Genomic DNA, 260,702 nt, shown 5'->3' on the forward strand with positions numbered 1-260,702 from the left:
AGGCTAAGGAGGTGAATTCATTAGAGAATCACTTAATTTGCATAAGCCTTGTTCTATATTCTATACAAGCTAAAAACAAGCCTGTATTGTTTATTGAGTGGTCTGAAACTCAACATTACCCAGTGCAATTCCCCGTTGCTTCAAGAAACCACTGTGATAGAATGGCACAGATTTCCAGTCCTCACTGTGGATCTCAAAATGCATTAATATGCACTACTGTAACAAACTTTCACAATACCGTTTTCCAAGTTGCCCTAGACCAAATGTTGGCTACCAACGACATCCTTCATCTGTTTACTCTCCTGTCTTAAAGACATTCCCCAAACCTGTAAAACTAGATTTTCTCCCTCTTTATTTGGCAGACAGTAATTGCAATAAGTACTGTTTGGTCTCCTTCAATTTCTTCTGGGCAAGTTAATATCCAACATTTGTTAATGAAGAATGATGTGGTATTGTTCACACCTTCAAAATCAAATATAAATGCGAGGCTGCCTTCACTTCCAATTTTCTATGTGGTTAAGATAAAGTAAAGTTATGGCAAGTTATTACATATAAATAGGCAGGCTGTTTCCATTGCAGTAAGTTGCAAAGATAGATGAATTTAAAAATAATTTACACTAAGCAAGTGCCTAAAGGCAATACTTTTTACTATCACAGTTAAAAAGAAACTTGGCTTCAGACTTGTTCCAGGTCAAGAGGACTGAACTGTGCCCCTACTCGCCTGCCCTGGGAGTGGTGTTCACAGTCCAGGAGTTCCTCCCAATTCCAAAAGGAAAGGCTGCATCTGATATTACACAGGGTGGAGGACAGGAAATAGGAGCAATAGTAAAGGTTTCAAAGGGCAGTGGAAGAATTCAGAACCCTTTGAAAGGGAAATAAAGGTATTTTATTCCTCACCTTTAGTTCTGCAATGTTACATGATCACATGCAAGTCGCAGCAGTCTTCCTACAAAATTCTCAGAGGGAAGGGCACACAGGGAAGGCCACCTCTTTTGTTGGATCCTAGCTGCAAGGAAGGGGACAAAACAGCATGGTTTGCCCTGAAAGGCCTTAACTGCTTTTCAAATGAGGACAAGCACTCCCTAGACCCTGAATGACCCCAATTTGAATTTAGCATCTGCTGGCCAGCCCTGCAAGGCATCCAAGAAGAGCAAGCATAGATTGACTCTCATCCCTGATGCCATGTCCACACAGTTTACAAGCCAAAATACAGGTTCTTCATTAGTAAGATACTGCTCTTAGATCTTTCTTTAGTTGCTCACCCTTAAAACACTAACTCAGACTTCTGTGTAACATCTTTGGCAATCAGGGCAAAAGCCTTTATGTGCATAGAGGACAAGAACAGGAAGGAAAACTCAAAGCTGAGTAGCATTTGAAGCAGGCAGCACAAGCAAACGCTGCAGTGTCTGCTAGCCGTGCATTTACCAGTCTCCTTCAGGAAGTGATAAAGGAAGCCTGTACCTTATGTTTCAAAGGGGGAGTCCCAGGCTTAAGTACCAGAAAAATACCACTTGCCTTTATAAAAACAGGTAAATAGCTTATTTCACAGTTTAATCACCAATCACAGTGCCTGAATACATCACCAAGTCAGTTCATCAGCTCAAAGCTCAAGTCTTTGAGGCAACTCACTGCAAAAACGTACCTTTTGTACACACAAAAGGTACACCTCATTTGAAACACATGGGCAGGATGCAGTCACTCAAGGCTAGGAGTATCTTAATTAAGGCCGAAGTCATCTTAATTTACTGGTATATTCTACTGTTAAATGTTTTAATTGCTTTACTTCTCTTTACAACACCCCAGACTAATTTAGCATAGAGAATAGTTTTCTTATTAAATAACTATTTGGTTTTTTAATAGCATGTTCAGTATGTAGTCCCAAGTTTTGCTTTCTAGTCTAATCATCTGAAAAGCTAGCATTGTAGATGGGTATAATTGCAGAGAAGCATGGCTTCTACAGCATAGTATCATGATGAAAATACCACTCTACTAACTTCCTTGTGATTGAACCTTTTACCTTCTTTTCCAGGGGGCAAACTTCCAAGGCAGAGCACACCCTTCCTTTGCATTATCTGAGTGAGTGTATTTCATGTGTGGGAATTCTTAAAGCTTCAGCACTACATGGATTCTGCTTCCAGTGAGGTCAAGGAGCTGCAGATAAGGAAACTATGTTTAGCACTTCTGAAAATCCCACAGAATGAACACCTGATATATTGTAATACCAGCAGGCTTCAGTGTGTTCTCTGCATCTCTGAGGCACCCTGAACAGTGAGAGAGACTCTGCAGGTATTTGGTCTCAGTTCAGAGTAGGTGAGCTGCAATCTATCCCTTCTAAGTTAATGCATTTCTTAGGAATAAGGTATTTAACAACGCATCAGCCATACTCACATCCTTGTTGCAATTCCACTGAGAACAGATGTCTCAAGCTCAGTCCTCCCAAGGAGGAAACAGGAGCCTCAGCTGTTCTTTAACAGGCCCCAGCAGCTGCTAGGGCAACACAACCTAGTCAAGCTAAATATGCCAAGTGTCCAAGTGAGGACATTGCTCCGTATGCACTCTCTTTGCAGAATTTTCTGTTTATTCCTTTGACTTAAATTTTCAGTATAGAGAAGAGGTCCTTAGGCCATAGTCATGTTCTGCCTCAATTGCTGCTCTCTATCCTGTTTTGCAACCCCTTTGAACAGACTTCCAACTGTGCCAATATCTACTCTTAACAGCTTGCCATCCTGCAGCAGAGCCAGAGGACAAAAACTGCACTATTCATGTCTACTGTGAAAGATCTGCTTGGACATGCAATTAAAGTGTCTCCCAACTCTTATTTTTCCTCCCTCACAACATTTAGCGGTTAAGTTTTATATCTGAAGCAGCTGAGATACTTGATAGCCTCTTTAAGGGAATCAAGGTAACTCCAAAATGCAAAAATCGTATCTGACAGACAGAGATTGAGGCTAGATTTCCAAATTAATTCAGTACTTCGTTAAATTTTCAAAGCAGCTGAAATTATGCACTTGGCTACCAAAGGCTTTAGCAGAACATCAGTGCCCAAGCCTATTAAAAAGAGGCTTTTGGTGTCAGGATATATCATACAAATACGTATGTTTCTTAGGAAGTGTGTTCCCTGTGAACACTCACACAAATTTAATCTCCCCTCCCCTTCTCTCCTCTCCCAAGAAACTAAGGACACCAATCACGAGTTTACCCAGTCAGCATCACCTGCATGCAACATGTCTATAGTTCACATTTTCATGCTTCAAAGCCAAATTTGCATATATGTTCCTCTGTAGAGACTCTCTCAAATCACATTATCAGAAAAAACCACCAGCTTTACTACTGTTCTGTTCTGATGGCACCTGCAGCTATTTCCACCTGTTACAGAAAGAAAAAAAGAAAAAAAGAACGAGAGCAAGCTGTAAAGTAGTAAACAATTTATTTTTTCTTTACATCAATCTTTATGAAAATAACATCACTTATGTTTTGTGATTCAAATTTCTTGTACCGCATATTGCTGATTTCTAACATGGCACTTGAGGGAACATTCACTTAAACAGCTACATAATTTCATGAAATTGATTAATTTTCCATTTCTCAGTTAAGCATGACTGAACATACAACTCTGTAAAATTTAAGACCATTCATTCATTCCTGATGTCTTAAGGAAGAAAAAAAATCTTTCGCTTTCTGCTGAAATATCTTACCATGTTTACAAAGACTGAGGGGAAGGGGAGATTCTCTCACAGAAGACACCCAAAGGGCAACAAAAAATCTTTTTTACTGATTACACAGCTGGTAAAAAACACAACACACCAAACAATCTGATAACACTGGATAACACTACCTGTACACATATACAGGTAAAATTCAAATACTGTGCAGTTTTAATAGCTAGAGGTGTAGTGCACCATTTTTTTGCCTATTTAACAGAAGATAATAGAATATTTTAAACAAGTAACCAGAAGTTTCACTGGAAAGCCATGCATAGGTGTATGAAGAGAGAGGAATATTCTGCAAGATGCAGCTTAGTGGTTTGGTTTACATCACATATACTGGGAAACATGCATAAGGAACTCCTTGCACATACATGCATCATCTTGAAGATAATGCAAATAAAGACTGCTAAGGCTGTTTTTTAACAGGTCAATTTCCTACTAAGTAGCTGGCATGAATGTTAAATCCTCATGCGCTGTTTCAGAAGTTTACCCCTAGATACAAACACTTTGTATCTATGCAGTTCAGCTTTTGCAGGCCACTGATTCACACTGTATTTTTGCTTGGTTTCATCAGGTTTAAATACTGCCTGTGTATCTTGCATGTCCCTAACTAGTTAATACTCTTCAAAGTTACCAGATTAACCATCACTAGAAAACTTAATAGTCACCCAAAGACATTTGCAACAGCAAGGCAAGCTTCCCATGACATTGCTTCCTGCTATATACATCTCATTTTTGTTTCTATGTAGACTTCCTAGTGGTCAGAGGTTAGATGCCTCTGCAATTTTTTGACTTTTTAATTAAGGCATCAGTAACAGTGCTTAACAAAATGAAGCCAACAGCTCACTCGGAACTTGAGTGTAACAGCATCAACTCATTTCATATTTGCAAGCTAGCAAAATACCCAGAGACAACATGATTTACATAAGCATCCTAACATTCATGTATTAGATTCACATAGTGTCATAATAAACAGAGCTACTTAGTTTTACTGTACAATTGGGTAACAACTTACATAATGAAACAGAGCAACACACACACACAAATTTAACCATCAGCACAACTGTAAAAAAGAAATGGCCCTGTAACATTGCAGGTCATGTTTTGTCAGCTAGAGAACTTCCTGAACAGTTGCCCTAAAGCTAGTTTTATCTTCACAATGTAAAGACTTCAACGAAATCACTCTGAAAACATCTCCTAAAGTCATAGGACTAGTTCCTAGTGAAGACTCAAACCCCAGGAATAATAGACTTGTAGGAATAGGGTAGGTACATACTTCTAAATTCTTCACCTTAACATGTCAACTGTTGCTACTGGAAGGAAGATCTTTAGCTTAGAAAGATTTAATTTAACACGTGAAAACAAGATTAAAAAAAAAAAAAGCAGACATTACAGATTGATTTAGAGACCAGCTCTTTCAAAACCAAGACAGCATAACTAGAAAATTAGAAAACCTGGTCCCATTTTTATATTCAAACACTGATTGTAAGTAAAAAAAGAATACAGTACATGCAATAATATGAAAAACCTGCCTAATGAACTCAAGTACACAACCAAGTTTAACTAGGGAATAAAAAAACCCCAAACTACTGCTGACAACAGACAAGGTAGGGGACATTTTAGAACACAAATAACACACAAATCAAGATGATCATACCACGTGTCCCTCATTGGCAAGGATTTGTTGGCTAATTAAAAATTACATCATATAAGAAGAAGCATACATTTTATACCAAAAGTAGTCCTGTAAGTTACAATGTTCACCACTGATTAAATATTTCCCTTCCAGATAAATTGAGTGATAATATGCCTATTTAGAGAAGGCTACAAATACATTCTCAAAAAAAAGTGCTGTGAAACAGAAGGATTTCTCCCTGCACACACTTAAGTTTTCTAAAACAATTACACAAGTATACCTGATAAAGAAATCCTATTTGTTCTCAGAAAACCAAGAGAAAACACACAAAGTAGATGCTTGATGCACTTGACTGTTCCCGATGACCAGTTTTGTTTTTTGCCGATTAATCACTTTCCCAGAGCTGAGCAATTTGCTGCCTAGTATTTGAATGCTAGTTTTATCATGATGCATCCAGACACAACATTTAAGCTAATCCAACATTCTGAAGATCCAACAGCTCAAGAAAGGACATTGCAAAAGTCCAGAGATGAGCTAGCAAGAAAGAAGCCTTCCTTGCCCTCAGAACCATTTAAGAGTATTGCTAATCAAATGAGAAAGAATGGCCTCCAATCACACTTCCAGTCAGAAACACTACAGCTAAACACCCCAAATGTTTCCTTACAGCTGTCTTGTAGGACGTGCATTCAACACTCACAGCAGTTGAGCACATTAAGAGAATATTGCATTATTCTGCTGGAAAAGGATCTTGAATTTCTGTGTGCATGCTGTGACCTTTAGGCTCCTTTGATTGATTGCTAAGTATTTGTTTTAGGAATCCTATCACTACCACTATTGTACAATAGTTACACATTAATGCAAAAAGAATGCTATGTTTCCTCTTAAAGATCAAGACATCATCTTATTTTAAGCCCTAAATAGGAAGAAGCATTAAAATAAAAAATAAAAAACAAAAAACCCCACCACTAATTAGCTACTAAAACATGGTACTCCTGTGACAAGCTCCATTCTTTTTCCATAATAGCTGGGTTTGGTTGTGGCCTTTTTGAGACATTGCAATAAAAAAAAGTGAATAGAAATAAAATTGACTAAACAGAATTTAATCTACAAAGCACTTTGCATTAACAAGAATCTTTATCAACACAGCTGCCCAGAAAAGCATAAATGATGTTTGATATCACTGTTTCAGTATACACTGAACACTCAGTGACAAATAGGTACTTATTTTACCTTTACTTTAAGTACATATATTCAAGTGTTCTGTTTGATGATCCATTTCATGTCACTTCAGGAAAAGACAAAAGAATGTAAAAGTTCTTCCTGTGCTTCATTCCATACTTTTCTAGTTTGTGACCTGAAGAATGCCTAGTTTATTCAAGGACAACATGATGAAAGCCATTTATTGAACCAACCTGAAACCAAAAAATACAATGTCCTCCCACATCGAACGTGCGCTACAAAAAACATGATTACATCCAAAGAAGGTAGAATGGCAATAAATGTAGTAAACAAAGCGTGGACTTTTCTTACTACTGTTTCACATACAGGCACTAACAGTGCGCTGCAGGAAAACAACTGGCAATTCAGCTGATTGACTAAACTGAGACAGATACTAAGTGCTCTACATACAATTCCATGAACATAAATGTAAACAGAAGTGTTTGGCCTCCATACAAAGCAATATTTCCGAAAGTGCTGGGGTTTGGAAATCTGTCCTGCATATTTCCAAAAGCAACTAGTTTACATTCTGTTTGACAGGATTAATAAAGTGTTTTGGAGGTTAACTCACTTTGGTCACAATCCCAAAGAAAAGTTTATGTTGAGTAGTTTCAGCTATCCTCCTCATCATCACTAATAAGGTCTCTTTTTTCTACACACGTCTCTCGTTCACGCAGGAAATCCTCACGAATGGCTTCTAGTTCAGTTAGTTCAAGACGCACTTTCTCCAGGTGATAGGTCCTCCGGTTCCTGATCTGACGTAATGGAAAAGGATTCAGGTCTCCAAAAGCAATACCAGTCAGTTTCCTGTAAGATTATACAATGTTAGAAAACAATCATTCATATTTAGTGGTTTTTAAAATCAGTTTTGAACTTCATCCATATCGAATATTTAGTATATAGCTGATATCTCTGGTCTCCTTCACATAGCTGACAGGTCTCAGATGTTACCAGTATTGCAAGAAAGTTCTATAAAGCACTCAGTTTTAAAGTTAGTTCAAGTGATAAAGTGTTATCAAATGCTCAACAGTTCGCAAAGCCACTTGCAAACTCTGCATAATGTTATAGTGATTACAGCCTTGACAACACTGAACAGAAGATGTAAGCTTAGCTAATCAGAGCTTCATTGGCTAGACTGAACACTTGGTACGTCCAGTTACCCGATCACAGATCGGATAACTTCCTCCATATAACTCACTGAAGGTCACTCAATCCCAGGACAGTCAGCTCTTAAATTACCCAAGATAATGAACTGGTGTAAGAGACCAGATAAAACCTGGGATAATACAAACACAGACAAGGATAATACAAAACATCTATAAGCCAAACTTCATGATACAGTAAGAAAGCTCTGGGATTCTGCTGGCTGGAGTACAGAAAGCTCTGAGCTAGTGTCAACTCAAGCTCATCAGATCACATAGCAAAGCACCACAAGAATGTCCATCACCCCTCCAGAGTCATGCTCCATCATACTGTCATTCAGTCACAGCAAAACTAGTAACTGATCTACCTAATCAGTCCAAAGACAGAGTTAACTACATCATTACTGTTGATCTAACCTAAAAAATATCTCATTATTTACTAAGGGAAAAAGGGGAACTGGAATTTAACTTATTCTAGTTTAATTATCAGATGAATCCAAATATTAAGAAAATTTATTTAGACAGCTTATTTAAGGCTAAGCTCTCCCTAGGTTTGTATTCTTGAGTGAACAAGAAGAATTTCCTGCTATTTATAAACTGAACATATTCCAAGAGCTTCTCTACCTGTGCACAACATGGTATGAAACACAATTTTCATCTGCAGAAAAACCTAACCATGACATCCTATAACCTAGAATATAATTATGCACACATCTGTAGAGACTTTTCCCCACCAGAGAGCTTAAACTTAGAAATTCTGTGCAAAATATTTTTCTAACCCATTCAGGATGTCCATGAATTCTATAAAAATTCTCTTTCTGAATTTTTCCTCTACAACAAGATTACTTTTTGTCCATATCAGAAAGACATCATTCTACACGCTTTTGTATTGTTTAAATTTTGATGCTGTAGAACTTGTACAAAATGGTAGAATAAGAAACCAAGTAATTTGAATCATGCCTTATCAGTTCTAGCAGGCAAATTCATATCCCCTAGGTGGCACTGCACCACTACTTTCAACTCCGACTTTGAAAATCCTAAGAAAATGGGTATCTACAGTCCAGCACAGAGTATATCTCTATTGTAAATATCTTCGATACACTGAATTCTGTCCTCACCTGAACTTACCATCTGCCACAGATACCCGGTTAGCTCATCTTGTTAACACCAAAATGAGATCTCTTCCAGCAATATTAGAAATCTTTAAAATAGGTTATTTCAGGACCAGAAAGTTTAGACAGGAGAGCCAAGACATCATTCCCATTACATAATTGGAAAAGGAAGTAAAAGGCAAATCTGCAGCTCTGATTAGATATCAAAATTTTGTTCAAAAAATTTCTTACACCACCACCACCGCCGCCACCCTTCTTTTGCAATCTTTAGTTTCTGGCAATACTGCTGTGGTACGACATATTACACATTTGATTATAAGCTATAAAACAGCCTATTTATTGACTATAAAATATCCACAAGTTTGTTTTATTTATTGTTTTCTCTTAAAAATATGTGCACCCTCTTCCCAAAATCAAGAACATACTTCTCTGTCACTTCCAGATTTGGAATCAGAGTTAGCATTTATTTTGGTCACAAACAGCTGAGTACAACAACTGCCCAGCATTTTTCAAATCAAAGGGGGGAATGCTAAAATAGAAAGCACCACGCAACTCCCCCTCGAAAGTTTTTGGAGAGGTTTCAGCAGAGGAAGCAACATCTGTTATCAAGACTTTTACCATTTAAATCAGTTGCAGAACATTCTGCCTGCATCAGTCCCAGCAATCCTTTTTAAATAGAGTAAGATTATTCAGTTTTAACTTCTCTCCAGTCAAAACAAACACAGGAAGTAAAAATACTAAATAGCTCTTGCAGTAGGAGCCAAAGTATAAGCCTGAATTCATATGGAATTTATTATGGTAAAAACAAACACCTCAGATTCCAGTATATGATTTTGTACTAAATTCAAATTCAGTGAGTTTCAGTATCTGTGCAAAACATTTTCAGACATTAAACCAATCCCAGTATAACTTTTCTTTTTAAGATTCATCTGCTGCTCTACAGTCTTGAAACTAGGAACCTAAAAACATTAGATCCTAATTTACAAACTGTAATTCTTATGCAAGGACTGAAGAACAGAGGAGAATCTAATTTGTATTTATTCTCTGCTTCAAAATATATCTTAAAATCAACTGGAGTTATGTGGCATTAACCTATGCATTAATGATGCGTAAGAGATCTAAACCTGGCCAGTCATAGCTCACATTTTTAATACTGTGGTGGTTTTATTTATCGTAAAACATTTTACAACATAAGTTGTATTTGCAATGCAGGGGCAGACTTCACCTATGGTTGAAATTCTAAAGTGCTGCTACTGTGATACAACTGCTAAACAAGGCCAACCTGGCAAAGTAATCTCTATCATATCTAAAAATTTACAATTATGCATTCATCACTTGTGCTTTTGTCTCTGCTAGATAAAACTACTCATGAGAAATATTAGTTAGTTTCATCTCTACTTGCTTTATATCTAAATTAAGATCTAAATAAAAATAAAACAAACACAAATCCCCACAACAGACAACTTCAATGCTGCACTCCAAGTCTCTCAATTACACACAAGTTTGAGTTACCCACCTAGCATCAAGTATAGTGCGTGTGAAATATCGAAGGTACTTGAAAATGGACATTGAATCTTGCAGTTTTAAGATCTCCTCTTCTTTGTATTTAAAAAGTGCCAGGGCAAATCGGAATATTACCTGATAAAAATACATACAATGTTTGGTTCTTTATAAGAACAGAATGCACTGATTCTCATTATTATCTATTGTAAACTCAAAGGAAAAGTGTTAACTCTTCCTACAGGCTGCATTTGAGCTATCTAATCATACCTCCCTCTATCTCCCATCCCTGCCACTCCCTGCCCCATCCCCGATCTCCAAAAGCTGCCAAAAACTTCTGTTGTGGCCTGTAACCAAGACAAGGTGTTCTGCAGTTCTATCCAGAATACAATATTGGATTTATAGCATACTAATTCTTTGAAGCTTTGAGTTCCTAATTCAGTTGTAGAACAAAGACTGCTGGGCCTGTTGAATGTATTTATTAAGTTATTCAGAGCTAAAATTAAGTTTTGCTTTTTAAACAGGCTGTTTTCCAATGCCTTGCATTTTCTCAACACATTGGGGGACTGATGCTGAAGGAATTTCTGATACCAGTTTGTCAATCAACTTTGGCATAAGCTGGAAGCCGCATTATTTCCCTTCATTCTGAAAAGGCTTCAGTAAGTTCTGAACTTCGTCAGTCTGTACCTGGCTGCCTTTACAAAATACCACGATGCTTAAAACTGATTTAAATGAACACACAACCAAAATACCACTGCATGTTAGAATGCTCAGACGAGGCCAACAAGAAATCTAGCTAACACAGAGGTTTTGTCTACTTATAACTCTCTTCTTCTCTCCAATTGCCTACATCTGCTTTAGTGTTATTATTGTATTTGAATCCAATGATTTTTTTCCTGCACCTATCTTATTTCACTGCAATTTGACAAGTAGAAAACACGTGAAAATTCCTTCACGCCCACCCCTTTAATCTATGAGATAGGAGCCCAGATAGTCATTTGTCAGTTATACTTTAAATATCTGCAGAAATAAAACAGTTGCTGCAGAGACAAGCTAAACATTAGCACTTGGTTGCAACTAATTTTTACATCTTTTCAGTACTTCTAACTTCTGTCTCCTTCACTTAAGCTTTCTTCTTTCTAAGACTAGCTCTTATTTTGATATAATTACTTAAAACTGATTGACAGCTGCACACAGGAGTAAACAGCACTGACTATAGCTTTATTTTTCAAAGGTAAAAAAAAATGGAGGGTGTGAAAGGAAAATACTTAGCATTTAGAATTCTTGCATGTAACTCAAGCTTTTAACTTGCAGAACACAGATAAAATGTAAAATGTTTTGACTTGTTATTTATGCACATTTCCTCCCTTTTTTTCACAAGACAGGATTCTTGTGAAACAACCTTCCTCCACCCAACACTCACTGCCACCACAGTATTTTGTTATCAGGTAGTAATCAAAAAATCTTGGCTCATTCAGTTCACCTTTGGTCCCTCATATAGGAAGGAGTCCCAGATTTTAAAAAGGATGTCGCTAACCACACTGTCCACAAATACCACAAGAAACCAGTTGAAAGTTATAAGAGTATAATCAACTTTGTATTGTTCAAAATGAGCATGCAGTCGTGGAAGCTTCTCACTCATTAAATCCTTGAATACTCGCTGATCAACCTAAAGAGATAACAGATAGGACATTATTGCTCCTAATTTTCCAACGCGTATGTCATTCAAAGTAGGACTGTTACCAATCTGTAAGTGCAAGTTTTTCAAGAGCTAACAAGGAAACCTAGGACTGTCTAGTTAACAATTCTAAGCTAGATCCGCTCAAAACATACGTGGCAACTCCAGTGCACATCACCTTTGCTGACACGACCTTTTGCTTCTCAATCCACCCCCAGTCTCACAGGGCTCCTCGCACACAGATGTTTTGTGCCTACTACAGGTCACTAGTGCTGCACTGGCGCAGGAGCACAGGAGCAGAGAACAAGCTGGGGAAAGAAAGACTTGGAGGGAGGAGGCAGCACATACCAGAGCATCATCTGGAAGCACAGGAGTGCTACAGCATATACTGCTCACAGTACTGCAAAATGCATTCTCGCCCCCACTCTCCCAGGGAGCCCATAACCACCCCCCACTCCCACCCCCAATGTTGAGGAAAGAAATGATAAATCAGCTTAGCCAATGTTGTGAAGCTAATAATCAGAAGAGGGATTAAGGACTGGAGCTCCAAGCAGGTCATTGAACAGTTATTCCAGTGCTATACTCAGAGTCCTTATCCCAGCAAGGGCCCTGGTGCCTGGAACTCACCTCTGTCAGCTCAACACATCCCCCAGAAATGCCTATCAGACAGTTCAAGAGAAAAGTTTTTGACTGGCTGCACTTTACAGGACCAGGCTTTATTTTGGCAGAGCACATACCTGAGATCCTAGCAGTGTCTTAGTATAATAATCACGAGGCATGAAAACTTCCACTATTGTTACTAGACACCAAAAAGCATCTTCCTGTTCCAAGTACAGAAGTGCAATTGCTGCCAATCTGAAAATAGGGTTTATTTGGATAAAAAGATTATTATAGTATCACAAAATGTATTAAGAACAATTACAATAAAGCCTTTGTTTCTGTTCAGCAGAGATAAATGTATTAACTAGAGAGCACTAAATAGCAAAACTGTTAATGAAGTTTAGAGATGGGACAATGAGATGCCTTCTCAGCCACGCCAAGTATTTTTATTCAGTTAAATAAGAAAACAGATAAAGGCAAAAGCAAAGTGATTTTCTAGAAGCCATTTTTGCAGAAACTAAGGCAAAATAATTAGAAGCTTCCAAGACCTAAATATACTACTCCTATTCCCAGACTTTTGTCTTTCATTACTGAAGAGGAGAAAAAACAGATGGTTCTTGCATTTCACACAAAATTGTTGTGAGTTTAGAAAAACCCCTTCTAGCAAGTTTACTTTATATCCATTGAGATAAACATAAGTAACACTTTTGTCTTTATCTATCATTGTTTTTTTAGGGAAAACAAAACACCCTAAAATTTTTTAAAAGACTAAATGTGTTCCAAGAATTTCTTAAAAGTAGGAAAAGAAAAAAAAATTAAACAGCAGCAGCATTCCTGGTTTTCCTGTTTCCAATGAATATTATGAAAGAAAAAAAAAATAAAACAGAGGCTAACTTCATGTTACTGATAGTTGTCTGAATATGAAAGATTACCTCCAATATATTTCTCCAAGTAAACTTGTTTTAGTTCCATATGCAAGAGGAGCTGTAACAACATGAACTGCTTCTGACGTTACACAGCTTAATAAGGCGATCACACTTTAAAAGCTTAAGAGGACTAAAGCATGGAATTAATACCTAATTTGCTTTTAACTTCTGCAAGTATAACCAAATGCAAAATTATTTATAGTAAAACAAAAAACGTCCCAGGAGAAAATAATGCTGCACAGAAAGTTCAAATTCAGCAAAAGCATTTCTAACACCTTCTAGTCACCAGAGACATGTTGCTTCAGGATTGCAACAGCTATGTTCTTCAGACATGTCTTGTGACACGCCAGCAACAATATTAATACTAAAAATATATGATTTACCTACAGAATGTTACCACTAGTGAAGAATACTCAGATAAAGAATACTTATTACTTCATTATTCACTACCTCTACTACTGCTACCACCAGCACCTCACTACCTCTACTACGTTATCCACTGCCTCTATTCTACTACTTCTTCAGTGCAGTTTCAAATTACAAAGCTGCTCTAGTTCAAGTCTTTTACTCTACTCTAGTACATAAATTAGTGCATAAATTGAAATCTATAGCATTATATCATGTGGATGAGGGGGGGTGTTATACTAACACACCTGCTTCAAATAATACCTTCCTTTACTACAGATCTCAAAGTACCAAAACTATTATGGCAAACGCCAATTGCAATGGCTTCAAATTTTTCTTAGCATTGTAACATGAGAATCATCCTTGCATTGATTGCTGCAATTCTGATTCAAGACATTCTGAGGGAAATGCTGAAATTTGTGGCCTTAATAGTGCAAACAGCTTTGAAGCATTTATTTCTGCTTGTTTAAAAGAAGAAAAAAAAAAAAAAAATCTTGCACACAAAAGCAAAAAGATCCCCTACAACTGACAATGTAAAACTACATTTAAGTAGCCCATTTCTTATGTGAGTTAATTCCCGTTCCAATGCTTTTTCCAAGCTGATTTCACAAGTTTCATGAACCAGGTCTTCTGGTTTGTTATTGTTTAAAAAAAAAAAAAAAAAAAAAAAGGTGATAGTTACTTGTTTATTAAAACATTATAAATTATGAACATACAACCCATAAGGCAAATTGCTGTACAAAGCACGTTGCTATACATGTCATTTGAAAGGCTCATTAAGTGTTTCACTGCATAGTTATAACTCAAGATTTGAAAAATCTTACCTGTTGAGCCCTTGGCAATATCCTATATCAGGATTTCTCCATGAAAATGCCAGCAGCACATTTCGCAGCTTCTGGATCCCTTCAGATGTTGGGGAGGAATAATGTTTGTTGTTTGGCAAAGTTCTCAAGAGATCCAACTCAATTTGTTTAGATGCAGGATTTTGTTTTTCCAGAGCATTTTGAAGCAAAGTTTGGAAGTACCCAGGAACAGTGCTGTCCTTGAATTTTTTAACATGCAGACTGACACACCATTTCCACATCTTGGAACGATGTTCATGTGGAATTCCTGATCGAATAAGATTCTTTAGTTCTACACAGCGCATCATCTCTCTATTCATTGTGCTTGCAAGATAGTTTTCCCATTTTACTCCTGTGGAGATCTCTCGATTTTCACTGAGAGAAAGCGATCTCAGGTCCAAAGCTCGTGATTTTGCTACTAGTTTTTCCTCTTCATCATCCTCTGGGACCGTCTGAAAACCATATATATCATATTCACTGAAATGGAAAAAGGAAAAAAGGCTTTTAAAAATGTGTTCAGCAGCCCTAAAACTCTCAAGTTCCCATCCTAAAGTCACTTCAACTATCCCTCAAGCCACTCCCCATAGTTTTCAAGTTGTAACAATTATTAAACATTTTTCTAAAGTATATTCTTTATTTAATAATTATTTTTATAATCCCATATACAAAAGACTTTGGTCCCATATTCCAATATATATCACTACACAGATGTAACAATTATTAAACATTTTTCTAAAGTATATTCTTTATTTAATAATTATTTTTATAATCCCATATACAAAAGACTTTGGTCCCATATTCCAATATATATCACTACACAGACTAAGCAATTTATTTAAGAACCTGGTCAAGTTCAAATGAACTCATCTCCGCAGTAGCTCACCTTCAGCAGCTATATGGCAACATTTGAGTCTAAGTTTAATACTGTATCTCAAATAAAACAATAAATGTATTTATACAGGCAAAAGGATTTCATGATGATACTGTTATTCATGAAGGGAAATACATTTAAAACCCCAAATCCTGCAAATATATCCCCACTGTCCATTATCCAATGTTAGAACCAGAACTGCTGACCAAGATACACATACATTTATTTTAACAGGACCAAATTACCTGACCAGGTGTGGTTTGAAAAACGCTTGTTCTGGTTGTTCACTTGTTTCTGCTTTCAAGGCATCTTCCAGTAACTGTGTGATGACCTCACGAGCAGGACTCTGCTCCTCCGAACAAACAGGAGTTTTCATTTCTTGAAGCAAAATCAAGTATTTACTTTCTATCTGACAGAGTTTGGCTTCCAAGCTAGTATACTGCAGAAAACAACAAATAATATTAGAAGTCTTCAGAAACTTACTTTGTACTACACTTCTTCTAAAATCTGGTTCAATATTATTCTATTAGTTTATGTTGTTTAGAAACCTGTACGTCAAGAAAAGTCAGCTTTACTTTCACATTTTCGTAGCACCAGAAAACATAAAGCAACCTTTACGTGTGGAAAAGAAAAACATATATGCATTTTATTACACTACTGTAAAATTCTGTATATAAAGTACTTGGGAAAGAAGCCTCAGATACTTGTGGCTTTTTACAGAAAGTCTTTTAAGCACAATAGTAGACCAGAGATTTTTCTACTGCATGTATTTTTCCATGCGGAAAATCTGAGCAAGCTTTATCGTTACATTGTATGAAGTACAACTCAACCATTTTTCTGCTTCTAAAGCAACAGCTTTAGTCTACGCATGTTTGAACAAAAAGAAATTAAATGGCATTTTAAAGACACAAGTTAGGTAATAGCATGTAGGAATTGTAAATACACGCTTCTGTGCCAAAACCACAGCATTTAGACCTGGCTGCTCTGTCCATCGTTTCCAAAAAAACACCAAAAGCAAACCCCACCCAAGCCATTACTACAGGTATCTTGCCTTCGCTACAGATGTGTGCATTTTTCCTAGCCCCAGGCAATGGAAATTGTCATTATTTACCTGCAACTTCTCTATACTCAAATTCATCCATATAGAAACACACTTCCAAAGTTATATTCACCATACCGTAGTCATCCTTCGTGCTCAGGAGGAGAAAGTTCTACTCGGGGACATATCAAATCCTTACACATCCTGTCTTTTGCATACTTCAAGAAAATTATTATAGCCTTAATTCTGAGGAAACAATGTTTTCAGAAATATACGTGCCTGTGTTTATAAGTTATGAAAAAGTTCCACTGGTCAACACTATTTTAAAGTCAATTACTTGTTTCAAGAATCCATTCAGAAAGATTAGTCTGTAAGAACTGGGTTTGGGGGGGGGATTTCCTTTTTTTTTTTTTTTTTTTTTAAGCTATCACATTTAATACATTTAAGTTGTTCCATTTCCATTCCATGGTTACGTTCCCTGTGTAGATTTACAAAAGAATTTTTGAAAACTGCTTTAGACATTGCCAAAACGAAAACATGCTGTGTTAGTCTGACCTTTGCCTGCCATTCTCTCTCTCTTGCTTCTGCATTTCTTCGTAGAGCAGAAAGTTCCAAAATCTCCTTATTTAAAAATTTATTCTGGGTCTTATAACCCTGAAGACTGTCCTGTTGATAAAAAAAGCAAACTGGATTTTTAATAAAAAAAATAATCTTACAAACAGCAAATGCCTACCAGTTAAAGTATACCTTAGAATACAGAACAAGCAGCTACTAATAGGACTTATCATTAAAAATATCAGGATCAAGTAGTATTTTTAGTCTTCACGTAGGTCAAACACACAGGCCAAATATGAGCACAGAGGTGTACAGGATGGTGCTGTGCCTCACTTGCATCCCTTCCAGTGCTACACTCCCAGCAGAAGGCAGCTGGTTACTGCTTGCTGTCACAGGGCAGGCCCAGCCCTGCAAGGCTGCACCAGCGGGGAGGAGAACAGAAACTTGCATGCTGAACGCACCAGAGAGATCATGATGCTGCGCATCAGCCAGAAGCACATAACATACAATAAAAGAAGTGGGGGCAAACACCCCTTGGGTTTTGGTTACCCTCACCAGTCTTCATTTAAAGTACAAGTTTGATGTCTGCCTCCATACAAAAATATAAATCCTTAGCAATAAGCTTCCTTGCCTCATCGACTCAGCTCCAGGCTACAAGCACTACCTCTGAAACCTGAGGTTGTGGGATGAGGGCATGTTGGAACCCTCCCAACAATTACAATACTCCCACACTCCACAGCATCTACAAACTTCAGTCTGCTTTCTGCCAAGACCATCGATTTCTACTTTCAATTTTATTTTCTAAAACTTCCCAGTCTCACATATAGGAAAGAAAATAATGAACATTTACACATATTTTAAATGACTTACTTGTATTCCAAATCCCTTGGAATGTTAATTTGGAATACAACATTTATCCAAAGGCAAGAAAGCATGTTTAGAGCAAAGTGGGTAACTTCAGTAACTCCATTAAGAACTTCTGACACCTTCACTGAGGTAGGTTAGATTAAAATAAATAAATAAATGCATTGATAACACCTGGAGCAGCATTAGTAAAACAAGTTCTTATATGCCTCCTCCTTTTTCCTCCTCAGAGCTTCCCTTAGCCATTCCACATGCTCTTTTGTTTCCTCAGTTTTGATACTTAAAAATATTAAAAAAAAAAAAAAAAAAAAAAAAAAAGGCAAGCTTTCTGGCTGTTTTCCTCCATGTTTATATTTTCCTCTTATCCTTACTTTTTCCCGTTCCTTTGATTATTTCTCACATCACTCCTCCTCCACACCACCAATGATTAAATTACTGAAAGTATGGGACGCTGTACTATAGCTGTACAGACCAGCTCAAAGTATAAAAGTCCTGTTTAGATTGCCACATAACAGTTCAAAGTGTAGATTCCAAGGAGAGAAAGCCTCAGTTGATGAATATCTTGGAGAACTGCTGTAGTGATCTCCTCAAACAGTATAGCAGACTAGAAAGTAGTTTTTATAGGGAGTAGAGATTTCCCTATCCATCAAGACAGAGACATTACTCTTACTTTTAGTCTGTCCAGTTCCTGTAGTTCCTTATTAGTACAGGTGGCCATGGAAGAATTTACTGCTCCACTTTGAGAGGATGTATTGTCCTCACATTCACTGAGTTGACGAGAAAGTTTCATGATCACTTCATCTTTAGCTTGAATAGTTTCCATCAACATACCCAGCTGCTCATTGAGTTCTCCAACTTTACATTTCAGGTTCTTTACTTCCTGTTGGAGACTATCTTTTTCCAGATTTAACTTTTCAAGCTGGTTGTTGAGACCCAAAATCTGGTCATCTTTTTGGTGCAACAGCTCTAACTTTTCTTTGGGAACCCCCTCACAAAGACGGCTTGCAAAATATTTATCATATTGGGAAGATCGGACTGTTTGCTGCAGAAGTCGCACAAGTTCCTGAGAATTTAAAAAAAGAAAAAAAAAAGATAGTAATGAAGTTTTAAGTTTCTAAGTTTTATAACTTAGAAATCTAACATCAAGCAAAAGCTTTGGAATGGGTTCTGCATCTGAATCATCAGCTTACAAAAGACTTCATGGTGGTGTTTTAAGGAAAAAAGGAAACACTTACATGACATGATTTTTAGCAGGCTAACACCTTACAATGACTGGCCTATACAGCTGGCTTAAATATCTTTCACTGAGCTAAGGATCCTACCTAGAAAGACTACAACAGGTTTGGGAAGAGCAGTTGACAACTGTGGCCCAGCACTTATTTGGAAGCTAAAAAAGGCTTAACAGGTGAACATCATAGAATGGAAAAGAGAAAAATAACTAATTGCTCTCTTCCCTAACAGATGCAGAGAAAATAAAAGGAAAAAAAAAATACATGCTGCTTTGATGAAAAGGAAGTCTTTGGAGGGCTGTTTAGAAAATCCTGCCACAGAATCAGCCAAATAATTAACTGACCTATCACAAGGGAGAAAAGGAATTTTTGTGGTCTTTGCAAAAAGACAGCATTGAAGGCTCTGAACTAGCACCTTTTTTTGAAAACACATCTATAATAATTCTATCATTTTCATCTTCTATTCCCTCACACTAAAAAAGGACAAGTATCTTTGCTCACAGGATTGCATAGATCCTGGACAACTACAACATTTATTCACTTCCACGAAAGACCTATGTGTTTTGCTTGGGGAATCATGGGTACACACACATAAGAGAAGCTGATTTTTAAGGCAGTTACCCTGAAAATAAAACCCTACTTCCTTGCTGGAATGAGATCCTACTATGACTTTCAAGAAGTGAAGGCTGTTACATGCAAATAAGTCCAAGTGAAACTTAAAGGAAAAGAAATACTGTAAAAGGAAGAGTTTGCTTTAGCTACTACCTGAAGCTCTCCAAAAGCTAAACTGTAAAAAAAAAACCAAAACAAAAAAACACAAAACCAAAAACAAAGAAACAAACAAAAAAAACCCCAAACAAAAACCAAACCACCACACACACAAAAATAAACCAAATAAAAAACAACAAAAAAAATCCAAAACACAAAACCAAAACAAACACAAAGGACAATATTCCAGATCAACAATAAACACCAAGGAAGAAAGAACAGCAGACTGCTCATTTACAAGTCTCACTAATCTGAATTATTACCTTTGCTGTTTCCCATGTTTGGTTAATGGTTTAACACTGTGGAACCGTGGGAAGGCAAGTTTAACCCTAGAAGCATTTGCAATACTTATCAATGAAACTGGATTTTTTTTATTTATTTTTTTTTAATAGCTCTCTGACACTAATTAAAAATACAAGGACAGAAATAGGAATTGGTTTTACGGAATTCCTGAGAACTTGAGAGTTCAATAATGTATCTGGAAGTTTACAAAGACTTGGAAAGTCATAAAGATATGCCTAGAATGAACCACTGAATGTTACAAAGTTCCAACAGATTTGGTTTTGTTTCCCCACAACAAAAAAAATGAACAGGAGAGAGCTGGGTCTACAGTATCAAATATCAAGCTACAGTCTTTAGAGAGGTGTGGGAAGAAACCCTTGGACCTTGAAGAAAAGGTTTTGAGAATCTAGATTTTCTTCTTCCTTTGTTCACTGTACTTTAACAAGTATTATCTTAATGCTACTGGACTGAACTTTTAACAGTTACTAAACAGCTAGATGATTTCATGGCCATAGTTCAGTGACAACTGACCATTCTACTTATCAAAAATAACAAAACCCAGACTGATAACATGCATGCCAATAGTCATTACGTTATGAGAGAATCCGAGACAACAGGGACAGATCTTGCCTGTAGGCAGCAGCTGCAGAGCAGGTTATCAATTCCTATCAACTCTCTAAAAAGAGTTAACTACAGTATAAAAAACTGTCTAGTCACCCAGGTTGTCAGAAAAATGTCTTACTTGTATGCCGCTGCCATTGATCACAGTTCTAAATCTAGCCCAGTATCAAGAGCGAGAACATCTCTAGCTACCCAAGACATCATTTTTCTTTTTCTTATTTAAACAGAAGCAGCTGTGAACACAATGTTGCACTAGATCAGTAAGATTTCTCACAGAAGCTGGCTTAGGAGCACAAATGTACTCCTAGGAGAGATAACACCTAAAACGGGTGTAAATATGGGGCTCACACATTCCTTCTTTCGTTTCCATTTGATCATTTCACACAATGGAAAACACAACTAGCAAAAGTAGCAGCTCCATATAAGACCTAAAAAACATTTCTTCTTAAAATGAGTAGAAATTCTTTTAGATAAAACCAAGGTATTTAATATATCTGAGTTATGAGGGCACACATGTGTGAACACTGTATGAGGGCAGTACTACACACATAGATTTATGGTTAGGCCTATTGTTTGCAAAACCATTTGTGATGATGCAGTTTAAAAAAAAAAAGAGGAAAAAGAAGGAAAAAGAAAAAAAAAAAAAGAAAAAAGGAGAGAGATAGAACTCAGCCCCATTCCACGACCTTCTCCTCCAGAATTAAAAGAATCAAAAAACAAACAAAAACCCACCACCAAAAAAAAAAAAAAAAAAAAAAAAAAAAAAAAAAGACTTGAAAGGAGAAGTTCCTCACGAATTACATGTACTAATGGTGAAAGAAGCTATGATTATCTGCCAGGATCCTGGCAGACACTGAGAAAGCTGGCTTCAGAGAATAAGAAAGATATATAAACCAAGTTACCAAACACTGTGCAAATGAAAGTTTTGTTCTGGGATCTAATCTTCAACAGATGTAAAACTCGGTCCTTCTTGTTGCAAGACTTTTTGTAAACAAAGGTTCATTTAGCACCATTATTTTATAACAACCCACCAGCTCTTAATGCAGTTAGATGGCCATAAAGGGTAAACTCACAATCACCTGCCAGATGTTTGCTTTTGTGCATTTTGTCTGAAAGCTTAATTACCTTTTGGCTCAAAAGATCTTTCTTCAGCTTTTCCAACTCTTCTTGCTGGCTTTGATACTTCAGCTGCAGTTCAGAGACTAGTTTGTTGCCATTACCAGAATACCACTCAGTTGGAGAAGAGTCACTGCTGTTCCGGTTTTTGCTTGATCCAATCATGTCTTTTAATGGACGCCTTGTTTTGTGTGGAATGCGGCCAAAATCGAATGGAAAAGCTGAACTACTCAGTCCTGCATAAAACAATTTCTTCTAGTTCAGTTCACTTAGTAAAAAGGCATTTCAAAGCATTCAGATTTCCTTTTAAAAATATGCTCATTAAAATTAGACTTTAAGCAGCATTTAAACAGCCCAATACAATAGTGTTAAACATGCCTCATTTTCCAAGTGACTTCCTTTGGTGGGAAAAATATATAGCTCAAAGTCTTCTCCCCTCCCAGATAAAAGATTTAGCTCGTAAATTAATACTTGTGAAATAAGACATGAAGACAACTTTATCATTCATTACCGAAAATAAAAGATACCCCAACTATGCCAAGGTAAACTTTGCTTCAAATAATTAACAGCTCAGAAGCGATCAGGGCAAAAACATCACTGATATCACAGCATACTGTTCTTTTAAGAGGCATTCAGTGTATGGTTTCACCTCCATTTACATAACCACAGGAGTATTCTTAGAGAGAAGGATGTTTTCTAACAGATTAAATCACTTGGATGTCAGCTACGGTGCTCTTAAGGAGCTGTAAAAACGTCTTCACAAGGTTATTCCAGACACTGGTCAAATGTGAGAACCAGTTACAATGCATAGATGAGCTATCACTGCATATGCATCCCTACTTTTTCCCCCCATTTCAGAAGCAAGCCAATATGACATGCATATACATACTTCAGAGTCTAAAGGCAGTTCTGCTTCAATGGGTGACACTCAGCTGAGTAATCAAAAGCCTCAACATTTCCCTTGATCCTGTAACTTTGCAACTCAAGTGACAAAACTAGAGATGATAACATGCTCAGGGAAGCTGAAACAGTGGATAACAGGGCTTCGTACTTATTCTATTGTATCTGAATGGCAGGGGACTCCACACACATCATAAGGAATTAATTTTTTTAAAAGAATTTACAGAGCTCTGATGTGGTTTGTGAAAAGATAAACTTCCCCTTATTTCCTGGAGACAGACATAACACAGTACACTATTCTAGAGAAGGTAAGGCATATGCTCCCCTTCCTTCCTCCCACTTCTACCTTTACTTCCTTCTGCCAAGTGTTTCCTCTTTTCTTCCAGTGCCATCGAGTCCTCCAAGTCTTTTGGGGTTGGATCCAGCAATTCCCACTCTTCAGTGGTATAAAATATGCTCTTACGGTTTTCGTTATTTCCTTTTCTTAAAGAGGACATTGAATTTCTGTGAAAAAGACAGCAGGAAAAGTGACAATGACTTCTCCATTTTGCATTCTTTTTATAAAGGGGTTTTCAAGACAACCACTGCAATTGAAACAGTAGCTAAAACACAGACAAAACCAATACCAAATAAAAGCTCAAAGAAAATAAAGCATATCCTACTAAATAGCACCTGCTATCAACAGTGCTATGTTTCAAGAACAGAGGAATTATTCTGCTTTAATAGAATATTAATATCTAGGAGACCACTACGGTCTTTTGTGTCATCCTCTGTTTTATCCTTGTTTTGGCAGTAGGGAAAAAATAAAATTAAAATTTAGAAGCAGCTTCTCTTTATTGATCAGTTATTGTAGCTTAGAATTTTAAGATAACTGCCAAGCATTAAACAGAACAGCATGCAGTCAAAACATATATATGTTACAGTTCCACATTCTGGATTAATGTCAAACTTGGGATCATCCAAGAGACCTGCAGTAGCTGAATCACTGATGACAGACTCCTTTGCAGTTTTTCTTTCCTAAGGTGGAATGTTGCCAATTATCTGCAAGAACATTTCAGAGGCAACCTCTAAATTCCAGTCAGATAATTCTATAGAAGAACAATACATTTCATGAGCAGGATGAAATGACCCTACTAGCTTCCCCGACAACCATCATGCAATCAGATATGTTTAAGTCAACACTTATGACCATGAGTATTAATGTAGCTCAGTATTGTAAAGTCTTTGTTCAACTAGAGAAGGAGATTCTACATCAATCCATATGAACCAGTTTAATGTTTTAGGTATAATGTTGTAAATATATTTAGTATCTCAGCATTTTCTACACAATCTGTGTAAGATGAAGGCCCACAAAGATGCTTTCACTCAATCAGCCACATTCTCTCTTCTTACTCTTCAAACCTTAAGCCGAAAGTAACCCATATTACACCTTCGAGATCGTTTGATGATCCAACCCAGTCTTTCAGCTTCACAAGAGATTTAACATCTGATCAATGTGAACTCTAGGCTAATCATGATGCAGTGCAAAATTCCTATAGTCTGGTGAACTGAAAAATAATCAAGTACAATTTAAAAATAATCCTAAAAGTTTTACTAATAACTATTTCAACAATCAGTTTGCAAACTTGACAAACACTGAATTATACTACACATTTCTTCCAGAAAGAATCACAATTTCTGTTGGGGGCCAGAAGCCTCATTTCATTGTTCAGACCTTCCATTCAAATTAAATAGATCAAATTGGGTGATGATTGACATTATTTCCTAGGACACTCAAAATTAATAAGTGTCAGCTGGCATCTCTACAGCTAATCTCTGAATAGTGGCTGATCTCTTACTGTGCAACTCCACAACCGCCTGCTCTGCTCTTGGTCAATTTCAGTATTTAAAGCCTGTCTGAACACCACCTTTTAAAGCTTGAAAAAAATCACAAGGAACAAGAAGTCAAATGAGTTCTAGAAAAGCTTCTTCAAAAACTGCTGTTAGGCCCATGAATAATCCTAGCTGATGCTGAATTTTGTAAAGCTTTTGCATAGGATTGTTAAGGGCACTGAAGTAGCACTGCTTCATTGCTTTCTATTAGATTAAAAGTAGGTAGTTGAATTTAAAAAAACAATATTTATTTTCCTAAGCACAGTATGACAAGTACAATCAGTCAAACGATGCAAGACCTGATCATATGATCTAATGATTCTGTATTTTTAAATGTTTTGGATTTAAGTCTTATTTTATGATTATATAACTTGAGGTTACTATAATTCAGTACGTTTCCAAGTCTATATTCTGCATAAATAAGAGACACAAGTAGCTGACAGCATAAAGATTAAAAAAAAAAATAAAATAAAAATCAGGCCTAAATGTCTATATATGCCAATTAGTACTTGAAAATAGATTTTAAATAGTAGAAAAGCATGTTTCAACTTCAGTTTCTGTAAACATACACATAGCTTAACTCCAAGACATATTCCTCACTTTTCTTCAATGATTATTTCACCACTGCTACCTAGGATGCAAATGCAATTATAGCAATAGCTTCTCTGTCAAACACGTAAGTGTGTTCAGGAGGAAGGATAAGTCTTTCAGACATCTAATAGATAAATACATGCTCCCAGCAATATAGAGAAAACTCTTTGAAGTTTTAGAAACACCCTGATCCATTCTCTAAGACTGAGGTTAAAACTAGTCATAATCCAATAAGATACTGGATAGTGCACACGTATTCCAAAGGTGACTGGATTCCACCCCAGCCCCAAATTGCATAGAATTGCTGGAGAATGGAGGAAAACAATCAACCACAACAGTACTGCTGTTTGCATATGTTTACTGCAATAGAGTTTTTAACATTTTAGTGTGGCTTTTTTTGCCACCAGTTTTTATAGTCACACTATTATGTCATTTTATTTTTCCAAGATTAATAATTAGCTTTCACTTTAATGAAAATATTAACCATCTTGTCCTAGTTCCACACAACTCGCTAGACCTTCTTGTGATACACACTGAATGAATGCTGTTCAGCCTAGTAAAAGAAGATTGCTTGTCAATCAAGAAGTGACAAATGAGATTGCACATGTTAAAATACAAGACTTACAGGACCACTTAATGCTTTTTCATAGGAGTTCCATTCAAAACAGTTTGAGCATAAACCAAAGCTGTGTAATGAGAAAGGCCGTCATCTGAAGGATCCTTGCACCATTACTGAATAGTTTTGCTTCTTAATTGGGCATCATTCATTGCAGGATTGAACGAACAAAAGATATGGGGAGTGGAAGCATGTAGTTATGATCATCTTTCATACTTACGCAAAATAAATCCAAATTAAGATTTTACATGCCCTACCCCTCTCTGGAGCAACTGAGGATAGCCATTAGAAGGAAAATCCACTTGCCCCTAACCAAACCTATGCTGAAGAAAATTGACCTTTCTTGCGAAAACTGCTACAGACTCAAGTCTTGGAGCAAATTTATATTACTAGATAGAGGAACTTAAGGGCTTATGACCTGCTAGCTCAAAACAGGCAGGCATAATGCTAGTCCATAGCTTTTAAGACATGTCACTGCAAAGTGTATGCTAATGTGAATAAGTGTCAGAGATTCTAGCATATTACAATGCAGCTAAAGAGCTTCTGACAAGGTTATCAGACTCTTATGCCAGTGGTAGGATACATGGCCAGAGATAGTGCACAACTGTACACATCACACACACTTCAGTTTTTAGCTGCTGGCTCAGTAAATGCTCTGCAAAATGACTTTTCAAAAGCTCAGAAGAGGATGTTTGAGCAAAACAAGCAATCCTGACAAACACACCATTTTGCACAGGTATCAGTTTGTAGGGGGGAATGCCTGCTTTAAAATTTAGAGCACATGGGGGCACTAGAGCACTCCATATAATCCCCCCCCCGAATTAAAAAAAAAAAAAAATAAATCTGTTAGTAGATACAATCAATGTTATTTTCACAGGAATGTTTTCAGACAGATGAACCACTGCAGCTGAGTATCTCCAGGAAGAGTGGAATGGGGGAGGGTGCCATTCAGCCTGAAAGACCTTCACTGTGAAATCTTCTTACATGTTTATTCCCAGAGATCTGCAAGGACTCCAAGCCATTAGGACCACAGCTATACAGAGAAAGGCAAACTCTTGAATACCGTCCTGCAGTATCTGCTGGGCCACTGCCACCAGAAACATTTCCCTCCAACCAAAAGAGCTTCCCAATCCACAACTCCACTGTTGCCTCTCTGCTCAGTTACAAAGAAACATTAACACACACCAGCCAGGCAATACAGGGCAGTTTGCCCTGACACTGCTCTCTAGCTAGACTTCCCCGAAGTGTATCCATCTCCAATTCAGAAAAAGGAAAGGAAAGGAAAAAAAAAAGTTTTTAAAAGCTGGAAACACTTGTTTCAAGTATACAGGAGTTCACCTAAAAGAAATTGTTTCATGTTATCTTCCTTCTATTATGACCAAATTTAAGTTCTACCAAAGCAAAGTGGCTATGCAAACCCAAGAAAACATAGAAGACTACCAGTTTAAACAGGACACGTAGTAACAGGATTTATATATCTCTTAATCCAGCCATAAGTCATCTTTTCTAGAACTTAAATGATGGTCTACACAGCAGTCTAAAAAAAAAAAAAAACCAAAACCAACAACACTTTGTAACCTTTCAGATCTCTGTGCTTAACAGGAAGCTTTAAAAGGAACATGTTTAACTCAACAGTGCTGATGAAAACAACAACATTTTACTCACAGCTCAAGAAGGATGTGGTCTAGTTAGCCAAAGCTACAGCTCTGCTCTGTGAACTGCTCTGTAATAGCACTGTAATAGCCTTTGAGTAAAGCGGAAGATCTATCTATGTGGGCAAAGTGTAAAAACATTTAGAAAGAAACTGTAACGGGAGAGCTGAAAACCAGTAGGACTGCTTTCCTTAAAGCAATTAATACTAAAGAGCAAACTCATTAAAAGTGAGGGGATAAGACATGGTTTTGCTGTTGTTCAGTAGGGGTCTGCCACATTTTTGCTCAGGAATTCAAATTACATCGATTTCAAGTCTGTGCCAGGTGCTTTTGCTTTTTTAAGAAGAAAATTAAGAAGAATGATTTATGTTGTTTTGATTTTCATCACTAAAAATACTTCATAAGCACTAAATACTATGGCTACTGCAATGCTAGCAATTAGCTCCATTACACAATGAAGGATAAAAAGCAATACTAGTTGAGAATACAACTCCCAGCTCCCTGTTTGGGTTCAGAAAGCAAAGCCATCACTAGAAGTGCTTTACAAGACTTGAGTCTCCCTTTCAGGTATCAGTAATGCTACACAATGATGATCAGCTATGCCCTTCAAACAAATAAGTAGAATAAAGAAACAGTTTACTTGAAAAGATACAGTCCAATGTACTGATCCACCCCATCACCCTCAGTTCTTCTAAAACGCTCTGCCTACCACATACATACATCTTTCAGTAGGAAATAGTCTCTGCCAGCAACTATCAATCTCATGATAACTCTTTCTCCCATCTTCCCAACTTACTTGATTTCGGTACTCCATTGTTTAAGCGAGAAATTGATGGCACTTGGTTGGACTGGTGCAGGTTGGGAAGCTGCTTGTTCCCCCACCAGGTCTGTAGGAGAAGTCTCCACAGCTAGAATATTTCTAGCTCTCTCTGCTGAAGCATTTTGACTTAGGATACTCAAATCTACATTTAAAAAAAAAAGAGAGAGATAAAGAGAGAAAGAGAGAAAAAGAAAAATAGGCAAAACTTTCAGTAAGTAAAAGAATAGTGGCCATATAAAGTCATATACTACTAAGCCTGCTAGCAATGTAGTTAGGGGTTTATTTTAAATTGCAACATAACTTTATAAAACGCTCTGTTCAAATGAACTTTAAAAATAGCGAAGTGTTTTCCTCAGTGAGCTCTCAGTGCAGCCACATACATCTAATAACAGGACTCGTGTGATGCTCATGAAGCATTATTTCATGAGTGATATACAATCTCAATTAGCCAATATTGATTCATCTAGGTTAAGCTGCTACAAAGCCATAAAAATTAAGGTGATTAATTCTATTAATCTACAAAACTCCCTTGTAAAACAAGCTCAGGTCTATCAGAACTCCTAAGTTAGGAATAGTGTCACAAAAATACTATAACACAGCTTCCAGGGTGCGTTTCATCCTAGAAGTTACTCATCCCAAAAGTGACACTGCTGCTGCAAGTCAATGAGCTTTACGGACTTGAGCCAGCTCTGTGCAAATTCAGCCTGGGCGCTCCCAGAGCCAAGAACATTAGCATGGGCACTGCAGACACGTCAGAGACCTATTGGCTCAGTGAAGATTTACTAGCTCTGGTTAAGCTGAATGCAGCCATACCTAAATTCATTCAGCCAAACTCTCTTGTGCACTTCAGCAAATCTACAGCTCAGGCACAGAGCCATGCAGACGTGCAGCTCAGGCCCAGCACTGCACACATGCCAGCAAACTCACACAGGCTCTGAATGCCTCCACAGGAACCAGCCAAGAACTGGCACTAGCCCTGAGCCAGAGCTAATAAAGTCCAGAGGATCCAAGCTCATCCAAAACAGCTAGCCAGGTCTCCAACATACCACATACACCATCCAACACGTGCTGTATAATCTGTAGCATATATGTTACCTCAGTGTTTCCATTACCCCAGATAGCTTGCTTTCTCCCTCACCCCTCCTCCAGCAGGCAGAGGGAATAGGAAATGCAGAGTATGGAATACACTATGAATAGCAAAGGCATTATAGAGAAGCATAAAGTGGTTTATGGCCTTCTACAAACTCTCTGAACAGGCAAGTTAAAAATAAGCTCAAATGTCATTTTCAGACCCTTCCCTGTATCATTCATGAAGAACTGATGTGGATTAAAAAGTCTTGAGAACACTCTCAGACTTGATTGAGCAGTTATATTATAAAGTAACACATCAGACAGGCTTCTGACTGAAATGATTCTCTGCAAGAAGGGAAAAACCCTGGGAAATCACAATACCCTCTTTTATCACTGGTTAGCCTTTCAGTCTTTGTTCTGACGATAACTTGGCACTAGCAGCAAGGCCATCTTTAAGTAAGCTGTACCCTCCAATTACTCAGCAGATGGTTACTTTTATTTAGCCCATATCGAAGATTAGGAGTAGGAAGACAGACCATTTTGTGAGGAAAAAATATGATATATCAAACATCACTGGCACTACAAATCTCTCAAACCCTTGAAAAATGGTATCTGAAACAGAAGTATATCATGTCATCTTTCAAATATAGGTACAAATTACACTGCCTTGACGTATTTTATGAACAGTGCTGATAGAAACTTCTTCAGTGCCTTATCGGCCAAACTAAATTTCAGATTTTTTTGGACCCTGGATGTTTGAGTTGAACAAAATTCAGCTAGGATAAGCTAGATAAAACTAACTTCTGATCATATTCACTGTCTAATAAAGGGGAAGATAACAGAATAGGTTTCAACTACAACAAACAAACAAACAAACAAATAAAAAAAAACAAAAACCCACACAACCCCATGCCCCTGCCCCTCAAAAAACCCAACAACCACACACCAAAAACTTAATGGTACCCAAAACCAGGCTGGAATACTAACATGCTGTTTTCATACTTAGAGCTTGTTTCATCTTCTACCTGTATGATCTGACAAGACTACAAAATCTCTTCATAGTATGGCCCAGGTAAATGAATTGCTCAAGAGCTGAATTTCTAATAAAAGCCATTTCCTCTAACAGACAGGCTGATCAGTCTGGCTGAATCTTCTCTGAGTTCCTGAGGTTGCTCATTGTACATAATCCCCTGCTCATACCAGCCAGCTGATTGGTTAGAGGTATGGACTACACAGCAGGTACAGCACAACAATGTAATGTGGTTGTTAATGCAATCACCATGAAAAAAATAATCTTGTTTTTAAACTTATTTCAAAACACAACAATCTTATAAATACATGACATACCATTTTTTATTAATTCAAATTAAGACTTGAGGAACAGCATAATTAAGAAGTGAAATTATAAAAACTACGTTAACATTCAATCAATTCCAAGGAAAAAAAAAATCCCATATCCTGTAAAGAATAAATCATTTAGTTGACTTCCATAGTAGTAAGGCAGCTCCACGACTAATACTACAGAATAATTTTCTTAACATTAGTTTTCCCACAGCCCACTTTGAAAAATACTTTTACTGTATACTTTTGAAGAATACTTTCACTACCTCGAAAATTCTTAAAAACTTAACAAGCCTGATCCATAAAGCAGTACCTTAGCTTTACATATGTTCCAGTTAGTGCAGATTCCTAAACTGAGGGGGGCAGTGGTGGGAGGGGAGGGAAGGAGAACAGGACAAAACAGGCAGGACTACAGTGAGCAATTTTGTTTCTGAAATAAAGACGGGCTACTTCCCCATTTAAAATAGTAGTGATAGCATCTGTATTCAAGCACTAGCAAAACAAACCAATTTCTATGCTCCAGTATAAAGCACACCAAATGCACATTCACTTTTTTTTTTTTTTTTAAATGCAAGACACATATCTTAGTCATCAATATGGAATCACAGCCTTAAAGAGTCCCTCAACTCTACAGGAAACTTTTAGAATACTTGTTAAAAAAAAAAAAAAAAGAAACAATCATCAATCATTCAGGCTCTCTGCACTTTCCCCAGAAGAAATCCCTACTTAAACACTTCAGTTGACAACAAAGTCATCATTGTGACTTGTCCTCAAAAATGAGATACTCTAGATGTAGTTCCAAATTCTACACAATGTAGTTTAACTGCAGGCTGGCCCTGAAATGGATGGGTCTACTCAGCCCATGCATTTTATCTTGGCATTCCCTGCACTGGATTTAATACTAACAATTAAAAAAAAACATATAAACAAACAAACCACCACAACAACAACAACAAAAAACCAAACCACAAATGGCTCAGCTTGCTGATCCAGAAAACCCCCAACAATTTACAAGAAAGGAAAATATCAGTTCAGTGATCTAAAGTGACTGGATTATAATTGCTAGATCTGATGCAAAACAGGAGTGAGGGAACAGTACCTACACAGACTACAGTGCCAGCAGGTTAATTTCACACTGTACTTAAGCTCTGAGGGAAGTAGCACAAACAAGAAAGAACAGAGTTTTGGGGCCGAGTTACTTATTATAGCTGATCTGATCCAACAGTCTGCTGCCAAAAGAGGGCAGTCCTGCCTGCCCCTTCACTCTGCCTTCCTGTATTTAGCCACTATGCCTTGCTCCCTCCCTTGCATCAGCTCTGGAAGTCCCCTGATTGCCCAGTAAATATATTCCACTCATCAACCTAGCAGTAAAAAAACCAACAACATTCCTTTCTGGCTAACTTCTGAACTCAACCAACTCAGCACAGGATCAGAAAAACACCACAAAATACAAAAAGGGAGATTACATAGCAGAAAATGAAGGGCTGAAGGTAGGAAGGCAAAGGTTTGAAAGAGCAAAAGCCTGTTACCCCTTCCAACACCTGCAAGCTGTTATATCTTTGCACATCAATACCTGTGTTCTTGCAGCATATGGTTTGAGAAGCTGCTAACCAGACTGTCTGCTGCCAGAAAGGTGGTCTAAAACCATCCCACTTTGCATTCTCAACAACTCTCTTGAGCTAATCCTGGCATTCATCTGTTCCTACAGGAAGCTACATTGGCCAAAAACTAACCTGGAGAAAAAGATGTTTCCTGCTAGTTGCGGTCCCTGCACTAGCATAAGGAAGGGTGAGACTAGCACCGGTGCTAGATCAAGGGAGAGAGCTGGGCTTTTCTTTAAGTAGTGACTAGCCGTTAGATTGGTGTAGCTGAAACATCAAGCTGAGCCCCTACAAAAACACAAACTCTCAAGGCAGCTGTGGTTGAGCAAGCAGACTGCCCTCAAATGAAAGCAGTAAACTGGGTTAGAGGACAATACTGCAGCATGGGATCTGAAGCAGGGGAGGGGAGAGAAGGGTGGGGAAGACCACAGCTTAACATTTCTGGTTTTGCAGTATGAGCAAACTGAAATCAACAAAATATAAAATCTGTTGATGAAATATGTCTGACATCAAGACTCTGTTTAAACCCAAGAGAGCTTTACTAACACATCTAACTTGGCACAGAACAGGATTTTACTCAGTCTTATTTATGGGTAACAGAAATCAGGAAGGAATCCATTTCTGTAATGATTCACGAATAAAACAATTCAGAACTGCCTGACCAATGTCGTAAAAAATGCAGAATAACTTTGTATAATACACTGATATGTTTTTGTAACTCTGACACTAGTCTAAAATTACATTTTGCTTGGCTAAAGGTATTGCAGAGACTGAATTTCACTTACGTAGTATCAGTACAAACTGCCTTCCAGTTTTAAAAGGCAGGAAATTTTTATCACAGTCAGACAGATTCACCACACCATACTTTTTCAGAAACAAAGTATGGTCATTCAGAATTCAAAATATACCCGTTCCCATTAAAAAATGGAGTTACATCTCAGGATACTTAACACACTAAGCTTTTAAGATATTGCAACTGCTAAAAGACAACTTATCTAACCTAAACTGTACTTTGCCACTTAATGACACCTAGCCATAGGACTACTCCATTTTACTTCATTTCTAAAAATCTGTTTTTAAAATCAACAGTTTTCATAAGAGATATGAAATCACACATAAAATTACATTTATGTTAAATAATTTTAGCATCATGAACATAGGCAAAGTTTACATAGAGTTACTTGATAACAAGTTGTGACAAAAAACTTCCTAAGACTTCTCTATCCCGGTGCTATGCCTTGCACTGATTAACTGACAACGAACAGAAACATGCATTCTGTTTTTACTCAAATTTTCAACCTACCAGGGTTGTCTTTGGCAACAAGACCTTTGGAAAAGTCACTTGGTGTTGGGGAAGTTCGGCTGTCCCTTTTTGCTGCGTCAAGGTTGTTACAATATTCCCACCTCTTCTGTTGAAGTTCCTGAAGCCAGTATGTCATATCCTGACGAGTTGCAGCCTACAACACAAAGAACCAGAGCACTGATGAGATCAGTGTGTCTCTTTGGTATATGAATACAGAAATTCCAAGTGCAATAAGAAAAACCAACCCAGATAATTTGCAGACCAGCAAGGTATCATCATCCAAAACCAATATTATTTAACAGAAACTACCACTAACATACTAGATGTACCTTGTGCACACATACACATCCCTGACTTCCATGCCAAATCCATTTTCCATTAGAAATAGTCACATGCATTTTTTTTTCTCCAGTTTTACACTCAAACATTAGAGAACGCAGCAGCAGCATTTTATATTTTACACACAAAGCGTTTAAATATATAACTACAAAACTGTATTATGAAAAAAAAAAAAGCTCTCATACACACTCCGGAAGATTCTCATTTTCTTTTTTTAACTTGCTTTATTACTAGCAGAAACCAACAGATTAATAATGCATAGTAAAGCCTCTTACTTTAATGACTAAATCTACATACTGTGTTACCTCATCATCCCATGAGCTAACTAACTATGGAAAGATCACATTTAAAACAAAAAAAACTCAACGTGAATATTTACTCTACAAGCATACAGTCATTAACGTGAATAAGTGAGCAAGAATTCAAACACATCTTTAAGCTTCAGTAAGAATCACAGCTAAAAGAGTAATTTCAAGGTGTGTCAAATGACAATCTACAAATATCAACAAGAGACTAAGTGATGGTAACTGACATTGCAGGTGCTCACTTGGAAAAGTCGTTTTTATTCCAACATACATCCTCAGCTGCCTGTCTAGAACAAATACCCGACATTAATAACATGGTAGGTTCAAGAACAAAAAGTTAACACTTGTGAAGAGACACGCACCTAAGTCCTTCGGCTTGTAAGCACACAGAGTGCTTACCTTTTAGCCAGTCTTTCTCCTACCTTCTCCAAAAGTGGTCAGTGGCATTACCAAAGAAAAACCCTCATTACTTGGGCAAATGACTGTGTTTACTCTTTAAAGACAACTTAATTCCAAATAACTTCCTGTTCTGTTTATCACAACTGAAGAGGGTACCTGTGCAGGGCACAGCTGCAAAAGAACGAAGAGCAACAAACAACACCGATTTCCTTACAAAGGAAGTACAGTAAGTGCTACGTGAAGCACATAAATGGCACAGATTTGTCTTCATTTTTTTCTATGAGAACACTTTTGGTCTAGTCAAACTGAAGATCCATTTACCATCATATTTTGACCCTGAGAGCAGCTAATAACAAGACAGAACATAAGCAATATGGCAAACAAGAACTGATGTTTCCCCAGGGTGCTCTCTCTGGCTCAGTAATCTGCCATCTTAGTGTTTAGCAATCACAGAGACAGCTTTTTATTTTACGATTTGGCTTTTTGTACCCATATGAGCTTTAACATCCACAACATCCTACAGCAAATGGCTCCGAAGCACTGTGCAAGGAAGTTAATCAGAAAACAGACACAGTTACTCCTGGAGCTCCTGCTCCAGTTCCTCTTGATACATCATACACAGAAGAAGACATAAGATACATAAATCAAATAAACATTCATAAATCCAATCAAGTAGCAAAAAAAAAAAACCAAACAGTGATACAAGAGGACATAGCAGGTTCACTTTTCTCAGTTGGTAAGGTATGTAAGCAAGATACTTCTAAACTGAAATGGAAATTAGTTTTTTATTTATTCTTGATTGCTCACAGGAAACTGAAGGAAAACATTTCCCTCATAAAAAAAGACATGGGAAAAGAATAGTTTAGAAGTGTCTATGAGGTTTCTTAGAAAGTGTCAAAGAACTGGACAGCAGGAAACATCAATCCACACAACCATCACCGGCAGTTTTGGAATGACCACAGCAGCAGGCTTTAAGTCTACAGACTCCATGCACTTTTTGCAAAGAGTAAACGTCTCCCCTTCTATTTCTAGCATAGAAATATTTCTTTTGAAGTTTTATCCAGTGGCAAGTCCTCCTTTACAGTAAATTTGAGAGCTTATACACCCTTTAGATAGACTCAAACACAGGCCTTGTAAAAGCAACGTTTTCCTATGCTCCAGCAGAAAACCACCAAGAGTTCAAAGAGCTTCCACTAACACAGGATGTAGTACTTAAGTGGTTCTCTTTGCTACCACAACATAGCTAATGAGACAATTCACCTGGAGTAAATCTAAGTTATACCTACAATTAACTTCTGCCCATGACTACTTCATCTTAACAAGCCTTTTTCACAATTTGTCCCATTATCCTCTGCCCAATAGTCTTTAGAAAACCATGAATTGATTTTATTGGAGTTGCTCCTAGTTGTTGCTTTTAAATTCCCAATTGCATTTGTTCTCTGCCAAGCAGCACATACGCATCCTCAGTTTACAAGTGATGTTATTGTTACACAATGGGTCAGTTAGCAGTTATGGTCCTTCAATATAAAACAGGATAGCAAACCAGTACAAGTTTCTCACTCCCCTGTTTTAAGTAATTTTCCCAAGAATTACTCGGTACCCTGCAGCTGTACCCTGCCTGTTACTCTGCCTTCCTTCCTTCCCATACATGGTCTTCCTTCTCTTATGGAGTTTTCCACCCCCTTTGAACAGTTTTTGCTGAGTTTATACATGCATCTTAATTATTTACTTTACAAGTAAAGGAGTATCCTGAGAATCTCTGTTAAGATGAGTTTTGTTTAAACAAATTTAATCTTTGAAGCTTGCTGTTTGAAATGGATTTTTTTTTCTTTTAAAACCACACATAGAATACTTTGTCTCCCTCTACTCTTAAGCAAAAGACAAATTTGCAAACTTTTTTTAACTCACTTTACCTGTCAGAGAAAGGAACACTTCCATGCTTGCCCCATTTCTCATGGCTTCTCTGAGTATTTGGCTATTGCCCACCATGAGAGACAGAACATATAACTAGGTGCAGCGTCGATCAGATCTCAGAAAAAAATCCTTATTTGTACAAACTACTGTGTGGCACTGCAGTAAGAACAAACCTTAGCTAGCCACATTTTAATGGAGGCATTTCTGTGAGAAGAAAAAACACTAAAATGTCATCCGAACTGATGCACCGTAAGGAATTACTATTGCAAACTTACAGGCAACAGTAGCAACCCAAGACTCTGTAAGTGAAGAGACATTGAGTCCCATTATTTTTCAATATAAATGATGGCAAATTATTGTTATTGACTTAAAACCATTCCCCTATATTCTCCCACTAAGGATGCTGCAGTAACTGCCGCCTTCTGATGCACACATGACACAAACAGGAGAATTATTTGGGGAAACTAACTACCCAGTGGCATCATCTACCTGGACTCACTGGTGGAACATGTATGCCAATATCAAACACTTTCTGGAAGAGTCCAAAGAAATGCAACAAGCAAACGTGCCATTTTGAGGAAACTCAGGAAAATTCTTGCCGCAATCCTCTTCTGAACACAGACAAACTCTCCCTCAGGCTTTTTTAAGCTTTTTTGTAAAAGGGAACATCACCGGGAAGTTTGCATTTCTTAAGATTTACTAATCTTGCTATGCTCAAACAGCAAATTTGGAGTCAGATGGCTTTTTTTGGAGGGCAGCCCAATTTTTAATTAAAGCATTGCAACCACTAACCAGGAAAGTTGAGGGGGGGAGGGCAGGATCAGCTCAGGAAACAAATCACCTTCACTGCTGAGGTACCTTCTAAGCTGAGTTAGGCCCTAATGGTGTTAGGTCCTACGACAATACTACTTAAGCTTGAGCACCCCATTATTAATCTCCACCACATCCTTAAAGTTTATTGACAAATCAGACTAAAAGCTCCTAAATAATTCTGATTTTAGCAAGTTTGGTGTCCCAATACTTTCAAGGATCTGGGCTCCAAAATCTGCAGTGTCTGGAATGTTTACTACTTGGCCAATAACCCAGAAAAGTTTTTTCTTAAAGAAGTCTGTGCAATTTCTGTTCCCCTCCCAATTCACCACTGCTCACAAAGAAGTTATCCACGCAGAAGTGACTAGAAACACAGTCTATCATCACTGACCAGTGTTTGTTTCAAAAGAAAGTGAACTGTGTCACTATAAGACACAGCTTTAAAAATAAATGAGAAATGACCCCTTTGTTCATTTATATATATTCATACTGCTAATTCTTTTCTCCCTTAATGACCGACCTCACTGTGCAAACACAGGCAAATACTCACTTGACTGTATTACCAGCATTCTGTTACAGCAAGTATTTGCATCATCAGGTCCTTTCCATGAAAATATTCTCAAACATAATCTATCCATACTTCATGAAGTACACAATTTTCTCTGCTTCTTTACCTAAAGTGATGGTACGTGTTGTATATTTTAAATGGAAAAGCTTTTTACACACACTTAACTTCTAATACACTTTAACTGTTGGAAATATATAGAAAAGCTACAATCATGCAAGTGCCAGGCTGGTTACCTACGCTTCCAAATTATGAACAATTTGCCTTATTTGCTGTAAAGGCTACAGTAGATTTTTCCTAAAATTGTTATCAAACTGAAAAACAAGCCCCAAGTGTATCATACAGTCCTCAGCTCCGATTAAATGACAAAGACTGATTAAATCACTACATTAACAACAAACTGAGGTACTACAAAGAAATAATGCATTCCTCAACAGTGCCATCATTTCAATCTGGAATTCCAGTTGCTTATTTCTTATTGCTCTTCTCAGCTTATAATACTGAATGGGAAAGACCAGATCACAAGATCTGGAAATTTTGAACGAGCAACAAATTGAGGAAAACAAGGCATGTGAGTTAGAGGGTGAAGAATACATTTGACTTGACTTTATTCCTCCTGCTCTGTGTGTAACGTTTGCTTGATAGATTAAATCACATTTGTTTTCAACAGGGGCTGGATCAGTCGCGGGAGGGGTGGGGGTGTGTGTTTTGTTTTTTTTAATTTAACATCTTGAATTCATTCTTAATTCTGTGTCTACCTAACTTAGCTGAAAAATGTTTTTAAAGGCCTTAAAGAACCATCTTGTTGGGTAGAAGGAAATTAACTCCAGCTGCAAAAGCCTTACCCCTTGGTGAATCACACAGCCACAAAAGACCAGTTGGTCCTGCAACATCCCTCAAGTTTTTCATTAATTCCTTTTTTATTATATAAACATCTATAACATAATAGCATTTTTATGGACAATCACTTGGCCACTTTAGAGCAAGCATCATAACAATACGAGAGGGAGATGACACAATTTTTTTTTTTTTTTTTTTTTTGCTAATTACAGAAATGACCTTGACTTCCTTAACTGGCACCTTTTCTCAATCCCCATACGGGACACATGAAGAGAGCTCCAGTCCATGCAGGTTCCTTCCTAGAGACTACAGGAAAAAAAAGAATACAAAAAGCACAGGCAGAGCAGTAACATCACAAACTAAAAGAAACCAAGAAAAATATGAAAAAGGAAACTCCCTGTTCCTTACGCTTGTGCATGGGTGTTGAGTATGATTTGTATCTTCATGACTGCAGAAAACACCCAAGGCTGCTGCTAGAGTACTGTTTGCCAGACTAGTCATTTATTACAGAGGTGGCATATAGTATTTCCCACTATAATCCTAATCATAAATTACATGTTTCTCAACAAAGGCCCTCCTATTCAAAAAGAATCCTCAAAACAAAACATGCATTATGTCTTTTCCTGAAGATTTCCACATAAAAATCACTAGATACTAATTAAAAACAAACAAACAAAACCCCCTCAAACTAACAAAAATCAAAGCTTACATCAAGTCTGCAGTTTTAACTTCTGTAACGTGAACACTCGGGCTATACAGGCAGATTCATGGAAAGCAATAAAAACTTTGGTTATAGCGATACAAAGAAAAAGTAGTTTTTACGTGTGATTGCATGCAAAACTGCCAATTACACTGCTTTTCCTCAACCAAATATAGTTAAAATTATTGTCATGTTAGTTTTCCAGTTAAATAACTTGCTTATTCTTCAGTAAAGTGTGTTAATGATTCCTTATTTTGACAAACATTTATATTTATCAAAAGGGAATACTGAAGACCTTTACACAATCATGTTCTACAATCTCAGCATTTATTATCACTGCTCAAATCTCCACTATTAAATAAGTGTATAAGAAAGACCTTTTCCAATGTTCAATAGGAAGTTCTGCTGTTTACTAACTTTAAGTCTTATACTCTAATATTAAGGATCTTGCTAAAAAAGAACACAGCTCACGTGCATTGAGCGCGAGTTTTCACAAGAACATTCCTTGAGGGAAATATATGCCTTAATAGCAATCAAAAATAATGGATACTCAGGAGAATTTATTTCTTCTTTATTGAGTGGAAATGGTTTCCTTGGGTTTTTTTCCTAAGCATGACAATAAAGGAAAGATATGTAAAACAATCCTGACGTTTACCTCTCGTCCTGTGAGAGTCTGAGTCCTTGCAAAGGCAATGTGATAAGGAGCCTCTGCTACTATCAGGAAACAATTCTCCCTCCTCCTCTTCCTTCCTCCCAAAGCAGTCTAGATGAAGACTTCTGCCATACATCACTTTTTTTCAAAATAAACACCCCAAAAGTGAAAACCAACCACACCCTGTCAACTTCCAAAACCACAACCCACCAGATTTCCACGGAAATCTTTTTTCTACGCAGACGTTTCCACAGAACCCACTCAACCAAGCCAGATCGTGCTCACCAGTCGCATTTTCTTTGCCTTCAGAAGAGCACTTTAAAAACAAGATCATGAAGAGGAAAAAAAAAGGAAAACCCGTAACTAACACTAGGGATGGCCCAGTATTGCTGATCTACTCTGCCTTTGCAACATATTACTTCTCTTCTTTAAAAAAAAAAAACACCACAGCCCCGCTTTGGAGGCGCAGCCAGCGCTCTGCGGCGCCGGAGCCGGCGGGGGAACGGCCGGGCACCTCAGGGGCAGGCAGCGAGCGAGCTGCCCCCGGCGCCCACCGCCCGCCCCAGCCCCAGCCCAGCCGGCCCCGGCGCTGAGGGGACGGGGGACGGATCCCGCCCCGCGGGGAAGGCGGACGGGCGCCCGCCCCCGGGCCTACCTTGAGCACGGCGACGGCGCCGTTGGGGCCGTGCACCTCGAAGGCGGCGCCCTCGTCCCCCGCGGCGGCGCCGGCCTCGGGCTGATGGTAGCTGAAGCAGGCGGAGGCGATGTCGATGCGCCCGAGGGGCAGCGCCTCCTGCGGCCCCTTGAAGTAGTAGAGGTAGCAGCGGCGGGGGTCGAAGACGAACCAGCGGCTGCGGAAACCGCGCAGGGGCCCCTTGCCCGACAGCTTCTGCAGGTACCCGCACAGCTTGGGGGTGCCGCCGCCGGCCTGCTCCCCCGCCGGGCCCTCCTCCCCCTCCGAGCCCGCCGCCGGCATCGCTTCGCCTCGCCTCGCCGCGGACGCGGCCTCTCCCGCCGCGCAGGGAGCCGGCCCGGCCCGCGCCGCGCCGCCTCACGGGACTTGTAGTGCGGCAGCCGCGGCCCGGCCCGCGCAGCTCGCCGCGCCGCCGGCCCTCCCCCGCGAGCAAAGCCGAAGGCCCGGGGCCGGCCCGCCGCGGCTGCCGTGCGCGGCCCCGCTGCTGCCCGCCGGGACAGCGGAGACGGAGCCCCGAGGGGAGCGTCGGCCTTCGTACGGCCCGCTTCCAGGAAATCGGGGCGACATCGGCCGCTGCTGACGTGGAAAGCCACCCGGCTCGATATGCGTCGGGCTGCTGCCTGCTCTCCTCACGCGCCGTCCCTGGCGTTACTGCCACCGGGCTCCAATGCTTTTGTGACTGCATTAAAAACTATTTTCCAAGCCGTGGTCTAGCCCACGATCAGATTAAAACCCTTCTCTTGTTGGGAACGGTATTGCTCATTTGTAGTCTCCCACTCCGCACCTTATCTCTGCCCCAGCACCTTCCCTGATGCTGCGGCAGTAACCGAAGGAGCGCGTGGGCCACACGATGCCTCCACCATCTCTCTGCAGCATTTGATCTTACTTCCCAAACCCTGGCTGCTCTGCCTGTTGACGGGCATTTAAAAATCACTCCCAAATTGTATTATTTATGGGAAAAACTATGGAACGTGGAGGAAGCAGCAGGTAAAAAGCTGTAGCTCACAGGGTTCAGATTTGTGAATGGCTACAGGCCAAACTGTGTTTTCACGTTTCACTGAAACGTCTAGCACATTTTGGACTCAAGGGGACTTCTAGTGTTAGTAATAGAGAACTTCAGTAACAGGAAACGATTGAGAAGAGATCAAGCTGTCACAGGGAGGTACACAATTTCATGTAATTTCTCCTTGCGTTTGGAACGCAGTATATGCCTATTTCTATCAAAAATGCCTAACACTCTGGGTACAGAGAAAACAGTTTGATGTGGCATAATAATCCAAAAATGGGAGGAGAAAATTCCATGTTTAATGGCATTCAGCTTTTCATTCCCAACCTTAAATGCAGCACAAAAGGTTTGCTGTCAAAATCGTTGTTGCAATGGCTGGAGCTAATGTTTGCAATGGTGGTTTTACTAGGATTATGCTATTTATGAACTAGGTTCATCTGACTGAATTCTGACAGTTTGGAAGTTCAAGTTACCCAGAAATCCTAAATTCCCCAGAGCTGCTTACTCTGTCCTCATTTTTAAATGCACTGATTAATTTCTCCATAAAAAGTAACTGTCTTGTCTGCCAGGCAGTATTTTCATTCTATGCTAAAGGATATAAAGCACCTGAATATTCAGTGTGGTTGTCCATGGGTTCCACTTCGATGTTGACATCCGGATTGCAGAATTTGTCAAGTCCGCCCCTCCGGATGTCACCTCCTGATAAGAAATGTGTGGAGTGAGGAAATAGCCAGTGTCATGTTAGCAGAGAAACTTGAGTAATTTGTTACAGAAACTGAGGAGTGGAAGTTATCTCCCCAGTCAACTCACACAACATGAAGCCTGATCCACTGAAAGATTAAATGTTGCAAACTAAGGCTAGACTTCCCCCCCCCCTCCGACTGGAATGACTGATCCTGCTCTCCCAAAAGTTGAGGCTTTGTTAGTAAATGTGGAAAGTAAGAAGAGCTGATCCTGCTTAAACAACAGGTCAATAACATTTCTTCCATATAGACTGCTCTGTATCTTCTTCCCCAAGAACAAAGTATTCTTGGTCCTCTGGTAGCATCATACTCTTTCTTGGCAAGTGTCATTTGCCAGAACATGACTTACACAGGGAAAACACTGATTCCCTTTAGAAGCTGCAGGTTCCTTATCTCAGTGGTTTAGACAAGTTTAAGTGCCCCAGCACTTATCCCTGATCTGTTACATTATCTCATCGATTTAGTGAAGCAGGGCCTTGTTCTTTGCATGCTGAGCACCCACGACTCTTCCTGGCTGTCAATAATTACATCTTGCAGCAAATCACAGAATCAATTCCTAAATCCTTTGAACTTTTGCTGTCAGTACTTGTCTTTTTTTAATTTTCTGTTCAGCTTCCTTACAACACTCAAAGAGGGAGAATCCCCTAATTTCACAGTTGATTCATGTAAACAGAAAGTTCCCCTTCTTGGGAAATAAGTTCCTTATTTCATCTATGCCTTTTTTTTTCACAAAAAGATCCAAATGTGGACTGATAAATAACAGCAACTTATAAGTTGCTGTTGTGAATATAAATGAAAACAATGCTCTTCGCTTTACCTGCTTCTTCCTTTCATGTTTTCATGTCCAGAATGCACAGATGATACAGGTGACACTCTGTTGCTAACAAATGTCTAGAAAACAAATATAAATAGCATCTCACAAAATGAGATTTCCCTCCTGCCCAGAGGCAAGGGCCAATGCAGCTTTTGGTGTGCATGTAACTCCTAACCATAGTGCAACAGTCAAATAAATTTTACATATAGCAAAACCAAGGTTATACTCCCAAAAGGGCCACAAAGCTTGTCAAACATGAAAATATTTGAAATTTCCTTTTTTCCTGGTATGTTTTTCTCTCCTAAAAATTAACAAATAATTTAGCAATAGCACTTTCATCTGAATAAGGCCATCTACTACACATAAAAAAAAATAAAACTGTATTTACTCTCAGAAATGAGAGACTGGTCTAACTCATTACAGTTGTAACCATTTTCTCTTGTCATGAATATAAGCATTCACAGTTCTTGAATAAGTTCACATTTTATTCTAAAAAAAAAAAAGTAAATATGCAAGAAAGAGAGAGTCTATCTTAGATATGGAGGCAGAGAGAGTACAGTTGGTGTATATGCCAGGCTCATGCTGTCATGTTTACAGAAGTGTGGGAAACACTAATAAATTACAAGCAGCACATCTGTACCACGCTTTTGGTTAAAGTGAGATCACAGCTCCAAAATTAGAATGGCTGAGAGTGTACACTGCTTCCTTTCACAAAACAGAAAGCAAAAATTACTTTATCCCTTGTCTGATATCTTCTGAGATACAGGGATTCAGTCAGAGATGAAACCCAGAATTTTTCAGAGCTCACACTAAACATCTACTGGTTTTTGTTTTCCAGAACAACGGAACTACAGACAACTGTCCCCCTCAAACTCCCTCCCACACAGTGCCAGTCCAAACCTGCACACTGAGATATAGGCTAAACGATTACTTTTATTCCATTTTAACAAATATTTTGCAGGTTCTTGCAGAATGTTATCCATGACTCTATCTGCCAAGATAAATATTGTCACTCTGCTATAGCCTGATTATGTATAGTACTTGCGTACAGCATTGCACTACATTGTTTCAAAGAGTGAATGGTTTTGGCCTACTATTATTTAAATTCTTTGGAGGTCAGGAAACAAAAACTTTCCTAAGCTTTTTTTTTTTTAACCAACAGAAACAAACAGGCAAAAAATTTCTCCAAATTACTGTTCCTGATGCAGTCTGATATGTCATTCTACATTCCCCTGCCTCTCAGCCGCCACAATATCCATGAAGAACATCATATTGTTACATTTCCAAAATAAATTCCTTCCTGATATGCAAACAAGTCAGCCAAAGAGTTACATAGTCTATGTTTTAACTGGTGGGCACTGTTTCATATACTTTTCATTCTCCAGTATTATTTTTTAAACACTAGATGGTGCTCCTTTCCTGTTTCATATTGACCATTTGTGTTTCCCTCTCAAAATGGAAAAAAAGATACAAACCGTGAATAAGCAGGGAAGCTTATCTGTAGTTTTTGATTCAGTAGGAAAGACCTAATTTAACTCCAGTTAACTATGTCATATAAAACCAGTTGAATATACCACAACATTCAACACATTGGTTTTATTTTTGTTGCACTGCATCTTACCAAGAACTCTTTACTACGAAAAAGCAACAATTATACAATTCAGTGAATGGCAGCATTGATTTCTAGTTACACATGTGTGATCTGACTTGTAAAGATATCCAGGCAAGTTGGTAGCCATGTAGAGGAGAGAGAGTCAAATTAGACCCCTTATGAATAGAAAAGCAGGAACTACTTAACTCACAACAAACTGGGCAATCCGTATGCACATAATCGTTGGCTTGTCAGCATTCATGTAGATCCAGACTGGCTGAAGAACTGCTATAGAGCTTGACAGGAATGCTGAAGAGGATAAGCAGAAGAATTTAGAGTACTGTTGTAGACTTGAAAAGATTAATGGGCAAGAGATATAAACACAGATGATGACACAATTAATAAAACACAATTATTTCAGCTGCGTACAGTGGAACTTATTTCCATGTGTATACTCGATTCCCAGTGGAGAACCTAAGAATAGGTACATTTAATGGGAACTTACAGAAGTGTCCAGTTAAAAGAAGATCAGAGGAGATCATAGAATAGACTTGAACAAAAACTTTCACATAATCCTTTTTTTGTGTAATTGTTTTATATTACATGGAAGAATTACATATAACAAGAATCAGGAAAGATCCAGTGGGATAGAACAGATCACAGAAGTTTATATCCACTGTCTCAGAGAGTGAGAAATAACTTAGTGAAGGGCCGCTTAAGATTATCTTTATTCCCTGTATAGCAGCTTAAGCGATGCTGGGCTAAAGAGTTTAAAGATGAACCCAGAACATTCACTGGAATAACACTCAAAATCACTTTTGATAATCAGTCATATTTTCTTAGAACAGGAAAAAAAGATGTTGAAGAGTCATCCTGCAAAGTAAGAGCCAAGAGAGAAAGCAAAAGAGGTTAGTACAATTAATTTTGGAGTCCATAATTCATAAATGTTTCTGTGGTCAGAAGTCTACCATTGCACTATCAGAATGGAGGAAGGGGGTTTATTTGGGATTAGATGGCCCTGTCAGAGACCTGGTCCAGTAAACAGGAAGACAAGCTATCCTTGAGCTGCAGGGATTCCTTGCCTTGCTTTATGCAAATTGTAATATTCTGCCCAGGGTACTACTTCATAACAGACTTGCTAAATCCTCAGACTACATACTTGGGTCATCAGATTAGCAAGTTTGTAGTATACAAGATGAGCTACCTCACATAAAACTAAAAAGAGGAAAAGAGGTGACAGGAAAAAGTATACCACTGCTGTACAACCAAATGCCAGCACAAACATCCATGTATCTACAGCATTTAGTGGAGATAGTTTTAGTGTTTTACCATTACTTGCTTTTATTAGTTCAGAAGGCCAATTTTAAGGTGTAGAAACATTATTACAGGTCTACTGGGTTACATATTTGTCTGTCAATCTCACCTTGCTGAATAAGGCTCTTCTGAAAAATCTAAAAATATATGGTATCATTTACATCACGGTTCTACAGTCCATCAGTGTTTTATGACATCACATGTCACTAAATTATAGATTTTAATTTTTTCCTATTAAGAGTTTACAAGCTCATTTTCCCAGGTGCAGTGACTGATACAAACATTTGCATGACCTGCCTGCACTAGCAGAGATGGCACAGAACTATGCTAACTCATGGTAACACTGTCAGGATCTGTGACCTCAAAGCTTTTAACTATTCTCTAATCCAAGCTGTGCCCAAAAGTTGTTCTTGCTTTCTGCACAACATTTCAGAGGCCCAGCCCGTTTTCTCACCTGTCAATCACACTGTGGCCTTTTTCCTGACTTTCTAACTCGTTTCTTAGTACACCATATCCTGGCTGACATCTTTTCGTTGTATTAACTGCACCACAAAACTGCATTTCTTCAGTAGCTCCTGAACTTCTTTCATCCCATGTATAGAAGCTGTAGATTACTTCCCTCCTTCCATTTAAATCCTAACAGAAACCTCTCCAAAGACAGAACATTTCATAGCCAAGGCTTAATGCTGATGTAAGATAATGGCAGTCACGGGTATATTGAGAAACCTTCGCTGTCTCGTTCCAGCGGACTTCCCCAGGAATTGCAGATAGTTACAAGTCCTGACAAGCCCTACATCTGTGTGCCTCAGTGGATGATTCAGTATTAGTTTATAGCTACAATTTACACACAAACCCAAGTGCCAATAATACCCACTGATGTAATTCTTATCCAGATGTGCTCTTCTTATTTCTCATTATTTTATCTTCACTTTGAATATCCATCTCATAGAAAGCTCAGATTCATCTCCCTAGTCTTTAGTTAATTTAACTGAGGCTTAAAGCTACAGTTGCAAGTTCAGTATAATCCACACATGGAACGTATGTTGCAAGTGAAAAGTCTATTCGCTCCAGCTTCCATCTAGCATCAACAGCAAAACTGCAGATATTGATGGATTGCAAACCATTTCAGTGTTTAAACTTCAGTGAGATGACTTCCAGCCTAAATGCTTTGGACAGGAACTTTTCTTTTGATGGGGACTATGAAATGCTTAACATACTTGTAAGTATTAGTTAAAAGTTATAACAAACAGTCACACCAGCTCTTTGCAAATAAGCTTTCTTCAAATCCTTTTAATTCTTAACTTTGTCACAGGTCCATTCACCCCTTTTCAAGAAAAAAACCAAATATTCTAACAAAGGTAAATGTATTTGTCAAAGCTGAATGGGATAAAAAAAAATTAAAGATGGTAAACTGAAAGACACTTACATGTGTTTTAAATAAGAATCTATAACTGATATAATCTTATCTAAAAATAGGCAGATTTAGCCAGACTATTTGGTCTAGAATCCAGCCTACATTCATCACAAGGAAATTATTTTGCAGGAAATCTCTCTTGCTATTTGTTTCTGCTCAAGACAAACATTACAGAGCAGCTTTTCCTGTCCTTTTCTGTTTTGGAACTTTGAGCTTTGGCTTTGGATGAAGACAGGAAGCACATGGAAAACTGAGGAAATACAGACTCAGGAATAAGCCACAACATTCAAATCTGGAGCCAAACTAATCCAAAGTCATTTCTAACTAAGACAGATGTCAAAGAATAGTGTTATCTAAGAAAACGTGAGGGGAAAATTATCCCATCATATCCATACAGCTGCTCTCCTGTACCCAATTTTTGCTAGCAATATATGCCAAATCTGCAATTACATTAAATCACTAGCTTACCTGGCAGTAATAAACACTTGTTCTGACCCTGTTACATTAGTATCAATGGAAATTTTGTGTAAGTCTAGAAAAAGAGATCTGTGTCCTAGGAAAAGGTTCAAAGTATAGATGATTGGGAAGGGGGAAATGTTACTGCATAAACACCAAGCAAAGTTTTCAGGGCATGTGTTCAGAATTGCTCCAAAAAGACTTCAATTTATTGAAGGCAAATGTTTTCCATTCTCCCCACCTCAAATCCTAACTGCCTCTTGCAGCATCACCTTTTATTAATATCAACACTAGCAAATGTAAAACAGTAAGTACTTGTGCTTCACGGAAAATACTGTAAATTGTGGATGTGGTTGGTCCAAGGACTGCCAGTTTATGCTACTAATGATGCATTCTTACTGCCCTTTGAGGTACTTATGAAGTCTTCACAATGGTCATGGAATATATACCTTACTCAAAGCAATTAATGGCTATAGCAATCATTTTTATTTGGAATCTTCTGAAGGCTTCACTGAGTTAATCTTAAGCATTTACCAGATAGCTATCCAGTCACAAGACTGCTGTGTACTGACATAACTCAGTTGTTTCCTGAATTTGAGATCTACACACAGAAGCAGCTCCGCCAAACGTTCTTTCCTGAGTTGTCATTTAGAATTAATTTCTCCTGAGAAGTGACAGAATTTGGGGAAGTATATGACAACATCAGATTTATTAAAGCAAAGAAGTTAAGACTCTTTCTTGAAATTTGTCTTCAGAACCTCTAACTGAAAAGGAATATCTAATGTAACGTATTCTGCAAACATAGCAGAAAGATGAGAGGGCTAACAGAAGCTCGTTGGGAGAAGGCTGATGACAGAACTGAGAAAGAGTAAGGAGTAATGAGGACAACTAAGATAGCTTATTTACTGCCAGTGCACTAAGTGTTGATTCAGATTCTTCAGTCCCAAATGAGACATAATTCCCGAAGAAGTGATAAATTTACCTGAGGAAAGAGTAAAGGGGCAGGATATGGGGCAGTAATTGTGGCAAGCTCTAGCACCAAGTGTATTCAGATCATGAGACAAGAAACACTGGTTAAGAATAAAATTAAGGGATACACTGAATAATAATACAGCATAACACAGAACCAGATCCAGCACTGGCCATGTTGATATGGTGTTTTGGCAGGGTAATTGTGTACCTAAATACAGTGTAACACTGATATGACTACACTACTTCTGGGACTAAAGATACCCTCAGCACTCAAAACTACACTCTGTTACCTGAGTGTTGAAGCTCACCTGGGGTTGTATTGCCCCATGGAGACGATTCTGTGACAATGGGAATTGGATCCAATTAATGCTAACATGAATCTCAAGTTCCAACACTTATAGTAAGAAACTCATGTCTTGTTTGCCAAACATATTGGTATCTCCTTTATAGGAAGAACGTTTAAGTTACATGGGTGAAATTAGCACAGGAAAAAGCACTTACTGAAAAAAAAATGCATAGAGCCAACAACTTTCCCATCCATATTCTCGAATACGTATGAACTACCTATCCTGAATTATTTTTATGATCTCAGGTGCCCCCTTATCAATCAAACCACGACCCCCAGAGACTTAGTGTGCATTTAAACTGAGAGGATGTAGTAACCATTGCAAGATTTATTAAGTTGTTAACACTTCCATACTACAAGACTTATGGATGATACAACAGATCTTATGCTAAAGAAAATTTTCAACTAATGGAATACGTGAATTTGTATTCCTCCAAAAGCCTGACTGATCTTGTGTTGTTCTTTATATTCTTAGGATGTAAGCTCCTCTGAGGCAGGAATTGGGATTTTGTTCTATCTTCGTACATGACCTATCAAAATGAAATCCTGATGGGTGGCTTAGAATACCATCAGCATTTATGTAATAACTTGTATACTTAGGTATTTACATTAATTAAAGTAATACTTATACACAGGTAAAGTAGTATATGCAGTGTGCAACACTGCTAGCTGATTATCATCAAGATATCAAATACCATATTTTTCACTATAAGCAAAACACTGAGTTTGATTCTTATCTTTCTTAAAACATGCATGGACAAACTGAGCTAACTGCTTTTAACTCTGAAATAATCTTGTGAGAATCAAAGAAGAATCAAGTTCTTTGAACTTAAGTTTTATTTGGGTATTTATTTGAAATCCTCATTTGAATGTCTGGAGACCAATCATTCACAGTTTTTATCAGCTTAGTAACAAATGTATCATTTATATGAGAAATAAATTCTATTTGTTATGTATTCTCTTTCTTGTATAGATCCACAGATTGTTTTCTGCAAAAGATACAAATAGTAATATCCAGGATACGGTATGGCCATTCCTATGGAATTTGTTCTTAAGCATTAAAATTGATCGTGTTCCTTGTCTTTTATTTCACATATATGCCAATCAGACTGAGTTTCTAAAAATGTTGTTTGGCTTTTATTTATGTATTATATCTGCTAGAATTCATAACTTCCAAGCCCTCCCAAGCAGTATTACTGGGAAAAGTATAACAATCAATGTTTACTGAGAAGGTGTAATTGGCTTTGAATCAAAGCAGCAGGAATTTTTGCCATCAGTGTTTTTTAATATACTCAGCCTTCCAAAGGGTTTTTACAGCTGCATATACTGCAGCATAAATCCTGTGACTCTTCATTTAGATTTTAAACTTTCCTGCTTAACATAACATTCATTCGTGCTCTAAGCGTATGGTCAGGGACCACGTCAAGAAAAATTTTATCAAGATCATTTGCAGAACTATTTGTGGAAAACAAAGAATAACTTGTACCTGCTCAATCTGAGCATTACAGAAAGCAGAACAGGTGGTCACAGGAAGATTTTTCCCAGTTAATAGTATCTCCAAATGGCAAAATGCCAGAGCAAACACTGGTACTCAGCAACTCCCTGTAGCCACTACCCGGCATGACCCGTAGAAAAAAGGTGTAGGTAGGTGTCAGTAAGTCTCACTGGTCTTCAGTGATAATGTATAGATATTGGAAGTACAGGTTAGAGTAATTCTGAGGTTGCTAATTTTTGCCAGAAGACCAGCTAACCTAACTTCACAAAGCTATAATGTATTATAAAGACAACTAAAAGTATCATGTCACACATTCCTGCCTCTCTTCCAACTACATTATATGGAAGTCCTAATGCACAATATACAAGCTATTCTCAACTTGCAAAATAAATCCAGAAGAATAAGGATTGATCCTCAACATTTTCTGCTCTGGTATTTCCTGTGCCTAAGTGTTGTTGGTAGAATTTTGATTCAAAACAGCAAGTCGTGTATCTCATTCAACACTTCAACTGGCCTTCTAGCTGTACCCACAATATACATTCATGCATCTTTGATGGCAAATGTGAAATTTTGCACATGAAAACAGGCTTAGAATTTAACTTATAAAAAATGTAAACAGCTTCATTAAGTCTGTTTACCTAACTTATTTACCATCCACCAGGTTCAGCAGATTTCATTGGTCTTCTGAGAACACTATTCCAAAATTTAGTCTTTACTTGGATGCTGTTTCCTAGTTCACAGTAGGAGAGCAAATAGAGCATCGGAATACACAGAAGAAAGTGGGAGGCAAACACCTGCTGGCAGGAAATGTTCACAGGAAGTGCACAGGATAAACAATTCTGTTGGACGCATCCACTGGATATTACTTATCTTGGAGTAAGTGACTGCTAAGGAGGAGCAGTACTGCTGATGCTCCTCAGCCTCCAGCCTTTCAAAAAAAGAGTCACAAATGAGAAAGGTGTACCTTGAATGCAGAGATCAATGGAGAGATGAAACAACTGGCTTCTCCTGAGTGCAGTGACAGAACTTGGCTCAGCTAATTTTTCCTTTGGCTGCATGAGAACCGGGCATTGCACAGAGGTCATTTAAATGTGAGGTCCCTAGCACACAATGGGAATGTAAAATCCCTAACACATACTCTCTAGGGTTCCTTGATTTTCCTTGGTATAAAAAAGGATGGAAATTCTTAGAAGAGAAAGCAGAACTGAGAAATTTGCTGAGGCTTTTTGGTAGTATTTTACTCCAAGATGTTTTGTTCATTGTTATTTCTCTGTTCAGACATCCTCAAGGTATTGTTAAAGACATTTGCAGTTACAGGTGAATGAACAAGTTCAAGTAAAAGAACAAAAGAAATAAAACCAAATAAAGACTAATTTGGGAGACAAACTGAAATCCTCTGGCTCACTCTCCTCTTAATTACAATAATCTTACAGCAGACAAAAAGCCAGTACTTAAAGCGGAATTACTTTTCTAATCAAGAAAAGACTCTTTCCCATAGTGTCTAGACATTCTCCTGTGCTTTTTGGAAGACTCCGAATGCAAACTATACATCTTGTTCATTGTTCAATAATGGACAAAATACAACCTTTCATAATAAAGACCTCTGCAACCTCATGCACATTTGGTGACACAGCAGTCTGAGGTCATCTTACCTAAGAATGTATCCAAAATTTTGACCAAAATATCTTATATCTTCTTGTGAACTTTGGAAAAGCTTTAATCTAATCTAGTAGTGCTCTGCACTTCTGCAATTCAACTGGATTGAAGACAGAAATACAATTAAGAGGCATTTTTATTCTCCAGATCCCAAAGTAGTGGGAGTATTCCAGAATTGCTTCTAGCTATTTCTGTTCTGTTCAGTTTGCTTTCACTGACTGCTTTCATGTGCATTCAAAGAAGCATCAGGTCAAAATTCCATTCTCAGTGGTTATTAACATTTGACTACAATTTTTTTGTTTTTAAACAAATTCTTTTTATCAGCTCGTTATGCTTATAGATGAAAGATGCAAAACAGTCAAATCATAAATCCCTGCAGACGATTATAAATCAAAGCTGACAACAAACCCCCAAACTTCTATTCCGAACCAACAAAAATCATTAAACTAAAACAAAAACGGGATCTAAATTATTTCATGAATGCAAGAAGAACATGCAGCCAGCAACACTACCACAGTGTTACAATTAGCAGAAATATTAAAAACAAGAATATTAGATAGAAAGCAAATCCCATTCACAAAAAAGAAATCACCTATGAATCTTGATTAAAAATTGCCACAACTGTCTTCTCCTCCTGTCCCTATAATGGATTTCTAAGCTAAGAAAGAGTTTAGAAATTGGCTGCCTCAGCAGTCACAGAGCTGATTGAAGGTCCTACTCGGGGGCAGAATAAATCAGCAGATGACCAGGGAAGTGTCCTTGACTCTTTTTCCTTATGCATACACTTCTTCATTTCCCCCTTTTTTACTGGGACATAAAAAGGAGATTAATTAGAATCAAAGGCCATGAAGAATCACATTTATTAGTAAATTATTAGATTCAATAGCAGTAGATTAGCTATTAATTAAAAAATTCCACCTGGTCTACATCTTAAGGTAACTAGGATACAGAAAGCTAGGAGGTTTTGTAGGTTTCAAAACCCAGGTTGCTCAATCAAGCTTCCTGGGTTTCATCACAGGATTCATAATCCCCTCAGTTTCATTTTAGTGAGTCAAGATTTATTTAGGCTCTTCTCGCATAATAGGCTTAATTTTCTCTGCAAACCCTACCTTTTCTCTGCACTGGTATTCTCAAGGTTAATACAACACATGAACTGCAGAAATACTAAGTATTCTACCAATTCTCTGCCGAAAATAAGCAAAAATTAAGAAATAATGAGAAAATACCATAAATAGGTCACTAATTGGTATGCTTCTCTAACAAAGCTGTACTGCTCAATACAGTGAATGCAGTGGACTTCATTTCTACAGCTATGTGATCAGAATAAGCACCAAACTTCTTGGCAAACCTGAGGGACCTGAAGCCAAATCTACTGCACTGCATTAGTCTTCTGACTAACATGTAATACACAAGGAAGATTCCTGAGTGAACCTTCAAATGATACACTGACATTTTCTAAGGGATATAATAAATCTCAAGTTTCTTCCCAGGAGGAGTTTGGTTAAACTATGAAGATACTGTTTAAAATATTTACTCTGGCTTTACCAGAATTTGTTTTATCAAATGCTTACTCATAATGCCGAGGGCAGTGGTATTTAGTGGTTAAGCCTTCAGCCTCTTCATGTACACAATGTACTCATTTCAAGCAAGCAAATGAGAGGGAATGTTAGCCGAGTTCACTGTACAGTTTGACAGGAAATAACAATACAGTGCAAACTCAGATGCCTGTGTTCTTTATGAGACCTCAAATATTCTTTGTTTAGATCAGTAAAGCAAGAACATTCAAACAAGACATGTAAGGCACAGATGAAATGGCTAAGGAAGACTTTTTGCATTTTTCAGTAGTCTCAGATTAACTACTCATGTTTTAATAAACTCACTGAAATCTCAGGGACATACTAGAGATAATGTGCTGTTCAGCACAAGTAGTATGGTACTAGATCCACAGTTCGAAGAACTAGATGGTCTGGTATCTGCCTCAAAACAGCAATTTAACCTGGCATGATTTAGCTAACTGCAGACTTAAAAGAGGAAGGTGAGGATATATAAAAACCTATACCTTTATTGAGAAATGAATCCACTTCATTTCTGATGCAGGGAGTGGATGAAGGCTGTTCCCCAAAGATGCACAAACTTACCCATTCTTTGTTATCCCAAAGTGCCCCTTCTGCCTGCTGTTCTCTTGCCTCAGACAGGCACACTACTGGCGTCTGTTCACCATATGATGGAAAAAGTTCCTGTCTCTGTGCTCCACAATTTCTGCCTGTTTATTGGCTGAATATATGAATGCAGGTCAGAAGGAAGAACTGTCGCCTGCAGTCCAGAGGTTTTGAGAAAGATGACGATTCAAAAATTCACTTCACAACCTATTAAAATGATATGCTTGAATTCATAGTTACACAAAGAATTACAGGAGAATTTCATAACAAAAGATAGTTTCTTCTCCAGAAGGGAACACAATTAAGGCTGAACTGGTCATAAATAACAAACTCACATTAAATTTGAAATACCTAGTACAGCGGTCCTGCAGAACATGGCAAGAGTGAAGCTTAGTTTCACAAGCTGCTCAGAAAATCTTCCCTTCCCACTTTTTATTTTACATCTAAAGGCTTGTTGCTCACAAGATTTGCTTTGACTTTTTTTTCACCCACCAAGGTGCCCTGGGTCAAAGGGAACATGATTAGAAATTGCTGAGTACCATTTAGACTCCAGCTGAACGTGAAAATTCCTGTCTGCAGGGGTGGAATCTGAGTCACAGAAGATTCAGCTTTGGCATTACACAGATATGGCCTGACTTGTGAACTTTTAACAGATTCTCAAATCCATTAAAAATTTTGCCAACTTGGAAAACATTTGCTGATTACACTGTTTGTTACATAGGTTTCCTTTAGTTCTCCTGGCCACTATTATCAAACATTCCCCTTAACTTACCTATGATACGAAGCTAGAATATTTTCTTTCATTTTACATATTGTCTCATAAGGAATGAGACAATAAAAATACTTGGCAGTAAATCTGTTTTCTGTGTCTGACGGTGCCTGATTATTAGTGTTTCTTCAGAAATTGAATAATTTATTATCTGCAGTCTTTGATTTGTTGTTTATGCATTCCATGTTTGAACAAAGTAAAATATTATTTAAGAACCCGATCTGATGGCTGCCTACTGAAGTGAGTAGGAGCCTTCTTGTTGTTGAGATCAGACCCTCAAGGATACCTGGCCTGAATTATCACAGTGAGAAAAAGAAACTCCTTTAAGCAAATCAGGCTAGACTTACTGCATTAATAACCCAGTATTTAATTTGGTGAATTTCTTGGAATGAAAAGACATCAAAATGCTCAAATTTCTCTGGATGCCAATTATTCCCTCTGCTTTTTCAGCTACAGGAGATAACTGGAAATGGAAAAACATTGAGAATGAGTCACATGGGATTAAGTCATTCTACCAGGAACATTTGTCAGCAAATTCTGCAGAAAGCCAAATTTTAAAGACATGTAGTAAGAGTGACTTGTGAAACTGTAAATTCTAGTGCTACTGTCATTATTAGGATGTGTGAAATTATAATAGAGAATTTACTTGTATTTCCTTATCATATTTGGTTATATCATTAGAAGAACAGTAGTCACTAAAATCACCATAAAAGAGATTAAAACTTTTAAACATATGAAAAGTCTCACTAAATTTCCTGGAATTTAATTTATTTATGCAAATACACACATTAACTTATTTGGTTAGGCAGAGCAAATGTAGTCTTTCAGTTTCAAATTACTCCTAGAGGAAGTTTTCTCCGAACCTACAATGTTTTTTCTATGCAGAATCTTATATCTGCACAAAAAAGAGTTGCATGACCATTTTCTGAAAACCAAAAAGATCATTGTGGTTAAAATCCCAATGTACTTTTTCCTCTCAGGGTCTACTAGGCCATAATGACAAAGCTGACAGAAGACCATTTCCTCTTAACAGAGGGAAAAAATGTGGTGAATATCAATTTATTTCTAAGTGCCACTGAAGTAACCCTGAGTACTAGATTGCTAAAAAAAGATTACTAATGATCAGCATGAGTTCACTATCAGTACTGCCTCCGGGGTGACATGAGGAGTAGCCCATAACCACCAGGGATGAAAGGCCTATTAAAAAGCCGGATCCAACTTCCCCAGCAGGAACTGGTCAGACAAATACTTTCTCAGACTGAACTGAGAACCATTTCCAGCAAGCCAACAGACACACCTTGTACCTGCTTTCTCACAGAGCTTTACATGAGGGACCAAACCAAAGTCTTCAGTTATCACCCCTTCAACAATCAGCTACCTTTTCATAGAGCTTGTTAGCATACAGAAGAGATAGCAAGCTTTATGTGTGTTGAATTGCCCAAGTTGTGATTAAGCCCACAGCAATGAGTTGCTGTGCTCCTGGCAGGCTGCCACATCTACTGATTTCACTTGCAAAAAGTTACAGTAAAAACACAGGAGGCTGGACTGGTGCCCATAACCCTCTTTAGCAGTTAAAACACTTCAGCCTACATTTTCAGGCATATACAGCCTCAACCTATATGTGCACAGAACCAGAAAAGAGTGTAAAAATCATGGTTTGTGTTGGAGGGCTTGTGAGCATGCGCTCAACAGCATCCATGCCAGATTAATCACGCATGTGCAAAATAGAACAAGTTGTGGATTTATGTATAAAAATATTTGGATTTGAGCAAATCTAAACCAAGAAAGAACAGAGGGAACGAGTAACCTACATTGCAACAGCAAAGCACATGAGGCTGACACACTTGGCTTGTCACTGGTCTTGCAAATGAGAGACAGTCAAAAGAACAGGGTAGTAGGGAATTTCATTCGGAGTTCGGGTTGTAAAAGGTCTTTTACAGACAAGACTGGCAGAACTTCCAGTTAAATAAAGGCACCTTCATCTGTAATGCTGATGCTCTTTTAATTCTACCAAGAACAGTCTCTTCCTTTTCCCTACCAAAGAGAATTTGATAGTTACTTGGTGTCATTAACATCTCTACAAGACACCAATAACTGCAGAATGATACAGAGAAAAAAGCAGAACATCTGTTCACTGTCCTTTATTTCTGTCCCAGACATGCATCTTTCTAAGGACATGAACAATTATAATTTTATCATCTTTAATGTCCTCCTCATCAATTTTCATTCTACTGTCTGTCCCAGCTGAGATGTACTGCGCAATAACACTATAAACTCTTTTTAATCCTGCTGTTATTTCAGCCCACATTGATTTATTGTGGATCCTGAGCTGACAAGTATAATATTTCCCATTCCACAACAAAAACTCTGTCTCTAGCTTACTTTATATTATGTTATTTCAGAATATAATCTGAATCTATTCAGATCCCTAGAATATGACTTTTATAGTTTCTGCAACAAAATCCCTATTTGTTTAGTTTTTAATGTACATTTCAATTTTCAGGGATTTTAATAAAAACCATTTTTTATTAATATGCTGTTTTCATAAAAACAACAAACACTGAACAGATTCCATCTCTGTAAGAAGAAAGATAATGTCATATATGGTGCCTTACCTCAATTTGACCTTAATTCAAAGAAACACTTCTATTCAGAACAGTATGTTTGCCACATGCTGAACATTAGGCATATGCCTAAGCCCCACTGAAGATGAAATACATGAGTCGTTGGAGACAGAGATTTTTCACAGCAATCAAACATAAAACTTGTTAATAGAAAACATTACAGTAGATAAACTTCAATGCATCAGATAATGCACATCTAAAATAATATAAGTCGAATTAAGCCATTCTTGTATTTTCTCATACCAAGAAAAAGATATAAATACCACAGACCATATAAAGACTTCAACTGAGTGTTTGTCACTGTTCTAAGGCAAACGAACTAGCATAACTTAATATAGGATAAGACAGAAAACACTATAAATCATCGGTTTCTATTACTCACAACAGTTGTGGCCACCATATTTCCAGAGAACACAACAGATGATATGAAATAATGATTTTTACAAACAAAAAACCATGAGGCACTACTATTGCATAATGAAAAAATTAAACTAATATCTAATGATTCTGAAATACAGCAAAACTGAGCAGGTAGAATTAAAAGCGCACTAACTCATGAAAGGGAAAAGAATTATCCCATTATTCTGATCAAAATCAGATATTACTGAGGCCAACATCACACAAAAGGAAATGAGTAATTGTATGGAAAATCACAATACCTGCATTTGAGACAGGGCTGGAAATACTGTAAAGGAGTATTGTCATTATACTGGATCACAATCCAACTACTGTGTGTATCAAGAAAAAAATTCTCATGTACACAAATTATTCTATAAAGTCATTAAGTTTTCACATACCTGTTTCATACATATTTAGTTTTGCCCCTTGTAAGATTTAACTTCATGAATTTGATCAGATATGAAACTTTCTGTGTAATTATCTACAGTTTTAAAATCAGTAATTAACCACAGTTTTCATCCTTTTGTTTGTGGCATCATAGACTCTATAGTATCCCAGGTTTCAGAGAAATTTAAACAGTTGAATGAAGTCATGACCTGTTATGATGTTATGGTGCCACCTTGTGATGTTGCATCAGCAGTGCCTCTAACATGTACAAGGAGACAAAAATAGCCCTGGGGGGGAAAAGAGACTGTTTCTATGCGATTGCGAAAAACTGCAAGAGATTCCAACACTGAGTCTGTTGACAGGGAGGAGCGCGTGGTTATCGACTGACAAAAGAACATTCAGCATTTTAAGATTACATTAAAAGGGCATAAGAGCACAAAGAACCGCTGCAAAAAACCAACTGCTTCCCTCAACACAGATCCAATTACAGACATATGAGTTAATTCCACTGAAGTCAGCAGAGTTACTGAAGATTAATATGGAAGTAATGAGGATCAGATTTTGGCCTGCAGGCTGTTATAAATCTGGCTTACGTTATTCCCTTAAAACAATGATAAACTGAAGTGTGTCAATAAATAACTTGGCTATTACATGCTTTTCAACAGTGTTCTATTCATTTCCACCAGCTCCTTTTTGTCCCTAAGATGATGTGAGTGTACAAAAACTAGAGATAACACACACTTAGCTACTTTAATAGCGGCTTTAGATAATAGTTTTCCTTTTCCTTTGTCCATTTTTTGAAGGCAAATATAGAAATGTCCGTTCATATTTAAGGCCTTTTTTGCAATACAAAATGTATGTCCTCTTGCTTTTAGGCCAAATCCAGAATTGTTTTAAATCTAAATCTCTTTTACTCTTTCAGTTTCTTTCTAAATTGCCTTATAGTTCCTTTTGAGTAAGCCTGGTTGAAGAAACACTTGTTAGTGAATTCATAAGATTCTGCCAATAATGCTATTGCAGAAATGCAGCTGGTTTTTTACCTCATAACATTATTGAAATTTGCAATCCATCATGCTGCACTCCTATTCACTAAATACTCTTGCTATAATAAAAGTTTCAGTCATAAGACATCCAACTACAGACAACTAAGAAACTGCAAATACAAAGCTTCTATAGAAATCCATCCCTTACCTTCCTTTGCCATCAGGTGATATAACAACTTACCTACTACTAGGTAGGATTATTTTGCTCCAGAAGCATTTAGAATACATCTCTCTCTCAAACTCCAGGAACATACTACGTTGCTCAGGTTTCTGTTACAGGAGATGAACGTAAGTCAAGGAAATAAAGGGAGTTAGGACAACTGCATACATTTGTATCTGCAGTATTATACAAGAATTCTCTAACTGTGGACAAGAATATTCCTTCACAGGGTGCTCCTGATTTCTTTTTGTTTCTCAGTTCAGATGGATGACTCCAGGGTTAAACATCTGACTGCAAGCCCAAGTGCCTCTTCAACTGTTTTGTGACTTTCAGGTCAGGGAGGACATAGGGAAACAACACACTTGAGCACATTCCAAGACAACCGAGGTCTTCCTTTAAGTGGGGAGAATGATCTAATCGTGGAATGACACACAGTGTCAGGAAGGAAAGAATTTTAGCTAATAGAAATTTTAAAGCATAGAAAAAGAACACTGATGTCAAAACAAACTGACCTATGTCATCAGCACCAGATCCTTTTTGTCTGAATAATCTGATCCAGAATCTTGCAAACTTCTATTTTACAATACATACTAATCGTGACAGAAAAAACACATCTCACAAGGCTTTCAAGAGTAAATGTGGGTCTTGAAAGAAATAAAAAAATCTTAGGCTGACATTTCAATGAATAGGAAGTAATTTTAATGTAATATCTCTTAATGCCAATGTCTTGCAAATTGTTTGAATCAACCAATGCACCTAATTTAATCTGCTTGAAATGAAAAAGATTGACACTTGACTCTCTTCTTACTCAATCAGAAGTGAGTACCAGGATTGATTTATGCTCTTTTTAACTTGGGTAAACAAATCAGAGGGAATTCAGGCTCCAGTTCCTTTATCTAAACAGAAACCAGTAGGAGGAAGCATTAAAATGCTATAAACATCACCAAATATGATCACTCTAAAAATTTTTTTAAAAATAAATGTTAGTAATAACATAAAAGTTTCATTTTCACTATGCTATCTTAGACAAGGCTGTCCTGTATACCTTGAATATCCAGAATTTCCATCAACACTTTTAATGTACAACCATACTGCTAGATAAATATTTCTTCTTGATGGATATTGTATAAATTTGAACAGCAAGCTACATTGCAAGCTCACCATACATAAGAGGTTCTGAGGTAGATAAGCAGCATCATCCCTACGGAAATGGTAAAAAGATTAATTTCTCTACTTCAACAACTTTTTCAGTAAGAATAACACATTTCACCCTTTGAAAGACTTAACTTCACAGTAACTGGAATAATGACCGGAAAGGAAATTAGTATGTGCTTAGCCCAAAAATTCTCAAAGCACAACAGAATGCGTCAAAAGTTTTAATTGTGATGACTTTGATACAGAAGCCATGTAAGTGACAGAGCCCTTCTATTGACTGTTAGAACAGTAATGTACATATGATTGTCTTCAGGCCCCAGTACCTAAACAATACTGGAATTAAAAAAAACAATAATAAATCAATCTAGCTGATTTCCAGCTGGAGAGGGAAGAGAAATATAGAGCTGCATTCATGCATTTTATGGGAAAGATTGCATAGCTAGTTTAGAAAGAAAATGTCTTTTCATGTCCTTGGTGGTAGTTCTGTGCTTCTTTAACTTCTTCATGAGTTACAGATGATCATATTCTTCCATTCAGCATTATCAGCCCATAGAATGAGTAAAATGCAGGACCCCTTTTAGGAATAAGGACACATTTTTAACATTTATCTTGGGAAGAAATGAATCATGTATGTAGTTATCATATACAAAAGGCAAATATTTCAAGTTTCATAAGGACATGACAATCCATAAAGTATTGGTTGAAGGTAAGCACCAAACCCAGCAACTGCCATTTCAGTGACTGAAAGGCAAACCTGGGATGTGGCTGTCTTCAACACTGGGAGCTTGATCTTGACTGCAGTTCTTTCACCCAAGATAATTTCCATGCAAGATCCCCAGCTGTACAACACAGTGATAGAGGCATCTCATTATTTAAGGCCCATGCTTTCTTCCAAATACTCTTGGAAAAGTCACCAAAGCTAATCTTTCTGTCAATCTTCTTTTTTTTTTTTTGCGCTTTTAAGAGCAGTATTAAATATTCACAAATATAAAAACTATGTGGAAATACCTTTAATAACTTTCTCATTCTGCCTGTTTAAAAAAAGAAAAAAAAAAAAAGAAAAACTACAAGCCAACAACCAACCATCTCTGCCAGAGTGCTTGGCCAGCAGTGAAGATAAAAATGTGACTGTTCCAAATATCCTGTAGATCACATGATGCTTCTGTCTCCTTGTGGACCAGAACTATTGCAGTACTTTCTGCTGAGTTCTAAGAAGCCATAATTAGAGGACAAAAGCCCCCAAAGTGCCTGAGATTCAGAAAGGCTGGACTGGCAAGTAATTTCTGATAACACTGGTTCACAGAAACCTCTTCAGATTCTTATGTGGAAAGTACTGCAAAGGAAAGAAAAAGATTAAGAGATATAAACACATTTGTCATTACACACAACATTTTTCTTAAAGTACAAAAAGGAAGGCACTGTGTAATGAATCAGAATCTCTTCTCTCACGCTCTCAGAAAGAATTAAACATTCTGGGAGAAATTTCCATCTTCTGAAAATGTTAGCTCAGGGGGCCAAGCTCAGCACTAGATTAAATCAAGTATAAATTGACCTGTTTATTGTATATAGAGCAGAGCTAAACGTTTCCCAATGGTACTTTTGCTATGGCACAGCATTTGGGTTCTTAAACAAGTCAAATTAGGCAGATAAATCTGTTGTTTCTCTTGCTAGGACCAAGAGATCCTGATTGTTATCTTCTTTCTATTTGCATTATGATACAGGCAAGCAGCATGCTTTACTACTGCCATGAGTTTTCAGAAGAACTCCTGAGCATCTTAGCAGGACAGTAAAAGACAATTTAAAGAGGGCATGTTGAAAGCTCACTTTCTCTAGGTAGTAATCTCTGTTCAATGTCACAACAGTATAAACTGTATGTTTCTTTCTTTCTTGACTGAAATCAGAACTTTTGTATGTAAAAACTATAATTTTGATGTCTACACCGAAAGAAAATTTTAAAAGTTTGGAATATATGAGAGTCTGAAGAGTTATGGATGTACAGGTTTTGGATTTTGTTTTACAAAAAGAATGCTCTAACTTAATCACAGCTATTTGATTTGAATCAGGAATTCACTGAAGGAAGCTCTGTGGCATGTGTTTGGAGAAGATAAAATTTTATATTCACAGTGGTCCCTAGGAACTTTGTATCTAGGGGTTTATTCAACCTGGGTGACACTGAAAGATATGATGTATAGCCGTCTGGCATACTAGCCTAAGTATCATGAAAGAAAGCATACAGTGATGCAAATTGCTTACCAGCACTAAGGTTTTAGAAAAAAAGAATTATAAACTTCTTGTTCACAACTCAGGAAATTTCTAGAGCCCCATACTAATCGAAACTCATGAAAATTTAAGTCCACATAGGAAATATCTAGGAACTAAAAATCCACAGCATTGTATGTGAAAACATTTTAGGCATGTCTTCTTAAAAAAAAAACCACATCCAAATCCACTTCACTGGAAAGATATTTATTGGAAATTTTTGTATTTCTATCAGAGTATCATTTTGGACTTTGGAGATTAAGCTTTTTACTTAAGAGGCAGCTGAAATATTCTGTGAAAAACACTGACAAAAATTACTCCCTTCCACTGTTTTCTTGCTAAGCATCTCTTGCCAATTTGTCACTAGCTCTAATTTTGGTCCTTAAGAACTACATAATCTGCACGTTGGGACAGGTCTTATGAGATGCACATTTCCTATAAAAGAGCTTCTGTTACTTCAGCTTTAAGTAGGACTGGAGTCACAACATCAACTGTTACACAGGTAAAGGCCCCCAAAAGTTTCAGAAATACTGCATTTCCAAAGACATATTTTTGTTTAATCTGTTGTTTCTCTGTCTAGTTCTGGCAGCATCCAGGTGTTACTTATGCCACATTCTTCTCAAACTCCATTTCAAATTGTTATAGTATGTTTCACCTTCAGGCATTCAAATAAGCTTAAGCTTCCAGGATGATTTATAAAACGATTTCCTGTGGAAAACGTAACCAGTCTTGTAGAACAGAACACTTAGCCAGTTCAGACTGCTAATACTTCCATTAAACTACAAGCACCTTCTTAATGATAGCAATTTTGAGTGAAATAAACCTACTGGGATCAAATTTTCTGAACTAGCAACTGTCATTGTTATTTACAGCTTACTCAGGCTTCTGGGATAACAGCCAAAAATGCATATCTTCTTCCCTGGTCAACGATTAGCAGTATTTTCTTCTAGTCTTAAAAAAATTCCTCAACCACAGCAGTGCAAATCAAGCAACAGACTTTACTGCATCTTCATTTGCTTGACAGCAGTACAAAGCTTGCAAAGGCTGTCTGTAGGAGATTAAACCTATGCAGGGTCATTAAGTAAAGGTTTGAGAAACAAGTGATGAGATAAGGAAAATCAGTCAACATACAGTGGATGAACTTTAGCTTATACTAGGTCAAAGCCTGGATCATGGTGCCAAAATTAATGCCTGCTGTATATACTAAGTATGCATGATAGTATGACAGCTTAAAAAAACGCAACATACTGAGCTGTGTGAAAAAAAGCACTTCAAAAACAGAGTGTACATTGTTATAGGAATCTGGCCTTCAAAGGTTTTCCACAAACAGGGTAAAAAAGGTATTCCTCCTCAGTAATTTCATACCTCATTTTAGTGATGATGAGATTTTACAGTTGGATAGTTCATATTATAAAAGAGTTCTCAATGTTTGTCAGAAGTCAGGTAAGCACTGGTCCCATGTAACAGAGCAGAGAGAACAAAATGATCTATGGCTTAGCAGAGATCACCTGCTCAAGCAATGGCAGAGCCAGGGATAAAACCTAATTGCCTTGCATCCTAAGTTCCCTACTCTTACAGTGTGAAGAAGTGGCTTTTGGTGGGAGGAAAAGGCAAATAACAGAATAAGAAATCCTCTACTACAAATAAAAATCATCTGGGGTCTGGTAAGTTAGTCAACACTTTCAGAAAGGATCACATACCAGGTGCCAGTATGGTATTCTGGGATCAGATATTCAGAAGTGTTGATTGCCCATAGCTTCACAGCAAAGTCTCCAAAAACTGCAGTTACCTACCACCTCCAATTGCTTACTAGCAATAATTTACAAAAGTGGCTATTGCTTTGGTTCCCAGGTATTGAATTTTCACAGCTGCTGAGCAATTGAAAGTATCAATCAATAGGCACTTAGGCTTCCTTGAATTTAAAGTCTGGAATGCATTTGGTTGGGCACAAAAAGTGGAGATACGCAAAACCAAATGAAATTATCACTGCCTCTGGACATTGATAGGGTGGTATTTCTTCCACACATCTGCTGAAGATTTCAAAAAGGACAATTTTATTTAGATGAAAACATGTTTTCATATCTTTTTACAATATTAAGAAGATACTTCAGGCATAAGTTTACCACTGGCATATAGGGTTGTTAATCCACTGCTAAGATAGTTCCTGTGCTTTGCATGTTCTGTATTATATTACATGTCAAACTGCAAAGCCCTGTCTTCAGTTTGGCTGCATGCAGCCTATGGTTATCACTTAAAAGGACCATTACGGCTGAAGACACAGAAGAGAAGAAAATGAGAGGCCATGAATTGAGCTGGAGATAAATTCAGAAAGACAAAAGAAAGCATTGTTTCATTAAATGAATAGGTAATGTGTTGAAGACTGTTATGGCGTAATTCAACTCAATGAGCAGGAACTGTTTTTTTTGTGGTGAGAGATCAGCTACAGGAATTGCATGTCATGTTCCATGTCATACTATCAGAGAGCACTGGTTTAGTTTCAGTCCCCAATCAGATCTTGGTGTACCTACTGTGGCACTAAAATTCAATGGACCCCATTCCAAAAATCGAATCACTGTCTCCCTTTAGAAGGCAACATTTACACAGTATTTAAAAAATGAGAGTAAGTGGCTCAGATCAGGAAGTTCAGTATTAAATATGTAAGTCTATGATGCAGTGCATACAGCAAAAATATGACTAAGAATGTCCTCAAAAAATAAAATACCTTTACAGGCAAAATGAACAGTAAACCATAATAAGGGAGAGGTATCAAGTCTTCTACAGATTAGTTTGGATAGAAATGGTCTCATGACCTTGTCACCTTCTTTTCCTGCAGCTGTTAACTCTGGCTGAAACAGAAACCAAATCAGAGAAACTACACATTCTCTTCTTGGCTCTGAGACTTTTTCCATTTACACCCTCATTTTGCCATATAGCTTCAAAGGTTAAAGAACCATGTTGCTGAGTTAACAGTCAGAGGCTCTAAACCAGTGTTTCAGCTAGAAGGTGGAAGGAAACCCTTCTTTAGATCATGTCACATCAGGAGCTCTTAAGCCTGAGGACTTCACAGCTGAATCCTGTGACCCACCTAATCTCCTGGACCTGAAAGGAGAGGGAAGTTACCATTTCCTTTGAAGCCAGGGATGGAAAAAATCTGCCTAAAATATACACATTGCCATCTTGAACATTTAGGAAACATCTTGATAACAGAGTTCACCATTTCACAAACACGGATCAAAGTATATGCGTTTAAACTGAGCAACTGGATGATCAGTCTTCCAATACTTGGTAGCCTTGTCCTTTGAGATTATCAGTGTTGTCAGTGATCCCTCCCTATTTTCTCTTTACCTAACCCATAACAAGCTCTGTACTTTTCACTTCATCCCTTTTTACTCATTTTCTTGCCCTGTTGAGTACACAGCACTCAGGTCTTTCCATTCACTTCGTCAGTTTCCCAAAACATCACAAACTTGGAAAAGAAAAATAATTATGACAGTCATTCCAATGGCTATAGTGGCAAATATTCCTCTCTGCTAGTTTCTCAGGAAATGAATGGATTGCACAGCATCCTTAGCTTGGAAGTCTCAGTCAGGAGCTTGCGAGCCTCTACAACACAGCAGTAACAGCAGTAAAGTCAGTCATGGCACAGGAAACTTCTGAAACTACAGCTTCTGCTGAGTCTTCAGATCTGCCTTCAATTCTTCACATTTGATCTCTGTTCTCTACCCATGGTACAGTACAGCCTTTTGGTTGATTAAAAACTCTCCCTGACCCCAGCAGCTTCTATACGGATAACAGTATAAAGAAAACATTTTCTTAGCTGGAAATATATGTAAACAAAATATTACAATACCTACTCAGCTCAGCCTCACCATAACAATGATATGTGTCTTGTTCTAAAAGAGTTTCCGCTGATACACTTGATTAGTCAAGGAATGTCCGATATGTTTCTACTGTATAAAAGACATTCACATTAACTTTGTAGCATATCCTCTCCAGATGCTGATGTTTCTCAGGGTTCACAGGAATCATGTCCTCGTGCTTTATTGTAGAATCATTTTGTTATAATGTCTTTCCTCAGAAATTTCATTTATGAAAGAAATAAACTGTTCTGGGCTCTGCAGGAGACTTAGACGTTCTTAAGGTCACCAGTCCAAAGTTTTACCTATCTTAATGCTATCCTAACCTTTATACTTATTTCCTGTGAAAATACAGTTTATTCAATCAGCCTGACTGTGAGCTTTGTTAATCTTCCCCAGTAACTTCTGAATCCTTTGGCAGAATTCAACAACACGTGACTGAAAGATGATTAAGTTTCTGCCAATTTCCTGCAAACAGGCAGCTGTGTAAAAAAGTGTCTCTAAGTGTTCCACTTCACAGAAAGATGCAAAATAATTCCGCACCCTTCCAGACATCAGAAAATCTACATAGATGAACCAGTCTTTGTGCCTTAACTGCAGCAAAAAATTGAAACTAAACTCCTTCTCAGTTATCAGGCAACTAATCAGGAGACACAAGTCTGCAGAAACTAGAATTTACTAATTCCAACATTCCCAAAACAATTTACAATCATACTGTATACCTGCTTGCAGTCAAGACAATTGTTGGATTATTTATCTTCCCAGACGTTAGTACTTAAGTGTTATTATCACCAGACAAACAGCAACACTACTAACTTAACAACAATGTGTACAAACAAAGATTATGAAAAAACTTTTTCAGGTTATCAAGCATTGACTATCAGACATAGTTAACCCAGACCACTGAAATTTGGGGAGAAATTAGACCTAGGTTTTAGCTTCAGCCTACTCTGCCAGTGGATTTAAGATTCAAATATGAACTCCTCCCAGTCTAGGAGTATCTTATTCTGCTGGCTGGTTCTCTGTCATTTCTTTAAGAAGGCCTATCCTTGTATTACTTAAGTAACAGCTTTCATTATAAGTTTATGTAGAATGTTTTATTAATGTGTAAAAATAAAAAGTCATTGTCCTTTTCAAAAGATCTCTTTAGATATGAAGTGTGCAAGAAAAACTGTCTTAAGATAGCTGGGTTTTATCTACAGATTTTTAGGAAGAAACAGCAACAAAAATAAAAAATATCAGTTATAATAAAACCCCTGATTGACAGTGGATCGAAGAAAGACTGCAGTAATTAATCATTTTAATTTACACACATTGCTATTCAGACAGCATGGATCCTTGCTATAGGCTTGAGAACAATATGAATTTGAGCTTATAACAGAGAAAAATATTTTCCTGAACAAACCACACAAACAGGGAAGAAAAAAAAAGGGAGATATAAGTCACTGAGCTCTTAGTCTTCAGGTTAGGAGAGTACTGGAATATGCTCTATAAAAATAAACTGAGTTAGGGTAAGAAGTCATCCTCTAGTCAGCTCTCTGGTAAAGTACTTATGTCTGACGTTTCTTGTATTACACTACGCAGCAATTTCTTAAAAAAAAAACCTGAAAATATGCAAGAGACTATCTTTTTCTTAAAACAATACCTGAGAAAGTCCGGTGCTTTGGAAATCATGTTTTCAAAATCTGCAAATCCTAGTTTCCCATCACCATCCATGTCAGCTTCTTCTATCACTTTCTCACAAACTAAAGTGATTTCTTCTGCTGTTAGCTCTTCTCGGGTCAGCTTATTGAGGGTTTTTTCCAAGTCTGATTTACAAATGAAATTATCTGTGTTAAAATCTAAACAATAAAAGAACCAAAGAAAAGATCACCAACAACTCTCATAGTCATTTAGTCCAAACAAAAAAGGCATACAAAAGCATCCCAATACAGTACCATAGATCTTAAAGGCATAGATTGCTTTAAGCTCTCTGGGAGCCATTTCACTGAGCACAGAGAACATATCCACAAAATCATTGAAGCTGAGGCTTCCCTCTCCATCTTCTGAGAAAGATTCCACAATCCTTTCCTTGAAGGGATTCTCCTGTGAAAAACAGATACATATATTTTTATTATTATTATTATTCAGTATTTGGAAGACCAAAAAGCTGCAGACTCCCTGTTAATGAGTAATTAATTCCATGGTTGGCTCTTTGAAGACAGCTTTTCTCCTTCCAAAATGCATCTAAAAATTTACATTTGCATGCTTTAGCACAAAGCGTCAGCAGAACGTGCTGCTGCATAGTACCACTTCTCGCCCAGATTTTCTCAGCTCCATTGTTACTCATTCTCTCTAAACTGGTGCTCATCTTGTTTCTCCTGGGTGGAACACATACTTTATAAATGTTAGGGTAAAGGTACTAAGAGTGTGAAGGTCATTTGCACATAACAGGTTCCTGACAGGGTGCCAGACTGACATGGTCAGGAGGGTTACAGCTCCTATATTAAGAAGCTAGCACACACAAACAGAGGATGATAGAAGGGGAAGGAAACTGGGAGACCAAGGTAGAAAGCCAATGAAACAAACAGGGTCTTTACATCTTCTGGTGGCACCTAAGTGAAGGCTGGATGAACAAATACTGTCTATGAAACCACTTTAAAAAGGAAGTATTTGCATTCCACACCTGACTGATGTGGAACCATCAATCAGCCCTCAAACAAACCATGTCTGTTCACTACGGATGTCGAGTAACATCCCAGTAGAATCTTGCAGAAAAGTCTTTCATTTTCTCTCTGATACACATCAATGTCCAACGCTCTGGTTGAACTGATTACAGATTCCAGAGTTTTAAATGAAATTTCATCTCTGCAGGAGATGACCCTGAAAGATCCTTTTCTAGCACCCTACCAACCCAGCTGGTGTCAAGGCTACTCTGAATAAGACAATATTCAAAAACCATAAACACACAAGCAAGCATAAGAAAAGCTGCTTTACTACTCTGAAGTCCAAAACAATTGTTTTTAATGTAACAAAACAACATCTTTCTCACAGCTATGTAAAAACCGAAGATGAATTTGTAGCTATGGCTATAAAACTGGGAAAATCAACTCAATTCAGCTGAAAGTGAGTAAAACACAAACATCATTTGGACTTTGAGCAGCCTCTCATCAAAGCTGTTCTACAGATCTTATCTGAAGTCAAGACACCAATTAACATATTGATCTCCTATAAAAGTCATCAGCTTTGGTGGTGGCATATCATATTTATTATTTTTAATATGCATGCAGCATTTTATTTGGCTTTAAAAGAAGCAGTATTGTGAAAGCTCGGAGCTCAATCATATATCCATTTCATGTCTTTTTATCTCCAAGTTTAATTAGCTACAAGTATTCACAAACCATCCAATTATTTTAAATGAAATTTCATAAACCAGCTATATTTGAGAGGTAAATGACTAGAAAATGTTATTTTTCAGTTTACTTGAATTCTTTCTTGAACATCTAGAACAGATGCATCTATAGAACACATTTTCTGCATACCCGTGGAAACTAAAAAAAATACAAGCAGCATGTACAAAGCAGAGTTACATGAACAGACTGATGATTTATATTTATGTAGTATCCTTCATCTTAAAGGAATGTAAAGTACCTTACAAGAATTGGGCTACTTACCACTAATATGCAGCTGCCTCAAGTGAAATTCAACAACTGTTAAATGGTTTGCAGCAGCTTACAACTTACAACCAAAGCTGAAGATAAAGATGTTCAACTGAAATCACAGGGGGAACTTGGAAGCATAATGAAATTTGTCACCCACACAGACATAACATTTAAGATACATTTTGTTATAGCCTCAAATAATGATTAAGTTTTAAGGATTCTTGCTAAAAGACAAGCATAACATACAAAAGCTTAATTTCTCTAAGAGAAATGTGAGGTGTGACTGTGCATGCGGATATTTCAAAGAACATCCAGTTCCTGGAAAGCAGCCTTCCTTTTTTCTTCAGGTGATGGGTCAACGTGTAGATTCACACTACAGGACGACACTTTGCAGTGCCTAGTTCCGAGATGCAAGTACAGAGATGTGGTCAGACATTTGGGTACAAGGCGTGGATTGGTCAAGGCTATACCACACCTACATACATTTGTCAAGTCATATCACCTGGCAAATTTAAGAACAAATTTCAGTGGCCAGCCCAGCTGGAACTTTGAGATACTTTTTCACAGAAGCAATACTGGCCATCCACATCCTCAGAGAGCATACCTGGTTCTATTGGGAGGTTTCTATTTAATGGTTACAAAGCACTCAGGATACATCAACTATCTAATGCGATGTCTTTGGGTCTTGCGGTTTGCACTCTAGGACTACTTCCATGGTAGAAATTAGTTGGAGTCTGCCAAAAGGCAAATATCCATCTAATGACAAATCAGTCAAAGTGTCAACCTTCCAAGGATGGGCGAGATCTGAGAAACAGACAATGGAAGTGTAATTCCCTGAGACAATCAAGATTCAAAATGCACCACTAAATGCCAAGATCTCTCCAGTCTTTCTGGCTAAGATAATGGCCAGGAATAAGGCTGGTTTAATGGATAGGTGACATAGGGACCACAGAGCTGTAGGCTCAAATGACAGCCCATTAAAGTAGTCAATACTAAATTCAAATTCTCCTACAGGGTTCAATGACTGAAGTAATTCCACAATAGGGACCATGTCTACATTTTTCAAAGGGCAGGAGATTAATGAGCTCACTGTGCTCTGAGCTGAACATGTAAGGCTGAGCTCACTGTTCAGATGAAGACAAAAGCAGGCCAAATAAAAATAAAAAAGAAATTAAATAGAGAGAAAAAGAGGGATTCCTGAAAATAAAAAGACAACAGCCTCAAAAAAGCAGCAGGGTCACATCTCTCAAGAATCTCAGAATGAAAAACAACACCCCAGAACTAGCCAGATGGCTGAAAGTCATTGTAAAGGGATACATAATGATCACTCGCATCATGTGCATGATGTGTAGAGGAGGTATAGCAGATGTGCATCTGTGGGTACTGCTAAGGCTAAAGTATCTGACTTGAGGGCTTGGAAATATGCCTGTCTGTGATACGAATATACGTACAGACACTCTGGAAAACAATTAATTCTATTGTTTCAAATTGTCAGTTTATTAATAAGCCAAAGTAAGATTCATTTGGGCTGAAAAAGGCCCACTTTCTTCCTAAAAGCACATAAAAAATTGGTGTATCTGTTAAATGTGTAATACTACAGAATGCTAAATATCAGAGTGGACAAGAAAACATGTTAGAAAAATTGTCTTTTTTATTTCTAGAATATTATATTGCTTTCTTTGGAACAAACCTCATCAGAAGTGTCATGGTAACAGTTGTAAACTGACATCTTAGAGGCAGCATTGGATAACAAACAGGGGGCACACAGATGCAAATATCCCTATCAGCAGGGAATATCAAACCCAGGACTTTCTGCATTAAAAATGCTAGGTATAATCTCTCTGACTTAATAAGCATATTGCAGTTGCATAAGATGAATTATCTATTTGGCATGTTGGAGATCTCAAAAATACAGATGAATTAACGATGAATTAAATGGACGTAAGCATACTTTTTAAGTAACTCTTTGCCAAATGGATCTCTAAAACCTAAATGAAAAATAAAATCTTTCCTCATATTGATTTCTTTCCTTTAACTTTCTCATATTATGTGTCTTCAGGCAGTATATCTGTAGCTTACACAATGAAAAGTATTAGCTTACCTTCACAGATACTTTTCACATCCTTTCTGTAATTTCATTACCTCTACTCTAAAGAGCACAGATTAGGGTTCCATCATATTTAAAGGAAAAGCCATGGGGGAAGGGAGTAAAGGGGAAAATGATACTGTTCCTTCCTAGACTGTTTTCCCTTAAGCACTAATTGTTTAAAAAAGAATCCTTTTAAAACTAGAAACTCACACTTGTATTGTTAAAAAGCTTTCTGTCCTCTCACAATAAAAATGAGAGGGGAGACAGAAACAATAAATAATTATTACAGCTAAAACTCTGCTGTTTTGCAGATTGATGCTGCTGTAGTGGCTTGAGATAATCCTCCTAAACGTGCCATCCATCTTTTTAACAAACACTTTTTCTACTCAGATAATTGTGTTTCTATACGTTTTTGAATGTCATGCGGCATCTATTCCAACATACAGACCTAGAACACCATACAATAAACCACAACCGTTAGTTTTCTAAGAAACTATTACAGGGTTTATTCCTGAGACTGCAGCTAAATCTTACCAAATCACTTGTTATGTTCCCCTGTTCTCTAGTTTCCATCACAGGCTCTAGGAAACCACTGCGTTGTCCTTTTGCCCTATTCATTTTTGCAGCTTAATTAATTAATTTAAAGCACTGTGTCTTATTTTCACAAGCTGACTGCATTTTGGAAATAAGAAGTTGCAAGTAAAGTTGTAAGATATGTCAAGATAACTAAGCTGGAGATGCTGGACAGTCATAACAAAATGTTTCTTGGTTTTATATCCACAGAAACATGATGATCATTTTCTCTTTTTGTTTGAACATAAGTCCCTACTGACATTAGTGAAAATATTTAAACGCAAAAAGCAGTCTGCAGACTACTGAAAGCCAGAATCCCTTTGGATACTTTAATCAGGACTTGTTCAGAACTGATCAGAAGCAAACCCTTCTCAAATTTCAGGAGTTATTCCTAAAAAAATAGAAATGAACTCTTATCAGACAAACATCAATATAAAAATGGCTAGATTGTTCATTACCAGACCTCATAGGAGAGGCTGGTGCTTTGAAAGGGAAGCATAGCAAGTGCAAAAGCAAATTGTCCCTGGAGCAGATAAAAGCACATTTGTTTGTTGGAATTTTTTTTTTTCCTTTTCTTCTTCCTCAAATCAGTAATTATTTTTTTTTTCATGTTTAGATCATTATATTCATGTCATCAAACTTCTTTGCAGTGCCTACAGGGTATCAATTAAGCAAACCCTGCACAAACCAAGGCTAAGATACAGCTAAATTAATACATTTATATCTGAAAAAAAAATGACCACCTCATTCTGTCAGTAAGCAGAAATGTTAAGACAGATCAGCAATGAGCTTACCTCTTTACTGAAGGCTGCACTATGGTCACAACAGCCAAATAACAAAAGATTCTGGTTGCATATAGAATTGTTTAAATATTACAGAACATAATAGTATATAATGGGAATATAAGGCATTTTAACAAAAAAAAGATTCACTAACTACAGCAGGAAACTGCCGACAATACTGGTAAAGACCATCAAGCAGGTACAGATTTGGAGTTCAAGGGAGAGAAAATGGCCCTCACTTACTACACTTGGAGGGCATACAGTTGAGACACACAGTTAAAAAGGGGCTTCCGAGAAACAAGAGTGTTCTGAAAGGGGTAAAACATCCCATCTTAACTAGAAACAACTAACTGGATGCAGAGACAAGGAAGTTAGGATGAGCTGCAGGCAAAGATTGGCCACAGCAGGGGTCAGGCCTTGGGAAGAGTATCAACCTGCTCTCTCAGCTGGCATGGCCCATTACATGGAAAGCTTTGAAACTGAGGACTTACTGAAATGACTTCTAAAATTCCATCCTATTAAACCTGTAGGAAGTGTTTTCATTTTATTTTGAAGCAACTTGCATGCGTTCATGTTTAAACTTGCTAAAATAGGGTGCTAACATTGGTTTTGAAATGTGTGATCGATTCCCTGTTCCCTGTGTGTCCTTTCTTTCCCTTGACTGATTCCTGTGTCTGCTGGTCATTGTTTCAGTGCTGTGTGGATTTATGAACTACCTTACTCACTGCTGCAGCTAATGACAAGGCCTGTGAGGATCAATGAAGTTACTGCGTGAGCCAAAACAAGAAAGCAACAGACTGTAAAGCGAATAAAACTAAAATGTTTCCCCTCCAGGAAGTCCCTTTATGACCAACTCCTGACAGAAGGATTGCTCTACACTACAATGACCAGAGACAGGCCACACACCAATTTGAAGGTTCTTACAATTAGGGATGTATGTGTCACAAAGAAGATGGCCACCCACCTACTTCTACAGATCATATGTGGTCTCTGTGATCAGGTTACACTCCCACATCAAGCTCTGTGGAAGGGACAGGGATAACATGAGTGTAATCAGTTTTATTTTGAAATGAGATCACTTTGGCTTTCTACATGGTCTCATATTGAACAGCCCATATCATTGCTATGATTTTGCAATAATAATTGCTGCAATCTCACAGGTGTCCATATGCCTTAAAGTTAATTAGACTGCTGCCTGTGTGTAACTAAGATTGTCAAAATTAGAAAACAGAGACTGCAGTGAAACAGATGGAGTAAACCAGTTCTGTTAACTTCAGTGTAATGGCAGACCTAATCAATTTAAGTATCTGCCCCTTCTTTATTTATTTCTTGTCCTGACTGTCAACTTCTAAGAATCATGAGTTGGTCACTCACTTTAAATGACAGTGAATTATTCACTATCAGCATTTTTTTTCTTTGAAACACAAAAAACCTGGCTCAAAACATTAATGCGTTAGGTAAAGATCTTTCTTTATAGTAGCAGAATCTAATTTAGAAAAGTGCATTATTGATTCTCTCCATTTGTCAGAATCTACAGTGGTATTGAGCTCAACATTGCCAGTAACTAGAAATGTAATGTGTATATGAAAAAAGCCAGGTGCATTGAAATTATCACTAATTTTATTAGAATTCAATAGACATTTAGTTCATTTATTTCTATTTTAAGATTTAAATGTTGGCTTCGTCTTCACCTTGGATGAAAATTTACTGAAGAAAGAAAACACCATGATGATTTATTTAGCAGTCTGCTCAAGTTGCAAAAATTAAAGATTTTTTTTTCTTGGTGTATGAGCTGGAGTTACTACCTAGATTGCTTGGAAAATGAACTCTAGGGCAAAGACTCTCCCCCCTGCCCCCCACCTGCACAGGTAATTGCAAATGCTCCATGACCAAGATTGACCCCAATTTATAACTGAGATCCTAGGTAGCTTTTTAATATCTTTTAGCATCAATGTTTTGAAAGAGTTATGGAGGAAGATCTACTTTCCTCCAACTAATATTTTACTGGAAACAAGCTCACTAGCTATTGAATGCACCTTCTCTATGAACTGCTAGAATTCCTGAAATAAAATGAGTGGTTTGACAGCAATATTTCTAAGGTTATTCCACAGCCTTATGAGACTTGGGAGAGAATTATTATAAAATTTGACACAATTTTGTCCTGCTATTTTCATAAAATCAAGTTCCATTACCCTGGAGACATCTTCTAAAGCAGGGTCAGAAAGCCTCACAGACTTGATATGGTACAAGAAGATAGATTATGATCTGCTTTACTTTCGGAAGTATATTAGGAAGTCTATTATCATTACCACCTAAGATTGCTAAGGAAGCGAGATGTGCTCCTGTATCTCAAAATCTAATCATGGTCCAGTATAAAATTTCTGGTTTATATCTCAGCTTAAGTACCAGGCTGTCTTGTAAATATAGTAGTCTCCCATTTCTAAAGTTTTCATAGAATGAGCTATTCCTTAAGCGTTCAGTCCTGTATCACTGAAGCCTAAAAGAATGTCTGTGATTATCATTTCTTGCTTTCTTTCCTGAACTTAGCCTTGATTTTTCACAAAGCAAATATCAGGATCTGGCAGTTAAACTCCTCAGAGTCATATAACTGAGCCAGAGAATTACATGTTGCACTATCAAGATCCTAAAGATAATAACGTAAAACTTAAGGAAAACTGATTGTCCATAACAGAAGTGCTAGTACAAGCACCTAAGATGCTACAGTGATGAATGAGTTGCAGACATGTTAGAGAGATATAAAACTACTTGCAGTAATGGATGAATGAATCAAAAACCCTTGAGGATGATACATTTTATCACAGAAATAAGAATTCAATATTTATGCATAAGCAAAAATAACAGATGGCTGAAAACAATCAGAATACTTCAAGATACTCCCATGCATTTAGACTTTGTGAAGCCCGTGCTATTTCATCCTGCCAGCTACTAAAAAAACTGATTAGTTTACTAATGGTCTTACCTATGTAAATATAAAACAATTTTTGTTGTATTGTATTCCATACAACACTAATTTGCATTCTTATATACAGATGTCCATCCAACATGACAGCACTTCATGAAATATTCCTATTTCAAGGTGAAGAATCTTCTTCCTTTTGTACTAGCTGCTAAGCTTCAAATGACTGGTTCCATGTAACTGCTAGAAGCAGGTCCTTTGATTAAATCATCTCAGACAAATCTCACTGGGGCATTAAGAATAAATCCAATGGATCTAGGAATTGCTTCTAAGGGGAAAAAAAACCCCACTATAATATGGGAACTGTCATAATTACCAGTCCATCCAGCCCACCAGCCTAACTCTAAGTGGAACCAGTTGCAGATAAGGCAAGAACTCAAAAAAAAAGAGGGAGATACACATAGTGATCCTTACTATAGTATATTCTGAGATTAACAAAATGAGCATTTCAGGGACTTCTGGAGTTAGATATTACATCCAGATCATAAAACTTAAGAGCAATCTGTGGAATTCTGCTCTATAAAAGCTCTTAAATAATTTTTGAAGACTAATGCTGGTTTTGCCAAAATGTCTTGTGGCAATGAGTTCCTCAATATATTTACACGTTATGTCAGCTGTCTGTCTGTAATTTCATGCAGTACTTCCTTGTCCTTGTGAAAAGTAGTGCATAATTGTTCTGTATTCACCTGTTGGTATCATGATCTCGTAGGTAGGACAAAGACGAATTAGAGCAACCATCCCAATTCCCAACTTTTAGCTCCACTGAGTAATTTAACACTATACTTCAGAATACAGCCTTAGGGCCTAATTAGACCTGCTTGTGCTAGCAACTTCTCACAGGCTACTGATTTTGATCATAGAATCATTTAGGTTGGAAAAGACCTTCAAGACCATCGAGTCCAACCATCAAACCATGCCCAGTAAACCATGTCCTGAAGTACCCCATCTACACGCTTTTTGAATACCTCCAGGGATGGTGACTCCACCACTTCCCTGGGCAGCCTATTCCAATGTCTGACAACCCTCTCAGTAAAAAATTTTTTCCTAATATCCAACCTAAATGTCCCTTGCTGCAACTTGAGGCCATTTCCTCTCGTCCTATCTCCAGCCGCCTGACAGAAGAGACCAGCACCCACCTCACTACAACCCCTCTTCAGGTAGCTGTAGAGAACGATAAGGTCTCCCCTCAGCCTCCTCTTCTCCAGACTAAACAGCCCCAGTTCCCTCAGCCGCTCCTCACAGGACTTGTGCTCCAGGCCCCTCACCAATTTGGTTGCCCTTCTCTGGACATGCTCCAGCACCTCAATGTCTTTCCTGCAGTGAGGGGCCCAAAACTGAACACAGTACTCAAGCTGCGGCCTCACCAGTGTCGAGTACAGCAGAACAATCACCTCCCTGCTCCTGCTGGCCACACTATTTCTGATGCAGGCCAGGATGCCGTTGGCCTTCTTGGCTACCTGGGCACACTGCTGGCTCATATTCAGCTGGCTGTCAACCAGCACCCCCAGGTCTTTTTCTGCCAGGCAGCTTTCCAGCCACCTTTCCCCAAGCCTGTAGCACTGCATGGGGTTGTTGTGACCGAAGTGCAGGACCCAGCATTTGGCCCTGTTGAACCTCATACAGTTGGCCTCGGCCCATCGATCAAGCCTGTCCAGATCTCTCTGTAGAGCCTCCCTACCCTCAAGCAGATCGACCCTGCCTCCCAGCTTGGTGTCATCTGCAAACTTGCTGAGGGTGCACTCAATCCCCTCGTCCAAATCATTGATAAAGATATTAAACAGAACAGGGGCCAACACCGAGCCCTGAGGAACACCACTTGTGACCAGCTGCCAACTGGATTTCACCCCATTCACCACAACCCTCTGGGCTCATCCATCCAGCCAGTTTTTCACCCAGTGAAGAGTACGCTTGTCCAAGCCATGAGCTGCCAGCTTCTCAAGAAGCATGCCATGAGAGACAGTGTCAAAGGCCTTGCTGAAGTCAAGGCAGACAATATCCACAGCCTTTCCCCGCATCCACTAGGCAGGTCACCTGGTCATAGAAGGAGATCAGGTTGGTCAAGCAGGACCTGCCTTTCGTAAACCCCTGCTGGCTGGGCCAGGTCCCCTGCTTGTCCTGGACTTGCCATGTGAGTGCTCTCAAGACAAACCGTTCCATAATCTTCCCTGGTACCGAGGTCAGGCTGACAGGCTTGTAGTTATGTCTTAAATCTAATTTTGGATAATCAAGTTTGAAATCTTTGTTGCTATTTCCAAATTGGACCCAATACAGGGCATTTTTGCAAAGTATTATTAATTTTGCCTGTTGCCTAATTTGTGCTATACAAAACTTATGTGAAATATTTATAAGATATCTGAATGGTTAACATATAATAAGGTATTTTATGCAATTGAATGAACTGAAAAGAACTTTTCAGCAAGATCTTTATACCCCCTTTTTTAAAGTTCCACAAATACCTCTCTAAATGCACTTGTTTCATGAAGTATACAGACACATAATTTAAGCTCTTTCATAGACATTTCAATACATTTAAACACATAATATTGTTGAAAAACAATGTTTTCTTGAATGCTGCTGATACTAAAAGTTCATATATAAACAAACCTTGAACTACACTACTTTTATATCCTGTTCCTACTTCATACTGTAATATAATGGGCAGAGATGAGAAGAATTTTTTTTAAACTACAGTACCTGCATGATTTATTAAATGTCATTCATTTTATTTGAGGTGAGCTAGGAAGGTCAACTTTGCAAGCTACAGAGGAGGGAATTACAGTTATACCCGTGGCAGCCAAGGACACATACTTGTAATATGCACACAGCTGATATGAAACTGACCTGGAGCTGCATTCTAATTAGGGTTGGGTTATGCCGCTTTAGGAGTTAAAAGGCTTAATAGCTTTCAATCAGATGACGAAAGAACCATTTTGTTAAGTTCTAGGAACAACTCATAGCACATCACACATTGCAATTCTGTAACTATTTAAACAATAGCGAGGTATGTACTAATTTTATTCCTATACTATGTAATATTGTTAAGGAAGGTCATTAGCAAAAGAGCCCTACCAAAATCCCTAACTATTAATATATTTAATAACTGAATGTAGATGTGTTACATTGATGACAGTGGCATTTATGGCTTTTATGATAGAATTAAAGGTGTCTAAAGTTTTCCTTACATTTTTTTTACTTACAAAATTTTAAAATTTATAATGTCATTATTTTTTATGTGCAATTTTGGAATTAAAGCTAGCTACATCATCTTCATCTACTTTATTACAGGCAACTCATCATTAGAAGGAGTATAAACAGCTATCAGGATTTTGCTGAAGAATCCCATGTGAAAAAGAATCCTAAATTATTTCTCAGTTTCTTCAGAACCCAAAATTTCTAAGCTGTACATAGGTATCTGGTAAACCAGAGTCATAACTGAAGGATGAAAATTTTTAAAAGGCCTTCTATTGAATTAAATGGTCATATGTGTTTAATCTCTAATGTTTCCATTTATATGAAATGCTGGTCAAACACTTTAACAAACATTCTTTAGAGTGAAATGTGCTTCTTGCTCAATAAATTGTATTGTCTCAGAATCAAACATGCAGTAAGTGTCGTACTAAAGGAACAAGGAGTTCTGTGAACTTCAACTTGAAATCCAATTCAAATGTCTTTAACTTTATGTTGACTTAACCTCCTCCCAGACTGAATTTCTAAAGCAGTGCTTATGCTTGTACTTTTTTTCCCAAATATTCGATATCCTACAACATTAAGGAAGAACTTCTAAATCATTAAAATGAAGTGGAAGGCCATCAATTACAAGTTTTTTATGGCATTGCTCTTAAAAATCTTAACAACACTTCATGCAACTATCACAGTGAACAAATAGCTGTCTCTACATGATAGTAAAGATGTCAACTAATCTGCATGCATGAAAAAGAAAATAGACCATGAGACCAAAGACAACATAATTCAATAAACTGTTTAAAAAATAAATGCTAAAAATCTGTATTTGTCCTGTTAAAAGCATATTCAATTGTTGAACTGATAAAATAATAAAGACAAATACTACCTCATTTTTTTTTACAGTGATTGCTTTATGCCTACTGCTTCTCCCATGTGTAGTTACATGGACTGTCTCTCCACTTCCTATCATGTAATGACTCCATGAAAAATGAAAACTCCTGATAATTAAGAAAAACAGTATTTATTGTGCTCTTGCAGCTGAGAAAAAAAAAAGGGAAAATCTTTACTTTTGATCAGCAATGTTCTGCACAGCTCTGACAAATTTCCGATCAACACACTGAGATAAGAACTTCTAATTTCTAACCAGCTGTTCCAGCTCTTCACACAGAGATCCCACTGGCTTCTAAGGGATCGATATATACAAACTGGAAAGATCGCTAAATTTAATTTTATTTCCTACTCATGTCCTTTAACACCTATCCTAACTATCTCTGCAAGAAAGACATCCACCTAAATATTTTCCAGTTTCCGGGGCTGGTTTTGCCCTTGAACAGTAACAGGAAGGAGAAGACCTCAGCATGCCACGTTGCTTCAGGATATCAAACTCACTTGGCAAAACCTCTGGCAGATGAGCAACATAACTTAAGAAGATACAGTTTGTAAGCAGTCAGAAGTGATACCTTTAGTTCTGGCATGTTTATTATAAGCTGCATAGGTAGTTTAACATCTGGGTCCTTTGTATAGTCCATGGGCACAACGTTTGGTGCCATTTCATGGTATCGGCCATGCAACCTGTAAACAAGCAGAAAAAAACAGCCAATAACCAATTTTAAATAACCAATTCCATTCATACAGTAATCAGACACAAATTTGTCTTGCAGCTCTAATTATTTTTTTTTAGTGCACAAGTCTGAGCCCACCAAATTCCCATCTTTTTGAAAAAAAGAGGGCTTTGATGCAGTATCCAGCATAACTGTTACTAACACCCCCATGTAACTTGAGATGCATAACTAAGTAGTGTTTCACACTACCCGTATATAACATTTAAGTACTGTATAGGTACATGCACAGAAGAAGTAGGGCTGGACCAATGTACTAACACAGTGAATATAATCCAGGGATCACATCTCGGTGCAGATTATTGGTTGATCTGCACTAGACAAGAAAAAGTTAACAGCTCAAAGAATTGAAAAGCCAAACAATATGCAACTATGATGCTACAGACAACAGTATCCTTGGGAGACCTTACTTCTGAATTTAAAAAAGCCCTTTTCCTATCTGTGCCTCACTAACATAGCACATTTAGCCTCACAATTCTAGCACTGGCTGACACCAACACACAGACCATTTCCACTTCATTCCATTTCACATACTTTTGTTTCATTCTTGGCACAGCTTATTCATCAAACTAGTATATTTTAAAGGCAATAAACAAGTGTTTTTCCTGAGAGATGCAAGTCAAACATTCATAAAACTAGTTTCACTCTCTAAAGCTTGCTTATCATGCTAACAGTACTATGTTATAGTTTTGTAAGGGAGCTGGGAAAGGAAGAGTCAAAGGCCATGAAACGCATCCATGTTTCTAAAGGTTTAGAAGCTAAATACCAGTAAATTATAAAAACTATCTCAGTCTCACACACAACCTGGGCAAAGACTGCACAGATGTTTCTACAGTGTTACTTCCAACTGTTAATTGAATTAATTTAACAAGTGTTAATCCCACCCTTTATTTGCTGTCTCCAAATATTCTAGCAAATGTGCGCAAAAGCATAGCCCAAAAGCCAAGAGAAAACAGCTACCTGTAAAGAAAACATCGAATTAAGCAGGATTTAAATTTTAAAACTATCTTAGCACATTTATTCTCACTGGGATGCTCACTCAAACTAGGAATAGGAACATTTCAAGTAAAATGGGTACCCAATTCAAACTCACCAATGGATCTCAAGTTTTGAGCTCTCAAACAAACTACAGACAGAAATTGCCTGGTAAGTAAAACATTACCTGTCTAGAAGCAACTAATATATTGGAGGGATTAATTCTGATTCTAGTGATATCTCATTCTAGAGGACAAGTATCTAGAATCCAAGACTCTGTCAAATAACAGCACAAAAAGGTTGGAGAGGGAACACCTGTATCCCAGTGCTCAAAGATTAGTCAGAGATCAAAATACTTAGCATGAACGTATGACCTGTCAGTTCTCTATGAAATACCATATATGTAAATAGAAGCAGAAGGAAGATTAGGTAGTTGCTCTTCACAGAAAATTTAGAAAATGTCACATATGATAAAATGTAATTTTTATCATACGTGAAAATTTTGTCTTACACCTAATACATGAACTGCTTAGGGCACAAAGTGGTCGTTTTGCCATGTCTTATGTACTAACAAAGTATTCTGGTCTCTCATTAGGTTACATGTACTACTTATATATATATTTAAAAGCTATACTTATTATTTTGTGGCTTATTTTCATTTTAACAAAAAAAATACTGCCTGTTTACCAGATTATACTAACAATTACAAATAGAGATTAACTTGTTTTAAACAGCAGAACATAAACAAACCAGTAATACAGGAAGTAATGCTTCACCAACCCCTTTATCTTTCCAGCTTTAGCTTCAGCAACCCCTCAGTCAGCCCCACAAGCAATGGAGATATTTCAGATTAATGTGGGCAATTAATTTCAAAAACTATGAGAAAATAATCTACCTGCATGTCTTTTCTCAGCATGTCTTTGGTCATGATTATGATATGTCAAAAAGAACACATGAAATGGAACATAGAAACATGTTTTGTCTGGACCTTAGGAAACTAACTTCTTTACACTGTCCAGCGATATATTGTGCCATACAGGAAATTAAATATCCACTGACCTAAGCATATTTCAGCTGCTTACCACAGCTCACCCTGACATTTCATAAATACTGTGTAATTCAAGATGCAATAGCCATTTCCCACTCCAGCAGCTGATTTCTCTGTTGTAAACATCAGCTGCAAAGATGCCCCTAAATACAACAGAAAAAAAACAGCTTAAAAGCACTTAAAGGAAAGCAAACCTTTCAAATCAAATATCCATCTAAGGATATTTTTTTTTTTAAAGCTAGAATACTGAAATAGTGTTCTAGTCTTCGTGAAAACAAAGCATTCATCACTGGAACGGCTTGACCATCGTGGGCAACATCTCAAACCACACTAGCTGGCAATGCCTACCTATTTTAACTGCCAAGATTTTCTTCTCTACTTTCTCTAGTATTAGACTTTTCTGTCTTTGCTCTGTCTCCTCCAACATGATTACGAATACAGACACTGAGTCGGGCATCCTAAAGGAGTTCTCCATAATGTCTTTCAGAAGACACAGAAGGGATTGGAATAAAGTGATCTGTGTTTCATAGTTCACTACACTTTTTATAATAATCTAAAATGCAAGGTATGGAATTTCTCTTAGTTTTCAATAAAGAACTCTTAACAAACCTCTTGTTTGAAACAAACAAACAAACAAAAAAAACCTGGGTCAATTTCTACTGGGAACAAACATGTGACAAGTCTAAAAATGTGGGGAACTATCTGTTACTGAAATACAAGCGTATCACAAGAATATCACTTGTTAATAGTAACAAAAGAAACAGCCATAACAGCGTGAATTTGAAGTTACTATAGCACTGGGAGTAACACAGTGCTACAATAGAGACTGAATACTAAGATGACAAATAAAAAGTACTCATTACAGGTACATACAGAAGCACTTCATTGTCACCACTGTGACTCTCAGTACTATTTTTATAAAAATACTAAAGCTTCTTATGATGCTCACCAAATTAAATAAGAAATTTTCAAACAGTATCTACAGAGCAAGCAATATTATTCTAACACAAGAAATACCCTTGTAAGGCACACGACAGGTTGCAGTGCTGTGTCCCAAATGCCATTTGCTGTGAAGCAACAGTCTTATTTCAATGATGGAGGCTTAGAGGGAGAGAGATCAAAGAGAGGACACAGCCACAGCTCTAACCAGCTGTTTATTGACGTTCCTTTTCTCAGGACAAAGGCTTAGTTTCTTTATAATATGCAGTATCAGTGCAAAGCAAACCCATCATTTCTTGCCAAAAGAATTCACCGTCTTGTCCACAGAAATTAAAAGAACCTATTTATACTGAAGTTAATCCAAACTCTCTAGTAACCGAAAGAAGGATCTCATTTTTCAACTGGAAGGTATTGTGGTGTTAATTGCAAGGCACTCAACAGAGCAGTTAGGTTTTGTATTAGATCTTAGAACTGCCTTTCTTGTCCCATAGATATCAACTAATTTGTGTCTTCTAGTATAAGGCCAACAAAAGCACTCCTATTTTACTGTGGACAAGGCACCTCCGATGTGTCCACCTGATGGCACCATGGCATTCTCTCTTATTGTGCTTTTCCTACTACTTCAGACATAGTTTTTGCAATTCCTTCAAGAAAAATGATACTACCGTAGCACATTTACACGTCCATACAATGTAAATACACTAATTTCAGAAAGCATCTCTAAGAAAATATTCAATACATCCTTCAGAAGGGATTAGGTTTTACCTAAAAACATTGCCAAATGACACAAAATAAAACCACATTCCTTTAGTTTGCTGCCACAGATTATAACGGAACTAATTCCTGTTTCCTCTCTGCAAGGAGTTACAGCCAGAAGCATTGAGTTGAACAACACACCTGCTGACAGAACTCAATTTTTAGAATCAGAAAGGAAAATGCATGCCCATGGACAGGAGGCGGGGAAAAAAAAACCAAAGCAAGAAAACAACTCCCCCTGCCAAACATCTTTACTGTAACACATATATGTCCCTACCTATACATGTTAGTACATGCAGTTTCTACACCTGTGTTTTATTCAGACACATCCACAATTCAGACAGTATTTATTTTTACAGAAGTCTGTCAATATGTTCCCAGTCCATCCATTTAAAGTTGTCTTTCTTTTATCTCTGAAGGTGAGCAGAAAGGAGCTGCCAGGCTCTAGTAACTATATAGCCTTCTAGCACACTGCCTCAGGCTCAGCAGGACTCTGCTAGAATTAGCAGGAAGGCAGATGATGGACACAGAAATATGCAAGTAACAGCATATTTGAGGGCAGCTCTGATATCCTGTTCTCTTGCCACTAACTCTTCCACTAATTCACCAAATGTCTCAAAGATCTGTAGGTATAAGAGCTTTCCACCTGAGTGGATTTTACACTGAAGCATCCAAATGAGTCTGTAGGAAGTGGCTGTGACCCAACTCCTGCAAACTAAATTACAGCCATAAAATAGTCTTTCACACGCTTTTATCTGCAAGGATCCTGCAACTCTATTTGTGATAGCCTTATTACATGGCCTGATTAGTTAATATCACAGTGAAAAAGGCCATAAGAGTTCTCTAGCTTATGTTCCAAAACCAATATACAGTATGTTGCACAAGCTCCATTATCCTTTATAATAAAACAAACAAACCAACCCAACCAACTGAACAACAACAAAAAAAAATAGTAACACTTTTTCCCACCAAAAGTTCTGTATTCTGGAAAGTTCTTCAGGGACACCATGAACTGTTTTACGCCAAACTGTATTGCCAGACTCTCAAATGACCAGATTTTGTAGAAAACAGGTTGAGAAAATAACAAAGCTGCCTCAGCCTCTTACAGGATTCTGAGAAAGCCACATATCACAGTGAAGCACAGTTCCTTTTGCACAAGTTTCAGCAACACTTCTGTTTACTTGAGTAACCTACATTACACTGGGTGAGTACTTTTTGGCAAGGAAACTGAATGCATTTCTGATCAATTATTCTACAATATAACATAAAGATCAGTAGACATAAGGGTTATTTACACTGATAACCCTCCTGTCTTTATGCAATACATCACTGCATCAATTTGTCATACCACTGCCATACTTGGACTAAGTACTGTGACAAATACTGTGAGTCAGACTCAATAATCATCTCCCAAATGCTGCACCAATTGGCACTGTTCTGACACATCTCTCAATTAACATTAATTACTAACTGTAAATAGAAAACAAACCTCTGTGGTAAAGGCTCTAGTATTTCTCCTGTTTATAGAAGCGGAAGGCACTTCAGGTGACTTGAACACATCAGTAGCAGTTGTGATCTAAAGAGGAAAGGTGTTTTGCCCTTTTACTCAGCATGCCCCTCAACAAGAAGCATATCTGAAAACAACCTAAAGCTGCTTTAGGTATCTGCCCTAGTCACAGAAATATTTATGTCTTGTCAGCAGAGCAATGTAAGGTTTTGCAGTGCTGTCAGGATCTACAACCAGCCTCACTGTCTTTGCAGCAGTGACTACAGATCCTGCAGTGACATTTGCTTCAAAAAATTCTTCTGGATGCATGCAGAAGCATTTTCCCATTCCTGGATGTGCTCTCTTTGTTGCCAGGATCCCTTATTTACTCTGCATGGAACAAGGAGAGGAAAAGCTGGCAGTTTTTACTAGTGTCTTCCCTCCCACAGATGAAGGTGACATGTTTAATGACAAATTTAATTTACCATTGATGCCCCGCCCCCACAGATTTTGGTATACGTTTAAGCTTAATGTACTATATCCAAGGATTAAGGCTGTGATTCAGTATCACTTTAATCCAGTCTAAAACCAAACTGCTGATCTGCCCTCGCAAAAATTTCAAGCCCACCCACCCACTCACCTGCCTTGCACAAGCACCAACACTTAAGAAACTGCAGTGAGGTTCAGGGAACTGATGTGTTTGAAAATACAAAAGTTTTCAGTCAGCTCCTTGAGGTAACTGATGCAGCTGCAACAGCAGTACTGCCTGTGCAACTAAATGAGGGTACTTTTTCTATTGAATTAATCAATTAAGTAAGGGCAGAACAAGACCCCTGCAGGCAACAGAAGTTTTAAAATCAACTCAGCTGCCCATCAGCCACTGAAAAACCAGAAAAGCTGTGTTCAGAAAAAAGCCCCACAATACAGCATTGCCTCCACAGCCTACTTTTTGTTTATGCTAACTTTCATTCTACCACTTGTGAGTACTTCAGGTACTTCAGGTGGGTCAGAGTCTGTCCCCATTTCTCTAGGGTGTAGCATCCTGGAGTCAGCAAGAGTGACACTTTGTGGCTGCATACTGCTTGACTAGGATGTCTCCAAACTCAGACCCTCCAGCTATACCTGTGTAGAGCTGAAAAAAGAGATTTCCAAGCTTACACACTGGAGCAAATGTTTTAATTTGCTATTGAGCTTTGAGAGAAAGTCAGATTGTACCCAAGGTCACCAGTGGGTGTGTTAAAACAGAGAGCAGCTCTTCCTTGGCTTGATACACATAAATCACCACCATTAAATGTAGTGACAACACATTACAGCTGGCTGGACTGCCTTTGTAACAAGAACTCTGCACTAAAGGAGTGCTGAAAACAAAAGATAAAAGCTTGTAATGGCTCATTGATTAGAAATAAGTAGAGGCTTTAAAGTGGCCTTTAGAACCTACCAAACATCTCACCAACTCTGGTCCTGCCTTCACAGTACCAATCACTTGATTTATGTTGTAAAGGGAAAACATTTTTATTCAGCAATATGTATCTTGTTTATTCCTAAATAACAAGAATGCATTCAAAGACTTTAACATAACAATCAAGACCATCCCAAAGAGTAAATACTAGATTGCTCTGCATATTCACAGAAAATAAATAGCAAAATGGCTTAACTGGAACAATGAAGGAAAGCAGTGAGTGCTGATGGACAGTCCCTCAAGGAGTTCCTAAGAGTCGTGACATGACCTGACCAGAGACTGACTGTACAAAATGGAATAAACTATGTCAGCAGCAGGTCCAGAGAAGCACTGTGTTGCTGTTCAGTTGCACTTTCAGTTATTCACCACAATCAAAGCTACAAGGTCTGGTCCAGTTGTTAGAGTTGAACAGAACAGCTGTAGAAGGACTTCTTGTAATATGCAGAGAAGAAGTCACCACTCCAGAGACCAGCAAGAGCACTGACAAGTCCCTCCAGAGCCCTGGAAACAGACTGATCTGAGCAATCAGTCCTTCTGAGCCCCTGGAGACACAGATGGCTGGAAGCAAAGAAACAAGGGATTGCACAGACTGCAGGAAAGAATGCATCGTGCTGATGCAAAGACACTGATAGGAACTGATTTACAACTGATGCTACAGAGGCTGAGCCCCCTACCAATGCAAACTGTTGAGGTGCACATACTCTTTTGTCCTATAGTGCTATTATAGCAGATGGGCAAATGTGTGATCACAGAGCTGGGGAGCAAGTCCAGACAGACCTGTATCTGTAAGTCTACCACACAGAGAGAAAAAGTTGCCATAGCTGAAAGAGAAGGAGGTTCTTTAATCTGGGGCTGAGAAACTGAGGAAGGAGGGGCCTTCAGGGCTGCCTGCAACTGATGTGGAAAGTACTTCCAGGGTCTCAGATTTATGCCATACTTTCACAAACTGCTTTTGCAACAACAGTTAAATGTTGCACATGGTAACTAAAGCATAAGTCTCGGTGCTGCAGCAATTTCTCAGCGAATTATTGCCTCCAATGATTGCAAGAGTTTAGAACAGTCTATTAGAGAAAGGGGTCTACCATATGAATGTGAAACCAAATCAGTAAGAAACTTGGTGCCACACCTGAAGGCACCAGCCAGGGATGTCAGATAGACACTGGAACCACAACTCACTAAATTGCCACACTTTGACAAAAGGATACAGAACAAAGAATAATAAAGAACAAAGAATAGTGAGAAACACAAGCAAGAAGAGCTGAAAGGTAAAGGAATTTTGTTACATTTCTGTTACTGATATGCCTTGTTCCTTCTACGTTTTCCAGTTGAAGTTATTCTTCATTATATCAATAAAATACAATAAATGGACACAGTAATCAGATTTTAAAAAATGCAGCATAAGAGGAAAAGGTGGATAGATGAGCCTTCTGCCAGCTTTTAGTTAACATGTCAAGCATTCTTTCATCTCTGCAACGCAAAATGAAGTAGTACTAATTAATTCAAGACAAGACAATACTAAATATGTATCCTCCTAAACTATCTGTAGTAAAATTAAAAAGAAATTCTGCATGAGAAATGTTTTTGACAGATAATTTATAATAAATTTATTCTAAAAGATTTAGTCATACTTAGGAAAGCTCTCCCTTTCAATACATGTAACTCTGCTGTTCACAGAACTACATGATGCATAGTAAGTATGGATAAAAGCAGTTTATAGTATCTTTCCTTTCTTGAAGCACCACTGAAAAGCCTGCTCACAGGCCTCTCTTCTGCTGGTGATTCAAAGAATCACAGAATGATTTAAGGTTGCAAGGGATCTCCAGAGATCATCTGGTCCAACTCCCTGCCAAGCAGGGGCATCTACAGCAGGTTGTCCACGACCCTGTCCAGATGGCTTTTGAATATCTCCAAGGATGGAGACTCCACAACCTCTCTGGGCAGCCTGTTCCACTGCTCTGTCACCCTCACAGAGGAAAAAAAAGGAAAAAAAAAAACCCACAACAAAAAAAGTGCTTCCTTATGTTCAGACAGAACCTCCTGTGTTTCAGTTTGTACCCATTGCCCCTTGTCCTGTCACTGGGCTCCATCTTCTCTGCACCCTCCAGATGCCAGCTCTCTCAGCCTTACCTCATGTAAGAGATTCTCCAGTCCCTTAACTATCTTAGTGGCCCTTTGCCAGACTATCCAGTAGCTTCATATCTATCCTGTACTGGGGAACCCAGAGCAGGACAGAGTACACCAGTACTCCAGATTCCATACAGATCAACACTGAGAATGACTTTGTCCTCACCTGAGCCTAACAAAACAGGTACAACCTGACTAAAATATAATAAAGGCAAGCTTTATGGTACAGGAGATGCAGGAACTGTCTTGAAGCCTTTTTTTTTTCCTTCATTCATAGAGTATAAAAAAATATTACTAACAACAAGAATAGAAATATAATTAACAAGAAGATCAATAGCAGCTTCAGGATATATGTTCTTCTTGTATGTAGTTTCTTGCACAAAATTCAGGAAGATTCCCAAGAGTATAGAGTTCTCCCAAACTTTATTCTCTTGGCAGACACATTTTTTTCCCAAAGTTGACAATATGGGAATCTCCCCTTTCTACATACGAAACTCAAACTTTTTGAAAGATGAGATTTGTTAGAAAAACAGGAGCTGTGTTCTAACCACTCCCACCATTTGCATAGCAACTGGCTCCACAGGGAGATGCATCTCAAGAAGTTTGCTGCATTTGCTCCCTTATAAGGAAGGCTTTCCAGATACTTGGAGGAAAACACTGCTATCTCCCCAGCTTAACTCTCAGGCAGGTTTTAGATTTAAAATACAGCATACAGCTGGACTGGCTAGAAGGGCTCCTCAGCACCTCACCTTTCACCCATCAAAAACATGCCAAGAAACAGGCAGAGGAAAGAATGCAACAGAATTACTAATTTTCTTCTTCAAAAAGGTTCAAACGTTTGCTGACTGTCCAGATGGTGCCCAGTTTGGTAATTTAGTGCCATATTCCCCCAGCAGTTGTCTAGCTAGGTTAAATCAGTCTCAAGCTACACAACTTTAATTCACAGATTTTGTGCTTTTTGGCTAGGACAGACATCCAGGAACACCTGTGTTTGAATGCTTGGGTATTTGCCAAATTGTACTAGTCTACAGGGAGAAATGGAAACAGATGGGCTGGCTAGCAGATAATCATTATTACTGGAGTAAAAGCTTGTCTGCTAGAAAATCAGATTTACAAAACAGAGTAAGAGAAATACTGTCTTATAAGAGACAACTCAACCATTTGTTCCCATTTACAATCACAAGTGAAGCATGTTATACTAACAGATTCATTGCTATGAATAAAGTGTTTTTCCAACCTTTCTTCGTATGTCATTTTTTCCTCCTATTCTTGTTTCTCTTTACTGGCCGTTTTCCAGTACAACAAATCTTTTTTGAATGGTGATGCCCAAAACTGAACAGTCTATTCCTACTGAGGTCCCAACAATGCTGACTGGAATGGAATTCTCCCATTTTATATAAAATGCTGAGGTTAATGCATCCTATAACTACATTTCCCTTTTTCGCAAGAGCATTGGGGGGGTTGTGGGTTTTGTTTGTTTGTTAAAATTATGCTCACTTTGCTTAGATCAACTAACCCCCTGCCCCATTTTTTTTTGTTACATTGCATTCTGCACTTGCAAATTTTTCTCAGTTCTTAGTACTTGACTGTGAATCTTCTGTTGCTCATTTTGGATCTAATAATTTTGCTAATATATTGAGCACTGTTTAAAAAGCTAATCTTGATCTTCATAATGTCTGCAACCCTCTTCACCTCAATGTTTCTTACCATTCTTACAAATTTTCTAAGTAATGTTCAATAGTACCTTAGCCAACAGGTTAGCGCACTTATACAAGGTAGAAAAGGACTATCACACAGAGGAATATATAAAAAACTTTGCCAAAATAAAGATATGTTGCATCTGTTTCTTTTCTCTTATCCAGAAGAGCAGCCAGAGGAAGAGATTTGCTTTTAACAAACCCACAGTCGCTGCCTCTAAGCACGTATTATGTTCTAGGCACTTACGAACTGATTGTCTACCAGTGTGTTCTGGCACCTTTCCATACACCAAAGTTGTGTCCTGGAGTTACACTGGTCTAATTTCCACATTCTCCTTAAGAAAATGGGGCATGTTTTCAAAGCCCTAACACATACCTACCAACGAAATCATTAACAACTCTCAAATTTTGTCAGCTGTCCTGTAAGTATTTTAGATAATGTTTTGAGTCAGTGATAACATAAATACATCTACATTACGCAGCATTCTTGAACATGTTCTCGCCCTGGGCCCATGAGTGAATCCTCTCAGTTGTGTTGAGCACTTATCAAAATTAACCATCTTTAATAAAGACTTAAGAGCATATTTAGGTTTTCTGGTGATAAATAGCTAGCAAACACTGATAATGATCTATGGTTTCTATTTTTCTCTTTCACCAGGCATGCCTGCCTCTGCTGCAGTCTAACTTACTTTTTTTTTTTCCTAGATCCATTTTCATTATTCTTTGTTCCTTTCTTCTTCACCTTAAATTCATAAATTCTACTCTTTCCTGATAATTTGCAAATTATCCACACTCAGATTATCAATCAAGAGAATGTGTCCTCAAGCCCTTTGACCACAGCCTCCATTCATGTTGACTTAAGTTGACACTGGTACCAAAGCCTTACACAATAAAGTTAAGACTAAGCCCATCTAACACCTTACTGGTACTGAAATGCTAAGTCTTGCTCTCCTCTCCTTTCCTCATTTTCAGTTGCATTTGCTCACTCCGGCTCTTGTGCCAGCTTTAGCACTTATCTGATCCCTCAGAGAGCTGATTCAGCTCATTAAACCAGCGGAAAATAGATTTGTGGATGTTTGGGCTTTTTGATGGGCTACTTTTCTTGTAGGGACAGATAAAAACACTTAGCCCATTTCACCTAATTGCAATCTCATGCTGGTTTACATCAGTTCAAATCAATCCAAATTGGAGCTACCATATTCATCCCTTCATGCCCACCTACACAACTGTGCCCCTTCCCTTGTGTCCTCACTAACACTCATACAAATGGATGGTGAGCCAGGGTGGCTGACTTCAGCCAAAAAGCTATTAACTTTTTTTTTTTTTTTGGAAGGTTACTCCTTGCTGGATTGTCTCACTGAATTTCGCAGCTGCACAAGAAATTCAGTTCAGCCTAAACAGAACTGGGCCTGCACTTCCTTCATATCGCATCTGAGAGCATTCTGCAGTGCATAAAGAATTCTGCAGTGCATAAAGAAACACACAATAGTACATACTTCCCTCTTAACTGAGGTAGGGGCATGCTAAATAACTAAGTGCTAATTAACAAGGGGGTCATAACCCATTTTATTCCCACTCAGTAAAACTTCACCTCAGACGTGCAGAAGTACCTCTTAATTCTACTCTATTCCTTAGACAGTAATTTGTATTCAACAGTTTACATACAGTAAATAAAGGCTATTGATTGTATTAATATCTGCCATATCATACACTAATTATGTATAGAGGTTCCCAATAAGCACAAACATCACACTGTGAGGATAAGGCAGAAGAGGAAATACAATGATTCCAAGTAAATATCCCTTCTCCCATGATTTTAGGCCTTTACAGAACTACTCCCCTGATTTTATTCCTCCAAGCATTTTACAATCCAACATTAATATTCAGCTTTGTACTTTTCGAACAGAGCATCTATTTTTCACCATCCATTAACCTAATCCCTTACCCCAAGAATATCTATTTTTCACAATCATATTCTAAGATTGTACTGTTTCTTGTAAGTATTTTTGGTTTTGCTGGTTTTGATACAACTAAGGTACAAACTCCTGCAGGCAATGCAGGAGTTATCTCCCACACACAGCCCATAAGCAGAAAAGTTTTCTTTAGCCTAACATAAATAATATAATTGAGTCTAAGCATATGCTTTGTTCTCTTCTCAGGAAATTATTTGTTTCCTTACAACTTCAGTTATGAAATACAAAATGTATTATTAGACTTTCACAGTACTCAGGCTGAGGTCCATTACATGTTTCTTATTGGAAGAAGCTACACTTCTATTTCACAATAAATTACAACAACTGTGGGCATTATCACTGGCATCACTCGTGCCCTTTTACATTACTGAAGAGAGAAAAGCAAACCAAGACAAAATTCTTTATTTATATTTCTATGCTTTTTAGAGGAAACAGCACTTACTGAAAGTCTATCGGGGTTGTTTTAACTTAAATACTATGTGCCACATTCAACACTTCACTGTTGTTTAATTGTTCTATTTAAATGACCAGGTCTACCAGGTGACAATAACACCTCTCAGAGACACCATAAGCCTCAAAAAAAAAAAAAAGATATAAAGAGCAGTTTTTTCACTACCGTAAAATGTGCAAGCTACAACCAAGATCACTTTTAGCATGTTGCATGTAAAAATAGTTCAAATTATCCTTAACAGGCAGAGCTTGCAATCTGAACAGACAAGACAAAGGAAATATTATCCTCATACTTAAAAGGCACAAAAATATTAAGTGTAGGCAAAACAGTCAAACTACAGTGGCAATTGGTCAAAGGTGCTCAGTTGCTTACATACACTAGTGACAGAGTAAGAAAGTAAACGGGAGCTTCCAATTCCCTGGTTCCTATCCCACCCATAGTCCCCATATCGAACTTTCTTGGATAGAAAAGCATCCACTTGTTCTTGAATAGCAGGAGAATCTTTTCCACAATTCAATGCTGCTTCCTTTATCACCAAGGCCTATGAATTAGTGACCTCCTCTATGTCACACTTCCCATGCAAGGAAAGAAGATTACAAATCATCTGTCTGCAAACGTAGTTTCAAATGACACAGTTTTGAAAGACATACATGTAGCGTTCTGCTCAGCACTATGGAATTTGTAGTGCTGTGCAATCTGCCTAAATCAAACAGGAAATAAAGATCCATTTCTACTCAGATAGTCCTTCATGCTGCCAGCAGTCCTGCAGGACAATGGAGTGCTCTTACTGAAATAAATTATGACCTGTTTTTACCATTACCAAAGGTCTTGCGTGCAATACAGTCTCACGTTTTGGACAGGGCATACACCAAAAATCAACCCCAGAATACTGTTATATAAAAAATATTTGCAAATGCAGTTCATTTATTGTTGTGATTTTTAGAATGTTCTGAAACATTGTCTTCAGTGCCCTGATATCAAACTTCAACATAAGTTTTATCTCAGTCTCGCATGCCAAGAAAAAACAAAGAATGCATGTAGAAGTTTTATGACAACTCCATGCAGAAGCATCTCTTAACTTCAGCCAGTTTTTATCTGATTGTCAAAGCTGCACATTGCAAACTCATTCTCTGCAAGTATTTTTTTACCCACTGCAACCCAGAAAAAGAGAACAGAACTTGCTGACTCTTCATTTCATAGCCAGATTTTGCAATACTGTAAATTCCTGTTTGCCTACCATACAATGACATTTTCTGACTTCATTACTTCATATCTTTTTTTGAAATCTGCAGTGTATTTTTCTAAGTACACTTTCTGTATTTTCTCAGTTGCGCATGATGATTCAAATTCAGTTTGGAAACACTGTTCTCCAGATTAAAAAAAAAGTTTGCCTTTTCAGATTCAGCAGTTTCCTAATTACAGCTTCTGTGGAGATGTTTGATTCCTTATTTCCTTTCTTTCATCAGCATTTTACAGTTCTGAGTCCATTCGCCTCCCACCAATGTTAGTCTTGCTATAAAATTAGTCACATTTTATGTCATATTCTTTTAATTGGGCCTGTAGTAGACATGTTTTAGGCTTCCTATTTGCCCACAAATTTTTCTCTAGATTTATTTTAGGTGTACAAATACCAAAATCCACTTTTCTTCTTGCAGTGGAAATCAAGGATTCTTTCAGGCTAATTACAATATTTCCTTAGAGATTATTCCAAAGGAGAAAAAGAAATTACTCCTTAGAACAAGATGACATAGTATGACAGTTTACAAATCACTTCCCCTGGAAGAGTCCAAATTGTCCGACTAGATCAGGTATTCAAAGGGACAAAGAGAACCTTAACTTACATAAAATGTAAAATCCTTAATCCATAATTATTTCCCTCATAGGAACACAGTACAAATACAAATAATTCACTGTTTATAAAGCTTTTAACAATTCTGAGTTTGAAGGGGACTTTAGAAATGTAAAGCAATTTTTTTCAGTTTATCCAATCCAAACAAATTTATTTCAGAACTTGTGTATCAAGGTAGCCCTGTGAAACAGAACAGTATTTGTTGATTTTTAAAAGACTTAGAAGGTGGCTAAAGGTCTGTTTTATACAGGAAATTACACTAAACCTTTAGGTTTTTTTTTTTCTTCTGGCTATATAATGCATCTATCTGAGATTGGGTGGCTACGCGGGGACATTTTTTACTCCATATCCAACTGCTGGAACTAATGACGGTACAGGAATATCACTGAATCACTTCAGGCTTCTAAACCACAAAGTCTCTGTTATTTTGGACTCACAGCTGCTTTTCTGAATGAATTGTGATAATAAATTCTGTTATTGCCAAAGTCAGTGTTCTCAGGCAGAACTAACTACATTGCAGCCCTCACAGAACATTTAACCATTCATTTTTAAGCTGCATGACTTTTTGTAGGGCATCACAAACACAGTATGACACCTCCGTATAGCTAACAATTTTGTAGCATTCCTAGAGGTTCGCAGCTGAGGAATGCTTTGCTAAAGAAGTTACATCCACGGTATGGTAATTCACTTCTGTGAAGTGACTGGCTTTAAGGACACCAGTATCTCTGTTGGAGCCAACCTGCATTAAGCTTAGCTTATCTGTGGGCCAGCTATCACCCACTCACTGCACATATATTCTGACTCATTCAGTCACACCACTATGTATCATGAAAATGTACTTCAACAATGTGACTAAATTTTAAACCGTAACAGTTATGTAAGAGGGACCTGGACCAAATTAAATCCTGGATTAGGTGGTGGTATTGCAATGTTCTTAGCACACAGTGGTCTCTCAGTGTTGTGCACTGCTGAGGAGTGAGTACATCATTTCTCTGTGACTAATGAGAATAAGGTATGCAAGAAATTAACCGAAACACCACCTCTATTTTCCCAGAAAAAAATAAAGCACCCCACTCAAAGCCATACCATTAGTTTTTGCCTTGACAGAGTCACTGAACACCAGTCTTACTGAGGTTTACAGCAACAGAGGAGAGGCAAAGAACCAGGAGACCATGTCTATTTTTTATCTCAAAGCAGTTCCCAATATTTATGAAAACAAAAGCTTCTTATTTCTGAGAAGTTACTCAAATTTGAGATTCCTGAAGCATTATGCACTCCTAGGTCTAGATACATACCACAGATTTATTCTTACTCCCTAATGGGGCAAACATCCTCAGGAAAAACAACAGGTGTATTGACAGGAGAGGATCTATGTCATACTTTTACAGATCCTTAATCTGAATGGTTAAAAGATCAAGAATCCATGGCAGGATCCAGGACAAGAAGTTCACGTATACACAGGCAGAAATTACTTCAGTTTGGCTCCATCCATCACTACCAAAAAAACCCAAGTCCCTTCTATTGCCAACAGTGATCCCAATCTTTGTGACTTTCTGTAGGGAGAGTTTGTACAGAAACAAACATTCTCAGCACTCTGCAGTTTAAGTTCCACCAGTTTTCCCCACACTTAAGTCCATACCAAAACCCGTACTGACTGAAACATGTGCCCTCATTGCTAAAACTGAGCAGAAAAGCAGCAAATTCCTTTCATAAAAAGTCACTGGCTCTCAACTGTTCAATGGCTTATCCCTAGAAAAGTCTATGATATTGACATTAAGCTAATCACCATCTGTTTCCTAATACACATTTACATATTATAAGTGTACCTTGAGTCCAATCCTACACTCGTTCATTCATACAAAATGACTGGCTTTATTTGATTTCCTCACAAATCAGAAAAAAGATTTAGTCCCTTCATATGAATCACAAAGGAAAAATTTAATACAATTTACTTACCGAAGGATTTCTTTCCGAGTGAAGAACGTGCAATCCTGTTAAAAAAAACCAGAAAATATGTTATAGTACTATAGAAATATTGAAAACTGCAAAGAATTATTTTTCAACCTTTTGGAAGGAAACTCAGATCTGGCAGAAAAACATTAAAGATGCCATTTGAGTACCATCTGCTTCTGACTCAGAGAGCAATATACGCTGTAAAATAACTGAAATATCTCAAGGACAGGGCTATCAATAAAAAAAACCCCAACTGTTAATGTGAAACTTCAGGAGGAAAAAAAAACCCTAGCTTGCTGAAATACTTCTCCATTGTGGAATGACCAGACCAGAAACAAAATTAAATGAAAAAAGGTATAGGCCAAAAACATTCAATAAATGGATCTAGAAAGCTATAAATAACAAATAAATGAAGAAAACTATGTTCTAACTTGGAATATTCCTCTATTAGAGACAACTGATTTAATAAAAAAAATCATGCACTTATAAGTTATTAACTCTTTTTGCTAACATTTACTTTGCACTGTGGTCACTTCAGCAAAGACTGCAAAATCCTATTGGTTAGGAACACAGATAAAAGGACAGCCCCTGCTCCAAACAGCAGGCAAACTATTCAGCTTCCCCTGTGGTACCACAGAATTCGAAATAACTTACTAGAAAGTAAAGTAGAGCTGGCAGAACAGGAAAGAAGAGCTTACAAGCATTCGCTTACATTCTAAATGGCTCTGTGGTGGGACTACATTTACACCGGTTTAATTCACTCTGGAACATCCGTGTTTTGCTAGAAGAATTCACACGCTTCACAGAAGAACCATAATATGAGCAGTGAAATAGTTTGCATTTCGTGTATTTCTACATCAGTCACAAAACAAGTTGTATTTTCAGGTGCTGTGAGGAACCATAATAACCAGTCTCATCCCATTAACAAAAATAGCCCCTAATCCCCACTATCTTATCTAATGTATATTTAGGGCAAATTCCACCCTGCATATGAAACCAGGAACACCGGTGGCAATGAAATACTGGATGATCAGTTTAGAACATTGTTCAGGTCATAAATTCAGAGAATATGTATCTTCTTGTCTTAGAGCTAGTGGCTGATGAGGGCGTATATATAGGGAACACCAACCAAACCACAAAAATCTTCCTGATTATTCACCTCCATCACAGGCCCATGTGATGTGGCAAGACATTTGCCTAAGAATTCAGCTCTTAGTAGTTTTCCTCCTTAATGTAAACATATTTAAAATAGGTAATATTTTTAAATCAGCTAGTGACAAGATAACAATATCAGTCTTAGTAAGTCATACTTAAGAGTACCTACAACTAGTATGTCTCCCCCAGTCCTGCTGTTCAGTCAACTAGTGAAAAAGCATTTCTTCACTAAGCTGAAAATCATTCTGGCTAAATGCCTGCTTCTTCCAAGGAGGGGAAAAGCAAATGATCACTGCTAGCTGAAGCAGTCAAACAGCTTGTCTCAGGTATCGAGGTATGCTATCAGTCCTGCATGGTATCAATTATTGAGTTTGCTTGCTCTCCTCCATATAAAGTGGCAGGAGAAGCAGCTCTTCCTTTAGTGTATTGTGTAGCAGAATAGCGTTACAAGGCACAATAGGAAGCACCTTGTGAGCTGCTGTCACTGATGTCACATTGTCTGGAACTGCACAAAGTGAAATAGGAGCCAGCTGGTTAAGTCTTCATTAATTCCAGCACATTCAACACTTACAGTCAAACTGTCACTTAAGGATGCTTCATTTACTAATGAAAGGCAGGTGCAATCTCACAAATAATTGTAATGCCCTCAGCAGCAATCATGCCGTAATTATACAGGGTTGAGAAAATAGCAGACACTGTTATTTAACTAGAAAGCTGACAGGGAATGGATATGCAAATGGAGATAAAGATGAAAAAGAAAAGTTACCCTTTACCTTCCAGAAATCATGCAAAAATGCCATTGGAAGACACATTAGGAGATCAGATCATAAACTTTTTTTGCTGAAGGTCCACGTTTTTTGTTTTTTTTTTTAATCTGAGTCGCCTCACATCTTTGACAACAAACACTACTGTCTGCTTTTTTTTAATCAAACAAAATTTTACTAATATAATCTAAAAACCACTGATATTGAAAACCTTTATAACAAAAGTACTTGCAAGTATCTGCCTGACCACTGTAACTGACTGCAGTATTCCAATTATGCCTGCCAATTACATGGAATTGTGTGTCAGGGATGAGGGGTGTCAAAAAAATTTACAGTGGTTTCACAGACCACTTGCAGAGATCTTAAAGCTACTCAGGGCCAGAGCACCACAAATTAATTGTGACCTGGCCTATACTTTTGATCCACAGCAAGATCATACACACCACTTAAGAAATGCTTTACCATCAAGAACCGTGTCCGGTCTCACATGGCAAATGTAAGAGCCACGGCTCCAAGCTATCTCTGAAAGGGAAGTCCAGCCATCTGTCTTGCTTCTCCCAGCTTCTTACTTCTGCCTCTTCCTTTACATGGACTTCACACCAAAATGAGCAGCGTAACTGCATCAGAGAACTCTGAAGGAAGGAACTCATGTGTTTGGAAACTAACCTAGCAAAAATTGATTCATTTCCAGCTTGGATCATTTCCTTTTAGTGGCTTAGAATATAGAGTCAGTAGTGCTGGTACAAGAGATGAAGCTAAAACAAGCATCTATTGATTCCAGGAAAGGGGCGCAGGACTGCCTTTTTCTTTTTTTTTTGAAAGCACACCCCTAAGTTGGATTAAAGTCATGATGGAACAGGGGTCTCAAGAACATAATTACATTTCATAGTTGCTGGAACTCTAGCAATTTAATTCCAATATAATTAAAGACTTTTGGCCAAAGAAACACGGAGAGGAATCATCCAATTTTCTTCTGGCTACTTCATTCATACAGAAAATACAAAATGATGGAAAATAAATAATAAACTAACATGTTAAATTAACTCCCTCATAAGGAAAGGTGAAGTGGGTCCTGGAAAGCATCTGTTATTTATGCATATGATGACATTCATCTTCCTTCAAGCCATAAATATCATGGAACACATCTGCTATTATATGTACTGTATTAGAATTTATTATGAACTTAAAAAGCAACCTGTCTATTCTGTCTGGACACTAAAGCCACTGGGAGTCCTGCTAGAAAAGCGCAGACTAAATACTGAACACATAAATGTTACCAGAGTTTTCATAATTCTTATCAATTGAAGAATTCTGGCAAGAATTTAACCTGAGAATCATTGCTTTTATTTCTAATGCTATACAATGGCCTGAAAAATTTCTGCTAAGAGGAGGCCCCTTGGGGGTTTTTAGAATAGGGGCTTTGACTTGAAAGGTCACCTACTCCAGCCCCTGAGAAAATGCGTGCTCCTTTTCTAAGAGCAACTGTCCCACTCAGTCTGTCCTTGTGCTCTTAATAATCAAGTTAATTAGAAGTCTGACAAAGGATCACTGCTGGTTTTCTGAAGGCAAGATACCACTTAAACAAATCTGCAATTACCCACTTAACTTCCTTATGTCTAGCAAAGTGAATAAAATAAAGCAAACAGAAAATTTCCCGTTGATTTCAATAAGATCATTACCTTATATAATGGGACCTGGTTCTCAAATTTGGCATTTAGGTGGCTTAACTGGTTCTTAAAATATTTTGCAGAGAAAAGAGTCAGATAGCTGGTGTATTTAGGTTCCATGGATGGCTTTGCTCTTGGCTGGTAGCGTGACTTTCTGCAAGTCACTCAACATTGCTTGTAAAATAGGGTTAACGGTCTCTACTCTCAAAATTTACTTTATAAAAGAGCAGAATGTACAGGCTGTTAGAGTCTTATTCTTTGACTTCCTATGTCAGGTGAATGCAGGTTTAGGACAAAACAGGAACAGACTGGAATACAGTGGTCCACTACTTTTTCCACTAGTCTGTAAGGCTTTACTGCAAAGTCCTAGATCAGTTCTGCTTTATGTTTAGTTCTACAGCAATTTGAACAAAAAATAGGAATAGCAATAACTGTGCTGAGAATGCCAACACTTAACTGTATGTAAAGTGTACATACAGAACGTAACATGAGGTATGGCTCCAGAATCAGATCACATGTCATTTGTTCCACTGGATATATTGCCAATACCAGAGCACAGCACGCAGTTTATGAATGGCAGCAGAGGCCACTGAATGAAAGATTATCACTTACCACTTTTAGAAGCAGGTATCATTGCACACAAAGCACAGTTTTCAAATAAAACTAATTTCACATAAGCAAAATGCTTCTCTACAGAAGAAGAAAACTGGAGAAAGGAACAACAGAATGAAAGAATAGCAATGCTAAGTATGCAAAGCTACTGTGAAATAGTATTTCTTAAACCCATAAAATGCATATTTCTCCTCTAAGACAATACATATATAATTCTGCCTTTTATATGTATAGTTGTATAAGGGCGGTTTTTTTCTGATCCTGCAACAGCTCCATTGGAAAGTTTTATAAGTAAGGAAATAATATAAAACAGTCTCAGCAATACAAAATGACTCAAAATTAGAAAAACAGTCTCAAACAAAAGCCAGCAAGCCACAGACAAAGTAAACGGATGACTAACAAGAATTTTGACAATATTCTCAGGGCAAGACAGATCAGATCCATATAGCTATCTTACTGAGCAGCTTTTAAGAAATGAGAAGTACTGAATGCTCAGCATTTTAAATGTTACTATTTCAAACAAATGATTTCAGGGTTTCATTTAAAAAAAAAAATCACAAATGATGTCTTGTACTGTGCCAACAGTAAGAACATTTAATCAAAACACCATAAAAACATCATCCTATGAAGTAATCAAAAAAATCTAAGTTAAAAGGTGCTAGATAATAGAAGCAAACGAACTTTCATATAAGATCTATTATTAACTCTATTCTGGTAACATTTTACAAATGCAATACTTCTTATTCTAGTTGCCATACAACTAATAGTGGTATAGAGTTGTGCAAGACTGAGTCAGCAAGATATTTATGTATTTTCATCACTGTAAATATATAAAGAGTTACTGTAAGTCAATGAGACTAGCGCCAGTCTTTAAGTTGCATAGCTATGCAAGTACTTCAGCAAATCCAGACTTAAACACTAAAAAAATCATGTCGGAGTTAGTATCTGCATTAATAATAGTATCAGTATATGGGCTTTTTATATTAAAAAATGCCAGGTGCATCAGTATGTCAATGGAGATTTTAACATCCAGCCTATCTTTATTTGTAATCAGATATATATTTTAGAACAACAGCCAGAACAACTAAAACACCCACTGAGTTTCAGGAGGAAAAATCTACAGCTATAAGAACCAGTTTATATATTCATACTGCAACATGGGAGTAAAAAGACTTAGACACTAGCAAGAACTGAGGAAAACGCAAACTGTCAACAAATGTAATTTTGCTCAATCTATACACGCACCAAGTGGTAACGTGAAACCAGAATCTGACTACAGGATAATTTTGCAAAAAATTTGTTCCACTATTATGCTACTTAAATTTGCACATTAACAGCAATAATCTATCAAACTGAAAAGTACTTTTAACAGAAGATCGTGGAGAATCTGTGATGAATACACTTTCTGTATCCTTGCAAACGGTTCATTTTCATCAAAGATCCTGATTAAGTCAAGCACAGCTTTTTAAATCAAAAGATAGCTTGATCACCTAGTTTCACTTTATAAATGGCATTTCTTGACAGATCATAACTTAACTTGTTTCATCTGGTTTTGCATAATTCTCCTGAAATATAGTTGAATCCCATTTTGACTAGGATTTAAATAAAAGGAAAAAAGTTAGGTCTGTAATAGACAAATTCTTGTGTAAAAGTAGTAAGTCACTATTTCATATTACTATCTTTTTTTGCAATATTGCCTAGAAGACAGCCAGGATAAGCATCAGTTTGTTTTGAGGCTGCATTAAATAATGTAAATAATCCCATTAATGAACAAATGCAAAAAGAAATGGCTTGCAATAAAACCAGTAATATCTGATGCAAAATATTTGTGCCCTATATTCTCTAGTTTCTGACTATTAGGAAAAAAATTAGAACCAAATTTGTATCAAATTCAGACCACTTATTTGAGTAACCCCAGAAAAGGCAATGAGATTGATTTAACCATGGAGTAGTTTGTTCATACCCCAGGCACAGCTTCTATGCATTTCCTACTCAATCTAATTGTTTCTCAGCAAGAAATACAGTGCACTGAGGCCAATATACAGCTCTGATGTCGCTTTATTGTATACCTGTATTTTCTATTGCTTCAAGCATCTTTATACAGTATCACTCAAAAAACCCTAAAATTCATGTTGATATTCTTTTCTCATTATGAGACTTGACCTCCAAAATCTGTAGACAACTTTTAAAAGCTTAATTTTAAAACATTCCTTTGACTGCAATGAAAGACACCTTTCTTGAGATTAATACTTACCTTTTCCCTAGCCAGACCTTTGTTAGATTTTGCATTTGATGTAAAAAAACCAACCAACCCACCCACAAAAAAACCCCAAAACAGTCAAGTACTCTAACAGCATAAGAAACGGAAATCCACAGTAGAATTAATTTTCTTACAAGGCTAACTTTTTAAATGATGTGAATCTCAATGAAGAAACCAATGCTTGCAAAAGTCTGATTTCCAAAATATCTCACTAAGCTTATGAAAATTTGAAGAGCTGCCAACTAGAACACTATCTTAATAGCAGGTTATATGATCTTAATAACAAGTGATATTACAAGGTGTTAGGAGATACGCAGCCTCCCAGTCTTTCTTTAATTTGCCTCTACCTTTTTTGAATAAAAAAAGCTGACAGGTTTAATATTATCAAGTCCTATTAGGCATCTCTCTTAAAAACAGTTTCACCTGGCCACCCATCACCAGCCTTAATGAAGAGTATTCAAAACACTCGTCTATTAAAAACATTGAGGTCATCTTGAGGGTGACCAGATTTACAATTATTTAATTTAAATGTAAGGGTTCTGCTAAAGAGTGATGCTTCAATATGACAGTTTATATGCAAAAAAGTTTACACATGGGCATTTCAGAAAATTTTAGACAAATAAGGTTATTTTATTTCATTAATATCATATTAATGATCTGAGATCTATGTATGCTAGTTCTTCAAGCAGGTGATTTTTCTGCAGCTTAATCTACTCCTGAAAACCAAAGACACTTGCATATGGTTTTACCATACTTTAAGCACAAGAACTTCTCACTTTTCCATCTCATAGTGTCTCCTATGGAACATGCGCTTAAAACATAATGTATTTAAAAAAATAATAAAAATTTCACTACTAAAGTAGTATTTAGGTACTATAAGCTCAGAGCAATTTGTGTTAAAGACAAAAATGGTGGAAGTTACAACCAGATAATATAATAGCCAGAAATATATTCAAAATAAAGAAATTATAAGTCTAACCATGAGGGGAGTTAGGTTTTTAACAGTCTTCTAATAGGACCTGTGGGGAAGTAAAAAAACCCAAACAACTATTTTACAAAAAAGATTAAGCTGACTCTTTTGCTTCTGCCATACAGATACTATGGATGCTGTAACCCTGGGTATTACTGTAAGGAGTACAGTACCAACTCACAGACGTACAAATTCACAAGAAGTTGCCTAGTTCTCACTTGGGAAAAAGAAAAAAAAAGATTAATCAATGATCCATTTAAAAAGCAATTTATACATAGATGCCTGGCTGTACATCAGGCTACAGATGTGCACAACAGACTGTTGCAAAGAGGATTCAGGTACACAATGTTTTACCTTGGTCCAGTGTTCAGAGGACCTGGCAACCCAACTGCTGGTTCAAGAAATGAAAAACCTGCATTTTAAGAATTATGGAACTATTACCCCATTCTCCCATTTTCTGTTCTGAAGGAATTCCACAAATGAGAAAAATGCAGGTTAAGATGGCAAACTCCAAGTCAAACAGCTCCATTTGTGTTACAGCAACTGCATACTCCCCCAGAATGCAGTGGAGAGGCAAGAGCTCTCTGTGTGGATGGCTACAGCAGTAAGCCCAGGATTTCCACGTTTAAAAGATCCAGGAGGTATGCAACAATTAACAGAACAGACACAAATCACCACCAAAATAAGAACTTTATCTGTTTGTTCACAGCATGAGGCTAATATTCCTTCCTGACAAATCCTGGAGGTTAGTTATTGTCCTGAAACTTGTTATTTTATTGTACTTACCATATATAACAAGTGCTATTACTAGTCAAGAATTATCTAGCACTATACTAAGGAACTACAAGTGCGCCTGTAACAGAGAAATCCCACAGGCTGGGCTGACTCAATCCACTGGGTCTAACTACTGCCAGGCTTTGAGATCAATTACCCAGCATTATCAAAGGCAGGGGCTGCAAAAGCCATTAGAGAAAGGCAATTGCAACATGAAGAGTAGTGAATTAGGGATGACATTTCAGCTCTTGCATTTGCCAGTTTATGTCAAGAAGATAACATTAATTACATTTGGATTTTGTTTTGTTTCACTGCAGTTGGGCTCTGTTCTGTGTTCACTTTTATTGTTAGTAGGAAGACAGGGACTGATGTTTTACAGATCTTTGATCTCCCTCTTGCCCATCCAGCAGGGATATAAAAAAGCCTTTTCGGCTCTTAGACTTTTAAGTCTAAAACCACTAACTTAGACTAATATATTACAGTGACAGACTGCTGGTGAGGGTGAGATGTGTGACAAAGTGGAAATTAGAGAAGCTCCATTTTCACATTTTCTACAATGACAAGAAAAAGGCTAGACATTTCATATGAGCACTTAATTTATGCCTAATTTTCAGCATGGGATAAAATTTTGAAGCATTTTAAAGCATTTTAGCATATATCCCTAGCCTGAGTCTCTGTGGCTAAATATCTACAGCTGTGAAAAGTCCATGTTAGCAGTAACTCCAAAGAAAATTAGTATTTAAAATCATAGTTTCTACTTCAAGGGCTTGAGTCAAAGATCCTGAAGGTAAAAAGAAAGTTATTTACTTTTGCGTGCACTGGATCTGTCCCTTGATTATCACGAGATAAACTAAATCTTGACTTCCTGCACTGTTAATTCTATGTTTATCGCTTCATGTAGGAGAATAGAGCAATGCAGCCAGCCCTGTCTGCATCTCATAACAAGTAGTCAGCTGCCTCTTTCTTCAGCACACTTCTATTTGATATATTTCCTCACTGTATTTTCAGAAACTTGTTCAAGATGCCCACTGTGCAGATTGCTTCCCGCAATCCACTTTAGTAAGACTTGCATTGTGCTGAAACATGACTGAAAACTGGGAAGTTTTTTTTTACCCTATTAAAAATTCAGTTGATGCAATGTGAAGTAAATAAAGAAGTATCAATAAGCTGGACATAAAATGGATATTTCTTCTGTTAAGGTTAGAAACTGCCATCCAGGAGCAGATGCAAGCATAAGGATACCTATGCTGGAATTACATTAAGCATATTTCTATTACTTATCCTTAAGAGAAGTGAAATTAGACAAGACCTTTTTTTCCCCCCCTTTCCCCTCTATTGTCAGCAAAGGCATCAGGGAGAGAAAAAGAGGTTATTGCTACACTTTCTTCTCTACATTCCATAGAAAGATTCTACTAAAAACTCCCATTGTCAAGCTAGTCACAGTCTTTATCCTGCTTCCTAGTTGTGACATGAAAGATTTGACTCCTTTCCCTGTATACAGAGAAAGGAATTAAACTGAGTATATTCAACAACCCAGCCTTAGAATACTATTACAAATGCTGGAAGGAACAATATAATATATGCATGCAGGCTACAAATTAAGGTTTTGTTTATATTTGGGGAAAAACACTCCCCAAAACAAACAAACAAAAACCCAACAAAACCAAACACCCCACAAACATGTGAATATTATTTCCTTCCTTCCCCTAATGCAAACTAAGATATCTTACCTGGTAGGCATCCAGCTGTTCATCAGTAAATATCGTTTGCTTATTACCCATCTTAAATGAGGAATTCTTCCTCTATGCAAATGCATCCCATTAGAAGTAGCTGGATTCCTCTGTATTGTAGGCATTTAGAGCACGTATATGCCGTGAATGCGCTGAAAAAATCCCAAAGCCTGCATCGAACTGGTTTTGACTGTACCTGTCCAATGAGGAAGGATGCAGTACTGGGAATCTTGGCAAAGGCTTGACTTGAGTGTACTAGGAAGGAAAGCGTTAAAATCACAGGCAGGTGTCGCCCAAAACCAGTGATGCCACTCTCCCCCTTTTTCAGATGCTTTCCTAAGAGGCATACAGAGCTTTTATAACATAAAAGCCGGGTAGCGGCACCTTGGCAGTTCAGAGCAGCTTTGCGTCACCCGATGGCGCTCGGCAGCGCAGTCGTATTAGCCAGGCACGGCGAGCAAACCTACGAGAAATTATTGCAAACTAGAGAAATGGATTAGCAGAGCAAATGTTTCCGCAGCTGGCCTCCCCGCAGATACAAGCGCATCCCAGCCAGTGCCTGGATCTGACCTGCCCCACGCTGTCAATGTTCAATACAGCTGGATGGAGGCTCCAAGTGTCCGGAGCGTCCCCGCAACATCTGCGGGAGCTCTGCAGTGAAGGCTGGTGCCTGCTCGGGGGCTATAACCAGCCCTGGCTATCAAGGATGCGAGGTCACTGCCAGAGGTGCCAAATTCCCAGGTACACCTGTGAATGCAAGTCTTCCTTCTCACATTAAACAATTAAAAAAAACCCAAAACAAACAACAAACACCCCAAACAGGAAGATTAAAGTAGTTTAAACAGACGTTGATCTGACTCCATCGTGTCAAGCGAGCACAGATGGAAAGAAAAAAATGCTCCCCCAGCCTAAAGCAAAGGTAGGAAGTACCACTAGAGGGCTCACAGGGTATTTTTAAATACTACAACCCTATTTGCGTTTTCCCGGGAAAATAAATTTTAAAAATGAAATAAAAGAGTATGTAAGAGATGCAGACAGACAAAATGAATAAACTCAAACAAAATTATCTAACATCTGCAGACGGATAAGCTCTTATAACAACAGTAAGAAGAAGGCTGAGCGAGAAAGGATGGGAACAGGGAGGAAAGACCTGTTATGATTAAGTTTCTTGGGACTGCTCACTTCCCATTGGTGTGCATAGGAACAGGAGAGGGTTCTCTGTACCTTCTCTATGTACCGGTCTGCCAATGGTCATTATTTGCTCAGCAAGTTAGCGTGCTTAATAAAAACACCTGGAGAATTATCTTGTGCTTTTTGCTACAGCTTCTAATGATCCTGACCTGGTAACGGCATTGGGTAGTATGAGTTCAATTTACCTTAGCATAGAACAACAATGAACAAACATTTAACAATAATACTGAAAGTAAATATATTGTATACGTAGTAAAAAAATCCTATGAAGCGTGTTGGATATGTAGTAAAAACATTCTAAAGTGCTGAACCACAGACTGTTCAAAGAGACGACTTCGAGTGTAACATTAAGAAATGCAGATTTGATTAGCTGCAAACCAGCACTGCCCTGAGCTACAAAACCACAAGGTATTACCATATATACAAAACAAATAGATTGGGATGAGAATGTATTCAACAAGGCTTATTAGTGATAAGCAAACATCAGAACTTAAGTGAAGGAAATGGATTCTACCAATAGAATGTATCACAGCACAGTTTCAGAAGAAGAAGGAAGAAGCTACAGTAGTCAGGACAAAAGAAACCCTGAATGACCTACCATGAGATCAAGAGTGCAGCAAGCATCTATTCCAATATCAGACGGTTGAATCGACTTGTTTGTTACGTGGCCAAACTGACTTCTGTTTTTCTAGCCACTAGTGTCGTGGGCTTTTTTTCTTTTCCCCAACGTACAGCAGCATTGGATTCTTGTTACGTTCTAAAAGATTCTCCACAACTTAAGTCAGAAAGTAAAGAAGAAAAAAACCCCTATTTATTAAAAGTACTCTTTTAACATGCTTTTCTTGAATCAGAAAACAACAATCCTTAAGGGCCTCTTGAGATTTAGAACTTGCACCGTTCCAAAAGTTCTTACACATCCTCAGCTCTGAATGAGCTTCATCAATGGCTTTAGTAGTTATGCATATAATTAAGCATGTTTCATATCTATGATCTGGTGCTACTGAAATAGAAGAGCTATCAGCTGTTCTCAGTCAGACCAGACCGATACTTAGTCAGGTGATTTGCATGAAATAGCACTCCATTCAGAGCCACCTAATTCAAGCTGCCTGTCTATGCAAGTCAGATTAAATATAAATGGCCAAATTATCTTTAATGCCATTATACAGAAGTGAATTGACACCAGGGGTGGATTGGGCTGCGTATCTTTTAATCTTGTGGTTCTGTGTACTTAACAGTATTCTTACAGTGAAAAGACTGACATCTCATTTCTTCATTTTTCACCTGCTTTTGTATTCCCAGCTGCCCGGTCCCCCTGTATCCTAGACGGCACACATATCAGCTAGTCTCTATCTTTAGAATCAAAACAATAAAAATAAAAAGCAGAAGGGCTAAATGGAAAGCACCAACTAGGTAAGACTTACTTGTGGTTACAAAGTAGGCCAGAGGCAGAGATCCTGAGGTTCGCAGACATATTCCTGTTTATTCCTTTGATTCTGGCTTTCCACTCTGCCACCTCCACTTTTCTCTTGCATATTAGAAATTCTTTGGGTTTATTTTAATGTAGAGAAATTACACAGGAAAACTGGTATGGCTAAAAGAGTTGATTGCTTTAAAAGAGTTAGAAGTTCTTGCTCTAAAAGAAAGACTCAGTTTACCAAGGGAACAACACCCACTGAGTATATGGACAGAAAATAAACTGTTTCTTCAATTCTTGTTTCCATACTCTCAAGAGTATTTTTTATTAGTAAATAAAATTAAAATGCACAGATTTTTAAAAAGAGGATTCAAATACTGATCATTGAGGGGTCCACTGTACTAGCTAGCTCTTCTCAAGCATGCTATAGTGGTAACTGTATTTCACTGCCTACTTATCTTCCTATACTAACCAGGTAAAATTTAAAGGTGATATAATGCACAAACTCTTTTTCACTCCTATCTGTTTGTGTGTATCAAAGATCAGATAATCTTCCACTTTGCTCTTTCCTCACTTTTTCTATCTGTTTGTATTTATCAAAGGTTAGTTTTATTTGCCAGCTGGGTGTTAAGCAATACTTACTCCCAGCATAAGTTACTTTAACAAATCAATACTTTTCTATGTGCACAGCAAGAGTTGACCTTAATGCTATCAGTACCAGCCTTCCATCACACTTTACTGTATTTTCACTACTCTAACTGTTTGCCAAAGCAAGTGATTTTAAGCTATTAGCAACACATAGCATACATCTTGCGATCAGTTGCAAATGAAGTTTACCAAGCAGGACAGTATACGTACCAATAGTCTTGCCATTACACAGTCCATTATACAAGAGAACATGGTTAAGTAGCCACTGTTCGTCTGCTCTAAAAGTTTAATTCATGGAGCAGAAAATATACTATCAACCATGTACACCAGATTTAATACTTTATAGTCAGCTGCAGTAGCTTAACACCCACCTAAGGCTGCAGTCTGGGCCCAGCTGCAGGGACTTGTTTCCACAGCCCTAGCTCAGGCAGTGGGACAAATTATGCTAGCGCTCCTGATGGCCTTCAGTGCAACATCTCCTGCTCTGAACTGTTGCTAGCCATGGCTGCTACACCAGGTGACTTTGCTCTGATTTATGAGTAGAGGTATAAGTTTAATAACCTCCAAAAGACAGGTCATGCTACCTTAAATTGCCTCTGTAAATTATGCAGTGAGAATCTGACTGTGGTTTAAGTATGAAAGCTCCTATTCTCTTCAAAGGAAGATCAAGCTACTATGAACAGAGATCACTTTACCTGTTAACGAGAGGGTCCACACAGAGTTTTAACAATCTACTGCCTTCAATGCTCAAGTTGGTTTGCTACAATTTTTAACTGGGGGGAAAAAAGAACCTGCAAGATTTCATGCCCATTACACCAAGTATTCCAACAATTTCTCTCTCACACAGATGTTTCTTTGCAGATTAGCTCTTCAAAAAGATTCACTCCATTAGCAAAAAGAACAGTTTTGATCTAGAAGGGTTGCCTGTACATTTATTTTGTTGCTACTCTCTATGAGTCACTAAAGGCCCCCTTCTACTGCAAGTGTAAGTACCAATGATCACTACTCACAATGATTACAAGGGAGTTCTATCCCCCACTGATGCTGTGGAAAATTCCCCCCGAGTCTTTGGGGCTTGTTTTATTTACTTGAAGGCTGTTCACAATTCTGTTTGCTCACAGGCAAATGAGGAATAATAATGTTTACCACCAACAGGTGCTGTGGAGCTAAAATAATTAAAGCGCTTGTGAGTTACTTAAATAAAGATGCTACAGAGCTACAAAACATCTCCTTTCTAATATGCTACACCAGCTGTCATAACTTGCCTCTTATTTAACAGTTATTGCAAACTAGAAATAAAAAATGAACTGTAAGTACACGGTTACAAAGTAGAAATCATAAAGTAAGTGAAAATGACAGTTTGATTTTACTGCAGTGGATAGAAAAGTTGCTTTTCCAACACATGACCAACAGGAGGATGCTTAGACTCCACTAAATTTGTCTGGAAGAGCTAGCCTGTAAGAAAATGCTTCATGGGACTGAGCCCTATCATATGAATGAATAAACAGAACTTGAGAAAGATGCAAAACTCACAGCCCTCAAACCAATGAAAGATGCTGCCTATCTGACTATATTGCATTTGTTATGATGAGCAGAAACTTTCTGTACAGAGTTTTTAATGCTAAAGAAAACAAACAGAAAGGAAAACCTTGTGCCAAATTTGTTTTTATGATCTTAGCTATCTAGCTTAATAAAATACACTGTCTTAGAAGATGGAGGTTTCTGACTGCATTTCATTAAGGCTAATTTATGCATAATAAGTAAAATTTACTTTTTTTTTAAAAGATGCTTTATACAAGACAATGCTTTGCCTCAGGGACAAAATAATAATAATAATAATAATAATAATAATAATAATAATAATAATAATAATAAAGAAAGGTTTCCTAAGCAGACTAAATTTAATATAATGAATTTCCTCATAGGGAGTCTCAATAGAGTGATCACTAGGGGAAAGAAACTACTGCTGTCTCTATATAGGCATCTTTTTTTCTAGGCAAAATAACTACTGATGGTTTTATTACTGTGTTGTTTAGCCCTTCTGAGAACAGATCCAAACCAGCCACTGTTAATGGCTTATTACTGTAGTATTATTATGGTAGCACCTATAAGACACCGATCAGAAACCTGTTGCAACAGCTGTTGAAAATATATGTAAAAAAGAATTTCTCCCCTCCCCTCAATTTACAATCAAAGTGTAAACCCAGAAAGTACATGCAGATACAGTCAGAAAACACAAGAAAACAATGTGAATATACTGATCAGCATAGCATAGCACATAATCAACGTTTATGGAGTCCTTTGATAAACATCATGGCAAAGAAACAACAAATACAAAGAAAGGAGTAAAACAGATATATACATCTCATGGGAAGCAGTACAGTAAAAACATTAAAAATTCAGATAGTATGTCCTAGAAACATCATAGGTCAATCTGAGATGGGAGCAAGCTTCAATTTACAAAAGGGGAGGGGAAAAAAAAAAAAAGAGAATAGGGCATGTAAGCTGTGGAAAGTAAAGATGGCACAACAAAAGAGCCAATATGTGGAAAGTATGATCAAGCTTTGAACGAAAAAAATTATTTTACAGAAACATTTAGAACAGATATCTGCAGGGCCAAGTTGGATTTTAAAGACTGAAATGAAAAAAACCAGCAGCAGTTACCAGAAGAAAGTCAGGATCAAGAAAATTGTGCACGCTTACCATTAGCGATAACATCTGAGTGACTATTCTCAATCCAAAGCATTATCAAATATAAAATACAACATACACCCAATAGGCTGTTTCAACAGAGGAAAAATTGTGAGTACCTCTGGTGCCCTGTAATGGAAAAGAAAAAAAAAAAGAGCAAGTGACCCCCCAAAAAAAAGGGCTACTAATGCTGTATAGTGCTGAATATAAAGTCTTAGAATTTCTGCTCACATTTTCAAGACGAGAGCAAACTGAACACACAGTCTTAGTCCTTAGTTTTCAAGCACATACAGGACAGAGGTAATTAAATGGGGAGGCTGCAAGTAATCTGATAACTCTATCACCAAAAACTGGCACAAAATTATACTGAGACAGAATCCAAATGTTTATGTTGCTAAAGTGTAAGACACCAAAGGTAGGGGGGGGGTTCTGTCTTTTGAGTTTAAACTTCCAGGATATATTAGACTCATATTTTATATCACTCTTTGCAACCACTTGAGTTTAGAAATTCAGTCTTGATTTTGTATCAGAGCCAAGAGTCTAATCTATTCCTGTAATTAATTGTTTGACTTGACAACAAAACAGTTGACATAAATTGACTGAACAAAATTGCAAGCAACGTCAACACTGTTACTTGGACAGCAGAGCCTACCATGATCTTAAGAGAGAGCCTCTGCATCACTGTCTGTCTAAGCAGATCATACAGAAGGTGGAAGTATTATCACCATTTCACAGGTAGGAAAATCTTTTAAAAGTCAGATGAAGCGGTTATTCCCAGAGGTCTGAGCTCAAACCACCTTAGTTGTAGCTTGGTGCTTCACTCTCAAGAACATCCCAAGCTACCTTACCACCCTTAAGCACAGAGAGGAGTAAGCATTTCTTAGCCGGTTTAGGTGGGACTTCAAGATAGCTGTCTCAAACCTTATTTATCATTGTAACGGCAGCGTCGTCTCCCTTGCCGTACGCTGCTCAGGCAGGGACTCTCTGCAGCTTGGGGCCTCCCACTGCCACAGCCTAAGAGGACTCCCAGAACTGAGACACACATGGTATCATCAACATTTTTTAAATTAGTGAGAGAAGTACCTCAACAATTAAGGCAAATACACATTTTAAACTGCACCTGTTCCAACAGCTTTGGTTTCTGACACCTTAGAGCGCATGGATTTTTTTCCCTGCTGCAACAAATACCTGACGCTTTTTTTTTTAAACAACTATTTTTTTTTTTCCTATAAACGACCCAATTCTAGAGGCTGCGATTTTACAGAAGCATCTAATGCTTCAAAACGGGAGGCCGCTTGGAAAACTGGTTGTATTTGTCGCTGCGTAGATGCCATAACGGTACCTCCTCAGACACCGCACCCGGGGTTCCCCGCCGCACTCCCTCCTCCGGCGGCACCGGGCCGAGTCCACCCCAGCACCTCACGCACCGCTAAGAGCGACGGCTCTCCAGCAGCACCTCCGCCGGGTCGACCCCGGGGCGGCCAGGCGGGGCGCGGCCGGGCCGCTGGCACGCAGCTACCGGCCGCTCCTCGCGGTACCTCAGCGCGGCGCGAAAAAGGAGCGCACCGCCCTCGGCCGCGGCGGGGGAGAAGAGGGGAGAGTCCTTCCCGCCACAGAGGGCCGGGGCGCAGAGGGACGCGGGAAATCCCTGACACCGGGGGCGGGCGGGAGCCGAAGGAGCGCTGCCGCAGCGGCGGTGGCCGCGAGGGGTGGGCGTGTCCTTGTGGCCGCGGGGGCGGGGCGTGCTGCTCTCCGCGCGCCGGTTCCGGTGTCGAGGCGGGCGCGGGTGTTCTCGGGCCTCGGTGAGCCCGCGGTGCTTGGGAGCATCATGGCTGCAGCCGCGTGGATGCCTACGGTGAGCGAGGGGGGACAAGCTCTTTCACCGTGGCGCGCGCCTGGGTGACCTTGGCCTCGGTGGCGCCTGAAGCGGTGCCGCCGCCGGAGGCTGCCCGTCCGCCCGCCCGCAAGGTCGCGGCCCTCCGCCGGGCCCTGGCAGCGCTCCCGAGGGGCGGAGGGCCGCAGGGCTCGCGGCCCAGCGGCGGTGGGCTCTCTCTCCCCCCACCCCCCTTTCCCCGGGCCGGACCCCCGGGGCGGCGGCGGCGGCGGGAAGGGTCCGTGGCGGGCCGTTACTCGAACGGCCGAGCCGGGCCGGGGCGGGGGGAGCGCCGCGCCATCCTTCCCGGCCGCGGCCCGGCGGGGAGGTCGCGCCGTAGAGGTCAGCGCCTTGGCGGGGGCCAAGTCGGGCCGCGGAGGGGATCAGCCCCCGGGCATTCCCCCACACACACCCCACACCCCCGCCCGGGACCGATCGTGCGCGGCTTACCGACAGCACCGGCTAAAAACGTCATTCCTGAAAAGAGCCTGCCGTGCCAGTCGTGACAGAGTCTGCCTGGGGAAACGAGAGCTGCCGTGCGACGTTCTGCCCAATTCCTTTCGGGCCCAATACCTGTCCTTTGGGATTTGCTGGGTCTGATCTCTGCCGAAACGCAGCCGTCATTCCTGGGGCTGTCGCGGAGACGCTGCTGCTCTTTGCCTTGAGCAAATGAAATTTCTTTCGCGTCTTTAAGTAGCAGCCTGTTGGAGGCTAACTCATGGAGGAAGCCCCACTTCATGTATGTGCTAAAACATGGAAGAACTGTCAAGAGTTAATCTCAACTCATGACTTTAAGGTCAGAATGGATAGGTTTTGTTTAGCCTGATTCTCTGCTAGCGTTACAGATGTTGAACTTGAGCATAACCTGCCAGGCCCATGATTTCTGGCAAGACAGACCGTTCCCTTTCCAGGGCTACTCTGGAGTGTGAATCCTGACTCACTATGCAGGAACTGTATCACGAGGGCACTTACGCTAGTCAACTTCACGTTTTCATTTAATTGCTCCAGCTGCTGCTTCAAACATGTGGCTTGCTATGGTAAACGTTGCTTGCCTGCTGCAATGACCTTGTACATCTCACGCTGGGTTACAAGTAAAGATAAATTCTAGCTTAAATTACTCCTCCCACAGCATTCATTAGAACATACACGGGAATTGTATTGTTTCTAGTTGTTTCTGTTAGCACCAACACAGTTTGTCACTTTTGCCATACAGCTCTATTTAAGCATACATGTCGGTAAAGATCACAGAGAACAAATACAAGTTGGACAAGGGAGGAATACAAATTGTCAAGTATGTTCTTATCTAGCCTGATAGCTGCAGACAGACTAGATACATGAGTATGGTAGAATTGAAGCAGTGCGAGTCTGTTCACACTTAGAAGTCTTCTGACTCTTAAGTTGCAGAGGCATGAAAAATCCTAGAGAGGAGGGTAAGATTGGGAGGCCGTGATTTTTCTGCAGTTAAGTATCAATACTGATACAATTGGGGATTTTGTCCATGGTGCTCAGCTAGGCAAGAGGTAAAGCTGAGGTAATCATCCCAGTTTTGCAGCTTAATGCCAGTTCGTAATATTCAGATGTTAGAAAGCGTAATTCTTTGACTATGCTGTGTAGACTTGTTGCTATGGTGAATTTTGTCTTTAATGTGCATTTCGATTATGCTTTTTAAAAACTGTCAGGCACACAGAAGGCAACAGTACAAAACCTACAGATGTAAAAGGTGGAAGAACAAAATTCGCCACAGTTTGAATGGAAGTGACACTAATGCAAAGTAGTTTTGGAAACGTTACCTAAAATGTGTAAAGATACTTGCCACCCAACTGTAATGACAGTGTTTGATTTTTCAGTTTGCTTTCCACGGATCTTGATCCTTAGCGTATCATCTATTTAATTAGAGTTACTGCAACCTTATTTCAAATGTGTAGTATGTGAGGGCTCAGGTTATTGTGCGGTAACTTTCCCTCACCCCCAGGCAAGACAGGAGAGTACAGCGCATAGCAAAGCGGGGCTGTCCTAGGTTTACCTTGTGCTCAGAATACGCACGTGAGGTGTCAGTGCACAGAATGTTAGAGAGCAACTTGGCAAAGTGTTACTCTCTTTGTTTCATTTGGATTTTTATATGAGTTTGAGATAGGAAATTTAAAGCAATATGATTTTAAAATACAGGTTTGCTGCAATATTGTTAATTTTTTAAAATCCCACTTGTGTAGTAACATAGCTTCTTTTTCTTTTATATTCCTGCAGGTTTCTCGATTGCTAGGTGCTTTCAAAAACCAAAAACAGGTGACCAGAAGTTTTGGTAGTGCTGTGAGTATAATAGTACCTTCTTTTTCTTTTAAGAAGTTTCTCAAGAAAGGGGTTCAGAAATTTACTTTAATAAGATTGCTGTTGTTATTATTACAGTCTCAAAAAATAAGGCCTAAATAAGTGAACATATATGCTCTTAATGCCATGCTGGATTTCTATTGGTTAATTACTGTCTTTGGCAATTGTGTATTAAAGTGTGATAACACAAAAGGCTCTAGCAAAAGATAGAGATGGCATGAAAACTTTTCACAAAATAAGCCAGTCTTCTGAAACTCATCTGGAAATGGGCAAATATTGGGCACAGTAGAAAGTTTGTTGAGAAGCTTCTCATTTTCTTTATTTTGCAGACTTTCCTCCAAGCACTAGATTTACTTTACTGCTGCTTTTAGAATACCTTGCATCTAAAGCTCTGCCTTTTCAAGGCCCTCTTTAAAGTATTTTAGACACTGATTGTGTATTTCCTTGTAGATGTTTTACCTTCTTTATGTGTATGTGTTTGAAGTGCCCACAGGCCTTTTTTTTCAGTGAAGGCAGCCTTGAAAACTGCTCGGGCAGAAGCAGGGCTCAGCACCACTGCATGCACCCTTAAGCAGATCTTAATTTTAAAGAGGAACTGTGGCTTTTAATTACAAGTTTTGTAGAACAGCAGGTAGAAGAGCTAGAAAAGAAACTGAAGGGTCGCTCACATTTTATATGGTATACAAAGATTTAGAAGGTGAGGCACCTCCGGTTCTATTTATACCACATTACTGTTGCAGATGGAATGTTCTCTGGCTCAGGTGGAGTCCTGCTGTGCTGTGATGCAACAACACAAGACAGCACAAAACTAATCTTGAGGCATTCCATCAGTTATGCGCTTGCTCAACAGCAGTGTTCTTTTATCTGAAGCTCTGCTTCTTTTGACATGCACAGTGATTTTCTTTGGCTCAAATTAGTTAAAGAATCAGTCAATATGTACTGAAATCCTCAATATTTTTTGTGGAGAAGGATGAAACATACCTTGTGAGTTGATTCTAATTGGGGGTTTTGCAAATAATGCTGTATCTGAGCTGCCTTTTTGTAGGTAATAATGAACCCTTACAAAACTGTTGGAAATCTTTAAATAAAAAGAGCTGGGGCACATACACTTAGAATAGTGATCATAATTTTTTTTTTTATCAAAGCAGAGTACTTTCTTCCTGTTATTCAGTGAGCATAGGCTGTGCAATTTATTTCATCTGTTTGACAATGATAAAAGAAACAAGACTGAGAACATTATGGGAGGAAAATAACTTGGTATTGTTAAAAATGGGTCTGAGATTTTTACAAAGTCACTTGAGAAGTTTAGATATGCATGACTTTTTTTTTTTAAGGTGAATGTAGCTTTTCATAAATTTATGCTTTTCTAGCATGTGTCAGTATTATGCAGCATGTTGATAATATTGGAGACACATGGGTAGCAGAGCCATAACTAGGTGATATTATGTCCTCTCCAAATTTCAAGAAGAAAGCATGCTGAGATCATTCATTTCAAGGAGTGCTGAGCAGGAACCTGCCTTTCAGGTTAAATCTCTGTGTTTTGAAATAGGAATAGATAGTGGGCAGATTTTTAAACAATTCTCTCAAAACTTTTGCACGCTCCCTTTGAAAGCAAGCTGGTCATTCTCACTCTGTCCAGTACTGCTATTCTTCACAGTGAATATTTGGTAACTGAAACTTTCTTTTCTTTTCTAGTAGTTTGTTGGTTCCTACAACACATGAAAATGTTTTCTATGTAGAAGACAAGCATTCATTTGTTGTACTACTGATACTTCTTTACCTAGGTACAAACAGTAACTTTAATCCCAGGAGATGGCATAGGACCCGAGATTTCTGCTGCTGTCATGAAGATCTTTGATGCTGCCAAAGTAAGTTGTATTTGTCTTGCTGTAAGCGTTGTAAGTTTAACTACAACTACAACAACAAGTAGGCATATTTAAAATGTTTTCTCTAACTTCCAAAAGATCAAGTCATGTTTAAGCTATTAAAACTTCTTGACAATAGGAGTCTGAAGATTCAGCTAATAAAAGATAGGATTGTGATATCAAGACAGGGCTTGAAACTGTTAGCTGGCAGAAGAGTAGAGAGTTGAGAGCAAACGCGGTGTTTAATTTTTGGAAATATCAACTCAATATATCATATGAAATCATCTTGTTGATGTAGCAATCCTGAGCAACTCATAGAAGATGTTCTTTCGTTCATTGTGACTTTCAGTGCAAATGAAAGCGTCTGTGAAAGGACTGGCTTATTCTTAGAAACCAAACTGCTGCACTGCCAAACACATTCATTCACTAAGTATATCCAAGAACTGTTTTAGTACCTATCTGAGGAACTTCACCAGAATTTGTTGAGTTTCCTTGAAAGGAAATACAGCTCTTCAAGAGAGATGCCTGTTAAATCGTTCCACATTAGTAACAGTACCAAGGCATACTCCCTTTCTATGACAACTATCTGACTTAGATTTGGAAAAACTGAAGTTCTCTTTAGTTATGTATGAAAACCTTACAATAGTTTTGGTTGTTTCTGGGGAGTCAAGCAGGATGCATGGAGGAATAAAACCTAAGTTTGTGTGTGAGTGCATGTTTGCAATACTTAATCAGATTTGTTTGTTTTAAAGGGGATTATCTAGTACGTTATGCCTAGATTGGTTCTGTTTGCTTATGAAAGCCCTTGTACCTTTTCCTTTATGGTCCTTCCTGATGAAATGAATGGGTGGCAGCCTGTCTCTGCTTAGAAGATTCCTGTGGTGAATGCAAATTCAGAAAGCATTGCAGAACATTTGCAGATTTTCAGTTAGATAACATATATATGTATCTCTCTGTTATATACTGTCTTCCAGGCAGTATGGATGATGAATTCTCAATGAATTCAGTTTTCAAATGTCTTGTCTCTTGTATACAAGAAACTCAACAGCTTTAGGAGCTTGAAAGAAATAGCATGTATCTTGCAATTCTAATGATTTCCATGTATATGACACCGAGGGAGACATTGAGTATTCAAGTTTATGATGATACGTTGCTCATACTATGTCATTTTCACTTACTTAATTACATTTTTTTTTAATTGTTTCTTTTTGAGTTCAAACATCTCATGCTTACTCTCGCTCACCAGAGAGAAATAGTTTAGGAAGGCCTGCACAAAATTCCTCATGCACCTTTTTGTGAAATGGAAGTTAAAACTTTAAGCAAAAGTCATGATATATAAGTTAACATAGAGTAAATGTGTTTAGGCTCCTATTCAGTGGGAAGAGAGGAATGTTACAGCTATCCAAGGACCAGGAGGGAAGTGGATGATACCTCCAGATGCCAAAGAATCCATGGATAAAAACAAAATGGGATTAAAAGGTACTTTAGGGGTTAATACAAAGATACTAAATACTGTTGTTTTTATCGTGAGTCTGATTTAAAGTCGAAGTCCTTCATCTGTAGCACAATAAAATGGCTAATTATAGGGGACAGCCTATCAGGTAGTCTTCTGTAATCTTAAAACAGTCCTTAATTTCAAAGCCATAACTCTCATAGATCTTCTAGGAAGTACATTAAAGGCGGGTATTACTACATACCAACCTTTGGACTCTATGCAGAATGCATTTCTAATGCTATTGATACAGCTATATTCCTAATGAATAGTATCTTTTTATGTTGTTTTCAGTGAAGACCTTTTGTAAAAACTCCTATTCCGGTTAAGGGTTGCAATTTGGCCTTTAAACAGCTGATTAATATCACTGTGTAGTACTGTACAACACAGAGAATTCCTGTGGCATTTCAGCAACAGGGTTAAATAGGAATTTGGAGATCCTCTGAAAGAGTACCACTTTACCTAGAATTTCAACTCTAAAATTCATGGAGGGGTTTAACTTCTCATTCATTCTTTTTTTTTTTTTTTTTTTTTTTTTTCTTTCCCCTTCAGGGCCTTTAAAGACCCCAATTGCTGCAGGGCATCCATCAATGAATCTGCTTCTGCGTAAAACCTTTGACCTTTATGCAAATGTACGTCCCTGTGTCTCAATTGAAGGGTATAAAACCCCATATACAGATGTGAATATTGTCACAATTCGAGAGAACACAGAAGGCGAATACAGTGGAATTGAGCATGTGGTATGTTGCTGGAAGTGTTGTGTTTCTGGCGGGTTTTCTGCGTTTCATGAATGATAATTTTGCCCATCTTAGGCCTAGTACTAAGAGGTTGGGTGGTGTTTTTTAAGTTTGCTACCTATAAAAAAGTTATTTTATTGTGAAATGCGTTGTTGAGACTGCCTCACTCAGAATTCTACTATTTTGTTCCAAACATTCATACTAGTGACTTGAAAAATGAGCTTATGTTTTTACTATCAATGCAACTACTGTCTTTCAGATTGTTGAAGGTGTTGTGCAAAGCATCAAGCTAATCACAGAAGAAGCTAGCAAGCGTATTGCAGAATTTGCTTTTGAGTACGCCAGAAATAATCAGAGAAGCCATGTTACTGCTGTGCACAAGGCAAATATTATGTATGCTGACACTTCTTTTTGAGAAGAACAAGAAATAGTAATATGCATTTAATTATAAATAACTTTTTAAATTTTCCTCAAATGTATAACGTCTGTTGATGCTACTGGGAGTAAGTAAAATGGGAAATAAGTAAAGTAAATGCCTCCTAAGTAAAATAGGCAATACTTACCCAGTACTGATAGGGCTGTAATAATTATGTACTAATGTTTTTATTAGTAAGTTTGTAGTAATCCTATGACTTTCCTTGCAAAGCTCTTATTTTAAAAATAGTCTTAAATTAGAAAAATGAATTTAAAAACTGAGGATGAAAATGGCTAGTGTCTTTAACAGTTTCCAAGCCACTTTGTGCTGAACTGAGTCATAACATGTGTGATGCTACGTGACACCACCTTTACAAACTCAGTAAGCCTTTAGTAAATGAATATGAGTCATTCTGAGAATTAAAGTATGCCTGTTAAACTACTGATACAAAAATTCTAAGAGGAATTTTAAAAGGCATAACTTCTCTGATAATATATATTTAAAATATTATTTATATTTAACATAAGGGATAATAAGTCACAAATTAAGTTTCTGCACTCTAATATTTTTGTTTAATACTCTGCTGCATGCATTTTTCTTTATCTTCAGTATTGTTTACTTAAAATAACTGCAATATTCTCTTGTTTATTTAATTGCAGGAGAATGTCTGATGGGCTTTTCTTGAGAAAATGCAGGGAGGCAGCAGAAAACTGTAAAGATATTAAATTTAATGAAATGTATCTGGATACTGTGTGTCTGAATGTGAGTATTTATATGTTTTAATTGTGGATATTTTTTCATTTAAATTCTTAACCTTAATGAAAATACACTTCTTTCTAGATGGTTCAAGATCCATCACAATTTGATGTACTTGTTATGCCAAACTTGTATGGTGACATCCTCAGGTATGGAGATTTTATTTAAACTAACCCAATGTATAAAATATTGTTACTTTCCAGACAGTTATTCAGGTTATATGCTAGCCAGATGGTGATGATTTTATGCATCCAGAGTTTAAAACTTTATAAATCAAACTTTAAATGGGAAAAAAGGATGGTATTATTACACTTCAATTATTAATATATTTTTGGGAGGGGCTATATGATAGCTTATAGAGGCTATGAATATTGTTCAGATGGGGCAGAAGAGAAATTTTTCCAAATGCGTGAAAAATTTAATGGCTTAAATTGTAATAAAGAATGCTTAGTTAGATGTTGGGGAAAAAACTCTCTAATCTTAAGCACTAAAATAGATGTAAAATAGATTGTATAAAATGACTGTAGGACCATGATGTTTACAGCAAGCTAGCCACACAGTTAAATGATTCTGCATAGTCACTGAAGAATGAAATGTATGGCCTCTTAATGTCATACCAGCTCTTGTTTTATGTATTGTATTTTTCCCTTACCTTCAAATTAAATTTCATATTTTAATAACATTAATACTAGAGGTACTTGATGTCCTGAAGGCAAAATCCGTCAGCACACATTTTCCATTCTGTAAAATGTTTAGGTAGAGTGTAAATTCAATTAAATACTGCATGTAAAATTAAGCATCTTAACCTGAACTTTTAAGTGTATAACATAACATTGCTTCTCTTTGCATCTCTAAGGGGAGATTGAGAAAATAGCTTGAATCAGAATTTGTTTAAAAGTTCAACAATGATTTACATCTTAGAATCCATCTCCTGTTTTTGTACAGATAATAAATGTAAAGGTAACTTACACATAAGAAGAAATGCTTGTTGAGCTTCTCTTAAAACTACACTTTCTCTATGATAAGGCTGTTTGTCACCTTTAAGAAAAATCAGACTCCAATTAATTCTTCTTGCCTTAAGAATTGGTAGAGTCCATAGGGCCCTCACAGCAGTTGTTATGCTGTTAACTAAAAGAGATCAAATCAGATGAGTCCCATGATCAGTACTATTTTAACTCACTTCACCTAGTTCTATATCACCCATTTTAAAGTTCTCATAGAAATTCCATAAAGAATTCCATACTTCTAAAAAATTTTCAATAAATTTGAGTCTGTTCTTGAAGAAGGGCACTCCGTCACTGGGGAAAGTCTCACCTGCAGTGCTTTTTTAAAGCATGAACATAATGCCAAACAGGCTTCTTGGACTGAACAGGTACAGAAGGAGATCTCTTACCTTGAAGCATTAAATACCTACAGCAACAAATGTAGACTGTATCCATTTTTTTCCCCAGACTCTATACAATTAAAGCCAATTGGTTTATTTTAGCTTAAACTTAAAATATTGTTCTGCAAGGTCATCCACCCTTTTCTGCTTATTAGTCCTTGGTTAGCTAAGTTGTAGGCAATAAAACAGTATGCTAAAATATCAAGAGTTTTAAGAGCCTTGTTTATCAGTATGTTCAGCTTTGAGGGTACAGTATAATGACTATAGGCACAGTTGGTTTGTCCTTCCCCATGTTAATTTTGGAGGAAAGCAAATGCAGATTGGTTACGTCTGATGATCTGCTCATGTCAGACTTGTGACTTATTGGCTGTTCAGTAAACAGAGGGGGAAAGCTAGTCTGGTGTCACTCAGAACATGTTCCTTAAGCTACATGCAATAAACTTTAAAACTACTATTCATTCACCTACCCAAGCAAAATTCTTCTAAGTTTTCTAGAAGGACTTTACATATGAAAAGTAGTTCTGTAGCCTCTTCAGAGGAAATAAGACTTCTGGATTGTTACAGGGAACTGTACATTACAATTTTTGCTAGTTTTTGAGACTACTTCTGTGCTTTGAGTACCTTTTGCTGTGCCTGTGTGTTAATCAGCTTTATTCTAGTATTTGAAATTTCCTTTTAATTTTCCTTTATTAAATTGTCTCCTGCTAGTAGTCCTACAAATTTTCAAATGTTCAATGGAGTACAAGTGGCTAACAGCATCTATTCTTTCCCAATATTATTCACAGACTGTGTGGGTATATAAGCTAAGTTATTGCTGCAATAAAATGAGAAACAAAAAATATTTTAATACCTTGCAGAGAGGCAACTGTATATGGAAAAACTTCAGGGTTTTTCTGTTTCTTGGGTTTGGGTTTTTTTTCAGTGACTTGTGTGCTGGATTGATTGGGGGTCTTGGAGTAACACCAAGTGGAAATATTGGTGCTAATGGAGTTGCAATTTTTGAATCGGTAAGTCTTCTTACGCAAGGTATAGTAGTAATAACTACTTTGTCTCAACCTGAGAATCTAAAATTTTTCCATGACATACAACGTGGCTGTCATTTAACTAAGTTCTCTGTAAAACTGTTTTTTACTGTGAAGATGCTGAAGCATTACCCAGAGACAGTATTTATAAAGTATGTATTACACAGAATTTTTTGCATGTCCTTTTACTGACACTTTGTTTTCCCTCTTTTTCATAAGATAAATACCCTCTGTGAAATAGAACTTGAGGGGCACAATTGGGAGATACTAGGTGATCTAGTTCCCCCTTTCTGATGCCTTTGAACTGAATTGTTCTGATCTTTCCTATCTCCTTTCCACTAAATGTATCACAGTGAAGTCAGTTCTATTTTAACATGCTTGTGCTCAAGGACTATGTTTCAGGTTGCTTGCATACACTTGAATTGCCTAGGACATTTTAATCAGCATATTGACATCGTAACAGATAGGTTCACTTTTATTTCTAGGTTCATGGCACGGCACCAGACATTGCAGGAAAAGATTTGGCAAATCCAACTGCCCTTCTTCTGAGTGCTGTAATGATGTTGCGTCACATGGGACTACACAAACATGCCACAAAAATTGAGACAGCTTGCTTTGATACAATTAAAGATGGAAAGGTAATATGAGGGTGTGCAAATAAATGCAGTGAATTAAAATCATACTGTATCACAGCAAAAATTAACGTAGAACATTAACACCAGAACAGTGGATGACCTGCTGTGCTAGTGTGACACATGAGCAGTGCCGCTATCCTTCTCTGATAGTAATTATATTATCTTTGGTGGTATTAAATCTGCCTAGCTCAGTAATAAGGACAGGCTGTAGCATTCCTTATGTCTCAGTAATGCTCATCTTGCATTTCCACAGCTTTGTTAACTCTAAAAGCTAGAGCTGGATGGCTGTTTTTCAAGGGGATTAGAGTTTTAAGTAACTAGTGATATTTCACTTGTGAAGTTTATAATGCATACAAAGCATATGTATTTAAGTCTGGATCCTGAAGTGAAGGACACTCATTTGCCTTTCATAGGCTTAATCATGCACTTTATTTATAGCATTTCAGTCCTGACTGTAATACTTTTGCTCCTATTTTTTCAGGTCAGTTATTTTCTTTTTTCCTCCTAACTGCTTTCACTCCTTTCTGGACTACAAAAGAACAGTTTTTATCCAGTATTTACTTTTTCCCTTAAGATTGTATGTGATTTCCCTTTGGGAGTAAATGTCTCCAGATGCAAGACTCAAATGGGATATTATGGGATATTCGGGGGTGGGGGCTTATGCTCTGAAACCTGACTTGAATTTGTGCTTTTAACATTATTGGTTCACTCATCTACTTTGACATCCACCTTTTCAAAACATAGCTGGAAAGATCCTGAAGATTGCAGTTAAAGAGGATTAGCAGTTAGCCGTGGTGGTTCAACTATCTCGGGCAGGAGCATAAGCAGCTGCTTTGTAATTAAAAGTAACAAGCACGCTTAAACAAAAAGCTGTCATAATTTCATAAGTGGTCTATTTGCAGCTATCTTACTGTGTGTAGAAGCCAGTTAAAAAAAAATATCTAAACTTACAAGTGAATAAAGAGGTGCTCCTGTAAAGTTCCTATTTACTGCTCTGGAAATGAAATCCTCCATCTGCAGGTCAGTAATTCTATGGAAGATAACATAGTGCAAGTTTTGTGACATGGCTACTTGTTTACTAGTTACTTACAATGTTATGATTATATGCTCAGAATGGACAGAATCTTTTTAAATTGAAAAAAGCATAATGCAGTTAAAATGACAAGATCCTAAAATAGTAACCTTGATTGCCTTTCATGCTTGCTATTTCTCCCTTTCCTCCCTTCCCCCCAGCCATTTAATAAAGATCTGTGTGTGTGTCATGTAAGGGGAAAACTAATGATTTTAAATTATCTCCTAGACTGCTTTAATCTAGCTAGGTTGGACAAGCAATGTTGCCCACTTTTTTTTTTTCTTTTTTTTTTTTTTTTAATTTTTCTATCTTAATGCTGCCAGACAGGAGTTGTACTTGATGAAAAAGTTTCTTTTAACTCTGCATTTTTCCATCTCTTAACTAAACTAAGCAAACTTAAAGAACTGTTAACATGGCAGTATTAAGAGCTATGTGTGCTTTTTCTGTGTGGGTTTCCTTTTAAAACAAAACAAAACAAACAACAAGACCCAAAAATCTTACTGAATTACTCTCAATTTGTTGCCTTTGTGCTGAGCCTTCATATATGAATTTTACTTCAAAAGGACAAACTTCTTACTGAAAATCTAAATACTTAACAGTCAATTATACTGTTATGTGGCCAGGGGACTTTGGAGAGGTTTGTCCAAAGTCTTCTCTACTTGCTTCAATCTGCAGAGTCCTTACTGATGGCTATAAGAAACTTCATGTATTCCTTCTGACCCCTATTTAGTATCCATACACAACATATAAGGTGAACATCTAGAACTGTTCAGAGACAAGACTAGCCCTGTAAAACATTTTAGTAATACTGTTTTTTCTTTCTTTCAGGTCTTGACAAAAGACTTGGGAGGTAGCGCCAAGTGTTCGGAATTCACAGAGGAGATCTGCCGCAGAGTACAGGACACAGACTAAGCTTTTCTCATTCTAATAACTCCAGAAGGACACATCACACAAAGTACATTATATATAACCTGATAACCATATGCATATAGTTTGCTTGTCTCTTAAGAGAGCAAACTTTTTAGTTAGGGCTTCTTCATTAATAAATTTAGTCCAAATGGCTACAAATGATGCTTGTGCTTGCTTTCAGTGGACTTAGAAAAGTGCTTTGTGTTATTTATTTATTTTTTTTCTATCTGGTGAACATTTTTATGTAAGTGAATTCTTTTATCGCCACTGTAACTGTCTACCATTTTTCATTTCAACTAGAGGTTTTTACTTTCCACAAAGAAAAATTATGCAAATAAACCAGTAACAGAATTAGTGAAATGTAAAAGCACCTTAATGGTTAAAACCTATTTTACTGATCTTACTGAAATTTAAAAGAGAGGTTTTCAGCCTAACAATAGCACAAGATGACCTTCATGAACAGAAACAGGTATAAAATAACTTAAAATAGCAATTTCATGTTAAAAGCAATGAAAAAAACAGTTTAGATACTCTGGTGATTCATTAAATATAGCCTTGCCCTCCAAGGGCATGAATAAAGAAATACAATATTCTAGAGATTTAATCAAGTTGTGTATTTTAAAAAAAGCCCACAACCATTAACCAGAAAGGGTTGAGATTTAATGTTGAAGTAAAATTGTTTTTCAAATCTATATATCAAAACAATTCTTAGAAGCTTTCCTCTCTGAAACACACTTTACAACAGAGTTCTAATGAGAGTAAATTATACAAAATTACTTCTGCCCTATATTGTGAGGGGAAAGTACTAACTTTGCAAATTTATACTAAATATTTCATGACTTCTGCTAGAATGCTTTCTGTGTTGTAGTTTTATGCATAGTCTGTTCAGTGTGTCTTACTGTATTAATTTTATTATAGAAATTCTGAATGTAAGGGACTAGTCCTAAATGGATTAAGACAGATCGAAGGTTTGGTTCTGGTGCCTATGTTCCAGAAACACATTTCATCCCTATTCAAGGGGATCCAAGACTATTTTTTCCCTGCTTACGAAGCTTAATGGGCACAAAAGCAACTCTTTTCCCTCCCTTCTTCATCACATACAGATCATCATATGAGTCATTGTAATCTGTATGCCTTAAGGTATGCTTCCATTAGTACACCCTACAATAAAATGTATATTTTAAAACTCAACTATAGCACAGGATTATCCCTACTGCCAGAAACAGGCTTCTTAAAGCTTAATTCTATTAATAGATATTATTCTACTTATCTACTTTCTATTAAGACTGTTTAGGCTGGCTGTTTCAGAAGTAAAAATCAATTTTGAGTAACAACTTCTAGTGTCACTCTATAAAGTAAGCATCCCAGCTTTTTTTATACAGTCTAACAACATGTTGGAGGAGGGACAATGAGCTTTATTCCTCGTGCACTCTGCTTTTGGTGAATAGGGCAACATTTCTTTCTGTGTTTTACAAGCTGCTGCTTCCTTGTTTCCTTTAGATCAATATTGTTAAAGTACTTCTGAATTACCATTGCACACAAAATGGGAAAAAATAAACTTTTCAAAGTCGTGTTGCTTGTTTTGTTTTTATAATCCTAGGCTGCCATCTCGTCTTACGTGTTGAGCTGATTATTGGTACTTGCAACAAATCTTAAGTCTGTAAGATGTGTTAAGACTGGTAATAGAGCTTTCCTGGAAATAATATCCTATTCTGCCTGATTTTTATTTTTTTTTTGGTCAAGAACAGTGGCTGTAGCTTGCCTGCTTGTGTTAGCTATTTTAACTCTACCAAAGATCACTTAGTAACAGCAAACCTTCAGACAACTTTGTCAAGTATGTCTGCCACATAATAGGATTTACTTTTTATATGGGGAAGAAGAAATGCAGCTCACATTTGTCAGAATTAGTATAATGTGAACATTTAAACATGTAGATACACACTGATAAACATTGCTTCTAAACTCTTGCTTAAAAAAAAAAAAAGTGCTGTAAACAATTTAAAAGAAGTTTCTGTTTTAAATAGCGCTTTAATGTGAGAGCGCCTGTATTTGGTACTTTATGTCTTTCAGTCTTAGGGAGCTATTCCCCCAACTTTTTTGACTGTTTTTAGGAGAAATAGTAATGCTTATTTCAACATGGATTTAAGAAATGATGAGCTGCTGTTTTCACAGGAGTCTGAATACTAGCCCCAAAGAGTGTCTATAGGTTCTGAAATGTTGTGTTAGTGAACAAAAAGAAACTCTGCTCTGCGAGGGAAAAAAACAGCCCTTTTGATTTTTTTTTTTTTTTTTTAATAATTATCTTTATCACTGGAGTGGTATTACAGTTTCACTAAGCAGTACTGCCAACTACTGATCTACCAAAATATATCATGAGCTACCAGCAATGTCGGGGGGGGGGGGAAATCACTGTATAAAACATTTTTGTGTTTCAGTCTAGAGGAATTAATTAGTTATACCTGCTTTATACCACACAAGAGGATGTTTTTAATCTTAATCATTTAGGTCATAAAGTAGAAACAGTATTAGAAAATGGACACACTGTGTAAATGCTTCTGTAAAAAGAGGACAAGCAATCAGGTGAGTATCGGGAACAACTAAAGTGACACAACAATTTCCTTCGTTAATGCTTTTGCTTAGGAAATACTTTCTTCAGCTCACAGATCTTTTTTAATGCTTGTGTTATAAATTGAGACCACAACGGACTATAATCCAATTAAAATTTATTAATTGTAGCAAGTAGGATAGGAGCAAAGAACAGCGCTGGACGGCAGGGGAGTCTGCGCTCCGCCGACTGCCGTAACTAGCACATTCACACCCCTTGTTTTTATAGTTTTAGTCCTTAGGTTTTTAATTATCTCATACATATTACAAAACTTGAGCTCCTGGTTGGTGCTTGCAATCTTCCCGCAACGTGCGCATTCTTCAGTTTCTCATATCTTCTTTTTCAATCTTTATCTTGTTCTTTTCGCAGGCACAGTTCTTGTTTGACCTATCTTTGTTTCAAGTGTCGGGAAATTGCTCATATTCCCTTTCCCAATCTTTATCTTGTTCTTCTCGCAGGCACAATTCCTGTTTGACCTATCTTTGTTTCAAGTGTCAGGAACATTTTCTTCACATTCCTCACAATAATCAGTACATCCCCACACATATCAGTAAAATCGTTAGTACATCCTTATTGCTTAACCCGAGGGTTTAATTAACGGTTAATTGTTACAATATAAAGATGAATTAAAATTAACTGGTTTCAGTAACAAAACGTATTTCCCAATTACTCATTCTTAGCTTTGATAAACAATCTTTGCCCCACATTTATCACACTTGGATGAAAGACTTCTTATTCTTCATAGAAGGAGTCTACTTCATTTCTGTATTTCTCAAGCACGGTATGCCGTTTTAACTTCATTGTTGGACCTTAAAAGAGGGAGTTAGTCACAATAGCAGAAACATAACAAAAATTCATTCTCAGTTTGAGGTTGGTTCCTAAGATTTTCTATTTTAAGAGCCTGTTTGGAAGAACATCTCCCACTCTGTAAGTGCAGATGATACCTAATAAAAGTGAGAAGCAAGCGTGGTATGTAAGGTTGCCTCCACATAAGCATGAGGGCTTCAAAGGGAGCTGCAGATAAGAGGGTGATGACTGACTACTACTTTTTTAATTAAAAATAATTTAAAGGATAATGTTTTTGAAAGCTTTTAAACAATTCCCAGTTTATTCAAAGAGCCTGGTAATGTGCTTGGACTGCTACCAGTCAGGCTTTCACTGTCTTGCTTCTCTCTTTTAACAAGAAATTTTCAGTATTATTACTGGAAGTTATTAGTACTGTAATGCACAAGGAATTAACCAGAATTGATTGTTTAATTGCCTAAAGCAATCTGAAATTTAACTATAGAGCTCTACTTGTAAATGAGCACAGATTGGTACGTATGTACACAGCAAAAACTCAAAATTTTTTGTGTTCTTTACGACATACTGCATAATGCTTTTTCCTTTCCCTCTAGTGGCTGTATCCAGAATTTGGCATACAAAACTGTATTTGAATACTCTTAGATCAGCAGCCTCTTTACTGTGTGTATACCTCAATATAAATGAGTAAATCTTACCTAGTTCTCCCCCAGAAATCGAAAAATCTCTTGGCAGGACTATCCATTTTTTAATACAATGAACCCTATTAGCAGCCTTCATGTTGACTTTGTTGATTCCCTCCTGAATGGCCTGGTAGATCGCATGGTCTCTTGTAGCTACAATCTCTGATACTTTAGTGGCTTTACTACCAGTCTTCTGGCAGAAGTCTCTAGCTTGCTCAGTGAGAATGTCAGTGGGATCAGATGTATCCGGGTCCAGCACACTCTAAAATAACAAATGAAGTGAATTATCAAATGCTCACTCTTGCAAGGCATTAAATGTTTCTCTGATCAGGTCCCTGCCGACTAGTAGGAATCAAGAAGGCTCAGCATCAACACCCATTCTGTAAGCCTTAAAAACCAGAAATGCCTACAGATGATAGTGCTTTTTTTCCACTTGGCTACCAAATGCAAGTATTTTGGGCTTATACGCAGATGACATGAACAGACTTAAAACGTGTCAATTAGGCAATAAAGTCCATCTATAGACCTTGAATTTCTACCATATTTTCCAAATTACTCCATTGTTACAGGGGAACATGTAGCTCATCATTAAATTGAGTTACTGCAGTGTAATGCAAACAGCTTGAGATAGAAGCATTTTTTCAAGTTAGACTTCTTAAATTAGTCTTTCTATTGTACCTGTAGGTAGGAAGTATCAGTCATAGAGGTAAATAACCTCAGGTAAAACTAAAGGGTCATTCACTATATATGAAGACAGAACATAAAGTGCAAATGTTTTAGAAAAAAAATGATTTCTCAATTGAAGCATATACCACAGCAAAACTATTAATTATTTTGTTCTACAGTCACCCTTATTGTGTTGTGTGAAACGAACAAATTGTAAAGAAATGTTTCTGTTGGAAAGTTTCTGTTAGAAAACTTTTTTTGCCCATAACAGAAACATTTGTTGGCTTTGCTCGTCTGTAAGAATAAAAGCTATTACTGTGCTCCATTACAGAGACTTCTCACTCTTTTAACATTTCTTAATTAAAAATTTGCATTTAAATAAAAAAAAATAGGCCTTGTTATACGTATAGGAGAAACAGCAGTAAACACGTAGATGTTTAGCAGATCACCTAACCATAAGAAGTTTAGACCATCAGGAATTGGTCTGTAGTTGCTATACATTTTTTTTCCACTAACATCGTCCTATCTAATTTTGGGTCTTTACAAATAGTTCAAAATTCATCTTTTGTTAGGTGTAGGTATATAGTTTCACTGAAATCAACAGTAAAACTGGCTTACCTTTAGGGTCAGCAACATAGACAAAAACTTCCTTTTATCTCCAATCACCATAGCATTACTAACAATTGGGAGTTCTTTTTTAACAGCATCTTCAATTGGAATTGGAGGCACGTTTTCACCTCCAGCTGTAATAATCAAATCTAGGCAAAAAAGAAAGGCTATTAGTTGAATTTAAATAAATTCCGAAGATCAGGTTAATGTCTGGATTGACCCACTTTTCTTATTCTGACACAAAGAGATTTTTTTTTTTCAAAGAGAACAAAGCCTATTAATTATCTTCAAAATAAAAATGCTAATATTTTTCAAATATGTGCTCAAGTTCTTAGTTATCCCTCAGTATGACATAGTTGCTCCAGATAATTTTTATGTAATCCAGTAACAGGTTAGTTATTCTCAAGGCATTGTTGCATAATCTGGAATTCTTCTGTGAGCAATCATCTCTTCCAAATGAGCACAGGATTCACTCTCTGTTTTACTGTTGCTATCTCACCAAGAAGCAAGTTCATTGTTAACATCATGATTAAAACTAGTTCTTAAAGCCACCAAGAGGGATCAAACAAAAATAAGTTACTCCTGCAGGAAGACTCCATAAAAGCAACATGGAAAGAAGGGATAAAGGAGTGTGAGGGAGAAGTCAAGAGAGGAAGTTTGCAGTGGAAGTAGGGAGTTCTGCCCTACTTTTGACATGAGGGAAATACAATGAAAGACTGGAATCTTAATATTTTTAAGGTTTGTAAACAATGGTAGTGATACCTTATTCTATTGATAAAGGAATGTGAATTTTTATTTGAATGCATTTGTTCTGAAGTATAATACATATATTCATTGGAATTATTACAAATTTGAGTATTATCTAAGTAAATTCCAACTCTTTGCTTTCATTACACTAGTGACTTCTCACTGTCCTTAAATAATAGTCTTTGCAGCATTTCAGAACATGCTTCAACAAGTAATGCAGACAAATGGTATACCAGTCCTTTGTGTAATAATGCAGCTGACTGTATGTATTAAAGATCAGGTTGGTACCCAATTCACTGTCAACAACAAAATTGAAGAATTTAGATGCAATCAAGGGTTGCAAGGGACCTTAAAGATCACTTAGTTCCAACCTGCCTGCCATGGTCTTCCACTAGACCAGGCTGCTCAAAGCCCCATCCAGCCTGTCCTCGAACACTTCCAGGGATGGGGCATCCACAACCTCTCTGGACAACCTGTTCAGTGCCTCACCACCCTCACAGTGAAGAGCTCCTTCCTTATATCTAACCTAAATCTACCCTCTTTCACTTTATAGCCATTACCCCTTGTCCTATCACTACATGCCCTTGTAAAAAGTCCCTCTCCAGCTTTCCTGTAGGCCCCCTTTAGGTACTGGAAGGCAGCTGTAAGGTCTCCCTGGAGCCTTCTCTTCTCCAGGCTGAACAACCCCAACTCCCTCAGCCTCTCTTCACAGGAGAGGTGCTCCAGCCCCCCACTGGACTCACTCGAACATGTCCATGTCCTTCTTATGCTGGGGGCCCCACAGCTGAATGCAGTAATATAGCACCCTTTCAGCATTCATAGGTTTGGGCCCTACCATCTCTACTGCTCCATGAGAACTATGATGAGAAATAACTTCCAGTCTATACTCAACCTTCTGGTATGGAATAGGCATTGATCGTGTCGTGGTTTAACCCCAGCCAGCAACTAAGCACCATGCAGCTGCTCACTCACTCCCCCACCACCCAGTGGGATGGGGGAGAAAATCAGGAAAAGAAGTAAAACTCATGGGTTGAGATAAGAACGGTTTAATAGAACAGAAAAGAAGAAACTAATAATGTTAACAATAACACTAATAAAATGACAACAGTAATAATAAAAAGATTGGAATATACAAATGATGCAAAATGCAATTGCTCACCACCTGCCGATCGACGTCCAGTTAGTCCCACAGCAGTGACTCCCCTGCCCCCACTCCCCCCAGTTTCTATACTAGATGTGACATCACACGGTATGGAATACCCCCTTGGCCAGTTTGGGTCAGCTGCCCTGGCTGTGTCCTGTGCCAACTTCTTGTGCCCCTCCAGCTTTCTTGCTGGCTGGGCATCAGAAGCTGCAAAATCCTTGACTTGAGACTAAACACTACTGAGCAACAACTGAAAACATCAGCGTTATCAACATTCTTCTCATACTGAACTCAAAACACAGCACTGTACCAGCTACTAGGAAGACAATTAACTCTATCCCAGCTGAAACCAGGACAGATCTCATAACAATAAAAGTTATTTCTTTCCCTAGTAACCACACTTCACACACTTGAGGAAGTACAAGTAGTGTTTATAGAATGAGAGACTTACGTCAAACCACAGATATATACCAAAGTTAGTTGTGTATCCAAACTTGCTTAGGTCTATTTTTTCCTTTCCTTCCACCCTCCTTTTGCCTTAGTCTTGTCTTTGTCTTAGCTCCTCTACCAATCTCTTAGTTTTTCATTGTCTGTCAGCTTTTTCCCAGCTGATCCAGACAACTGTAATAATTGTAACAACTTTTTCCACACCTCTACAAATAATCCCTCTGTACGGACTTCTCTAGCGACATCTTTCTGCTTTGCAGATAATGAGTCCTAAAACTCGTAAGACCCACAGAACCAAAGGAAGAAGTCCTGTTTCAGTCACTAGAAGAAAAGCTTCTTTTCTACCTTCTATTAGATTTTACCTTACTTGGACTTGGATTTAAAATTTTAATGAAACTGGGCAGAGAGTTATTTTATCCCAGATGGTCTACCTACTCTGTAATTTAGAGTAATCATTATTAGTTCAGCAATCAAGGAAGATATAAGTGACACACAAATGTTATGATGGAATGAGACTAGGAGTTGCTAACTGCTGTGCTAAAGGAAAATGAATCAGACAAGAAAGCAAGTTAAAATCAAGATAGCTGCATTTGGTGCAGGCTATTAATAGCATCTGCTTAAGTCCTGATTCCTAACAGGGCACTATGTCACCCTATGACAAATGCACTCATCCATGTTATCTCCCTAGTGATTCATCATATATTCTAAGATGACAGTTACTCAATTTTAAAATCTTCTTCAGTTACATCTCAACTGTGACCAATCCCACACTCTGAATATGAACTGTGAAAAAGCTTCCCAGTAAGCAAGTGACCAGACTTACTCCTGTGAGACTTCAAGCTATATACTGTAATAATACCTAGGTTTATTGCTTTAGCTTTAACTTTCCTTTCTGCTCTCAAGCTTCAACACTAGTCTCTGCAAACACATCACCTAAGGCATCAGAGGAACCTAGCTCTGACCTACAGCAACAACTTCTAAATAACAAAGGGTTGTCTCTCGTTACTGTCTAAATATTCTAATGTGCCATTAAGACAATTTAGCAAGATTCAAAGGGAGACTGGACAGCTTAATGGATCATTAGAATCACAGAAGACACATGAAACCTGCGTTGTTACTTTATATTACTAATTGTAATTAATACTGAATAAAGGTCTGGGAGATAAAAAGCTTCATTGTAGGAACTGAATCATCTGCATCTATTACAGACCAGAGGGAAACCTTTCCTGAACAGGGCACACCATGGTTTCCTCATAGGAAAGTTTATTTTACCTTCCTATTAGGTCAATGCTGCTAGCATTAGAGGAAAGGCACTTAATTAGATGGGCCACATCTGACATGTGACTGAACAGTGCTGAACAGTTACCATAAACATGGAGCAAGATTTTGCTTATTACCTTTAATTCTTCCAGTGACATAAAGAAAGCCATCCTTGTCTAGTTTTCCTAAATCTCCAGAATGCAGCCACCCATCCTCATCAAAGGCTTCTTTTGTTTTATCTTCCATATTTAAATAACCCATGAAAACAGTCCTTCCCCAGAAACAGATTTCTCCATTGCCTTCTGTATCTTCATCCACCAATTTCACTCTGCAGCCAGGTACTGGCTTACCACAGCTATCAGAGAAGAGCAGAAAAAACCCACAAGGAGGACAGAAATATTAAACATAATGCTGGTAAGACATCTAACATGCCAAATCCCCAAACCTATCAAAATATTGGTGACTGTAAATAACACCCTGCTGTAACTATTTGAAAGCTATAGAATATTCATTCCCTAGGGCAGGTATGGTAGAGTAAGTACTTTTCGGCTGTCTATCTTGCCCTGTGCTTCCTGGGTTTTTTTTCCCCCCTCTGTATCTTCAGGCATAAAAACACTTTTGTATTTGAGGTGTTGCATTTGGAAGTTATCCTACCCTGGGCCAAGGCTGGGATGTACATCAGATTTAGTAACTGCGTTCTGCATATAATGCTGTAGATCACTTTCAGTGCTCTTGGCGTGGCATGCTATAGAGGCAATGTGTTCAGCTTTTGACCTGGAAGTTATTTTGCCTCCCAAAGTCACAACAGATGGCAATGCATTGAGAGAAAATAAAATAAGTGGTAAGATCTTTGCTGAACTTAGTAAATATTCTTCTCAGATATAATGAAACATACCATATTAAAAAAAAAAAAAAAGAAAAGAAAAGAAAAGAAAAGAAAAGAAAAGAGAAGTAAAATTACCTGTGCTGCCTGTAAATGTAAGGCCCAGATAGGCAATGTGGGCCTGTGGTCTCACTCATCCCATAGGCCTCATACAGGGTGATGTTCAGACCCAAGAAGAAATACAGTGTTTCTGTATTAAGAGGAGCAGCACCAGAAAAGTGCTTCTGACAGGACGAAAAACCCAGTGCATTGCGTATTTTTGCAAGCACTAAGTAGTCTGCCAACCTTGTCCAGAACTGCTTTAAATCACTGCTGAGTACAAACACACAGGAGAAGGAGACAGTAAGTCAGAGCAACCTATGGAATTTTCAAAACAAAATCAGACACAAATTTTGTTTAGAGACGCATTTGCCAGTTGGTTTTGGGTGCTGACAGAAGTTACATCAGTAAGAACAGGATACATATTTGTCCTTTTTTCATTTATTCAGTGTTTTTCATTGCTAGTGAAGTCCAACTCTTGAGGTGTCCAAATACTCCAAATACATAAACTATAAAAACACATTGTATAAAACAAAGTTCTTGTTTTCCTGATTCTTTATCAGTTAAATGTGTCTCTGAGGACCTATACCACTAAAATCTGAAATTTGCAGGACCTATCTGAGAAGCTGAGTGACCAGACAAGCAAAGCAGTATCATTGCACAAACTTCTGGAATACCATTTTCTGTAAGCAATTTCACACTTCATTGTGTCACGCTTTAAAGAACTTTGGAACAGGAAAGAATTGTGAATTAAGTTAATATTTGAATTTATACAACATTCTTTATCCAGGCAATCTTATGGAGGAAAACACCAATGTTATTCAGAACAGAGATAATGTACTTAGAGCTCAGAGAATTCATGGGGGCTGTCCCTGAGTTTCTCTGCAGAGATGAGATGTTCTTACTCACATGGTGCATACCCCAAACTGTCATGAGCCAGTCTGCCTGGGCTGTCCACTGAAATTTCCCCCCTCTCATACACCTCCTCCAAATTCATGCCCTTTCCTCACACCAGTAACTAGCACTTGCATAGTCACATGGTGCCCTGCATCAAGGAACTCTCCCCACTGAAAACTGACCTGTTCAATTAACAGAAAACACAAGAGTTGGGAGACGTGTTAGTGGGAGTATGTTCTCAGGGAGGATGGAGGGACACTTTTAACAGTCACCTGTGTTTAACAGTCAGCCAACTGTAACTGATAACTACACCCTCCCTCTTGCATTATATTTGCTGTGTAGCCAGGCCAAATTTTACCCATTTACAGTTAAGAGTCTCACTGATGCTTCATGGTTTATTACAAGCAGATCGCTACTTTCGGGTTGATGAAAATCTCACTCATTATAATACATACCTGCTTGAGCAGTTTAGGTTTCTCTCTAAGCTAAGTGACATAGCCCATGACAGCATTTTCTTCTTCATAAATCCTGACTGAGCAGAAGCATCCTTTAATTTCTCCATGATTTTCTCCCATACTCGGGGAACTCCCATGTGAGATGTTGGCTGCACTTCTTTTAGTGTGTTGATCAAGCTGCCCTGTTAAAATCATTAAATCATTTCAAAACATTGCAAAAGGTCCACAGCAGTGATAAAAAGGTTTGGTGATGCAGTCTGCATCTTGCAATACTAAGATGTAGAACATCACTAAACAAGTAGGATATAAAGAAGGACTGCTGAACCTACTTCAGTCAGACATACACGCTAACATGTGCCACCTCTGATATATTGGGGGACGTATGTATACAAGAAGGAAAATGCATGGGTGGGTTAGTTCCTTCTGGCTCCCTTTCCTACAAAAATTTCTTAAACTTCTTTTGCTTTAGATGTATACTCTTCCACCTTAGAAGAACCTTATGGATCTGGATTATATATTTTAATTGGAGTCTAGGGCACTGGATCACAAGTCTAATGGATATTATTTTTCCATAATTCTTACAATAAGAGACTCAATCTTCATCCTCTGCACCTCTTCTAAGATCATATTGTCTCCTTGGGAAGTTTTCTAAGAGGAAGAAGTGCAAGCTTAATTAGGTGCAATACAAGACAGATACCTTCAGAGCGTCTGGCTCAGCAAAGTAAACTTGCTCTCCCCATTTGATTCCAGTCCACAGGTCATATATCTGTGCAGCTATGTGGCTGAGTGGGAGATAACTGACTACAGACTCCTGTTGGACCTCTGCAGGCTGCATATCTCCTGCTCTGCTGCAATGTGCTGATGTCCAAGTTATCTGTTTAAATAAATAATAAAATGCAGTAGATATGGTGAGGGTTTTTTTTCTTTTTTTCCTTTTAACACAAACTAAGGATCCTCATGCTATGCTAATGTAACTATGAAGAATCTGTGCTCACAGAAATTGCTGGAGACATTGTGATCTTTGACAACACACCAGACTGCCAATTCCCTGGGAGAAATTTGGTCAAAAATGAGATTAACTTAGCAGCAACATACACGTGCAGATAACATAAGTAAATGCAGTCTTTCTGCTGCCTGACTGGGCTATGAACACTACCAACTTCCCATGCCCTAGTGACACGCTGAGCAGGGCAGCCATGGGCTGAATGGACAAGGAGTAAACTGATCTGCCCTTCTTTTGCAACTCTCCTACTGGGCATACTTTCTATCAGGCAGGCACCTTTCACCAGTGTTGTATCTATATGTTTACCTGAAAAAGAAAAAGAAAAAGAAATACCCAGTGATCAGTGAGCTCAAAGGACAGTTTAGTATCAGCAAAAAGCTCACTGTCTTGTATTGATCGTCACCTGGCTAAGCACTAATGAGGAAGATAGCAGCTGTATTCTGCTCCTCTGGAAGCCTCTGGGGTATTCACCATGGTGGTTCACAAGTGACACACACCCACACCCATACCCTCCCCCCATGAGCAGCACTGCATACGTGACTATTTTTGAAGATGTGCTGCTTGACTTCTTAGTGAAACTGGATGATGTTTCCCCCACTTCTTCCTAATTCCCATATCATCTCAGAAGATGCAGTTCAAGGATGCCAAATATGCATATCTTCATTGTCACAATAAAGCATATGGAAGACTCGCAGATATACGTTATGATATGAGGGGGGAGGGAGAAGATGTATGTGCACAGCAAGAAAAAAACAAACAAAAACCGCACCCCCAAAAAAGCTCTTTCTCAGAGGAGTCTGTAATCTAAAATAGGTAGGGCAGGACATAGAAATGAGATTATGCAAGATGGCAGCGAAGAGATACGAATCACATGTAATACCTGTTATCACAGTATGATCCTGCCAGCTCCTTTTCTTTGTAATAAATTAGAAGGTATGAGTGTACGTTCGGTCTAAGGAAATAAGAGATTCTCAAGAGAGGTTTTTAAGGAGCAGCATGCTGCCAGGCCAGGCCACTCCAAGTTTAGATGGCAGCACTGGACAAGTGGCTATGGGAGACCTACACAGTAGGCAGAAAGGGATGTCTTTGAGATGTGGCTATATTAATTGCTTGTCTTCCTTATCCTTCAAGCCTTGCAGCACACAGGCACACTCACAGCAGATCTGTGTGGGTGCATATATGACTGACTCAGCACTGGTTTTGCACACGGACAGTGTCAAACATCTTTTGACTAAAGAAGGCAGCAGCACAGCTACAGGCAAGGCATGTTTTCCACTGTTCATCAACATAAAAATAGCCTGTTTGCGATCAGCAGCTAGGAATAGTTTGGCAGCTAACACAGAAATGACACCAGACTCCTTTGAGATGGAAGAGCATAGGATTTGCAACATCAGATCAGTCTTTTTGTCTACCAAGTCCATTATGTTCTGCTTCCAGATACTACTGTACTAATTCCCTACATTTGGGTGAATTGCTCCTCACAGTGTGCATGTCTGCAATAGTTTCTGCTTTATTTTAAGAGGAGAGGCCACAACTTAGACCAGCCCTTTCACAGATTGTCTACGTGTTCAGAAAGGCTCCCTACCACTTTCCACTCCTGCTCAGCCACCTTAAAACACAATTTAAATATATAAAAAACCCAAACTACTTCAGATCTTTGCTAGTAGACCTCTGTGGAAAATTTCTTTTTGCAAATGACTTTGCTTTTCTCTATCACTGGAAAATTTTCTGTTCACAACAATGCAGGTAGGGCTATTGTGAGTACCAGCACTATACACAGGAGTTGTATTATCCTCCAGTGATAGATGTAGAAACCCAAGTCTAGCAATACAATAATGCCAAAGTAAAAAAAACCCACACATCTACCCCCAATTTTAATAAAATTTGCAAAAACAGTCTATCAGGCTGTTTTGATAGTGGCTGGCTGATGTATATGATTTGTTTGTTTTAGGATGATCTGTGACATCACCTGAGAGACTTTATGCCAATCTGTGAATTATATTTACAAATATATACATTATCTATCACAAGAAAACCACTGAATAAAAAATTCATATTCATAACAAACTGTTCAACCTTGTGAAGTGCTAGTTTGAATGGAGTTTCATTCTTTACCCTGCTTATACTTTACCAGAAACAGCTGACTGTTTCAAAACACAGCAATAAATATCCTCATACTTCTCTATTTCTATTCTAAAGAAAGAGCCTAAAGTACATACGTTGTCATGACTCAGCATGGCTCCTTTTGGCTTCCCAGTCGTTCCAGATGTGTATATTAGTACACAGCACTGATTAGGCTTTTGGGAGTTAATAATACCATCCAAAGTAGTATCAGGTATGTCATCTCCCAACTCCAGAAACTCTTCCATCTAGAACATATAAGAGAAAATACATGATATCAAACGGCTTCTTACATGGGGGAAAGATGCAGTACCTTATCAGTCTCAAAAATGGTAGAAAACTTCAGAGCCTTGCTTGTTTCCGAGGCAAGTCTCCTCAGGTCTTGCCTATGTAAGAAATATGATAAGACTAGCTTAGAACTTTATGGGCAAATTGCAAATAGACTATCTAAAATTGTGCTGCCATGAGTGTCTAAGAAGGGAATGGTAATACTATTCCTCCCCCAAGACAGATACTATGGACAAGTCATAGAGGCTAAAATTTTGTTACTATCTCACACTGTCAGAATGACTTTGAGTCCTATTTAAAGGAATCTGGATGTACCATTTTAAGTAAGAGTACATTTGTGACATTCAAAATACAAATTTATAAATATAAAGCAATTGGATGAAAGCTTCTTTGCAAAAGCATCATTATCTAGATGTGTGAATGTTTACCCAAATTATCTGCTGTTTTATAGCAAACAAAGCATGTGATGCTGGTCACAACTTCCATTCAAATTTGGCTCAATCTAGAATGAGCTAAACCTTTTATGATGCTGGACTTTTGTGCCACACAAATTGGCCCAGAAGAATGGTAAACCTGATTGTCTATATTATATTAGCTGTTCCCAGATACTTCTATTGTGTGCACTTGATATGCTGCTAAGTGTACCACTGATTTCAATGCTAACAGAAAACTAGGGTATGACAAATTTTTTTACGAAAGTCAATAACCAAACTGTCAGTTTCCCATTGGAATAAGATGATTCATACCATGCTACAGAACTGTGTTATTCAAATCAAGATGTAGCACCTCCATTCTTCAATGATTTCTTGGAGATACATCTAGGACCACATAGCAGTAAAGAGGATGATGCGAGGGACAGCAGAGATAGAAAACGAGAGCCTGTGCTTGAGGGGGAGTTCATTGTTTCCTTCAGACCTCTGCCATTGCCAGTATGCTACTAAGGAAGGTTACAATAGTTAGCCTCTGTGGCACCTAGACTTCCTTTTCTTGGGTGGCAAGGCTGTCCTAAGGATTCTTCATCAGTTTTATACTTTCTTCCAACAAACCACATCTTTGAAGAGAGAGGCAGTACAATGCACAGCTCTGTAGCAAGTAGAGGCTTTGTCACATTCTATCCCTTCCCACATAATGTGGCTGCATCAATTTCACTAGCTCCTGGAAAGTCTGGAGGTGTCAAGGCTGTAATTGTTTCTATGTGACTTAGCAGTTGTTCCTGTTTTCCTGACCTTACTGTCTTCTCATACTAGAATCGGTTAATCACTGTGAATCTGTTGCCTAGGCTTTGTTTACTGAACAGTACCTGCAACTGACAGCGTTCTCATTCCACAGAGTGTGAAAGGTATAGTTACACACACTACTGACCTTGCACTTGCCTTCTGGAAACATGCACTGATCAGTGAACTGGGGCTCTGCCCTTACTGCAGCAATTGCTCATTACATGTTAGCCATGAACTTGCAACACAAATCCCTTTTATCAAATGCCATGTGGTTTGGGTGGTTTGCTTTACATCTAACATAATAAACAAACATTTCTGCCTTTTGTGATTTGATCTCTGATTTTTCCTTTAGACAACATGAACTATGGCAACTCTTAAGACACTTTCACAGCTACCCTTCTCCATTGAGAAAATGTGTCCAACATGACACCTGAACAGGGGTGTTTTCAAATAGATCGATTCTCAGACATTCAGGTTTCAGCAACAGAATGTTGTTCCAGAATTAATTGCTCTTCTTTTTACTAATTTTACTAATTGCTTATTCTTTTTGCTAAGAAATATAAATAGCGAGATCATCTTTGTATCAATTTTTTTATTGTACTAAGATACAAGGCATGCTCTATACCAGTACATACAGTATTGTAACAGCAAGTGTTTATTATTAAGTTATATGCTATTCAACATAGCAAAAGATGATATGATTAAAACAAGTGCAGAAAACTTTTTTCTTGTATGCCTAGTAACCCCTCAAATTATCAAAACTGCAAATATTACAAAATATTTCTACACTGGTCACTCTTCATTAGTATCTTATTCTTTCCCCAGCTGAAGTCTTTCAGCCTAAAATCTGATAATCCGCAGTCTACTTAAAATACTGGGTTTTGTATTCTTATTACTTAACTATTTTCAATTATAATTTCAAAATATATTAGAATAACATATTTACAAAAATCTGTTCTGCTTCAAGTCCTCGTATTTCTTAAATTAAAGGCTGGACTTCTACCACTCAGAAATTTCTGATCCTGGCTTTGTGCTTTTTTCTGCTTTATTTTTACCATGTGATAGGAAGATTCTACATATATTAAGAAAATGTGCTCTCCTCTGTGCAGTCTGTAGTTATTTCTCTTCACTTGTTGCCTATCACCAGAAATTTTTGGTGCCAACAAACTGCAACTATCATCTGTAAAAGCACATGTTCTTGGATCCAGTGTAACTAACCACAATTCAGTTTTCACTAGCACCTGTGGACAACTTCTATTTTTAAACATTTGAGAGTACACATTCTCACCTGAAGTCTATATGTGTTTTGTTAATCCAGTCAAGTAGAAAGCTAGGAAGACACAAGACAGACAGTTAGGCAAGGTAGCTCTAATTTTAAATGTCAAGTATCAAACGTGAAGTTACAGGTAAATTAAACAGAAAAAGCTGATGAAGCTTTTGAATGCATTTGCTGGAACACAGCAATGCATTCTAAAGGGTAGACATGCCACACATTAAACATAGTAGAAATTAATCAAATAAATAATAGCCCATGGATTATAACTCTGTTCTAGCATTCACATACCATATATAAATTTGGATGTCTCTCTGGAATGGAGTCCTTATATAGCACAACAGCTTTCAAGCGTGGCAAGCGATTCCAGATCTGTTGGATTTTTTAAAACAAATTTATTATTTATTATTCATATCTTGTATGGAGTTTTTTCCACTAAAATACCGCCAAAACTGTAATGGCTTGACAGTCACAAGAAACCTCCTGTTTCCCTCCACCCTCAAATATTCTCCCTTAAACTCACAACAAACTAGGTTAACAAGATGGGGGGAAGGGGAAGGAGGAGAAGGGAAAAAAGGAGACACTACACAGTCTGCTCTAGAAAATCTGTTTTCAGTCAAAAGATTTAAAAAAAAAACCACCAGAAATGGCTCCTCAGCATCCTTTCTCATAACGCACCAAAAGGCACATCAAGGAACAGTCAGTCTAGGTCAAGCCAGAAGCTGGCCCTAGCTACTGTGGTTACCAACAGAGATAGAGGAAGTCCCTCAACAAAAACTGTTGTTTAAGTGCTAAAATAATGTTGTACCTTCTTAAAGAAAAAAAGAAAAAAAATGCATATTTTAAGGATAAATAAAAATATAAAGCTGCAGGCTTACAGGCATACAGCAATGGCTGCTGCCTGAGGTAGCTCTTTCTCTGCTTTGCATGGCCTGCAGAGAACATTAATTTCACTGAAATTTGTGGGACCCAGTGCCTCATAGATGCCTTTGACTTAATCACATTTTGAACTGACTTGATCAATCTGCGCTAATATAAAAGCAGTGGCTTGATGGTACGTATATATTATTAGAAGGTTAACAATTGAAACATTATTATTTCAGTCTTGGATTCTTCCAGAAAAAAAAAAGTTTCAAAAAACCCTCAGCTGGATAAAGCAGTGCTGGCCAGAGCTGTCTTTTCTTTTTCTAGATAGAGATAGAAATGTGTATGAATCAAATCCCTCGAATTCTTCAATTTATATTCTTCTCTCCACCTTCATGACAGTATACCCTTGTATTTAGTCAATGACACTGCAAGAAGACTTGTCTGATAGTATGTTTTTCCAGAATACTTGTAAAAATCTCTCTTCCTCCAAATCACATATAAAACACAACTACAAAATACAAAGTAATTAATGTATAACTTATATGAAATACATTTGAAAAAAATCCACGGATATTTTCTCTCTGGCAGGTACATGTTTTTGGCAGAAAACTCCATCATGGAGGACCCCTCTGCTTCAGCAAACAGTGCAATTTGGTGCAAGTTTGACGACTCATCTCGAGTCTCAGACCTCCCTTCAACATCTTACTGACAGAGAAGCCCTTCCCAGGGAGCTGCCCTGTGCTCCTCCTGCAAGTCATGCAATAGGGATCTTTCTGTCAAGTTGGTCTTTCAGTCTGGCACCCTTGCAGAAACCCACTCAAAGCTGCCAAAGACTTTTGTCAAAATTGTGACCGTTCACTTAAAGAGCGTCATCCTTTCTCACTAAAGTCTATATCACATCAACCATCATGCTATCTAAGCACAGTAAACTCAACAGCCTTAATGGTTAATTTTACAAGCAGCAAAAGATTACATTTTGTAAAGAGGAAATTCTGAACACTAACATCCTTAATATTTAAATGGCTGGCCTTTACAAACTTGCATCATCCTAATCTCTTCCATTCAAGTGGTCTGTGCTTTTCCAAACAGAATCAAGTGGTCTCATTATAAACATGGGATCAAAATGTGGGTTTTTTTTCCAGGTAAGTTTGCAGTGAACCAGCCAGTGAGCTCTCTGCTGGAGAAAATCAGAACTGCTTAGATACAAGCCACAGACACTATAGAGAGAACAGAGCTGCAAGCTACACAAGAGCTCAAAACACCAGATACCAGAAGAACACTCCCATGAAAGGTTTCACAACACAGATAGTGAATATGGTATCTGGGACCCATAACAGCATCGAGAAATGGAAAATTATGGTTTTTGAGTAACCATTCAGCCACCTTGTACCTGCATTATCTTGTCCAGTTGTTTCTGATTTTCCACAACCATGATATTGGTTTTGCTGTCATGAGCAATGTAGTGGCAGGCCTCTGGAGAATTGGTTGTATATATTCCTGTGACAATTCCTCTGTATCAAACAAACAAACAAAAAAGTTTATACGTATATATATATATAAAAGAACATATATTTATATACATACACACACATACACATGTACTTAGTATCAAAAAAGAGAATAATAATCAAAGATCAGATGGAAGCTGAAAGAATATGAAGATGTGGAGGTAAACAGCAGCACAGCTGTCACGTTTGTTTCAAGTATTCAGATATACATTAATATCTCTGAAATATGCACATTGCAAAAACTAATCTCTGAACTCTATTCAGTAGAAGATGCTGTAGGCTAGGATTCAGCATTTTAAGCCACTTGAGGCTACACAAGAGTTAGCTCAGGAAGTGGTAAACAAAACCACTTATGTCCTGTTTCCGTTCAAGCTGCACACAGATACCAATTTGAATTTCACTGGCACAGAAAGAGCTTAAGAGGTAAGATCCATTTGTATGAACAGGTATCAGGAGAGAAGGAATCAGGCTAGTTAGTATTTATCTGTCACTTCATCTACTTGAACATATCTTGCTGTAGACAAGTATCATTAATATAAAACTGGGAGTGTCATCTGTTTCCCACATCTTCCAGTACTAAGATACTGTACAATAGCTTCTGTGTGACTGTCACAGTTAAGCCCATAGCAAACAGGATCAATTTATGAGTGTCTGGACTATTTTGGATATACTGAAAGCTATGAGACTCCAGTAGGTCGCTGAACACACTAATCAGCTGCAGCACAACTTCCAAGATATGACACCAAGTACCAATTTGCTACTGTCCTGGTTTCGGCTGGGATAGAGTTAATTTTCTTCCTAGTAGCTGGTATAGTGTTATGTTTTGAATTTAGTATGAGAATAATGTTGATAACAGACTCATGTTTTCAGTTGTTGCTAAGTAGTGTTTAGACTAAGTCAAGGATTTTTCAGCTTCTTATCCCCAGCCAGCAAGAAGGCTGGAGGGGCACAAGCTGTCCTGGGGACACAGCCAGGACAGTTGACCCAAACTGGCCAAAGGGATATTCCATACAGTGTGACGTCATGCCAAGTACATAAACTTGGGGAAGTTGGTCAGGATGGGCAGATCGCTGATTGGGAACTAACTGGTCATCGGTTGGCAAGTGGTGAGCAACTGTATCACGCATCACTTGTTTTGTACGTTCCTAGTATTATTATTATTATTATTATTAATTTCTTCCTTTCTGTTCTATTAAACTGTCTTTATCTCAACCCATGAGTTTTACTTTTTTCCAATTCTTTCCCCCATCCCACTGGGGGGGGGGGGGGCGTGGGGTGAGCGAGCATCTTCATGGTGCTTAGTTGTTGGCTGGGGTTAACCATAACAGCTACATTTCCAGACCTAGCAAAACAGAAATCCCCAAATCCCCCAGAAAATCAAACAAAAAAATCTTACCCAGCAAAAACAGCTCCAACAGCTGAGATGAACCATTCTGGAGAATTAAATCCAAGGATTGCCACACTGTGGAATCGTTCAAGACCAAGCTTAAAAATAATAAGCGTAAGTTTATATAATATAGGCACACTGGAGAGAAACATATGGCATGAAAACATACACACAAATATAAACCATGGAAAGTTTTGATTTATTTATTATTTCGGTATTGACAAGACATGTCCAGAACTTCTCTGTGTTGACAACCATAGCAAAACCAGTATTTATCAGTAATTAACATGATCTAAACTTTCCACTACCTTCTCCTGTCTGGCTGAGCTCTGCTGTCCAGAAAGACCTGAAAAACAGAACTTTTCAATATGAACAAGAACATAATGAGTACTAATCTTACCCTATGTTTATAATGTTTTAAAATTTTGCCTTTATCTCGCCAAATTCCTGACAGTGCTGCTTTCACCTGTTTTTCTTTTTTTAATCTTAAGGCCTTATGCTGAGCTTTGTACCCATGCCCCAGTGAGACAGTAACACAGCAGCTCTCCACTCACAGTCGATTTCCCTTCACAGTAGTGTCTTTGACCAAAACCAATTTTCATCATTATTATTTCAATAAAGAATATGACTGCTGATCTTCAATTAATGGAAAAAGCCTCTTATATTGTGTTTTTGGGGTGGTGTGTTTTGTTTTGTTTTTAAGGAGACAAAGGGAGAAAGCCAAATTGGTTTTGTTTCCTGTACCTACCTTCAAGAAGCTCTTGGCCGCTTTCCTGGAGAGGCAATAATACTCTGAAAAAGTTATCTTCTCCCATTTTCCATTCTTTTTGCTGGCCAAAGCATTAAGGGATCCGTATTTTTCTAGGCTCTCTTTGAACATCTGATGAACTGTTATGGGAGTCTGCGGACATGAGTTATCTATTCTCAGTCTGACTCTGCCATCAGCAAAGGAAGTCCACAGAGACTCTGGAAAGTAAAGCATTATCATAAAGGTATTCTAGCATTGAAAAATACAATGTGACTGTGTACCAAAAGACAAGAGGATTGAAAAAAGACTGCAGGACTAAGCACAACTCTGGCACTTCCCACCTTTTGAGAGAAGGGCTTTCCAATTTTATAACTATCAAATATGCCACGTAGAAAGAGAAATCTTTATTTCTTACACTTTATTCTGCATCTTGAATAAAAGTGCCACCATACAGAATTATGCTGGTCTTCTGTGTGTTACAGGTACAGCACCAATTCCAGAAGAATGTTTGCCCATGCTCAGCCCTGCACAAGCCACTACTCCTTGAGCTGGTGAATAGGAAGGGTACAGAGATCCAAAAGACCCGAAACCTCTGTCCCTCTTCAGCATCCAAGCTCCTTTTCCTTGTCATAGCTCTTTCCTCCCTCCTTTCCCTCCAGCTATTCTCCTTCACCCTGCCCCTGTTCTCCACTACTTCCCACAGTTTTTTTCCTTGGTCATCTGCCCTGCGTTCTAGCATGTGCATCCACTCCACTCACATCTGTCTTGCCCTATTTCCACATCGTCTTTCACCTTCTTTTGCTCTTGCCTTCCTCACCCTGTCTTTCTACCATCCACTCCCCTCCCCCCCGTATTTTTCCTCCCCTTGCTTGACAGGACACAGACATGGAGCACCAACTAATGTCACCTGGCTCTCCCAACTAGTGCCAAGGACAGGAGGCAGTCCCTGGCATTCACAAGAAATGACTGTCTGAAAGATTCTACTTGGCTCTTGCAAACCCAGCAAGGAGCAGGCTCAGTATAAATAAACTCCTTAGAGAATCTAGGGTTTAGTAAGTTGGCAAAATTTAGATGAATTCTCACAAGGAAGACAAAAAAAACCACTCACAACTCCCCTATCAAACAATTAGTTCCCATACTTCTGAACAAAATAGTACAAGAACATTTTAACAACAACAGTTGTTCCCTGTCGTGGTTTAACCCCAGCCAGCAACTAAGCACCACGCAGCCGCTCACTCACTCCCCCCCCACCCAGTGGGACAGGGGAGAAAATCGGGAAAAGAAGTAAAACTCCTGGGTTGAGATAAGAACGGTTTAATAGAACAGAAAAGAAGAAACTAATAATGATAATGATAACACTAATAAAATGACAACAGTAGTAATAAAAGGATTGAAATGTACAAATGATGCACAGGGCAATTGCTCACCACCCGCTGACCGACACCCAGCCAGTCCCCGAGCGGCGAATTCCCCCCCCCCCCCCCCTTCCCAGTTCCTAAACTAGATGGGACATCACATGGTATGGAATACACTGTTGGCCAATTTGGGTCAGGTGCCCTGGCTGGGCATGAGAAGCTGAAAAATCCTTGACTATAGTCTAAACACTACTGAGCAATAACTGAAAACATCAGTGTTATCAACATTCTTCACATACTAAACTCAAAACATAGCACTGTACCAGCTACTAGGAAGACAGTTAACTCTATCCCAGCTGAAACCAGGACATTCCCTTAGATTTACTTTCATAAATGAAGAAATATTTTTAGCATAAACATCAAAAAATATATATTCTACAGAGAGCTGGTAGAAAATTTCAGACCAAAGAGCTTAGGTTTGTCAGAATTAAGAGTTACAGAAAATACGACTTTTTGAAGTTTCTGATACAAGTTAATAAGCATGATTGTCTTTTACCACACTTACAGAAAACAAAAACTGCAAAGAAAGCTCAGCTACTATCTATACTGTTTCCTGGTAGCTCAGTGGCCAAAAAAAGCAGTAGTGGAGTGTTCAAAAGTACAACATGCTTTACATCCCTCTCAAATGCTATTCCTCTAATTGCTTCACAGAGGGCCTGGAAACTCTCTCTCTGAGCATTTCTTGCAATATATGAACACATCAACCATAGCTGGATCCACATGAGTGCTTTAGAACAGACTTGCAGCCTCCCTCAAGTCAGGCTTGCAAACCGCACAGATAGCCAGAGGCACAGCAAGCTATTGCAACCTCACAAACATACATTAAAAAAAAAAAAAAACCAACAAAAAAAACCCAAAAAACAAAACCAACTTTCTCTTGCAGCAAAAGAAGTTTCATTACTTAGCTGTGTAGAAAAGCTCATTCATAATCAGCTGATAAAGTACAACTTCTAAACTAAAAAATACCAAAACCAGTCTAGTTTGCTGCCAGTATTCCAGGAAACTATTTCTGAAGATTTCACTGCCCCATGCTATATCCTGGCATGTGCAGAGCATTTGGCGGGGGTGAGGGTGGGCAGAAATTTACCTTTCTACCTCTTTCCAGGTAAGGACATAAAAGCCCTGGTGCAAAAAGTGAACTGAGCAGTCAAAGCTGTTATGTGTTTCAATCCAGGATTAATGTTCCTGACTCATATTATGTTCCATTCATGTTCCTGACTCGCAGTCTTGCATTTGTTCTCTTGACAAACAGAAAGTAATAATGACAGCAGTAAATAAAAATAAAGCTGCTTAATCTCCACATGCATTCATTTTTTCCATGTGTAAATTGCTGTCCTGGTTTTGGCTGAGTTGGGCCAGGGCGTGGGGCAGATGACCACTCAGGAACTAACTAGGCATTGGTTGGCAAGTGGTGAGCAATTGCATTGTGCATCACTTGTTTTGTATGTTCCAACCCTTTTATTATTATTATTATTATTATTGCCATTTTATTACTACTACTATTATTATTGTTGTTATTTTCTTCCTTTCTGTCCTATTAAACTGTCTTTATCTCAACCCACAAGTTTTACTCTTTTTCTGATTCTCTCCTCCATCGTGCTGGGGAGGGAGTGAGCGAACATCTGCATGATGCTTAGTTGCTGGCTGGGGTTAAACCACGACAGTCTTTTTTGGATATTCCGCAGGTCACCCGCAGTTCTAATATAATGATTTTCAAAACGTAGGTGTGGAGCTTTGCTTAGGTCAGTGGAGGAAGGGCATCATAAATCCAGACAGTTTAGAAAACAAGTAGCTATGAAGGATTCTAGGTAATAGACAGACAAACTTTATGGAAGTGTAAACAGTGGCACCCAACAAATATTTTATGAGTAGTGAAGGCAAAGCAGGTGTTTCTGCACTTAACCCCAATCCTGGTGTGAAAAGGATAAGAGATAAGACCTGTCAGATACAGAAGCTAGCATTAATCCAAATGCTTATTTTCTGCAGTGACACACCAAAGCCCAGACAAAAAACTCTGTATAGATGTTCTGGCTTCTAAACCAACAAAGATAGCAGGGATTGCAGGTGTGGTTGGGCACAGGTGGGTAACTGCTCTGTTGAAAACAAAATCGTACCAGAGCTAAAATACAACATTCTAGTCCATGTATTATAAAAAATGCTCTTGAACAGAGTATCTCTCTTCAAGGGAACTGAAAACATTAGCAACATTCCTACAATAACAATAACAAAAGTAGCTTAATTACTACTTTTCACTGCAGATGTACAGTAGATAACATAGTAGTTTCCACAGAGAAGAGTGAAAATCAATCAAATCACTGCAATATCTATACACAGAAACCAAAACTGTACTTTGAAACTGGGTCTCCTTTTGCTTTTCCTTATGCAGTTTTCTCTGGTGTCAAAAAGGCATCTTTGATTCATATGAAAGACTAAGAACAAAATCAGTTTCACAGAGACTCAGTGAATCACCTTAATAATATACAATATATATCACAAAGGAATGTAAACTTGAACACCCATTCAGTGTCTGTTCTTGCATATATTTGCAGGTAGAACTTAAATCTAAAACCAGTTCCTAAATCTAGATAAACCAAATAATTCTAAAGATCTAACTCTGCTGTCCCATAGAATTTGTAAAAACAGTAGAACATGAACAATATATTCTGCTGTCAGTTTGCAGAGGGATTTTGAGCAGAGGGCTTGTTCTTCTCAGAAAGAGCCTGGGAGAGAACACCTGGCTAAATACTGAACAAATTGATCGTAAACTTTGGGAAAAGCAAAATAGGTGCTCTGCCTCATTAGCATCTGAAAGTTAAACTGCAATGTCAAGGCTGGAAATGAACTCAGTACCACCTAATGCCAAAGTGGAAATGAGAATAAAGATCCCTTAAATACACTATTAGTGTTGGTACATTATACACCCATAGGTTTACAGAGAGCAGAAGAAAAAATAAAATGGCATTCCAGCTCAAAGTACTTAATGCCACTGGAAGTCCCCTATATGCAAGCAAGGAAGAATATTTTTTCCTTTCCTCTTTCTTCCAGTAAGTCCTGCTACCTGCATTATACTTTGTACCCCAAATGCTTTTTCATTCACTTATGTGTGAGCTTGGCTCATGTCCTTCATATGAATTCACTGAAGGTCAGAGATGGTGAGAAAAGATTTGCTCCTAAAGATGACTATTTTGTCAGATAAAACAGCAGAGATCTTATTCAGATAGGTAGTCTTGACTGTCACTCTTTGACCCTCTTCAAGTGTTTTTCTTTCCCCATATCATTCTCCTCCAAGGCCAAATTACATGATGAGAGGAAGTTTTCGATGATTCACTGTCTTTGCTGCTGAAGTAAGGGATGGCTCAGAGTAGTCTCATAAATATAGTGTATAACAGGATGACTGTACTGCAGTTTGTCTTCGAAATTGCTCTAAGGACAGCTGATCTAAATATTTTGGATTTTAGGTGTGCAGTTTTCCCACTAAAGTGTAAATTTTCAACAAGAAACTTTACAGGAGAAAAAAAAATAGTTACTTACAAAACACTTTGAAAGTTTTCAACTGATCTTTTACAATACAATCGTAGACTTGTGAACCATTTACATGTGAACACTGATTTATAAAAGTACATTTATTGTTCAAATATTTTCCACCAAGTCTGAAATAATACACAACATAAACACATTACAATTTTTGTATTTTTATCAGCCAATTGTTACTCCTTTCTACCATGTATGACTGAACAGTTGTGACATGGTACAGGCTGTCTCTCCCAGCCCAGATACCAAAAATTATTTTAAACAAACAAATAGCAAGTCCATGTATTTTTTTTGCATGAATAATCAGTCTGGCTGAAACTGCTGGACCTCTGGGATGTATGAAGGAGGCTGTGTACTCGTTTTAAAACAAATAAATGAAAAAGAAATAGACTAATCCTACAGTTTAAAGCTAATATATGAATGAAACCTCTCTGTTCACTACCTGACCTGCAAGTATCCTGGTAACTGCCAGAATGAATTTGGGAATGTAAATGAATTCTGAGGTTTATGGAAGAACAATTCTGAGAGCTATATAAAAATGCAAAAGAACCCAGGTCACCTTTCAGACAGGTAAGCAAACAGACAGGCTGATTATGGAATGGCCCTGCTGCATGACCTGAGTAACTCCAAGTGATACTCCACAGTGTGCCCTGAGAAGCAGGAACTAAACCAATAATTTAACTTCTGCTTGAAACTGATTCAGATTTAACTCACAAAACAGTATCTTGATTATATGCCTGTTCCTGCAAAACATCACTCTGCTCTAATGAGGAGAGAAGGTATTCAGCTCTTTGCTGGAGGCATTTCTGACAGACAGTCATCATCCCAGATTCCACAGCTATGATGCCATCACTTTCTGCTGACAACACAAATACATCATTCCTCCTCTCACCCTTTATTTTTAATGTTCTTCAAGATATCTGTGGCCCTGAAAGCTTAACTTCTTTTTAGTAAAAGCTGGAGCTGAGTACACGCAGGTTGGAGTCTGACAGCTTGGCATCTGTGTCAAACTTCCCCTTGTGCCGATGAACAGATTAAACAGAAGTACAGAACTTCTGAGTTTCAAGTGAACCAGACTGTATTAGCCAGAATATATACATAGTGATTCTTTTAAAAAAAATTACAGTAACCAGTTTCCTGATGCTTGCCTTGCCACAGCTGGGAGAGGAGGAGTTTCCTGCTGTATTATCATTTTTCCCACAATAAACATGTAACTTTAAACTCTCAAACAGAAAAGACTGAATAAATAGCGGAAATCTTTTTAAATAAGCCAAAACATACACAAATATTTCAGTTCATGGAAATCTGTACCTTTTCCATTGGAGGAAAAGGGAACATTTATGAATTGCAATAAAATATACTGCTCTTCACATCAGTAAACTACTACCAAAGTGGATCAGAGAAATAAGATATCCTCCAAAGAATCCCTCTACAAACTGACGTGGAGGGAGTGGTACATCAGGACGAGTACAAAATAAGCTTCATAACAATACTGACGCTTCTAAGACTGATTACGATGCACCAAAATGGAAGCGTATGGAGGGTGTAATCAGGAGGAAACATCACTATAGAAACATTGCCCAGGCATGCAGAATGCAAAGTCAAAACTCAGCTGGAATTGAAATTGGCGAGTGATGTGAACAGCCATGAGAAGGGCTTCTCTAGGTACACTGCAACCAAAAGGAGAACCAAGGATATCATGGGAACTTACTGACATAGAACATGAAAAGGGCTCATCTGCTCAGTGCCGCCTTCACCTTGGTCTTCACTGGCAAGATCAGGCTTCCTGGGTTTCTGTGCCTAGTGGCAGGTGAGAAGTTTTACCTACAACAGCAGAGGAAGATCTAAGTAGGGACCACTTATGCAAACTGGACACATAGAAAAAAGTCGATGGGCCCAGGTGGGGTGCTTCAGAGTGTACGCTGAGAGACCAGGCCAAAGTCATCACAAGGCTTCTCTCCATCATGTTTGAAAAAGCATGGCAATCTGGTAAGGTCCCCATGACAAGAAAGGCAAATGTCACACCTGTTTTCAAAAAGGGGAAGAAAGAGGATTCAAACAACTAAAGGCCAGACTCACGTCAGTCCATGGAAAGACTATAGAACAAACTCTCCTAGAAATGGTTTTGAGCTATAAAATGGTGACTGAGACCAGCCAGAATGGACAGACTTGATTTGGCCTTGGTAACTCCAACCCAACTGCCTTCCATGATGAGATGACTGGTTCTGAGATGAGAGCAATGGCATGTTGTTTACTTTACCTTTAACAAGGTCTTTAACAAGGTCTTCCCCAGCATCTTTGGAAGATTTGGACCGGATGGAGTTGGAGTAACAGGTGGATAAAAAATTGGCAGGATAATCAGTCTTCCAGAACAGTGGTCAACATTTCTAAGTCTAGCTAGCAGTCAATTACAAGTGACATTCTTCAGGGGTTAGTCCTGAGAATGATACTGTTTAATGACTGCATTATTTTCTTGGGACAATAGAGCACACCCTCACCAGCTTCAAAGATGACACCAAACTTGGGGAATTGGCCAACACGCAAAAAGGCAGGGCTGCCATTCAGATGGACCTCAGCAAACTGGAAGAATGGGCTGACACAAACCTCAAAGCTCAACAAGGGTGAACATAAGTCTTGCACTCAGGGTACCATAACCCCATACAACAGCACAGACTGGATGCCAGCTGGCTTAGCAGAAAACACCCTGTGGTTCCTGGTGGACAAGTTGAATGGGAGTTGGTAGTACGTCCCAGTGGAGATAAAGGCTGACTACATCCTGGGCTGCATTAGTACGATTGTAGCCTGCAGATCAAGTAAAGTGATTATTTCCCCCTACTCGGTACTCACAAGGGTGCATCTGAAGCAGTGTGCAGCTTTGGAAGCCCCAGTGCAAGAGAGAGATCCTGACAAATTGCTGCAAGCCCAGAAGAGAGACTCCCAGATGGTCAGGGGCCTGGAGTATACCATGTATGAGAAGCCCCTAAAAGAGCCAGGTTCTTTCAATGTAGAGAAGATAAAGAATGAATGTAACTGCAGTCTGCCACAGACTGAAGGGGGGTGCTATAAAGAAGACAGATTTTTCTCAGAGGCATGCAGCAGAAGAACAAGCTGCAATGGACATGAGCTGCAGCAAGGAAAATTCTTGCTGGATAAAAAAAAATAATTTCACAATTCAGGTGACAGCCTAAGAAGAGGTACCTAGAGGCTGTGGAAGCTCCATCCTTGGAGATTTTCAAAACTCAGCTGAACAAAGCCACGAGCCCTCCTATGAGCAGAAAGCTGGACTAGTTGCCTTCCAGTGGTCTTTTCCAACATAAACTATTTTGCGATTCCATCAGTAGAAAACCAGCATGAATGAGTTCTCTTTTAACTTTACACTAGTTTTAAGCCAATATAATGCTTGCTGCCAATGGTAGGGTTACTCTGCATTTACATATGTATTAGAAAAAACAATATCTGGCCTGGTTCCACAGAGATGAGCTTCTACACATTGGTGGAAAAGAATGGGGAAAAAATTCCAGAACAATCCACAGTCCTCATTAGACAAATTTACTCCTGAGGTTGCAGAATGTATCAACTATAAAATGAGAAAGACAGTTCTGCACAACTAGAAAACATCAGAATCTCCTTCTTTTCTCTTGATATACAAAGCAGACCCACCGCAACTAGACACTGAGCTTCCTTTTCCCAAAAGACTTTTTTGGGACAAGTTTTTGACACTCAGTCCTCACTTTACCACTCAGCATCTGCATAACTGTGTGATGTTTCCAAGTCAAACACTGCTTCTCATTTAAATGGATAACAAGTAGTGCCACAGATTCCCAAAGTCAAATAAAAGATGAAGGTTAGCTTAAATCGTAAGCTCCTGATTCATCAACTTAGAAACATATCTAAACACAAATAAAGGAATTGCTTAATTAAAATGGATAGGGTGTGACTTGTGTTTGCAGGAAAATTATGACGGAACAGCTGAAATGGCTTCTACCCTCAGTTGTTCACCTCACCTTTCTTCCAGAGGCTGTGGTCACCTCTGCAGGAGTGGCTGAATAGCATGTGCATTCCTTCCTGAGCATTGTGGTTTACAGCCCAGCATATTACTCTAAACTGCAGTCAGCAGCAACCTCTGGGAGAGAAGCAGGGCAGATAGCTGACAGCAGTAACCAGTGTCCCAGATAAATTCTTAGAAAAATGGGTCAGAGCCTTCACGAGCACACAAGCAAGTACTCTGCACAGTCACAGCCTCAGTAATAATCTACGTATACAACGTGTGTCTCAAATAGTTTGATAAAATACCCTGAAAATTTGAAAACAGAAGTTAGTTATCACCTTTATCCATCCAAAATTATTTCCTGCTTATTGGGGGGCGGGGGGGGGGGGAAGCAAATGGCTAGCAGTTCAATTCCTGGAAAGAAGCCTGTTATGTATCAAAGAATTGCCTTTTTAAAAATAAATATATAGGCATACAGGTATATGCTTATACATATGTATAAAGTCTGCATGTGAGACTCCTACATAGATCTGTTATTTCTTCAAAATCCACTTGCAGTCATTGCTCCAATTGTCTCATAGAACAAATATTCCCTGTTTAAATGAGTAAATTCAGATGGCAGTAGCAGCCTCACCAAGGCAACAGGGAGCTCCCTCAGGGCTGCAAATCTTCCAAAGAACCTCAGAAAGTTCTGCTAGTAAACCTCCTTTAAGCCACAAGATAGCACAACTAGGTTAATTTACCACTGCAATTAGTTTAAAATTACAGTAGTATGCATATGCTACAATGCAACACAGAACAGACCAAAGCATAGATAATCCTTTACAGCCTCCAGTTGTTACACAGTATGCCAAATCCTCAATAGTTGACAGCTGGTAAGTAGGCTGTGATGCCAAAGGTAACACAAGAATTGGTATGCTTTTCCATGGGATCAGGCTATTTTTCACTTTTATCTAGTAATCACCTCAAATACAGAAAAAAAAAATGGGAGAAACTATTGAATTCATGCAAGTTTACAAAAACCTCCTGAAAATTTTTCAGTTGCCCCGATTCACTTAAGTTTATTTTATATCTGGCTATCTCTCCTTATCCCAGCCCTGAAAAATTGTCAGTCATAACATGCTAGAATAGATACAAAAATCACATTTAAAAAAAGCTAACAAGAGCTCAAATTTCCAAGGATCATCTTTTGCATGCTTACCTGTTGGCTCTATGCCTTCATCTTGGGTCTCCTCCAAATGAGGCAGCAAATCTCTGCAGACAGTCTGTGCATCTGTAATGGTTCTAAAGAAAATATACCTATTAAAAAGTTATCCAGGAGTGCTAGTAGGATCCACTACAATCAATATACAATACATCCAAGGGAAAACAAAAACACAGCTTGCAAACACTTAGAAATACAAACAGGAGAAAACAGAAAGCTCAGAGGAATAAAGAACATATTGCCTCTTTGTTGCAAATTCCACTACAATCAGGTGAAACTGGTAAATGCCTTCACTCTAAGGATGACATTCTTATTTCATACAGTGGACTTTTGATTTCAACATCATGGAATACACCAGATGGAGACACTAATTTTGAGTCTTGACAGAGAGGCCATGAACTGTGCGAGTATAAAGAATGAATTATCAATCTTAACCTCAATCATACTGCCACTGTACTAATATCACAATACCTTGTGAATTGTCACTGTTGATACTTGTTGAAGCTCTGAGGTTAGGGTTTTTTGTTGTTGTTGGTTGGTAGTTTTTTTTAAGGCTAGGAAAAGAAGGAGATTTAGTTCCTAATAATAATAATAAAGTTCCTCAAAAACTTCACCAAAGCAACAAATTAACATTATCACATGGACGAAATTAACCTTTCTTGGCTTAAATTAACCAGACAAAGTTTAAAGCATAGATAATACAAACTCAAAAACATAAAGTCTGAAAGGTAACAGACTGCAAAGGATTATATGAGCAAAACATCTAAACAATAACTAAGCATTTAGAAATGACTGACGACATAAAGCAATGCACTGCAGATTATTCATGAATAGCAGCATGCAGATTTTTTTAATTTAGCTGACTTCATTTAATAGAACAAGGGGTGGGAATCAGCAGCCTTTAGAGGCCAAGAACAAAGTAGGATTACCTTCATTCCCTCTTAACAGGTACAACAGAAGAGTCCCGAGTGAAGGTCAGGAGGTCCTTCCCCTCCATAGTGTAATAAATTAACTCAAAATGTAGAAAAAAAGTCCAAACAATGCCCTTCCCTGCTTTCAAATAAATAGCAACCTCAAAAGCAGGTGTTTTTACACAGCAGTGTCAGGTAGCAAACAGTAGGACCAAACACTATGTCAGACATTATTTCCTATCTCATAATAACAACTACATTTTGTAGAATACCTATACGTGGGACGCTCCTGGAATTTATTATTGTTATTCACAATGAAATCATACTTGAAGAAAGCCTTAACCAAGCTGGATCCCTTTTACAAGAATTTAGCAGATTTTGTAATTCTTCACCCATCAGAAGTGACAAATCGCAGTGCATTTCCTCCCTTGCTACTACCGTGCTGCAGATCTCCGTGTCTCAGAGCAGAGGTACGGTCGCAAAAGCAGCTGAAGGAAAATGAGGAGTCATCACTAATCTTGCCTGAGAGAGTATTTCCTCTCTTGTTAATGGCATAATGGGACAAAACATGAAAGGGTTTGTCTGATAAGCAGAGAGTTAGACTCTGAAAATAGTCACTGGCTTGATGAAGGCAGATGTTGATGAGAAACTGAGTAATTTAAATATAGCATGGGATTATACAGCATTTTGAAAGGTAAGCCTGTGTTTGATATATTGGAAAATGGTGACAATGAAGTGGGATTGCAAGGACAGAGTGATGGACCAGTAAGACATATTTGGGAATAAAAGCAAAGCAAAACAGAACATAACATCTGAAATGATTTAAAAACATATGTTTGTCTGCCATCTCAAAACACTTAATAGTTCTTGAAATTTTTCATATTTTAAAGAAAAACTACATTTGTTGTTTAGAAATCTAGTGCAATCTTTTCCTTTAAATATCTTTTGAATATTAAAGCTTTTAAAATTATTATTTTACAGAACAAGTAAAACAAAGCCTTAGTCAAAAGACAACTGAATGTTACTCTTGCCAAAAACAAATAGCAAAAAAGATCTCAGAAGAAAACAGATCTGATTAGTAATATAACAGAAGAGCCTCCTGTGAGGCTACTCTGAACTTTTAATACTCATCATTAATGACTTCTCCCAGATGAAAATCCTTTTAGTTTGCTTTATTCTGATCTGACTGTTAGAGGATACTGGTTCAGTTTATATTATGTTCCCTTAATAGAAAAATAATTAACCCACAAGTCTGAACTTCTGGACTTGCTCTAGTAATGCTTCAACATGCAAATATCACATGAGGAGCTCTATGCATCTAATACCTTCAGGAGTGTTAAAGTTAGCAACGCTGTGTGCAAAGTAGTTGTTACCTGCCTCTGTGGACTAAGCAGTCAATTTGAGAGTTGGGGTTTTTTGCCCTGAAAGTACAATTGAGAAATTTTCTCTCCCATCAACAATTCATGTGTATATTCAGAACTATCCCTTCTGAGTGAAAGAATGTTTTTAATGTTGTTACTTTTAGCTTTTGTTAGGAGTTACTCCTTTAAAAATTAAGTAAAGATCCAAGGATGGTTACGTTATCTGGAATTGTTCAAGTAAAACTCAATCAAGCAGAATTCAGTTGGATTGCTTGATCAAGGGCTTACTCAGCATACTGCTGCAAGGAGAAAACGCACTGCAGAATTACAGTTTCATGGCGAGAAGCCCCAGCAAAACCAAAATGCTTTGGAAATCTGGACTTTGGCTGCTAAATTTGTTATTAAGGCTGAGGTTCTGCATAACTCATTTAATGTTATTAGTGCAAGGACAGCATGTTCCAAAATCCAACTACCAGTTTAAAAGTGGATTTTCTACATCCTATTTTTGCATTAAAAAAAAAGTTTATGATTCCAAACATAATACGCAAAAATCTCTGCAGAGCACACACAGAGGATTTAACAGTAGAGGTCACTTCAGCAAGCCAATTAGAACAAACTGAGTTCATGTTACACAACACTGAGCACCTAGAACTAAACAAAGCATACTTCTGTATAACTCCATTAGCAGGAGTAGGTTTTGAATGACAGTATTTCCTGATGTAATTTAGGATTTAATTTCAAGGTACCATTCTATCTAATGTGACCTTGTCTGCTGCCTGAATTCAATGCACAGACAACCACTTCACCCATGACAGAGGCTCAGGCTGACTGGCTTATCCAGAGGTTTGGGTCAAATCCTAATGTAGCATGACTTGCTTGCAGCTACCACCGCTACTCTGTGCCAGTTAGATGTTATATCATACTGGAGCTGTTCTCAAACATCAGGCCAACCTAAAAAGCAAAAATTTGAACATTTTCTATATTGGATTAACAAAGGGAAAGTTTCCTTTCCTTCTTTGTTTCCAAGATTGCAACAGCTTTAGTGAGATTTATCTTTGCAAACCAGTGGAAGTAATGCATGAGCGACTGATATTATAATGGTAAAATAATGACTCGCATAACTGACAGTCCTTACTGCTGGTGGTGATTCACCAGAAGTAAAGCATGCAATCTGAATTTGCTGGCATAGCAATTACTTCTTTTTAACTAAGTGTATTTGATGGAAACCAATGAATACAGTACCATTTCTTATTTAACTACAGAAACTAAACAAACGGCTAGATCTCTCCACTTTTATCATTATGAAACGGCAGTGTACTTTTGCTGAAGTTACACATTAGAAAAACCATTTTTTCTGTTGCCATAATGATACCAAGTATCTGATTAACAGCATCACTGTGATACTAATTTCCATAATTTTTTAGTTTCAAGGGACTTTGGAATTGGCCTTTTCCTTCCACAGGCTCTACGTTTCCTTCTCTGGTAACTGGAATTTCTGCTTACATCTCATATGCTAGGTCAAATACAGTCAGATATTTGCTGTGCTCTAAATTCTCTCCTCACAGTAAAATCTTGTGAAAATACTAAGAATAAAACTGCAAAGAATCTATAAAGTCAGTCTTTAATATGATAATGAACCCATGATTTCTATGGAGAAAATGTTTTACAGAAATTCTCACTTTAGTAAGCCTCACAGAATACACTGATTGTCCTGTATAATTATATTAGAATCTTTTCCTCTCACATTAAAAAACCATGAACTTTATGTTGTAGGGTTCAATATATTTTGGCCTTAATTCTGCAGAGTAATTTCTAAGATCACAAACTGCACCAACAGAGTATGAACACTGTTATGCAGCAGTCATATTATCATGAGATTTAAGGGGAAGCTATTCTTTAAACAGATTACATATAGTGACAAATAAAAAGACATTTCATATTCTTTCTGTATTCCTATTCCTTATCACTATTGTTCAACTCCTGTAGCTTTGTCACTGTTCAATTTTTACCAGTTGGCTCTCTACAGGGGTTATCAGAATTTTTAAAAATACACCGGCTTTCTATAAACTTGCAAAAATAAACAGTTTATCAAATAACTAGATATGTATATTGTTAATATATTATTCAGTACAAGGTATTCCTTTAGACTTCAGGATATTTACCCATAACCCTTTTTATATATATATATATATATATCAAGTCAAAGTACTTGAAGTCTGGAAATCACATTCACGACTGCTCACAAAAAAGACTTAAAACATTTTCTTGCAATTAAAACAGTGAGTAGTTCAGACTATGCATTCATCCATTATCTTAGCTTCCAGACCTATGCTGTCTGCATTCATGATGAAGCTACCATCTCCTCCTCCCTTTCATCATATTTCTAATGCAGAGGCTTTTCCCATTACACAGCTTCTCTACTCTCACCTTGTTCCTGGATAATGTTGTACCATATGTGTGAGCTCACCATATAGTGAAAATATTTTTATTAATTAATTTTATTCTGGTTTAATGTATGAGAAATGTTCACTCTTGAAGATAATGCGTTCATAATATTTATTATCAGATAAGTTGAGATTAATGTGTTGCCTAATTTTAGAGGAACAGTATGTTCAAGGTGCAAAGCTATGGCTATGGTCAACCATGTTACTGCAGCTCCTGTCTGCTTAACTTCCAAAGCTTTATAATAAACTATTGCATGATTTTTGTTCTTTTGTTCATTCAAAATAAATTATCCTGCCGATTGCCTATAACAAAGAACACAGCCAATAATGAGGAAATGCTCAGTTACAGTGTCTGCTGAGTGCATACAATTTCTCTGTCACTTACATGCTTTTTCCAAAAAGCAATCCATTTAGCTTCTCCTGGGAATGCTCTCATAGCACTGCTTCCAGACTCAGTGGCTCTTAGGAAGGCTCACTTGTGTTCTGCCCACACCGTGATGATCCAAAACAGTGCAGCTCCTTCATCTGCTTCGCTGTTCCTCTGAGAGTATCATTTACAAGCTCACCCACCAGGCTACTTTCAAGTGGCAGTAAGCATGTTACTACGTAGTTCTTATAACACAGTCTCTGCCTTATAATTAAACTCCTTTTTCTGCTTGCCTTGCCCAAAGAAATATTTTGTAATATGTAGATATTTACCTTGGGGAGCAAGGTGTGCAAATCCCCATTTGTACAAGTACTTTTTTGTCAAATACTTCTGTTGAATTGGCTTTACTAACTCTTAAATATGAATCTTATTTAATACACAAAGAATAGGCAGAACTGGAAAATATGCATTTTTTCCAAGGCAGAACTTCTTCATAAATTTTGTTTTAATCTTCCACTGCTTTCTTCTCCTGAGGATGACTTGGTGAATTTCATCTCTAAACTCCTACAGCTTGGTTGTTTGATTATTTAAGTAATTCATAATAAAGTAGATGACAAAATCCTTCTTCCCATCAGTGTGCATCTGCTGCTGCTTCATTCTTTGTGACAAGTCTCCTAGAGTATTTATCTCTGTTCTAACAATGGGAAATTCTTTTTTCTTCCTAAGCTTTTGTTACACATTCTCCAGGACAACCCAGCTATATATATTCCACCAGCCTTAATCTACATTAGAGATGCTTTTGGTAGTATGTTTTGGGTCTACATCTGCACATTCCAAAGTACTTTTATTGGGTGTTAGGCACTTTCAACAGCTCACTGGGGCACTGGAATTCAAGATAGAATCATTAAGTAATCATCTGACAATTCTTCTGGCAGCAAAAAGCGATGGCTTAAATTACCTATGGGTACCTTTGAAAACTTTCATGATTCTGGCATTTCGCCTAGAAACTTCAGAAACTAAATATCTTCATCTGGATTCCATTCATGAGTAATCCTTTCCTGATTCACCATGCATCCTGCAAGTGCTGAACTGAATATTTTAATGCAGAGCTCTGGGGAGAGGTTGTAGAAGGGAGCGCAAGGCAATAAATTTAGAATTGCATATCTGTCCTAGAGTTCTACACAAAGACAATAAAGTCACTGTGACTTAAATCAACATAGCAACATAGTACCAAAGCTTTGATAGTTTAGCAGCTAAATAGAAATCTGTGACCAGCAAATAAATAGCCAAGTAGCAAATACTGTTATCTCCAGACTCTGAGGAGCTGTGATTTGTTACCCAAGACATTTTGAAGATGTTTTCTCAGGCATAAGGAAAAAAAACCCCACAATAATGACACACAACATTAGTTCTTTAAACTCTAATTTTCTATTACACGTAAAATTCTTCCTATATTGAAGAAGAAATAATGAGTCAGAAGAGGTCCTCATCGTCCTTTAACAGGGACATTGCTGTCTATTATGACTGGTCATCTTATTTACTAATTACTCCATTATTCAAATTAGGGCAGTATTGTAATACATGCCTTGTTCATTCTATTTAAAATTTCCCTTTGTTCTCGAAGAACAGGTTAGATTTAGGTTTTAATTGGTTTTCATGCCCTCATGAGACTTAAAAAGCGGGCCACAAATCATCCCAGATATGTTCCTACTCTTAAAGAAGGGTTGGCTGATTCAACAATCGATTTGCTTTTCATAGACTTGTTTCTTGTGGATATCTCTGAAACAAGTTTAGCTGCCTCAGCAAGTGAAGAACGACCCTGGGAAAGAGACACAATTATGCTTGTTGGAAGGAAACCATGGGAGCAAGAGATAAAACAGTAGAACACAGGATAAGATGCCAGAACGTTGTAGTTTTGTGTACCCAGATGTCTGTTAGCAGCTAACCCCTGACCTTTTAGATAAGGAAGTTGCTAATCATGTGTAAGCTATTTTTGTGTAACAACAGAAGAGTACTGAAGCTTAACTATAGGCTGCTGTGTCAGCCATCTAGAGGGTATAAAAGCTTGCTTTAGCTTTTAATAAAGTTGTCTTCGATTCACCACAGTCGGAGTCCATGCCTCTTAATACACCACAAATGGCACCCAACGTGGGGCAATGAAACGACTAGCTGTCGATCCAGTGGCATAGCTCAGGTGAACTTTGAGACAGACGCTGCAACGAAGCGTTACCGGCGCGCTCAATTACTTCTCGCAGGATGAAGGTAAGCCACTGAGAACTATGGGGACAAATTTAACAAAAGAGCAAAAGAATGTTTTAGAAGTTTTTTGTAAGATTTTGAAGGAACACGGGAAGAAGATGGATAATGAGGAGTTACAACGAATCCTTATTTGGGCTTCTAAAAATGATCCCTCTATAAACAGCCATAATATTAATGATCCCGAAATCTGGGACAAAGTTGGGGTCAGACTCTGGGACTGTGCCACTAGAAATGATAAAATCGTGGCCGGTTTGTTACCCTCTTGGCGGATCATTTTTGAGACCTTAAAGGTGCATGTTGGTTCTCGGGCAGAAGAGGGAGAAGAAAAGCCCACACCACCGTCAGCCCCCCCACTGCCAACACCCCCTCCTACAGACTGTGTTGTCAGACCGCGAGTAAATTCGCGCAAGGGTGTTTCTGCGATTTTATCTCCTAATACTCCTGATGATGATCCGGATGATCCATTTGATCTGGGGTGAACTGACCCTGAAAAGGAGCCTGACTTGTATCCCCCAGACCCTCATGATAAATGGGCAGCAGTAAGAAAGGAGGCGAAGCAGGCAGGGGATGTGGATATCTTGAGAGCCTTCCCGGTAATATATGCTCCTGAACAAGAACCACGTTGGGAGGGTCTTTCTTATAACCTCATAAAAGACCTCAGGCGTACGGTAACTGATCATGGACTTGGTGCTCCATATACCACCCATTTGATACAGTCTCTTTGTGATACTTCTGTTTTTACCCCACGTGATTTCAAAACTATGTTTTGGCTTATTATGACTGACATGCAATACACTATGTGGGAATCAAAAATGAGACAGCTTGCTAGAACTCAAGCTGCAGAAAATCTGGCGCTGGGTCAGCAAAACCCTTTGCGAGGCGTTGATGTAAATACATTAATGGGGGAGGGTGATCAAAGCACAACTGCAGCTCAAGCTAGAATTCCTCCCGAAGGTTTACAGCAGGTCAAACAACTTGCGCTCCGTGCTCTTAAAAGTGTTGCAGAAGCTGGAAAGCAAAGACAACCTTTTGTTTGTATAAAGCAAGAACCAGGGAAGACATTTATGAAATTTTTTGATAGACTTAATGATGCGTTACAGAAACAAGTCGAGAATGAAGCTGCTCGGGACTATATTTTAAAGCAATTTACAACTGAAAATGCCAACCCAGACTGTCAAAAGGTTTTACGACCTTTGAAAAACCCGAGCATTGATATGATTTCTGCATGTATGAATATAAGCTCCAGACAGCATGAATTGTCTTTACTCACTGAAGCATTTGCGGCAATGACAGTAAAGTCGCAACAATGCTATTCCTGTGGTCAATATGGGCATTTTCAAAAAAATTGCCCCAAAGCAAATACAAATAAGGGTGGAGCGCTGGGTATTTGTCCACGCTGTCATAAAGGACGACATTACGCCAATCAATGTCGATCCAAATTTGACAAAAACGGTCAGCCGCTGACTTTGCAGGGAAAGCCCAGGTGGAGCACGAGGAAGGGTCGCGCTACGACAAGTCACCCGTCAGAGTGTCCCCCTCAAGGAGCTGCCACCGCTTATGCGCCAGCACCACCGGCAGCGCCGGAGTGGACTTGGCCACCTCAGCAGAAACAATAATTAGTGACACCTCAGTTGTGCTAAACCCAACTGGCACCTATGGACCTTTAGGTCACGGAATGGCGGCATTATTAATCAGGCGATCTTCCACAACATTAAGAGGGCTTTTTGTATTATCCGGAATTATTGATGCTGATTACGAAGGCGAAATTAAAATAATGGCATGGACTCTGGTGCCGCCATGTACCGTACCCGCGGGAAGTAAAATTGCACAATTAGTTTATTTTTTGCCCCAGACACCAAATGCAAGCCAAGTTGTGCAAGGCACAGGCTGTTTTGGATCTACAGGGATGCCTGAAATTTATTGGACTCAACAATTGACAATGAGTCAACCGCAGTTATCATGTACTCTACAAGCAGGAGGAACAAGACTCGCCATACGAGGAATTAGTGGCGCAAATGTTACAGTCATCCCTGCATCTCTGTGGCCTGATATTTGGCCTCCAATGGACACTCACGCCTCCCCAATGGGAATCAGTGGGCAGACATCACCCAAACAAAGCCAACTACTCATTAATATCATTGGGCCAGAAGGCAGAACAGCCACGATAAGACCTTTAGTGTTGCCTGGATCTGTTACCCTTTGGGGAAGGGACTGTCTAAGCCAATGGGGCATGCAGCTAAGCATGGATTTTTCTTAGGGGCCACTGTTCAGCAGCAGCAGGTCCCACCAATGATTTGGAAAACTGATACACCAGTGTGGGTAGATCAGTGGCCCCTCCCGAAAGAAAAGCTGCTGCAACTGCACAAACTAGTAAATGAACAGCTGGAAGCTGGCCATATCATCCCTACCACAAGTCTGTGGAACACACCAGTTTTTGTGATCTGAAAGAAGAAAAATTCTTGGAGGTTATTACATGACCTGAGAAAAGTAAATGAAGTCATCGAAGACATAGGAGCCTTGCAGCCCGGACTCCCCTCCCAAACAATGATACTATAAGAAACCACGTTTGTGGTGATTGACTTAAAGGACTGTTTTTTCACTATACCACTTGCATCTCAGGATGCACCATGATTTGCGTTCTCAGTCCCGTCTGTCAACGCCGCAGAACCGCATAAAAGATACCACTGGACAGTGTTACCTCAAGGCATGAAAAATAGTCCCACACTATGTCAGCAATTTGTTGCGGCCATTTTAAGTCCAATAAGAAAGAATTTTAAGGGTGTTTTTATATATCACTACATGGATGATATTTTAATAGCGGCACAAACAAAAGAGCAAGCACAAGAAGTTCAGCAACGAATTATGCAAGCAGCCCTAAACGCAGGACTCAAAATTGCAAAAGACAAAATACAGGAAATACCACCTTGGCAGTATTTAGGCTGGAAAATTTCAGATCAACTTGTTCAACCACAACGAATAACCTTACAAACAGACATTAAAACTTTGAATGATCTCCAGAAATTGTTGGGGACCATAAATTGGGTCCGTCCTCTTCTGGGAATTTCTACGGAAGAACTACACCCCCTTTTTCAACTTTTAGAAGGAGATACAGATTTAACATCTCCCAGGAAACTCAGTCCCCCAGCAGAAGCTGCTCTTAACAAAGCAGTAGAAAAATTGACCAATCAGGCTGCCAATAGGCAAAAACTAAATTATCCGATTAGTCTTTTTGGTTTTTAGTCTACTTTTCAACCCTATGGCTTATTAATACAATGGATTCCACAGGATATAAATCCATTGATTGTTATAGAATGGATTTTTCTACACCATAATTTTGGAAAGACAGTTACCACAGCTATTGAGATGATAGCCCTGGTCATTTAAAAGGGGAGGGAGTGTTTAATGACTTTGGACGGTACAGAACCGGACAAGATCTATTTACCTCTTGATACAAAACAATTGACCTTTTTAACTCACCAATCCTTTGCTTTTCAGTGCACTTTGGCAGATTATACAGGACAGATAAGTATTCACTTTCCAGGACACAAAATAATACAATCCTTAAACTCGCTTTCACTATTGCCTACCTCACAACTGGCTATTATGCCCATAACTAATGCTCTTACTGTATTCACTGATGGGTCTGGAAAAACGGGACAAGCTGTGATTGTTTGGCGAAATGAAACAGGTCAATGGGATAGTGACATACATGTGGTCATGGGTTCACCACAAATAGCTGAACTGTTTGCGGTAGTCCATGTCTTCAAAAAATGGCCTATTCCAATTAACATAATAACAGACTCTGCTTATGTTGCAGGTCTTGTTTCCAGACTTGAATACTCATTTTTAAAAGAAATATCAAATGAAAGGCTATTTGCACTTCTCTGGGAACTTAAATGGCTTCTTGATAGAAGAACACAGCCATACTTTATTCAACATGTTCGTTCACATACCTCTCTACCAAGACCTATCAGTGAGGGAAATAATGAAGCAGACCGTCTTACAGGCACTGCAGTATTACCAGATCATTTTGCACAAACCCATCTGTCTCATGACTTTTATTATCAAAATGCAAAAGCCTTGCAAAGGTCATTTCAATTAACACAAGACCAAGCTAGACAAATTGTGCAAATCATGCCCTGATTGTCAGCATGTTTTACCTACACCCTCAGCTAGAATTAATCCACAAGGATTGTCCTCACTTGAAATTTGGCAGACAGACATTACTCAAATACCAGAATTTGGTAGATTTAAACATGTCCATGTGTCAATTGATACCTTTTCTTCCTGCCTTTATGCCTCAGTACACACAGGCAAAAAATCTAAAGATATGTGTCGACACTTTGCTACCTTGGGAGTTCCAAAAACCATAAAAATAGATAATGGCCCAGGCTATATAGCACACAAAACACAGATGTTTTTCCAGCAATGGGGAATAAAACATGTTACAGGCATTCCTCACTCACCCACAGGACAGGCAATTATTGAACGAACACATAGTACTCTTAAAACAATGCAACAAAAAGAAAAAAGGGGGAGCCAAGAGTTATTCCCACAAGAACAAGTAGCAAAAGCCTGTTATGTTTTGAATCTTTTAAATCGATGAACAGAGGATAAGCCTCCTATACAACAACATTTTAACTCACAAACCCATCCTGAAATCAATAATAAAGCTTTAGTGATGGTAAAAAATTTACAAACAAATCAGTGGGAAGGACCTTTCCCTCTAATAACATGGGGTAGAGGATATGCTTGTGTCTCCACAGGTTCCGCCCCAAGATGGGTGCCTGCATGGTGGATCAAGTCATCTGTGTCACAACCACCATTATCCCTACCTGATGATAACTGCATCAGCAGTACGGATACCGCCTCAACCCAAGACAAACATTTGGGTGACCTTGGCAGACAAAACAGGACAAGATATGCTGTGTTTGTCGACTGCTTCTCCAGAGAATCCTTTTACAACCTGTTTGGTGGGTCAACCCATAGAAGCGAATCAGTGACCCATCCCACAAGCTCAACAAAGTGCGACACCTTTTGATCAGACTATGGTTGATAACTGGGATTGTTAGGCCTCATACCTGCCAGCTAGCGAATGAGAACCACAAGAATTAGATTTGTCGATTATTGTTTATATTTTAACTATACAGGAAAAAAATCAATCAATGAGTCAATGACTAAATGCAACAATAGGAGCTTTTAGAAATGCTAGCTTATGGTGTAATTATACTAGTAGAAATGTATCAAGATCTAACAATCACCCACTCAAATTACCTCCAGGATTGTTTTTAATTTGTGGAGACCATGCATGGCCTGGAATTCCATCATATGCAAAAGGAGGGCCCTATAACATAGATGGATTAAGCCTATTAATGCCCAATACATCCGTGATCATTACTCACAAACTGAGGAAAGTAAAACACCAAAGAAGAGCCACACATGCCTTTACTTCTGATTGTAAGGGTGATACGGAATTTTGGAGTCCTAGTGAAATTATAACAGCATCTGTGTTAACACCTGGAGTTGCTACAGCTCAGGCACTATCTACTTTAAATTAACTTGGCTGTTGGTTAGCAAAACAAACTAATGCAACCTCCCTGGCTTTGAGTGACTATTGTTAGACGTTGATTCAATTAGACATGTGATGCTTCAAAACAGAGCAACCATAGATTTTTTTACTGCTAGCACAAGGTCATGGTTGTCAAGATTTTGACAGTCTCTGTTGCATGAACTTGTCTGACCATTCAGAATCTATTCACAAGAGTACTGATGTTTTATGTGAACAAGTACAGAAACTATGACAAAGTGATGGAATTAATATCTTTGAAAGTCTTTTTACAGGAATGTCGGCATAACTACGTGGACTGTTACAAATGGGATTAGGATGTTTAATTATTTTTGTTTGCATTTTGATAGATCGAGCTTTGAAACAAGTTTTTTTTATAAATACAGAAGGGGGAGATGTGGATATCTCTGAAACAAGTTTAGCTGCCTCAGCAAGTGAAGAACAACCTTCGGAAAGAGACACAATTATGCTTGTTGGAAGGAAACCATGGGAGCAAACCAGTAGAACACAGGATAAGATGCCAGAACGTTGTAGTTTTGTGTACCCAGATGTCTGTTAGCAGTTAACCCCTGACCTTTTAGATAAGGAAGTTGCTAATCATGTGTAAGCTATTTTTGTGTAACAACAGAAAAGTACTGAAGCTTAACTATAGGCTGCTGTGTCAGCCATCTAGAGTCCATGCCTCTTAATGCGCCACAGTTTCTTGTGCGCCTTCTCAAATTACTCATACAACTTCTTCCCACACAAAGGTATATTTAAAAGCAACACAAACGCTCAATAAAGAACAAAGTAATAAAGATAAAGTTAACAGCTGAGACCTATTTTGCCATATAACACAGTTGGCACACACCTTCTAGTAAAACCTATCTCTTTACTTGCAAAAAATTAAAGTATTTTTTTCTTTTGTTAGGATGACATATCCTCAAATATCAGGCCATTTATTTTGGTGAGCAGACCAGTTTTACAGATAGTTGAGAACTATGCCAGCAAACGGGAAGGAATGAACAATGTAACTATCCAGCCTTTTTTTATCCCTGCCTCCCCCGCTCCCCCCCCAAAAAAACCAAAAAACAAAAAATGCTCTATTCAGCAGTCAGGAGTGCACTACAACCCTTCACTGACCTCGGTACAGTTTTTCTGGCTGTGTTCGCCCCTGCACAGCAAAAACCCAGACCTGAAGCTGAAATCTTCCAGTACCTGCCTCTGTATGGCTATTTGCAGGGAGCGCAGCAAACTTAGGTCACACAGAACTCATTATTTCATCTCTTCCTCAATTTTTAGGTCACACTGATTTCAATTTCAGCCTTATAAGAAGTCTTGTTTTCCTCCTTCCATGTTGCTAGAATTTTATTTTCTTTGTGTAGTCCTTTCTACCTGGAATCCTACTTCCAGCATACAAAAAAGGTATGTAAGTTTGCTACCTAACTTCAAAATACACAAGGTAAACAACACTGATAGGATAACATGCACTGACTTCTTCAAAAAACTAACAAAGAAGTATTTATGCCAAGGACCTTGAATACATTAAAAGTATTTTGAGTTCTAGTCTCTGTGATATTCTTTCACTAGAAATTCAAAAACAAACTAAATGCTAAACATCTTTCTAATACAGAAAGCTTAAATTTCCTGTTTGCAGTGGATGCAAACCACTACGTATTATTAAATTCTCTTCTAGCTTTTTTTTTTAAATAAAGAAAACATGGAAACTTTTTTTTGCTTAAGCATATCACAAATAGAAGCATGTGTGGACTACAATAGAGGCATTATTATTAATTTAGCAAAATCCTAACTTTCATGAGTCAGTGTGTACGTATACCTATACTGATCACAAGTCAAATACTGTTTTGTGATCTTTGGACAGATTAAACAAAAAACTTACAATTCTAGTATTAACTGCATTAGGACTCCAAAAGCAACAACAACAAAACAGTCAAAAGCCTTCAAAGGTTTCTTAAACTTTTTTCTTTTCCAAAAATGTTAAGTCTACAGTCTGCTCCTAATTATGCTTACCCAGGACTACAAAGCCTGGGACAGAAGAAACCATTGTGATAAAAATGATCCCAACCAACCGTTTACCTGAAAGGCTCAAGCAAATCTTCAAGTGACATAACATCCAAGTTGTTACCTAAACAGATGTGAAGTTAGATTTAACTTAACAGAAAAGTAAGTCTCTACTCGATACAATAGTTCAGACTCTGGGAATGGATAATTAGTACTCAGCAATATTGACAAACTTGTAATAACCAGAAGTTAAAATATTTCCTGTAAGATGTGTTGTTCTATTCTTAAAATTGGTATTTCCAAAAAACTCTAGAGATGTGGAGCTTTCTCTAACAGAAGATACCATTCCAGTGATGGAGCAACAGGAAAAAGAAATTATTTTTCCCTTTTGTGCTTCCTAGGACAGAAGATAGCAGCTAGTAGGGTTACCTTACATGTAAAAAAGTAATATAAACCCTGAAACAAACTGTTCTACAATTCAGTTCCCCACTCCCATCTCTAAGACGTGGGTTACCTCCTTAAGTTCTGCTGCCTTTGATGGGAAGAAGATGGTCAACCACAAAGGCCAATTATCATCTAAGGATTATTCCCCCAAATTCAGAAGGGCAGAGACACCTACTTCCATAGCTGCAGCTGGGGTATTTTTGGTAGTCCATTTAAAGTAGATTATATGCATTGTAATATGCACAGAACAAATGCTACTGAACTTCTAGAGTATTTAGTGCCACTCCTACCATCAGAGACACATGAAAGGGTGGCATAGGAGCACCAAATTTTTTTTTCTTGACTATCTGAACTTTGCTATATTCTGGTATTTGAGAATGCCTGTAATTTCACCACATGGTTGAAAAGCCATTAATCATTTAATATGCTGAAGCATAAGAGTCTAGTAGTTTACCATTATTTTCAGCTAGCCTTCCATATTTTTGCTAAGCCATGAGCAGCTGAGCCACAGGAGCTAAACATGCAGTCTTGTCATAACTGCTACACATGAACTTCTGCTGAACCCACTTTTGGCACTAAGAGCCTCTGTGCTACAAAATGAACGCTATACAACTAGATACATGCAAATAGGATAAAAGCAACATACTCTATACTGAATGATGCTATTAGGTTTAATGCCAAACTAGAAGTTAGCATAGAAGAATAAATCCATTTACAATCTTCATTACAATTTTCTCATTCTAGCCTCAAAAGATACACCTTATTCTGCATTTGACAGCAGAGACACCATTAGGCAGACAAGGTTCTTGTGGATCTGTGTGGTAGTAGAAGACACACTTAAGTTTTGAAAAATTGATAAATCAGTTTGTTAAAATAAATGCTCAAGCTACTTTACCCATTTTCATAGCTTTCTGAAATATTCATTGCATTTTCATCTTGTAATTTTTTCGTAAGAGTCTCTCCACTGTTAGGCATGCTGACAAACCCTCTAAAGCTGGTCACAAATATGCTAAAGAACTGTGCGGGTCAAGCATAAATAAGCTACTTGGACAACTGAAGAAACCAACAGTAACTGGTTATTTGTTAAAAAAAAAACCAACACGTAATACAAGAGGAGGAGACTACAGCTACAAAAGCTACTTCTTTCCGATTTTAACATGCTTGAAATGTCGCACTGCCTGTGAGCTGCTTACTGTTAAACTTTCCTTTTAATTCAGTTTTCTTTAATTATCCATGAGAAGAATTTTAATGAGTCTACAATGCTTTAAGATGCAAATCTTTTCTTTTCCAATGAATTCATTCATAGAAGTTGAAGCAATTCTAATTTTATTAACTCTAGTTTCAAAAAGGAACATTCAGTGAAGTTATTTTCTTAAAGAAAATGCAGATTAATTACATTAGGAAATGCCTTCAAGTCAATTATACCTATAAAACCCAGTACTTCAACAGCCAAGCACCTCCTCCAGCATCACAACTACACCAGCACTTCATCAACTTCACCGAACTAGGCCTACCATATACTGTAGAAGTTTCTATACATGACTAAACAAATTACTTCCCAGGATGTAAGAAAGTCTCATTCAGCTACTTAGGTTACTTCTATACTAGTAAACAAAGAAACATACAGAGAATGGCTCAAGCCACCCACTGTGAGCACCTTCCATGGGATGGTTTTGGTCTGCACAGACTGGCATTTCCCTAACCCAGGGGATAACCCAGGGCAGGGGCTGTTACTGGGAGATGAAGTTAATGACTACCCTGTCTGGAGGAGGAAGAGAACGATGCAAGCTGTGCCAGGCCATTTGCCTTCAGAGCCAGAGAACATGATCTAGAATGTTTTATTTAGTGGTACAAAGCCATAGTGATTAGGAAAACATAAGACTAGTAAACATCTAACTTGATAGAAAGATATGACTTTTATTCCAGAGTATCTTGCACCACATCCAAATACCTAATTGCAGATAATGCAATTTGAAATGAAAGGAAAAGAAAGAAAACTTCGCATTGGGATTCTAAGGGGTCTATTCTCACACCAGAAACTTGCTTTGAAAATAACTGAACACAGAACAGGGGATATTTCAATGGTAAAAATGTGTCATCTTACGCAGCAAAAATTCATTTTTTGTCAGGACTGATTTAGTTCCTTCATTTTAGGGTAACTCTCCAAATTCCCACTTTGTTCTGATGATTCTTTGCAGAAAGCCACTAGGTATCTTCCACAGGCTTGCAACTAGCTTTCCAGAAATACTATAAAGAAAAAACAGGATTAAACTCTGTTGCAAGAAATCTCATTCTTTTTTCTTCTTCTGGTCATCCAAAACATTTTACATGCTATGTTATATGCAGAAATCCAATCAGACAACCACTAATTACCTTGCTTGGATTGCATCTCAGGTTGAGTGGCTAGGTAACAGAATGGTCTCATGGAAGGAAAACAGCTGTTAATTCTCTAAAACTTGTACTTTCAGCAAATAAACAGAAAACCTCAAATATACATCTCTTCTATACATACTGTGTTTAGAAAGGATTTTTTTGTTCTGTTTTTCATATAATCTTCCTTAAACTAACTGATGGTTAGAACATTATTTTGACGCAATCAAGGATTCTCTGATGCTAAATCACTCCCCGGTAACAAAAGTGACAAAAGGGCAATTTATCAGGGGGGACTGGTGGAGAAGAGTTGCTTTTGGACTGTTTGACTGTAACAGAAAACTCACATGACTGATAAATTGTAGGTTTCCTGCAATTGTCAGCTACAAACAGTCCTGTCATTTTAACAATAGGTTTATGAACATCATGCTGTAAGAAATAGTTCTACACAGCATCTGCCTTTGTAGTTCTGGTACAACATTTCTAGGTACTCTTCAAGTTTCAAGTAATACATCCTAATAAATAGGGCTAGCAATGTACATAGAGTTGAGTGAGGAATGATCTTTACCTTTAAATGATTTCTACGTGCTGCAGTTTACGTGGTGCTATGGTCATTTTCTTACATGCCTATATCTAGCCACATGCAACTTGCACAAGACTGCACTAGACTCAGACGAAATTTTTGCAGTGGGATGGGCTGCTTTCTCCAGCTACAGGTTAAGATTTCTGGGTGTTGACAGGCTTACAAAGCTATGGAGGAAATTAAGAGGCAAATAAAGCTCACATATTGTTCACATCCTTTGCTCTGCAATTATGATAGGTATCTTTCCGGAATTAGTGACTGATACTTCGAGTTAAAGTTCGTCGCTACAAACTTGCACTGTCACAAGATCCCAAGCAGAAATATTACAGAGGCCAAAACAAAGCAATGTTGTTACTAAGGTCAGTAACCAACAGAACCACAATGTGCCCATCAGCCTCAGAGTGGGTGGAACGTACAGCACCCCTTCATGTTTGGGACAGGATGTTTCCTCCCCCATTTCTTTACTTGTAAGGCAAGAATGTTTATGTTTTGCCATAAAACTTGCATTTAAAACGAATGAAGGAGTATACTAATTCTGGATGCTCCTTGCTGTTCATCCCAATTAGTTTAAGCAGGTTGTTGATTCATGTAACAAAACAACTCTGTGCGATTGGCTTTTTTTTTTTTTTTAAATTGTGTAACAAACATCTTAGTGTAAAACAATGCTTTTTGGTACAAGCATGTTGTTAAACTGGTAGGCCTACTGTTATTCCAGACTCTCAGCACTGAGTCTAAAACAAAACAAAAAAACCCTCACCCCACAACAACCACCAGCAAAACATCTAATAACCTTTACAGTTTTTATTTCAAAGGCTTTGTTACATTTATTTACAAAACTGGCACCAATTCTAATCTTTTTTTTCATTATTTCAAATCAGCCCTCTTCGAGCCTGGCAGTTTTTCAACTTGCTACTAATTGCAGCATGCTGTCTGCTATGTTCCTGGACGGCTGTTAACTGCATTTACTGTGATTATATACAGCTTTCACACACAATATATTCACAGATATTCCGCCCCCCCCCGTTTCTCATAAAATTAAAGATTTAATTTTGGCCTCTAAAACATTTTAGCTAAAATAAAAACACAATCAACTCCACAGTTACTCTTAAACAAGAGTAAGTTTCAGAGTTTAAGCAAAATTCTAAACCCAAAGATGTCTTCAAACATTACTGTGGCTAAGCCTCCATTAAGTCTTAGTAAACAAATGAGTCTCAACGCATACCTTAAAGATCAACACATTTACGCTAGCTTGGGCCAAGGAGAAGATGCTGAGGGCAGATTCCATAATGAAAAGCCCCAGGTAAGCAACATCTTTTTAAACTCACATACACTTTTTATACCAATTCATTTCTAATGAAGGAATTCAGATTAGGAAAAGGACAACTTTTACCCCTAGCTGTGTCTCCCCATACTTGCAAAACTGAAGAGAATTTATCCATACTCAAATCAGCATCTGTAGGCAAAAAAACCAAGACTACCTCATGTACATTTGCCAGGTGAAGCAGTTTATCCCACAAACCACTTTGCTATCCAGAAGCATAACCAGCTTCATGTATTAATATTTCACAAAATTTCCAGTAGCTATCTCTCTGTAAAAATATTTTCTCTAATTGACCATGCCACAGCAACAGGAATTTCATTTTGCCTTTCTGAACAATGCATTCTGCTTTCTAGGGAATTGTTCTACAACAATACAGAGAAAAAACACAGATTAATTTGTGCAAAGCTTCGGGAGTCTGAGTGCCAATAACAAAAGCATCTTAGATTTGCCTGTAACTACCAGTTTGTACTAATTAAGGAAGAGAATCATAAAGAAGAAAAAAAGTAGCTGCAAATGCACATCTGGAAAAAGAGGCAGCTGTTTCTGAGCAACTGGGAAGAGGCAGAACATCCTGTCAGGTCAAGAAGACAGTTGGTCTGAGGACAGGCACATCTAGAAACAATTTTGCTGCTTCTTTCTAAGGAAAAGATTGGTTTTGAGTCAAATTAAATAGCTTGCGTTTTCACATTTACCTATAGGTGTTCATTTAACCCGTCATATTTGCAGTCAAATTTTCTACAGGCCCAAACCACTTAGAGATGCCCAGCCTTTAACCAGTCAAAGCTGTACTATGAAAACAGTTCTTACTCCTTCTGTATTACTAGGAATTAAAATTAATTACTACAAATTGTTGCACATTTTAATTAAAACTTGCCTCAGAAAAATCCTCTGAAGATGCTAGTCACTCACTATACACTGTCCTATAATAGCTCAAAACAAATGCCATCATTTAAATTTTCTTGCAGATACAATCTTTTACTTTCCATCACAGGCAAAAAGATTTTCCGAAGAGCTTGTTTCTGTACAAAACATCCTTTAGAGATATTAATTATGGGTAAAAAGTTCCAGTACCATTAAAGGTCTATTACATGAAACTGTTATACTTTAAATAGCCCTTTTAAAGTATATTTTAAGTAAAACTAAAAATCATAGGTTAAAAGTATTATTTAAAGGGTGTTTTCCTAACAGCTTTGTGGAAATCACGGTACCTGTTCAGGTTTAGATGCTGAAAGAATCCAGCTCAACACCAAGGAAAGTATGTTGTGATTCTGATTTTACCTTCCAGAAGGACTACTCAAGCTCTTTATGCATTATATTATATATGCACTATTATCTTTAGTGTGACTGAAAACAGACACAAGTTTCAAGCCCTCAGATTCCTGATTTTTTTTTTCAGGTGTTCATAATGAAAGTTATTCTTGGAACTTCTTTACAAAAATCAAGGGTGCTGCAAGAAACCGCAGCTGCAATTCAGCAGATTGTACTCTTACCTGTGTCTCCAGGATGCTGTTGCCAACAACAGCTTCACAGTTTAGAAGGCATGATTAACGAGAAATGGTAACACGGCCAGATAAAAGACAGAAATGCAAACAAGGAGATTCCATGCGAATTTCATATAGCAGAGATTAAAAGATAAATGCATAATTATTGTAGCATATAAAGATGCTGTGTGCTCCCAAGGCCAGGTGTGAGGCAGTGTTTTGACTTGTTTTGTGCCAACAGTGGGAATACCTATTTCAGAACCCAAGGCAGAGTCCTCTGGTGGTTAAATGAAACTGGCAGTAGGATCTAATTATTCCCCAATCCCAGTCCAGCCCTGCCTACTTGCAGAGAATGGAAATTCTCTGGTAGTTTTCCTGTTTACACCTACACGCAAATTTGATACTGTGCAAGTAAAAAATTACAAAGCCATTCATAATATTACGTGCAGCAAGAGAGAAAGTAAGGGAAAGAATAGTAAAAGAGATCAGCTGTTCATCTGAGAAATGTGTAAGCAACTACTGCTTGGGAACAACCACAGACTTAAGGAGGCAAGGTGTGTAGCAAAAGAAACAGAACTCAGCATATACACACTTGATCACCAGGTTTGTTGAGTAGAGGAACCACCACTGTAATTGGTGAGAAATATGTCTACAGGCTGTATTACATTTATTACTAATTATGACAAATAAAATGAGTAAAATCAGCTACTGAAGATTCCAACTCTGTTCCATAAATACAGTATTGATAAATAGGAAATGTTTTGCTTCAGACAGCTAGAGAAGTACTGTATTCCCCACAGGTACCAGGATGACTGCAGTTCCCAGACTAGAGCGATGCAGGAGATGCAGATGATGATGTGAAGAATACTGATGGACTGATCTCTCTCCTATTTTGGTAATCAAAACCACCAGCCCTTACTACTTTTCCCACTCATTCTTTGAATAAATAAGGAGTTTGGTTGTACCAACTGGAACCAAAGATGGAGAAAACAAATACTGACTATTAAAGATAAAGTAAATATAACCTGATAGCTCCCTCTAATAAAATGAAAGGAAAGTAAACAAAGCAGGAGGCTCAATCCTCTTAAGCAAAGATCCATACCAGCAAAGTTTTTGGCTCTTACTACTAAGAAACCACCCACGAGTCTGAGTTCATATTATATTTACCAATATCTATGGATACCTACATTAGGGTTTCTAGTCACAGAAATTACATACTGTCTCTTTACAACGTACTATAAATTGATCTGTGACATTCATTATGTGCTTTGAAAGCCTGTCACCCGCTGAAGCATTCAGCTACAGCAAAGCTATTAACAGATTTATCATTTCTTCTTATACAGGAATATTATCTTCAGGACTATAGGATTATAGCTAATTTATCTTTAAGGTGAACACCATTATTAAATAAACTGGGTTTTCCCCCTTAAAAAAGGGATACACAATCCTCAGCCTACAAGTTTACAGAGTAACTTACTATAGTTATTTTAGAAAATAATTTCTGTATTTATTTTTCAATATAAATTCACAATTGCAAAACACAGATTTACATGTTCAGCTGCTGATAATTACGCTTAAAAGAAAATAATAGTTACCAACGCTCATTTCTTTCTTGTGGTTTTGAACTGTTCCTTTCATTGATATTTTGGCTTATTTTCCTGTAGATTAGCTCCCTCTCCTTTAGTAAGTCTACATGCTCAATATAAGCAGGAGTACACAAAGAACAGATTGCATTAATTCAATCTTCTAATAGTATTTACGTGAAATACAGTAGAAAGTTCATTATAATGACACTAGAGCTTTAAGCCATCAAAACTTTTTATTCAAAATCCACACTGCCTTTTTTTCTTTTTTTTTTTCTTTGTTTTCCACTGTTAGGCAATGCAACACGGTTCTTTTCTTTATGGTCATCTTAACTTTTTACCTGTACTGCGATTGTCAGAGCGCTGCAGCCTTTGGGTTATCATAACCAGAGGAGATGTTCTTGTTTTATAGAGCTGTTTCCAGGAATAAAGTACTGTTTCCTGGAATAAAAAGTAATTGTAAGCATTTCTACTCGAGTTTGAACAAGATCTGTTCTTAGTTCATACAGCTTTTCTGTATTTTTCACTTGTCATTTTCAACCTTGATCTGTTGTCATCTATGAAAACATGCTTTTACTCAGCTACCACAGCAGCACCGCTACCTCCTTTCACCTGAGCGCTAAATAATTAATTGGAGACCTTTGGTTGCTTAGAGACAGATGAAAACTCACCCAGCTTCCCAGCCCACTGTCGGCAGGCCGGCTTGAAGAAAGGGCGAGCAACAAATGCAGAGCGGGGGGGGGGTGGAAGCACCTTTAGCTCAATTAATTTTAAAACGCCCAAAACACTGAGGAAAAAGGCGTCAGAAATCCAGTCTTCATTAACTAATGAGACCCCCTTCTTTACGCGCAGCCAGTGCTCGCTTGCCAGGAGCGGGGAAGTTTGTGCGAGGGTGCTCGTCGGACTCTCCGGAGAGCCAGATGCGAATGAGTGCATTTCACGGGAGAGAAAGGAAGGAAAACTACCACCGATTAAGAAGGCTGACGTGAAATTGCACTTGAGTGACCAAAGCCCATGATACCTGACAGAAAGAAAACCGCCCCTTAGCGGAGCCACCTCCTCCTTCTCCAGGAGGAAGGCGGGAAGTGACCTGCCCGGGCCGCTCCCGCCACAGTGCGGCGTCTCCCCTCTCCTCTCCTCTCCTCTCCTCACAGCCGCCGCCGCCCCCCCCACCTCCGCTCCTGAGGCGCCGGGCGGAAAACCACCCCCCCCCCCCCGCTCCCCCCCGGGAACGTACCGGCGGTGACGTCACGCGCGGGAATTCTAGACCGTTCCAAGGCCGTGACGTAGGGCGGCGTCATTCCAGAAGATTCGGCCGGCGCCCATATAAAACCCCGCGGAAGAGGCGGGGCAACGGCGATCGGCGAGTGGGGCGGCAGGAGCGCGGCGTTCCGCGGCGGTGAGCGCGGTCCGGTGGGCCTCGGCGGGATGCCGGGCGGGGGTGGCCCGCTCTGGGCCGCGCGTCCCGGGCGGGGGCGTAACGGGGGGGTAGCGGGGAGTCACTAACGCGGCGCGTCCTTCCGCAGGGCACCATGGTGAAGGAGACGGAGTACTACGACATCTTGCAGGTGAAACCCAATGCCTCCTCCGAGGAGATCAAGCGCGCCTATCGCAAGCTGGCGCTGAAGTACCACCCGGACAAGAACCCCAGCGAGGGCGAGCGGGTACGCGGGGGCCGGGATCGGGCTTGGGGGCTCGGTTTGGGACCGGGAGCCGGTGGGCCGCCCGCGGTGAGGCGGCAGCGCTCCCGGCGGCACCTGCGGCGGGGTGGCGCGGGGCCGGGGCCGGGCCCTGCCTGCGCCGGCGAGGCTTACCGCAGGCGCCGCTGGACCTCAAAATGGGCGACTCCGGCAGGAGAAGCTGGGGCTGTGGCGGAGCCGCCCGCGTGGGGCACCGCGGGTCGGCCACGTACCGGTCCTGGTTAACGTACGCCGGCGGGAAGCGCGCCCGTATTTTTACCTGAAAACTGTGCTTTGCCCAAAGGACGGACGTAACGCCGTTCCCGCAGCATAGTGCGAGGAAATGAAGGGCTCCCCTTCTTCAGAGTCTGTGAAAGACATCTGAAACTGCTAGCAGGCCTGAGGGCCCAGCTGTGGCAGGAGGGGGTGTGTTAGTTCCTCTTTTGGGGCGCAGTTCCTACCGGTCTCCCCGTAGTTGACAAGGGAGCTCATTCTTACTGAGATGCTGGTTAAAACAGGCAAAGCTGAAAGGATTTCTAGTGCCCTAATGGCCATCGTGCTGTGTCAGATGTTGCAAAGGCCAGTGTTGGATCTAGCTGCCAGCACTGCTGTGTGTGCTGGGGTTGCCCTGGATGGATTTGTGTTCCTGAACAGGATGAGTTTTCTTCCGAGAAAATGCTAATGCAGGTGTACAAGGTAACTATCCAGGGAAAATCGCTGGGCTGTGCACGGGTGGACTGTTTACAACATAACCATTTCACGTGCTATTAGCAGAGACCTGCTCAACTCCACGTGTTGCCTAGGAGGATAAATGAGCACCACAATTGGAGAACTATGGAAAACTTGAATGATAGGATTCTTTATCTAAAAGCTGGTCTGACAATCCCTTAACATTGGAATAGAAGCTCCATATTTGTGTATTTAATACACCAATTTACAAAACCCAAGGTAGTTAAATAGTAACATAGTCAAAGGTAACCTTTTCTGCTTTTATTTTTGGCCTGCTTTCTTACTTACACTGCTTTACCTGGTTATAAGTAAATCATGTTTAAAATGGAAGTAGTCGTTTCAGTAAGAGCAAATTGAGCTTAAAAATTGACTTAGTCATCTTAGTAATAGGAAATTCTTGATAGCTATTTCAAAAAATCCCTTAATTATTTTGATACAGTGGATGCTTTGATTTGTATCTTAAGTCTTTCTATTTGCAATGAGTAAGCAACACCAGTGTCTGGTCACTTAAATATCTGTTTAGTTCTAGCTGGATGTAGCAGCTCAGCAGGCATGAAGGATCCCTGTGTAGCTCTAGAATAACTAGCACTGCTGTGGCCATAGAGCATCTGGGGATCCCCAAGACTTTGGGGATAGTATCATATCCCTTTCTAAATGGATCTGTTAGAGGTGTATAATGGTTGCAACTACCACCATCATCAAAGCGTAGTTTGTATATGCTTGTAAATTGGATGTGACTCTGAATTAAGCCTACTTGCAACATGGGAGGAGGGAGGGGAGAGGGAGAAAAGGGGTGGTTTTCCTGGACAAAAGCATACTATTATAGTCAATTACGCATTTGTTCAGGGAGTTTCCTTTTGGAAAAAGGCAAATGCTGTAGTGGCTCAATCTGAAGATGGAGTTGCATATGAGAGGGTTACTTTTCCTCTTGGTCATAGTTGTTCAGAGCTTCTTTTTTCTTTTTAGTTTAAACTCATATCCCAGGCATATGAAGTTCTGTCGGACCCAAAGAAAAGGGACCTCTATGACCAGGGTGGGGAGCAGGCTATTAAAGAAGGAGGCCTGAGTGGCGGCAGCTTCTCTTCACCCATGGACATCTTTGACATGTTCTTTGGTGGTGGAGGCCGAATGAATAGAGAGAGAAGAGGTACACAGTTCTAAACAAGTTCTAGAAACTCTAACCATGCACTTAAGCATAAAACACCTGTGCTATGGTACTGCTGTTCTGCTAAGTGTACATAGTGTGGATATTACTCATTGCAACAGTAGATCAAGTTAACTATGATTTTTTTAGTTACTCTAGCATTAAGATGCTGATAAAGTAGATAACATGGTGTAGCCATAGCAGTCTTTCTGATGAGTTCTGTTTATTTTTTGTTAAAGTGGGTGTGGGTAATGTGTAGGGGAGGGGGAGACATTGGTAGGTTAGAGACGTTGAATTAGACCTGTTTTAAGTTATCTTTTTTCTAGATCTGTGCCTTACTTGCTCATATGCTTTGGGCAACTTGCTTCAAAGGACACCATCAACTTAAACTTCAGTAATGTTAAATCTCATGGAAATATTTGGGAGAAATTATGTGAAACTGAGTACAGAGTGCAGCCAAAAGCACAGTATGATTTTTGTCTTTTTCCATGCCCAAAGTCTGTTGAAGGAGCAAGTAGTAACTTGCTGTAAAATCTTTGAAATTATGCTATGAAGTGGCACGGAAATTTATAGGTAGGCATAATAGCAACTTCTAAATTGACTAGATCTGAAGCTGGTAGTGTCCTTGCATCTTGCTGTTTCAGTTAAGCTTATAAAATTAGGGGTAGGAGCAGGGATAGGGTGGCTTTAATGATGCTTTGCTTAATTACAGCTAAACTTTATGTTCTGACATAAGTGGGTGCAGCTCAGTGGAAACAGATGGAACTGTACATGCTTTTAAGGGGGCTGAGCTGTCTTCAAAGTTTGGAATGAACTTTACATTTCCTCAGTGAGACTGCATGTATGAACAAGCATAGAAGACTTTAAATAAACATTTGTCCTTACAACAGCTGAATCAGAATTAATCTTGCTCTTCTGTTGGTTTTTTTTAAAGGCAAAAATGTTGTGCACCAGTTAGGTGTATCTCTTGAAGACTTATATAATGGTATTACAAGGAAACTGGCACTGCAAAAGAATGTTATTTGTGGAAAGTGTGAAGGTAAAAAAAAAAAAAGGAGTAGTTTCAAACCCCTCTTACTCCAAGTTTTTTGGTTTCTTTTTTGTTGTTTTTAAAGAACATTGGCAGGGTGGGGGGCTGGGAATAAAGTGTGTTTGGGGGGGGGTGTTTATTTTTCTCCCCTGCACCCCCCAAGTCTGCCAGAGTATTTTATTCTTATTTATGCTTATCCATAGTGGTATAAAGTTATTGTTCTAATGGCAGACTTAAACTCACTGAGAATTATAGTTAAGGGTATCTAAATTAAAAGTGTCTTAATCTGGAACTTTAATAAATGGCTGTTTTGTTAAACTTTCTTTTAATTGCTGTTGGTAGAAGTCTAGCTTGGATTACACAACTTATTTTACAGCTATTAAGTATCTGTAATGACTAGTCTTTGAGGTAAATCTTAATGAAGTCTTGTATCTTAGTACACTATTAAATATTTAGTAAGCAGATTCTTTGAAAAGTATTAATGGAATGTCTAGGTCTTGGAAGTTGGTATGCTGATAGTTCCTTGAAAACCAAGATGTATTGGAAGGTGGGGCAGAGGCTAATGAAATAAGCTGTGCATAGAAAACTTTACTTTCTTTTGCATGTAGAAACTTATAACTCGTGGGGCATGTTTTGTGATGTAAACTAAATTCCAATTACATTGGAAATATATTACTGAACTACACTAAGTTGCCCTAAAAGTGCTCTTGAAGTCAATGAGTTCCAGCCTGACTACTGTCAAGTAATTTTATTTTTTTTTTTCGAGACTGAGATCAGCTTTAACTTTTTTGTCAAAGGTTATGGTGGAAAGAGAGGGGCAATAGAAAAGTGCCCTGTGTGTAAAGGAAGAGGAATGCAAGTTCTAGTTCAGCAGATTGGACCTGGAATGGTACAACAAATCCAAACTGTGTGTCCAGAATGCAAAGGCCAAGGTGAAAGAATAAATCCGAAGGACAGGTGTGACAACTGCAATGGCTGTAAGGTTGTAAGAGAGAAAAAGATCATAGAAGTTCATGTTGATAAAGGTAAGAAATGTGTATTTGTGCTGTGTCCCTTACTGTAGTCTATAGTTCTGTAGAGCATAAATGGGTTTCTTTTCTCCAGGTATGAAAGATGGTCAGAAGATAGTATTTCATGGAGAAGGTGACCAGGAGCCTGATCTGGAGCCTGGTGATGTTATAATTGTGCTTGATCAAAAGGATCACAGTGTCTTTCAGAGGCGAGGGCATGACTTAATCACAAAAATGAGAATTCAACTCTCGGAGGCTTTATGTGGTTTCAGAAAGACCATTGAAACTCTGGATAACAGAGTTCTTGTCATATCATCTAGGCCAGGTAGGTCTTAAACAGTTCTGATGCTACATAAACTGCTTGCCTGTTTCAGTGTGCCTGGACTGGGTTTTTTGGGGGGGGGTGATGTTTTGTTTTAAACCAGTTGATGCAATAGATGCAAACTACACTTGTGGTCACTTAATTTAGTTCATTCTTGTCACTCCTAAAACTTTACATGCAGAATTACAGCTAAGGTTGTCAAATGCTTCTTAATAAACTTCAGCCTTGGTGGGTAGATAGCCAGGAAAATATTCAAGAGGCCAGAAACTTAAACTTTACTAGATTATCTGTTAATTCAGCCTGAAAGCTGTGCTAAGCAAACCTGCTTCTCTTACAGTAGAGGAAATAGCCTTAATGGCCTTACTTTTGTATAGCGTGGTTTTAGTACTTTTCAGTCTGCAGCCTTTTTCATGAGCTGCTAACTCATTTCTCTCAGATGCTGTGGGAACACTGCTTGTGTATAACCCTGCTTTTTCATGGCTATGAAATGCCACGAAAGCTTACTTACAGCTCTTAATCTCCATGTAGGTGAAGTCATAAAACATGGTGACCTAAAGTGTATCTACAATGAAGGGATGCCTGTCTACAAATCTCCAATGGACAAAGGCAGCTTAATTATACAGTTTTTGGTAAGTTGACTGCTTTTCTGTAGCAAAGGTATCAGTGTTGGCATCAGGAGTAACTATTCATTAAAAAAAACCACCATATATGAAATTGTAGGTCCAGTTCCCAGAGCACTACTGGCTTCCAAGAGAGAAACTATGTCTGCTAGAGGCTCTGCTTCCTCCACGAGAAGATGTTATGATTACAGATGAGATGGATCAGGTAGACCTTGAAGATTTTGATCCAAGTGAGCAAACCTACCGTAACAGTGGGGGAGAAGCCTATGAAGAAGATGAGGAGGGTCCAAGAACAGGAGTACAATGTCAGACATCTTAAAGCAAGGTGGAATGGATGTCATCTAAAATGTAAATTTTCACAATGAAAACTGCATGGCTGTAAGAGCCACTGCTTGTGGTTTTTGTGTTCAGCAAATTGAGTTGCTGCGCTATCAGTATCACCTTTTTGTAACTAATTTATATTGTGTTCTTGTAGTCTTTATATATAAAGCAAATGTCACACAGCTGAGACCCAACTGAGTTGGTATACATTTTCCTTTGCTGTGAAGGTTCTCAAATTATGTCACCTATGCTATTTATATAAGACTTTGGCAATATTGATAGAGGCTAAGTGGAGTGTCTTATGTAAATACTTTCATACTGGAAAATTAATTTCCTAGAATAAAACATAGCAGAAGTAACTTCTAATAAATAGAACTCTTCACATTTTATCATGCTTCTCTTGTACTTTCTGAGCCACTCTAGTAACCCCTTCAAGTAAGTTTCTTTAAGCTCAGGCTCCTACCACCTAGTCTAGATTGTTCTCCATATTCATCTTTGTGTTAGCTGCAGCACTAGTACCTGCCTCATTTTGTATGTCCAAAGCATTTTGTGCATGCCCCAGTCCTTGGATAAGTGTTCTTCCCTGTGTTCTTTTGTTGTAATAGAGTAGCATTCCTTCAGCTGCTTAGCTTTATATAAGTGTAACTTAGAGTTATAAGATATCCTTCTAATGTGTATAGAGTGTACCCCACATACTTCTCACTTACATAAAGGCAAATATTTCCAAATAAAATTTTGATCTTTCAGAAGCTCAAGCTCTATATTTCACCCTTCCCTAGAAAGGGTTTTTACTTTCTCCTAGGTGTTGTTTACTTGAGCCTTAACTAAGATGGATAAACCAAAACCACATGTGTTGGGTATACTGCTGCTGTTTTATAACATGAAAAGATACCACAGTAGAATGATCACATTAAAGCTTTTTTCCTTTTATCTTGTTTTCTAGTAGAGTTTGTATTAAGTCAGGGTTGGAAGCAACTAGCACTCTTCAGTGAAGTTAAACCATGATGAATAAGCTGTATATCACCATACAATTACCAGAACAGGTGTTCAACTTGCATGACCCTACTGCATACATGGGGACAACATCCAGATGAGTGCAGGCTCTCCTTTCCCATGCGTACACCACCCACCCTCAGTCACTTTTCCTTCTGCTAAAATAAGCTGCCGTGAGATGTGGTCAACGCTTTCAGCTCCAGTCTATTTATGTATAAAGGCAGGGGAGATTAACTGTGCAGTTACTTCACCCATGACTACATATTTCCAAAAATACATTTTTCCAAAGATGACACACAAGTTACTTGCATCTGGAGCTTTTATTTTAAAAAAAGTAAAGCTTTCTCTCATGCTAAACAAAATCAAGATTACATACAAACATACCTGATTTTGCAGATCAGCATTACTAAAATGCTTTTATAATACTAAAAAATGACGTAGAAGGATGGTAGTATTCCCAGATACTGCCACAAGAGTGAACCAGAGGGTCTGAGTTAAGACATTTAAACTGGACAGTCATAAATGTGAATTTCTTGATCATCTCCAACAGATACAATTTTGGACCCACTTCCATTGTACTTCACTCCCCAAACCTGCAAAGAGGACATACACAAGGTTAGTGACAGGGAATGAAAAAATGGCTTCATAGCAGTCATATTTACTGACTACAACAAGGAGAAGAAGGAAGATTATTTAAGATCACCTTATTAGAGCTGGCCTGATCATGGCTTCTGCTTTAACAGCAGATGAGCTTGATGCACCAGAGAAGGACACTGCCATCTAGTAGCCTGACAAGTTTGTACATTCCACTCCTACTGATGATGGATTACACAATCTAAAGACACTTGAAAAAGGCTGAAATGTACTTGCCCCGCTTTGTGCAGATCAGGCCTAACATTTTCACTCTTATCCATCCCATCTTTCCTTTCTGAAAAGAGTTATTTTACGGTGCTTTCAGGAAAGCAAGAGAGGAAGTATTGTTCACGCAGACTGACAGATCGTGACAGACTGAAGAATGATCCAGTTTATCCTTGGGCTAATTAAGTGAGCCATTTACTTATCAGTGCAAAACTCAGAAAAATTCAGGTCAGTCCTGTGACTTGACTTAACGACAGTTACAAAACTCTTAAGTGACCCCCATCTCCATCAGGAAGAGTGAAGGCTACCCAGCATATTAGCATGGGATTGCAGAATGGGTATATTGACAACAGCATGTTTTGTGGAATCTTCTATACCATTTTGCATTAAAAAGAGCCTTAGCAAAAGCCGATACATCTCTACCTTCCACAAACTTAGAAGGTTATAAACAACAGCTAAAACAACACTGGAAATCCAATTCTGCTTGGTACTTCAATACTAAAACCCCCATAGCTATAGATAACTGAAAAGAAGGTTACCAGCAAAAAAGTACTATGGAAGAAATAGCCCAAATAAAATCTGAAATAATTTCCTTTAAGTCTTCCTCTATGATCCGTTAAAAAATAGCATCATTCCACTTAACACCTAACATTTGGTAGATATCCGACTTCCCTCACAGGTAGCTATCACTGAGGGGGAAAAAAAAAAAAAAGTAGGGTATTACAGACATAAGAGGAGGAAAAAGTCCCAAGTTTCAAGGGAGCTTTCAAGCACCTTTTTAGATAATTCCATCCTTTTAAATAAGTATTTTCCCCCCTTACACATTCACACACTGTGTAAGTGATAGAAATAAGTAAGACCATAGACAAAAGATAAAAAATACAGTCTGGTAAGAATCCTTTTGGCCACTCAGGATTGCCTTTATTTGGACCTGAAAAATGTAATTACTTAGAAGAGATCAACCTACACACTTGGAGTATTAATTCAATATTAAGTGCCAAATAGTGATGAACAATTTCTAAGATTTCGTTACAGCAAGGTAAAGCGCAGCCCTGAAGCTATAGCACCAAGTTGAAGCACAAATGTGCACAACTACATAACTAAAGTTCTCCTGTGAACACAGTGACCTAGATAAAACAATAGTAGACATACCTGATCTTGGTGGTCCAAGAAAGTGTGAACACAGGTTCTCGTTCCAGCATCCCAAACTTTTACACTTTTATCAGATGAACTGAAAGAAAATATATTATTGATCAATGTTTAAATTAATAGATTAACTACAGTTTAGTGCAAAGCTTAAAAGATCTCATACAGTAGACATAATAAACCCTCTTTCACCCATTAAGTACAGGGATGAAGTAGCAAAGGAGCACATCTTCTGCTAGGTTCCAGTTACCTTTAAAATACATGTATTGTTTCAATATCTACAACATGAAAACAAAGACTCCCATTTTAGCCAGAAAATTCTTTGAAGCAAGTTCTTTGGATAAAGACACTCCTGTTACATATACTTGGTCCCCCAATTGCCTAAGCGGCTCTAAGAGTTAACACTAAAGTTCAACTAGATGAATGTACTACTACATGAGGTTGTACTTTTTAATTCAACAGCATTTTTTCAGTATTGAGATTCAAATTGCCCTTCTCTTAGGTTTAGATGTTCTTCACCTGTAGGGAACTACAACACTGCAGTGGGATGACCTGCACTAAAAAATACTATTCACTACAACTGTTATCACATCACAGATTGGCTCTTGAGTCTTTAATTGTAATGTATGTTATTCCATTATAGATTCCATTGCAATTTGTACACATTTACTTTTTATGATCCATCTCCCTTTATAATATTTTTTTTTTCAGTAAGCATAAACAAGTTAAAAATCTTCAATACCTGGAAACAAAATGGGTATCATCAGGACAAAATGCTACATTTAATACCCAGGATCCATGACCACTTAACGTGCCAGCCAAGTTTGCATGTTGCCTGTGGAAAGAACAAATTTTAACATTTGGGTTGTGAATTCCAGGGAAAAAGCAACAGGAATATACTCTAGCTAGTGCAGTCGGGAATGGTTCAGTGCAAGGTCATGGAAGGTGACTTCTGGACATTTGTTCATCCAAGCTGAAATGGTGTTACAACAGATTCTGGTTTTCCATTTCAAATGGTTAACATAAAAAGAAGTCACTAAGAAGATGCACTGGTGGACAAAACAGTTTCAGCATGAAGAAGGCAAAATAGTGCAGGTTTAGGGGAGTGAAGATTACTACAGCAGTGCCTTTTCCTCCCAGGGTCTTCCAAGTTTTTGCACAATGCAACAGAAATAGGTCATAAATATAATTTCTTGGGTACAGAACAGATGTTTAAGATGGGTAAACACAAACACACAGGACAGATATACAAAACAATTAGCCTGTTGCCTACAGGGCAAATATGAGGGAAGTAATTTGTTTTCAAGTTAAGGCTGGCATCCACCTATGCATTTTTTAAAAACAATCTAAGTGCATAGTACTTTAAGATTATTTATTACATAAAGAAGTCACCAAAAGCTCAAGGGAATTATAGAGAGCAGAGGATTTAATGTATTTTTTACAGTATCAGCCTTTCTGAACAGTTATTTTCCTGTTAGCATGTCTTGCAAAATAACAACTTACACATCGTAGATTTTGATATAGCCGTCATCTGAAGCAGTTACAAGTAACTGAGAATCTGGAGAAAATGTCAGTGAACGAATAGGCATTGCATGACCTGAAATTCAAAGTTATATATGGCTTAGAATGTAGCTATTCCTCTTACTAATGACAGTGCTTAAGAAGCTACACCAGAACAGCATTCCCTGTGAAAAGAAAGCAATCTCTGAAGAGTCTTTCTCTCTATGCCTCTACAGGCTTCTTCTCACAACATAAAATGGAAACTGACAGTAATTATGAACTTTGAATGTTAAGGCATGTCCACTGCAACACAAAAGTATCTTATTTTTTCAGCTGTGGATCTCTATTAGAAATTAGGTCACATTTTCTAATATTATTTCGTATTTTTTAAGTGGTTGGGGTTTTTAATTAAGTCTACAACTGGACAGATACTGCATGAACATTAAAAGCCTGTTCATCTGTTAGAAAAATGCACATCTTCTAAAACATAAAATGTTTGGTTATTTTTTAAAATGGGAATAAATTGCTGTAAAACTGATACCATAGTGAAAAGAAAAATCATACGGATGGCAGCACACATTTGGCTTAGCTTCATTCCCTTGTACTGCACTGCAATACAAGAAGAAACTGCAACTTAAGAATTTAATTAAGCATTACTGACTGTACCTTTTGAGATAGGCATTTATGATGCAAGCCTGAGTTTACAGTTTGCCTCTAATATTCTAATATTTTAAGTGGTTTAAGTAACAGCACACTAAATAACAAAATACTGCCTAATGGACAAAAACATCAACCATTTATGCCACAGCTGTTGTATCTTATTCTGACTTGCGTTATATCCTTTAATTTTGTTGAGGAATGAAGTCACAACTTGGATATTGCAAATACACAAACCATTACCTTCTAGCGTATGCAGAAGTTTTCCAGTTGCAATATCAAAAATATTGATAATGCCATCTATCGCTCCACTGGCTAAGTATTTTCCATCTGGACTCTGTAATAAAACACAAAAAGTATGCATTTAACAACTGTTTGCATTTATGCTATGTACCTCCCCGACACGCTCTTGGCAACTTTTCACAAATATGATCTATGCAAGATACCTGGGCTCCAAAAATCCTGAAGACTTCAGCTAACTTATTCACTATACACATATAAGCAAGATCAAAGTACATTTTTGATAGATGAAGGGGGGAATGTCATGCAGTTTATATTTGGAACTATCAAAGAATGGCTGCCATTTAATATTACGTAGAGATAAACTGATAGATGGAAACAAAAATATCTGATTTGTAACAATTAGAGCAACAGCAATTTCACATAAGAAATTATCAATTCTGCTTCTTACATATGCAATGCTAAGGATGAACTTTCCTCTGGTGTCCAGAGAATATTCTTTCTTTCCGGTTTCAACACCAAAAATATTTACTTTTCCCACATGACTTCCTGTTGCAAGGTACTGGGAATCAGGTGAAAAAGCCAGGGACCAAGCATCAACTGTATTACAAAGAAAAAAATCAGTTAGCTGAATGCTCTTTCTAGTTCTTATTCAACAATGTCAGTTCTGTATGCATCAGTTTAGACATTTGACCCCCTAACTGCTCTTCTTAATACTACCACTCTTAATACTCTAAACTCTACTACATACTCATAAGAAGAGTGTACAAGCTCACTAAAGGTAACATCCTTCTATGGAAGCAATTAATGGACCATAGCTTGAGCCATTTATTTCTGTTTAGTGAAAGATTACATTTTCTAGTAAGACCTTGAGCTTGTTAGACCCTCCTATAACAATAAATTTAGATTTTAAGACTGCATAAGTTAAGTCTAAATTCTTACTTTTCTCTTGGTACCAAAAGATATTAAACCAGTAAGAGAAAGCAACACTAGTATCTAGCAAAGCAAAGAAGATGCAGAAGAAATGCAGATATATGAACATAACATAGATCAACATTCCTTGCAACGGAATTTAAAAAAACGTACCTTTTTACAGCAGTACAATGTGTTTATCTGGCATAATATAATTCACAGGTTTTTTTCTATAAGCTTAATATTAATCACCTAAAACACTGCAAGATTATTCTTAAATTAGGGAATGCCAGTGGACCAATGAAATATTTAGGATAAGATCTTAGGCCCTGAATTCCAACCTGGAGGATGTAACATTGATTCAGACTTCAGTTTTACTGTGTTTTGACTTGCTCACTCAGGATTGGATGTACTGCATAAACAAACATCACACATACAGCTCAAATTCAGTGCAGTGCAGTGCTTATGAAGAAAGTTCAGGCTGTCTTTGTAAATCAATTTGAATAAGCATTTGGATTATTTTTTAAAATATCCTTTTATCAATACATCTGTAAGAGCAAGCAGAATGGTTTCCATTCTTCCATCTTCCATTCTTAGATGCTTTATGCATCTAGCAAAAAGCATATCTAAATGTATCTGAGAAAGCATAAGTCATGTGAAAAGATAAATGTAAAGTTGTCTGATACTACTTGTATGTTGAGTTCATAAAATCACTAAGATTTTTGCAAAGAAAGATTTAAAAAAAAAAACCTAGTCATCTCATATACCCTAATTATACACTGTACAGTATTTACTCTCTAGAGTAAGTATACTTCTTACGCAGAGACAGCTTAACACTGAAATCTTACCAGGACCAGCATCTATTGACTTGATTTGTTTGCCAGTTTCTAAATCCCAAAGGCGAATATGGGCATCTAGGGAGCTGGATGCTGCAATGGAGCCCATGTGGCTGATATCCACAGATACCACGCCCAGCTGGTGACCCTCCAAAGTCCACTGTAGATCCAATTTTTCATCATTCCTTTTTTCCAAGGGAAAGAAAACCCTAGTTATGAATAGCTGGGGGGACTTAACTGATCTCCAACCTCAGACAAAACAAACAAACAAGACAACCCACATTTCTGCATTTTGTTCAACAAAAGGGGATTCTAACTTCACCCATGAAATGTGAAGATTGCTACACACAAATTGCTCTCTGTACTTACAGGAAAGAACCAACAGATCAATCATTTACCATATTTCTGCAAAGCATGTACTTCACCTTAAGTCTGTAAGTAGTCCCATGGAAATTTCCATTGCACATCAATACATGGGTACTTACACAGCAGACTGTTAATCTGTCAGCGTAGCGTGAAACGCAATGACCGATGTTTTTATAATCACCACAACAGAGCTACTCATGTCACTGAAGTGAAGCACATACTTAATACTGCTTTGGCTAAGAGACAGAACAATTTCTTTGCAAAACCACACTTCTGTGTCACTTGTATGAGGATTATGAGGATTTTTTTTTTTTTAATTAAAAAGATGTCATTTCCTCTTTTACTCTATTCCCATTATTCCTTTCACAGTACCCATGCTCCCAGTGCATTGTCTCATAAAAACGTGCATTTCTAATTCTTTGGTTTAGTAATACATCAAGTAGTACTTTTCTCTGGCAGATGACATATAAAATTTGACACACATTTGCAAAACGGTTCACGTTCTTCAAAAATTAGAAGCATATCAGAATGCCACCACTCCAAGGGAAAGCACATATTGATGCGGATAAACTTGCTCAAGAGAACAGTTCTGTGTGCCAGGCTACCCCTTCCCTCATGTAACTTCTAACATCCCTGCAAATTATGGAAATTCAAGACTGCTGTATCTCCATAATGGCTACTTCCAAGGCGTAAAACTGGTTAATATGGAGTGCTTCACTTACCACTTCCAGACCTTCACTAGATCATCCAAAGAACCAGAGATCACTGTTTCAGAACCATCTTTTTTATTTTTTCCCCAGGCAACTGACCAAATGGCATCATCGTGAGCTAAAAGAGAATTTAAGCATAGAAATTAAAAATTAAGTGTTTCCTTTTGATGGAAGACAACTACCAGTTTTGGTAACGCTAAAACTGCCGATTGTAATGTTGACTAGACCTTGCTCTTCAGGTCTATCGGTGCTCCCAGAGCCTTGTCACTGTTTTCATAGTTTGAAAACACATGATGCACTCTGTTCACCAAGGTCACTGTTGAAAAGACCGCATAGCTATTTTTGAGTTATTCAGATTTATACTTAATATAAACATAATCCAGGTCATCTCACAGGTACATCTGCCATTATCAATTTTACATCATCCAAGAAGACCAGTATTATTGAATACATGTCAGTGCTTTCTCACCTTGCTCTTGCTTGAAGAGAATACCGTACTAGAAAGAAAAAATAATTAATATTACGTATGAGCAGCCTAAAAAAAATATCAAGGTAGCGATTAGTTTGATTAGCGCTGCTTTTTTATTTACCTGTGTGGTCATGTCTTTATGGCAGCAATCTTAACAGCAATGCTCTGGAAGGAGAAAACCCACCCATTAGGCTCAGCAATAAGACTCTGCCTCAGAGACACCGTTCGGAAAGGAGAAAACGCGGCAGGCACAGGATTTCCCGAGGGAAACCCGGCCTTTCTGTCACCCTCCGCTCGCACGGCGGGAAGCGCCCGCCACGCAAAGGCCCGGCACCCCCGCCGCGGCCTCCCTTCGGCCCGCCGCCGCCGCCGCCTTCGCCCTCCCTCGCGGTGCCGGTGCGGTACCGTGCCGTGCCGAGCCGAGCCGAGCCGAGCCGTGCCGAGCCGGACACAGAGCCTTCCGCCCGCCACCAACCGTCACCACCACAGCCGCCGTCGCGCTGCGACAGCGTCTTGCTAACCACCGAGAGCGCGGCGAGAGCGCCTCTCCCCACAGCCCTTCTCTCCGCCGCAACAACAGAGAGGACCTCCGGCCTCGACCTCTCTACTGCCGCCCTGCGGCCAAGGCCGCTCCGCTCCCTTCGCCCCAACGGCGGCGGCGGCGGCGGCCCGCGGCCCGCGCCCCGCGCGCGCCCGGCTCGCCCCGCCCCTCCCTCCCTTGCCGCCGCCGCCGCCGCCGCCCTCCTCCGCCGGCGGGAGCCGCCTCAGCGCCTCAGGTGTGCCCCGGGGGCGAAGGCAGCGGGCTTCGTGCCCTCCGGCCGCCGCTGCTCGCCCTCACCAACCCCTCTGGCGGTGGCAGGTCCTCGGACAGAGGGTGTCCCACCCAGGCTTCCCGCCTTCCCGCCGCCCGGCAGCGCAAAGGGCCAGAGCGTTGGCAGCCCAGCTCGCCGCCGCCGCCGCCTTCTTCAGGGGATGCCGGTGAGAGCCGTGGGACCGATGCTGTGGGCTCCGTGTGGAGCCGCTTGCTTCCCGCTGTACCCCCTTCCCAGGCCTTCATGTCGTCGGGCTTGCTTAGACGACGAACCCCTTGGGCGAGGGACCCGTCACTGTAGTGGTAGCTGTCCGGAAGCAGTCGGCGTCTTTTGTGTATGACATAAATACCTATAAATAACACACCTCCGGTGTTGTGGTGGTAGTAATGACGTGAACTGTGGAAAGCATGAGGGACTGAGGAATGCGTTCAAGCCTGCTGCCTCAGCAGTTGGAAGTTCCTGACTGAAAATTGCAGCTGGCTGCCTTTTGTCAAAGATGTGGAGGAGGAATGCCAATCAGTCAGGGGAGACTGAGCACAAAATTTACTTACCCTGAGCTGTTGGGTCACTTTATAAACAGCTGGCTCCCAGGATCCTGGAGCTGCAGTAAAAGTTGAGCAGTACTGCCCATTTCTCTAACCACAGCACAGAAGGCTGCTTTAACTGCATTGGAGAGGAAGTTTCCCTACTAATCATCTGTCTCAGAAAAAAAAAAAGGTATGACTTTTTTGGAAGCTGAGTTTTTTCAAGTTGTTGCCTCTACTTGAGTTAGAAGTGGAGAAAATGTCAGAATTAAAGTTCAGGAGAATAAACCAGATTCCCTGAGGCTTAAAATTAAAGACAAAGGATCAGTGGCCTTCCACAGCTTTTAATCAGTCTTTATGTGTACACAAAGCTCTTTGAGATCAATAGAGCTTGTCTGAGTAAGTAAAGTAACAACCAAAACAGGAATTCTGAATGTGTCTTAACACAGTTCTGCAGTCAAGAATGAAAATCTGGGTAAAACTCTTACGTATAATTACAGAATGCTTAGTTCTCTGATTATTTAGATTGAGCTTTGAGAGGATTTTAAGGCATACTGCTTTAATATATTGAATTTCAGAAATTCTCGTTTTCTTGTTAGTAGTGATGGTAATGGTAAGCATTTTCCAAAAGTAAGATAAATTATTCTATTTCTATTTCTTACCAGGATTCTCCTAAGAATTATTAAATTTAAATTTGTAGTTAAAATGTAATACTTTCACCTTATGTTCAAATGATCGGGATTTGGTTTTGCAATTCTGTATAGAGTACTGCAGTACTGTAATATAATCTTCGACAGACAAAGTGTTTCTAATCCCTCCAGAGTTTTCACATCACGCAAAGTCCTTCTGTGCACTGGTATTTACTTTGTACATGGAACACCTTAGACCTTCATGGGAAAAGATTGTTATTGTTCTCCTGCAAGTGCAGAGTGAGATTGTGGGTTATTTCCTACATCACTTATGGCACAAATCTGTATTTGTTAGAGTGAAAGCTGATTAGATGCTGCTTTGGTGCATCAAGAGGATAATCTGAAGCAAAGTGTACCACATGTTTGATTTATAGATAAACTGCCTCCTTGGAATGGTAACTGAGAGCATGTTTCTATATGTTTGTCCTTGTTCCCGAGCACTACCACACTTTGTATCTATATGGATATTTCAACCCTAATCAGACTGGTACTTTATGAGTGCATATGTGATTAAATGCCAGTTTTTTAAACAATGTTACAAGGGAAAACCCTGATGTATTTAAAAACATTGTGATCACCCTGATATTGTGCTAACACATAGAAGTGAATTAGTTCAAGATTTTGAGATGCCATTTAAACAATGCAAATGGCACTTCCCAGCCCAAAGCTCAGTTGCAGGGAACAAATTGAGAGCAAAAATAATAGGCTGAGTGCCACTGTAGCCAGCTACTGCAGTCACAGTTCAGATCAGCATTCACAGTTCAACACCTGCCCAGCCTTACACAGGAGACGGATGCCAAGTAAGCCTTGATTTATTAAGGTCTTGAAGACACATGAACTTCCATAAAACAGTAAGGCTAGATAATTAACTGGGAGCTTTAGCTCTGCAGGTACATGAACACTACAGCATTCAAGTGTTGTAAGACATGTCAATTCTTCTCCCCCCTCCACACTAAATAATTCATTTACTAGTGGATTTGAGGAAAATGATAATGGTATTTGAAGTTATGTGTGGTGTGTGCCCAAGTGGGTAATACATGAATATGTATTCTTGTGGTTATCAAGATGGAACGACCTTGTCAGTTTAGGAAAAGGAATGTGTAACGCAACTGTACCTGCAGAGGGTTGGATTCAATTATAGGTCCCTTTCAGGGCTGATCCATCAGTTTTGGGTTTGATTTTCCATCTTAGGATTCAGTGTGGGATGAGTCACAGAAACCCGCAGGCACCACAGAAACAAAGCTTCTCACAGAGCTTGGAGTCTGCATGCAGATGTATACCATCTGCCCGTTATGGGGCAGCAGCATCAAGATAATCTCCACCTCTTTCCGATAGCAACGGGTTGGCATTCACAATGAAACAATCATTCCATGTCCTTCTGTGTCTGGGGACCGAACAGTTGTGGCAGGAGTGAAGAATCCTCTGCTTATGTTGCCTGATGTGCCTCTAGGAAACCATTAAGGGACTGTGTTCCTGGGAGTGAATTGGAATGGCATTTGCACTGTTTGCTCATTCATTTCAGATATCCGTCCCCTCTGTCAAGTTCCAGGAAGACAGTTACACACAGTACACATACCTTTTTTCTTGAAAGACGGTCTATAAGCATGTATAATGCACCCATCACCATTGTAGCACATTAGCATCAGGGTAGTTGAGGCAAAAGCAAGACCCACAGAAAATCAGATCCTAATACAGTCTACAGTTCCATTTTTGAAATGAGTCCAGTTTCTTGCATGCAGATTTGATAAACTTTCAGCTTTTGTTTCTTTTCACCTGCTCACTTATTTCTTTGTTATATTTTTTTTCAGCTGCAGTCCCCTTTCTTCCCTTTTCTTGCACCTTCATATGCTTTTTCACTGACAGGCTTGTCTTTGATGGTCCCAAGCAGCTAAACTGGGATGTGGAGACAAGTATAAACTTCCCTGAAGTTCACAGAGGTTCAAATCAAGGCTTTGCTTTAAAACAACCTCATCTTATTTTTCACAACATCCACTGTAAAGGCACCGCATGTTCCAGCTGATGGCACCACACCCAGCCATCAGACTTTTTTAGGATATAGAGTTGGAGCCACACTCACATCTTTAGTCCAAGTGCTGGCCAAAACAGTGAAATGATATAATGGAAAAGCTCTTCTTCAAGAATCTGAAACCAAGTCCAAATATTAATGACATTCTTGCCCTGTGAGTTAAGGAAGGATCATTATCCCATTTCACAGATGGGTGAAATCTGAAGCAAGGTGACGAATTTAGTCAGTGGTAGATAGAAGAATGGAACCTTTTTCTCAAGCTCTTGGTATGTGCTCTAACTCAGTGTGTACCTACACATTGACATTGCTTTAAATTTACACTTAAATTGCTTCTCTAGCAAGAAAGCAAGCCTTTCAATGTATTCAGTCGACAAGCAGTAAAAAGTTCTTGGGACAGACAAAAATGGAAAAGAAAATCAAAAATGCCAGAGACTGAGCCTAACAGGAATGAAAATAATACTTAGCATTTGCAGGAACAAATCTTTCTCTGATTGGCACTGTGCAGTTCCACCCCAAGGTGCCTTGTGGGATACTGGTCACAGGAAAGCTTGGCCTGAAGAGCACTTTCCTTCAGAATGGATGAGGTTCTTTCAGAAGGGATGAGGTGGGCAGTGAGACTGGAGTGAATGAACAGCTGCTTCTAGAAAGAAAAGAAGAAAATAAAACAGTTAATTAAACAAATAAATCTAAAAGCTAGGCTCCGTACTCCATGGAAGCAACCTCATCCCCACTGTCACCTGCAGAGAAGCCAGAATGGTTAGATGTAATTACAGGCCTTTTAATCTCCTGCTTATGGCATTTGTAGGTCAAAGGGAAGCTTTCAGAGCACAATTGTTTTGAAAGGAGTAATAAAATAATAAAAAGGGCAAAAAGCATTGTTCTTCATGAGACATTATCTAACAGTTGGTCTGTAGTTGATGATAACTGAACCCAGAGTTTTTCTCACCCTATCTTGTCTTTATCCTTGTGAAAAGACTTAAGTTCTTCATTTATTTGCTGTATTTAATCAGAATTATTATATTTTATTCTTGATTTTGTCCTCTCTTGCAGCTTCTCTTTTTTTTTATGGGACGAGAGGTGGATCAGAGAGAGTTTCTAAGACCTTAACATGAGCCTGAAATGTTGAATGACTATATAAAATGCGAGTACAAAAAAAGAAACATCTGGTGCTCATTTGTCAGGACTGAAATAAGGCCCTTTAAAACATCATGCATGTGGTTGGGACTTGCTTTTAGAAAGGACAAAGTTTCAACCCATACGTAAAATCTAGCAGTAAAACTTTTCTCTCCAGTATGATGAATTTCACATGTTTTACCAAAATTAATGCATGTCCCTCGCTATTGTGGCTTCAGACATACCTGACAGCTAGTGAGGACCTGATCTATGACCTTATGTACCAAAATTGAAGTACTTGAGCTCTAGGAAAACATTTTTGGCTGTCCGTCAATAATTGGTTGTTTAGCTGTGAGCAACTAAATAATGATGACATAATCTAAGCTACTATTTTAAGCCTGATTGTGTACTTTTTACTTTGGTATCCATACCTATCGTGGTTTAACCCCAGCCAGCAACTAAGCACCACGCAGCCGCTCACTCACTCTCCCCCCACCCAGTGGGATGGGAGAGAAAATCAGGAAAAGAAGTAAAACTCGTGGGTTGAGATAAGAATGGTTTAATAGAATATAAAAAGAAGAAACCAGTAATGATAATGATAACACTAATAAAGTGACAGCAGTAATGATAAAAGGATTGGAATATAGAAATGATGCACAGCACAATTGCTCACCACCTGCCAGTCGACACCCAGTTAGTTCCCGAGCCCAGTTTATATACTGGGCATGACATCACATGGTACGGAATACCCCGTTGGCCACTTTGGGTCAGCTGCCCTGGCTGTGTCCCCTCCCAACATCTTGTGTCCCTCCAGCTTTCTCACTGGCTGGGCATGAGAAGCTGAAAAATCCTTGACTTGAGACTGAACATTACTTAGCAACAACTGAAAACATCAGTGTTATCAACATTCTTCTCATACTGATCTCAAAACACAGCACTGTACCAGCTACTAGGAAGACAATTAACTCTATCCCAGCTGAAACCAGGACAATACCTGATGCTACAGAAGAAAAATACTGTAACACATGCATATTGGTACACTTTTCTATGCCAAACATCACTCAAGTGATGTTCAGTTCTCAAGTGTGAATGAATGTCTGCAGTTACTACCTGTATAAAGCAAGATATTATTCTCACAAAGTGAGAGTATGAAGGCATCAGGGATTCCATGCACTTTTTTTACGCAGAATGCTAGATCTTCTACTTGCATCTGGGTCATGTGGAGTAGTGAGGGGTGGTGGCAGACGACAAGAGAAAGCATCTTTTTTTTCTGATCCATGTAGACAAATGTTTGAATAGGTTGCTGAACTGGGAGACGGGGAGGAGGGAAAGAGTTTCCTCCACCTGCTGTGGGACATTCTCTGCCTGACCAAGCTGTTCACAATTCACTAACGATGGAATGAAGGCATCATGGTTCCAGTCTCTGGATCTATTATTTGGTCCACTGTAAAATGTTATTAATTTTATGCTTTTTAGGGATTGTCTTTATAAATTACTTAGCGATTCTCTGTATAAATTACAATCCACTTGGCTGCTAAAATTGGCTTTTAGCTAGTTTTTTGCTGGAGTGGGGAGCCAGAAACTGACCTGGCAATGTGGCACCTTTGTAACTTCAAGGGTCTTTTCGATATGAAAAACTTTTACATGATCAAATATAGAGGGCGCATCTCTGGCTTTTGAGAACAATTAGTAAGAAAACTGAGGAAGAAAACTCTTCATTCATTGGCAGTAGATGCAAAGAAGGTTTGTAATAATTAGCTCTGATACCCTCAGAAACCTCTAGTTGTATTTAGTAAGTGTTTGTTCCTATGTTTTTTTTGTGTCACCATCTAGAATATATTTACATAAATAGGCACTTAGATCTTCAATGCCTAGTATCCATTTGCATGGGTTGCTGGCAGGCGGACTATATGGATACACTTGGCTCAACTAGCCAATTACTTTGCCACTTATCTTCATGTCACTGCCCCGCTTTGTTACTGCAGCCTTCAATGCCACTTCTGTCTTCATCAACACTGTCTCATTCATACTGTTTGCTTTGATGACTTTGCTGGGCAACCTCTTTCGTGTCCTTGTCTCCTTGTGAGAGAGGCTTATTCTTCTTCAGTCTGCCTGTCTGGCTCACAAACCCTTGTGAATCGAATTGACGGTATTAACCTTACACAGAGGAGCTATGCTGGAGGATAAATGCCAGTGCTCTGCATGCCCTGGCTCCCATGGAAGTCAGTGGGAGGAGGACTAAGCATGGCACATCATGAAACATTACATTCAGCTACCTCTGGATGAGATGCTTGAATCAAACCTTATAAGTTTGTTAAATCATTGTGTCAGTTGCTGGCTGTGAAAGCCCATTTTACAGTGGTGATTCAACATGCTATTTCTGCATAGCAAGAGCATGTGTTCATGTCTCATAGATTTTACTAGGTCCTGAGCACATGTTCAAGTATCTACTGAATCAGTTCCATAAATACCTCATATAACATGCTGTACACTTTCCCCTGCTATTGTGAGTTCCCATCATGAGTACTTCATTCACATTCGACATTGTACCAGTGATGGGTGTTTCATATAATGAAAAAAATTTCTGACTTCTAATGAGATTATTGTTTGACTGTTTTGGTCCATGTATGTTTCGTGATGTGTTACTGACATGAGCAGAAGCATGGCATGAGGAAATAATAGATTTTGTATGTGAAGTAATCATCATCTAGGTCTCCAGCTTTATAAATCAAACATACAACCAAAAAAGAAAAAAAAAAGAAGAGGAAAAACTCCTCCTGATCTCAGTGAATTTCAGATCAATTGCTGTGACTGAAGGATTGTTGCCAACAGCAAAAAACACTGTATTGGAATTCGGACACTGTGATCCCAAGCAAATCTTCAGTTCAGTGTGTTTTCCCTGACAAGAAAACCTCTCCTGTGAGAATTGTAACATTTGAGTTAATTTAGAAGGTGTCACCTGGAACTCTGTGCTCTTGATAAGAGATTCTTGAATTTTGGTGGCTTGGAAATGCCATCTAAAATGCAAGTGTCCCTTCCAAATCGGACTTGCAAGTTCCCAAAACCATGGTGGGAAACTCCTGAGGAAAGGTTTTCTTGCAGAGATGGATGCATTGAAAATACTGAGAGTGCAATTTTCCCTGTGGTGTCTTGGCCCACAAGAGTAGACTTAGCGGTACTAAGGGTGAGGAGCCCCTAAATGTGCTCATCGTATGATGCTTGATAAGCGTTAGTGAAGTGGTTTTTGTACTGCACAGGAGTCAGTGCCTTTTGCGTTCATCTGAAAGAGAGCAACTAGTTTATGCAGCCGTACTGAGCTGTATTTGCATCTGTGACCCAGTTAGCTACAGCTCTTGATGCTGCCTAATGGAGGGAAGTCATGCACAACATTTCTGTAATGACACCTAGGCCAGAGCTGATCCTGCATAAAAACAATTACTCACTGACCCCAAAACTTCTGAGGTCAGGAACGAAGACAGTGATCTTTTAGGCCCTTGCAATGCACCATCAAATTTTGTTAAGTGCAGTCAGTAGCTCTCATTTACTAGTCTTAGTTCATATGTTGGTTAGTGGCAGAGATTTAGCAGTTTATTGTTTGAAGTGCTACAGTCACCATAAAAATGACTGGGATCTTTCAAATTTGAGTGCCATCGCTGGATATTACTGTGATATACAGTGTATCACAGTAATAGTGTATGAGGTTTGTACAAGTCCCTAACTGGCAGTTTAACATTAAAAGCTGTATCACAGAAATTTTACCACTGAGGAATGTGGTAGTAAAAATACATGAGTGTTGGCCAGCACAGCATTCACCAGGCTAGTGCAAACAGCCAAATGCAGGTCCAGTTCTGGCCCACATGAACAAAATCTTAGAAAGCAGAGAACTATAGTTTTGGCCCAGAAGCTCAGCATTGAATAAGAGAAGGGACAGCAGTGGTCCTGTCTGGACTGCTATTATAAACAGGGATTTTGTGAGACTGCCTAGAAAGGGTTTGTCTGGCTGTTTTGCACTGCAGAACTAAGTACATGGAAGCATGCTCAGGTCCTGATCCAGCAGAGTATTTAAGCATACACTAAGTGTTTTAGAATTGACGTAAAAGTATTTTGAAGCATGATGCATAAGCATTTGGCTGGTTCTGAGCCTTAATAACAGGAGACGAAGATAATAAAAGCCCCCTCCCATCTCCTCAGTGAAGATTGTTGCTCAAATCCTAAAGAATCAATTTTAAGGAGATATTTTAGACTGATGTTTTGCCTAGGCCACATTCTTCAGTTCCTGAATTGGAGATGTTCCTGATAAAGTCTCCATGCATTTTGATAAAATGTGATTGTGTTTTGGGGCCCTCTGTGAGAAGAGTCACTTTTCAATATAAAAGGTGCTCTATCAAATATCAGAAGAGAGAATGGGAAATTCAGCTTCGTAGCCGGGTGGTCTAAATATTGGCACATGATCCTCTGCAGCAGTTTTAGATTTTTGAAAAGCAGCTTTTCCAGCACATGTTTAGAATTGGAATAATTTACAATGTGAAGAAAAAACAAATTACAGATTTCCAGTGTATGTATCAAGGACCAGTCATCTCCTGTTTCTATATACTGCTTCTTGCGCCAGGTTTCGGCTTCGCTACTGAGGAACTGACCAATGCCCAGGAGAAGGCCTTTGCTGAGACAGTAACGCACAAAAGCTAAAGGAGACTTAGTAATGTGAGCTGGAATCTGATACACTTTGGAGCCTTAAGTCCTGGATAGCTAGAATCTGGTCATCCTCCTCCTGACCCTTTAAGTGGAAGAGTAGTAAACCTGGCTGGCTGTTTATCCTCAACACAATGTCAGCCATGGCCAGTTATGTTGCATGTGTATTCACCTCTCCTTCTGTGCAAATCACAGCAAGAACAGCTTCTTTTCCAGAGATTGGAAGTTCCTGGATTTATTACATGTGGTAACAGAAATATGTTATAGCAACTGCTGATAAGGTGCTGATTTAAAGAGGTGCACACTGTAAGTCATGGGTTTCAGTGGACAGTTTTACCTTAGAAAGACTGAATAAAAGCAGAAAGGTTTTTGATTGTCTTCAGTGATAAACATCTTGAATTTGAGAGCTAAATTTCCTCCAACAGCAAGTGGACAAAATTCAGTTGTTAACAGAGTGAGATTGTCTGTGAGGATTTTAGATTGTCTAGCTCCTTAAAGAAAATATCAGCTTGCTGACTAAACACAATCCCCTTTGCTTTGCCATCTTTGCACTGGTGTCTGCATAAATTTTTGTTGTTGTTGCCTGTCTGGGGTTTGGTGTTTTTTTGGCTTTTTTTTATGAATTGGGTCACTTTCCAGTCTCCTTGCATTAGAGCACTGTAACAAAATCCAATGTGACAGTTCCCGAAATGTTCCAATGTTTTCAAGAGGGAGGTGTGAGGCAGCAAAGAAAGGCTCTGCCCTTGAAGGAATTAAATCTCTTGGAAAACACAGTCTCAGGTCCTTCCAAGCGCTTCATTGACCAACTTTTCAGCAAATTGCTGAAAACCTAATTGGGCCATGTTTTGATTGGTAAAACAGATCTGGGAGCCAGTCCATAAGCAAAGGGAAGGATGAGCAGGGAAATCTGAGATACACCCCGAGTTACTGTGGAAATGACCGTCCTCTCAGGCTGATCTGAACCTTCTCAGACTGCTATGCTGTGCAAGAAGAAAAGAAACAGCCCCAAGATACTCCTTTCTTTACCTGCTTCTCTGTGGTGAAGTCTAGCTAGTGTAAGTCACATAGACCATTTTGCTGAGGCAAGAGGACAGAAGCTGGGCAGTATGGGCAGATAGTGGGCTTCAGGGAAACAGAACTTCAGCATGTTTAATGGGGGAGACGAGCATTGGAGGGAAAGGCTGAGGGTGTGCTCTCTGCTATCCATAATATTGCTGCAGCTTGCTCTCCATGAACTGATGCTGCTGCATACACAGTGGCTGGGGATCATGATTACCCCTCTTTCCAGAGTATCCTTCATCCTCTCCTCCTCTTTTAGGCACCTGCCTAAAAAAGAAGATAAGTCCTAAGGTTTGCTAGATGGTCCTGCCCTAACGGAATCACGTCAAGACAACAAACTCCTTGCAAGAACAGCTATAACCTTTCCTTTTTGGAGTGGCTATATTTGGTTTTCATCTCTGATGAAACAAAAATCTGTGACCCATGTTCTGAAACATGCATCATATACTGAATTCTGATCAGAGACATGTTTATCTCAGGGCTAGGATGTTCAGAATGTTAATATCTTTGCAGTGCATTCCACTGCAAACACGCATGCTCAGATAAATTAATGCTGCAGGCATAATACTGTAGGTATGCTGTAGGTGCATATTTTCTTGAAAAAATGTTATAATTAAAAGCACTGATATCAGAGGTCCAGGAATGTAGAACTGGCATCCCTTTGCATCCTATATAAGGCTTGTGTGTGGTAAAGGATTCATGTTGAGTGTAAATGAAGTTTGCACCATAAGACAATGAGAATTGCAGAAAATCAGGCTCTAAACCTATAGCTGAAATAGAGAAAGAAGAACAAACTTGAGGATTCAGAACGAATCCAAGGACCCATTCTAATAGGGGTTTGCAGATTTCTTCTGGAGATTTCTGCGTAGAGGCGAATGTCCTTTTGACATTTCTGACCCCCCACTATTTCAAAGGATATACATTCTGCATTTAGCTGTGGTCATTCAGTTGTACATGCAGGTGGAACTGACCTTGTAAAATAAGTGTAAAATTAGTAACAGCATATAATTATTAAAGTATATTTGTTGAAGTAAATCTCTTCTCTTTCTCGCTCATCTTACATTATCTCTGAGTAATGTCATTTCCCACTACAATTTCAATTGGAATCACTATACTCATATCTCCTAGATCTACCTTTTTTCATTAAGGCCTCACAATCAGCTGAAGTTCAATCTAGCCAAAAAGGGTTCATTATCTTCCTTATACCCTGTCTTCATTCTTTATGCCTTAAGTCTATTTCTTTGTCTTTCCCAGTCACTGGGGAAAACATACTCATTCAGTGTATTTCTCAGGTCTGTTTCTCAGACTTGGACTTCACATTTGACTTGCCTCTTTTCTATGTTACTACATGTCTGTCTCTAAAGCTTGTAGAGCCTTTCTCCATAATACCTCTAATAATGACAGCCACAGGGCTAAACTTTCATCCTGGGACTTGAGTCTCTGCTGCTGTAATATTCTTTTCTCTGTCTTGGTGATTTGGATTGCTCTATCCAGAATGATTTTGCTATAACCATTCCGACTCATCTGCACAGACTCACTTGTTCTTGTATCTTTATCATACTAAGCATAAGCTACTTGTCTTCGCTCTCGAGACCATTCATAGCTAAGAACTCTGGCCCTTGTATCGTCTGTCACTCAGTATAATAGGTTCTGCAATAATCATGGTAACAACAGTTGTGGGCTGGAGTCTGCTTTTCTTTTCCACATGCAACAGTATATTATTCCTGGAGTAGCCTCTTTGGTTTCAATGGGCATACTTGAGAGATTGCATACAACCCATTCTGAATAAGGGTAGGAAAATCTGCTCTGAATTATTATTATATAATAAATAATCTCCAGATGAAATCATTGGATCAATTTCGAAATTAGTATCCTTTGAAATAGTAAAGTAACAAGAACAGATGTATCATCATGTTAACAAGCATTACAAATGAAGTAAATAGATGCCTGTGCATGAATGCCCTGACTGTTGTAATATCTATCAGCTCATGTTTTGTAATAACAGGAGTAAGAAAACTATGAATAATTAGCATAATTAAATAAAATTGTATACAATGAGAACCATAATACTGCACCATTAGCTAGTTTAGAAAGCATTCAGAGACAGATATAGATAGATTTAAAATTGCACCACTGAACCAATAAGCTGATTTATTAGTCTTTGATCTCCCTGTGCCCAGGGCTGCCCTCTTTGGAGTTAATAGCAGTCATTCTTAGTAATGGTGAAACTGTTTAAAAATGAGCATTAATGGAGACTTAAGTAACTATCATTAAATAAACTAGAAGTAGCTTTTGTGGCCACAGAGAATCATGCAATCATTGAGAGAAGAGTGGATTTAACAGTTTCACTGAACAAAACAGCTCATTTCAAATCCAAGATTTAGACTTTCCTAGAACAGCAGTTGAAATTCATTGCCGGGATGAAGAATAGTACATCTCTGTTTGGTTTGTTTATTTGTATAGTGGGTAAAGATCTGTTTCTGTGTGTATTATGCTTTATCAGAAAGTTAGCACTAACTACTTTGGAGTAGATAATAACTAAAAACTTGGAGATTACTAAAGTTTATTTTTAAAATGGTGTAGGCTGAAAAACAATGTTTTGTGTAGACTCTCTGATGTAAAAAATACATCTTAAACTCTGAAAGTGGCACAAACAAGTAATTAGCTGCTTTTCCTTATCTTTTCCCTTTGAGTATATTCACTCATTTTCAATTGCATTAAGAGTTCATTCATTCAAGAGTACCTTTTTAAGTTGGTGGGAAAACATTCTTCGTATATGAATGTGACATGCATTTAATGAAAGTGAAAGCAAATTGCTCAATTTTCATGATGTTCCAGGTAATACACTGCCTTCTTATAAAAGCTTGCTTAACAGGGAAATCATTCTCATAGATAAAGTATTATACTCTAGCTGTAGGATTGCACTGTTCTGGTTATTAGGGAAAAAAGGTGAGGAGGTGCTGTATACAAAAGCGTATGTATGTGAAAGACACTAATCTGTTTTTTTGGCAGGTGAAGTTCTTAGACATCAGAACAGTGACATCCATTCTGGTAGGAGTTAATCTTTGTAGAACTGATCCAAGTGGTAGAGAAATAATGATTTCCTAAAGCAGCAGACAATATTAGCATCTGCAATGGAAGTCTGTGTTTCTGCCACACTGCCGCTGCAGTGCTTTATACCACAGGGGTTCCTCTAGAAGCGTGCAAGTGCAGTAGTCTCTTCTTTCATTTTGTAGTCTCTTCTTTTATTTTCTATTCTTGCCTGATGCAGAGGCTTATTCTGTCAATGTGCTTTCCTGTGAGGATGGGGATATAACAAAGATTTCTAAGATTTGATTTCCAATTTTTTTTCCTTATTAAATTCCAATTCTGGCATCTCACTTAAAAGTGTGAGTTTGCTTTCATGCTATTGCTGTAAATATGCACCCTGGTGAGATACAGCTGACAGAAAACCAAACTGATTTAAAGCAATGCATTCAAAACTGAAGTAGGTGCTGCATGGAGTCATCCTGCAGGTCTGTGGCTTTGCTACCACTTCTCTTACTTTTTAAAATGTTTTTCACTATACTGTTTATTTGGTAGAGATATAAAAGGGGATGTGGAACAACTAAATGCAAACTAAATACTACTGCATGCTCATGGATGACCATAGTGACCATGCATAGTCCTGGTTAAGATTCACTAGATTTCCCTCCCATTTCCAAACTGAAACTAGCCATATAGGGCAGAGCTGGCTCCAAAGAGAATTTGAAGAAAACACCAGAATTTACTGGACCCTACATTTCACAGAGTACAGAAGTTGAAAAGAATACCAGAAGAATATTTTTTCTCCAATTCTTTACATTTACAGGAATTTGTAGAAAAATCACAAACAGATTTTATTTGTTTTCTTAGTTTGTGGCACCTTTAAATTATATCAGTTTCATGTAAACATAATGTTCAGATAAATAGTATTAAAACATCAGATTCCGACAGTACTGTTCTTTTAAGTTGCAGGCTAAGGGAAGTGATTTTTCTTTATATTCTTCTGATAAAATTCCAAATATCAATTATTTCTTTTCGTCCCACAAGTGGAACAATTAGCCTGGAGGAGATGCCAAGAACTTAAAAACTGTTCCAATGTGTTGGCTTGTACGCCTGACGGCTTTGTAAAGTAAATGTTTCTAATACTCCCATTATCTTTCTACACATGCACACAGTGCTATCCTAATATTCTCATCTGCTACAACATTACATGGTGTCTAGAGATCACAAAGAGTCAATCAAGCAGAGCTACCCCAAAACAAGCAGTGATATCATGAATAAATGACCTCCTCTTTTCTATTGCTGTCAGTGCCCAAAGCCAGGAAATGAAAGGTTTTAATCTATTCTGAAACCAGAGTGTTGATGTGCTGCTGTGTGTTTACTGTGACAAGCAGCAGTAAAGTCTTCTAGATATAATAGTCAGAACTGTCATGCACTTAATTAGTGCTATATGAGCTCTACACACTTGCATACTATTTACATTCCACTTTTGATACACCATTTGGAATTGAGAGGCTATGGTACAGACCTTTTTTTTCCAGCTTACTAGTGGGTTTATTGGGAAGAGTTAAGGTCTGTGCCAAAAAAATCAAGTTACAGATCCTGCAAGGTACTGAGTGCTTTTAATTCTTGCTTCAGGAAGCATACCACCAGTACTGCTTCGATTAGAATCCCACATAGGTAGCCAGCTGTCTGTTTGTCTTTTCAGTGTGTCACTTATCCTTTCTACTCTTGTCTCGCTTTTCATTGCCATTGTGAGTCTGTTTCATATTTAGTGTACTGGCCAACCTACTCCTCTTGTCGGATGTCATTAGTGTCACAGCATCCACAGGAAGGAATGACAGTTGAGAGCTGGCTGCACAGACTAGTTCCCTCAGCAGGATCATACAGTATGACTGGTCAAATACTTCATCTGTTTTTTTGCTTAGCCTTTTCCAAGGTTGGGAACTTCGTCTGAAATGTGTGCCAGCTGAACTGGCTATGTGAGTCATTTCAGATGTGAGAGATAATGGCTTAAGCCAGTAATACATTACATATATTTTATGAGGTTTCTTCCTACCCGAAGTGACTAGTGATGTGGCATACTATATATAGTCAGTGTCATACTGCTCACTGCATGTGAGTATGGTACAACCAAGCCTTTAGAATTGTCAGACAAAACAGAATTTGAAACATTTAGCCAGCAGCAAACTATGCTGTCACAGTCATTAGACTGAAAAACATAGGAAGTGCATTAAAGATTGTTGTGAAAGTATATTCTGTCTAATCACAGCTACAGGCAGTGTCTTTCTGAAGCAAGAAATAAATCATCAGAATGAAGGTCTGATTTAACAGCAGAAAGTCAGGAGGAGTTTTTATGCTGTTTACCTTAAAAAGGATGGTGAACCTTGTTTTTTGTGTCTAATAGTTGTTCTAATGAGTTAATGTAAATGTTTCCTTATTAAGTCCGTGATGCTTAGCCCATTTCCCAAAGGCAAATACTGTTTCTGGAACTGGGATATCTCAAAATCATAAGCAGCAAGGTGTTGTTCTTTTGCAGAGAGGTTTGTTGGTGTCACTTGAGAAGACCAGCAAACCTCTCACACAAATAACACTGGACAAAGATAACTGTAGATAACAAAGATAACTAAGATAACTGGTGTCACAATCTGTCCTTGTGCGCCTTGCCAGGAGGGCACCATTCCCTTGTGACTGAAACAAAGTGCTGAATCCTAAACAGTTCTTAGTTCCCTCCATTGATCAATGCTCCTACACCTCAGTTTCTCACTTTGCAGGTACAACTCCCATATCTGGCATCTGGAAGCAGAGGTATTTGGTATCCCCTAGGCTGATTGCCTAAGCATTATGCCACCGATGCCACACCTGTGCTACACCTATGCCACAGTCTACTGAAATCCATAGTGTATCAAGTCCTTAAAAGACAGTGAGCTCAGATTCCCGGAGCCACAAGCAGCTCCTGAATACAGTTTAGTTGCCTTGATATTTGCCAACCTTTCCCTCTTGTTTTACATCATAGACAGCCCTCCCAGTAATCTTGCTTCTGATAGTGGAACATCTCTTTGTTCGGGAAAGTAGCCTCCATTACTAAACTCCCTCTCTCTCTAAGTTGGTTAGTCTAAGTCTTTTCTTTTCGTCACTACTACTCTGGCAGTAGATCATGGAATTTCAGAAACAAAATAAAACAAAAAAACATTAGAGAGAGTCCATTCAAAGTCAGTGGTATTATGGGGAAAAACCCCTCCTGTTCCAGAAAGGAAGATGGCATTCAGCTTAGTGGCTTTCTGTCATAGCTTGTTAAGCAAAACCAAAATTAATCAATATATTACAATTTCTTCATTTCCAGCTGTGATAATCTGAAGTTATGTCTCTGACATATGGGCTCCATTTCACTTCAGAAATTCTGCTTAGGCTTGTAGCCTTCATTTTAGCAGAGATTTGACAGCCTGGGTCCCAGATATATACATTGATTTGTTTGTGCCAAGCAAATATCATTCACAATTACTTATGAATGAAAAAATGTAGACAGAATTACATCTATAGCATCTGGCATAATGGGGACTTTAATCTTGGGAGGGCCTTTTTAATGCAATATTAAAAAAGAGTGCATAGTTGAAAAAGATTAGTGTCGTCTGTGTTTATAGGCCATTTTATGATTTAGGTCTGCTGTTTACATGGAACTATTGAATTTTTCTTTTGGGTGTAGACTTAGTATTGCTTTTAAAATGTGCACATAATGACATTTCTGCTTTTATAAACTATCTGCCCAGACACAAATACTCTAAATAATAAAACAAACAATGCCATTCTTTTTTCCTTTCTTTTTTTTTCCTCCTCTCTTATAAAGGGAGAATATCTTGTATGGGTTGGAAAGCCATAGCCATCTGACACTCTGGTGGCAGAAATTGAATTCAGATGAGGAGAGTGCTCTTTATTCAGTGACCCACAGCAATTAATCGTAAAAAGGAAGTGTTTAAGCTTTTTGCTCTTAAATCTGTGGTTTGGGATGGCTGTTTAGATTTCTGAAATGGAAAGATGTTGATGCTCTTTGCGAAATAAATGGATATTACATTAAAATAAAAATTTAAATATCCCTGCAGCTTCACTGTGGCCTCTTTTTCTGTCACCTCTGTTCTGAAAAGTAGAGAGATTACATCAGCAGAACCAAGTTTAAAGTTTAGCAATTTCCCTTTAATAGTGTACCTATATAATAAACTTTCTATTGTTTGTATGTCAGCTTTTATGAAAATACCCTTCTGAAATTCAGTCATAGTATTTCACCTAGCCTTACTTTGAGAGTTGATATCTTGAAATTACTTGACATAATATCCTGCCCTTCTCCCATGTTTTTCCTGTTAACATTATTGATGGAAGATGCTCGTAGGAAACTGCTCAAGGCTGAATGCATCTGGGATACAGATGGAAGAGCTACATGTGGGTACAGTGACATGAAGCATGCTCTGCACTAGGTGGTGCTGATGGGAGAAACTACAGCCTCCTTAGTACTCCAGTAAATTTACTGCCGTTATCTTTAAAATAAGAGGAGTTCAAAGATATTTTGAGATGTACAGAATGGATTTCTTAGATTCTTAGATATTGAATGGGCTCTGTTGAGGAAGGGGCTCTTGAGAAAAATGAGACAAATTCTGTAGAAAGTGACTTATTTGTACTAATGGGTTGCATGAATGTAAAAATATGTCTGCGGTTCCTAAGGGACTGAAGCCCCTAGTAGTATACTACTGTATCTCAGCCAGAATTTCTGCTTTTCCAGGATGTATTATACGGAGAACTCTCAACCTGTACAACCATTCAGAACATCAGACTTTTTGTGTCTTACCTAAAGGAAAGAATTTTCAAAAATAGGTACTTTGCTCATAAGCACTTTGGAAAATCACGTGGATCCTAAACTATAAGTTTAGAAGCCTAAATATAGCATCTTCTTTTGAGAATTTTGTTCATACTTTCCAAATTTGATTGCTTTCAGCTATTCATCTAAGCATATAGTGAGGCACATAAGTAAAAATTTTGCAATTCATAGAGGTGCTGAGTACCCTTTCCTTTTACTCACATCAGTGGGAGTTCAAATTATTTTTAATTCTGAAGACTGACATTCTTTTATTTAGATACTTCATCATATAGTTTGCTACAAATTTCAGCATCCGAGTTTGAAAATTGTGGCCATGATCACTTAGGTCCCTAGAGAAGACCTCTCTAATCTTAATTGACGAGGAAGTGGCTTGAGTTATCTTGATGCTTTCCAGATAATGTTTAGACAAAGAATGTCTGCATTATTCCTTTTCAGTCTGAAATCTGCAGATCTAGTACTAGGAAGGAAGCCTGGAAAACAATGACCTTCTTGTCAGAGACTCTGGTTTCAGTTGGGAACGGTCACTTGGCCTGTTTAGTTAATAAGCCCCAGAAACCTTCTGAATTAGAAAGAGCAAAGGATGTTAGTTTAGAAGGTCAGAGGGTTAACAATGGAAGGAGCAGTTGTACTCAAGGTCATTTTCTGAGCAAAGTTTAGCAGGACAAAACAAAGATGGGAGAAGGATTGATAGGAGTTAGAACACCTACAGCTTACATATTTCTAGACCTCATCTTCTGATAGTATAAATTGTCGTATCTTCACTGGAACTGATAGAATTATGGTTGTTTATATCGGTAAGGGCTAACTCCAAACCCTTAGACTTATTATTGCTTTGAAATAGGCTGATGAAAAACCTTTCAAAAACATTTGGAATTTTAAATTGAATTAATGGATGAGATCCCTATTTCCTGGTTCTAATTTATGTGGAATGCTAAATACTCTGTTTTGTTAGGAAAAGGAAAATGAATTTTCTTCATCTTCTTTTTGTCTGCCAGATGTAGTGGAAAGCTTTTGAATTTAGCATATACACAAAGGTCAGGGCACCAGAGTAAAACCTAGGGTTGTGCAAATTGTGTGGCCTCTATAGCTTCAGGACATGGCCCTGTTGGGGGTTCAGTCCAGACCTAAATGAGAATATATTCATTTGAATTCACTCATTCTTCTTCTGGACATTTGGAAAAAATAACATGGTCCCCTACCCCTGGAGACAAAGATCCTTTAAGAGTCTCCAATGACCATGCATCAGCTTCGTCCATCTGCCTGAGTAAGTAATTCTTAATAGACCTGCGTTGTCTTCAGAGAAGAGCTGACACAGTTTGATTACTTTTATATTGACAGCTACGGCTTTACTAGTGCCTTTTGTTCAAGCAAATGAGAATTGCAGAGTTCCTGAAAGTCTCTATGAAAATCACTCGTTTCTAGTGTCATGATAAACCCCTTCATGAAAAAGAAACAACTTTTCTGTGTTAGTGATTATCGGGAGTGTTTCCAGTTTGACAACCAAACTTCACCAATGTCACAACCTGAAGTATCAAACCAAGGCTGTATAACACGCAGAGCACCGCCCTCACTTTTCTAGCATTGTTCAGTTATTTGTTGTGACCACATATGGAAACCACCAGACATAGTTCAAAGGAAAGGTTGGGTTTTAAGAGCTGCTCAACATCTCTATCCCTTGCCTGACTCAAGTGCACATTTGGAGACATCTATTAAATACATCATATGAGGTATTCGTTTAAAAGCCTCTGATAGGGGAACAAGTAACTTTGTTCCTGACTGTTGGACATACCTATGAAAGCTTATTTGTCTTGGAGATGGCTTCATTTTGTTTCCTAGAGATTTATGCAGACTAGTGTGTCCCAACCTTGGGAGCCCAGGAAGCTCCTGCCTCAGATCTCTGCTCTCCTAGCCTAGTCCTTGTCTTAGGTGGCCTGTGAGCCAGTGTAAGTGACCTTACTGCTTAAATTGCTGTTCATTACCTTGTCTGAAGTGAAGGTATTAGGCTGAAGGGAAGCATCCCCAAAATTATTTGAATCAGTCTAAATAGACTATTTCATTTAGCTTCCTTCAGTAAAGGATAAGCTGTGGAAAGAGAAAAGGAGGCTAGAATCTTATTTGGTAGTTTGTCAAAAATCTATTTAGATTCTCCAGGATCTTCTTCATTCAGAGAGCCATCCTTGATTCACAGATTCACAAAAAAATCCATTAAAACATGCGTAAGGCTCTTCACAAAGTATGACTTTCACCCACAGGCCTTTCTCAACTGTCATGGATTCTGAAATTCAATAAATTCTTTTTTCTTTTTCTTTCTGAAGGACATTATTTTACCCAATAAAACATAAAGCTTTGTTTAATCATGTGAATAGATTCTTTTCCTGTTCATACAAGACTGTATTTTGAACTTGGCAGATTGTTAATGTTGCTTCAAAACTGCTACTTTCTGCCATATTGGTTTATCTGAACCAAAGGGGGTGGGGACTGATAACTCCCTTGCAGCTGCCAAGCCACATGCAGAATCTGACTTCTGGGGGACAGGAACTGTTCAAGGCAGCTGGTGATAGCTGGACAGTTTGGACAGAATTTAATGTCACTTATGTTCCTAACACTCTCAGTCAATGCTCAAATTCTGTGCATGTATGTTAAAAGGTCCAGCTACTAAAAATCTATATTGGATGTTGGTTATTCAGTATGACCATTCTGCACAACTATTTAGCAGTTTGTAAGTGGTTTTCCAAAGCAGTGATCTAAACTAATTTATATTACAGACAGAATATTAGTCTGAGACTGAGTGATCTTGATTTTCCTCTCTGCCGATATTTGTGGGTTTATTCTGGCACTGGCCCAGGAAAACACACCCATGAACACCTCTAAACCACAGTTCATAGTTACTATGTTACTAGCATTGCTACTACGCATTGCTGGACCAGGATCAAATTGCTCAGCAGTCTGCGGAATTAATGCCCAAGTGAAAAGACAATCAACCTCCCTTTGTTTTCAGAGTAAGAGCAGCAAATTTTACTTTGGTTAAGAAAACAATTCTCAATTTCATTGTATTCTTGTAGCAGTTCAGAAAAGAAGATAGAGCAGGTGGCCAGCTTAAAGCCTGACTGAGGAAGAGAACGCAGATCAATTAGTTCCCTTTGAAAGTGAATATTATAGAGAAGGAATTAAGATTATAATATTTATTTTTCTTAATGACCATAAAACTGGCACTTTACTGTCCACCTCTAACAATGCAAGAGTTCATTTACTCTCCTAACTAATAGTTAGGTCTCAAAAACCAAAAGGATAACTTAGGACTGGAAAACCCTCTAGCATTTTAGCTTTGGAATAGTGAGTGTTCTTTCAACTTAATGAGAGTGCAGTAGAAGATATAAGGCAACACTGCAGAAATGCTGTTTACTCTGTGTACATTCGTATTACATTTCACCTATTGTCATGCTAGAGGCCCATTGTAAATTAATTTGGCAGATAAATTTACAATGGCAATTTGCCTTCCAGTTGGATAATTTATTCATGTCAGAAATAATTTATTATATTCTCCCTTAAACCAATCTTTTTTTTCTAGGGTACCACCTTAGTAAATAAAATTTATTGCTTACACTGAGCCTTGTGTGACTTCACAGTGGTCAGTCAATAACCTCAAGGGGATAGTTCTGGTCACATTACTGGTCACTTATTTGGATGGATGATGGAGTGCCCTGGTCCCATCTGTACATATATTACTTTCTTTTGTCTTAGAGGCACTGTTGGAAAGATTAATTAGGTCCATCTGCAGGGAAGGAACAGCCTTAGGGGATTCAGGTGAATAAAATAAATGCCAAAGGGAAAAAATGCTGAGGGGGGTGTTTTGAAAATCAAACTGTTTTCCATATCATCAACGGGGAAATTACATACAGAAGGAGATTGAAAGAAAAGTAAAACTGCCTTTTAGTCTGGGTTATTTCAGCATGACCTGATAAACATCTCCTATTGCTGCTATGCTAAGATAAGGATCTATGAAGAGGGTTAAATCCATGGGCAATATTCTCAGCTAATGTAAATCAGTATAGCTTTCTGATCTCAATAGAGCTACCTTCAGTTTATAACAGTAAAGATTTGAGTCATGTCTGCCATAGTGATATTATATCTGTCCTTTGAGTGATCTGAGACATGCAGTAAACTGATCCTAATTCAAATTCTGTCCCCTCTTAATTTTTTTTATTATAACAGTGCTATATTCTTCATGGATCTTACATCTCACCTCTATTTTCCTTTCCTTTAAGCTTCTTTCCATATTGTCTTCCTTATCTTTTTATTTCCCTTTCCTCCAAAAAGTTCAGCATGCAAATGAATCTAATAGCATTGAGCTAACTGATATGATCACAGCTTGTAAAACAGAAACTCAGCTCTTAAGGACTTTTATGTCCTTATTATTATATGCATAATTAATTGGTGTAACTAGTACATAAACCATGTGAAATTTGTTGCCATTTAAGTTACATCTCACCCTGTTGCTTTATCAGGCTAAGTGGGGATTTATATTCCACAATGCAATGGGATTACAATCCACAATGTTTTCATAAAACATGAAATGGAAAAACAAAAAGACCATTTTTCTCACTGAGCTCTAGCTTTCTTAAGGGACTGGAATACAAGTGTTGTTTTGCTTTTAAACTTTTGCTGGAGTGAAGATAGGTTCCTTATGAGTTTGGCGTTCAACTCCTACTGACTTTTAAGTTAATTAGTAAAGCCAGAGAAATGTGAGGGCATATTTTTGAGATAGGGAAAACATAAATGATTTAAAAGGAAAGGGAAGAAGCATACAGGAAGGATACAAAGAAAAATCTGACTCAGAGGGCAAGGGGGGAATGGCTGTTGGTGATCAGTTCAACTACTGTGTATACATGAAGAACTACTGGTGAGAGGGAAGACGTTGGCTCTGGAAATGCACATGCCTGTCTCCTGCCTGTGCTAGCAACAGTGGCCTCTCAGTCTCAGAGAGGGACAATTCCTTCTGTGGTTGAACTTCGAGGTCTAATTCTAAACAGTTGGTGAGTCCACGGTATGCAGTGCTTGAAGAAATCTGCCTGTATGTATAAATACAGTGTGAATATGTACACCTTGCCAGACAGAGCCAATTAGACACCTTAAAGTGTATCTAGGGTTTTGTTTTAGAAACTGTACTGTATAGGTGGATCAGTACCTCATGGTCTTTAGAAAAGAATATCATGTAAATAAAAATGTAATTTGATATCTATATATTTGGGATTAATAGCTCAATGTACTGCCACTGCAGAATAGAGCCTTTATTGCCAAAAGGCACTTGTTCCTTCTTGCTTGCCGCACTTTCTAGATGAAGGGTATTCTGAAGGCTCTTTCCTGGTCTTCATGAAATAGGTCAATGGCCACAGTCGAACACCTAGAAAAGGAGTCCTACATCTTAGAAACACTCTCACAGCTAACATCTACCGGAATAGTTCTTGCTCATATCAGTGGTGCAGCAAGTGAAATAATAGTTGTGGAACTTAACTGGTCCTTTAAAGAATAAATTTCCCCCGCTTAAAATCTTCTGGACCAATTTGTTTTCTCAGGTAGAGATAGGTGGTTCCCATCTGGTTTATGTTGCACATACATAGCTATACGTAGTCCTTACGTAGCTAAGGACTTTGTTGTGCAAGGAGTGAGCCATATCACTTCCACTGGGCTCCATGTATACATATTCTGCAGGATTCTGGGAGCAAGCCTGGATCATGGTAGTATGTTTTCAGTTGTGCAACTGAGGGACTGAGCAGAGATTTTCTTCACTGTTTCATAGCAATACACAGACGTGGTATGGGTTTGTTGGGCCTGCAGCCTTTTATTTGTAAGACTTGAACCTACCTACAATAGGGAATTTATTTGTCTGTCTGGCTTTTTTTTTCCCCAAGTGGGTTTTTCGTTTGTTTGTTTTGGAGGTCTTTGAGGTGACTGGAAATCTTGAAACAAAGTATTTCAGATGGGGATTAATTCTTTTGTCATTTACTAAAAACTGAAAAATGCTTTGTGCTCTGGGTTTTTTGGGGTTTTTGTTGTTGTTGTTGTTGTTTTTTGTTTGTTTTTTTAGAGAGACCCTGTTATTGAAAACAGATATTCCTCACTGAAATTTTCATTTCCTGGAAAAAAACACGTTTTCCATCAAAATATTTCAGTTAAAGAACTATGCCAGGTCTCCAGGGTGTCCTTCTGAAAAGACAGAAAAAAAAAAAATCAGTAGAAAAAGAGTGACTAGCAACAGACAAATATTTGGTTCTGCTCTATGGTTCTTACTCAGGTAAAATTCTTCCTGGGATAAGAAATGAGAGCAAATTTCAGCATATAGGAATGGAGAATCCTGCCTAACGTATGGCTAAAGTAGCTCCCAGATCTATACATTTTCCAGGAGTGAACACATTTTATACATACCTCAAGTAACCAACGTTCATTTTACAGACTGAGTCTAACAAGTGAAGAATGGTTGTGAATGTACCATGAAGCTGTCTCAGCAAAGGTTTTCCTATAATTAAAATACATCTGGCTCTGTTCTGAGTGGGAAATCACAGACCTCTGAATGTTTTGAGTATTTCCTTCTGCATAACAGCAGCAGAAAAACTCCATATGCCTTAACCCATCAAACTCGGTTCCCCTTAATCATGTGGATAAAGGGGATGCGGTAAGGAACTTCAGTCTAGCCTCTTTGACATGAAACTGAGGGATTCAAAGCCAAGATGACAGAAATGGTCATGGAAAGTCTGAGAGGCACAGAGTGGCACTCAAATCTTTAGCACGCTGGTGTTAAATAAGTGCGAAATAGCTTGATGTGGTTCTCCGTAAAAGCTTGTGAGCACCACGGGCACTGCTCTTTCTGATGTAGTACAAATACCTTCCGGTTCCGCAGCTATATCCTCCAATTGCCAAAAACACCACAGAGCAATGAGGGAGCGTGTGGCTGTGACTGTGGAACAGTATAGACGTTGTGGATGTCTTTGTCCATCGCCCTTCTCAAAGGGGCAGGCTCGGATCAGGGGGCAGTGACAGCTTCCTTACAACAGTCTCCTACCCTGGAAAGGGCTGTGCCCCCTGGCACTTTTTTGGCCCGGTGGTCGTCCAGATTAGCAGTGCGGTGGTCATCCAGATTAGCAGTGCTGGGGACAAGTTTGTTGGCGTGTTGGGGGGGCCTGTGCACGCAGGGAGCCTGGGGGCGAGGGTGTGATGTATTCCTGTGCCTCGGCCCTGCTGTGGTGGGGGTCAATCCAGCGTGAGCCTGGAGAGGCTGCTCTTACTTGGGTTCTTGGGTTGCCCTCTCCCTTCCCTGCCTGCCTCTGGGCCTTTCATCAAGTCCTCAGTGTCCACCCCAGCTACGGGACAAGGGACTCGCTCCTTCCTGGGAAGCCCCAGGAGGCAGCTGGCGGGCTGCAAGGCAGGGAGTGATGGATGGAGGACTGGAAGGATGGACGGACGGATGGATGGATGGATGGATGGCGGGGCCATGGCTGGCGGGGGGGGGGCCGGCTGCCCGGCGGCGCGGTGCTGGCCCCGGGGGAAGGGGTGGGGGGCCGGGTGGGTGTGACCCGCTCTCCCAGCCGCCGCCGCCGCGGTCCGCCCCCGCTCACAAGGTGCCTGAGCCGGAGAGAGAGCAGCAGCGCCGCGTCCCCACCGCCGTCCGCAGCGCCCGCCCCGCCATGCCCAACTTCGCCGGCACTTGGAAGATGAGGAGCAGCGAGAATTTCGACGAGCTCCTCAAGGCGCTGGGTGAGGCGCTGGGGGGGGGGGGAGGAAGGGAGCCTGGCAGCGGACAGCCCGGGGCTGCGTCCCGCGGGAGAGGGGGGACGCGGCGGGGGCTGCAGCCGGAACCGCGCTCCGGTGCCCGGCTGCCTCTAGGGCCGGGCACCCGGGAGAGCTCCGTGCGCCGACCGCGGGCCGGAGAGCCTCCCGCCGGCGCGGGGGAAAGCTGTGAGCCCTGCCAGGGGAGGGGCGACCGCAGGCACGGCACGGTCAGAGCCTCACCTGCGGACGCCGGTGGTTCTGCCAGGGCGGGGGGGATCCGGGCCGCCGCTGGCCCCGGCGGCTCCTGCCGCGCTCCACCACGGGGATCCTCGCAAGAGCCCGCGTTTGCCGCCGGTGCGGAGCCGGCCGGAGAGCTGCAGCTCCCTACCGCGCCGAGCCTTGCCGTAGGGCTACGCGCGGTGCCCCGGGGCCGCGCCGCCGCCGCGGTGGCCGCCGGCCTCTCGCCTCCCCGCGACCGGCGTGGTGCTGGGCGAGCTCGGCCCGGGGCACGGCTGGCCGCTTCAAGCTCTGCTTCCTCCCCGCTTCGCCCAGGTGTCAACGCCATGCTCAGGAAGGTGGCGGTGGCCGCCGCCTCCAAACCCCACGTGGAGATCCGCCAGGACGGGGACCAGTTCTACATCAAAACTTCCACCACTGTCCGCACCACGGAGATCAACTTCAAAATCGGGGAGAGCTTTGAGGAGGAGACGGTGGATGGACGAAAGTGCAGGGTAGGAGGAGAGCCGAGGCATGTGTGTCTGTGTGTGCGTGCATTACCAAGTTCTTTTCAGATGGGACAGACACATCTACTGCAGGTGTCCCCAGACAGTGGCATTACTGCCCTCCACCCTCTTCTTCCCAGAAACGCTCTTTGGGGGTTCTTGGTGGTCACCGCTCCTCTTGTCCCTCGTCCAACGTTTTCCCTCTTGCAGGGTAAAACTGAAATCTGAAGGCAACAGAGCATGGCAGGTCTCAAAGGCAGAGTTTGAGTACCCACTTGCCGGCTTCTTGGCCGGCAGGGTTTTGTCCAGCTCTTTTTGCTTCTCTCAACCCTGGAGACCTCAGCTGCAATGAAAGCTCTCCCCAGCCTCTGTCCCTGACAGAAACACGGGGAACAGTGGAGCAAGAGACACCTCGAGAGTCAGGATTTAGTGCACAAACCTGACATAACTTTTGTTCCTAAACTGAATCAGCTGAGTTCACAAGCAAGGACTGCAGACTGTTGGTAATTTGGGGCTGAAATCCTCTTTCATGCCCTTGCAAGTGCATGTCTCCAGTTTGCTGATCAGGTAAGTCTTTAACAGTGTAAGGCAGACTTCCAGCGGGTGTTACACCAGCCATAATTACACCATCTCCTCGTGCAGAAGTGCATTAGAGGGCATTCACTGGAGTGTTTTGGGCTTGATTCTGTGTGTGAGCCCCTGCTCCTCGACCTTTGTAACCGCTTCTGTGGCTGTGGAGGGGGCTTTAAATCAGCAGCGTCTGACACCAGCCTCTCTCTGCTGTAGATACGTGGGGTCTGGGGTATTGAAGAACTGGGTTGTAATCATAGCTGTCTTTTGAAAAAAGTTATCAAAGGCATGGGTTCGTTATCCTTTCCTCAGGCACTTTACTGTCACACTTAGAAGTATATATAAAACACTTATAAAAGAAGTATGAATAAAGAGTATCAAGATGTAGTCCCAAATGAGAATACAGTTTTAAAAGTATCCTATGGTGGTGAAATAATCTACTTTCCAAAATATGATCTCTGCTAATTCTTGTGCCAGCTTCTGAGAGCATTTGCACCACTAAAAATTCGGAGCTTACTATCTCCAGTGCAATTGCTGTGAATTTAAATTTATGAAAAAGGGAGGCAGATTCTAGGAGTCAGTGAACATTTAGAACATCCACTTGATCTCTAGGATGAGTTATCATGTATTTAACAGTTTGTTCAGGAAATGTTGCTGGCTTTGTTAATTTATCTTGTTCGGCAAAAGTAGTATGTTAGTGTCTTCATGCATAATGCATATACAATAAATGTGACCCGCTTTCTAGAGGAGGATTTATTGCTGCAGATGGAAAAACAATAATTACAGCTGTAAGCTATGAAAGTTGGAAAAATCTGAAAGAAATGTGTTTTGTGAAGTAGTAAATTTTTTCCATGTGTTGTGAAATTATTTTTAGTCTGCTCCCAGGAATAAGTTGTACTGCAGTGTGTATATAACCAAGATGTGGCCACAGAGCAGAAACTGACAGATAATAAAATAATACTTCAGAATGTAATTTGGAATATCTGGCAAAATTGCTGACTGGCGATAGATTTTTATACACTTTATGGGGTGGAGGGTTTTGTTTTGCCAACTAACTTGATCCATTGTTCGTACAGACAAAGAGCGAGTCACGTAGTTGTACTGCAAGGCATAGCTTCTATAACTGCCATTTGAGATGGCTTGTTGGCTTAAAAACCTTATTGTTTTGAAAAAATATTTATAAAGTAAACAGCTAATTTTAAATCAAAGTCAAGTTTTTTTCCTTTGGAAAGTCTGGGAAGTGTTAACTTGAATTTATGCCTGCATATGCACACACACATGTATATGTATATGATTACAGACTAATGAATATCTCCCATGAGCTAGTTATAAAGCGATTACTTGCACATTCATTACAGGGCATCCTTCTGCACAGCTGTTTCATTGCACTGTAGAATAATAATTCAGTGCTAGAATGAAAAGCAACAGTCGGGGCTTGCCTGTTTGTGAAAGCTAAACAAAATCCTATGGGGTTGTTTTTTTATTTTTCAGTGGTTTCATAGTCGTTACTGAAATGCTTTGAAAAATGCCCAAGGGTATTTCAATCTCCGGATCCACGACCTTAAAAAAGTAACACTAGAAACACTAGAATTCTAACAAAGTTTCTTCAATTTAGTTGTGATTTATTCTAGTTTGTTAGCACAGTAAGTGTTTAATATACAGTTAACTTGGCACGGTGCCATAGAGCATGAAAGGTTTTAAGGGACAAATACTGCATTATTTATGACCACAACATGATACATATGATTCTTGATGCTTTTATGCTAAGGAGACTCTGTACTGATAAATAACATGTCAGATCAAACCACATGTATACAAAGATGCTTGGGAATGTAGACACTACATTATCACATTTTTAAATTATACTTTTCAACATCAAGCATTTTATGAAAACTGGGTGGCTTTTTAATTTGGAAGCAAATGCAGATTTATGCTGAAAAGACACATTTACAATTACTTTTTTATTAATATATACCTATTTCCAAAATGCCCCCTCACACCTTAATTTTGATTTCACCACTTTCCACTGATGTCTTTTTCCCTTTGCCTTTATCTATCTATGTGTTGCTCCTTTACTGCAGCAATTATTCTCACTACTGCTCATTGTTGTCTTTCTGCCTCATGCTGCTGGGGAATATAATTAATGTTATTCCTAATGGTTTTCTTGCCTGCAGAGTTTGGCCACTTGGGAGAATGAAAACAAGATCTATTGCAAACAAACTCTTATTGAGGGAGATGGCCCCAAAACATACTGGACTCGAGAATTAGCTAATGATGAGCTGATTTTGGTAAGAACCTTGCATCCACCCAGTACATGCACCATATTAACAGTTTTTTGTTACCGTGTAGTATGACTTGCTATTTTTTCTTACTTAAGTCCATCTGGAAAACTACCATTTCCATACTCCTCTACAGTACAATTCATACAACACTTTTTTTTCCCTTTTAAATTTTATTTTTAAGAACAAATGAAGATATATGGAGGTTCTCACTTGCATTTTATTGCTCTAACTTTTGCCATACTTTTTCTGGTAGAATAATCACGAGTGGGCCACTTCTGCTCTGTAAGTTCACAACACCACCAAAGAATTTGCTTGATTTATTGCAGGTTTTCTCTGGTGAAAGTGAGATCAAGGCATTTGACCTCATTTCTGGGGAGCCTTCTTTTTTAGGCATGTGCATAATATGTTGCCTCTTATCCATAATCACACGGTGTATAGCAGGAAAGATGTGGCATGTTGTTAGCATGCTGTAATCTCATTCTGGTTTTGAAGAACATATAATTCCTCCCCCATGCCTGCCACCTTCCCCAATTCCTTGATAATCTCTGAATCCAGTTCAGAATCACCTTCCTGACTTTCTCAGAAATACACCGATTTGCACATTTGCTGTCAGCCAACATCCCTTCACTCCTATGCGACCTTCCATATGGCAGCAGGGTTACTGTAGGCATTCTGAGCAGCACCTCTGCAGCTGCCTCACCATTTATGTTGTGAATCATGTGCAGTTTATTTATTTATATTGTACTTATTTCTGTTAGATTTGAGTTTTATTCACTGAATCTTTCCTCAGTAGTCCCTCTACATTAATGAAACAATATCCAGAACTAGATAAAAACATAGTTTCTCTGAGTTACAAGTAGCACAAGTTAGCTTGAGTTTAGAATCATTTTATTGCGTGTTCTTACTAGTGAGTTCCAGATAAATAGTTGATTAGACTGCTACACCTCATCAGTCTGGGCACGGAAGACAGGCTGCTGGAGTGATGGGTAAGAAAACATCAAAGCAGGGAGGTTTTATTTCAAACTATCACACTAGCTAAACCTCTGCACTTTAAAAAACAAACATCCTCCCCAATGTTTCTCTAAAGCAGTTGGAGCTCTGTTTTTAAAATTGCATCTGAAACAAAAACAGGACCCAAGCCTAACCAAGTATAAACAAAAAGCTTTTAAGGTGTTAATATTATTCCAGACATCTTGGAACTGCTCACCCACCCCTTATGAGGAGGTGTATGCTATTAGTGAAATCACACTGGTTTCTATTGAATGAATGCTCCAATTCTGGATAATTTCTTTTGACTCAACCACTGGAATTCTTTATATTATCAAAAAACTTCAGAAGGCAAAGTACTTTGATCTCTGCTTCACATCTTTATATATAATGCAGCAGACAAAATATATTCTTGACTATAAATTTTCCAGATTTCTAACAATACATTTCTGTAGTTTATTATTTAAGCAACAAACTAGTGAGGCAGCTGTTAAACAAAGTGAACTGCTCAAAGCAAAGCAAGAAATCCAGTCATAATACAATTGCCTCCTGCAATCAGCAATGTGAACTTACCCTGCTGGGGGAGAAGAATGAGGTTGGTTAAGAAACCAGAGCGATTCAAAGATTGTAAAGCCATCTAACCTTTTTTCTTGTATAATACAGGCTGTTGAGATTTTCTGAATTAATTATTTTTCAAATTAGGATATAAATTAGAAAAACTATTAAAATATTTCCATTTATAGGAATTCAGACACAACTTTTGGTAAGTTTTTTTACTGGTTAATTTCCTTGCCATTAAAATATACACTTTATTTATAACCTGGATATGTCTAGGTTCAACTTCCAGTCATTACATATCGTGTATTAAAGAACCTAAAAAATTTGTCTAAAGTTTGTTATTGCAAATACTTCTCTTAACAACACTGATCAAGCCACCTCTTGGAAGAACATTCTTGTTGTCAAGCTAAACCATTGGAACACCCTGAGCCCTTCAATATAAAGCAAGCTTTCATTGAATCATTCTTTCAGTGCTTCTATAACCCCCTCCAACTTATCAATTTCCTTTCTAAACTATGAACACCAGAACCACACATACTGTTTTGGTAGCAATCACACTAGCACCTGATATCATGGTGACTTCATCTCCCTACTCTCATCAGAAATTATTCTGATTTATATGCAAAGACTTTGTTAACTCTTCTTTGGGAACTCAAGCTGAGCTGATCATGATCCTGAGTAATTTTCCTGGTTTCTGATTCCCCAGACTGGTCCCCTTCCCCTCTCCTGCAAGTTGGGACTATGTTCATTGGTTGCAATGTACGATTTTACCATGGCTTTATGAAAGCAGAGTGTTTGCTTCCAAGTGATCCAGTTCATTCTCTTGGTCTTTTACTATTTAATATGACATACAGTTCCATTCTCCTACCTCCTTTCTGGAGTATAATGGCCTCTTTTGCTTTATTAAATATTAGGACATTACTTGGTCCTCAGGACAAAGATTTTCAAGCCTCTTGTGACACTCGATGGGACTGAATGTACAAATCTTTTAAATACATGGGTCAACATGTTCAAAATCTTCTGACAATCAACTTAGAATATTTTATCTTATGCTCGGAAATTTTCCTTGGATCTGAGTCTGCAAGCCCCCACTTACATCTTACTTCTTCAAAACTAAGATCACAGTGAGAAGAGATCTTTCTTTGTCTTCTCCTCTCTTTCTTCTTCCATCCTCCTAGCTTTGTTAGGGTTCTTTAGGACCTGAAATTTATTCTCATTCATTTTTGCTGCCCATATCACTTCAAACATTTAACAATTCCCATCATCACACTTCTCAAACCTCCCTACTTACCTAACAAATATTTTCTGGTCCTTTACTCTTTCTGATGTCCTTTGGTAAGCTTTCCCTACTTCCATTCTGGCAGAGCACCTTAAGTAAGCAGAGGGAAACCACATTCTTGTGAACTTCTAGATGTCTGCAGCTGGGAAGCTGTCTTTATGGGGCAGAGCCTGTGATGTAGCAGTTTAGGAACTCTGTAAGGCTGATACTTATTCTCTCAGTCTCTGTTCCTGTTTCTCTGTCCAAGGAAATCTTTCAAGAAATCTTGAGTCTCCTTCTTAGCTATTACATGCATTTGCAGAAGAAATCAAGAAAACTCATACCACATTTGGAAGAAGTTGCAAAAAGGAATCTAAACTGTGTTAGACTGAGGCATGAATGGAAAAAAGGCTTGGGGCAACAGGCAGGGGGTAAGGAATGAGTTTTATTCTGCTAATACTGGCTGCATAAATGTTGGACCCTTGCCACATAATTTTGATCTAATATACTGCATTGCTTAGGCAGTCCATTTGATTATGACATTTTCCTAGTGGAAGGATGTATTCTTCTCCCCAACACAGCATGTTAAATAAAATGTGTTTATTGTCACATACAATTAAAAAAAAATCAGTGTTGAATTGTCATGACTACCACAGAGCTATAATAGAAACCATATTACTGTATAATTATCAATCTTTCTTGCATCCTGGCAGAAGAATTCCTTATGTTCTTCAAAGATATTGCCTTGGAACAATATGATGATCTTCCATGTCACATCATGTCCTCTGGTACTTGCTGGGAACAAACTATTTAGTTAGCAAAGGTTTTCTTTACCTTCAGGTGCAAGTTAAGTTTGCCTTTAGTTCTCCTTGGCTCCTTGCAGCATGGAGAATGAGATTACTCTTATTAGTAGTATAAATAATATTTGGCTCATACAATGGCAGATGTAGGTCTAAAGTCCTGTTAGAAAAAGAATCCTTCCAGCTGAGTAAGGGAAGAAGGACCAAACTCTGCTTTATAAAAAAGGTGCTGTGAATGTGTTAGAACATTGCAACTACTTTCATCAGTGCTATTTATTCTAATCTCATCTGATGCACTTGCTGTGATTTCAGTGCTGCATTTTTACATGGAATATGCAAGCAAGGGAGGGTGAAAAGGATAGATTCCTCTCAAACTCCACATTTGTTTGTCTTGACTGTATCTTTAGATTATATTGTATTGTACTTTAAGACTGTAATGCATACAGAGTCAGAATATCTCTATTTACAACTCCACATTCATAAACTATACTTAGATTAGCACTTGAGTAATCAAGATCAGAATGTAACACAAAAATACATATTTCCTTTACTTGTCTGAAAATTAAGATCTGGGATGAAGTCTATTCAAATATTCTTTTTCTTCCCTTTTATACTCTATAATGTTTTTGCTGTTGCTGTGTGTTTTTGTCAGGGACATTAATGAGCTATCAATCACTTGTGTAAGTCAGAAGAACAAAGGGTCTGCTCTTTACAAAGTTAAAGGATGCTGCTTCCAAACATTAGCTCTTCAAATGAGAAACATTTTTACTCAAACTTCATCTGCATTGCTGCTTTCATGGCTGCTCATGCCTCTATCAATTTTAGTTTAATCTGTAACACACAAATGTTTTAAAGTGGATGATTACTGAAGAGGGGCTTTAAAAACAGCCTCAGACCACATTTTACACAGTTCACGTATCACACAGGGGTTCTCAGAATCAATTATAGCAAGGGTCAAAGATCAGAACATTAGGGGGTTTTCAAGCATGGTTTCTATTCTACATTCCCTCCCCAGAAAAATCATGCTGTAGTTGATTAAAACTGGTCAACTGTGGAGCCTAGATGAGTGAGTGAACATTTTTTAAATTATATTGCTGGCTTCTAAAACTAAACTTAGTAGGTAAGAAGGGTCAATAGAGATTTGGAAGATACTTTGCAGCCAAATGCTGAGATTTGTGATGTGCCTAAGCCTTGTATCAAACAATGTTGAACTACCTAAGTGTTTAACTTTTCTATAGTTTCTGGGGAGTGATCTTAAATCAAATCAGTTATCAAAAGCAGGGTCTACTCATACTGAGGTCAGTGGGGGTTTTGCTACTGACCTCGTTAAAGCAGCCTTGATAAAAGTTCAGAAGCATGTAATAATGCATACATATGTGTTGCATGGACCTAATGCTTTAATTCGCTATTTCTCACAAGCAGATTTACAAGGGCGCTTAGGGATCTGGAGCCCTTGCTCACTAGTACAGCCTGGGTCACATCCCAAACATATCAGCAGAGAAAGAAGCCAAAGCCATGTGCATCTTGGATGCATCTCAGCCTGTATACAGCCTCTTATAATATCAGTTGTAGCTTAGATGTTTGCTGTGTACTGGCTTGCAAGACTACTACTGGGAAATACCATTGCCTCATGTCATGGCATGACTCTGAGGAAACTGTATAATATAGCTGTTCTCAAACACAAATACCAACATTTAGGTACCTTGATAAATGACCTGATTTTGCATGCTCCTGTTGATTGATATCCTGCAGAAAGTGAGGCTGTATATTGGGTGATTTGCTATTAATATCCAAGTTTGAAAATGGGGGCTGCACCTTCTGTGACTATGGCCCCATAAGGATCAACCTCTTTCATAAAACATTATGGGAGTCAGGAGGAGAAAGGAAATATGCAATATGCCTTTACTGTGAAGATTTGTATCTTTATTCTGGATAACATGGAAGTTTCAACGTGGACAAAACCTTTTCTGAGGATTCATTTAAGTAATACCTTCTCTTCTCTGTTTGTTTGCTGATGTATTCTGTCTTCCTTTTGCAAGTTGCCTTTGCAGGTTGGTCAGTCATGAGCAGATAACAGGGGATTTTTGCATACACTGGCAGAAGTGATCTTCCCCAGGTGATTGTTTCAATGACAGTCTTCCTAATTATACTGTGTTCTCCGCTTATCACAAAGGCTCCTCAGCAAATGTTTGTAAAGAAGGCCTTCAAAAAGCAGATTTACTCATACAGTAATATATTACCACCCTGTAATTCTCTGTTAATCTCTAGTGATGTCAGTGGTCATCAGATTTTGAGTGAACTGAAAGAGGTCAATTTATTGGATTATCCCCCTGTGCAGGGCTTTGTTTGCAGTGTGCTTTTGGACTCTTAGCTACAGATTATGACAAGCTAAGCGAAGAAAACAACTCTGTAATTTGCAGTCATTGCACATTTAAAATCCTATTTTAGATTTAGATAGAAGCCTTGCGTTGTAGCATTTTGTAAGATAAGTGGGACCTCTGCAAGCTGATGAGAAGGTGGTGTTTGAAAATCCTGCATCTTATTAGATTTCAATTGCAGTTTGGTAGTGTTGCACTTTTTTTTAGTTGGTCTGGTGAAACTTCACCACCAAATAGCCAGGATTGCTTGCACTCTTTCTTTTTATTAGGAAGTTGTACTCCTTTGGGTCATGGAAATCTTTAAATTATGCTTGTTCAGACAGGAACTATCACTTCTTTCCAAACTAGAATTAGAACCATAGACACTAAACTGCTTTATCCCACCCTTGAACACAATGATTTAAGTGTGAAGGATAGAGGTGTAACAGCCTTTTGATTTGGACCTTACCCTGAGCTTGGGCCCATCTGTACATTAGATGTTTCTGTGAGCAACCCCAAGAAAAGGAATACAGCAAGTTTGACCAAGTTCCTCTTCACTTTGTTTTGCAACATTTAGTGGAGTTTTATCAGCAATGCTACTAAGTTACAATGATAGGGAAACACCTTTTACGTAAGTCCGCCATGACAATCATGACAATCAAAGCCATTTATTTATGTGCTTCAGTATGGAATTAGGTTTTTAATCATCTGAAGGGGTATAAGGTATAAAATCTAAGTGCTAAAAAACACAGCTTGTTCCTGAAACAGGTCAGAGGCCACATAACCTCAGCTGGGTCTTCAAAGAAAGAATGCTTGGCTGTTTGAGAAGTGCCCAGTGGCTACATGGTACTCCACAGTAGTTGTAATTGGGCTTTGCATGAAGTTTATCTCTTTACAATCTAGATTTAAAGATATGATTGTGGTAAATTATAGTGGTTTTCGAAACTGTGAGACTGGTGTGTGGCAGAGAATGACAATCCTCGTGTATAGCAACTGATTAAGACTACTATGTATTTGGGTTCCCCAGGCATGCCCATGTTTTCTGCACTTAATTTTTATCCTGACAGAGCAATTTGAATGCAGTCCTTTGCCTGAGATTTTCAAGAGTACAGAAGTCCAACTGGACCTGGATGTTGGAAGTACAAAACGAACAGCCATTGCGCTTTGTCGCAAGCGTGTCAAGTTGTGACTCTCTGAGTGCACAACAGTCAGTCTGTGTGTACATACAGTGGACTTGCTGCCTCTGCAATGCATTCTGGATGCACCCATACTACTGAGCTTTCCCAGAATGTTACTATTTCTTTTTTCTTCCTCCACAAATCTTTATCTTTATTTTCATACTCCCTCCTGTGGGTCTTGCAAGGAAGTTGCCAGTCAGACTACACTGATGTCTTAGGAGCAAGCTCTGCCCAGGAGTGCAGTCTCAGAACTGGACTCTAGAATTTCAGACACTCAGACCTACAGTGGCACCCTAGGACAGACTTGTGGTATGGATCACATCTATTTCAATCTACTCTTCCCTGCAGTGTTCCCTCTCCGTGCAACTGCTGACCTGTTGTGAGAATAACTGCTGTTGCACAGGTTTAGAGGAAGAAGTTTGTCTCTTAATTTCCCCAAAAGAATAGACATAAATTTACTAGGTAGGTTACAAGAGTTTTGGCAAACTGCTGCTGCTGCAACCTTTCTCATTACAACTGGCTGATGTGGCACCCACTCGCATCACAAGATGTGGCTGCATAGCTGTGTAGCTCCAACTGTGAGACTGGGGCCGCGCCAACTCTTGAAGAACACTACACAAAGACCGTTTTACTATTATGATTTGTGTTGAAATAGCAGGGAGGACCCAAATTTCACTGTGCTTAGCAGTGCCTGAATGTACCATAGAAAGACAATCACTGTGACAGTGACCTTCCAGTCTCCACAGACAACCTCAAGCCCTGGATGGTCTTGACTCCGACTTACTTTCTCTGGCAAAGCTCTTGCCGAAATAATTTTGCCTTTGTGTATAGTTTTGGAAATGTTGAAGGAAGCCATAGTAAGCGTATTCACAGCTGGTGCTGTGGGCAATAGAGAGCTATCTGCATCCTTTAATGTTCATTTTCAGACATTTTCCTGTGTAAGCTAAAAATGTATATGAAGATTGATATGATAAGCTTTTTATATGCATAAAAACAAAGCCTGTATCTCCAAAATACTAACAGACTTTTCTCCTCAATAAAGTGAGCAAAATATAAGCCAGAGTCAGTTTTAAAGCCAAGTCCTTTCAAAGAAGTGTTGGCCAAAACAGGTGTAGAAAGCATTAAAACAAATAAAGTCCAGCTGAGTTTTCATAACACACTGGGGTAGGTATTAATTACATTTTTCAGTGAGACCTTGGCAGTTATTACAGCCAAACTTCCCACCTCACAACTTGTTAGTGGTGAGCTTGAAACTGTCTGTCAATGTAGCTGAACATGAAGGTTTTTTGCAGTCAGTATTTCCTCACTCTTGCACCCATTATTTCCTTCATGTTTAATTGCTTGCTTAGATTTCAGCCTGCCAGACCTGAAATGGCATACAAACACTTTGCGGTTTAGGTGCCTTTCTCAGACAGCTGCCACAGTCACTGTCCTGCCTAAGTGTCCTGATAATATGTACTGCAATATTGCTGTGGTAGAATTGCCTTTTAAGTGCAGAACTACAGAATGATTTAAAAAAACTCAGGCTTTCAGATGCATATCTGAAAACTCTGTTTCAATAGTATAACACCATATAACACCAACTCTAAGTATCTAGAAAATCAAGGTACTCTGAAGTACTGAATCTGGTATAAGAAATGGGATGACAATGGGACATAGTCTGTAGTAAGTCAGTGATTTTGAGACGTGTGGTGATCGAATGTTTGTGAGATCTCACAGATGTTTAGTTATGTGAAATGAGTTTGATCTCCACTACATTTTCCTCTGTTATGTGCCCTCATTTCAGACCCTTACCATAGTTAACAAATTCACCGGTTAAGGTCACAGTGTCCTGAAAGAAGGTTGTGATTGACACTGCCCACATTACAGCTTGGGAGAGAGGGTTTTGGTATCCTAGCATGGTGTGTCAACATCTTGCAGCAGTATTATGTTTACATGTTATAAGTATACATTCTCCTCATCTTCAGCATTGCTCCACTGACTTCATTTGGACTACTCGGATTTATACTTGCAAATATCAAAGAATACCTTTTGAACACGGCATCTGAATTCCACCCTCAGCATTTCAAGTTCAAAGTGCTGCAACTGTTTCTAAATATAACAACAGTACATTCCAAATTCTCTTTCTTTTCTCATGTTTATTTATAAATGCATGCCAAGAAACTACAGAAAAAAGGGAATTTCTGCATCATTTATCATTCTGACAAAATTCATCATGCCTTGGAAAAAAGGTCACTTACATTGCATTCCTCTCCCCAAATGACTCCTTCCTTTACTCTCATCTGTCAAAAGACATAGGAAAATGTACTGCTGTAGAACTAGCTACTATAGTAAAAATAACATTTAAAAATGGTGTTAAATGTTTGCTGGTTCTATCTCTTGTGATTGATTTGTATTTCTTTTCCAGACCTTTGGTGCTGATGATGTTGTGTGCACAAGAATTTATGTAAGAGAGTAAAAAACATCAATTTACTTGTCATCTGGGATGAAGTGGAGAACTGTGAAAATCCCCAGTATAATGAGTATCTGTGTGTGCTGTTACTAATGCGGTGTTGTATGTGACCGTGTGTGTTATATCTGAACACATATCCTCTGTTAAGTGTATTTTGCTTTCATTTTTCATTGCAGACACTATCCCTTCCCACTTTTATGCCATCATTTTTCGTGTCTGCTTTGTATTTTGTAGTTGTCACTTGCTATGGTTTCATCAATTATTAAACTTACTGGGCATAACTCACAGCTGTTTTGGGGTGTTTTTAATAGAAAACCCAGCAGTGCTTTGGTTAGGACTGAAACACTTTTTACTTTCTGTTGAAGTCAGTGTGGAGTTTCACTGCTGTTGGCTAGCACTATGCTGTCAGGGAACACCTCCTGGGGCAACATAAAATGCAGGAGAAAAAGTGAATTGCAAGGCCTTTCACGGAGCTGCAGGCTGCTCTCTCAAACCCAGAGCTCTGCTTCTTTCCTTCTTTCTGTCCTGTCTCCTTGGGAGAGTTGTTGAGGAACAGTTCCTGTATCCTGTGATTGCTGGGACTGTGATTCAGCAGAACCAGAGAAGACAAGGAGAGATCTTTACCCTCTTTCCTGATGTGTCTCTGAAGAATGCCCAAACTTTCCCTGTTGAGATACTCATTATCCAAGTACAAAACCCAGCTGTATCTACAGGACACATAACATTGTGATCATGGCTAATACTTATTGTCATCACACCCAAGCACCTCAGGCCTGATCAGAGAGCTAGCAGAATCTGACAGACTTTACTTGTTTGGGCCTTAAAAAGATAAAGCTGAGGAAAGCTGCTTTTCTCTTACCTTCTCACCTGGGACAGAGAAAACTTCCAATGGCTCAGTGTTACAGCTCTCCCTTTTGGTGACTCAGTATTTCATTCTTTGAACAACTAAGTATTTCACAAACCAGGGCCATAGTTCAAGAATGAAGGAAACACCAAACTTAATGTATTTATTCTGGCTCAGAGTTCTGGCCACAGCACTATCAAGTATTAGATTCAAGCTGAATAGACATTCCTCTAATGAACCAGAAACTTTTCTGTTCTTCAGCCTTGGAAATACCTGGAGATTGAGACTAGAAGCACTAATTTCAGCGCAATATCCAAGCTTGTCTGACCAACTTTCAGCTTTGCAAGAGTAATTTATCTGCTTCATGTCACTCAATCATAGAAGATTTTTAAGAGGTTCAGTGTTAGCAGAATATATGCCCTGTTCACTGGACTGTGCTCAATATTCAGAACGGGAAAATACGTCCAAATCTTGATCATCGTGGGATATCCATGGGAAGCAAATTACTTTGTCTCTTCATCACTCGCATAGCTATGCAGAGAAATCCCCTTTGATAGGATTGTCAAACTGCTATGGAGAAATCAGCCACCTGTTCTATATATTGCAGTGTGAGGTATAGCAGCGCAACAGGAGAGAAACATACGATGTTTTCTGTCTCCTCTGCTCTGACAGGTCACACTTTCTTTCTCTGCCATCAGCAGTCAAGATACAATATTACAGTTGAAAAGGGGGATCTTTTCCTTCCATACTCTAACATTAGGCCAAACCCTGCTTCTAAGACCTTCGTTCAGTTGGTACCAATTAAATACACTGCATGATAGCTCACATTGAAGCATGGGCTGAAATTAGTTTGTTGTGGTTTGGATGCAGCTGAACCTACCCCCCAGTAAGAATGAAACCATGAGTGGGAATGACAGTGATCTATCTTTATTTTCTATCTTCTTTTAAGATTAAAATTAAAATAGTTGGGTGTTTTCTTCCAAACAAATTCCACTTCAGGAGTATCTGGACCTGACTGTAGAATCAGCTGTGCCAAAGGGACTCCATAAAAAGTGCCAGGCTGAGCTAGCTCAAAGCTTCTCAGTGATGCAGACAAAACTGTGTCTTGCCACATCAAGGCTGAGAAGTAAATAGCACTGTGTTGCAGGACATGCTGGCACATGCTATATCCTACAGCAACAGGAGCCCACCAACACTGCAGAGTGCTTTGCCTCCACCTCCCAGAAGGTGGGTGGTGGATGTGGGGGCTGGTACAAGCTGATGAGGCAAGTAGTAGAGCCAAAGCCAGTAAGTAGCAGGGCTGGTTTGCCATTTCAGAAAAATGCTACTCTTAGCAATTATCTTTTCTACTTGTGTCTAAAGTAGTCCTGATGCACTGTTTGTGAGAGTTCAGCAAGGTACCAGTATGAACCTCACATTGGCTAGAGCAAGTGAGTGCATTTAATGGAAGCAGTGATTTCTATGTTTCATTTCTAGGAAGGCTGATGCTAAGTTGTTGTGCTACTCAAGGAAATATCCTTCAGAAAGCTTTCCCATCAACTGGAAAATACCAAGTCAGGTTTCCATCCAGTTGGCAACTACTATCCAAGTAGTCAAGCATGATCTGTGTAACTGTGTTGTAGAGGTTATGATTAAAAACAGGCTCTTAAGATATAAGCTACCCTGCATAACTGGGAACTTTCTTCTTCCAGCATTGAAACTGTTCCCCTAAGCTTCATTTGCAGTCTAGCATGACAGAAGTTCCTTTCTTTAGTAATTTCATTGTAGAAGCTTCACCACTTGATTGACTTTCATGGAGTTACATTAGAGTTACTGGTCCATGGGTAAATTCATATGAACAGAGACTAGAACTGGTCCAGGGTGTTAGTTTTATGGCTCATTGTTGAAACAGTGCAAAGGCCAAATTGCATTTTGTGAGTCCTCCTGGATTTAAAAGCTCTTAAAATGTAGGCACAAAAGGATTTGGAATGATTTTACTGGCCAAAAGCCTTGCAGTTGTCTCCTGCCTTTCTTTTCTTTGCTGAGATTAAGCTCCTTTGGGAACATGGAAGTTGAACAATGCCAGGGTAGCCAACAGAGACAGTTTTATCCACTTTTTGTGTACAAAATCATGAATTCACCCCTCCTCAGATAAGGTGGTGGAAGCAGAGTAGTGTTACTGTAGCTGGTATCCACAAAAACTTAGTCTTACAATGTCTGAATGTTAAACAGTTGTGTAGCAGAATAGGATCCTGAAAGCTTCAGGCAGCCACTCTCTGCACATAGGAGGGAGGGATTTTTATATGCAAAGGTGCCAGGACAATGGAGCACCTAAGGGTTACATAAATGGTTTGTTGATTACTTGATAGCATGTAGATATCTGAAAAGGGCCCCAGGGATTTTATGGATATTGCCTTCCAGATTAAAATCAAAGATGCTCTCTGCATCACTAGGTCTTTTAATCAGGCCTGTGATGGAACAAACAGTAGAGCCAGGGGCAGAGCCTGGCTCACAGTTATGTGTATCAGTGAGCAAGCAGAAACTTCCTTCCCCTCACGCTGCTGTGTTCTAATTAGCACTTTGTCACTTGACCTGGAAGCACTCAGTGGTTGCAAGCATAGATTGGTGACAAACATAGCTCACCTCTGTCTGGATGGCAGCTGACTGACCGCTGTATGCGTAACCACCCACTGCACGCTTGCTGCCTTGCAAGTCTCTGTGCCCAAGAAGCTAGACTTCTGAGGTCTGCCAGTGCTTAATGGTGATGGCCAAATGACTTTCAGGCTTTGCACCTAAAAACTTTCTGACCATATAAGTGAATGCATCAGGGAACTTTTCCCTGTGAGTTTATTACATACTACTATTTATGTTTGAGAGTATTTCTCCACACAAGGCCAGCAGAGTACAGATAGCTAAGAAGGTGAGAAGTCTTCCTCCCTGAAATCTAAAGGCTTTGTCTTGCAGTTGCCTAAAGAGTCCTGCTGGTTGAATGGATACAGTACAAATGAGTATTTAGTTGCCTAAACATAGGTGTCTACAGCTATTTTAGACATCCTATGTATCCAAGAGATCTGCACAAAGCTGGCATATAACACAGGCTGCATGAGATCTGTGCCTTTTTTTGGAGAGACAGCAGCAGACCAGGGACAAAACCTGAGGGCATCGCAACATAGATGGCTGTGATTAGGCAACTGCCTCCCAACCTATGTGCCTGCAGGCTTGGGACCATGCTGTGCACTGCACTCACCACACTGATAACTAACTGCTGCAGCAAGACAAACAAAGGGTTATACAGATCTGCAGCAACTTGGCACTGTGTGTAACATTTCACAAAAACAAAACTTCCCCACGTGAGTGGAAAGCTAGGATACAGCAGCCATATTATCTGCCCTAGGGCAAGAGGAGTTCATTTTAGGATTTTCCTTTGATTTTCCATACTTTGTTCTTATGCTGCTTTCATAAAACATTTATTGTTTTTCTTTTGTCCAGGAAAAATAAACATCCTAACCAGTAAACACATCAGGCAGTGAAGTTGGATCCAAAATAATCTGCTGTGGGAAACCCAAAATATGAAAAAAAAAAAAAACCTCAGCCAGAAATGTGATATTGCATTGAATTGTTCAGTTCACACGCATCTTACCATCAGCTACTATTGTGTGTGAACAGAGCTGTCCCACTGCATGCACTGTATGCCCTCGAGAGCTAGTGCTGCTTTAGCTCAAGTGATCACTTTTGGCACTCAGAGCACAAAGAGATCTATTTCTGCTGACAGGAAGCTACAAATCCCACATGGCTGCAGAATCCAGAGTCTTTGAATCCTGTTAAAATATGTGCTGTCTGAATACTGCCATGTGAGAAGTGGAACAACCTAAGGTGTTCTCTTTGATATTACAGATGGTTGGCTGGCTGGCTAAGGAGAGTGATGAAAAAAATGCTGTTATTAACAGTGGAGGAATAGGTGGGAATAGACAGCATAGGGCTTTCTGCTAATTTCTTCATTTTCAACAGTCCCTACATTGCCTCCCAGAACATGAGGCCAGTTTCAATCAGAAGCAAAAAAACCCCAGGGTTCTTGAAATTTTAGTTCACTCTTACTTGACTCTTGGTGCACTCTGCTAAATCAGAGTGAAGTTCTGAAATTGGGGATTTTGTCTTGTATCTCTCACTGTTTCCACCTGAGGGCCTGCCAGTGATGCTCCACCAACATAATCCGTGGCAGGCACTCAGGTATTTTGCAATATTCCCAGAACAAAGAGGAATCTGGCAGCTAACCTGTTTTACAAGCTTGAGTACATTTTGCAGTTAGAATGTGCTGTATGGTCACACACTGCAACTAGAGAGGACAGTGGTGAGGCTTGAAATGGTTTCTGCAGCAGGCAATACCAATCTTCTACTAGATACTGCTATCTCCCACACAAACCAGCTGCTCACTGAGAGAGGCAGTTCAGCTGCTGAAGCAGAAAGGCGGTGACAGTCTAGGTGACTGACTGAACTACAGATTTCTTAAAAGCCCTGTAGATATGTGTCTGAATGTTAATCTTCACAAGATGTTGAGGTGGAGCTGGTGGACTGATTTAATCATAGGTCCAGTGAGTTCACAGAGTCTTCAAAGGGCTGAAGCTTTCATGTCTAAGTAGCTCCACAGATGGGAGATAAAGGTGCAATTGGAAATCAAGTGATCTTACAGAAACTGTGGATAGGAAAAGCTATAGTGGGTCACTGCAAAGGTCCACTCTCCTCCAGTATCTGGTGCCTAAGACTCTTCCCTGAGACCTCTGTGAGCCTGTATATCCCTTTAGCAGGCTGAAAGACATACAGCTAGTCTGCCTCCAAACCATGCCTTGGAAATCAAGCCTCTATGTGCTTGTGTCCCATTCACCTCAATTTCCTCACCTTTGTGTTCTGCAGGCACAAAAAAAAAAAGGCAGGTCTTTTTACCCCCATCAAGGAGGCAAAGGGACCTGTCACCTTTTCAAATGCATTGAGAATTTTTGGCATCTCAGGTTGGGCTGAGACAGAAAGCATCACTGAAATATACAGCAGTTTTGATGACCAAGGACTTAGGGATTCTACCCACTGAGTAAAAGAAAAAGTTTGCTATCCTTTTGTGTTTAGCTTCTGTTCTGCCCTATGACACAAACCCAGAAAATACACCACAAGATGAGAGTTTATCTTAGTATCTCTGGAGAAAGATCAGTGATTTAAAACAATCTTGATGGAAAGCAATGTTACCAATGTTACTCAGAGACCTCTTGAGCACTAATCTATTGTCCATGTCAATGCTGAGATTCTGATGCTATTAAGAGGTTGCTGATTGCTGAAGCTATTTCTTTCCATTTCTCTTGCTGCAGTTGGGAGATTTTTAAAATGTTCCATATGTGGAAGTTTATGTAAAATTGACACTCTGCCATAACGATGCATAGTGAGTCTGGAACGTCTAAATAAGGATATTAATTTGCATATGATCCTCTGTAGGGTGTGCCAGGACATCAGCAATGACTGCAGTGAGAAATCCGTGTCTGAAGTAAGCACCTAATAACTCTTTCTGCAGGCGTTTTTAACACTGAGCTTATGCAGTCTGTGGCAAGGCTAGAGACTGAGAACATATTGCAGTTATTACAGAGCTTGAAGTCCAAGTTCCTTTTAAGACACGTCACCAGCAATGTGTTTTAATCAGAAATAAATACTTTAGTGAAGTAAATTGGAATCATCTGGACCTGACTGGCATCATATTCTCTCAAGTGTAATTTATTTCCTAATTCCTTTAATGAACTTGATATCCATACTTTGTGATGAACATGAAGAACAGACAGTAAAGATCTGTAATGCTTTCCATTAGCAGAGGTTATACAGAAATGTTGCAGTTGTTGGCTTTGTTGCAGCAACAAAGAGAATCTTCAAAACAGGTCACAGGGCTGCTATAGGAATGGTCAGAATGCTGTAAAAGGACCATTTTCAGGGACAAAGCTTTCCTCCTTGCTATTATTTAAGTAACAGGAGAATGAATTAATTCACTGATTTATGGCCGACATTTCATCCTGCTGGAAAAATATCTAAGAAGATACTCCAGGGCTTGGGGTGGAGGACATCTTGCAATGTTTCTCCTAACCCCATAGCCAGGGTCCCAAGCAGGATGGACACAAAATCATATTTTCAAGAAAAGGAAGAAGGAGGAAAGAAAGGTGTAGTGTGTGTTTGTGTGTGAAATAGCCATCATGTCAGAGTACCTAGTTTTCACACAGCTCTAGTAGTCATAGCTAAAGAGGAACACAGTGCTCTCTTGCCTTTCTTTCAGCTTATTAGAAAGTGACCTGTTTTGTTCAAAAGTTATTCACTTCTATCTGACTGAAAGATAGACAGATGGCATGACTGAAAGACATCACTCCAATCTTGGGAAACCAGGCTCAACTACAATGAGAGATGTACAGCTGACAGTTTTAGTGACAGAAGGGAATACTGTACGCTCCTGCAGGTAGGGTGAACAGTGCTATGAAATGTCCCATTCCATTATTTTCTCAAAGCTTTTTGATTTTACCATGTGGATTGACACTGTGGCACGCAAGATTTTCTGTACAAAACTCAAACAGCTCTTTCCCCTCTCATCACAGATAGTATTCTGTGTGTTATGTCAGTGGGGAACACTCTGCATTGTAGATAAAAGTTAAAAAAAAATAATCTCAAGTATAATACTTGGAACCATAAAAGTATCTCAGAATAAAGCCCTGAATCAGTTCCAAGGTAGGGAGGAGGAGGAGAGAGGGAATTTATAATTTTCTACCATTTTTTTTCTTCTTGATTTTGGCTGAGAAACAGAATTTAAGGAAGAGTTTGAATACTCTGCCATAATTAAAAGCCTGGCAAGAGCTTCTTTGTACGCTTTTTAACTTACATGCATTTGAACAAATTGCTGTATAGCTCCCTAAACTGTTGGACATTTACTCTTGTTAGGGTAAATTGTGGTTACATCTACTTTTGACCCTGATATCTTGTGAAAGAGTAAGTTGCTCTCTACTAAGTTTAAACAATTGCGTGTGCTAAATGGTTGTAATAAGTGCAGTGGCCTGTTAAATTAAGCTTGAATTTATTCAGGATATGTTAATTTTATGAATACTTTTGAATAAGTAATTATCATTGTGCCTGAAGCCTGTCATTTGGATGCTGCAATACTTAGGGTGCCCATTAGCCAGATTTTATCATCGAATAACACAAAGCAAATACAGAAGGAAATTGCTGGGTGAGGAGAAAAAGTTTGGATCTTGAAGAAGATATTAGGATAAGAATTTAAAAGACATGTCTCTATAAGCAAGACAGGATTTAAATAAGTTTTTGGAGCTGATCCAACAGTGACACAGTTAGAGAGTTCCTCTCGCAGATAGCAGCCATCATGTGACTGGAGGCAGAAGCTGGTGATGGCCCATGGGGCTGGTTGGGGGCGGCTGAACTTTGTGTTGAGTAGAGCATAAGAATCTGATGGCAGCCCACTAACATGCATCTGGTATAGAGACAGTTCACATAAGCTGGTCGTAAACAGATGAGATCAGTCTCAAGGAAATGATGAGAACCTATCCTGGTGTTCACTGGCTGGGAATGGCATGAATCTCCCTCTCAGTTACCCAGTCCTGGGAGGTGTATAATTACTCTGTTACACTGCAGTCCGGGCAGCAATTTTTAGCTCATTCCTACAAAATTGCATTATTGCCTTGCAAGGATTTTACTACCGCAGTTACCCACATATATATAAATGTGCTTTTTAAAATTAACTCTTCTCTCTGCAGTTTGGGCATATGTTCCCAGTGGACTCCACTGAGTTCCTGCACTGTCCAGAGTTTAGTATTGCTGCACAGAAGACGGAAGGAACTAGCTGGCTTTGGAGGGTTATCCATGGAGATAAGATGTGAGAAGACGTATGCCTCACAAAAATGTGAGACATCATGGAGCAACAGGGTAGAGAAGGCTAATACACAGAGCCAGTGCCAATCAGCAGACCAAACGACTTGCCTTTGGTCAAGGAAGCAGCTCTTGTTCCTCCTCTGCCCCTGCTTGGCCAGAGTCAGGATAAGCCTTTCTGGGTGAGTCTAGGAATAAGGTACAGGAATGTAGGAAACGACGGGAAGGTGGATGGTGAGGGATTGCAGCCATGTTTTATACTAAAATGGAAGACGTTTTTGTAGGACAGACTTTTATCCCTTGAAAACAGATACAAGAGTGTCCTTATATTTAAGGATTTCTTACACAGCTCTTTCACTCCACCTAGTTAAGGCCTCAGTCCTGCAATCAGTATGTCGAATGCTGCTCACTTGAAAGCAATATGGTTACTTGCTCAAAGGCTGCTTAGCATGTGTTGTCCATGCACACACACATTTCTGCACTGGGAGATCTTGGTGCAAGGCTGTTGAGGGAAACTACTGGTGTGGGCATAAGGAATTTCTTTTAAGGTTCATCTGTAAAAAGCACCAGCTGCATTTCTGACTATAAAAACAGCAACAGTGCCCTTTGTATATATGACTTTAAGGGCATAATTTGTCTTATATTGGTGTAATAACTACTGTCTTCTCATGCTTAGCATTGCAAGAATAGCCAGAAGGCATTCAGCCTGCATAAAGCTTACACCAGAGATGTTGTATTCTCCATAATATGTGGTAAACTCTTCTATTGTTTCTGGAAGTCTTTGAATGCATTATTTGGCTGTCTCATCATCTGTGTGCATGATAAACTGGGTACTTTTGACTATTGTTTCATAAAACTGTGGCTATGAAAATGAAATGGCCTTTTGTTTTAATTGGGCAATAAAGTGATTTATCAAAAGACACATCCATTTCCCTGCTGGGAAGTTCATGTGTGCTTTAAGCCCCAGAGCTGACTGTGGGCTAAGACTCTGCCTTTGCTGTAGTTATTCACCATTTATATTACTGGAATGCACAGGAGGACTGAGCCCCTCTACTGCCCCGGGCTCTACTGTGCTAGGTGCTGTACAAAGATGGTTTGAGGACCTCTCAAGCCTCAGTCTCTGTAAATGCCCTGGGCCAATAGTCCTGGGGACAAAAAGACACACTCCTCTTCCCCATGGGCTTCAAACGGTCCACATACAGGTTGTTGTCTCTTGTATTTCAGTGGTGAGCTGGAGGGACAGGAGGAAGATTAGAGCAGCACAGAAAATAAATCACTCAGCCTTGCTTCAGTGCCTTCCCTCTCAGCCCTCTCCATGGCAAGTCCTTCCTCCAGAGCCACACCATTTTCACTTCACTGGGTTCTTGGCTCAATCTGGGCCTGGGAAACACTGGCCCATCTGTTGGGGGTGTGTGTGTGTGTCTCAGGACAACCCTCACTTGTGTGAAATGAAGCTGTGCTCAGCTTTAATCTGGAGTTACACCTGGGTGCATCCAGCTTGGTTTGGGCAGCCATGATAGCTGGCTGAGACCACTTGGCTTCATCTGGTGAAGGGTAAATGACTGAAAGGATGAAAACAGGGTTTTTAATTGCCAAGCCACTTGAATCAATAGGGAACTCTCACATGCTACTACGTGTGGTCTCCATGGACCCCATATGAAAGATGAAGGCAGCTGTGACCTCGCTTCACCACCCTCGCCTCAATCAATAGCTACCAGATTTTAAAGTCCCAAAAGGTGTGATTAAGCCTCTGCTGCATGAAGTTAGCATTTCCTAGCATACAGCTCATTGTCCTGACTGAAAGGACCTAAAAGCCCTTCTTCTGTGAGGGTTAATGACCAGATGTCCCTGGAAGGAAGCCCATCAGCCCTGGCCCTCACTGCCAGGAATTACTAGAGCTGATTTCATTCCCCTTTGCATCCATGTCTTAGCTTCAGTGGGCAGCATGGAGCACTCCACTTGAGTAAACAAGTATATGCGTGCAAGAACAATCCCAGTGATGTCCTGGGAGGGGCCTGGAAAGAGCATTATTCATTACTGTTGTGTGGAGGATGCTCTTAGTCTATGGGAGGAAGCATCAGAGGGATGCAGAGTCAAACCTTTCCATACCTGGCAGTATGACAGTGCATGTTTCAAGTCCATATATCCAGCACTTTCTCTGGAGCAGTCCCTCTTATGGAGTAAGTGCTTGCGTAAATGTGATAGTGCCAGCAAGGCTTAAATCAGACCGTCCCTTTGTAATAGCAAAGCTTTAATAATGCGTGAACAGGACAATTGCATTGTCTGTATGAAAACAGTAAGGACAGGTTTATGGTTTGCGACAGCAGATGCTTCAGCACCTTTAACAGGAAGGGAATGGGCAGTATAGTTTGGAGAAATAAATGAACAAAGCAAAAGTTGCCTCATATATGATGTATGTAAGCTGCACATCTAGCAGTGCTAATCATAATGCTACATCATTGTCTAAGGGCCATTTCAATGTCACCATTTTCATGCAGAAATCCAACAGTACATACATCAACTTAAAAGGGTTCTTTGGGCAGCTGGCTTGCTTGCTTGCATTTTTCTTTCACTCTGTCTCATTATTGATCCCAGAGCTCAAGAGGCTGTGAGGACGTCTCACTCCAAGGAAAACACTAATACTGGTATCTTGCTCTCCACATGGTACGTTATTGACTGTATGTTACTCCACTCAGGCAGCACAATTGGACAGGGAATTTGGTTAGCACTGTATAACCAGGGTACGTGGTGATTACTGGGGTGTCATTATCAGTCTTACAACATGTTTTTGCAGTTGTTAATTAAGGCTTTTATTTTCCTTTGTATGTAAAAATTTGAAAAACTTTGAACAGTATTTGTAAATCTCTAGTCCCTATAGCCAGCAGCAGCTTTGCTTTTGGAGAAAGAAAAGGCCTGTAAGTCTTTTTTCCATAGGTTGTGCCTTGCAGATGAGTCTGTGTGTAAGGACAGGTCATTAAGGATTTGCTGCTCAAGGATAGAGGCAGAAATAAACTTACGCATGCACAGAGTATGGAGCACAGATGAATCCAGTCATGATTCAGTTTGAGTGCAAGACTAGTTTCCTTTGAAATGCCATCAGAAAGCATTTGCTCACAATCTAGGTCACAGCAACAAAGGCTATGGGAGAGATTGACTGAAGGCAAAAGGAGTGAAGCTGAAATTACCTATGTTCAACAGCTGTCTAAGTCTAAGCCAGATGTTTGCAATGTTAAATATTCTGTGAGAACAGAGGCCTGTACCCATGTAGACCTTGTAGTGGTAAGAAACTGAATTGTACATTTATGTTAAGTCCACACAATGACCTCGCAACTGTCTTACCTGTACTATTGCTAAAAGTCTCTGCATCTCTTAATGCTGAAAGTATGCTAAACACTCATTTTCACAGCTAGCTCATACTATGTTTTTTTCTACTGCTTCACTTCCTTCCCCTGAATAAAATAATTGTTCTTTGAGCTCAGTACTGTGAACCAAATATTGATACAGATTAACATGACCAGCAGATGATGGGAAACAGAAAATCCAGCTAAACTCATTCAGCATAAACAAATATTTTGAGGTGCATTGCTCAGGCAGTGATTAGTTTGCCAGCTGTAGGCAGAGCTACAGAGGAAATTAAAAAGATGGAGTGTGCTGAAAACTGCAGAAGGAAAGAAACTACATCAGGGTACACTGATTCATAATGCAGCAGGGAAAGAGTAGGGTTTAGACTAGGATCTGCTGTATTTTAAGATTCTTGCCTCTTTGAGAGTCAGTCCATCTGTGAGATGCTTTCTATACTGTCACGCCAGCAGTGGAGCGGAAACTTTTTTTTTTTTTTTTAACAGGCAGGAGGAGAGGGGAAAGCCCTGCATAAAAGACAAGCTCTCATAAGAGGAAAATATTGCAGGTACCTTTTCAAAATCCTTCAGGATGCAGCTGCAGATAATGAAGACAAATGATTCCTTCAAAATGCCAATAAAGGTAATAATGGAAACAAGCTATGCCTAGAATTCACCTCAGCTTTGGATTCTGATGGCAACAAAGATAATAGCATAATGGAGCCTATGGCGGTAGGAGGCAGAAATAGACAAAAGCTAGAAGGATGAAGAGTTATTTAAAATCTCAAAGTGATATGTACAAAAAAGCCTGAGGCAGGAAATCATCGCTGAGATCATGAAAACATGAACAGTACATGCTGAATAATGGAAGTACATTATGGCCTCGCTACCTTTACTTGCAAATAGTACAAATAGCATCTCTAGTGCCCTCTCTAAAATGAGGTATCTCAGTAAACAGCATTAAGTGGAAAATAATTAGGATGTTTTCAGAAATACAGTTCTTTTTATCAAGAAACATCAGTCAGGCCCTAGACCTCTCTTGTCAGCAATGGAACATTAGCCAGGAAAATTCAGTAGGTTTAGGGTAGGATTTCTACTGAAAAAGCAGCCACTTATAGAAAACATCGCAGTAATGGTATTACAAGAGACATGGGAAAGCTAGTTCCAAGTTCCTCTTCCTGTTTTATATGATGCTGTGAGCTTCAGTCTAATGATATGGAAGAAGCCTGCTTATGGTAAGAGCTTTTTGGCAGCCTGGAGATTCTCCTAATCCCTGGAAATGATGAAAAGATCTGAGAGAAAGAAATCCAAACTATATGCATTTCTAAACCAGAATACTAGTCACCTTATCACTTCACACTTAATGCTATCTGATAATGTGGCAAGGCTGGAGTGTCTTTTTGTGTCACTTCCTTTGATTTTTAAGAAAATTTGGGACATAAATTAAATGAAACGGAATAGGAAAAAAACATATTTTGAGCTGGAAGTTCTGGAGAGGGAACTGAGAAGATTCAAGGATGGGACAAAACAGATGGGGAAGCAGAAAGCCTGGTTCATTTCTGCCAAACTCATCACAGGATTCCTGGATGATAATGCAGGCACTGCCTGAGCCCTCGCGAACCCTGAGCAACAGGATAGGCCTGTTCTATGTACAACAAAATATGACGTTGTCATTAAGGTCTGTTGAGAACATGGCTGTAAGTGTAAGGGACATGCACACCATTGGAATGCTGTACTTAGAGATCAGTGCTGAAAGTACAGCTGGCAGCCTATATTAATAAGGTTTAATCCGTTATCCAAGGAAACCATATATGTACCATGGGAATCTGTGACCTCCCACAGGGAGACTGACTACTAACTTCACTAGGATGGTTTAGAAAGGATCTTGTAGCCCTTCAAAGCCTCTCCTCTGCTGATTTATCATCTCATCATATGCTTTTGGGAATCTATCTCACACCTGTCCTTGAAACCTCAGCCTGCTCCTTTTTAAACTTTCCCTGGTAACTCTCTTAGACTTTCACACATTTGTGAAAATCCCCAGAGCCACAGTATCATCCTTCCTCAGAAAATCCGCCTGTGTCAAGGAGTCTCTGACACACAGGACAGTGGTGTGGTAGCAGAAGAGCTGTGCCACTGCTCCTGATGGTCACTGGGACTCTGGGCTTCCCCAGCCATCTGTCATCTCTCAGATGCTAAAGCACTTGTAGCAGGAGCAGTCTCTGTTATATATGCACAGTCCATATTACAGTGGGGCCACTGATTGGAGGCAGCAGTATATTACTTCTAAATAGAAAAATACCGCTACTAAGAGAACAAAGACTTTCAACTGAGATTAACATTTTATTGCCTGGGCGGTAGGTATCAAAGGGCTTTATGGCTCTTCTGGAGGCACTTCAGTCCAGTTGGATTAAAATCAGCACAGCTGTTCCCCAACTGGTTTTAAAAATGCTTCCAGCAAATGCCACTTCCTGCTGTTGCCGTCCTTCTTCTGGAAGCTGCACCATCCTGCTCAGCTTAGCTCAAAGACTTGCTCTTCCACTTCCTCCTCCTCCTCCTCCCCTGTGAGTTTGCTTCAGGCCTAGCAGTCTTCATCCCTGCGTCCTCTCTGCACTTCCCAGCAACAACCTTCAGCACAAAACTGATGACTAGAGCATGGTGAGGGGTTACCAGTAAGCAAATGAAATTGCACACACAGACAAGTGAGGCTGTGAGTATGGGAGATGTCAGGTTCCTCTTGCTCTGCTCTCCCCTCTACACTGGGCTTGGGCACCAGGAGTGTATAGCTCTAACTGGTTCTTCCTGCACTGATGGGAGAAGGTATGCTCTGCTGTAGCCAGCCAACTCCTCATCCACCTTAGGTCTGCTCAGCAGAGGCAGTAGGACAGGTATTTCCTTGTACAGGCCATGTGGAGGTGAAACTTTCAGTTGGTGAGGACTGCACAACCAGCAATAACCATTAATTGTTTCTGCCTCTGCTGTGGCTGATGGGGTGCAGGAAACTTTTGTAGCAATGCAGGGTTGAAGAGGGGCTGGAAGACTCAGGCCTCTAACTGCACTTAGAAGTGAGCAATAGCGTACATTTAAAAGAAAATCTTGGAAAGTGCATGTGCTGAAGAAGCTAGGACAGCAGGACCAGAGCAGCTCCTCTTCTGCTAAAGAGCTGCAGATGGGTGATCCTGGTGGGAAGCTGAACAGCAGAGTGACAGAAGCAGGGTTCAGAGTTTGTCTAAGCTCCTTTAATTGCTCTCCAATGCACTGCATCGAGTAAGACTCTTGCTGTGCTCTAGCCTAGATTTCACTCCATCCCTAGGATGCAGATGCCATCTGCAGGAGCCACTCGATCTAGCCTCCTGCAAGCTACAATAGCTGTGAAGGGAAGATTTAATTCTAGTAGTCAAAGAGGTGTCAGAAAAGAGACTCTGCTTGCGTCCCTGCCTGTACTCCAAGAAGGAAGCACAACCCTTTTTTGTGGAGAGAGCTGCAATGGTGGGTGGCAGCAAAACTGCCTCTCTCGGCTAGGGTCCAGGAGCAGGGGACACTGGCTGGCTCAGGCACCCCTCCTATTTCAGGCTGTAGATTGAAGGTCTCTCCTTGTAGAGCTGGGTGCTTCCCACCTCCAGCAAAATTGTGTTTGACAGTATTTAGATAGAAAGACTGGAGTTGTCTGCTCCCATAGCTGACTTCTTCCCCAATATGCCTCTTGAGTTCTCCTAAATATACAGGTCTGTGGGACTCTTACCAAGTTCTGACTTGAGGACCATTTTCTCAGAGAGATGATACAGTGTTCTTATCTCAGACTCTTACTGGTTTCTAAGATGGATGGGTATGGTTTTGAATGGTCGTTGACTTCATGAGTTGGGTCTTATCTTGCTAAAAGCCTCATTCAGTGCAATCTATTAAGAAGTCCTGAGCACAACCCCAACATCTCTCTCTGTCCTTTGGGTCACAGTGCAGGTAATGACATATCAAGACTGAGCTGAAAACAGAACTTGCTGTGAGCCAAGTCCCAACTCACCAGAAAACAAAATGCAGAAAGTGTCTTGTCCTGCTGTTGAGGTTCCACAGATGACTGAAGATTGTCAGGTATGGATAAGCTGTCATCATATTAGAAGCATTTAATAGCAATCAGCAGTTAAAAAGAGCTTTAATACTATCCATACTACCCGTGTGCACTAGGGAATTGCAGTGCATAGTGCTGAAGGGTGTAACTTTATGATCATTCTTGCCAACTGTTTCACTAAATCCCCAAATTTCTTTCTTGTGGATGTACGGAATGTGTTCCCTGCTGCCATCCCTCTCTGAAGGCACGGAGCCCTGGGCTCTCTGCAGCTGGGATGTGCCCAACAGTGGTGCCCAGCACTCAGTCCTCCTCACTTTCCTCCCTCCATATGTGAGAAATGCACGTAGTGGTACTTGCCAAATTAAGCATTCTCCTGCAGTGAGTGAGGAGAGCAAGTGATTTGGATCTCCAGAGCATGTGTGAGCAGATGGCAGGTGAGGTCTACCTTCCTGAGAGGGATAACACTGTTCCCGGAGGTTTAGGGGTGAAAGCTTGGCCAGCCGTGCCTGGGTTTGCAAAAAATCCTGAGGTAAGAAAGCTGAACTGTGCCTCCCCCCTCAGTTTCCAGCAGTGTTTATGAAAGAAGGCAACAGATGCCATCCATTTAAAACAAGCACGCCAGTAACAACCACAGCCTGAACCAAAACAGATGTCATCTCTATGGCTGTTAAGCCTGATATTTCACAGACTGCTGTAAGTGCTGGACAGTGTAGCTTGAGGTTCCCCAGTTGCTTGTTGTATTTCCTTCATGCTCACAACTCAGCATCCAGTTAATCTGCCATCAGCACAAAATAGTCCTTCTACTTCCTGACATCACTGGGAAAGACGTTGTATAAACTTAGACTCTGCTGAGTAACTAGAAAAGGAAAATTTTCAAGCTCCCTAACAATACAGGAGGACCAACGGTACTGCAGCCTGAATATAGGTGCCTGTTTTCAGAATAGTAAAAGTTTGCCATCCTATTCTTTTATTATATGATCTATTTGGAAGTAAGCACATTTACTGAATTTCCCTTTTGGTACTAACAAACTCTTCACAGCAAGGTTGTTCTCCCAAACACAATTTGGGCAGGATCCCATATACTAGCACTTCTCTCACAAGTAAAAAAATCATCTTAAACACCTCTTTTCTTCATCTGGAGAAGTAAAATGTACCGAGCCCCAGAAATAAGTTTCGAAAAGCCGCTTCCATGATACTTGAGCCTCTCCTTATACTCAACCTGAACTTTAGAACAGTTCACGTGCTATCTCTAGATAGTTGCAAGGCTGCATTATCATCTGATTTACTGAGAGTCTGCTGAATGCTTGGGAGGGACTTTTAGAGGGGTTGTGTACATCTGTATAAATGGCAGCTCTTGTAAGAGATTAAAACAAACTTTTGGACTTCCTGAGCGCCAGCATTTTAGAGGAAAAATTATCATGGCAACTTGAATTGCTATCAGTGAATCAACTAATAAACATCAGTCTGAGGTAATCAATATCCCAGGGGATGAGAAATCCAAGGAGTGTTTTTTCTCAGTGGAGCCCTAGCATGCGTAAGGAGTTTGACTTTCAATGTCTTCTGTGACACTGGCTCATGCAGCACAGACTCCCTGCCATACAGCTAGTGTTAGGAATAAGTGCTTTCTCCTCCGGCAGTTATTAATCTACTTATTTTGATATTAGCAATTTTGTGTAGTGATTATAAGCTATATACAATCAAAAGTGAAGCTTAAATTCATATTCTCGAAGATTACATGGTGGCACTGAGGATACTGTAGTACAAAAAAAAAATTGCAAAAGCAAAGATTGTATCTCAAACCATGTGGTATCAAAACTAAATATTCAGTCATGTTCTTACTGAAATATCCAACCTGCCATGTTCTTAGTTTACAGCTTACCTAATTCCTGTGGCTTTGCTGCTGTGGCACAAGACATAGGGGAATGCAACTATTTGGTTTTTTTTCTTACAAATTGTCCAACATAAATTTTATAAACCCTTTTTTCAGTTTGTTACTGAAAAGATGCCAATGTCAGAATGTCTGTGATCTTTTTAATTAGCTGCCCCAAGTAGCTCCAACTTTGAAATAGTCTATGTATAGATTACTATGTGTCTTACCCACCTCTGTAGATTCACTTGCGGATCTTAGACTCGATTGATTGGACTGACCTAAACTTCTTAAGTAAATATTCTACAGAGGTTTCCCAAGTTTTCATTCTTAATCTCCTAAACTCACTCATGTGGAAAAAAAAAACTTCAGTTGCTGTGTATTTTTTTTGTCTGTAGCTAAGTATGAAAATTTTTACTCTCCTCCTCTAAAGATCTCTCACCACCTTAGAACCGTGTAAGATTTACTGCATTCGAGCTCTAAATACAAGTCATATGGTAGTCTGTGTGTAGCCAGGATTAGAAGCGATTTGATTCAAAGGCCTGTACTTCAAACTGTTGGACCAACCTGCTTCTCCTGTAGAGGAACGTATAGTGTGGGTGCCATCTGGTTGTTCCTGCTATTGTCTTTCATCCATCTTTATAGAAAAAGGGAGGAAGACAAAAGAAAGGCATAACTAGAAAAGTGTTTTGCATTACATTGGGTTCTCTCTTTCTGTCTTGGTATGGTCTCTGTTTTATATTAAATATTAAACTGCTGTGGAATACAGACCTGAAAGCATTATTTAGCTCAGCTTTTTCCACAACAAAACTGCTTTCTCTAAAGGCTGAAATATGGTGAACAACAATAGTGAAATTCTCTCTGTGTAGTGACTGTCTTTCGCGGAAGTAGTGCAAAGTAATTCCTTCTATTCACATTCTTTTCTTCATTAAGACACTCCCATTTAGCCTGCTTCTGTCAGCTCTAATTACAAACCAGCAATACCTATCTCCGTTTTTCTGCTGGATAAGGTCTCCCTTGAATTTTACTTATTTCATGATGTTGGATCCCAGCTGGGAAATGGAGAAAACACTCTGGAAACTGCAAAAACATCTTTCTTCCTAGATGGTAACACAACACCTTAAAGGGCTCCATGATTCTGAAAGAATCACACATAAAAAAACTAGTATGCAGAACAATGGGGTAGCCCTGCTGCTAATAAGCAAAGAGAAAGAAAATTTTGAGTATACATTAAAAGCCTAACATCAAATGGCTAAACATTTTGTTAAAACCAAATATAAATGGGATTTGCTTTCCAGAAATCTGTCTGATATGGAAGAAGGGCACAAAACCCTAAACATTTGGTGCTAAAGGATTCAGCATGTGAACAAGAAATACTCCCTGAAATTCCTTTCCTTGGATGTACCTGACCCACCGAAGTTAGCCTTCAGCCAACAGTGGAAGATAACCAGAAGACATTTTGTCACCGGCATCCTGTGAACTCAGCCCTGTGAGACTAGGGGTTTCTTTGACAAAGGAAGACAAGTGGTCAGTCACGGCGCAGAATGTCCCTGGAGATGCATCTTACCTAAATTTGTCAAGAGACTAAGATACCATCATTTGACTGCCAACACTTCATCTGCTCGTCACTGCAACTCCCAGCACTGACCCCAGAAACTCCTGCCAAAGTCCTCTGGGAGCAAATGTGTGGCCAGCATGTGTGAGGCAGCCACGTGTGCTGGGGAGCAGAGGGTAAACCCGCCCTTTGCGCCAAGGTATTAGGCTGCAGCCCCCACTGTTTATCTGAGCTCTGAATGAAAAATGACTGCACTGATCCAACAAGGGTAAAAGCTATAAACAAGATGCCACGCATAAATAATCTGTTCAAAGGAGCAGACAGCTTTTGGCATCCTGAACATGCTTTATGCAACTAAATTGGGGGACGTCCTCTAGACACGTCTCGGCCACATCCTCCACCACCTTCCTTCCCACTGATCTAGTTCCTTCCGCCTGCAGTCTCTCAAAGATATGCCAGACATTGCTGCAGCCTAGAACAGGTAAAAAGATGCCAGAATTACAGTTGCTCATGCAGTTTTGAGTATAACTTTTGCAATCAGTGTGTCAAATCATTCTGTCACGGTTCAGGAAGGCAATGGCAGTTTAGGTCAAAACAGATGCAGGCAAAAGGGAAAATGGATCAATTAAAGGCCAAGTCACAGACATCTTCTTGGTAATCTTCTTGGCTGCCTGAGCCTGCTGCTAAGTTCTGGCTGCATTAGCATCTAAACTCTAGGTATTATCTATGTCTTATACCCTGGAGAAACTAGTATCACTTGACTTGGTCACCACTGTGAGTATGACCTCATGTACTGCAACCATTGCACTGCAGATCAAAACAAAAATAAAATTCCATCATCCAGCTAAGAAAAAAGATCATCATTTGAAAGCAAGAAAAGAAAAAAATATGTGAAATGAAAAAACCTCCCAAAGAAACCTAGCACCAGAGACTAAGAACAGAGCAAGGTTAAACCTGGCTGCGTGACAGAATGACACCACCACATCTTTCCACCCTTTTGTGTGGGCTGTGGTAGCATTACTGCTCTGCATCAGGAATCAGCTCATGGAGGGGGCTTTAATGCTCTACCCTGGGAAAGGTTTGCTAGTACAGGTTTCTTTCCTTAAAGGCTGTCCTATGCCATCTTAGCAGTGGATGGCAAGAACACGATGAATTGCAGCCAAGAGCAACTTCACAGGAGTTCTGGAGTGCTGCTGCAGCGGTCCCACGTGCCTGCAGGGCACTCTGGTAAATACTGCTGAGGGAAATGGATGTCCTTAATGCAGTTTCAGCCTAACGACGTCACTCTTGCGAAAAGCGTTAAGAGCCTCGTTATAACGCTCTACTTTAATCCACTGCAACCCTCAAATGCCTCTGGAGGAACCCCCCGGCCAGGGCTGCAGCCTGCTCCAGCTCGAGCGGCCGCTTGCTGCCGTCGGGAGGGAAGAGCTGTGCGGCTGAGGAAAAGGCCACGACCACCCACAGGCCCGGCGGGCCTGGTCTTGAAAGCCCTCGGCGGCTGAACGTGAGGCACCGTCGCCCGGACCCCACCGAGCCCCTACGAGCCCACAGCGCTGCGGGGCCAAGCCCAGGGGTTGAGGACAGGCGCCCCGGCCTCAAGTTGCGGCGGGCGGGCGGGCGGGCGGACGAGGCCCCGGCAGCGACCGCCGCACGACGAACCCTTTGGCCGCGGCGACGGCGCTGAAGCCGAGCCGCGTCCCACTGCATGAGCCGCGGCCCCGTCACGTGGGGCCGCACGACCAATAAGGCGGCAGCCTCCGCTTGTAGCGTCATCA

General features: G+C 39.0%; 7 protein-coding genes across 24 annotated transcripts; 3 read left to right on the forward strand and 4 right to left on the reverse strand.

Annotated features, from left to right (window-relative positions):
• Positions 1-4,424: 4,424 nt before the first annotated feature.
• TBC1D2B (TBC1 domain family member 2B) lies at positions 4,425-41,832 on the reverse strand. Of its 3 annotated transcripts, XM_075045527.1 has the most exons (14): positions 41,058-41,180; positions 40,613-40,718; positions 33,879-34,032; positions 28,539-28,704; positions 23,358-23,515; positions 22,121-22,347; positions 18,766-19,158; positions 17,232-17,342; positions 15,883-16,076; positions 14,749-15,243; positions 12,731-12,848; positions 11,799-11,984; positions 10,332-10,453; positions 7,117-7,368 (listed from the first exon to the last, which is right to left on the reverse strand). In XM_075045527.1, exons 3-14 carry the CDS (start codon positions 34,012-34,014, stop codon positions 7,173-7,175), a joined length of 2,502 nt encoding a protein of 833 aa, XP_074901628.1. In that variant the 5' UTR covers positions 34,015-34,032; positions 40,613-40,718; positions 41,058-41,180; the 3' UTR covers positions 7,117-7,172. The 3 variants fall into 3 exon arrangements, 2 of the variants coding, with proteins under 2 accessions (XP_074901627.1, XP_074901628.1); XM_075045526.1 differs by lacking the exon at positions 40,613-40,718 and having other exon boundaries at positions 4,425-7,368; positions 41,058-41,826; XR_012652831.1 differs by lacking the exons at positions 7,117-7,368; positions 10,332-10,453; positions 40,613-40,718 and adding an exon at positions 12,172-12,301 and having other exon boundaries at positions 11,897-11,984; positions 41,058-41,832.
• A 20,590-nt stretch (positions 41,833-62,422) lies between these two features.
• On the reverse strand, positions 62,423-117,945 carry CIB2 (calcium and integrin binding family member 2). 11 transcript variants are annotated; one of them, XM_075045549.1, is made up of 8 exons: positions 115,178-115,259; positions 111,834-112,003; positions 111,011-111,187; positions 99,293-99,327; positions 82,421-82,532; positions 69,653-69,800; positions 69,361-69,556; positions 62,423-62,932 (listed from the first exon to the last, which is right to left on the reverse strand). In XM_075045549.1, the coding sequence occupies exons 3-8, from the start codon at positions 111,011-111,013 to the stop codon at positions 62,911-62,913; spliced, it is 516 nt and encodes a 171-aa protein (XP_074901650.1). In that variant the 5' UTR covers positions 111,014-111,187; positions 111,834-112,003; positions 115,178-115,259; the 3' UTR covers positions 62,423-62,910. The 11 variants fall into 11 exon arrangements, with proteins under 11 accessions (XP_074901650.1, XP_074901648.1, XP_074901645.1 ...); XM_075045547.1 differs by lacking the exons at positions 111,011-111,187; positions 111,834-112,003 and adding an exon at positions 117,612-117,945 and having other exon boundaries at positions 115,178-115,294; XM_075045544.1 differs by lacking the exons at positions 111,011-111,187; positions 111,834-112,003 and adding an exon at positions 117,489-117,945 and having other exon boundaries at positions 115,178-115,294.
• Positions 116,870-131,222, forward strand: IDH3A (isocitrate dehydrogenase (NAD(+)) 3 catalytic subunit alpha). Of its 2 annotated transcripts, XR_012652834.1 has the most exons (12): positions 116,870-117,020; positions 119,283-119,345; positions 121,148-121,231; positions 122,593-122,707; positions 123,273-123,460; positions 123,717-123,850; positions 124,532-124,634; positions 124,713-124,777; positions 126,935-127,019; positions 127,520-127,672; positions 128,572-128,689; positions 129,570-131,222. XR_012652834.1 is itself a non-coding variant. In XM_075045541.1 (11 exons), the coding sequence occupies exons 1-11, from the start codon at positions 116,994-116,996 to the stop codon at positions 129,651-129,653; spliced, it is 1,101 nt and encodes a 366-aa protein (XP_074901642.1). In that variant the 5' UTR covers positions 116,872-116,993; the 3' UTR covers positions 129,654-131,222. The 2 variants fall into 2 exon arrangements, 1 of the variants encoding a protein (XP_074901642.1); XM_075045541.1 differs by lacking the exon at positions 128,572-128,689 and having other exon boundaries at positions 116,872-117,020.
• An 828-nt stretch (positions 131,223-132,050) lies between these two features.
• Positions 132,051-178,642, reverse strand: ACSBG1 (acyl-CoA synthetase bubblegum family member 1). Its single transcript, XM_075045563.1, has 14 exons — positions 177,685-178,642; positions 161,434-161,516; positions 151,299-151,516; positions 150,560-150,648; positions 149,046-149,166; positions 147,080-147,160; positions 144,109-144,258; positions 141,584-141,760; positions 140,887-141,068; positions 139,574-139,807; positions 138,750-138,967; positions 135,024-135,163; positions 133,755-134,001; positions 132,051-133,064 (listed from the first exon to the last, which is right to left on the reverse strand). The coding sequence occupies exons 1-14, from the start codon at positions 177,762-177,764 to the stop codon at positions 132,988-132,990; spliced, it is 2,097 nt and encodes a 698-aa protein (XP_074901664.1). The 5' UTR covers positions 177,765-178,642; the 3' UTR covers positions 132,051-132,987.
• Positions 178,643-185,390: 6,748 nt separating this feature from the next.
• On the forward strand, positions 185,391-191,371 carry DNAJA4 (DnaJ heat shock protein family (Hsp40) member A4). Of its 2 annotated transcripts, XM_075045564.1 has the most exons (8): positions 185,391-185,526; positions 185,654-185,791; positions 187,502-187,682; positions 188,614-188,718; positions 189,507-189,734; positions 189,814-190,044; positions 190,570-190,670; positions 190,762-191,371. In XM_075045564.1, the coding sequence occupies exons 2-8, from the start codon at positions 185,660-185,662 to the stop codon at positions 190,978-190,980; spliced, it is 1,197 nt and encodes a 398-aa protein (XP_074901665.1). In that variant the 5' UTR covers positions 185,391-185,526; positions 185,654-185,659; the 3' UTR covers positions 190,981-191,371. The 2 variants fall into 2 exon arrangements, with proteins under 2 accessions (XP_074901665.1, XP_074901666.1); XM_075045565.1 differs by lacking the exons at positions 185,391-185,526; positions 187,502-187,682 and having other exon boundaries at positions 185,660-185,791.
• Positions 191,372-192,276: 905 nt separating this feature from the next.
• SKIC8 (SKI8 subunit of superkiller complex) lies at positions 192,277-200,798 on the reverse strand. Of its 4 annotated transcripts, none has more exons than XM_075045572.1 (11): positions 200,512-200,798; positions 199,791-199,834; positions 199,670-199,697; positions 199,213-199,318; positions 198,137-198,309; positions 196,828-196,976; positions 196,380-196,473; positions 195,483-195,576; positions 194,722-194,814; positions 193,986-194,064; positions 192,277-192,568 (listed from the first exon to the last, which is right to left on the reverse strand). In XM_075045572.1, exons 2-11 carry the CDS (start codon positions 199,800-199,802, stop codon positions 192,479-192,481), a joined length of 918 nt encoding a protein of 305 aa, XP_074901673.1. In that variant the 5' UTR covers positions 199,803-199,834; positions 200,512-200,798; the 3' UTR covers positions 192,277-192,478. The 4 variants fall into 4 exon arrangements, with proteins under 4 accessions (XP_074901673.1, XP_074901672.1, XP_074901670.1 ...); XM_075045571.1 differs by having other exon boundaries at positions 200,508-200,798; XM_075045569.1 differs by lacking the exon at positions 200,512-200,798 and adding an exon at positions 200,075-200,322.
• A 25,281-nt stretch (positions 200,799-226,079) lies between these two features.
• On the forward strand, positions 226,080-239,682 carry CRABP1 (cellular retinoic acid binding protein 1). The gene is made up of 4 exons (XM_075045576.1): positions 226,080-226,218; positions 226,786-226,964; positions 229,700-229,813; positions 239,353-239,682. Exons 1-4 carry the CDS (start codon positions 226,149-226,151, stop codon positions 239,401-239,403), a joined length of 414 nt encoding a protein of 137 aa, XP_074901677.1. The 5' UTR covers positions 226,080-226,148; the 3' UTR covers positions 239,404-239,682.
• The last annotated feature ends 21,020 nt before the right edge of the window (positions 239,683-260,702 follow it).

This window comes from Buteo buteo, chromosome 13 (genome assembly GCF_964188355.1).
Source record: "Buteo buteo chromosome 13, bButBut1.hap1.1, whole genome shotgun sequence".
NCBI lineage: Eukaryota > Metazoa > Chordata > Aves > Accipitriformes > Accipitridae > Buteo > Buteo buteo.

What these genes read in the sequence shown, in the direction of transcription:
- IDH3A (XM_075045541.1), top strand. Translation starts at nt 116,994, where the DNA reads ATGGCTGCAGCCGCGTGGATGCCTACG. An exon ending in ACAGTGGAATTGAGCATGTG is followed by an intron (nt 123,461 to 123,716) that starts GTATGTTGCTGG and finishes ACTGTCTTTCAG; the next exon opens with ATTGTTGAAGGTGTTGTGCA. An exon ending in TTGTATGGTGACATCCTCAG is followed by an intron (nt 124,778 to 126,934) that starts GTATGGAGATTT and finishes GTTTTTTTTCAG; the next exon opens with TGACTTGTGTGCTGGATTGA.
- DNAJA4 (XM_075045564.1), top strand. Translation starts at nt 185,660, where the DNA reads ATGGTGAAGGAGACGGAGTACTACGACATCTTGCAGGTGAAACCCAAT. An exon ending in TGTCATATCATCTAGGCCAG is followed by an intron (nt 190,045 to 190,569) that starts GTAGGTCTTAAA and finishes ATCTCCATGTAG; the next exon opens with GTGAAGTCATAAAACATGGT. An exon ending in GCTTAATTATACAGTTTTTG is followed by an intron (nt 190,671 to 190,761) that starts GTAAGTTGACTG and finishes ATGAAATTGTAG; the next exon opens with GTCCAGTTCCCAGAGCACTA.
- TBC1D2B (XM_075045526.1), bottom strand. Translation starts at nt 41,378, where the DNA reads ATGCCGGCGGCGGGCTCGGAGGGGGAGGAGGGCCCGGCGGGGGAGCAG. An exon ending in AGGAACTGGACAGACTAAAA is followed by an intron (nt 17,343 to 18,765) that starts GTAAGAGTAATG and finishes TTTTATCAACAG; the next exon opens with GACAGTCTTCAGGGTTATAA. An exon ending in AGACACTGCTAGGATCTCAG is followed by an intron (nt 11,985 to 12,730) that starts GTATGTGCTCTG and finishes TTATCTCTTTAG; the next exon opens with GTTGATCAGCGAGTATTCAA.
- CRABP1 (XM_075045576.1), top strand. Translation starts at nt 226,149, where the DNA reads ATGCCCAACTTCGCCGGCACTTGGAAGATGAGGAGCAGCGAGAATTTC. An exon ending in CGAGCTCCTCAAGGCGCTGG is followed by an intron (nt 226,219 to 226,785) that starts GTGAGGCGCTGG and finishes CGCTTCGCCCAG; the next exon opens with GTGTCAACGCCATGCTCAGG. An exon ending in CTAATGATGAGCTGATTTTG is followed by an intron (nt 229,814 to 239,352) that starts GTAAGAACCTTG and finishes TTTCTTTTCCAG; the next exon opens with ACCTTTGGTGCTGATGATGT.
- ACSBG1 (XM_075045563.1), bottom strand. Translation starts at nt 177,764, where the DNA reads ATGCCTAACAGTGGAGAGACTCTTACGAAAAAATTACAAGATGAAAAT. An exon ending in TCAGAAAGCTATGAAAATGG is followed by an intron (nt 161,517 to 177,684) that starts GTAAAGTAGCTT and finishes TATTTTCTTTAG; the next exon opens with AACCATTACAGATGCACAGA. An exon ending in TGTCACTGGAAGAATTAAAG is followed by an intron (nt 135,164 to 138,749) that starts GTAATAAGCAAA and finishes TTTTTTGCCTAG; the next exon opens with ATTTGATTATTACAGCTGGA.
- SKIC8 (XM_075045572.1), bottom strand. An exon ending in CTAGTGAAGGTCTGGAAGTG is followed by an intron (nt 198,310 to 199,212) that starts GTAAGTGAAGCA and finishes CTTGGAAAAAAG; the next exon opens with GAATGATGAAAAATTGGATC. An exon ending in ACTTCTGCATACGCTAGAAG is followed by an intron (nt 195,577 to 196,379) that starts GTAATGGTTTGT and finishes TTTGAATTTCAG; the next exon opens with GTCATGCAATGCCTATTCGT.
- CIB2 (XM_075045542.1), bottom strand. Translation starts at nt 109,272, where the DNA reads ATGGGTAATAAGCAAACGATATTTACTGATGAACAGCTGGATGCCTAC. An exon ending in AACAGCTGGATGCCTACCAG is followed by an intron (nt 99,328 to 109,221) that starts GTAAGATATCTT and finishes TTTTTTTAACAG; the next exon opens with GATTGCACGTTCTTCACTCG. An exon ending in AAAGCACCGGACTTTCTCAG is followed by an intron (nt 62,933 to 69,360) that starts GTATTGTTTTAA and finishes TTTCCTTTGCAG; the next exon opens with TACTTTCCACATAAGAATCT.